We start from the raw sequence: 285,513 nt of genomic DNA, 5'->3' as shown, positions 1-285,513 counted from the left end.
ATCAGCAAAAGGGCCAAAAGTATGACGATATGCAAGCAGATTAGTTGGTTGTTGAAGGTTTATCCATGACGCAAAAAAGCATTACTGCAAGCGAAAGAGCAGAGGAAGTTTTGTTGTCATCTGCAATACTATTGGAACAATAAAAAAATAATCAATAATACTTGTTTTTCTCAGGTGCGGCAGTAACAGGAAAGAATTAAGTATTACCACAAATTAAAACTGGCGGAACAAATAACATATGCAGAATAAGTCTATCACAGTTAATGCGTTCTAAGATCAACACTCATCTAACTGTCATTGTGTGCACGTGTGCTGCCAAGTCAAGTTACTCATGAGACAGTTAATGTTTACAAGGGATGTTGCCACTGACTTCCCTTTCAGAAGCGGCGCTAGAATCTGTAGACTTTCTCTGACTAGCAGTAAATACCTGGCATGCTGACTGCCCATAATATGACTCCATTCCCACTAAAACATGGCCAAACGGCAGCAGCTAGCAACAAGCAAGAGAATGCTGATACACCAGCAAAAGCATTACTTGTTTATGTTAGCATCATGAGAGACCATATCAAATGACTGACCACTTCTTATCATTAGCTTCATCAAAACATCTCAAGAAAGTCTTGTAAATCAAACACAATGAACAGGAAGAAATTATCAGACACAAAAAAATCAAAACAAACCCAGCAATAAAGAACCTGGTAAAATGAAAAACAAATCATCTTTGGGCACTTATAAAAAGGAAAACATTCTGATATTTTGCTTAAACACAATTGCCATTCTGTTTGCTTCTATGGAAAGTCTGGACAGGTATTTCTCACCAATAAGATGGGGAAGAAAATTGAGCAGAGTGCTTTAAACACTGTTCTCTGGAGGATGATACATTAAAAAAAAAAAAATCAAAGTCATAAATCTAAAACGCCTGGCTTTCCCTACAATCAAAACCGAGATGTTGAACATGACAATATGATAAAGAATGTTATTTTTGCTCTGCTTTATGTTTTTTTTTTAAATCTACATAACATGAAATGAAAACAGGCTAGGAATGTTAGAAACATTAATGGTTCTGTGTGTGCACATGCATGCATGCACGTGTGAGCACAAGAGAGAGAGAGGTAATGATAACCCTTCTTATCTTTAAAACTGCTGTCATTTAACCATAGGCAATAAGTTAGTCAGAGCTTGACTGAAACAGTTGAAACACATTACACCAAAAATGGTAGGAGCAAACATATTTTGCAAACATGAAATGCAAAACCTGATGTGAATTTCCAGTGAAAAATATCCAGGCACCTTCCATCATATATGCTGGTAAAATGATCAACAGATAATTCATTATACTTAGAATCTTTAAAAAAAATTATTTGACCAGGCAATGACAGCATACATGTAAGGTGCAATAGTTGTACTAATGCACGCCAGACTTCACTTCACTCACACACGCACACTCTCTTTCTCTCTCTGTGCATGTTTGTTGTATCAAATATATTTCTCGCAACCAGTCATGCGAACTAGTCATGCTGACTCATATCACATATCAGCAGTTCAAAGTAATACAAGGTCCTACATTATAAGAACACACCTATTTTAAAAAAATGTAACAACTGCTTATTCACGAACTGTACTTACAGAATAGGTAACATTAGTTTTAATCAAAAGACTAGGCATTAAATATGTTAGGATGGCAGGCAAAAGGTTAAACTAGAATAATGTTCACAAATTTTTCTCTTTTCTCCCTCTTAGACACAGAGAGGAAGTTGGGTTGTGCATGGAGAATAATCAAAATTTTGGAAAATTTTGGCATATTGTTTAAATACTAGTCAAACATCACATTTGTCTCTTAAATACAATACACACACAACAAAAAAGATGGGTGATTGTGCTATTCTTCCTTAGGAACAACTGCAATTATTTTATGGAAGTCAAAGTAGATCTTGACAGAAGACGACCGTATGAACAACACATTTTGTAACTCACAGCAACATGAGGTTTTCTGTTCAGTTGCCAAATACAGCTGTCATGGTATGCATCAACAGCATACACATACATATCTATACATAAATCCATAGAGACACACCCATAAGCACATTGCATAAACACACACATACACACAAGAGCATATCATAGGGTTCATTGAACAGTGTACAGTGACATTTTCTATCTTTCTAAACCCCACAGATACACTGTAATAGTCTAACCATAATGCTACAGCCTTCTAACCAATAACAGAATCTAACAGCTTACAGGAACTTTTCCTTCATGCACTTTTGCCACTTTGTCTGTAAATGCCATTACATGAAAAAAATTTGGCAACTGTTAACTCCTAAACAAAGGGCTTTTCACTTTGTTCTAGTCAATTATTTGACCGCTCTCTAAGTCTGGATTTAAAACAAAAACCTAGCCTAGTACTTTTTGTGGCAACTGACTTTAAAATAACAAGAATCAATTTATCATGTTGCCTTCATTCTTGATGCTTTAATACCAGAGCTTCAAGAAGACGCAATCTGGCTTTGACTTGCTGAAACAATCAGAAAAAAATATCATCCTTTAAGAATCATCATGATGTCCCTTCATCTTCTTGCCCAAGAAGGCACCACAATAACCTTGTCTCCATTCATTTAAACACCAAAAACAAAATTTAAAAAAAAGGATTGGAGATATTTTCTTTAAATTTCCTTGTGTGACATGATGAATGCATGCAACTGTTTGTGTGCATATAAGTATGCATAACCATGAGCGTGAAGGGATGCACCTAATTCATCTTGCATCAGCAAGTGTAGGCAGCCATAAAATGTTTCATGTATAATCAAAAGTGATGTCATGCTAGAACACCTATAAAACGGGACATAAATTTTTTTTTTTAAAAAGGACAGAACAACAATTTGCTGCAAGAATTTTCTGATTTTAAAGGAATTACTTTTAGTCTTTAAGTGCACTTTAAGTGACATGATGCCTTTTTCTTTAAAAAAAAGCACAAGATACCTTGTATCTTGAGTAGCTCTCTTGCATGGGTGATCTGTCTTCCTTCTGAACTTTTCTAAAACAGCAAAAAAAAAAAAAGCCTTAACAGCTCCTAAGGAAATCAACTAATCACTCACACTCCTTCTTTCCCTCCCTCATTCAATTATTGTGTATTTCTCAACAAACCTCCAAAATAGTCATCAAATATATCAATTGTAGTTCACAGTGAAACCACCCTCATAGTCAAGACTCTAATGATTATGACCCAGCAAATTCTTCCAACAGCTGCTAAGATGTACTAATACCTCCTCCTGACACCCATGTTGAAAAAATAATGTAATGTCAAACTGACCTTCCATGCTGACTGACCCTCACCCTCACTTATCAGAGGCTGGAAGAGGATTAAGGTAGACCCATGTAATTTCACACTCACCGTCCATGCTTTTCTTGAAAACTCTTCTCAAACTCCCGCAGATGATGTCGTAGCTGTTTCTTTTCTGCCTTAGACTGCTCCAGTTCTTCATGAAGCTGGTAACTGCATAAAAAGCACTCTTCTAGGACTAAAATCATGCATCTGATCTTGTTATAACAATAACAATAAATGCAAAATTTGTAAATGCATACTCACACTCTTAGCACTCTTATATTGCCACTTAGCTCTCCAACTCATATTTTGCTGAATATTAACAAACTACATGAAATACATGAAATAAAAAATATCACCAGTGAAGTTACTCACATGTTCAGCTCATGGAGAAAAGACTCTGATGACTCCTGGCCAGTATCAACATCATTTTTCTTTCGCACCTTCGGAAACACACTGCCCACATGAGTGGGAACTTCATGGAAACCTGTGAATCTAAAGTCGGATAAATCTCTCGTGATTGCAAAGTCTACAGTTTCAAACCTCTCTTCTTCCAATTCCGCTGTTGGTATGAGAATGGTCTTTTTCTGTGGAAAATTAAAAAAAAAAATTCTTGACATTAATGAAACTAAATCAATCCAAGCAGTAAAGGCCTAATTAGTCAAAATCTCAAATTCTCTGGGGACCAGTATATCACTCTGTAGTATTGAAAATCCCCCCCTTTTTTTAAACAATGACACAAGAAAGAATCAAAAGGCCCTATCAGATATTAATAAGCACCAATCACTATCTCTAATTAATTGAGGCAGCATATGGAAAGGGAAGTAAGGTGACCTGACCACTTTCTTCACAACACAACGATAATAGACAACATGCAAATAGCCTCTTCAAAAATAGATTACAACACAAAAAAATTAAGCTGATGTAATGGGCATCATGGGGAAAAAACTCCAGAAACCCCAAGCCTGACCACATCTGCAGCCAAATCTTTCACTATTCCATGAATATCAAAACCCTTCAAAGCCACATTTCACAATATCCTTATATTTTCAATGTTCATAGGCTATCAGAAAATTGAACTGACAATTTTAGTTCACATAGACCACAAGACAATGGTCATTAACCATTACTTTAAGGACAGAATACTAAAATAACAGGAATCATTCTCAGTGGGGGTGGGATGATAGCTTATGGAGCAGTTTGATACTTAAATGTCGTTGGAGGGAGAGAGCTGTATATGAAAAGTCTTTAATGGTCTGACATTATCTCTTCTTTAAGTACTAAATTACCTTCCCCACATGTCTCAAAACACATATGTGCTTACTGAAAGCTGGGAAGGCACTTGTCAAAAATACATGTAAACCAGAAGCAGTCTCCAGTTTCCACAAGAACTACAAATTTTTTTCATATATAACAATATGTGGGCAGTCTCCAGTTCATGCACCTTATCGCTTCTCTCTGAACTTTTACAAGAAAATCATTCATCTTCACAAGAAATGCATCAAAAACTGAATATAAGGTTCTCCTGACCTAACCCATGGGACTTTCAAAGCCATAACCCTAACATGTAAAATAAAATAACTCTAACCCTAACCATCAACTTTGTCCTCTGGAAAGATGGGTCTTTCTTTCTCTCTCACACACGAAATACATAACACATACGCATACACTAAACTGCATGAACATATCCACTGTTGTAAAGACTACTACTGTGAAGACTTCCACATGAATCCACAGAACTCACAAAAGCAGTTCCAGCAATAGCAGCCATGGCTGAACCAGTCGGAATTTCTATCAACCCGTCTTCTGGCACAGTAGGCAGATCTAAAGAGTTCCGGGGCTGTCAAAAAAAAAAAAAAATTAAAAAAAAAAAAAAAAAAAAAAAAAAAGCCATGGATAAGTGTCCACAAAATATCAATGCACACACAATCACACACTCTCAAAATTGTAAATATGAGACAGAACATTAACATATACTCAAGCACATTTTTATAATACATTTACTTTCTGCACAAAGAAAAACGAGACATAAAAACAAGTCTAGTTTTTAAAGATCACTCACAGACATTGGCTTGGCAAGGAGTCTCTTGATTAGACGATATCTATCATAGAGAGGTCTCATCAAATCTTTATCTTCCTTTGATGTCTGTACAGATACCAAAACATACTGAAGCAGCAGGCTCATAAGTCTAATAGATCACTTTCTGACTAACAAAAAGGAGGTCGTACCAAAATCAATCAAGTGTGTATTTTGTGTAAAATCATTTGTGGCATATTTTCAAAAGGTAAAAGCAATCCCACAACGTTTTTATGAGTGGGGAGTGAGGTATTAGAGACTGAGACACCACACCTGTATCAGAACAGTTCATTTAAGCACCTTTATCTTCAGACGATGATGATCTGACACTCTGTTATCTGCTTTTCCATATTATCAAAAGAAAAAAGTAGAGATCATCCCTTGTCCACCATCACAAATTTACCGAATCACTCTGTAATGATTTTGATATACTTACTGGTCTCCCATGTAGTCCCTCAAAGTGAAGTAGGGCCTTCTGTATAGCTAATTTTTCCTCCTGCACCTGGTCCCGTGACATCAGCTGAAACCAACAAATGTGTCAATACTGAAGCACTGAAGGATAACTATTTTTTTTTAATGTCACCTTTAAACAATATCTAAAGTAAAAACAGAACAAAACTGTACTCACAGTAATGTCTTCTGGTCTGGAGGCATCCTGCCGCTTCTCTTTGAGAGCTACAAGAATAACTTTCAAAGTCTCTTCTACTTTAGGTGAATCTCCCGATGAAGAGGCCCCACTTCCATGCCGACTGCGGTTCCCTTGTTCACAGTCTTCACGCAGTCCTGAAAGTTGATGGTTTATATATAAACAGATGTTCAGTAGAAGGCTTAAGAATGTCCACAATGACAGAAAAGTAAGTGTACTTTAGCAGTATCAACTAAGAAATTGAGTAACTCAACTGTGACAATTAAAATACCAAAGTTTATGTGCACTTATATTCTCTCATCCATACAAACATGCCACTGTAATTCAAATGTAACATTTCTTGTGAAATGTATCATTAGTTATGGAATACATCTGGTTACATATCCAAGATTGTTAAACCTTGGCTAGCATAAGAGAGTGTTATATATAACAAAGGTAGAACTGATAATGCACATTTCTATTTCCTCAAGAGAACACAAAAAGTATGTAGCAGACACTTGAGAGAACGGCTACTGATGTGATATAGTTTGCTGGGTAAATGGTGCAAGATTTATTGCCTGGTTATTCTGAGGTTATAATATTAAAGCTGAATATACATTCAGTAAAGAGCCTGAGCACAAGGCAGTGTATGTTGTTCACAGATTATGATAGTGGGTGAGTGAAAATATGAACACAGGAGGATGAAGAGGGATAAATAAAACCTAGTAAGGGACACCAGTCAACCTTACTATACCACACATTTTGTTTCATGCAGCCCTGAATTCGAGAAGGTGAGGTGTGCATCTTCACAGAAAGACCTTTGAGAGAGCTGAAAGGAATTTGTGATATGCATCCAACTGTGAATGCCAACAAAACCATAGCAAATGTAAAGGGTAGTGACACCAGTATTCGATAAACACGGTAGAGATACTGTATGGACTTAGTGTCACTTCCTATTGACAAATTAGGGTGAAATTATTTACAAAGCTTTGAAAAAACTACAAACACACACATACAATCTCCCTCTTTCCAATTCATCAAAATTTAAGGGCTAATATTTATAATCAGTATAATTTGCTCAGAACAAAATACTACTTCCCCATACACCTAAGCATAGTTGTCATTTATTCTTAAATTTAAATGTAAATGCAGATGTTCAGTAAGCATCACACAGCTGTTGCTGCTGGGAAATTCATTTAGCCTGGGCCTAGAGTGATGCCACTTTTGATGTTGGACGATGTGGTCTTACATGGGCGAATATGGTCATGGCAAGGTCAATTCGACTCAGGCCGGAGGTGATATGGTTTTTGATCAAAATGACTAGGCCCAGTCACTGTTGTCTCTTTGTTTATCAGCGCACATCAGTCCACTGTGCTTCACTAATGACCTTTATCTGGAGAGTTAGTTCCCCTACAAATCTTCAATCAAGAATAGAAATGGCAACATATGTACGCATGATTGAGTGAGAGTTAAAACAACAAAGAAAAGCACTATATGATTTTAAGAGCTTTATTTTTAGCGTTGAGCTTGAATTTATAGGTGTCTGAGTTCATGGTTTGTGGAATGAAAGCAGACTGGTTGATTTCCCTAATTTTACCCCTTCTGTTACAACCTGATTTTGGTGGATTTAAGCAAGTCTTGATAGGGAGATTATGCTGTAGTAAAGGAAAGATAAACAATGTTCGAAAAGAAAACAATTAAGTTGGAGAACTTACTTTTAATGTCTTTTCTAGTCCGTGACAGCTCAGTCACATACTTTTTTATTTCAGGCCTTGCTGCTTTTTCTCCTTGAGATGGCTGCAGATAAAAAAAACTCACAATTTTATACTCTCTAGCCCAATGGAAAAATGTGACCTACACTTGGCAGACCAGACATAAAACTACATGTGTTGTAATACAGAAAGATTCAGCAAACAGCATTCACCTTTCTAGTAGTGAAACTTCTTTTCCAGATAAATATTCTCCCACATTACTGTAGCTTTGTCCATCGCCATGAACTGCGGACAGTCATGCCTGTTATGGACTATGGTTCTTGCTGACTGCTGCATGCCTATTTCACAGCAGGACTGCCAGAGCTAATGGTCACATATATATCTTGCGGAATGTACTGCATGCTCTACAATACTTTCATAGCACTGGGGCATGAAGGCTAGCTATGCTTTAATATCAGCTAGCGGACAGGTGTTTCTCACTGACCTCCACAACTCTCTCCACAATCATAGGAGGCCAGCGCCTGTGAACAGTCTATGACTATCCCCAACATGCTGTTGATTGCCTCCAGTGGTTCAGTCCAGACATTCTTGAACAAAAGAATCTGGCTGGATACAATACTAAACCTGACATTTACAGTGCGGGCATCTTGGCCTTCAAGCTGGCCAGTGAACAGGCACCCTTTATAGACATGCCTAATACTCAGATGCTGCTAGATATGAATAATGGAACAAAACCTATGTCAGCTTACTCCACCACTGTGAGTCAGTTCCTCGTACTTCCTCAATTCTAGAATTGACAACTGTATGGTGTTAGCATTTATCATGCATATGCAATTTTCTTTGTGTAAAGCAGTCTGAGTTCACCTTAATGGTGGAGAAAGGTGTTATAGAAGTCATTAGTATTAAACTGTATTAGGTCTGTTGTTGATCATGTTATTTGATTCAGGTGTGATTTGATGCAACTTATGTCTTTCCTAAATGAACTTACAAAGTTACTACCGTTTTCACTACTCACTTTGTAGCCATGAACTTCCTCGAACTCCTCTTCAAAGTTTTTGATTTTTTTCTTTAAAACTGTTAAGGTGAAAAAAAATCATGAGATTAAATTTATTAACCTGCCAAACAAATCCCTCATTGCCTTTTTTTCCCAGTCAAAATAAATTTTATTACTTTTTTGTCTTTTAACTGTACTAGCAGCAGTTCAAAACTTGTACACACTGACGTTCTTCCATTCCATCAAGTTTGCAAAACTTGAGGAAGAGCATCTTCAGCATTTTAAGAAACATTTTTATGATGCAATATATGTCCATGGTATACATGGCTGCATAACGTCCATATTTCCAAAAGCAGCATATGTAATGAATTTTAACAGGTACATGTAAATGATTCCCACTTATAAACCCCAATTTGTTTCAGATGAAACTGAAAAAAGTCTGATTCATAATTATTAACAAGTCTTTACCTTGTATTCGTTTTGTCATCTGTTTCAGTCGATGACTAAACTCATCATCCATGCTGCAATGCAAAAGATTAAAGAATTTATGCCTATATAGTCTAAATTTTTTTCTACAAATTTGTTGGTAGATCCAAGAACCTCCCTTTTACATGTTTAACCTGTATAAGATAATATACAACCATGGTGTTTTTTTTTTAAAAAAAACTCATTTACTTATGAACACATAAAATGCACTAAAACAGTACATTTCTGCAAGCAATCTATATTACTACTGTAACAAAATTTGAAACAAATAACAGTAATAATATTAGCAATGATAATAAAGATTCTTGTATAGCACAGAATTCCAGCATGTGGCCAGATTCTCCATGCCTCAGAATACCAGGCTAAGAAGCTAGGCATAATACAGACACAGAAATTGATAAGGAACTTTTTACTTTGACCTTTAATACTCTCTCTCACACACACACACTACATGATTACACTTTCTTGACTTGAGAGCAAGGCATGCTACAAAGTTCTGAACGCTCTGTACTTTGTCAATCATGTATTGAGGACAGCCATTGATGAGAGAGTTGGCATAATTAAGTCTGGAAAGAACTAGTAAATAAGAAACTACTTTTTTTCTCTCTGACCATGAAGGTATTCAATACGATGTAGTCAAAATTACAGGAAGATGTGAAGTGGATATTAGGAGTTCCCAAGTCAGATTGATGATGGCAAGGGAACTGACTTAATGGAATAACATGGTTGAAAAAGCAGAGCTTCCATCTTGCAGCCATTTAACATAAGTTTGCTACTAGTCATCAAAGACTTTCCAAGATACAGCATTCAGTCTCTCAGTTGTGTTGATGGAAAATGGCTAGTGGGAGAATAGTCCTTACTTTTTGCTATCATCTAATCAGTTATTAAAATTTCTGAGTTTTTTCAAATAAAATTATCCAAATTCACCCTACACAATACAAAAACATAAATCGGAAATATTCTGATTAGTATAAAAAGCTTACTATTTAGGATACTGGTCTTGGTGTTTAGGGGGTGATGGTGGAACATCTGTGTTGCTGGCCTCTCTGAAAGAATCACAATATCACAATACATGCCATCAGTCTGCCAGTAATCAAATAAAAACATCATGGTAATATATTACAAGAAGTAAGTTACAAGAAGAACCAAGATGATTATATTTATGATTATAAACAGCAGTAAAAAAAATATGATGAATAGTATTCACCCATTTCTTTTTTTAGCTTGCTGACTCTGGGTGAGGGCACTGCCTTGATCTCATCCAAAGGAGATTTCTGCAGTTTTTTGTCCCATGCACGTGCATTGCTGGCAAGAATGGGAGCTGCACGAATTGAGGACAAGTGAAAACCAAATGCACAGACTAATAATAGCTCTAATACAATGATAAATCAAATCCACATATCCATGTCTGGTTCTTGTTTTGAGTACTAAGAGCTCACTCCTTACAAGCATGAGTATGTGCTATACAAATCATGCATTTATTATTATAAAAATATCCAAATGACAAATCACAAAATGTATTGATGCATTAACTCTCTGGGTGTGTTACATAAATTCCCTTACATTAAACTGATTTGTTTTGTAACAATGTGTCAGACTGCTTTGCATGTTGCCTAAAATGCATGAATTTTATACAAAAATAATCAATGCATAAAGGGATGTTGCTCTACACATCTTAAGCTTTACAATTCTGAATCAGACTCCTTTAACCAGTAACAATGGGAGATGTATGCAAAGATGAAGACGCACAAGCTGATACTAAATCAAAGAATATCAAGATCACCAGGAAGCATCTTTACTAAATAACCCCCAAAATAAATGTTGCAGAAGATATTTCTGACTGCAGATGGCAACTTTCATACTGATTGGTTCAAAAATCTTCAGCATTTTCTACCTCTACTAAACTTTATCACAATGCTTGATCCTGATCTTTCTGCTTATGTAACACTGCACTGCGTTGAGAAATATTTTTGGAAAGTTTATTGGCCACATCTAATTTCTTTGGGATTTGCAAACATGTGGTGTATCAAGATGGATGCTCATAAAAAAATGATTTTAGCATATTTTGACCTTAAATTATAATTCAGGTTTGTTTAACCTTTATTGTCATTTATTGTGGGTTTTCAACATAAGCATCCAAGGTAACAATGTTAAAGTCAAGGTAACAAGGACAGTGTTATGACATTCATAAAAATGGGGCAGCAAGAATGAATTTCATTTTAAAATTTCAGATAAATTAATGCAAACAACATAAGAAAAACTTTAGAGAAGCAGAAATGAACCAAAAAGAACCACCAGTTCAATGAAGATACAAAAATTAAATGTGTGATATCCGTAAGAATGATATACACAAAAATGTTACCCAGAATATGTAAACTTTCTTAAAATTCAAAGAATTTTTACCTGAACCATCTACATGTTCATGCAAATAGACAGATCAAGAGGTGGGATGAATGGTTTGTGTTTGCTGAGTGGAGACGGCTGAGGTGATGATAGACCGTCTCTTTCATCTGCTTCCTGTATATTACTTTGGCCTCTTCCCAAGGAAGGTTCAAAGATGAGCAGCGATGTCTGGTTATGATTTATATCCTCTTTATTGTCTTTCTCACTGGACATTCGCCAGCTGTGTGTCGCGAAGCCTCCATGAGTCACAACAATCGCAGTCTCTTCCAGAAGTTCAGTCAGTTCACCATCCATGTTTTTGTTTTCCTGTGTGCTCCAGTGAAATTTTGCTGAATCACTGATATTTTTCACCTATGTGTTTAAAGAGCAGGGATTAGAACTGGAGATATTGCTATCATTCATAAGAATCTAAATGTGGAGAGGGGTGAGAAGCTTTTGGTACTTTTAGAGAAAAATAATTTATGGTAATGTACAGCCCATGCACTAATCATTGTAACCCAAGCCGCTAGTCAACCTCCTGCTAAATATATACAAACAAGATTCTGACCCAGCAGACAATGGCAAATAGTTCCTCTACATAGTTTAAACCACCAAAAATCAATCTAAATACTTCGGATTATAATTTCAAATATTCAGTTACCATACTTATTTCTGAGTTGTTTATAAGCAAGGTAACTTACAAGGACAATATGTGACTAGTCCCATAAAACATTGATGATTTTTGGTTCTAAGGCCATCAGTAATAAACACAAGTACTGTCTATAAGCAAATTTTACATCAGCATTAACTGCACACAAGCTGGCAAATGAACACTGATGTTGGCACCTTATAATGAGTAAAAACATCTTAACAATAAAAGGCTATAAACAGTCAATAACATCATACTCTTTTCAAAACTCACTACCAACATGTTTGCTTGACATCGATTTCTACTGCATAGCCAGTGAAGTGAAAATGCAGCATCACAACTAATTCACTTGCTTCAAAGAAAAATGTAACTATTTAACTCTCACTTTGCTGTGCATATCCATATCCCTATCAAGGTCATCAAATGCCATCTCTGAAGAATTTCTGAAAAAAAAAACACCCATACATATATCTTTGCATAAAATTAATTTAAGAACGACATAAAAGCAATTGCAATGATTAAGTTTACATTTTGTTCAGTTACAAATACAAGATTATTTTTCTTGAATTTCAGAAATGAAATGAAAGATGATAAAAAAATAAATAACTGATATTAATTTGTTTATAGTAAGGCCTTACAGTCGTATAACACTTAGATGAATTTCCCTGATGAGGCAACAGTGCACTACTAATACTAGAAATGTGCTACTAATAAGGAAAAAGCTGCACACAATAGATACTGAAGAACTATTGAAAGAAACAATTGTGAAAATTTTTTTTCATTTAGGAGTCTGGATACCAAGCCAATCATTATTATCTCTAGTCATATTGAACAAGAATTATCATACTCCTGATCAAAGTCTCCACCAGCCTTGACTTGTTCTTGGAAATCTGCCTTAGACTGCTGAAATGTAAACCACTCTCATTACATAGGTATAACTAAATCATTAAAATTTAACTGAGCATCATGACTGATTTTCTCCTACAATTGTTTACAACTGATACAAAATCATATCCAAATTCCAAGCAGCAGGCACAAGCAAGCAAGCAAATACCAGCATTTTCTTTTTTCTGAAGAAATTAATTCCAAGGATAACAATTTCTTCATTATGTTCTGTTATTTTCTTTTATCTTTAATCTTTTCTGTTCTGCCTAATCCTAATATCATAAACAAATACTTCGAAACTGCAGCCAAACTGCATAATGCAAATAAATATTTTCATATCAATCCAGACTAATATGACAAGAAGTATGATGTCCACACCACATCCTGATGTAAAATTAATAGCAAAAATATTCTCAGAAACAACACCAACTCAAAATGTAGTCATAGCAAATGCTTCATCAGGGATCTTTAGAAAAAGAGAAGTTGCCTTGAAAAATATTCCCTCCAATATTTAATACTAGTTCCTTTAAATATTTATACAAAGTCAGCAGTAAAAGAATAACATAATAAGTAGATTTTTAAAGTAAGCTCAGTGAAGGCAAGCATACCTTTGCATGACCATTTCCAACATGACCATTCTGAGGAAGATTAGAGGATGACTCTGATGTGCTGTAATCTGACAAGCTGTTTTTCCTCTCATACATTTCCACTTTGGCACGGACAGATGTCACTAGATCTTCCAGTCTGAAATGAAGGAATATTAGATGCTGATGAACTGTATAAGAAGGAGAAATATCCAACATCAAAAAACAAGCCTGTCAGTTTCATGAGAGTGAACCAGAACAAAAAAATGCTGTCATTTACAATGGACATGAAGGAACACTGATGATTGTAATAAATGCATGAGACATATGATCGAATCCTGACTGTCACTGACCACATTACCTCTATTGAAATGCAGTATTTGAAAGGTCAATCTTTCTTTTTACTACTAATTTTCTAAAACATAAGAGCAGAAAATTATTCTTACTTGCGTTCACTGGTTACAGTTTCTGGAGACCTTGCTGGAAGAAGGGAGGCTGAAAACAAGAATAAATATGTCATTTTCTGCTGCAGGATGTAATAAGAGCTTGTCATTAAGACCACCTGCTTTTAGTTGTTTTTAGGAAGAATTATATCCACCAGGTCTACACAAACACAATATGCCAATCCTATAAAATGGGAAATCTATTATATTTTGAGAACTATCAGTCAGTCGTCCCTTGACCGGCACCTGTCGTTGAAGGAAGCACTTGGATAGATGCATCAACTGACAGGGTCTGCCACTCTTGTCTATTCTGGGTGATAGTGAGCAGGTCCTGTAAAGGACGACCATTCCAGTCTTTGGCGTTTGTAAGCCAGTTCTTTCTCTGGCCACCACAACATTGGCTTCCCTCCAAGATGCCTTGAAGGATAGTCTTTGACAAGGTGTCATGCCGGGTCACATGAACAAAGAAAATCAGCTTACATTGCTTGACTGTTGAAAGTAGATGTTCCTGGTGTCCTATGAGTGCGGCAATCTTGTTTTGTACAAAATCATTGGTTCTATGTTCTTTGTATGAGATCCGGAGCAGCCTCCTCAAGCACTTGTTCTTGAATGTCAGAATTCTTCTTTCCGTTTCACTGAGCAGAGTCCATGTGTCGCATCCGTAAAGCTGGATCAGCACTACCAGAGATTTGTATAGCTTGTACTTATCTTATGACTATGCCAGATCCTATCTAGTCACTTGCTCAACCTCAGATGAATGTCAGTGGTGTGTGTGTGTCGCAGGTGTGCACATGAATATCCTTGATGTTAGTTTATTTGTTATATATATAATTGTCACTTGCCCATAACTATTTCTTTTCATTTGCTCATATTTTTCACTGTTGATATCTTTTTTAATGCTGCACCTTGCAACAAACTTTTATTTCTTATTTTTATTTGTAACTTTTACTTTTGTGACTAGAGCACCTTCCCATATTCAAATTACCCACTGGGATAAATAAAGTTGTTCATTGTCATTGTAGTCTAGCCATTGCCACTGTTGCTGTCATGATCCCGATGAGGGTGTCTGGTGTGGAGCTGCTGTCCTTGAAGAAGATGGATCCCAAGCATCTGAAGCTGCTTAATACCTCTTCAAGCTGTACCCAGTTCAAACAGATTTCTGCTTTGTTGCTGCCATTGACCACAACTTTGCTCTTTTCAGAGCAGGTCTCCATTCTATGTGCCTTTGAACTGTCTGTCAGTCTATTAGTGAGGTCTTGCAGTTCTCTGTTCATACCTGCTAACAGATCTATGTCGTAGTAAGTTGCAGATCGATCTTCAACCAATTGAGATGAAAGTATAATGGTCATGGAGAGCTTCAAGCATGATGTTCTCTAAGAAAATATTTAACAGCACCGGTGATGGGGGGCATTCTTGACTTCTCTTACTATGGTACAAAAGTAAGCTTCTATTTGGTTGTTCAGCATTGCTGTACTTGTTGATCTATTGTACAGTACTTCGATGACTTGAATGCAGCTTTCTTTGATGTTAAATTTTTGCATCACATGCCATAGCCCCTCATGTCAGACTCTGTCAAATGCCTTTTTAAGTCAATGAAGTTGTAGTAGAGGTTCTGATGAATCTGCTGAAAAGAATGCGACAGTTGAAGATCTGCTCGACTGTGCTTCTACGTGGTCTAAATCCAGCCTGTTCTTCTGATAGCAGCTTTTCTGCGGTGGTTCTGATGATATTCTTTATGACCTTCAGCATGAATTTGCTTGGGTGGTTGATAAGGTTTAAGTTTCTGTAGTTCTGGCATTGTTTGATGTTTCTTTTTTGGGAAGGGTATGATTGATGACTGCATCCATTCTTTTTGTTCCCAGACTCTTTGGCACAAGACAGTCAGGGCTTTTGCAGTTCCTCACCCTGCTGGAGCAGCTCAGCTAGCGCATTACTGACGCCTGGTGACTTTTTGCCCTTCAGACTATGTACAGCTCTTTCGGCTTCTTCCTGTAGGACTGGTAGGTCTGCAAGGTTCACTGTATCTGTTGACAGTATCTTTTAACAGTCACAAAAAAGTGGCATAGTAGCGAGAGCAGGAGGTGGCATAGTAAATTTATTTTGCATTGAATTTATAGTCGGGACCGAGCAAAAGTGGCATAATACCGAGAGTGGCATAGTAGCGGGGTGGAATAGTAGCGAGATTTGACTGTAGTTGATTTGATTATAGACCAATCCATCTGGTGAGTGCCACGTGGCCATCCTTGATTTCTTGTGGGGGTGTAAGGTGTTGGCTAAGGTGCATCTTTGGCACTGAGCAAATTCTAGGAGTCTGATAGCCCTGTCAGTTTTGCCAAGGCCAAATTTGCCCAACTTTCCTGCCCATTGCTGGCAAGCGTTTGGGTCGACCTTGGCATTCAAGTCAACAAGTACAACAAAACTGCTTTCACAACCTTATCTAGTTGTTGGTAAAACTCTTCCACTTCATGGTCTCCATGCGTGGAACTTGGAGTGTATACTTGGATGGACAATGGTGACGTTGTGGGGCTTAGCTGCATACGTATGGAGATCGGATGTACAGCTGATGACGACTCCATACTCATGTCTGGTATCCTCTCACAGCTTGTGGCTGTCATCCATTGTTGTTTCCCCAAATCCTTTCCATCTGACCTCTGCCAGTCCCATCTACAGAACTATAAGTAGCTTCTGAGGAGACTATTTCCTCTTAACTATGAAAATAAAATTTTAAAATAGCCTCTTTGAGCTAGGAGTGGCCTTTGAAGATACCATCAAGCTAACGTGTGAAGCTTCTTACCTTGTCCTATCCCTAATTCATCCCCAAACAGTCGGTCTGAGATGGCATCACAGATGGTTCTCTGAACAAGTCTGCAGAAAGATTTTTGTTTGGCTCAAAATCTGCATTTACCCTAAACCCAAGAAGTAATATATCTTTTTCGTAGACACATCTTAATGAGACTGGTTGTAAATGGGGTATTTTCATTAAATTTTGACCCAGCATTACTGTTACAAGACTGTTATTAGATATAGTGACTGGCCAAAACCATTAGCGTTTAGAGGGATAATGACAGAGAAAAGAAGCAAAGAACCAGTACCAAACCAAGGACAAAATATCAAAATAACTTACTCTGAAGTTCTTGCTGTAGCCATTGGTGACTCAATAATGCTGTGACTTTCACTGAAATAAGCAAATTATGATTAAAGTTTATATTACGTGGTCTACAAAAAAGACCATTCAGTCTTAAAAATGAATACAATGATGCAAATAATGAATAACAAACTTTTAAATGAACTATAAAACCTGCAAATTATTTTCTGACATAATTTTCTTCTCTTCAAAGCAGATGGTTAGGGTTAGGTATATATTTTTCAGATGCCAGCTGACCTTTCAAGGACGAAAGGTGATAACCTTCCATTCGTTTCATCATCACTGAAGTGAGGTGACTGTTGGGCATGGTCACTTTCATGACAATGTGGTGTATCAGCACCAGCATCACTCTCAGTCTCTTCCAAACCACTATCTTGATAAAGCTTGCTATCATACTGTGCAGACCCATGGACCTAGAATGTAAACATAGGCGATGGCTACATAAACTTTTATTCCATGTTTTTCACCATATTTTTTAAGCAACACGTGCCTTTCATGTCCATTTAATTTATTTAATAAATAAGAAAATGTCGTGTCATATGAGTTTCATAAGATCAGCGCCATCTGACACTTTCTCTCAACACTTGCCACCAACACTCTTGTCTCTCTGTTTGCTCTTTCTCGGCTTGATTACTGCAACTCCTTGCTCACAGGCTGTCTCTCATACTTCATTCAGAGACTTCAAAAGGTACAGAACTCCACTACATATCTGGTGCTTAGAACTAGAAAAAGGGACCACGCCACTCCTCTCCTTTGTTCTCTGCACTGGCTACACATCTGTTCTTGCATTCAGTACAAACTGTCTGTGCTGTGTTTTAATTTCTTTGCTGGCTTCTGCCCTGACTATTTCACTGAACTTCTCTTCTCCCATGTCCCAGTGAGACAGCTACGCTCTTCATCTGATGACCATATCCTAACTATTCCTGTCACCAGAACAACATCATATGGTCACAGGATGCATAGTTACTGTGCAACAAAACAATAGAACTCTCTCCCTTTCCATATCCACCACCTCCCTACAACTGAATCCTTCAAATCTGCACTGAAAACATACCTCTTCCTTCAGCATTACTCCTAATGTAGTCCACATGATACTAGTCCTTTTTACCCTCCCCTTTTCCCGCTTTTGATACTTTCTACTTGTCTTCCGCAAGAGAATCACAATTTTCTCAGCTCTTGTTACTCATTGCCACTGTGTTTTCCATACTTGTCATTGGCAAATCATTTTTGCACAATAAAACATAAATATAGATAAAAAAAACTGGTTGTGAACAATGACACTGGCATCCCTTTATTTCTGCTTTACCTTTCTGGGTGATGGAACAGGTCTCAACTCTGCAGTAGTTGAAGATGTAGTTGTTGTGACAATCGGTGGTGGAGATAATGTGACAATCTGTGGTGGTGGTGGACGAGGTGGTGGAGTCTTCTTGACTTTTGCAGTCTGAGGTCAAGATGGAAAACATTTTTCTCTAAAAAAGTTCACATAATTTTAGAACTCAATCATATGATGGATCTCTTTCTGGGATCTCACCATTGATCAGTTTGTAACAGAATGAACTTGTTATAATATATATAAAGACAACCTTAGAAATGTACAATACACTGAACATTCTTCCCAGTATCAAGAGGCATGCAACTTCAATAAGAAGAGCAACAACTTGAATTTTAGCTCAGTCAGGTTATAATTTTGTCTTAACTCAAATTTTTACCTCAATCTTTCTGGCAATACCCAAGGCTATCATTCAAAGAAATGATCAAATATTTTCATAGCTTTATGGCCTAGGTAAAGTTAACTGGCACTTATTTGTGTATATCTTGTAAACAATTTCTTTACTTTGTATACACACAAGATTTGTCCCCAAAATAGCCACTTCCAATGTACCCTAAGAGATGCAACACCACAGAAAAATAAATCAATTTTTGCAGCAGTTGCTTCTCATGTAGCACCCATTAAAACTTATTTTCCAAATTACCATAAGAAATGATATGCAATTTAGATGTATGACAATAAATTCAGTTCTACTACACTTCAAATAACTTAAAGACGGTAGCAATCTTAATATTTACGCTCTCTGGCTAATAATTGAGCTACTGGCTACTTTAACCTGAAGGCAGACAATCCACAAGTTGAAAAAAAACAAAAAACAAATTAACAAACAAAAGAACAATCATGTTTACATACCCATGTTTCTACAGGATCTCGCTCATCTTCTTCTCTGAAGAGCTCAGTGTAGTTAGAGATGAACTTAGCAACTATCAAATTAATGGTCCCCTGATCTTTCAAGCCTGAAATACCATCACCACATCTGCAACAGACCTGTTCTTATAAAAACCAACTGACAAAGTGATATGTAAACAAATAAACACATACATAAACATGCATAAGCATGCTCTCTCTTTTTCATTTACACATATTCACCCACAAAATGGTCATACCTGATAACTGTTTCTCTAAAACCAAAGTGCGCTAGCTTTTTAAGCAAGATTAATATGCCAAAATAAACGATATTTCTGATGTCTAAATCCAAAACGCAGTTGCATAAACAAGCTTACATCTCACCTGAAAATGTTTGGCCCAAACACAATTGCAAGTGCCATAGGGCTCATTTTGTTGGTTGCTTGGTGATGACAAACAGCCACTAGAAATGACACTATGTACTTCAACAGCAATCCATTCTCTTCAGGCAAGCTGTGCAGTCGTGATCTTAGTCTTAGTATGTAGTCTTGTTCACTGGATTTTCCTAATGAATGAGATGACAGGCTATAATTAATTCTGTGACATATGACAGCAGGAAAAAAAACCCCATGGAAGTAGAAAAAAAAAAATTCGGTCCACATAAAAGCATGGATGCCTCACTTGCATAAAAAAATGCATCTAACATAAGATACATAACAATGTAATTAAATTTGGGTAAATTGTTGACAAATCTTTTATATTTGTAAATGACTGGTCAACTTTACAAAGTGTCTATCTTGAAAATTTAAGTAAAAATGTTTCCGTTATACAAATATACTCCACATTATTCAAGTACGTAAAAAAAGATCCCTCCACTTGATATTTACAGTAATTTGATGATAAATTCTATTTATTGTAGAATTATTTAGAGTGTTCTATCTATAAATGAAAAAATAATGTTAAAAAAATTATTTTCAAATAAATGCTTTCAGTGTTCACCTGTTTCAATAGCAATAAATTCCTGTGTCAGATGTTCTGGTATAAGGGAATCTGGAAGCTCTCTAAGAAAAAGTTTCAGCAATCCTGCAACAGCCATAATATCTGGCTCTCCCTCAAGATCTGCATCGCCAGTTACATTGAATGATGTCTTAAGTTTATCCATAGCCCGGGCACTACCACTGACTCTGAAGATTCCTTCCTGGTCAACTCCTGGCAAAATTAAAAAAGACCATACCATTACTTTGCTTAGTTTGAACAAAACTGAGTTTTGGAAGACATGCATTTGAGAAAGACAACTGGTATCTGTCTAAATTTCTCTTTCAAAAAGATGCTTATCAGAAACGTTGCTAGGGTAGAAAACCTTATCAGAAACAATCAAAATATAAACTTCTTTTCCATTTCAGTATAGCTGGACTTTATTACTTAAATAAAAATGTGACAAATGTATTTGATCAAAATTGCAAATTTTTAGGGATCAGAAAACTTAACTTCCAAAAGGATTTGGTGATCAAAACTGTATTAAGCACGCCATTCAAGCTTACCATGTTTGTAAATGTGTTCACATATCCTCTTGACAGCTGCTGGTACAGTGCCAGATTCAGCTGGTGACTGACGTAAAAGTTCATCTAAAGGAACCCCAAAAGTTTTATTTGGTGACTCTATGACTTTGCGCCCTGTTCGAGGGCTGACAAACTTGCGCATTTTGCTCATCAGCTCATTGCTCAAATCTGGAACATCAATGCCGATGAGATGGAGAAAACCTTTGGCTCATAAAGACATATTTGTCAAAGAAATAGAAAATTACAAACTACAAGAAAAACCACAATGGAAACAAAACTTAACTCATTATAATATCATCAAGAATGCATTCTAAAGTTACTAGTTATTATCTTGAGCTATAGATCAGCAGGTGCCACAAAATAGCCAGTAACCATTCCTCATTCTAAATCATCACAGGGTATGCACAGATATCATTAGTGGTGGAAGCTAATGAAGGATGTTTGTGTTTCAAATGTCAGATAATTCTAATAATTCCCTTTTGCGTTTGCCTTATAACTTGGCTATAACACGATCTTCATGCTACATCTGACTGGTTTGCTAATGACCGTGTATGTGTATATTCTTGAAATACACTCTAAGCAATTGTACAGCTATACTGGTGGTCTCTGGGACTCATCTTTACTTCAGGAGTTATGGGCTTTCAAACTGTGCAAAACACTGTTTAATCCTGTCTGAGTTTTGGAGGGTTTTTTCTCACTTTCAGACAGCAATTACTGTGGGCCTTTATTCTAGCTGTCTGTTTGACTTGGATGAATTCACGTTATTTTTCTGGCTCAACCTAGTGGTGTTATTTTATCTCCCCCACCCCCTTTTTTAATTGGGCATTGCATTCTTCTAAATTGGTAATGGCTTAATCAGAGTGCTGTCTGTAAAACTTTAATAATAAAGTAGATCTAAATTACATTTCCGATTTATATATTTCTTTATAAATTATGTTATAATAATCTCGTGATGACACAAGTATTTGATATTCTAAAACGGACAAAAGCGGAGACTGAATGAATGGAATAACCAACACACAACACACTTAACATATACACAGAACTTGACACACCTCGCTCTGCACCACTTTTAACAGTTTTATACTCACCTGAACAGCAGCAATATCATCGCTTCAATAATTTCAACATTTAAAAATGCTTAAATTCATCGCTTAGCACGACCGGGATTTTATATACAGAGATCGGGTTGTTTGTTTCCAATATTTCTTGAAAGGTCGAGGTCTCGGAAACCATCCAGTAACAAAATCGAGCGATCAAATACCATGGCGAGCTCCTCTCAATTTTAGCAATTTTTTTAAATTCTGTTTTTCAGATGGCCATAAGAAAACAAACAGTTTAATAATTGAATCGACGATTTATTGATACTAATAATTTTGGAGCAGAAGATGATACTAAAAAAAAGATTTCGTAATATAAACAATATTATCAAGGAGTATCATACCGGAAATGTGTAAGTAAACGTCTGCAAACTTCCGTCAGCAGAAAGCAGACGACTTGCTGTTCGTATTGGAATTCCTTTTTGACTTGAAGTCAAATTTTCGTGTATGAAGTGGATATGAGCTAGATACACTAATTTATCAAATATTTGACAGTAATTAGTGCTTATTATCTTTTACATATTTTCAGCCAAAAAATTCATGAGCCGTTATCACATCTATCGCCAAAGACTGATCGTAGACTGAGTCACACAGGTAGTAGATCGAGTCACAGTCATATGAATTCGTGAATAATTCTGCTCTGTGCCTTTTGACTGAGTAAGTAGTTACTAGTTTGTGTCAGTTTGCAGAACAAGTAATAAGTATTAGTACTTTTTCAGCACGCATACTAACTTGTCCAAAGGGGAGGATAAGGCGCTATATATATACAATTATCAAACTGTTATTATTATTATTACGAAAGTTGATTTTGTTCTTTAAATGCTTATTTAAAATTATTTATTTAAAATGCTTTTAATGCTTATTTTGTTAGTTTGTTTAAACATTAGCATCTGCTTGCTTCTTGGCATAAGTTAAAGAAAGAGATAATTAAATTAATAGTCATGCAGTTTTCTTTTGCTTCATTTTTCCTTCCTTCTCACTATTCACATTATTCTGTTTGTAGAAATGGCAGTGAATAGGTTTGTTAGCATCCGAGATCCAGCAGGAAAAGTACGTGCATTGTGTGACTATGGATCACAAGTGGAGGTGGATAGAACGATTCCTCCAAAGTTGTACTTTCGTTCTGGCAGAGAGATGCTACGTATGGCTAATATGTACTGTGATGAAGGAAACTTGGAGAGTGCTTTTATTCTCTACTCCAAATTTATCACGTATGTATCATTTAGTTAAGGTGACTGTACATCGTATTTTCCTCATTTTTTACTTCCATCATCTTTTACCACCATTAACTTGCACCTATTAACTTTATATTCTTGACTCCATATCTTATATTTTTGTTACTATGTCTGTTTATCAGAATGTCTTATTCATACACAAGCATCGAAAACATATTGAGAGCCTGTCAATCACCCAATCTGTAGTTTCCTTAAAATCCCAAAACTTAAGAGACAAATATCAGCACTTTTATAAAGCTTAAGGAAATCTTAACACAGGTGTCAAATCCACTGATAAAGTGTCTAGATCTCTATAAAAATTTGCAGTTTACACACTTTCATACAGGACAGTGGCATTATATTTATTCACTCATATCTTAACACAGTGAGGATCTGTTCTTCTGTTCTTCTCTACATGTGGCAGCATTTTATAGAGAATGTTGTTTTGCATTGATATAGCATTAGTTGCTGGCTTGACATAAAAGTTAAAACACTAGGTGGCTCCCTCTCCTCCAACACATGCACATTTTCACAAACAAAATTTCAACAGGCAAATTTACTAAAGGTGGTGTTTCATCATGTCATTATTTGCATGCAGTCATAAATAGGCTTGTTATGAAATAATTATAGTAACTTGATTTACAGATTTTAAAGTTTGAGACAAAGATGAGTTTCGTTGTTAGGCTAAAATTTTAAAAATTATACTGATTATTGTAACTGGCATAAATTCATCCTGCATACCCTTATTCTCAACTACTGATAAGTTGACTGTGTTTTGTTTCGTTGTTTTTCTAGTCTGTTTGTGGAAAAACTCCCAATGCATCCAGACTACAAAATTTCTTCACCACCAGGAGATGTGCAAGAATTTAAAAAGGTACAACAACATAATTTATGAGTGTGTCATTAAACTTGCCAGTTATTTAATTTGGTTGTTGGTTGGTTGGTTGGTTTATTTAGTAGGAAAGTGCTTCCATCTTCCAGCAATTAATTTCCACTATAGTGGGAGGAAATTGGAGTACTTGGAGAAAACCCCCAACACCCAGCCCTGTGGACAGATTGTCACATACAGAGAGTGTCCTGAGATGAGACCTAATCCTAAGACGCTCACTGCAGTAATGCACATAAGCAGATCATGCTTTTAAATATTTTGGGTTTTTTTCTGGGTTGGTGTTTTTCTTCTGGCTTCAAGAATCTGGATTTTGTTCTTTTGTATTGATGATAGTTGACTGTGATACATGCTATAAGCTTTTATTTTTAACAAAGTGAATATCATTATTTTTTATTAATAATAACAAACATACAGATGCCTTTCAACTCTGTAGAGTAAAGGTTTGTTTCTATCAGCCATCTTTCATGTCTCATTCTTTGAGCTACAACTCCGAAGCAGGACTAAATTAACATTTTTTTCCAGAAAGTAAAAAAGGTGTTTCCTTTAGCTGAAGAAATAAAATCAAAGCTGAAAAAGAGATATGCAGAAGAAGAGGCCAGGAGACAAGAAGAAGAGGTGAGAAATAAGACATAAATTTGTAAAGTTTGTTTTCCTGACATGCATTTTTGTAACAAACAGCCTCAGTCCATAATATATATTAACAAACTTACAGTTTTTCTATTGTATGTTGGTCACTTAGAGCGGGTCCCAGGGGAGAGTGAGCTCACATTATTTGACATTTCGATGTTTACCCTGCACCTTCGTTGAATATCAGGTGGACCACTCCTCCACTCGAACTCTTTCTGCACAGAGCAATCTTCATGTAAAGAAAACCACTTTTCCCTTTCACACTTTCATGTATGATTCCAAGCAGGCTCCCAGGTTTTGGCCGGGTAGTTGCCAAGCATGTAGATTATTCGAAGTGGGCTCCTAGGTGGGGAAACACGCTCCCCACTCTTTCCACACTGATGTCGTGGTGTCAGTGCCCCTTGCTATCCTTTCATAACTTGGCACAAGGATACTACTCCCAAAACAATTCCTGAAAACTCTTTTTACATTTAGTCTTTTTTACAAAATTTACTTTTTTCATTCATGCATCTTCCATACCAATTTATTTTAAAGTTAATTACTGAACATTCATTTTTCTGCTTTAGATAAATCGTGAAAACTATTCAGTTATTAAATTTACAAAATCTTACTAGTTACAAGACCTGTAAAAAGGGATATCTTGTCTGGGCAAGGAATTGCTGATTCCTGAACACACACTTAATCTACATGTCCATCTCAGCAGTTATGGCAGGAATGCCAACTATCACTCATTCATTAGTAAACTCAACTGCAGGGGAAGCTCCCTTGAATAATACTCATACGTGTTAACATGCTTTCTCTCACTTGCACACACTAATACATGCGCTCTGACAAACTAAACCGCATTCCTAGCAATGTGATAGATTTCATGTGCAGATATGGAGTTGTGCTTTCCTGTCAAGAATTGTAAATCTTCAGCCTTGAAATATATTATCATAAAAAGCAAAATAAGAGAGAAATTGCTTATTTTTGTTATGGATTTTCTTTGATTACAGAAAAAGAAGCGTGAGAAACTTGCTAAGGAAGAAGAGAAGCGGAGATTGGCTGAAGAAGAGCGGATGCGTGAAGATGAAGCACTGGCCCGGCAATTGCAAGCAGAGGCTGAGGAGCAGTGGATGCAAGAGCAGGAAGAGAAGTACCGGCGCCTGCAGTTGCGAGAAGAAGAACGACTTGCTGAGCAGCAGCGCAAGAAAGATCAAGCAGATGGCTATGGGGGCCCTCTTGTACCTGTGCCTTTGCCTGTCTCTGTGCAGGATGACAGTAGCAGCACGGCAAAAGGTTATAGTTCAGGGTCTCATTCTTTGTTACAGCCTGCATCAACACCTACTCTTCCTGACAGAGAGCTGAAAAAGAATCTTGTCAGCAATAACAGGTAATAAAGAGATCCTAGTAAAACTCTTTTATGTTTATTCCCTATTGGGTTTCTTTGGCAGCTGCTTTTAGTTTTATTTCAATGTAATAGACTGTTACTGCTGATCTTAATGACTGCCATTCACTTTTCTTTCATCCTACTGTCATTCATGGTCAAAAGTACTGTTGACATTTGAGTCCATGATAAGTTCTTGATTAGAACTATGTTCATGTTAAAATTGCTAGTCCTCCAAGTTATAACGTTCTTTGTTTTGATGGCTTAAATCATGGTCCCTGACAATAACTTGCCCCCTCTTCATCATATATTGAATTCTGATTATAGAACAGCTTGTTTAAGCATGATGGCTTCACACGTTTTGCTATGGTATTATGTAGATATGAAAAATATATTATGACTGATTACCTGTTTCATACCTGTGAACAGATCTTGGTATGGCGCTTGCGCAAAAACTGGTAATCTACCCCAAGGCTTCAGGAAATGTTCTAATTAAGAACAGAGTTCAGCTGACTATTTACTATTCCTCTTTACGGTTTTCTGAACTGAGCAAAAATAGATTGCATATGCATATGGCTTTCAGGGACATAGTTTCTTGTTCTCTGGTGTTTTATCATGGCATTTTCATGTGCATACTTCACACTGCTGCATTATTTGCATTTTTTTTGTGTGCCTTTATTTCTTTCCGATAGGGAATTTTTTATCACTGTGTCACTTGTTTGTGATGTGATGCATTTCTTTCTTGTGATCCAAGCATTCCCTTAGGACCTCCACCACCGTACACACCTCCAACACCCAGTGTGGACCGAAGCACTAAGCCCATGGACCACTTCATGAGCACAGGAATGTTTGGGGGAGGCACTGGGCTTCTTCGGGAAGTTGTGGTGCCTTCAGACCTTATGAAAAAGTTTTTGACTGCTGCAGCAAATAACACCTCACGAGGTGCGGAGACTATGGGCATCTTGTGTGGAAAAGTGGTGGGTTGTCCTTTGTTACATGCTGGGTTCCAGATTTTACTTTAGTGCATGTACATAATTTTATATTCAATAAGGTTGTGTGGACAAGCAATCTTCTTCCATGCCAAATCTTCAGATATATATTTCTAAAAGAGATCTGTAGCAATTTCTACCAACTTGTAGAATTTTGATTTTGTCATGCTTTTGCTACTTGTTTAAAACCCTGACATTTAAATGTTTGTTATTGTTGCCTTTTTGTTTAAGTCCTGTGGTGCCTTCAAGATCACTCACCTGTTCATCCCTCAGCAACATGGGACACCTGACAGCTGTGACATGGAAGGTGAAGAAGATCTCATTTTCTACCAGGACAAGTTTGACCTTGTGACTCTAGGATGGATTCATGTAAGTTTTCCCTTTATGTTAAAAGGATTGTGCGTCGGGGGGTTTGAATTTTTTTCTCCATGCAGTCAGCAAGTGTCATTAAAATTAAAATTACAGCTTCAAAAACTGACCACATCTTGGAGTAGACTTGCAAATCTTCACACCTGCTCATACTTTTTCTGCAATGTGCATGATATGCATGGAAACATAAGAGAGGCTCTGTAGCCTGTAGGTTAGTGCATTTGACTGGAACAGATGGTTACTGTTTTGAGGTCTGATTGGGCCAAGGCTGGAATCAACTGCCTACCCACCACTACCCACCAACAGCTGTGCAGTAAAGTGAATAGGTACTCAATGCAGGTAAGGTAAAGGCAGTAGAAAGAGATGGTGAGGCTCCACCTTACACATTCTATGCCCTAGACATTGTGAAGCACTTACATTTGCTGCCTCTACAACCACTAGTGCCAAGTTATGGAACTCTTTATCCCTTGATAGAGAGTGATGCCCTTTTGTTTTACTGGCTTAAGGGGCTAGCCTTTTGCATTTTTCTCTGTGTTGATCTGTTTGACCTGGACTTCCTCAACCTTGCATTGTTTCCTTGCCTGTGACTTTTTATTTTTCATCTATCTATAACTTTCAACTCTTTCATCGACTGCTAGTCTTCTGTAACTCATTCTTATGCTGTAGTGGTCAAGTTTTTTTGTGCAAGTGATGGAGTTTAAATCTGCACCAAACAGGTATATGTTTTAACATTTTAATCCAAAGTGGTCTCTTCTCTCTACTTAGCAATTATATATGTAGATACCAGGAATCTACTAATGATTTGTGAACAAGACTATCCTAAGTATTCATGGTTGTTTTCTGCTTTCATCCAAGATTGAATGATTGTAAGAGCCATAAATTTAAACCATAACTCATAAATATCTTGGACTGTTAAGAAGGGCAGCAGACAGTGCTGCAGCCCTATATTTAAACACGTTTACCTACTTATATGTGAGAGAAATCTATGTTAGTTTGTATCCAAATTTCTTCACAGGTTTTTTAATTCTTTCTTAATGTAAAAGTGTCACTTGCTATAACTGAAGGGCAGTGAGCATGGTTTTGACTAGAGTGTAGCACTTATGAGCTTGATGATTATTACCTTTAAGTGTATGATCTACTGTCCATTATGTGCTTACTAATCAAGTCATGAATTCACTGCTTCCTAGCCTACAACTTCTGAGATCACTGCTATGTTTATTTACTCTGTTTCTACTTCTAGCTCTGGTATCATTGAATGAGTAAATATTTCTCAAATTTAAAAGTTGCAAAGTTTGATTAATTTTCTGAACTTTCAGACGCACCCAACACAAACAGCATTCTTATCCAGTGTTGACCTTCACTCACACTATGCGTACCAGAGAATGCTTCCAGAGGCCATTGCTATTGTTTGTTCCCCAAAATTTGAAGAGTGAGCCAATTTTTAGTTTCGCATTATCTATAATAAAATAATTAGTTTGAGCTGTCTTGCTTATTACACATGAATTACCCAGCTTTTAATTGATAGTCATCAAAGAATCATAAGAAAATTAGAAAGGTGCTAATTAACAAATTTCATGCACTTAATAGTTGTTTAAATATATAACTGCTTTCACAGGACTGGCGTGTTCAGTTTGACAGACACAGGGATGGATATCATTGGGAGCTGCAGAGAAAAGGGATTTCATTATCATTCTAAAGAACCACCATTATTTGAGGTGTGTGTGAAACTGGATGTCTTCTCCAGTATTGTATATAGCATATCAAAGACTTAAACTATTCTTGGTGCATGTTAATTAAAAAATTTGACAACACTTTTCAGAAGGCATTGCTGGCTTGGTACGGATCGAGTTTTATGAATTGCTGTCCAAGTAAAAGGCCTTGACAGTGTGGTAACAGTAGTATTTGATGAAAGAAATTTTTCATTAATTTTATACTTGTGTGACAAATAGGACCACAGTCTTAAGGCTGAGCCCCTGAAGATAATAGAATGTATGAAAAATGTAAGTTACACATACAGACAATGATTTTGAGAGAAATTTTAATATATCTAAAGAAAACAAACTTAGAGGTAAGAAATCAAAGGCAGAAATAATTATAATGTTTTTCAGGTTTTGATTGGATATTATCTATTCCACAGAAAAATACTGTTATCCATCAAGCAGTGAGAGGAGTTAGATCACTTAAATACAAAGTGTTGCTTAATTTGGTTCCATGTGTTTACCCTTGTTTTTATTGAAAATAGTGTCAAGCTTTTGTAGAGGAAATGACAAGTAGTTGGGCTTAAATACTAGATGCCTTTTTCTGAATTGTTTCCACTCCAAATTTTGGGTTGCAAAACAATCGTTCACTCACAATCATATTTAGAGCACTGCACTGTGTTGGGTTATTGCATGATTTCATCGGAACCATCTGGAACAAGAGAATTTTTAGTCTTCTAACTGGGGTTATCAAAATGCTGGCATCATGTATTTGGAGATCTTGCTATAAAATTTTTATCACAGTGCAATGATGAAAACTTAACGACTTCAAGAATACTGACATCATAGAGGATAATGTTACAAACAGTATAATATTGTGTTTGAATATTGTAACTGCATGCTTCTATTTGGCAATCGTTGTCGAGGAGGTTGTTGGGTCAATGAAAAATAGAAAAATGCCATTACAAAAAAGAATTAACCTCCTTCTCCATCCCTTGTCCTGAGATTAGTTGGACTGGAAGTAGACTTTTACAGATCTTTGCACACAGATGAGGCCAATGCCCCACATGCACCCTGCTTTTTCAAAGATGGGACCAAGACAAATCTTTTTACATCATTGCTATAAGTTTCTGTAGTTTTAAAACTATAAATCAAGGTCATGCAGTCCAATACACAAACTCTTAATAGTACCCTGGCATTGATCCACAATTTTCTTGTCTAATGGAATATCCTTCTTCATGCATCAGATTCAATCTGTTTTCTTTCATGCAAGATTATGCAAACATAACAACTTCCATTAATTGACACAATTGTAAGCAATTTTTTTTGTTTGTGGGGGGTAACCTGAAATTTTGATTGGATGTGGTTAAAAAATGAGTATCATTTAAGCCCAATTTGATAGCTCACTTGCCTGTTCCTTTAAATTGATGCTGTAACACAATGTCTTATTGTGGTTCATTTAAAATTCTGGATATATTAGAATATTTATTTATTGCATTTATTGATATTACTAATAAGAAAGGAGTTTGCTGGTGTGCACTGTCTGATACAAATCAAATTCTTTTTCAGAATTCGGGCCATGCAAGAATTGTGAACCAGGAAACCATTACGTTAGCAGATATGAGGAAGTGAAACTGCTGATAGGACAAATGATGAAATGTGTTTAATCAGAACTGTCTTTTTGAAGGGGTCATTGAACTGTGATAAATGCTTGATGGCAATGCTAATGAATATATTTATATAAAATCTGTTTTAATGGGTTTATGGAGTTTTAAAAGTTTGTATAAAATAAACTGATAATCAAATATGATTCGCGACTGGTGCTTTTAATCCCAACAGTGGATTATTTGTTTCTTTGACATATTGTTGACTCATCACGTTATTGTAATTCAGCACTAATCTGAATGTGACATTAAAGAATAGATAACATTATTTTGCTCGTATAAATATGCTTGGCCTTTCCTTGAAAGGCAACCTTTTTGGTTTTTAGAAATAGGACACAAGAATACTACAGTGCTGTAGGTCTCCAAGGCTGTCAGATCTTATGAGACATCTTTTCCTCTAATGCAGTGATGCCCATCCTTTTTCGGCCTGTGGGCCATACACATTTCCGACATGCGCGTCACGGGCCGCTTCACCGCAAAAATACAAAAAAAGAAAAAAAGTAGAGCAGATACCATTTTTATTAGAAACAAGTTGTACTTACCATTAATTATATAGTAATTAGTGGGATATTTGAAGTTGTTTACCCGAAACCAACTTCTGAATGTCCGGCTGCATCATATATAGAGATACCAAGTCGGAGCACTGAATCGAAATGTTCGCCTATATACTTCTTCCTTTTTTTCGTTTTTTTAGGTCTTTTTTTATTACTAACATGCCGATTTCTTGCACTGTGGGCAGAAGTTTCGCGGGCCGGATATGGCCCGCGGGCCGTAGGTTGGGCATCCCTGCTCTAATGTAAAAAAAAAAAAAGGTTGTGTGGCTGGAAGATGAAATGTATTTGGACATTGAAAACTAGAAAGAAGGTATTAATAAATCATCAGAGACCAGCACTGAACTAGAGTTAACAGGCTTAAGTTGCAGAGGGTTATTAAATTTGGAAAATTATGCAAGATGTACCATCCATACCAACTGGGAGAATACGAAATGATAGGTCTTTTTGTGTACCTACCAAAAAGACCAGTTGTAAGCATGCAACGTTCTTTCAACTAGCTAAAGTTTTTTGTTTAATTTTACAACAAACCTTCCAACTGCTCTTTTAATGCATTCTTCTTTATTTGGTTTGAACAGCATTATATTTAGCAACTAATTATCAAACAGAATTTATTAAACGTTACACTTTAAGGTGTGCTTGATTTAACTTGTAAATATTTCATAAATTCTATTTTTCTTTTCCTTTTTTAATATAAGCTAGTGTTTTAAAGAATGTTATTCCTATTTGAATTTGTTTAAAAGAAAAATCATTTTATTTTCATCTCATAATGGTAATCATTTTTGAGCCAGCAACTGTAACAAATGATCATTGAATGGGTGGATGCTTGTTATGCTTCGAAAGTATCCCTAACGTGCATGAAATTAGTACGAATTTCTCTTTTTCTATTCATATAACACATTTCATAAATACCGAAGGCTTCATCTGTACAGATTAATATGTGTCTATTGAATTAAAATCATCTTCAGATGTCTGAACAAAGTATACACTCTCGATTATTGTACAAACCTAGCTGAGGCTGTTTGCAGAACTGTGTCCTAAACAAACTGTTTGCGTGTCTTTGTGAGAAAGCGAGAGGTAAAGGTCACTCCTTAACCTTTTCGGGTCGTTGGGAGAGGGTGGGGTGAGGTGTTAGAGACCTCACTTTTTTTCAGGGCCAGCGAGAAAGGCGTGCGTGTTGGGGAGGGATATAATTATAAAATTTAGCATTTTTTTGCTTAGAGGTTAAAGGAGGATAAACGACATCACCACAGCCTTAGAAAAAAGAGTGTTGGGTTGCAGCTTGGCTTTATCAGCAAATTTTAAAGGAGACGTTCGCAGCAATGACAACGATTTGAGCGAACTGCCGTTATAAATCCTGTAGCAGCAGACAGACGAAATTCTCACTTAGTTCTTATCCTTAATTTATTACAGTCCTGGCAGACTTTTATAAGCACTCTATGGATATTCACTAGCTGACATTATTCTATAAAAATAAAGGCTTAAAAAGTGTGAGAGAAACTAGTCATACGATTGTGACAGCATTCATGCATTGATCGTGACTGCATTTTGTTTTCAAGCCCACGGTTTTCTCCTTGTAGCAAAGGGCCCAATCGCTCCCGTCTCGGCTAGCCTCTATTTGCGCTCAGTGCTCTATGGCTATAGCTTCTGAATTGTTGGCGTTATTACAACATGACCTGAAGACGAAGCAAAATGTGACAAAGATGCGGCCATAAAACATATATTTCTAGAAGCGTATATCACGTTCTGACATTTGTCTTTGAAATGTCTCCTACGAGGCTGAAGATTGTGTGTAAATAAAATGGTGAGAATTAGTGACTGGTTTGTTACGAGACACTGGCATTAACCAAGTCATCGATTTATGTTTACTTTTCAGTTCTGACAATTAGACCGCAAATAGGTAATAAACCACAGACACTGTAGTTGAATAAGTCCTTTGCTCCCGGGTGCTATTATAAAGAGTAAAATATATTCATACTTAAAATCATAATTATTCACCCCACCACAAGGCAATCCACAAAATGAGGGGGTGAGGGGTGAGGAAAGGTTCTTTAGTTCATCTTTTCATCTTTGATGATAGTTAAATTTTCTTAGTGCCTTAGTATGTGGTATAGATGCTTGTGGAATGTAACCATTCTCTTTCTCTTCCTTATTACCGTTTAACATCTACATTTTTTCACACATTTATGATGTCAATAACGTTGCTGTATGATCTTAGGACCATAATAATCATTCACTGTTGCTGACACAGATATTAGACTGTCTTCCCACTCTCAGATTTCTCAGCACTTAGAACTACATGAAGCTATTTTTTCCTGTGGATCACAAATTCTTGCACACCTTTTAACTAAGAGTGACTGAAAAAGGAAATAACAAGCAGCTATTATAATAAAGAATCTAATTATTCAGGCAGCCACAACAATTAAAGAGCGCCATAATGGATATACAACTTCAGAGGCATTGTTGGAACTGCACAAAGAGCTCACTAAACTGGTGGCTGAATTTGAAAAGATGGGACAGGGATGGAAACACCATGTGGAAGCACTGGAATTCTGTGTTGGCAATCTTTATCCATGGCCAGCTGCCATCACAGTCCTTGCTGGTAGCTGCATGCTCTTGGTAGCAGTATTCTTATTTGAGACTGAAGGGTAAGTGCATGATTTACTTGAAATATAAGAAAAATCATTGTTGTCAGTTTTGTAACATTGGTATTTGTTCTGGTACCACAGAAGATTTAATGATGGTTTTTTTCTTGGCTCTCTGTTATTCTTAAAGCACAACCGAAGAGGTATGGACTTGCATACATGTATGTGTGTACATGTATTCATGCAGCTCATTTATATTCAAACTGTGGAGACCTGGAACTATCTAAAAACATTTTTTAATTAATGTTTTAATGATTATATTCAAAAGAAATCTACCATACCTTTGTGACTGCATAAAATGTTTATATTCAAGTATAGAACAGCAGTATTGTTAGCAATTACAGGAAAAAACCAAATTGCATAACTGAACAGCTTTTTAATAAAGCTGAAAGTCGTATTATGGAAATCAGTGTTTATATTTTTGCATTATGCAGAAGTGGCTCTGGTAATCGCACTTGGATAGTGATTGAAGCATTCATTCTTCTTCTGACTGTGTTTGGCAATGTGACCCTGTGTTGCTGGAATACTGCAAAGTGGAAAAGAGAGGCCCTCCAACTCACCAAAAATCTTATCCATGCTATCTCAGGTTCTAACTTTTCTTTGCTTTTTTATCAACCAATGCATGTTTTTCATGTCTTCCTTTGTTTATGCTTTGGCAAACATTTAACTCATTCAGAATATGACCTTGACATTCAGAAATCCCCTAGGTACCCATGAAATTCACGTGTTTCAGAAAAAGGGAAGATAAAACTTTAACTAAAATTACAATTAAAAGTTCATAATTTTAAAAAATCATTTTAATGCCATAGATCGTAGAATGACACCAGCTTAATAATAGTGTCATAAAAGGCATCGGGAATCACTTTTTTTACGATTCAAGAGGGTAAAAAACGACTGCAAAAAGATCAAAATTTTTGTAATCCTACATGCATTTAGCATTATTACTTATGTCATATCATAGTAATTAGCATGACATATGCCAAAAGCTAGGGGAAAAAAAGATTAGAATCAATCTGTTTATGTCAGCAGACTTTTCTAGTTGTTCATGTTAAAATTTAACTGCAAAAATTGTACACAAGCAAACTCATACAATCACATAAGCATGCCTGGATGCACCCTTTCTTTCAGGAAATGGAAAACTTGTGTTTGAATATGGGCCACCCCCCACCCCCATCAAGCACCATTTCATTTCAGTAGTTATGTTATCAGTCATTACTTCATTACACCAAGCTGCTGCGAGTCCCAGTAAGACAAAGGTCTTTCTCATACCAAACCCATCAACCTGGAACGGATTATCCATCAGCCTTTGTCATTCTGATTCTTTTATCACTTTTAAGTCTAAACTTACAATGTATCTTTTCAGAACAGCAACTTCACTGCAGCCCTGTCCTGACAATCAGTGTGCATAATGTGTCTTTAACTTACTTTGTGTATGAGCGGTGTCTGTTGTAGAAGTGAGTGTTTCTGTTATATGCGAGTATGGGTGCATGGTTGTTGGTAATTCAGTCTGTATATTATTTATGTAAAGCACTCTGAGAAAATCATTGGAAAAGCGCTATATAAATCCTCATTATTATTTCTTTTCTTTTGGTAATTTAGACTAAATTTTTTCATGATATTTTTATCATTTATGCCCTAGAGTGCCAGAAAAATCACAACTGGAGTGCAGTAAGTTACAATGATAACAACACTTCCATATCACCGTGTATTTCTCTTCAATGGACTAAGCGGGATGCTCAACTTGTCAACCTTCCAGAACCACTGCTTGTGCGTGGGGATCTCATAAAAGTACGACCAGGTTATAAGGTTCCAGGCAGGTGTGAGAAGATAGAGGTATTCTTTACTTTTTTTTAGGGTAAGATGATTGGGATTGGGAATAAAAAAGACCATGGAAATATATGCATCATAGGGCATTTATTTTGTGTGGAGATTTTCTTGTTCATTGTCGTGAGTCAAATGGATAAGTGATGCAGGATTTTTTAATGTACTCTATATAAAATTCACAACTCATACAATGATTACAAATTTACTTCTTATGGTTGATGTGATTATAACTTCCCTCACCCTTTCAACCAATTAACCAAGCCTTGTGTAGAATATTTTTCTTTAGAGTATCACGTAATTTATCATGAAAGGTAAAAGGCACCAGAAGGGGATGGTTGAACTCTTGTTTTTCACACTTCGTGCCTTAGACATGGTGAGCCCCTTACAGCTCACCACTTATGTGGCCAGTAATCCTTTTTAGTTTTTTATTGTTGTTGTTGTTGTTGTTAACTGCAGACAGAAGGCCTGTCCTGCACACTTGAAGGAGGTGAAACCTACACACCAGAAATGGAGACAATTAGTCCTGATACCACACCTGGTCCACGAGGCAGAATGCCACTCACCCCTAGTGACTTTTGCCTTTTGGAGACACCCATCATCCACAACTTAAGGTAGTAATAAATGTTTCTTGTACATTTTGTTGTTGTTGTTGTTGTTGTTGTTGTTGTTGTTGGATTTGTTTCACTGATTGGAAGAGTTTCCCGAGTGTTTTAAATTATGCACCTTTTTACTCTCCCTCACTTGATCCAAACATAATCTGCTTTCACATTGTTTGTTTGTTGCATATTTGCAGAAATTTCTTTGAGATTTGATAAGTAGTGGTGTTGAAATGTGTATTTACTTATTATTAATGAATGCATAGCATACAAGGGTAGGATGCAGAGTATTTATTATTTCATCAAATATTTATAATAAAAATATTCTTGTATCAATTTTAGTTTCTCCATGCTGATGATGTGCTATGATTTGGGGAATGCATTCAGTGGTAATATACAAAATGTACTAAGCTCACAGCCTTTTTTCCTGTGATGGCAGGATGATTTTGGACAAAAAGATCAAACCACCTCATACTGTGCTAACAAATGAGTGCCATAAAGTAGTGTTTGTCTGGATCATGCAGAGAGTGCTACCTATATGTCTGGTAAGAATAATCTGCATCCCCTTAGCTGAGCATGAGTGAGAAAGATCAGTGGATAGTTAATGTTTGCTAAAACATCATTTTTTCCTTTAGTGTCTATACTTCTATCAATCATATTCATTGCACTGTGGTTATTTTTCATATTCACCTTCTATGGAGACTTGTACTGGTATTTATTTCTTCATTGTTATCATGTGAAATATATGTATGTAAGCCAAATTTCATATAATAGTATAACAGAGATAACGGTATTATTAAAATAGTTAATGTAGAATTCACCAATAAGATTGCCATGTTCTGTTTTGTCTTAAAACTAAGAATACACTAGTTTCAGTGCCACAGAGCTGTGAAATAAAGATGTTAAAGATTTGTTTTCACTAAAATAACCAAACTTTCTACAGTGGGGAAGAATATGTGTGAATTTATTTTTTGGCTTTAAACTGTTTCAAGATGTTGATATACAACAGGTACTGATGCTTCTTACTGGAGGTCTGCGCTACTTGTATCTTCCGCTGTCGTCTGGACACTGGACAGAAATGATGCTGATCCTACCAGTGAGTGGTATATCAAAACATGTCAATTTTGTACTTTTAAAAAATTGCTGACAGCTACCCTTTCTAGATACGTAATTATTATGTAACTTGTTACTTCTGTGTGACAACTTTTTTTGGCTTTGAATAATATACAAACAAAAGCCAAAATCTTCCATTGCATTGTCAAGCTTCATCTAAAAATAAAATGCTATACTTTTTGTCTTTTTTTACCCACTTGTGCACAGGTGCAAGCAGTTCTACCTCTTCTTCCTTTGACCTTTCCCCTTTTATGGGTGGGGGTCAACTCTTTTGGACAAGCTCGAATATTGGCTGCTTTTCAAGTGGCAAGAACGTTAAAGGTGAACAGTCTTAAGTCAGATCATGTTTTATATTTAACTGTGTAATGTTGTAATAATGATCTTAATAATAGTGTTTGTGTGTGTGAGAGAGAGTGAGAATGTGCATGCATATGCACATCACATGTATGGGTGCATACATGTTTGTTTTCTAAATTATCCATCCTCTTGGTAGAATTCTGGAATCTGGAATGAACTCCGTTTTGGCCAATTCTTTGTTTCTAATGGAACTTTTAAAATTTGCCAACTGTTGAATAGGCTTTCATCTGAAAGATCTGGAGTGTAAGAACAGTGTCAACATTTTTGTTCATTTCTAGGTGCATCCTTTAAGTAGTGTAAGCAGCTTAGGTAGTTTCAGCACCATTTCTGTGGAGGAGGCACGGGTGGACATTGCCTGGCACACTGTTTTGTCTTGGTTCTGGGCCGTTTTTAAAGGTCATTCAAGCTCACCTTGTCAGGACTTCAGGCTTCTGCATGTATTAGGAAGCATCACAGTAAGTGTATTAGCATCACCCTATTTTTATCTCTAAAATATCCTGCGATGAGAGGAAAGTAAAGGTGATTAGAAGACTGACATTATGGTATAAAAGCAACATGCTTTGCATCATCATCGTTGTCATCATCATCATTGTCATCCTTTATTCTTACAAAGGCTGCTTAGTGCATGACTGTGTAAGAATAAAAGTGAAATGGGTAAAAAAATTATAGAATGGGGCTAAAATAGGAATAAAACATGCGAAAAGCCAATCTTCAATCTAGAAAACTAGAGGTTAGGTTATCAAAGTGCAAATCCTAGTCATGAGCCTTTCATAGAGTAAATTTGTTTTTGTCTCTTAGCATAGTAGTATATTAGAATACTAATTCATAGTCCTCTGACATAAATGAGGCTGCATTCAAAAGTTTTGTTCTGTTCAAATCATTTTCTTCTCACATGTTTTTTGATACCACCAGATCCTTGTGTTCTTTTTTCAGTCTGTTTGCTGCATTGATAAAAAAGGTCTTCTGTCATGGTCCAACCCCTCAGCAGAAAAAATCTTTGTGCACGTCTCATCACCTAAAGAAAGCCACAAACTAGATCATGAGGAAAACAAGTTTCTGATGGCTAGTGGTGATACTCCAGAACTGAATGTGTTAGAAACAAATATTAAACACCATGAAGGCAAAAGGAAAAAGCCCAGAAAATTTCCTAGTAAGTTTCTTTTTTTCATCTTCCTCAGTTTGATTAATTTTATGTTTGATGCTCCTTGCCATGTTGTGATCAGTGCACATATATCTAATCCTATTTTAAATATACTTTGTGAATAATGGTTTGTATATTTATTGTGTTTATTATATATATTTTGTATATGAGAGCATGTTCCTTCATGAATATGTTTATGCACTATATAAATCACATGTTTATTATTATAATTATTTATCTCAAAGTGTATTGTACTAGTTCTTATCAATAAACCTATGTTTGCTTCTCTGATATTAGTGTTCAATATCCATTAGACATAAGCAACATTTTAATTTTGTTCTAGTCCCCCTTCCAACCCATCCCTAATGTCCCTCGTACAAAAAGGTAAACATCTGTGTGTGCTTGGATAGGTTGCTGGGTAGGTGTGAGGGTACATGTGCAGGTGTTTAATCACTTTGAGCTGTAGTTTGTTTCTACCACAAAATGTGCATGCTGAAGTTTCATTTTCAGAGAGTGAATATGTAAGCCGTGCGGAGGTTCTTGATCTAACACATGATGCTAAGGTAAAAAAAATGAAATCTGATCCATATTTTTAACAGGTTTGACTTTGATGTCAAGTGTTCAGTTTCTTATTTGGCTATACCAGATATGGATACCAGATATAGGAGATAAAGAGTTACGCTAGCTCTTTAGCAATCGAAAATTGCCTCCCTGACAGCTAACCTGTGCCTGGTGTGCTGAACATACTAATCAGGTGACCAAAGGCTCTTTAACAGTTATAAAGGCAAATACAAGGCTAATACTGAATTGTGACAGGATGTTGGCATGCACCTTCCCTCCAGTGGACATAATTGCTACTTATCGCTAGCTCTCCACTCTAGGTGTAACTGAGGGCAAGGGGCAAGTTTTCTCCAGCTGGCAATATTCCTGGCATCTGACCCTGGAAAATATCACACTTCTGTTCTGGCAGTTTCTGTGGCTGTTCTATGAAAGAAAACTCCCTTCACCATTAAAGGCTATGTGGTGGTGTTGTTGTCTACTTTCCGGTAGCTGGACCTGTGGGGTGTTGGTTGGCACTGTGATTTTTGGGACTTGCTCGCTAATCTATCTCTAAATGGCCTGCCACGCATTCTTATTTTCCCCACATGGAACCTGGCTCGGGTCTTGATCTATGAGTGCTGTTTCATAGGGTCATTGAAAAGACAGTTTTCCTGTTGGCCCTAACCACTGCAACAGGGGTCTCTGAGATTCATGCTGATCCAGTTTTTCTGCAGTTTCAAGAGGATTCTGTGTGGTTGATGATGCATCCGGCATTCTTGGCTAAGAATCGATTGTGTTTCGTGCCTCAACAACCTCATGTGATTTTGTCCTTGCTAGTCTCAGGAAAACATAATCCAGCTTGCCTGCACGACCCAATCTGAGCTCTCCGCATATATCTGAGTCATTTGTGGTTAATTCTGGGCAACAGAGCTCTACTTCCTCTGTCTCTGAGAGAAGACGAGGAAAGATGTCACCTCAAGCAAGACAACTTTTGATTGTTAAAGAGCTAGTGCAACTCTTTATCACCATATCATCTGGTAAATCACAAAGAAAGAGAAATTGCAAAATTACGTTTTTAGACTATTTAGAATTTTCTAAGAATTTTAATAACATTTAGTTTTTAATTATCATAACATTTTAGAAAAATAATGCAAAAGGTTTGCAAAGACTTTATCAATTTTAAATTTGTTTCAGATACAAAACTTTCTTTTATCATCAGTTTCTCTTTGTGTGTAGGTGGGGGAAGGAAAGAGGTGAAGGATTTTAGAGTTACCTTTGGTTTTATTTTAAGACTGTTTTCACTACTAATGGTAGCAAAATTTGTTTGCAGTCTATGCTTAGAAAAGTAATTTTTTGCCATTTTTTTAAACAGGATGCTTTTCGGGTTTTCTTTGATGATCCTGGATGGAGAAAATATATAGATTCTTTGAAGCCATTGGTGAGTTCTCAAGAAATGATTTAGTTGAGTAATTAATAACTAAATACCTTTACTGTCCAAAAGTTAGAAATATTGACTGCATGTAAAAAAGAGAAATATCATAAAAAGAAACTTTGTTTTAATTTATTTCTGTTAAAAAAAATAAACTGAAAAGCAATAGTGATAGAAATTATGATCTTCAAAATAATGAACACTTATTTTTGGTCAGCCATCTAACAGGAATTTCTTTATTGCTTGGAAGTCTTTGACAAACATTCTGTGGCTTAAAAAAATTAGCACATTTGAGTCTCACAGTTTCCTGCATTATTTTAAAATTCATATTTACTATGTTGGAAAACATGGGACTGTTTTCCTGTGAAGAATCGAATATATTCAGAACACTGAACTTGTCCTTGACTGGGCTTGCACAATTGTTTATTCATAACAGGGCCTGTGTATTCTTCTCAATACTTGCAATGAAGCTACAGCAGAATGGTATACGCGGTTCAGCGATCATGTTGGATGTGTTGCACAGCAGAAGGAGGAGACCGTGGCTGTAGTAAACAGAAGGTTAAAAGTCATGCTGCAGTTTTTTCCTTCCCCTGCCCTATTCTAGTTAGCGTGTGTTAAAGCTCTAAGCAGAACCTAAACAGCATTTTTTAGACCAGTCAGCAAATGTGAACATCAGAAGACCGGCTGTAGTCAACAGAGGGTTTAAAGACATGCTACAGTTTTTTTTTCTTTTTTTCTTTGGGGTCACTACATATTAAAGCGCTAAGAATGATTTGACAAGTATATTAGAAACCAAATACAAATTTTTAGAACTATGCAGCATCTTCACTAGTCAGCAGATATTAGCATCAACATATGAAATTAAGATGGACTACTTGTTACAATATTCTCTGATAAAACTTTTTTCAAAAGTGACGATGTGTGCATATGACATTTCTCTACGTGACATGATTTTATGAAACATGGAGTGTTTGTAAAAGCACCATGTTTAAGAAACTAATACTGATGAATGCAGTTTTCAATATTTCAGATGTCTGTGTGAGGTAGCTCGTCAGATTGGTTTTACTGACCAGGCCTTGGAAGTTTTCAGCCATGAAAAAACATTTGGAATCTACAAACAAGTGGTTAGTATTAGTTGCCATATTAGCAACATCATTTATGGATTGTTTGAGAAGTAATGATAAACATTCTGATGGAGTTTGTCCACTGTACTTAGTGCTAGTGCATTTCTTGAAAGCATTATCAACATAATTTGTTGTGAACATTGTTATTAGTATAGATCAGTGGTTCTTAACCTTGTTTGAGGTACCGAACCCACAAGTTTCATATTCACATCCACCGAACCCCTCTTTAGTGTCATCACGAATTGCGGGTGTGTCTTGACCTCCGTGGCGGAGGCTCCGCCAAACCCCTGAGACTGACTCACTGAACCCCTAGGGTTCGATTGAACCCCGGTTAAGAACCACTGGTATGGATGGTTACCTTATGATTTTGGAGTATTTTAGATACTATCATTTTGAAATAATGCTTCTTGTATTTTACTAAGAAAATATTTAGTGTAATTTGGAATACAATGCTGGAGACATTAAATGAATACTTACTCATGCTTGGGTCCAAAAGGGTGGGCCTTGGCATCTGAGAAACTGAATAGTTGTTCCGTGTCATTTTTATTATTTTGTCTAGCAGAGAAACTGTTTTATCTCTATTTGTAGTCATATGCAATTGAGGAGACAGTATGGTGTCAAGCTATCTTCATACACAACTGTATGGGTTCATTATATTCTCACTTGAGGGAACTGGGGGAAAGGTTTTTTTGTATTTTGATATCTTTTTGTGGCTCAGCCTGCACAAGAGATGGAGAAAGAAAAGGCCCAGCGAGCTAAATCCTTCCTCTACCACAAGATTCCCATGCCAAATTTTTCATCTGTAATAGTCCGTGATAAAGCCTCAGGTAAGTTTCTTGAGTGCTCCAGACAGGCTCTTAGTTTGTTGATCTCAGTCTGTAATGGAACCTCATGGTTGCTTCTGATTATTTTCTGTCTTCTGTATAAGCAAGCAAGGCTGACTTTTATGCTTTCATCAAAACCTAAATAGTTGTATGGTATTCTAGGAATGTACCAGCTGCTTACACAAGGCACAGCAGACATTGTTCTGGACAACTGCACTGATTATTGGAATGGCTCTACCCTCTGCCCATTAACTGAACTGGACAGGTGGGCAACAAATTGTATTCTGTATCTTGTCAGGAGCAGAAGAGCCATCAGTCATATTCAAGAGCCTACTACTAAAGCATATTTAGCCAATAATGAGCTTAAACATTGACAGTTAATAATCAGTAAAACACTGAAAGAAAAGGAAGGAGAACAAAGAAGTGCGTTAGAAAAAAAGGCAGATTTCTCTTGCAGCTTTTGTTTTTGAGAATTTTACTGTAGATTTTTATTTTGCAGGAAGCGTATTATGGATTTCTATCATCGAAATAGCATGGCAGCCTACTGCACAGCATTCTCCTACAAACCAATATCACACAACATTGCAAATCATCTTGAAGCAGAATACATAGAACTTGTGGGCATGCCCAATCGTCTGTTGGAAAGGTAAAAGATAGCATGAAATAAACACAGGCTAAATGTAATTTGTTTGTTAATTTAAAAAATGAGAACTTGTTTCATTCGTTATGAGTATCAGCTGGAGTTATCTGCAAATGCAGCATGGTAATAAGTAGCACCACTAGCAATAGATGAATACTTAAGTAAGTGCAATCTGATGAAAACTTTGTTATGCCAGGTGCATGGAGCTTGACACACTAAGTGGGGATGTTCCCACTGTGCTGGCCAAGTCTTTCTCCATGGATTCCTTGATTGATGATGTTAGTTTGAGCTCGGTGGATGATGTTTCTGGTTACTATGATTGTCAGCGTAATCAGATCTTTATTGGAATGGCATCTCTGCAATACCAAGCCCGACAGGTCTGATTATTTTCAAAATGTTTTGTTCTACTAATGGTATTAGTGTGAGTGGGTTGGAAGCATTATTATTAATAAAATAAATTAATAATTAATAATTTGGATAAAGTAGTTTGAATCAGACTAATTTGAATCTATTTTTTGCTATTTTGCTAGGAAACTTATTGCTTAAGAATCCTTGTACATTACGAGATTGGAATAATCCGGTGTAAAAAGAAATATTTTGATAAACTCAGGGCATGTTTTAGAATTATTATAAAGTTCGATGTTTACTTTCAAAAATGTTTTCACAGGACTTTGTGCAGTTAATTGAAAAACTGGAGTCTGCGTGTATCAGATTTGTACATTTTTCTAAGGAAAATGAACTTCGAAGTCGGGTTTGTATATTTTATTGTGTTTTCTGCTGGCTAATAGATCTCAGCATTTACTCTTTGTCTTCTATTAGTAACAAACATATAAAGACACTTGTTCATATCAGTGGTCTTAATGACAGGATCTTGTGTACGGATACTCCAGTCTCCTGCTTTCTATTACACATACCTGCATGCTTTATATAACACATACATGCACACACGCTCTCTCACACACACTTGCATGCTTGCATGCAAGCACACACCTACTCAGTCTCTCTCACTCTCTTTATTTTCAGCTCTTTCTCACAACTCCCCATCTCTGTATTAGATATTGTCTGTTTTCATCATCAGGTATTCTCAGAAAAAATGGGCCTTGAGGCTGGGTGGAACTGTCACATCTCTCTTCTTATAATGATGATCATCATTTCAAATGAGGGGCTGTGAGTTAGGGCCAGCTCTTCATTCATGAGTCTGTAGAGTATACCAACGGTCTTGATATCCAAGTCGATCAGCTAGAGTGTATTGAGAGCTTCAGCAGAACAGTGGCGGATGTCAGAAGAGACATGCTGGGCCGCATTGTGGAAGTCAGAAGCGCACGCAGGTCCAATATCGCCTGTGGATGGATGAGGGTGCAAGTAAGTTTTTTAGTGTCAAGGGCAGCATCTGATAGGACGAAGTAATTGATATGCGGTTTGTTGCATTAACAGATGATGGCGTAGATTATAGAGTGCGCCATGCCAGTGACAAGTCTGAGGGATTGTCGAGAGCTGAAGAGGAAGTCTGCTGCCGCTTGGCCCTGGAAGAAGGAGAAGGGTTCAAAAGATAATGGGAAGGAAGACGAGAGAATTGGAGAAAAGGAAAGCTGATTGGTTCGGATTCATGGTAGAGACTCTCTTTATGTCATTATCCTGCTGAGGAGATCTTTGTTCATCAAGTGTGGAACACAGACGTCAGATCAGGCTCGGATGTCTCGATACAGCTTTGCAGTTTATGTAACATGAAGGCACTGGATGGTGATACCTCTGTGGTGCCTTTGGAAATGGGTGCAGTGAGAGTTAAAAGATGTTGATGTGTATAATCAATATGATAGTTTTCTCTCAGTTTGCTTTCTCCTAATTGGATCTCATTTTTTCGACAGGTAGTACGCCTCGTGTGGTTCAGTAGCAGTTGGATGATTTAGAGAGATAGTGTGTGCGATGCATGGTTGAGTGGTGTAGTGCACCGTGTGTCCTTTTATATTTTTCCTCCACCTTTTATTTAGGTTTTATTTGCTTTTATACAAAATTGTGAAGGTAAACTCTTCTATAATGCGGCTATAAAGCCGTCTCAGGATATGTCTCCCATTATTTATGTCTAATACCCTCACAACAATGCATTAACAAAGCTTTGATTTTTTCTATGTAATACAGGCTATTCTACCAGAGGTATAGATCAAATCCGTCCACATCTCAAGGAAGTGGATAATGTTCCACTTCTGGTAAATCTCTTCACAGACTGCACCACACCAGGTTAGGAAGTAGTGTCCTGTATGTGTATGTCCTTATCGTGTAATTTTGGATTACAGGTTGGTCATCCTCAGGGTAAGCAGGTCCAGTTTATGTCAGTTGCAAGAAACTTTGGCAGATTGATAGCATAAGTGATTTTCCTTAATCTTTTTTTCAGACTATTTCATTATCACAACATCATCATTAAGGCAACAATCGCCCTTATTTGTCCTGCTATTTTATTGTTTTGACAGCTACACAGGAGATGGTGAAGATTATGCAGGAGAATGGGGAAGTTGTATTGTGCATCGGGAGCTCTTTGAATATAGCCAACACACCAGTCTTCCTACAAGCAGATTGCAGGTATTATGGGATTGAAGGCAGAGACTAGGTATAATAGTGTCTATGATGTTGGAAAAAAAAGGGCTTGTGTGTGTGTGCTTGATGCAACAGCAGAAGTGTGAATAAATTTGTTGCCGTGTCGGTACCCTTTTCAGTCTTGAACTATTCTATTTCAGTCTAGCTATAGAGCCACTGTATCCCCAGCTGTGTGCACGAAAGGCAGCAGTAACAGAAGCCTGGAATGACTGCCAACCTTCACCCACAGAGCTTGCATCCCGTCTGATAAGCCTGCCATGTTCTCTGTCTTATCAGAGGGAAGACAACGTATCTCTGTTGCAGCTCATTGCAGAGGTAGTATAAGTTAATTTATTTGAATAAGTTAAATTTATTTGACTTTACATTTTTGGAGTAGTGGCAAACTTCATTGTTGAATATTACTATAAATGCACACGCCTACCTTTAAAATATTGGGCAGTTCACTTTGATGTTTGCGAAAGAAATTTTCAGCTGAGAAACAGTCAAGACTAATTTAGCACACTGTGCTTGATTCTTCTCAGTTTGACAACAGCAAGTTTTTCAGCAAAGTCCTGTCCTTGTGTGAAGAAACAGAACACTGAGAATATCGTACACTTCTACAGAATATGCATATGTACCTGCTTACATGTGTTTGTGGTGGGGAGTGTTGGGGATTTTGTGTATGTAGAAGTACATGCATGTTGGGGTGATTTGTGTAAGAGACATGATGTGCATATGTAGAGGGTGTGTACAAATGCATATCAGATTTGCATGCAAAAATTAAGGAGCTTTTACATGCTCATTACCGACCTTTCTTGCTTCTCTCCATTTGTATCTGGTTTTTCTGCAGGCACGGCACATACACATTGTCGCTACAGAACTGTTTTTACCTTTTGCTGTGCTGCCACTTGTGCGTGGCTTTGTCCTTCATGATGGCTCAGGCCCTTTTGCTCCCCCCACCCCTCAGACCTCCTCACCTGCTCTGGTTGCTGCTGCTTGCATTGCCTTTGCTAGCCATAGGGCTGATGGGCAGTCCAGTGGACCCACGTATCATAGGAATGATCACAAACAAGAACAAGCAGCATGTCAACAAACAGGTTTCTTCTCTTCTTCACACTTTAATTTTTTTTCAAAGGGTTTTGTTTGTTTTATTTATTTATTTTATACACTGCTTTAAAAATGCTGGTCCCTGATGAAGGCACTATTGCTGGTATTCTGCTTAAATGGATAGTTATTTTGTGGCCTACTGTAACAAACCAAACTCTTAATGATATCACAGAATATGAAAAATACGATCAGATTTTCCGTCTTTAAGCTTTATAGCATGATGTTGTCCACACAAACTTAGAGTTTGGCAGTAGCACTTGAGTGATGAATATATATTAATGTTTGATGATATTCTATGATTGTGGTGCTGTCATAAAGTTTTTCTCCCAGGCAGGAAAAGACAAATTGTACTGTATGTTTGGAAACTGCTTAAAATCAACATAAGTTGGAAGAGAGCATGTTCAGACATTGATTCGTTGCTACTATGTGTGCTTTACTCAGGTGGTGATTCAGTTCCTCCTGCAGCTTTTGCTTCGTTTCATTCCATCGGTGGCCGTTGCTCTTACCTCCTTTGGTGTCGTCCTATATTCATACTGCCAGAATACTGCCAAAACCACATGTTTTTTATATCAACAGGTAAGTTAAAAGCATATTTTTCTATCGAGGCACGGTATTCATCAGATTTTGTCCATAGTGTTTTCTGGATATCCATACCTGAAAAAAACCTTGATTATACTTAAATCATTAAGGTAATCAAATTCTTTGTTTATATCAGGATTCCTTCGTGACTGAAATTTTGGCCTTTTAAGTGTTTTGTATTTTCTGTTTGGACTGCCAGTAGTGATGGTCAGAATCAGACTTACAGTGGGTGGGAAGATAAATTCTCTGGAGGTCTCATCATGGCCCAGAACATTTTTCACCTGTACATCCTTATATTTTTTGGTGAGTCATTGCATGTGCTATCATGTGGTTCTGTTCAAAAGAATATTTTCAGATGTGTGCAGTATTCCTGCATTAAATTATTTTGACATTGCTGTAGAAGCAGTAGTAGTGATCTTGTGAAATCTTGGACAATCAGTACTTTAAACAAGTAGATTTCAAGGTCTATAATTTAGTTCCTTCCTTAGAACAATAAATAATTCTTGAGTAAAAAAAATGTTCAAAATGACTGTAAGCCCAGCCGTTTAGTCATCTACAAACTGTTGCATCTTTTAAATTGGCATTTCAATACATCAGGATTGAGCTAATGGTGAAAGTATGTAAGATCACATTTAAGCAAGTTTTATAAGCCTTCAAAGTTGCTTCAGTTAATTTCTGTATACTTCAGTTTAAAGATCATGTTTATAGTTTTTTTTTTTTAATAATATTCTTTTGGAGGGATGTTTGTCTCATGGTCTTGTGAATATCTTACAGTGGCAATCTCCATGAGTCTTGTTCACTGGTTGGACCACATCTGGCACCGTGCTGCCTTCAGTAACAAACTCTGGTCTATCACTGCAGGCATTCTGTATGTACCAGCAAACATTTCTTATTTAAAATGTGACTTTGAGAATCCTAGTTACCAATCTAGTTACATATTTAAAAAAAAAAAATGAACACTGACATCCTCATGCACACGATTAGTGGAATAATTTTTCAGATTTCATGCATCATATGTTAAAAAATACAAATATTTGTATGATGTTTACGTGTTTGCATTCACATGGTGATTATGTGCATGCATGAGCCTGTGTGCCTGCATGTGAACTTTGCAGTCATGCACTCCTGGTTTGACAACTGAAATAGCGCCACATGCTGACTCAAGTTATCTCTCTTTTGTTAGGATTGTGATTCAGTTTATATTCTGTGTGGCTGACATCACCATTCGAAATCACTATACCTCACAACCTATGCCACTATCCGACATCCATCCAGCTGTATGGGTACTTGGTGTTGTTTGGCCTCTTTTATTATTGGACTCAACGAACTGGTCAAATTACTGGAGATCAAGTAAGTTAACAATATGCTTGACATGCCGATTCTAGCACTGCCAATTAAAGTGATTATGTGGACACACCCGAGAGCACACACTGTTGACAGTGTAGGCACCTCAAGAATTATAAGTTAAAGGCTGTGCAGAAAACAGCTGGCACAAACACCTAATTGATTTTTTCCCTATTTCAGACTTTTCCTACAACGCCAGCGGCGAGCAAGGCTGGACTTTGGCACTAAACTAGGCATGAACTCTCCATTTTGAGCTCTTTGTGTAATAAAGCTATGTACAGCTGTAGAAATCTAATAGTTACCTTTGAAAACATTGATAACAGAGCAGCATGCTCTGCTTTCTGTGTTGCAAGTGGCATTCGTATGGTTCTTATATTTTCAGTGAGACATTAGTGTACTAAACCAGTTTCATGAAGAAAAATGCAGTTTATTGTATGTCTGTCTGGTTCACATGGGATTTAATCAATCAGTAATTCAACATAACCATCAAGAGATATGTATGTGGGAAAGGTGCTACCGTTATGGCCAAAATGATAAATGACAGACATGGTAAACAAACCTGGGGCTTCTAAAGCTGCTTACCTACAAGCTTGTAATTTTACTCAGTGAGTGGCTTAATTATGAAGTTTATCAAAAATTAACTCTTTAAACTATGATACTTTCGGGCATGAGTATTTTTGTGCAAAGATGAAAAAAAACCATTATGATCATGAAAGAAGTTTATAAAAAAATACACGATAAAAGTGAATTTGGTGTTACTTTCTTGTGGACATAACATTCTGAATTATATAAACTCATAAAATATTTTAAATTTTTGTTTACATTAAGAATAAATATGCTTTATGTTGAAACTTATAATTTAACTTGGTAGAAACTCATGAATATCTTTTTATCTGGAACATTCTCTTCCTTGTAAACAGGACACTTTCGGGGCCAGTTAAACATTTGACTGACTAGGTTTTTAAAAAAAATAATGAAGAAGTCTATTGTAAATGTGAATGAACAGAATAGGCACGTATCGATACCAGATAATTTGGCACATTTAGAAAATTATGTCAAGCACAGATATCAAAATTTATTTTAGTTTGCATTGTCAAGCTTCTTTCCAATCTTTCTTCAAAATCATAACACAGAATACTAGCATACAATTTTATCATATTTTCTTTCTCAATTTTAAAGATGAATCACATCAGCACAGCAACCAAGGTAGCAATGCATTTTTGTTACCCTATCAATAATACAGGTCAAATTTCTTACATCACAATACAGAACCTCAGCTAGTCTCTATTTACACTATTTTTTCTATTAACGCAGCAATACACTTTTGTACATGTTCAATACTGTCACATTACAGTTCATGCTTGTGCTCCCACAAGATTGATATAACACAATTTGAGCAGGTAATTATGAATTTTTGGTTGTTGTCTTACATGCTTTTAGACACAGCAGCCTTGAAATACAAAAGCTTTGCTTATTTTCTGCCTACTTTTTCAATGATTAAGGAATTGCTTTCTTTAGCTTTCCATGAATATACTAGCAGCAATCTTCTGCTTTTAATTTAAAAGTAAGCAAACGAAAAAAAAAAACGTGATTATTTAAACTCTCCATCCCAATATCTAAACTTTTTCAATGCAGTAAGTAGCCGTTTCAAAGCAAAAAATGAACAGAACTAGTCTGTGTGTATTCATAAAATACAGCATGCATATTATCTTCTGGTTATGCTTGCACAAAATATTGGTCAGGAACTGTGATCAGTTATGGCTACATCCTGCCAAAGTCGGTCATTTTTTATATCATTAAATGAGGAAGTCTTGCTGAAAGTAAACACATATTATCATTTGTCCTGATGTCTCTATTTTACCCCCACCTTTACAACCAGTGTGGATGGTCTTCTCACCAGTTTAGAAACTGCATGATTTTTATGCAGATTTATGTGATTTAGAGGTAGACATCGTGCTTAAGTGGGTCATCTTTAATGCTTGATCTTTTAGCCTCAGGATAGCCCTTTAGTTTAAAAAAAAAATGACAGATGGTAAAGTTTTTGAACATAACGCTCCAAGCTAATTTTTCTGTCTTTGTGGTCTGTAAGTCCTCATTCTCTTAATACACACCATCTCCCACTATCTGTTTGCTTAAATAACTGACTACAGCATGACCTTATAACACCAACAGTTTGAATAGTAGCTCTGACATTTTCCCATGTAGCTACAGCTTGAAGTGATCTATAAATCCACTGGCAAGACAATATCACATAAACTTTACTGCTACAATTTTAAATAATTTGTAACTGCACTGGCAACAGCTTCAGCAGAGTCTAAGCAACCATCAAATGAAGACAGAGAGAAGGCATCACCACCCAGCACTATCAAAGGCTCTCGCTGCAATGTCACACAACCTGGCCTGCCAGGATAACCACGATACACCTGGACAGAATGAAACGCAAGTTCGGGAAACAAATTAGAGACTAATTTGTCTTTATTTTCTGATGTAAGGAACAATTTCTTCACTCCAAGGATTCAGCCAGTAATAAAAATCTTGTCCATTCTATTTGATGCTATATCTTAAGGTGACAGCATTGAGATAAATAATTTCAATACAATGGCAGTGATGCCTGACATATAAATTATGTTTTGAGAAAAGATAGCTGACATCTAAGAATACTTTAGATTGCTCAACAGAACACACACCTGTGAATATCTCCACTTCTGACTTTTAACTTCTGTAGGCTCTGGCAGCTCTGGCAAACGTGCACGTAAGTGTTGAAGTATAAGTTTCTTCACTTGCTCCTTGTCCTGTTCTATGTGCTGAAGGCCAAACTGGACATGAGTGTGAACACATACCGAGGGACCGACAGTTTTGTCCTCTGTATTAAAAAAAAGAGAGAGATATAACATCTCAAAGAACATCAGGTTATAACATTTTAACTTCTGAGTTTTAACAAGATGAATGACTATTAGCCTAATCTTGCCATCACTGAATATTTTTAGAAATTCAAATCACTAATTTCCTGTAGTTATTATGACACCCATAAAAACCATATGTTAAATGAATAAACCTTTGTTTTGAATGCTGAGATATATAACTGTACCTAAATTGCGCTTTTTGTTATCCACTGCAACATATCGGATGCAAGGATCATCAGATATATACTTGGAGCACCACTGATAAGGTAGTTCGGTACCAGCTGGATAAAACAGGCCAAGGGCGTAACGTGATGAGTATGTCACACCTAACAGCCGATCCCAGACTGGCCTGTCTGCATCTAAAGAAAAAAAAAAGAATAAAGTAAAAGGGACACTACAGAAATTCTAAGCGTTACTGGTTGAATGCCTGTATCATGGATATGCATGATGCCTACACACACAGACATTCACAATGCTTATACAATATGCATAAATATTGAGATCAATTTCAGTAGAACAATTTTAACTAAAAGAAATAGCATTCTGTCAACCTCTACACATGCATTAGAACTAAAATGCCAAAGATGGGAGTGGGGAGATCCTGAGTATATGAAGCTGCCCAGATGTCAAGTACCTAAGGCTTTCTGAATGGATCCTCTCAACTGCAGTATCTGAGGAACTGGCATAGTCAGCACCACAGCCTGGAAACTCTCAGCATTCCCACTGATGTCAGCCACTCTCACTGTGTCTTTGCCATCCACATCAACACTCACCACCTGACGGTTGTATTCCACCTTAGCCTCTGGGAACACACATCTTTAAGCATTGTGGTCAAAGTCTTTGAAGCATGTCTACTTCCACACCTTTACTCTGGTTGTCAAGCTTTTAAATGATTATACACTCTTTGGTCTCTGGCAAAATAGGGTCACCAACATGCCATAAATTTGTCCTACAGAACTGTCACAAACAACACAAAATCTGAGAGTGATATATGAGAGTGATTATGCTAAACACTAAATCCAAGTCACTAAAAAGGGATTTGACAAAACTTTGTGGAATACTGCAAATTACCCAGCTTAGCAAAGTGCACAATATCTCCAAATAATAATAGCTTCGTGTTTCCTGACTGTTAAACAATGCCATTAAATTCCAGTGCATCTCTCAATCTTGATATCTGTCCATGCTTATTGGGTAGGGAAGAGGGCAGACTGAAATGTAGAACCTATTATAATAATTCCAATGGCTGGACAGTGAAACTGAGGAAACTTCACAAAGAATTGAGAGGTGGCATTTTAACTGTTAAACTGATAAGACATTAATAAGTTTTAAAAGTGAAGTAAATTTCAATTTTCTAATTGGGATATTGTTTTTTTGTGTCGGTTTTTGAACCTGCCTAATACAGGGTGGTACACCCTAGTTAAAGGGAAAGAACCCACTAAAAAAATTACCTGATTATCTGCTATGACTTTCTTTACTTTATTCCTTGATCAGTGTCGTTCAAGTTTGTTTCATAGCTAGACAGTAAAGAAATATTTACTTACCTGCTTGGTTTAAAAAATGCTTAACTAGGGAACCTATTCCTTGTGGTGTGACGTAGTGCTTTGCCCCTTTCTCATCAAAACGATTTGGCCCTTCAACATTGCCAGTCATCGGTGCTAGAATGCCTTTTTGTACAAGATTTAAATACAATCTGAAAAGTGACCATAAAGTAATTATAAATATACCAAACTGACCAGTTACTATCATTAATAATGGTACAATAAAGCTTGTCATAAGGACTGAAGAAATTACCTTTTCACTTTTTTTTTTAAAATGCTACAGTAAAATACCAGAAAATTATTACAATAAGTTTTCATTTATCATCAAAAGGTTCTTGGAAACTGATTTTAAGAAAAGTCTATAATAAGATCAATTATACAACAGGGTAATCGATATACATGTAAACAGAGTACCCATAGAAAACCCATGCAGACTATGCAATGTCCACATGGAGAGTGAGTGACCTGGCCAGGAATCAACTTTATTTTCCTCATCAATGTTATAATGAAATGATGTTACGTGAGGACTTACCATAGTCCTTATCAGATAACCTATGACTCCACCTGCTCCAATGTGGAAAGGAAACTTACTCTTGTCTTCTAGCCTGATACTGTTCAATCAGCGTTATGTATTGTGCTCCAAGATCAACCGTACACTTGTCATCTGATGAGCTACGACTGGTTGACATCCGCCCACCTTGAAAATTAAATATACTTGAAAATAATTGCCTGGCATGAAGGAAAACCACACACATGAAAGATGCAAGAATACTCTTCAGATCAACACTTATTAACATGTGAAGATGAAGTAAGGTATTAAAGCAATTAGTATACTGACTAGGATGGACAGACTGATGGATGTGTTTGCCAACAATGGGCATGTGAGCACCTCAAAGGTCCACATCCAAGATCAATAAAAAAACATATCAGTTTATGACAGCTTTTGGTCTTTGCGTATGATACTGCCATCATACAAGAGAAGGAGAAGAAGAAAATGTTATCATTACCTAATGTGGGTAACAAGTTGCTCAACTATTTTTAAACATTTTTGATATTAATATATTTTTCAAGAAATTTAATGAGCTATGTGGCAGAACATTTTGAGCGATAATTTATAAAATGAAGTTGCAGGATTGCTGAACAGTCAAGCTACTGCTGCTGCATGAAATAGGTGTTGGGATATCTTTACCCAGTCTGAGAAAACTATGTGAAAAGTTGTATGTCCAATGAGAAGTAAGTACAATTACAGGACATAGTCTTTAGTATTCAATTAGATTAATTATAGATATTAAAAAGAAATTGAAAAAAGACTTTGTTGTTTAGAGTCTTGGGCGTATTGAATTAATAAGATTAATGTCTGAAATAAACACTTGCCAAAGCTGCATTACAAAAGTGACCTATGTTAATTCCTACAATGTTAACGGTGCATGTGTGTATGTTTGTCTGATTGTGATGCTCAGTCTTACAGCATCATTACCTACTGCCCTTTGTCTCTAGTAAAGAACACTAAAGTGCCTACCTGTGGATAAATGTACAGTATAAATCTTTTATTATTATCATCATTAGTGAGGGTTTATAAAGGAGATTAGTAATAATGTTGAAATGTTTGAAATGGTGTTGAAGACAATAAAAAAAAAAATTCCAAGGGTTGTTTTCCAATTTGTAAATAAAGCTGAGAGGAAACGTGTAAAGAGTGAGTTTAAGATAACAATTCAAGGCAGGATGCAGACAGATATTTCTAGTGGAGTTAAGGATGGCAAGGTACAGAAAGCACAAGGCAGTATACAGTAAAGCATTACAGTAGGTACCGTCCAAAGTTGTAAACATGATTGTCTAGTTCACTTCTGACAACCTGTGGATGCTTAATGTCTTAAAGATTTATAAAGGTTTGAGATATTTGGAAAGAAAAAGATGATTTCAAGAAATATGACTTTCTTTGAAACTTGGACTGAAATCAAGAAGGAAATATTCTGGATCAAGAAATGTGCCTCGCTTTTTTGGAAATGAATATATTGTTTTCATAGAGTATGAAACCATTATTGAATGCCATATCCTGGCATATCTGCATTCATCATCAATAAGGGCGATTTAAAGTCAGCGGGGAGTGGTAATGGGAAAACTTCATGAATACTGTCAGATGCACATTTTAGCTGACAGAGCAGTCGACGTGTGTAGAGTTAATCACGACCCCTTTCCGCGTCCAAGCAAAAGAACCGTGAAGTACTACTTCAAACCAGACTTTCCTGTCTGCATGCTAATTTCTAAGCCCTACCGTGTTTTTGTGTACGCAGTTGACAGCGAAGGTGAAAAGTTGGAAGTATAAATTAACACAAAAATACTACCTGCCCCTCTAGCTTTGTCCCAGACCGTTATACTGGAGTCCGTAGGTAGTCGTTGTCGTAGAAGAGCTGCAGCTGAGGCACCAGTCATTCCTGCACCTACCACCAATACTTTCACCATATTGCAAAGCGACATCGGTATCACTACCTTTTACAAAGTATAAATACTACAAACACTTCTAGGTCGCCGTTCTCTCCAGGGTACTTAATTCCCGAAGACTATACTTATTTGTTTTTAGTTGCCTCCCTTTTTGCCTCGCTAACTCGAGTCCGCGGGGTGGTAGAGTAGGTGGGGTACAGGCAATATCTGGTCGCTGTGTTTAGCATCATGGAATCCTTTGATATCGAAGAAATCCTCTTAGTAAGTAAAGTCTCTGATCAATATATATATATAGTATCTGAATCATAATGTAAAATATCTACACTTAAACAGAGCGTTGTATTTGTATTTATTTTAGAGTCAAGAAGTTGTCAGCAAGTTCTCGTTGTTTTTCTGAGTGGTTACAGAGGGTGGTTTGTGGTGAATTTATCTTTTTTTTAAATGAAGTTAATTCAAAATTAATTCAGACTAAGAGTCTAAGGAAAGTGCCTTAAACTCCATTTATTCTATTATTGATTGTTTTTTTTAAGAGTTTTTTGAACACTTTCTTATAGTGCATTGTGTTATCAGGACGATGATGTACTTGAAATGGCTGGCGAAGAAAAATTCGACGTTCCCTCATCTACCGCTGATAGTTTCAGTGGGGTGATGAAATTTATGTGCTTTTTAATTGTTATCTGTCACTGCATTTATTTAAATAATTAACTAAATATTCACACAAGTTGGTAAATCGTTTTGACACCTTTCAGCACTGGATAAAAACAGAGCTTAGAGTTAGAAAAGTGGCTATTGTCTTCCATTATCTATTAGTCGATGCTTTTTTTTTTTTTTACTTACACTTAGAGATAAATTTTGAGTAATTATAATTTGTTTCTTAAGGTCTGTTTGGAGATCTTGCAAGAGTCCTGCAATGCTTTAATTGCTGTCAGATGACTGCATATCCGACAGCGTAAAGGAGATAATCCGTAATATAGATGGTAAGTACAGGCTGTAAAGTTTTACACTCCTTTGAGTACAGTATTAACATATACAGTGGAACCTCAGTTAACGAACAATCCGTTCTGGAATGTTCGTTATCCGAAACAATTTTTTCCATAAGAAATAGAGGAAATAGATTTAATTGGATCCCAGCCCCTGTTGACTTGCTAATATTTGAAAGTTACTGGCTATGTAGGTATTTTTAATGAGAACAGTTATAATGCAATATAAATGGAGTTAAATAAGCATAAAAACATTAACGAAAGCATTTAAACATCAGAAAACTTGCCGTTTTGACGGCATGGTTGGAAGCAGGTGTGGGGAGGAAGGGTGGAATTACTGCTTTGATTCCCCCTCCATGAGCAGGTGACATTGTAAAATCGGGGGTGACTTCCCTTTTCTGTAGCTTTGAGGTTAAAGGAAAAAACTTGTCCAGTGTCTGTTCCTTCTGCCTTTTGTCTTCGGTAATACGACATCACATCCGACAGACGCATGCTACCTTCATACTTTGAAATCATTTCCTTTTTCAATTCATTTGTTGGCCGCTTCCTTGTCATTACCTCACTACTATTAATTGCTCTTAATCTTCTTTGGCGCTATTATTGAGGATTATCTTATTAAAAGCACAAAAATCACTTAATAAGGATGCGCATAGATAAGGAATGACTGTCTCGAGCGCGAATGATTACATGCTGGTCAGTCACGTGTGGTTCACATGGCTGTTCGTTATCCAAAATTTTGTTCGCTATCCGAGACAAACTTTTAACGAAATTTTTGTTCGTTATCCGAAATATTCGCTATCTGAGGCGTTCGCTAACCAAGGTTCCATTGTATATATATTTAGAAAATATCAGCAGTTTGAAGCAAATACTGAATGTATGCAGGAGCAATATTTTTCTTGTGTATATAGTCATAGTGCATTATTATATAGAAAATGATATATGATGTGAATGGTATCGATCCTACATTCAGTTATGCTTAGTTCAACTTTATTTTTTGTCTTTTAAATGCACTCTTCTTATATTACTAATGCGGTTGCAATAAACTGTTCTGAATTTATTTCAAATGAGATCACATTGTATATTTCTACTTTTTCAGGACCTGCACTTCTTCAGGATTTACAATTCCTGAATCAGTGTTTAGTGAAGAAGGGCAGGTTCAAAACTGCGGCCAAAGAAAAGGCTTACTCCAATTTCAACAGGGAATTTGTCAGTCATTGTAAGGATGTAGAAAGGCACATCCCATCACCTGCATCTACATGGGTCTGCCTAAAGGTGTTTGAATTTATGGTAAACAAGAAATACAACTTCCCATTAAGCAATCAGGCAACCAGTGTAAGTGAGGTCACTGACGAAGAAATAGACATTGTTGAGTATATTGCAGGCTATGTGCTGTGTAGTGTTAAGAGACGAGCACTAAAATTATCTCATACTGAGAAAGAAGACATTTTATTATGTATAAAAGAACTAATACCTGAACATGACACAGCTTCTGAACCTTCTGATAGATCATTGACTCAAATTCTGGACAGAGGGGGTCTTACAAAATTAAAACCTGTGCTTGAGATTTTTCTAAAGCTAGAGTCTATTTTTAGACAATGTTTTGAATGAACATGTGTACCGTTTGAACCGGCATTCTCTCCCCTAGGTCATTATGCAAGTCTAAGGCCTATGCTATCAATAGTTTTCGAGCTATTTTTAACTAAACCAGGTCACCCTTTTTCGTATTGTTGACTGCCATTGGCTTATATTGTGGTTTCCAGTACAAAAGTTAAAACGACGTGATCTGATTGGTTCGTACCCAAACAATGATCACTTCTGTCGTCTCCAAAATGGCTGACATTTGTTGATTCATTCCAGCTTGGTTTGCTCTTGACGCATAGTTTGCTGAATATCGTCTAATTTACGAGTGAAAAGAACAAATCTTGGTTCATGATGAGACCAATGAATCTGTATCCCCTACCTTATACACATCCGTGATGAGATCGAAAATATGTTTAGTTGTAAATGATTCATATAAATTTATGATCTGGTTACAAAAGACAAGAAGGTAAATTGACCGAGGAAGATGTTAAAGAAGTTTTGTGACCTTTCCGTCCATAGTTACATAGCCATCTCTTGCCCCACTCCACCTTTCTTTCTCGATGCCTTTCCTCTTCCAGCCATCAAAAAGGACCTTCCATTCAACTGATAGAGGAAGAATGCTGTGACACGCGAGCACTGAACCTGGTAGGCTCCACGCCTCTCACCTGGGACGCAGGTGTTATAACAAAGCTATTCACTTGCGGCCTAATAACGTAGTGGTAAAACATTTGCTATCGGCACATCGAGGTCTTCTGCTCTCACACTTATATGTAGTCAATAAAGATTTATAAATCCCTCATGCAATTATTTAGCCAACTACTTTGAAACATCAGAAATTTGTATTTGAATAAATCAAGCCATTGCATAAGATTTGTATTACACAAAGGAGTAAACTGTTAAAATTATTTTAATATATTGGTATTATACAAACGTGGTGCACTGTGGTTGGTGAAAAACACAACTTTGGAAAAAGCAATATGTGCATGTGTGTCCCATTGATCATATTTTCTAAAAGTTGACCATTCTCACCCTAATGCAAAATTCTTTCTCTAGATTTTGCCACACTTGAAAATCTCACAAAAAAGCATGCACAAAGAGAAGATTGTAAGCATGATAATAGATCATTGAAAGAGGTGGTGGGGAAGGGGGACAACAAGAGTATGTTGAACAGCTACAGACTAAGCTAACAAACTTTCCTGGAGAAATTCATCTTCAGCAGCACCAGCACTGGTGGAATGTGGGGCCTTACCAACATACGGTAATAAATGACATAGCATTGTAATACTGTAAATGGTGGCTTCTGAATAATAATATAAAAAAATCAGACCACAAATTTTGAAAGAAATCCTTTCGGGAAGAAGCATTCTTTCCAGTCTTGATGAGGTGGCAACCTCGCCCTTGTAAGTCAAGTCATATCTTCAAACATTTTTTATCCTCTCAGATTTGACAGCTTTCTGACATGAGGGAAGCCTAATGGGGGAAAGAACCAGCATTAAAAGTAATGCATAATCAGAATTTACTTTTACTCCACAGAAAGGGGATATGATTTGAGATCTTGGAATTTTGAAGATTGTGAAAACTACTGATTATCTCATCTCTTGAGGCACCATCCCACCAGGTGCTATGCACAGGGCCTTCTTTGGGTGTGGGGGCCTTGTGGGTTCCCCTACTTGCCACCCCCTAGTGCCAGCATTGGCTTATGGCATAAAGTATTCTCAATAATAATCTGATCTTGGCAGTTTTAATAGGAGCAACCAAATGTGAAATCAGACAAACTATGTATATTACTTTTGATGAGGGAATGTTCGCCTAATCTTAAGTTGTGAACTAATTAATAACTGTGCATAATAATAAATGATGTGAATTACATGCCTTTCTGAAAATATACAATGTCAAGTTCTCTGAAAATGCCAGAGATAAACAATTTTCCTGAGATGACAGATTTTATGACTTCATTTACTTGAGTGGTATCTTGTTTCAAACAAAGTATGCCATTTTTCAGGTAGAAAATGTTCACATGCAGTATACACTATATATTCAAATAATCTAATTAATCGTTGCTAAAATAAAACTGCTGATGGCTGTTAAGCAAGTCCATAGCTTGTATTTCTATAAAGCGATGCAACAAACATTTAAATCCATAGTTGTTTTTTTTTTTGCACATCCCTTTCAACAAAAAGGTACTTTTCTGTCACACAAAGTATTCAAAATTTTCTTCAGACAGGAAATAACAATTGCCTCATACATATTCAAAAACTTGCATGCAAAATGAGGGTGATGTGATGCTATGAAAGACGAGGCTAAATAATACTGTCATTCTCATTTTAAAAAAAGCAGTCATGAAAATTGTTGTGCACAAAGAAATTGCAGGTCTGAAAAAAATATTGTTTCAAAAGAGTAGCTGCAAAAGTGATAAAATTTTGGCATACAATATATCAGCTGCATATGAAGAATCAAATTTCAAGTATGCCCTCCATAGCAATACACAAAATATTTTTAAAATGCTCCAAAAGGAAAACTTTAAATACATAATATGTACATATATTATCTGTATACAAATGAGTCTGCTTAATGCCTGTATTTACAAAAGTAAGAGTATTTCAGAAAGAACACCTTTTGGTTTTCCACTACTATAGCATATTTTCTCAGCTTTCAAACTGCTTCAATATCCACCTTGTTCATGCTGCATGCACTAATGATCAAGGAGACTTAAGAAAGCAGAGCCCTGTACATAAGCTTACACAATAAGAGGCTATCTTTTAGCCTTAATATAAAAAAAAAAAATAATGTTATTCTTGGTGAGAACAGGTATTCTCTATAGTTCACAGTAATCTTTGTTTTGCATTTGTGAAATCTTTCTTTAAAAAATTTACACATTATTGTTATAAAAGACTTACTAAAAGTTACCAAAAAATACAAATTAAAAAACACATACCTCCATGATAAAAAGATCCACAACAATCAAATACTGTTTCATTCAGAAACAAAGGTGCATTCAGTAATTTAATCCCTAAATGTCCATTAAGAGATCAGCATATACTGTACCATGTCAGCTAAAATGAATGGCCATAAGAGCATCTCTTCCCATAGTTTTTGCTTGCTTGACAGCAATTAAAATTATATAAAAAAAAATATGCTCATCCTACTTTTAGCATGACTAGGAATGGCAGCAAGAAAAATATGTGACAGATTTTCTTTTAAAAAAAACAAAATTATAACATTGTAAATGAAATCTGTAGTTGTAAGAAATGAAAAAAAGCATTTTACATGATTGTGCTAGCAACAAAGGTGCAAAATCACCTGCAGATTACAATTTGTAAAAGCTGACCAGAAGATTTTTCTAAAATTTTAATGTGCATGCATACACATATATGCACATCCCACATCATTTAACTGTCTGTTGACCTGTCACTTGCATAACTTAAGCAGGGGGAAAACATGAATGGTCAAGGTGGTTAGATAAACTTTACCCATATATACTGGGAACATGTCAACTACAACCAAATGGTAAACTTATAATACTTCAACACTTAACAGGAAAGATAAACTGTCAAAATGTGGAAATCAAAGTTGCATAAATAAATTGGACTCAACAAGGATTAAAACCAGTTATACTAGAATACTTTGCATCAATGCTGAAATGAGTATCTCAAGGATCAAGGCTGAAGAATGTTAACAAAAATAAGTCTATAAAATTAAGCAGTATTCAATCAGCTTAATATACCATACTCTTCAGATAAAATCTTAATTCACATACAATTTGACATTTTTTCCAAACTCAGCAATATCATGCAGAAATGAGTATCTTAACATTTCAGAATATGAACTGGACTGCATTTGGACAATAATAACTCCATAAACTTAAGCCATCATAGAATCTGCTTAAAATATTACACTCTTCCTGTAAAATGTAAACTCACATACCATCTGGTACTCTCTGGCCTACACATGCTACTAATGATTGGCATCATAAGCATGACACTAGGGTTTCATTCTGTCAAAACTCAGCAATACTAAACAGCACTACATGAGCAGCAGGTCATCTAGAAAAGTTTAACCTAGACTGAAAAAGCGCACTACTAATGAACCAATATATTCTATTTAACAAGGTCAAAACATCATCAGACAAACACATTTCTTCTTTTATCTCAATCCCTTCAGCCCTAGATATATGACCAATAAATAAAATCAATAAAGGCCAGGAACTGCCAGTGGGAATAACCTATGCCAAAACTGTTTGGGATTATACTTGCAAGCTTGTCACAAACACCTGTCTAGAGCAGCATATAAGCCATATATCCTAGAAAAATGATTCATTGTTAAATTGTCTGCTTAGAGTGGTTAACAGCTAACAGAAAAAAGCAAATCATTCATGATAAAAAAAAAAAAAACATGAAAGTTAACATGCTAAATTGATTTCGACTTGATCAACAAAGAAACAATCAAATTTACAAATACATACATTATGGCATGCAATACATAATAAAAAAGTTAGACTCACATCACCAAAATGGGTTAAAATTTATATAAAATTAGCCCTATATACATGCATTTACAGAATAAATTGTACTAGCAAATGTCTAGACAAGGTTCCTCTGAATGTCCCTTTGGCACAATACAGTTAATGCAAGCTTATTTTGAAAGCCACAAAAATAATGTTAAATGTATTTCTGATTTCTATAACTGATTTGGTCGATCACTCACTGCAAAATCTAGTCACTGATTACTGTTTTTTTGATAGGAGAATAATAGTAAATGTAAACAAAAAAGGTTTAAATCAAAGTGCAAAATAGTTATGCATCAAACATCCACAAAAATCAAAATACTTTCATTTAGCATTAAGTAATAGATGTCTATTCTGAATCATGTTTTTCTTACCAGATTAAGCTGCAACATGTTTTACATTACACTGGTGACAACATTAAGCAAGACAGACATCCATAAGGTTATTAAATATTTTATTTCATCATTTCACCATATTTCTTCCCTCTACCATAGATGACTTAGCCTCAGCATGTTGAATTTGCCTCTTTTTGAAAATTTCCCATAGAGCTTGCACAAGATCTAAGAGAACAATGTCACTCGAGTTGTTTCCAATGGAGCGAAGAACAAAAACACCATCATCTCGCAGATACATAGCTACAAATTTCTTAAAAAGCTTGCTGTCCTTTGACTGGTCAACCAGGCCTAGCATGAGAAGGTATTTCTGGATAAACCGCTCTCTTCTGTGGTTCAAAAAAATATCAGTAAACCATTGGCCTACATTTATGACTGAAGCAACAGTTAGCAGAAAAAACCAAAACCAGATAATGGAAAAGATCTTCTCCACAAACAAATTAACAGAAAGCACACACTGGGTAGAAAAGGTCTGGATATTCTGCATTTGCCGTATCTCGATGTCACACATGACAACCCTTGGAAAGTGATCATAATCCATGAAATCACCATGGTCATTTAGGTGGGCCAGAATTTCAAAGCCATATGTGTAGTAACTGAAGTTTAAGAAGACAGTCAGTAAAACAAATTGGCAAATAACATTGACCAGGTATAAAATTTTAATAAAAAAGTACAATCCAGTCAGGTATGTGCCATGTCGCTTCCCAAACACAAAGCAAATGACTCCTGAAACTTTCTCTTGCACACGGATAAAAATATTATACTTATACACTCGGTATGTGTCCAACCATCGATTGACAAAATGTGCAATTTCCTGAATTTTCCTGTCTCGTTTATTTGGTGGCATCATTGTAGCATCATCTGCCATGTTTACAATTTTCTGAACATTGATGCCTGAGTACCCTCTGAGCTCCTTCCAGAGCATGTTGGGAAATCGGAATAACAAGCACTGCAACAAGAGAACAACCACTACCCAGCGGTAAAAGCTAATGTCTCGCTCCATACGCTCCTTTTTACTGAAGGGAATGGTTTCATCCATAGGTACATAGTACATATGAGATATCCAGCATAAGTTCTCAGTATATGCTTTGTGAGAATCTGTAAACTGGGCTGGCACCCAGCAATGAATGGGATCACCAACATACTGCTTCATGCCGACAAGAGCTGCAAAGGCACCTAAAAGAGCGACGGTCACAAAATGATGCAGTTGGTCCACAACATCATCATCACGTGCTCCCCTTGACAGGGTCACTTGAGACAGTGCTTCAAGGATGCTCTGCCACCTATAGGTAAAAGATACATTGTCCAAAATCGTATACCCAGCAATATGATTTCTCTAAGTTTAATTACTTCATTGTTAATATTAAAAACAATACTGACCTGATATTCTCAAATATGACACTCAGTATTTAATGTTAAATGTGAATATTTTATTCCTCTGCATTAATATTAAGTATTTAAAAAATGTTTCACTGTTTGCATCGGCAGTTTAACAAGTGCTACCTTATTACATATACAAATTTTGAGAAGGGAAAATATTCAAGGCTCTACTAACAAACTCAATCATCTATCTTAACCTTAATCTAGTGGTATGCAAGCAAGGGTAAACAAAATAAAACTGGTTTTAATTTGTTTTAGAAAATACTAGTATTAATCCTTACAGATTATTTTTAACACAATAAAGTGGTATACAGATTTGTATTAAAGTCAATAAATGATTGTAAAAGTTGTTCAAATGACCATAAAGAAGATACTGACCAACAGTCTAGTTTCATGAGCAGGAAAAAAGCACTTACATGGTGGCCAATCAGTCACAGTTTAAATGCAAACTCCTTAAGTTCTTTCCTGTCCTTTAAATCCACCTGCAAAGACATGCATTTATAAATATATATACACAAAACAATCTGGCATAAAAGTTTTTCTTGTTTACATATGACATGCTGGACAGTGAATATGAAAGGATCAGGCCACTTAAAGTAAAGTGATAAGATATAAATCTACCAGCATGGTACTAGTAACTGTAAAACTGTTGTAAAGTCAAAAGTAACCCTAAATTTAACGAAATTGGCAAAACCATTTTCACTCTATGTAATGACCATTTTAACTTATTTTAAACAGATCTCTTTCACAACTGGCATTGACTCTAGTCCTAACAAAAATAGTGTAAATAGTTTTAAAACAATGGTAACTGTGATTGTATCTTTTCATTCTTTACATAGTATCTGCATGTTTTGATATTTTTATATTGATGAAATGAACCATTTACAACACTAGACACTAGAATGTAATATGCCCTGTTAATTGAGAACATTTATGTTCACAGTGTTCAAGGAATGCAACAATAATCTTCAGCAGATGCACTGTTCAACTTCCAAAATGTTAATTTGACATTGCTTGTTTATTTTTTTGACCATGTATTTGTAGGTTCTCTTTCAAGATATTTTACAATGAGTATGCAGTAATGTCCATTAAAAATACCAAATGAAGTGTAGGTGACTTTTTTATTTGTAAAACAGTAATAACAGAAAATGCAAGAAAATTAATCAGGGAACTTCAAGGAGTTGTTATTAAGCAAAGCCATGTAACATTTCACTTAAACTTTTATTATCATGCAATTAAGGAAACTAAGATTGGTAAAAAGAAATTTGAGAGATAAGATGGCACTGCAGTAAACTGAAAATGAAGTCCTTGTTGAATTGCTAAATTCTTAAACAGATATTAAGTACTGTGGGGAGGATGCCAGACATGAGAAATATAAAAATTAAGATGTCAAAGTTTTCAAATGCCATAAAAAAATGTGTTTAACTTGTGCATTGTAGTATGACTCAAACTCTGCCAGGACTGATTAGCATTTGTAATTATTACTAGGTCAGTAACAACAGACATTTGTAGTGAGCTACACTGACACTAGTATAGCAGGTACCAGATGCTGTTTGGGAAGAAACCTCCTAAGCTGAAGTTCAAAAAATAAAAACTTGATGCACATGCTGTACTTTATTCGTGAACAATTTGTTAATGGATGTGTGGTTGTATGGGTAACTGACACCAGAACACAATCTTCTGTTCTTAATATAAAATTGTGTTTCATTTAATTACCCTTTCTGGTTAGATTTATTTATGATCTTTTACAGAATAGTTCAGTACGTTGTCGAATGTCCATCTAAAATATGACTTATCGTCCTGGTACTGTTTCATACACAAAAAAAACTTTATAGTGTGCCAGTAATTTCTGTAAGCTGAATGAGTAAGCAAAGCAAAATGCCAGCAAAAACACCTCCCCTGAACAAAGTTAAATGCCATTAGTATTCCAGCAGTCAGTAAAAACTTTCTCCATTAAACATCAATTTAATTAAATGGGTAATGATTTCGAGCGTCAAACGGGCAACTGCTGATCGAGTGTTCACTCGATCAGTCCTCTGGTACGGTCGAATCAAATGTGCGTTTGTTTCTGTGTACAAATTAAAGGCAGAGGGTGTCATGTAAACGCACAATTCTCCGTTGCTCTAAGTATCCAAGGATTCCCATCCCCCCAAAAAAGTAATCATTATGATAGCAGTGGTATAGTATCCAAGTGTCCTTTCATACTGTGTTTTGATGACGTCACATGAAAACAGCTTAACGCGTGCAGATTAGGTTTCTGCAAAGTGTATTTCCTACTGTAAGGTGTGGAAATGTCCTATATACGGGTGCTTTATTATTATCATCCGACAACCCACTAAAAGTCGCATCTTGTGTAGTGTAGTGGGTCATATGTCAACAACATCACTCATGCCTCCTGTTGATAAAATACTTCTGTCGTAAATAATGCCGATTTACTTTCTCTAAAAATTCAACAGTTCCTCTTTTGCTGAAACCTACCTGTAACGTTGGTCAGCTTATCACACAGATCTGTATAGTTCTCCTAAATTGAAAGTGAACCTTATGACACTTTCCTAATGGCGAAACAAAAAGTCCCCGAGTGCGAAATACAGACGGCAGCGATTGGCCAAAGACACAATGTATTAATTGACCTCATTGGTGGAAATTTTTTCAGGCTGTTTTCCACAAAACCGAATTTTATCGTTCATGTAATTTCTCACATCGATATAGTTGAATTTGCCATTGTAAATGAAATGCAGAGCAAATATGATGCCGGTGAGCATTCAAAGAAAGGAAAAACTATTGTACTTTATGCATTAGCAGCATTACAGCGTGCAGAGTACTTAGTTCTTCACAACGGTTTATCAGATCGAGCTTGCATGCTGTTTACGAGAAAAACAGTTATCACTAGGATTTACATATATATATATAGTTCATCGTGGTGATTAGATACATTTAAAAAAAGTGAACTAGCTGAAAACGGGGACATGTTTCTGAGTGGGGACAGTTGTGTGAAAAAGGGGCTGTCCCCGGAAAACGGGGACGGATGAATGGTCACCTTATAAATTATAATTAATTTAACCTTAATTTTTTTTTCCTTTACGGGGGGATCGATCGAAGAAATATATATATAGCTATACATGTATAAGTACTAAAAGAATAGGTACTAATAAACATAACATGATATCAAAAAAGAGTGAAATGTGAATATGCGCAGTGGTTAAAAGCAGATATTTAGAAGAGCCCTGGAGTTTGGAAGTATATATGTTTTATGGTTTAGGAATCTTTTAGGAGGCCTAATCAAATTTTCCCACATTCCAGTGCATGTATATATATGTATTAAGTAATTGAAGTCGAAAGTAGTTCGATCAGGAAGTTCAATTGGATGGAGAGGGAGGCTAATCCACATCACGCTCGTCCCCGAGTATTTCAAACGATTTGAAAAGGCCTATTCTAGAAATGGGTATATTAATATTACGTTTTAAAGAAAGAGATTATATAAGCGGTGTCCGAACCTTTCCAGTATGAATAAGTGGAACAGTGAGAAAACCGGCGTGGGCAGAGCGAAATGATCCGCGAGGCTAGTTATAGGGCGAAACAAATAATTAAAGCTGTCACACTCGATTCGGTAGAGACTGTGAAGGATGACTTTCATCGGAATACGTGTGGTACTTCAAGCCAGAATGGTGAATCACAATTAAGATTATAAGTGGCTGGACACAGGCAGTAAACAGGAAAGGCTCAAGGACAATCCTGATGCACTCTGTATTGCACAGCAGCAGGCGAAACTAAACAGTAACAGACTTAATTGGTGCGAGCAGACAGGAGGGAAACCAACCAAGGACGTTCTGTGTCGGAGAGGCCAAAGTAAGTATGAAACTGCTGGAAGAGAATGTGATGGTCCAAAGTGCCAAAAGCAGCCGATAAATTGAGCATAGGACCCCGATTTGTAGTCATGATCGCAAACAGATAGCAGGTCGTTCGCCACCCGTACCAAAGCAGTCTATAGGTCGAGTACGTGGTACAGACCCTGGTAACATCTCAAATACACATAAAAAAATTCGATCTTGTGTTTTGATTAAACAAAAATTTCGGAGCAGTTTAGTTTCCTCAGGCCAGACGTCTCGAATGTCTAGCTGGATCCTTTTTTTTTTTTTTCTGTGTCACTATCACGTCTCTCGATCTCTCATAAACAGAATGGAAGCTACACTGAACTCTTGGAAACAAAACTGACTGTGCTCGTGTGCCAGACCTAGTTCAGCTGATATAAAATCTTGATACAGATATCTCTGGCGTGTGGCTGTCATATCTTTGGACTTGAAGTGTTATCACTTATCACTTCATGTAGTGTTCACTCTGACTTTGCCAGTGTTGGTCTCTATCGCATATGCTCTATCTGTGAGTGAGGTCCTGAAGTGCATACATCATTTACTTCTCGCCATGAGGTCAAAGTCGTCTAGGAAGTGCAAAGGGTCACCATCGATATTTCTATCAGTGGGGTGAATGGTTTTCTAGAACTGCATTGTATATATGCTTTTTAAGTTTATTCGTAGCAGCAGCAGTAACAGTACACGACAGGGGGTGGGGTGGACTCAAGTTCAAGGTGTATGACAGAAGTCTACAATTCTTTTACAGGCTTGATGGTTTCCGATCAGGTATATATACTCTTCTATGGTGTTATAAATCTTGTCAAATCAAACCACATCCCTTTTTGTGTCAAATGTTGTAATGAAGTCAATGAAGTGGAAGAAATCCTGCTGGTGTATATAAATATACTGTAGCGGGAGAGCTTGCTTTGGGGTCGCGTGTACTGCTGACAGTGCTTTAATTGTTCCCTGCAACCCATTCTCTTTCCTTGACCAGTCATCTGCGCGTGAGTGAGACGACTTACCTCACAGACTTACTGAGAATCTGAGATTGAGAGACCCTGCGACAGGTGACCCAAGTTTTTTGTATATAAGTAGTGGAAAATTGCACTCGATCCTTCGATCCCTTGTCCTTATTTCGAGTGCGGGAGAAGTACCTTTGCGCCGTGGACGTGTTCTGGTCCGTTGTCAAATGGCTCGATCACGTATATATGTACCTCGAAATTCCTTTTCTCCCCTTTGGTTATCCGTAGGCATTAAAAGAGGAAGAAAGTATGTATTAGCGGTGTAGGAGTTAGGAGAATTGGGTACATAAATACATTTTTAAAATTTACATATACTTCTTTGTATGTGACTCGACAGCACGTATCGTACGGTTGTCATCATATATGAATGTAGAGGTAAGCGTATATTCCTTGGTACCAATCGAGAGAACACCCCTTTGGGTAAGGCAGGATTTTTGTGGATTCCATCGTCAGATAAATGTGGGTGTGTCAGTATAAAGTAGACAGGATGGACATAAGGCGATCGGGTTCTGGCTAGACTAGATGCACGTACACCAGGCGCAGACCGGAAGAGACGGGGAGTTGGGGAGATGATGTACGTGCTGCTCAGTCTCGCGGCTGTGAAGGGGGCCCGGCCTTGGTCGGGATTTTTTCCCTTTTTTAAAAAAGAGAGATGTTGACGTAATATATAACATTCCACACTCTGATGCTTTTCTTTTTCTATGGAGCGGGTATACATATGTTTGATTAAGGTGACCAGACGTTTCGGGGGCGAAAGCGGGACAAGTGCCGATGATGGTGTCGTCACCGTCAAAGAACGCCGAAAAAAGTGATTTTTAAAACTCACTCACTCACTCACTCACTCACTCACTCATTCACTCACTCACTCACTCACTCACTCACTCACTCACTCACTCACTCATTCACTCACTCATTCACTCACTCACTCACTCATTCACTCACTCATTCATTCACTCATTCACTCACTCACTCACTCATTCACTCACTCACTCACTCACTCACTCACTCACTCACTCATTTGATTTGTCACTGTCGGATTTGAACACACCACTTTTCAGTCTTCAGACCTCGTCTCTAGCCACCAGGCTATTCAGCCGTTACCACACAACGTGTCTAAAGTTCGTGAAAAAGTCAAGTTCGCCGTTTACAACAATTAACATATCCGCTGAACCGAGACGCACACGTCCCAGAACCGGTGACGTCATCGACAACGAGGCTGCTGTTAACGAAGATGACTAGTGCACGACGGACCACAAACACCCTGCTACTGTCCCCCTAGGTACCTCCAACTGCCAGGAACACACACGTCATACTCAATGGAGTGAACAAGATCGGAGTGACAGACGGCAACAACCTACCCGATCCTCTCCCCTCCAGACATCATTGTACGCGTGGTCAGAGTTGCCTGCCCAGTCAATGGAGGACATCGAAAACGGACAACAGTACCCTACAAAGAACACCAACAAGAAATAAGTGACAAGATGGCCCGGCCCTCCACAGTTCATGACAATTGCTATCCCATAATGTCGAGGACTTTGTGTGGACGGCAAGACAAGGGAGAGAATAAGTTTCACTGACCCAGTGACTACGCGACACTAGGCCGCGACACGAGGTGTCCGTGCTAACGGTCACCAGGACACAGCACGGGACTCACCCGTGAAAATATTTCAACTGCGACATCGAAGGTTTGCTCGTGAAAACACGATCCTGGCTTTGTACAAAGCATTAACGTGTTTGTTATTGTGTCTTACAGACATTGCTTGACGTCAGCAGTACACTGCAATGTTTCTCTGACTTCCAACGATACTTCAGTCCTGCTTCTACACTTACATCGCAAGGAAGAGCTGCCGGCCGATATCCTTGTTTTTAGTAAAACATGTATTTAATAAGTTTTTGCATAGACTGCATTGTACGGTTGACAATTTGATTTTATTGCAATTTGACACCGAGTTTAACGAGACAAGTTCTGGACTTAAACCCACAGATGAAACGCAGGGTTCGGAGACAGACCAGGAGGAGATCGATCCTCGGCCCAGAACCTGATCCGCTGGTATGGTTGCGGCACTAGGAGGACAAAGAAGACTAAAAAGATAAGTGGGTTTGTGTGTGTGTGTGCTGCTTCCACCATTGTGTAAGTCTATGATCATGTTGAAAGCACAGTTACATCTGGACTTACAGGCCTACCACAGAGACGTTAATATTCCAATACCACTTCTACCTACCGCAGCGTTCTCATGGCAACCTACTATTTCTACCTACGCATCTGGTTTTGTAACATCATTTCTCATCTCCATCTCTTCCCCAGAAGCACATTTTCCCGAGTTCCTCGACCATCTCACCGGAACATGGAGATGAAGCTGAGTTTCTAAGGTGGCCAGTGACAAATCACTGTCATGTGACCCCAGCTTTCATGCTCGTTGACCAACGGTGACCTCGCCACCAGCTCTGTCCATTTTTCACGGTTCCTCAAAGCCCCATGGGGAGTTAATCACACCAGCGCTGTCCACACTTTCCATGTATCCTCCTCCCTGTATCTTTCCTCTTCTTCGGTATTCTCTTCTCCACTTTCCTTATTGTTTGGGCATCGTGGTGTTGATTCCCTCTCCGATTTAAAACAAATGATATCACAGATGGTTGGCCTCTTCGAAAGTGAGACGTTTGCGATTTGTTTGTGGCTGTCGAACCTTTGCAGTCAGATGTTCCGAAATGTTTGTAAAGGAGACATGCAGGACATATAAGTCACAGGGCAGAGACATTCATTTCGTCCTTTTCAGTTCGGAAAAGAATTAACTGCAGCTGATATAAATTGCATCAAGCCTTATGAAACTGATATAAAGCCTTGTGGTTACTACTTCATAGCAGCTCTCACTTCCACGTTCGCTTGGCCCAGTGACAAGAAAAGCTCTTCTAGGAGGCCTAGAGCCAGTAAACCACTCACAGTTAGCCCACTCAATGTATCATCATCGTTATTTCCTAAGCTAGCACTGTCATAATCCACTTACCGGAAATTGGTCATGAAGCCTTTGTTGAAGCGAGACATTCGATGAGATAAAATCTGAGAGGAAGGGGAACTGCCAGGGTCGAGACTGGAACTGTTTTCCCGTCAGACAATGTTTCAAAGTACAGCACCCTTTCCTTTCTTTAGCAACCAGTAGGCGAGAGAAACAACAAATGTTTAGCTTAGTCTCGGATTTTTTCTAAACCAAGTACTCTTTGACAGCGCCATCGTTAGGACAACAAGGAAACGACTTTCTTTGAAGTTATAAGTTGTCGGTAGCCGTGAGATCAGATCCGTCCCCAACACACCTTTTTTTTTTCTTTTTTTTTTTTATTACCTTCTTTTCCGTACTCCACCCGGCTAGCCTCTTGGTGAAAAATTATGGGTAATGATCAGTAATGGCTATTCGATGGCCCTGCCACCCGCTCAACAAAGCTGGGTGAGGTCGGGCATGCGCACAAGGGTTGTTAACGCAACGGTGCGAGGCGGAGCGTAGCGGGTGGGTCACGTGATCGGAGTGACAAATGAGCAGCGAGGGCCCCGTGGGTCCCTGTGGGATCACCAGCAACCGCAGTTTTTAATTTAAAGGTATAAACACTTGAACTTTTCACCTTTTGTTTTACATGAGTATAGAGAAAGCAAATTAAATAAGGAAGAGTTTATTTTAAAGAAAACAATTTGATCCAAATCTGATGTTTTGTCCATGTCAGAAGGCTTCAGAAATTTCTGTTTGTGTCGTTGTCGCGTCGAGAAAGTCAATTAAAATAGAAAGATTCGTTTGTCAAGGTAGCACAGTTGGTAGACATCTTGCCTTCTGGTTACAATGGTGCCACAGCTTCAAGCATTCGTCTTCACTAGTTTTGAAACTTTATCCTCGGGCTTTTCGGCAGTCGGCTTAATTTGTTGTCAGCGACTGTTAGTACAGTATATACATTCTGGGGCCGCCTCATTTCATTTCTTAAACAACATTCCGTGAAACACGTCTCCAACATAATTTCTTGCAGAAGTGAGCTGTATGCTTGCCAGCCCATGCTTTTGGCCAGATACCTGCGAAAAAAACAGTGCTAGCTGCCTGGCAAATGTCTTAGTGGAAAAAGTTTTCGTGAAAATGATGATTTTTCTTTAAAAAAAAGTTTCCTGTAGAAGCTTCTACAACAGATTTTTCAGGGCTGTTCAAATGGTTTTTAAACTTGGGAATCCTCCAACCGTAGACAGGACCATCAAGTGTGTCTTTCGGAAGCTGGTGAGATCCCCTCAAGCTGTGTCTATCAACATGGGAATAGTTTGTGTGAGCTGCACACCTTGTCCGGTTCCGGCATCATATCAATATATAGATACACGTACTCCATTACCCCGGCCCCGCGCGGATGGTCTGCCCCAGGCCCCGCGTAGTCCTAACGCCGCTTGATGAGGCCTAAAGCGGGACGTCTGGACGAAGAACGAAGGACGCCTAAAGCGGGACGTCTGGTCACCTTAGTTTGATCCTTTAAAGCAGGGGTGTCAAACACCCGGCCCGCGGGCCACATCCACATCCGGCCCGCCAGGAAATTTTACCTGGCCCGCGAATTAATTTTAGTAAATCATTGTTAATGGCCTGGCGACAAGTAGAAGGCAAACAACAGAAAAGTTCCCGTCGAGGACAGCCAGAGATGAGATGAGTTTAGTGAAGTTTGTACAGACCACCAACAGTGCACTGGTCAAGTTACCACCGCTCCTGTTGATGACCAGAAGGGATGGTGAAGGCGGGGCCCACAAATCTGACCTTTGACACGGGACACGATGGCCTGAACACGGGCCGCGGGTCGAAGATTTTTAGTACCTGTTAACTTCCCTGAATCGGTCCGAGATCAAAGGGTGACTAGGGGAAACCCACGTGTATGATGAGGCAGCTCATCCTCAGACTAGTAGAAACTCATCACTGTCTGACTCTGCGGGCTGGCGAGCGGAAGTCGTCTCGATGAGACGTTAAGTTGTGAGAAGCAAACTTGTGGAGATCAAGTTGGTGGGAGTATAGCTTCTCCAAGGACTTATATATATACCATCTGGAATTATATGTGCGAACTGTGCATGATAACTGTGAACTGTGAATTATACACGTGGACTGTGGATGATAAGTGCCAACTGTGGAATACTGACTGTCAAGAGTTAATGACTGCCGCCAAAGAGATAAGTACAGTGGAACCTCGGTTAGCGAACGCCTCGGATAGCGAATATTTCGGTTAACGAACAAAAATTTCGTTAAAAGTTTGTCTCGGATAGCGAACAAAATTTCGGATAACGAACAGCCACCTGAACCCCACGTGACCGACCAGCATGCAATCATTAGCGCCCGAGACACAGTTACGATCAGTCGTTCCTTATCTATGCGCATCCTTCTTATTTAGTGATTTTTGTGCTTTATTTTAGTAAGATAATCCTCAATCATGGCTCCAAAAAAGATTAAGAGCAATAGTAGTGAGGTAATGACAAGGAAGCGGCCAACAAATGAATTGAAAAAGGAAACGATTTCAAAGTACGAAGGTGGCATGCGTCTGTCGGATATGTGATGTCGTATTACCGAAGAGTTTTACAAAAAAGACAGAAGGAACAGACACTGGACAAGTTTTTTCCTTTAACCTCAAAGCTACAGAAAAGGGAAGTCACCCCGATTTTACAATGTCACGTGTGCTCATGGAGGGGGAATCAAAGCAGTAATTCCACCCCTTCCTCCCCACACCTGCTTCCAACCACGCCGTCAAAACGGCAAGTTTTCTGATGTTTAAATGCTTTCGTTAATGTTTTTATGTTTATTTAACTCCATTTATATCGCATTATAACTGTTCTCATTACAACAAATACCTATATATATATAGCCTGTAACTTTCAAATTTTATCCAGTCAACAGGGGCTGGGAACCAATTAAATCGATCTATTTCCTTTATTTCTTATGGAAAAAATTGTTTCGGATAACAAACATTTCAGATAACGAACAGCTTTCCAGAACGGATTAAGTTCGTTAACCGAGGTTCCACTGTATCCGAGTATAAATAGCAAGCCACGGTGTTGAAATAATTGCTGCTTGCCCTATGCGCATCGTACTGTCAACGTTATCTAGGTCCTATATAGGTTACCTATATTGACGGGGGAGAGTACTCTTACCAACCAAGGGCCATAACCCCTAATAATGGCACGTGACTTTTAGCCAATTGTGTACTACGTGATCGGAACTGCGCGCCATTTGCAAAGCTGTTTCTACACTTTTCGCAAAAGGAATTATAATTAAGCTTCTTCAGCCGTCAATTCCAATACTGATACATGTGTTGGACTCTTCAATAACAGTATGTATAATTTATATACTCTAAATTAGCATAGTTATTGAGATTTTACTTCCAAGTTCAGTGCAGAATATTACGCTAAGAGACGAAAGATTAGAGTACAACATTAACGCAATAAATGCACAAGTTTTTCCAGAGAGAAGTAGAAATCAGGCCCAGCAGTTCTGAAAGCTTGCAATTTGATAAATCTTTAGCCGTTAGCGATGCAGAGAATTCGGAGCTGTCAGAATTTCCTCAAATAAATTGCGATTACGAAAGTGTAGGTCACGAACTTTACGATTCGAAAGCAAACAGAATTTCGACAGTTCCTTCTGTTTACTGGTATAGTAGCGTTAAAAGTATCGATTCAGACAAATTAACTTTAATGGCATTTTCTCTACAACAAATGGTAATGACTGTATGATGGTCAATAATTTTATTTTACTGTTATTCTAATAGCTGGCTGCTGGCATTTAAAGATGAAAGTGGTCACAGGATGTGCAACTGGCCATCACAATCTGTTGAACCAGATGCAAGCTTCATTAATTAGAGCTATAAAGCCAGATTCGTCATGTTCTATGCTTCCAGTTCTCCTGCACAAGTCATTAGTAAGTGCAATTTATTTTTGATTCCTAATATTCATAATTAATTCTTGTGCAGAAGAAAATTTATGAACTGTTGAACTCTATAACATGTCATTACGGCACAAACAGTGTAACTTTGGTTGTGATTTTGCCCTATAAGAGTGAAAGGGACTAAAGTACTTGATTATATTAAAGTGAAATTTATGCTGTGCTTTTGGTCTTGATTTGTGACATCTAATTAGCACCTTTGCCTTCACGCCTCCAGCGCCCCTTGTCTGGTGTTCATCCTGCCAGCACAGGGACCCCCAACCCCTTGGAAGGTAATTTGAAGTCATTTTGTTCATAATCATTTTAACATTTTGTTTGTTCTTACCTCGGCCAAGACTTTTGAACAGCGTTTTTGTGAAATATAACTAGAAGTGCAAAATCCCAGGCTTCTTTTGCCATAGTGAAAAAATTGAAATAAATAAGGATCACTATTTTACATGTTTTCTGCTATTGCATTTTGTTGGTTCCAGGTAAACAAGATAAACTACAGAAAGCTGTACAGCATATACTGTCTCTTCTGGAAGAGATGAAAACTGACGTGAAAGACGTGAAAAATAGGCTTGCGCAGATGGAGTGCCAAACCCAAGAAAAGGAGCTGACATCTGACACAAGGGTTACAGTTTCCCTTAAAATCTTCAGAGGATGTAGAATATCTCAAGTTGGATTTAAAGACAGATCCAGGAAAACGTGCACGCTTGGTATGTACTCTATTCTGATTTGTTAGGAGTCAAGTGTCTGTGTGCTATTCCCTTTAAAGGTTTTCATAGCATTATGTTGTATAATGTCTGCAGTACTAAAAAGTAACAAAAGCATTGTTATGGTGGCATGATTACAGCTGATAATAAATTTTCTGTAACCACTTTAGCTTGGTTACGAAGAAAAATATGAAACTTCCTTAATGTTTTCATCCATATTTTGCTCTTATAATACTAGTTCTCATAACATGTATCATGATACTGACCACAGCAAGTTTTATTATAAAAAGGATGTTTGTTTATTTTTGTCTGTTTCCAGGAATGCTATTTGGCGATGAAGGGAGGCTTAAACTTAAAGCTCGTGGTCAAGAGTATACTGTCTGTGCTATTTTCAACACAATTAGCCCGGTGTTACAACTATAATGGCCTGAAGGGAAAGAAGGGTCTGAAAAACCACCCCTTTATTTTAAGAACAGTTCAGGGTAAGGATTTAAATATTTGACTTTGTGTTTTCATGAGTCATTGAGAAAAAATATTTCAGTGTGGTCGAATTACATTGCAAATTTTAAAATATGTACACATGTTTATGCAATGTCTGGTCCTTTTAATCAGCTGGTTATACTGTGTAGAAAGGGATTAAAGATGACAGTTTATGGATAGAGTTCTCCTGCCTATAGAATTCTAACTGAAATTCAAAAATGCAGCTCCACTTGTTTCTGTTTATAACGCTTTAAAAATTTTTATGCCACTTTACATATCTTTATAATTTGCTTGTACCTTTTTTATTTCACCGTATATTCTGGATTTTTAATTTCAGCGACATACAATTAAATGCTTATTTTTATGCAGACTTCATATTCTTATATTTGTTCTATTTTTAGATGCTGCAAGAAAAAGTTATCCTGATGCTACGGAAGTGGAACTGCAAGTTCAGATTTCGAAATGGCTGACTGGGGCGAGAGATCGCTAAAATGGGAGGAAAGAAAGACTTTTAAAGCCTATAAATAATTCTGGGGTTGAGGGTGAATTACAGGAGAATTAAAGCTGTAAAAATTTCAACCAATATTTGTCTGGAAAACTCTGACATAAACCTGTACAGGTCAATGCTTTAAGAATTTGTGTAAATAATCATTTTTTTTAATTAACAGTTAAATAAACATCAGTAAACAAAAAGTTATGTTTGTTTTTTGTAACATTATGGATTTTTTATGAACGTTTTTGCTGTTTCTTATGCAATCATTGCAAGACAGTCATTATTAATCCATTTATTTTGCATTTGTAGGGTTATGTTGATGTAGTTGATATTTTTTGCAAATCAGAATACACCAAAATACCTAAAATTACCAAAAGCAGCTGAAAAAGTGATCTGGGATTTATCTGGGATTTGCCCATATTGCCTATATGGAAAATCCCATATAGGACCCATTGTTAACCCGTTTGCGCTTTCTACGTTGGGACCTATATAGGTTTACCATATGCCCCCTAGATTCTGCTATATAGGGTCAACGTGGGTCCATGTGGGTCCTGTTTTCTAATGCTGATTGGGTGTGTATTGATGATTTGTGTCTTGTTTGCCTAATTATATCTTCTTTTACGTACATATACTGATGCAATAACATCACATGTCATAGCAAATAGTACTGAACAGAGCAGAGCACGCGATTGTTTATTTGAATTAATTGAAAGCTGTGTGTAGTGTGTGAACTTAACGCTAGTCGTAAGTACTGGTGCGCCATCTGTCGGGAAACAAAGGCAGATGATCAGAGCTAAGCACGTGTTGTGACTTTTCTAAAGACTTTTACTTACTGTTAATTTACTTAATAAAGATCGAGAACATTACACTGTGTAGTGAAGGGACTTTTGTAATTTTGTAATTTCAATACCAATCAAATTTCAAATTAAAGTTAGCCGTTAAAATGGCCAAGAGAAAAGTTGATTTTGAAAACAGTCTTTCAAAGCCATGCAATGGGAGGCTGACTACATGTTTACTGATATCAGCGTTAAACCAGTGTCTACTTTGTGGAGATACAATAGCTGTGACCAAAGTATATAATCTTAGACAGCATTACGAGACTAAACATCAGAAGCTGAAAAGCCTGAATGCAAAACAGAAGCTAAAGAAAGTGTAATGAGAGACTGAAGGCAAAGTGCGACTGTGTGGGGCCTGCACAGTTCACTCATTCCCTCCCACAAACGATGCCCCACCTTCGTCTACATGCGGCTCGAATCTTGAGCATGTTTGGCAGCACATATTTGTGTGAGCAACTTTTGTCTGTGATGAAGATCAACAATTAAAACATCACACAGGAGTCGTCTTAGTGATGTACACTTGCAGTCCATCCTGAGAATCGCCACAACACAGAAACTTACTTCAAACATAAACAAACTTGTTGTCAAGAAAAGATGTGAAACGTCCACTTCTGACAAAATAAATGAAAAAGGAAAACTGCTAAGCCTTGGTTTGTATGATTTTGTTTACACAAAATTAATAACATTCATTTTTTGTGTTCAATAAAAAGTTATCGGACTTAAATAATAACCTTCGGCCCGCCACCTTGTGTGTGATGTGAGATTTGGCCCGCTGGGTAATTGAGTTTGACACCCCTGCTTTAAAGTCATTTTTCGTCATTTAATTTACTATACGGTCTATACCCATCGAGTTCATATTTTTTTTTAAAAAAGAGGCGGAGAAGAGGGGAGAAGAGCAGGGCATACATGCGATCTCCTTATAAACAAACTATTGTCACCGCCAGCCTTCATTTAAACGGATATACAACTGACAATTAGGGATTGGCAGTGACACATCGCCGTCCATTGTGCAAGTACAGTACATATAATTACATGTAGGTCTACAAGCTACAATTAATTAAACGACGCGGATTTATGAAATTTTATAGTGATTTTGTGCAAATTGTCAATCGCAGGAATCAAAGAGTGGTGATCGAGCTACTGAAAGGACTTATGTCATTAGTAAATGTACAACAATCATAGAGATAGTTTTACCACCCACGTGCAGCCATAGAGTAACAATCACAACTTGTGCAGTAGGTGCAGGGAGTGTATGTATATCTGTAGGTTGCTCAAGTGCGCATGCTCGAGTGATTGGCGCAGTCTTCCTGTGGAAACAAAATGTGGTATGTGTGGCACTTTCACAGAGAAAGTTATGATTCTACGTTTTCCATGTGAAAAAAAAACCAACAGTGAAATCAAAGGCCAGTAAACAGAGTAAGTGAATATCAATGACCTAGTTTCGCATAATTGTGATCTTTGTTTGTTGACCTGTATTTTTATATGCGTCGTGGCCGCATTTTTTTCAGGAACGACACCCAGTGTACAAGTGACTATTTTAAACGGCATAAAAATCATGAACTTGTATGACGCCCGTGATAAAAACAGAATGGAAATTGCTACCATTGGCTTTGTCTTGTTTTTCGATGAAAAAAATGCGAACCACGTATGAGTCAAAGCGGGAACGTCAGAAAGCATTTTTATATACCCACTGATTACGTTTAAATGGCATGAAATAATTGACATAATCGACTTGAACTTATAGTGTAACCAGAGAACAGTGGTCACAAATGCATTTTGTCAATATTACCGGTAGCATTGGTCATGTGTTAAAATCGAAGCAAATGTCTGACACGGTTTAAACGAACCAGGTCTTGACATCGCCTTATTATTGATAATTTCTAAATTTCTGTATATATTTTTATGTGTAATAAGCAGGTTTTTATGTCAGCTATTAATGCTAAGTTTAAAAATTAATTTTCAGGTCGGAAGTAATCCTGCTTGAGAATAATGGCAAAACTGTAAGTATAAAGGGTTTGAAAATGCACACACACACACAGAGGTAAATTATATTAAAGCTCAATGGCTAAGTCCAGTGTGACAAACACTTCATATTGACAATAGATATATGCAGATAATAAAAATCAGTTTCATTTATTATTGGATAATTTTAAAAAATTTACTTTCCATAGACAAAGCTGTAGAAATGGATAAGAAAACAGCAGATGGTATTCAAGTAAACTATTTAGAACAAACAGAAATTGGTTTTACTGTTTCTTGAATATTGTAACATATTGGTTGTACATTAAAGTTTACACAAACTAGACTTATCTATTTTTTTTTTCTCTCGACTTCATCTGTGATTTACTACACTTTCCTAGATACGCTATCACTGTCATTTTATCATGCTTAATGTCAGAATGCAGATTGTAGAATATGTAGGTAGTGAAGACTGCCTTAATTAGTAAACTTTTTATGTCCTTATCTGGAGTCCCTTACATGGTGTACTTTGTCTCATGCAATCTCATGTTTTTCACATGTGCTGATAACTTTCCCTGATAAAAGTGATCTCACTGGGTCAAATGCATTCATTTTATCTTAAGGTCTTGCAGTAGAATAAAAATGCACTGTATTATCTTCTGTAATATATTGAACTATAAAACTTTTATAAAAAGAAACATTCAACACATTTCCTATAACTTAGGGAGGCTCACTATGCATTGACATAGGATTTTATAGAGATAATGATATACGCCCTGAAAGCAGAAAAAAATTCCTGACTAGAAACCTAACCTAAATCCAATCCAGTCCCTGACTATAACCCAAGTTCCTTTTTTTTCTGGTTTGTAAAAAATGTCATGATATCCTAAACCTTCCCGAAGTAAAGCTGTACTGTAGGTAATATATCTTTACTTTGACTCCAGGGTGTTATATAAGGGAGTGAAATACAATCTTAAAACCAGACGTCATTTGATCTATTTAACAAATACTGCTCAAGAAGTAAGCACACGGTGTAAACATGAAAGTGATTGCTGAGTGGTAGACTGTAGAGGGTTGGGGGAGGTAAGGCAGTGATGGAGAGTTGTTGGCACTACTCTCACAAAAATCTGGCCTGGAGAAAGTCACTAACACTTCATTCCCCAGTGACCGGAAGGTCTCAGGCCTACCTTTACTTTAAACACATATTGGATATTTATATGTCTGTTAGTGTGTACAAGTTTAATTTCAACTGACAAACTCAGATGTGGACATGACACATCTTATCAACAGTGCAACTTTTAATGCATGCAAGTAAAGAACCTTGTCTCTTTTGACTAACTGTGACAAAATAACATCAATTTTATTTGATGGCCAGTGACCAGTAACTTATTATTACAAGTATTAGTATTTTCTATTATATAAAGATGCATGTAAATCACGTAAGAGAGATCCAGATTATATAAAAAAAGAAGATTCAACATTATCATTGAGGGTCAAATAATGTAAGAATTTTGGTTGGAGGTCTCATCTCAAATAGACATTTTCTTATAAAGCAGTTATTAAATGTTAGTGACACATATTTACATACATAAAACATGATACTAGTTTCTCATATCACCATTCAGGATAATATTACCTCAAGTACACAAGTGTGTTTCTTTTTCTGCAGCTGGTCAGTATAGTATGATTTAAGGGTCTGAAACTCTCCAATAATTTATCTGAAAACTCCTAACATTTTATGCATGGTAAATAATGAGTATCATTTTGAAGCTATGTACATCTTTATTTATTCATGTTATTATTCAATTCACTGTTTGACCATAGATTTGTTTATTATACAAAGGCATGATTCCATGCAATATAAGTCTTTATATCATGATGATGATCATCATCATCATCATTATTATCCCATTGAATATTTATTCCTGTTTTGACATACTTATATTTGTTTAAAACCAAAGAAGGGTCAGGAGGGGATATATGCCAGACCTGACTTACTGGTTAGAAATTATACTCATTTGATAGTTTGACCTTGCTAAATATTTCTAGTATTTGGGGCAATATTTATAACAGTCCATGACATCTTTTTGTGTTAGTAATATAAGTATGTTTTTTGCAGTGATCATTTGTGATGACATGTGTCAAAGTTTGATTGATTGATTATATCAGTGTACTTTTTGATTTCTTCCCATCATAGTTGTAAATAGCTTTTAAATAGATTTTGTGACATTATATTGAAAACTGTCAACATACATAACCACCTGTATAAATGCGTATTATTATAAAATGTTTCACACCAGTTATTTTCTTTTTAATTCCTGGATTTGATGTTTATATGTGCCAGGTTCAGTTCAGTCTGTTTTAAGTGGAGTGATATGTAATTTCAGATTGGGCAGTTTGCTCCTTCAGTTCTCTGACATTGGAGGGCAAAGAATCCATGATGATGATGCTGTGGATCAGCTGAACCACTGGGCCACTGTAGGCCTGCTTATGGCACTAGCATTGGGAACTGGGGCCAAACAGTTTGTTGGCACACCTATCCACTGCTGGTTACCAGCTGAGTACAAACACAAAATGTACCAAGGGTATGCTGACAGCTACTGCTGGATAAATAGTATGTACTATATTCCTTTCAATGAGGCTATTCCATTTAGCGAAGAGGATCGATGGGAGTTTGACTTCAACTTTTACAGGTTTGTCCAAAAATTTGTGCTGAAAAGAACTTACACTTTAGAATCAAAGGATCAGTGCTGTCTTGATACAGCCAGTAGAAGGGGTGAGGAGGGAGCAGATGCATGACTTAAAGTTGTGCGGGCATTTTGGTCCATTTCCAATTTGATAAATATGTTGAGTGGTGGCCTCAAACATGCATAAACAGACTCAGAGAAAGAAAGTCATTTTTAGTTAGAAGCCAAATTTTGTTGATGACCTTAATGCCTGTGATGGCTGAGCCTTAACTTAGAGTATGCAAGTGTTAAGACTTTGTTAATTTTTATTTTGCCTTCCTGTTGTAGGTGGGTGACAGTGATGTTTCTGATACAAGCCCTCTTGTTCAAGCTTCCCAATTTGATCTGGAGTGAGCTGAAGGGCTATTCTGGCCTTAATGTCGAAAAGATTGTTGCCATGGTACAAGAAACATCAGTGATGCCTGAAGAAGAGCGTGAAAAGAAACTTAGCCATGTTGCAGTGTTTATGCATCACTGGTTACAAACTTACCAGCAGTACCGATTCAGTGTTATTACTTATTTTCGTGAGAAATTTTCACGCCTATTTTTCTGCTTTGGAAAGCGTACTGGCACATATCTCACCGGCCTGTACATGTTTGTGAAGATTCTATATGTTGGTAATATCATTGGCCAGTTTTTCTTCTTGTCAGCATTTTTGGACTGCAACTACTGGAGCTTTGGTGTCAATGCAACACAAGAGTTTTTCAACAAAGGAAAATGGCAGGATCATGTCACATTCCCAAGAATAGGCTTGTGTGATTACAAAATTCGACAGATGGCCAATGTCCAGACATTTTCTGTCCAGTGTGTGCTGTCAGTGAATCTTTTTCTGGAGAAGATATACCTGCTTTTGTGGTTTTGGATGATTGGTCTGCTTGCAGCCAATGTGATAAACCTTGGAATGTGGTTCACTGATAATGTGCTACCAGGGCGTACAGAACGTTTCATGGGTCAGTATGCAAAGCTACTGGACATTACTAATTCCAGTGACAAGACACGTTTCAAGATATTTGTTTTCAACTATCTCCGTAATGATGGTGTGTTTATCATTCGCATGTTAGCTAAAAATTGTGGTCACATACCCTCTTTGGATCTTGTGAAACAACTCTGGATCACATTCAGCAAGGATCTTGAAAGACGAGATCGCAGACATGCTCAAAATGGTACTCCCAGGATGTTGCCAAGTGCTCCAGGAGAACTTGAAATGTAGAATTGTCAGCATCAGTGAGCAGACAGTTTGTCTTTGGCTTAAAACCAACCTAAAAATTTGAAGTCTGCAAAAGGAAATCAAAAGGAACAGGAATCAGAAAAACCATGAAGTCTTGATTTTTGTGGATGAGAGAGAGGACCCACAAGTCCTGGTGTTCAGTTGTATAGAAAACATTTGTCCACAAAAAAATGTTCAATTTAATAGAAATCACTACAAAACATTACAATTTATAATACTTCTAAGTATTAAATGAGTTTACTTTTAGTTTTCTTTTTAAACAAGCCTTATTCCAAGCTTTAATAAGTGCTAATCAAGTGAAAGAAGAAGCAGAAAAGCTTGTAAGCTTTTCACTGTGCAGCCAGCTAGCATTTTGGCGGCTGGGTTTTAAACTATATTATTGATAAAGTAATAATAAAAAATCTGTTGTGTTAGAGCATTTCTGATGTTGGAAATGCATTTTAGTTGCAAGCAGCTGATAACAGTTATTTTTCTGTAATTAAGTTTTTCACAATCTTAAGTGTTCACGTCATATGCAGAAATTGGATGTGCAATATGTTGTAAGGTTTTGTGCATCAGATATGCATGAACAATGTAAAGAACAAAAGGGCATTATAAGGTTGAAGTAGGAGAAGACAGAAGAGCCAAAAGTTCAAATTATATACACAACTGCAGCAATGTAAAACTTTAACTTGCTGAAGGGTGTAAGTTAACTGTAGTATGTTTTATTTATTTTTTTTAACTTAAAATGCTAAATTTTTTTTCTATCTGTAACTTTTTTGAAAATAATTATTTTGAAATTTATTTTGGTAGCTATGAAATTGCTCTCCATATAAATGTATGTGTGAGGGGAAGTAACTATTTTGTGTGCCTTTTATAAAGGCAGTTATGAGCAGAGCCAATTGAACTTGCAAACTTTTATCCATTTCCATTAGTTTTCGCAAGTAGCTCATTAGCATATTATGTCTTTAATATGTAGCTCCATGCATATCATGTCTAATCATTTTAGTTAGCCAATGATGCATTTGTTAAATATTTTGTTTGTACCTGCTTCTTGATCAAAAGTACTTTATACAAAAGAGAGGCTTTAATAAATTTTGTTTAGAATGGATTACAACAGCAATAGTTGTTCCATTTTAATCCTGTTGTCAAGAAAACTGGTGCTTTTTAATGTCTTTGTTATTATTATTATTAGATGTACCATGGAAAAAGTTAATGCATTGTTTTTATTCTGAACGTCTCTACATAGCTAGTTAGCAGCAAACATGATTTTACCAACTGGTAGATTATGTACAATAGGGGCAAGCAATTTTTAAATGTGCATTTGCATTCTGCTTTAACTTTCTTGATGAATATCCACTATTACTTAGCTTCCACAAACACTGATCTATAATAGAAAGCTTATTAAACTGGTCTGTTTAAGAAAAGGAAATAGTTGTGTGTACTGTTTACTTGCAGTTCATCATCTTTTCATTCACTACTAGCTTTTATCTTTTGATGAACGAGCTTTGCCCTCTCTAACTCTAGCATTTGATAAAGGGGAGATGGGTTGGGTTATCTCTCACAGTCTCAGGTAATTAGTACCTTCTGTTGAAAAACTGTTTCACCTTACACTTTTAAAAAAGTTAATGTGCTTAGAAGTCTCACACTAGTTGTAGTAGTAATCTGTGATGTCTGAAATTAGTGATGAGGTAAATCTGTTCTTCCACTGACCACTCTTTTTTTTTTTTAAATCAGAACACTTTTTGTGACAACAAATTAACGGCACTATTAACAACCCAACCAATGTGAGTTTAATTTTTAGTTTTGGGTTAGCTTCTGACTCAAACTCTGAAAGTTTGCTGCTGACCTACAGTTGGATTTACAATTGTTTTGAAAATTTTGTTTTTAAGAACTGTGTATTCAAAAGCAGAATTGGTGGATAAGCATCTTGACATTTTTCATATGTCATCAGGAACAAATTATTCCTGCAATGGGAACCAAATGAATCACCCCTTAAAATGCACAATGCTCATTGATATTTTAGTAATTGTAATATTTTGCATTCATTAAAAATGCTATAGATTTACAATCTTGTATTTACAGATTAACGTAACTGTAAAAAAATTGCTTCTATGGAAAATTTTTTTAATTTCATATTTTGTCAACATTCATATTCAAAAGTTTGTATGTGATCTGTTATTCATAATACGCTTTTTAAAATGGGGTAAAAGGCATTTTTTACCCATTTGTTTTTTTCTTGGTATGCTCCTCCACATTCATGGTAGTAAATATTTGTCTTTCTTTGCGAGTAGAACATGCATGCATTGACAGTTACATCAGTTGTTACTTTTATATGCTTAAGTGCATAAAATCTGCTCCATGATGTGCCAAAATATAAACTTGTACTAAATGTTATTTGTCAATAAATTGCACACTTATGAATTGGTGGGGTTTTCCTAGACTTGTTGAAATTTTATATCAAGGTGAAAATTTAAAACAAATCCATAAAACATACAATAAACCATCTTGGGATGGGTCTATTTAAATGTATGTAGAGGAATGTAAATGCAAGTTCATTTTGAAGAATGCCAGACAGCTACTCAAGGCCTGTTTTCATGATGCAGTTTAAATGCCTCTGACCTGAAAGGCAACACCTTACCCAGAAGGCACACCCTTGCATTCTTTCTTTGCAATATGTGAACTTGCATTCTTTGTAACATACACATATTTTGTATGTACAGCAAGACCTGGCAGCATTCAAATAACTAGCGTGCCCCTGTTATGAATGTAAAACAATTGGTGAAAATCATCAAATGAGGCGTTTTGTCTAAACAATTCTGGAGAGGTGTGTTGGGGGTGGGGGGAGAATTGTTTTTTTTTACACTGAGCCAGCAAATAAGGCTTTATCACAAGGCAGTAAAATATCTAAGCACTCAAGAAGAAGGCTTGTGGGTATTGAGTCTAACTGGCAATTGGCTCAGCTTTCAGAATAATTGCTTTATATCATCAGAGACTAGTCGAAATTTGGTCAGAGAGCATCCCAGAAGAGTATCAAAGGAGATACTGTAGGGCACCTTTACTGAGTCCAAGGATGATTGAATGTCCAAAATCTTGTTAGCAAAATAGTCACAAAACACTGGCGGCAATTGCATGTCAAAAAGTGTTCTGGAGGAGGTGCAATTATTTATTTGGGCCTGAAGATATGAAGTCTTGCCTTTGTTGACACATTTTGCTTCACTTCGCGGCATTTAAAGTCTCTTTGTGGATGGCAAGTCCAGTCTTCTGCCAAACACGCTCAGCTCACCGGCAAATTCACTTCAGGTCATGGAGCTCAACATGGATCTGTGAATACCAAGGTGCCTGTTTGGACTGGCGCATCAGACATCGAGACATTGGGGCATGGTCATCAACAACTCTACACAAAACACAGTCAAGTTGCTCAGCAGAGAGTGGCTGAAGCAGGGCCATTTGCAGTTGTGCTTTGAATGCCACTATATCAACACCGCGTAACGGACGAGCGAGTTTAAAAACTGACGCCTATGATGGGCATCTGCGATCAAGTTCAATCTATTCAGAGTAATGATCAGATGTACTGCCTGTACTAATTGGTCATCAGGTCTATGCATGTCTCAGTCCAAGATGTGATCTCTTTTATGAGTGGGCTGCACAACAGATTGGATGAGACAAAAAGTGTGCAATAATTCTGACATTTTTACTGTGTCAGGATGAGACCTGTTGTCAAAATGGACATTAACATCTCCAAGAAGCACTGCAGGTCCATTGAGTGCATTACTATAGTCCAGCATCTCATGAAATTCCACGAAAAATGCAGAGGCTGTGAGTTTGTTCTTGGCACTCGGAGGGGGTCTATAGATGTATCGAGCAATAGGGCGCCGAAAAAGATACTTGAACACATTCAAAAGATATATGTGGGAACTATAAAGCAGTAGTAAAAGACAAGTACTTGGCAAGTGATGATTTGTAGATAATAGCAATACCGCCTCCAGGTGTAGGACGGAATAATGATTTCAAACAGAATCCCACTGGAATGAGATCGACACGCGCTGTCATCGCCTTGATGATGAAAATATCGAGGCGGTGATCTGTTAAAAACTCTGTCAACTCGCTTCAATGACTGTCGTGCTGACGATACAGACTGGGTGTTGAAAAGCCCAACATGGAGACAAGTGTAGAGTTGTTGTGTGGGGGAAACATGGCAGTCTCCTGTTCTCATACGACCATGTTTTGGTCGGTCGTGTTTCCAGCAGGTGTAACGGGTGATGAGATTAACTGGTTCACTTTGATCAAGGATGTGTATTTGGATATTAGTTCGTGCTTTGATCGCACCGATGCTGATGACGATTCAGAGAATGTTTACAATGGCTGTGAATGTTCAAAGTACTACACACGTTACAGAAGGGAGTGTCCACATGGCGTGTGGAGGAAACATGATCCAGTAGACAGCTGACAGCACACAGCCAAGCTTTGGCAGAAGAAGAATCTGTCAGAACTTGGTGACAAGGGACAGTCACCTGAATAACAACGAGCGGCAGAGCTGGTGGTGGGTGTTTTCAAAGGGTGCTGTTTACTGCACGGTAACGACGGATTCGAATCTGTTGTCTCGAGGGGTGTCAGCATTCACCAAATCATAGCAAAGAGAAAGTTTTCTCAAAATGTCAGTTAAACAGGCTGGAAGTTTAAGGCTAGCAAGGGAATTTAACAATGCTGAGAAGTCGTGTAGACAAACTGTACTGTCATGTAGCAAAAGTGGTGGTGAAGTGAGATTCGGAAAAATTAAGAACAATTATAAAATTCAGAGAGATTTCGAGAATATAAGCAATAATAGATAATAGACACTAGAAAAGAATCTAAAGTGAGACTCAGTTTTAGAAAATAGAACAGTACGAGCAGTAAGAAATAGACCTAAAGTAATGGCGGAGAGTTTTATATCACCTGTATCTACTGATATCTTGGAAAAAAAAAAAAAAATATGAAAACCGTTCAGGTTGGTCTTTAACCTTGAACTTAGAGAAATATTCCCTAGTTCACTGAAGTGACTTGTCTCCAAAGGCCTCAATCTTCCTGCTGAGGTCAGCTCAGAGTTAAACCATCGGTCCCACTGAGTGAAGGTAGCCCGACTTACAGTCTTAGGAGCTGACATGACTATTTTGTTGAGTTTGGTCTATTGTTCTGTTGTTAAGTGCATAACTACACTTACAATTTACTGTCAATATTTTTTTTATATCGTGCAACTGCATATATGTGTGCGAGAGAGACACTAAAAAAGTGAAACAAGCTGGCTGCCTCAGCTCTGATGCATCTAACACAATAAAACTTCACATGTACGCAATGAGTAAAACATTTCAATGTCTTTGTATTGTTATTAATATTATTACATTTGCCATGCCCAAAGGCACAAATAAACAAAGAAAAATGATCACTGTAGCATTACTAGTGAAAACTCAAAGAATTTTTGAGCAGACAACTGTTTACACAAACAAATATGAACAGGTGTTTAATAATGAAAGAGCATACTCAGCAGGGGCACGTGAAATCAAAGACAAAAACCATTTATCTTACCCTTTAAGAATAATCTCCTTTTAAACACTCATGTACCCGAAAATTAAGTTTTAAACTATATGTAAACTGACACTGATAACCTGTTAGTATTGGCAATTCTCAGCCTCTGTGTTTCTCTTTGCATTTTCAACAGGGAACAAATAGTGTTTCAAGACCTTTGAGGCTTTGTTTCTTCATAGGGGCAAATGTATTTTCAAGGCTGAAAGCCTGTGGGAACCAAAATGAATACTGTTCAAATTTTGGACAGAACAATCAGTGAATTATCCTTCTCTTTTAAGTCAGAAAAATACAGCAGCAGAAGCAGTGCCAGATATATAAACTAATAAACTAATTTTTCATTTATTAAAATTTAACTTTATCAAAGAATTTTTGTTGAATGTGCTTTGACATTAGTCAATAAAAATGCATACACCAAATCCTAGATAGATCTACCCTACAAATTTCTGTGAGAGCTTTTTATTTGCTCCTGCTACCAAGGTATCCATGCATAAATATTTCTGACTGAACCTTATCATGACCATGATGCCAGTGCCATAGTTTCTGGATTACAGAAAACTTAGCAGTAATGGGCTATTGCACAGAAAAATATAAAGAATCAAAATTGAAAACGATTACATCAATCGGCACAATGACCAGCTTCCCTACTTCCTTTATCTTGTTTCAGACTTAGAAGAAATGACAAGTCAAGGTAGATGACGATTATTTCTCAACTGAAGATAAAATATAAAATACAAAAATCCTTTGTAAACATCCTTTCCCCACCCCACCTTTATTGAAAAGCAAAATGAAATATTCATTTATTTGTTTTGGTCCAAGGTTCTTGAAATAGTTAAACTCTGGTTGGTTTCTACAAGCATGGCTGGAAGCGGAAAATGTGTGCACACATTCCTTGTCAAGCACAGTCTCAAGTGGCCAGCAGGTTATTCTAGCAACTCAACAAATGTCACACAAAACCCACTTCAAGCAACACAGTTGCACGCTCCACTGTTCATAATGGGGCTACATCTGTGAAAACACCATCTGCCCTCCCCATTCAAGCAAACAGATCAGCAGGTGAAGCTGCTGTTGGCTTCTCTTTCTGCTAGCACACTTCAGGAATACAGTAAATGAAGTCTGATCTGACCTGATTTTGACCAAATAAGAATATGAACAGCAGATATTGGTCACATACATGATTTAAACATTGTCAACATTGGGTTTAAACCCTAAAAATTAACCTGAATGTAGACAGGAAAATTTTTCTACTTTTGTTTTAGTAACAAGTTCTTACCTAATTTTTGCACACCCTTTTTCAAAGTGTCTTTTTACCATTCAGTGCCATTTTAATCAATGAAGGACATTTGTATTTAAAACTCACCTCAACATATAAAACATTCAACCTGTAACAACATTCATAAACTGAGCACAGAATTCTTACAACCTTGGTTTCACTCTTTGAAATTGTACAAGCATAAATGGAAAAGAGGAAAATAAATGTGAATTTTTACAGTAATTTACAAACAAAATATTTATTATGTCCCTTTCAATAAATTTCTCCTTCACACACACATTCAGACATGCATACAACAACCCCGCCCCACAACTTGAGGTTGAGATGTACAATATAAAAAGCTACTAACAACAAAGATTACAGGTGACTTGTGTCACAAAAATACCAGGTAAAGTGGAAGAAAACATAATAAGTGCTTTTGATTAAGATGACTGTAAAGAGAATAACAGCTGTTACGAACATCATAACAATACAAACTGCAGCATTGCCTTACCCAAGAGAAGGGTGTTTCTATTTACATTTCTGGTTACACAGAACTATATACTTGTTCATGCATAACTACAGTATGAGCATCGCATCAACAAATCATTTCAAGTCTTTGAGAAATCAAGCATTTCTTTAAGTGAAAATGAAATGAAAAATTCCAGCTTTTTTAAAAAGCCATATGCTTAATCAAATTCTTGATCTTCTAAATAAAATTGACAAGTATGATACAAATAAGTTTAATGGAGGTGGAAGAGCCATAAAATAAATACAGAATTTTATATAGAGTTCATGATCCATGTCTTCAAAAGTCATATTTTGAGTTTAGTAACTGTTCTGACATCATTATTCCAAAACAAATCAAAAACCTGTTAGGTGTGCTTTGAGCACAAGATTTGATCTGCCTCATATATTTGCAGAATCTCATACATCCCAACCAATCACAATGCATGTTTTCCTGTCTGCACAAAACCTTGTAGAATTCAGCAACAGAAAAGCTGCTACCTTTGATATACTATACCTTTATCAGATAATATTAAAAAAATAGCTTTATCTCTCCTGCACGTAATGAATGATCCCTGCTTCTGAAAGCACATATCTCTTATTAAGAAGACTGGTGATAGGAATGGGTACAATGTACAGGCATAGGTTTAAATCACATATCAACAGCCTTTTAAAGGGCATAAATGAATGCATTGTATAAAATTAACAAGGTGAACAAATTTTGTGCGCATCCTTTCAATGCTTTCCTCATTTTGCATAGAAGCAGAAGTTATTCCATTTTTGTGAGACTGAAATTCAACATCTGTTCTTAATGACAGCAGCAGCAGCCACTTCTAACAGCGACAGCAGCAGTAGATAGAAAAAAAAACAACAAACTACATCAGCAGAAGTGAAGGCCTTTTCAGTATACCTGTAAAGTCTCATGTTGACACAAAATAGGATTTTAAAAAATACATACCACAACCTCCCCTGCCCACTCAAGTAGTCCACCACACAGAAAAGGCATGGGTGTACAGAAGACTGCATCTTATATAACAGTATGCAAAACATTAGCATTACATATCACTGGACTGAAAAAAAGATGCAGTTATAGTTTTTGTTATATCAGATATGCACACACACAAACACACACTCTTTGCTGGTCTCAATTTTTGTAGCAGACTTTTTTCTTTCCCAATCCTGGACCAAAATGCATGAAATAACAGCTGCACAGGAAAATATATGCTGTGCTAAGTTTTGACACTTAACTTAAAACATTTGAAAGAATGTTAGGAAACTTGTTTTCCTGTACAAGATGACTATTGGTTTGTGGTCTATCAGGGAAGCCACAGAAAAATATCATCAACAACAACAAGCCAGTTACTGTGGTCATGAACACAGGAAGTTTAATACAATGTCAAGGATTATCCAAATCTGCAAACCTCTATACTGTTAAGTTGAAGCTGCATCTTCACACAGAGGCTAAAGGTTAAGTGAAGAAGTGGGTGGGTAGATAAAACAGCAATTCTTCAGATTAATGCATGGTAGGAAAATCTATGATGCTTATATGAGTGGGTGTGTGTGCACATGTGTGTGTGTATGTCACCAGAATCTATTCCCTTTAATCTCTCACATAATCTTCCCTCTAGTGAGCTGGCGTGTCGTCATACCTATAATTGCCCTTGTGGATGAATAAAGTTGTATTGAATTGAATTGAATAAAAACATGAGGCCAAATGATTTAAACAAAATATGCATTCCAGATTTTAATACAGAACTTTTAGAATAATGGGATGTATTTATCAGAGATGTATTTATCTCTAAATACATACAACAGGTTTGTGGCAGTTACCAGAAACAGCTGGATGCAACTGTAGCAACATCAGCAGTGGCTGCCAAAGTTAAGAGAACCCACCTCCCCCTCAATAAAGTCAAGTGCGTAACATCGATAGCACTTTTTGTGGAAAAGAGTTAAGCTCTTGATTTTGCAGCAATCTTTATTTTCCACACATCCTATGCAAAAACAAAAACAAAAAAAAAATCAGCTGCACACATTCCGTTTTCTGTCATAGTATCAGTCACACTAAAAAATTTGATCACTCTCTCTCTCTCTTTTACATAAAACTAGGATAATGAGGAAAAACATCCAATTCAACTTTATGCCAGTAATGGCTAAGTGTGAGATGTTAACCTTTGGAATCTTTCACTGATTGATCATTACATCCCCCGTACAAACAAATGTTCTCAGCGAAAAGACATCTTCCCTCATGTACCAAAGAAAAGCCATAATCCGTATGTAAAAGGTAAACACCACAACTTAAAACAATTCTTACAAAAGTATGAATAATCTACAAATCATCTTTGTCATTGCAATCAAAAGTTTTTATTATCTTTCTCTTCCATTGGTTTTTTGAGCATTTTCTTTTTGCATCTTTATACAAAGCAGTGTACTTTTTGATGGGCAAAAAGGAGTTGAGGGTCTTTCAATTTTGTATGTAGACTACAGTTAGAACAAATACACAGTCTTTCTCTCACACAGTGTCTCCTTCTAACAATCCCAAATTCTTCCACAACAGCAATATAATATCAGATGCAAGCATGTGTCAATTCAAAAGAGCAATGTAATGGTACCGTACATTTTAGCAAGCAGTTGTCTAGCTTTATGCTTTAGTTTAGATTTAAAAAAAGAACTGCAAGAACAATAGAGCAAAGATCTGACTAGGTTCCAAGAATTTTTAATATATATATATATAAAAAAAAAGAGCATCTTCCTGACTAGACCTGTAGTTAGAAATACTTCCAAATGGAAAGATGCATACATTCTTAAAATAACCAACAGATGATTCTGTCCATCACCTGTAAAGATATTATGTTTCAATGATATCTCTTTTTCTTTAGCAAACATTGGCAGCTGGTTTTGATGCTGACAAAAGTTTAGGTCATAATAACATGTATTTTACCTTCCTAATTTTTTCCCCTCAAACTTGCCCTTAGTACTCCTTAAATGTGACACACCTGAAACATTGAGGCATAAAGAACCCACTTCCTTGTAAACACTAGTTTCTCAAATCCCCTACTTCACAACTCCTATGAACAAAACATCAGATGCACATAAACCACAACCACTGCGACCACAGTGAAACGTAAGAAGATTATGAAGCAGCAAATACTACTACCCATCACAGGGTATTTACAAGCATGGTCCAATTCACAGGCTATAGTATAAAACAACAACATGCTTTCAGTGAGAGCAGCTATGTCCTGAATAAAGAACAAGGAAACTAAACAAGCAATTTTAATGCTTCATAATGATGTGTTTTCATTAAAAGGAATAAGTATACCATACAAATGATCCTTTGACTAGGTTTATGTTCTGACAATTAAGTTACAATGCACCATTTTGTCTTGGCCTCCTATTAACTACACTTCCATCACAAATACTAGCTAGTCCAATTTTCACTGCAGTCAACTGACAGCCAAGACCAGCAGTCTAGCTAATAATTGCAGCCAAAGCATTACTACACTCAAATTTCTGCTTATGGTTTATTACAGCATCACCTTCTAGACCTACCAGCAGATAGGATAACTAACATGCCTAGTCTTGACCTTTCACAATACAATTTTATTGATCCCAAGGGGCAATTCAAAATAGTGCTGGTACTAGCAATAAAAGTAAGCAGCTTGACTCGCATAACACCACTTTGCAACTAGCCTTGAAAACTGGCAAATCCATCAACAGAAAGTCAGACTTTAGCCCTTGTAAATGCTTCAAATTTAACCCTTTTTGAAACCTTAACAAAAGTATTGATTTAGTAGGTGTAGCAAAGAACCAAATAATGCTAATAACTCCTTAAAAGGCTGGTTAAAAAAAATGGAAAAAAAGTCCTAGCACCTTGAAATAGAAACCATTTTTATACTACATGGGTCAACCTCTATTCATAAACTCATACTATTTTGTGAAAAAATCTGAAAACAACATTTTTTTAAAACTATATTTAGCAATATAAGCTACTGGTTGCTTAGGCAATGCTGCTAGCTGACCATGCTCACATGCCACCTAACAAGCCAGCAAAAAGAACTGAAGTACCAGCAATGAGAATTCCACTGAAACAAGATATTTTAACATAGGCAATAGGCTCCTTTCCTCCAGCTAGCAAGATCAGCAATAGAGTCAGAAAGGAAAATATAGGTGGTGGTGAGGGAGGAGAGTAAGGGATGGATGGATGGAAAAATGATAAAACCTTTCGTAGTAAATTTTTGATGGATGAAAAAATGATAAAACCTTTCCTGGTAAATTTTTGACATCCTTTAAACTTTCCAGTGAGAGATAAGAGAAGGATAGAGATATGGGTTAACAAGAAATGTTTTCCTTCGCTATCAAGGAAAGGGTAAGATAAATATGACACAAGCAGGGGCATCAGGGGTGAGGAAACAAAAACTGGACACACAAAAGGTTTATGCCAAGAAAAATATGGAGGCACTGAACATGGGATTAAAAGAAAATGACTTGAAGATGGTTAAAGAACAGGCAAAAGTGTTTACAATTAAAAATGTATTGTAAATATGTATGTAAAAACACTCATCCCACTTCACCTGGTTCAGCATAAAATTAGGTTCAATGTCAGTTAAGATGATTGTGTTTAGGATTTGTAATATTTATGTTCTGGTCCAAGCAAGATAATACCAAGAGTACTAAGAAAAAATAAAAAACAGATACAAGATCCCTTGACTGAATGATATGCTGCAATGCCATGGTAAACTTAACCATAAAAACTGTTGGATGAGCCATCAGATTATACTTGTAAATAAAGCAACAAATCAAATAAATTGCCAAGTACCTGAAAGTAAAACAAGACTCTCCAACAGCTAGAGGTCTGTATTACCTGGGCAGAGACAACCCTTGCAACTCTTGAGAACAGATGATAGTCTGATGAAGTATAGGAAAAACAATAGCCCTCACCCAGCCCAAAAGAGACTGAAAAATAAAAAGTTTAAACAGCACCATCTGAATTGTAAGTTTGTTTTTATGTTCAATATGAACCACACTTTTTGGGAATTTATTTTTTTAATAGGGAGAAAGATTTTGTTAACTATCAACTCTGTGGATATTATTCTTTCATTTTTCTTAGTTGTTGGAGACTACTAATTTATTGTGTAGTTCTAAAGGTTTACAGCATTAACCTGAACCTCCAAAGGTCACATAATAACAAACATGCAGAGCTCAGAGAATTACACGTTTTTTCTTCCATAACAGCAAACCCTGTTTTCTCTTGACCCTTGATTTTCAACTGAATGCAAAATGGAAGGGGCATTTTGTTGCACTTATGCCCATTACCTAAATAACTACAAAAAAGATTTTCCTCAGACCTTCTTCAAAACTGCTAACAATTCTTTAGGCAGGGTTAAACAAAAAGCCAAAATGGTAAGCAAAGCAAACTAGTTAAGCTGCATTTGTTCTAGAATTTTTTTTTTATCCCCGTGATGCTTAATTTCACATTTCTTGTCACAGATTTTTTTTTTAATCAAATGGAGGCATAGTAGCAAAAGAAATCAATTTTTATCAATTTATGGCACCAAAACTATATCATGAAAAACACCAGTAAAATAAGTGTAGAACATGCATTTATGCTTTTCAAGTTTACAGCAGAAATTTCAATCAACAATGTCCTGTAGTTAATGCATGATCATCAGATAACATTACCTTAAAAACAAGCAGAAAATAAGTCTGTTTAACATCATTCATTGGAAATAAATTTAATTAAAATAATCAAAATAATCTAACCATCTAATTTAATAACCTCGTCAAAGACCTATCTGAAAAACCCTTTTTTTAAAGTCAAAAGTCAGTTAAAGACAAGCACCACCCCATATTTTTTTACTTTTCATTCTTCCCTCTCCCTCAGCCCTACCGTAGACAAGTCTGTGACACCTTATAATTTCTTTATACAAAAGCTTACAACCATTTGTCACTAAGATGTACCTTGTTCCAAAGTTGAGTGAAACAGTTTCATTGGAGCATAAGAGAGCGGAGATTATCATGCAGAATTGTATCCTTCACATCCTGGAAGACATGTTTAATGTTCTCTGTGTCAATGGCTGTAGTAAAGTGGTGAAAGAGAGGCTTGTTGCGCTCCCGACGACGACTGTCAAACAAGCTAAGCTCAAAGGCCTTTACAGTGTCTAGATCCTGTGGGTCTCCCTCAAACTGACAGAAGTAGTCTGCAATGCTGACATGCTTAATTTTCTCTCGCAGCAGGTCCATTTTGTTGAGAAAAAGGATGATGGACACATTGCTAAAAGACTTGTTGTTGATGATTGTTTCAAAAATATCACATGATTCCTGAAGTCGATTAGTCTTGCGGTCTTCCATTAGGACCTGATCAAACTCGGAAGATGAGGCCAGGAAGAGAATGGATGTAATCCCAACAAAACATTGATACCACTTTTGTCGCTGTGAACGCTGTCCACCAACATCCACAAACATGAAAGGGACACCCTTGATGAGAATGTGGTGCTCACTGATGCCTTTAGTGGCTTTGCGTGCATGTAGAATGTCCAGTTTGCTGGGTATGTACATCTGGAAATCATTTGTAGAGGCACGGCATTATCTTCAGGCAACTTTTTCATACTGACATTTAGAATTATTTAACTTAATGTAAGCATTTTCATAAAAAGCTGGAAATCTTTTCCAAATTATAAACTTCATCTCCCTTCCATTATATTTCAAATACTATTTTCCATGGTTGGCTAACACCAAGGTATCTACCAATCTAACGAGTACTGTTCCTACACAGCTGTTATAGATCTTCTTTACTGACCAATTTATTTAGAGATCTAGGGTGATAAATTTGCAAAAAACCTTACTGAGAGATCTATATATTTTAACCAGAAAAAATTCAGATATTTCCACAAAAATATAAAAGATATATAAAGTTCTCCAAGATCAGAGCACCTTTTTTCAAATTTCCCATTCTACTGTAGTCATAAATAATGAAACTAAGCAAGCAGTCCCAGTTGTGTTGGCAGTGAAAGGAAAATGTCAATAGCATGGAAGTGAAAAATCAGTGAAGGAGAGGAGGGAGAAAATATAGCAACAGAAAGTATGGTTATGGACTGAAAGCAAAACAGATTCTTGTACATGCATTTTAAATGCAAACTGGTGCAAACCCTGAAGTCAACAAATGACTTGGTGTTCATAGTTTTGGATTCAGCTACGTCCACAGCTACTTCAGCTATTTTGTTTACCACATCCTACTAAAAGACTTTTTAGCCTTGCTTTAGACTGTTGCGCATCACAGCAGATTTACAATTTTTCATGATCATTCACAACAAATAAAACTAAAGTGACCTATTTAAAACAGCTAAATGCTATGAATTCTCTGGTATAATATGACAGGGTGGGTTAAAAAAAAATTACCAAACGAAAATATGGCATGGAAAAGTGATTACAAATTCGAGACAATTACTAGTTAAAAATAATATACAATAAATATCAATGAATTAGTCATATTGTATATTTAATATGTATACTGACCGGATTCCCAACTCTATCCAGAGTCTCCAGAAAGTAACGTAATGAATCTCCCTGAAAAAATATCAAACACCAGTTATTGGATAAAGTATGTGCATACTCTGGAACCAACATATTTCTGTCTCGGCTGCAGACTGATTTGGTGTTAATTTTTACTCTGCGATTCTGTATACTATATACAGTATACCTCATCTTTAGCCAAAAATTAAGCGTCAGTGTGATAAAAAGTACACAAGAAAGTAAGGAGAGAAGATGGTGGGTATAAAAAGATGTAAAGAAAGAGATGGTTCACACTTTAACACATACCAACTGGAATTCTCTCCGTCTGTCAAATGCTGTTCTAATCCCAGAGTCAGTCCACAACTTTTTCATTGGTTCAATATACTTCGAGAACTCGCGCTCGTCAAGTCTCGTGTTGCTGTCGTATGCAAAAACGAAGTCTGCGTCTTTAGCACAAGCGTCATTGCCCCACGGAATACCGAGTTTGTGTCTTGCATCGATGAGAACTCGCATACCTTTGACTACGTTGTTGTAAATTACACCTTTAAAAGTCTCGCGAACTACTTCATTTTCGAAGTCCTGTCCGTAGATGATCTGCATTTGTTTAAGGAAAGTACTTTTTCCACTTTCACCAGCACCAAGAAGAAGAATTCGAACTGTCCTTCTAAAATTGATCCTTTCTTTCAATAGATTTTTGTCAATTTCTCGACTTCTGCTGCGTTGCGACTTTTCGTGTTCGCTGATACAACACGACATTATTAGGTCCGCCATTTTCGGTGGTCAAACCCTTGGTTATGACGTCAAGGGTAACCACTTCCGGCAAGTGACCTCGTACAGAGAAAAAGGGGCGTGGCCGAAGCATGATCAGAACACACAATTCTGACCACACTTTTATGTTTCACTGATATTAAAACACGCTATCATATATTACCAGTGCTTATAACTTCCATTTCACGAGATTATTTTCAGCAGTCAAACAGCCGACTTATTTCTCGGGAATCACGGTATTTCACATAGCTACAGGTTATCTTAGTCGGTCGAGGGCGGCTGTATATATGGCTTAATTATATCATTTCAACATGAAAATGTACAGTTGGTTATCTTAAACAGTTGAATTAAGGACTTATTTCTCGATAATCATAGTTTTTTCATTGTAATTGTGAAAGTATTAACGAAGTCGGTCAAAGGTATTTGGTGGTATATATGAGAGATCTAACCGTTTTGCATGTCTAAATACAGATGATGCATATGAAAAAGCTGTACGAAGCATTCACTCGACTTAAATTTAAATATGGAAACCTAAATAATTATCCATAAGGCTAACATTTTTTCCATTACAGAGTTTATGTAACCTGCATCTTAATTTAAATGTGCATCCAAGATGAGCAGTTTTAAGAAACTGCTGTAGCAGGTCGATCATAGTATATAAACCTTTATATGCACTTATTAAAAGTGATCTATTATTAAAAGGCAGGCAACCTGTTTTGGAAAAACGAGTTAGGTGTATTTCAAAGAGTCTGCGTGGTCTAAGCTACAATCAGCACCAACACTAATCATTACTACGTACTTCTTCAGATAGAGTGTAAGGTGCAGACTATTGTTTAGGGTTAAAGGTCAGTAGTGAAGTAGCTAATGTAATCAACTTGAGTACAGAAGATCTGAGATTATCCTAAACATTAGTACAGATGTTAGCATGGAAATATCATTAGTAAAAGGCGGTAAGAGATAATTTAAGCTCTTCCTTTTCCATGCCATGCTCCCGACATAGTGAAGCACTTACTATCTATGGCACCTACAGTCACTATGGGCTTTAAGATCTTTTATCCATTATAAAGATTGTTTTAATATCATTAGCTACAATATTATGATTGTGATTATCTTGTCTTGATAAACTGAACTTGGTAGTGGCAAAAGAGATTTAGGTGTAAATCATTTTACATGTTTGAAATTGAAAAAATAACATGAACAGAGAACACAAAGAGAATAGAATTTTTTCAGTACAAGTTTCTTTTTCTTCTCAAAATTTGACCAACAAAGAACATATGATTTGTGATATGTACAGATTCTAAATATATATTACTTAAACTTTAATATTCCTACCTGAACAATTCACATTAGATGAAATAGTTTTCATTAATAAGCTATCGTTGATCATTTATGATGCTTTATAAGTGCAAAATATGTGTACTGGCTTTTTTCTATTGGCATAACATCAAGACATGTTTGAAAGCAGATTGAATAAGGTTTTAAATCTTACAGCAGTGGTCTTGTTTTGATATAAACATGGTTACTAGAATGACATTAAAGCACAAAAAAGTTAGCAAGTAAATAATACACAACTGGAAACAAAAATGAATGAAAATAATTTGACACAATTGTGTTCAGTAACAGTGATGTGATAAGGACTTTAACATTTTTTTTCCAACTGGCAATAACTTCCTACCAAGAGTTGCATTCTACTCAAACATAGTATTTTGATTGAACAACAGCACACACTGGTTTGTGTTAGACAAAGCCTTAAAAAAGACATAAGGTTCAGGAAGATTTCCACATTCTCCAATAGATATTTCTTTCACTAGTGAAAAAATTGTAAGGAATATGATTGTACCATATAATTATCTATTATTGCTATCTTTAAATTGTATACAATTACTTAAGGAATTTTACATAAATATAAGAGATATACATGAAGCATTCTAAAAACATGCTGGAATGTGTGTGTGACTGGCTTAATTATTTCCCTCTGAAAGGAAAGACATAGTAAACTTTGTACAGTATAGTTACCAATTCATCTAAAAACTGTGTAATACTTAATCTTATGAGCATTTGTCTAATTTTCATTTATTTAAAAAAAATTAATTCACAATGAAAGTAAACATGCAATGGAAAAAGGAAAGAGCAAATTTAAATAAAACCCATCACCAGAACGTTATTTTCTGTTTATTTATTTTTCACTGCATATCAGTTTGCAGTCACTTTAGAGAATTGCTTAGCCCTAATAGAATATGTTTTTAGATCTTAAGCAATAGCATGGGTTTAAGGAGTCAATCATTATCCATATATCGTTAAAATATTTCTTTTCCCCTTGGTCTGTTGTGTCTGCCTGCATTTTATATTTATGCCACCTACTTCTCATGTCAACTACCCAAGGACTTCCATAAGAGTGTCTCCTGTGACAGAGTTCAAGCTAAGCAGTCATGTATCTCTTTACACTAGCCAACAGTTCTTGAAGGTTCAAAAGGCTGGTATTATTCCAAACTTTTTTTTAAAGATTTTTTTAAAGACAAAAGTAGCCTTCTGCAAAACATTAAAGAAATCTGGCTCTTCATGTCATTAACTGTGCTGACCATCAAGGAATGTTGAGTTTATAAATATTTTCTGACCAATGGGGTGTTACTTTTTTTATTGTTACTAATGTTCTGAGTGATGACATGTATGAGCAAGAAATGTTTTCTGCAAACATTCCTTCAAAATTTGTGAAATACTTTGAAAGAAAGTGGTCCACTTTGAGCTCAAGGGCATATGTTTTGCAGGGTTTTTTTGTGGTTAATGGGATGATATGCCAAAATTAACATTATTCTATATGATATCTTAAAGTGTCTTTTTTAATTATACATGAGGCATAAAATCTATTATGTTTTGCAAAAGAGTGCATGATGGACAGAATATAAATTATTTATTATAGGGTCCTTGATGCATTTTAAAGAAATGTATGCATAATTAATCTGTACAAAACAACAAACAGTGAAGTTAACAACTTGTCACTTAGCAGTAATACTTTTAAATCAGCAGCGCAGCAGAGATAACATTGATAAAGGTGATATGTCTGGTACATTACCTAACAGCAAATGTAAATAGTTACAACTAAAATCTTTTGAAAAGAAATAATAATACAAGAAGCAAACTGATTGACATAAAGAACAAACAGTAATTACTTATCATGCAATCAGTTTTGCCCGAAGGTATGAATCATTACCAAATTAAAAAAAAAAATACAATAATGCAGCAAATTGAAATTCTCTAACATACTCTGTTTTGATTTGGACCATTTGATAAAATGCTGTTTTTAAGCATTCCAACACTGAAGTTATTTTCTGAAAATTAATTTTTAATTTCAGTTCAGGACACGCTGTGATACAATATATTTGCATGTTTTCCCTAAAACTTAGAAAACAATACAAAAATAGGGCATTCTGCATGTACAGTCACCATGAATCAACATTTAATTAATAGAAGCAGTTTGATTTGTCAACAAACAATTATTATTTGGTGTTTGGAGCAAGGGCTTTAAGTAGTGCATTGATTGTGCACGCATTTTAATGAGAAACGTATTTGCAGATGCATGCACCCACTTTCATCTACAACCTTTATTTTTGGCATTTTACAACATTGCCAGTTTTTCTTCCTTTACAAGTATGAATGATAAAATAATTTTACAATCTTAACAAGATATATAACAAAAGGACAAAAAAACTATTCAAGCGATTGGGTTCTATCTTATGGAATGAAACCTTCAGGATCTGTGATGTCCTTATATGTGTATTGGACACCTCTTTTGTATTTGCTAATTTGTATTTGCTATTTTATATTTGTAATGTGCCCTGATACAAGAAAAACTGAAGAAAATGCATAAAAAATGGGATAAATGCATACCAAATTTTTCTCCTGTCGTTTCCACTAAACTTTTTTCCCCCTAAGACCTTTTCTGTAAGGTACATAGCTAGTCCCCCTATTACAATTACAGGTGAAAGAGAATTTTTTCTTTAGCATAAATCAATATTAAAAAAATATCCTGGTTATTCTTTATGTAGTACTAGAAAAGCTAGCTCCTGTGTTGGGAAGAACGATGTAAAGGTGGGAGTGGGGTTAGGAAAATATTGATAGTGGTATTGAAATTGAAGAGTGGGAATTTTTTTCAGCTTTTCAAGGGAAGGCTTTGCTTTTGTCTGATTATACCTTATCTTGTACAATAAATTCCCTTTTGGAAATGTTAAGTTAGAATAAGCTACAATAACTAGTTAAAGTCATGAAGTTATTTTAGGTTTTAGTACAAATTAAAGTAAGCAAATTGCGCTATCCCTTATTAACACAAAATTTCATTACCAGTTCTGTTTTAGAAAGTGTATAGCAACTTTATTTTCTTGAAGTACTAGATGTCCTTGTAGATTTCAAATTGAGTTTACATGCCACACAGAAACTGTAACATATCCATCCAAGATAAGGTATAAAAAAGTAAAATCAATAAAAACAAGTAACTAAATTTGCACATTGGTATTATTTCAGAAAGAACACCTAATTTTACAGGCATCCCCTGCCTTACAAAAGTTTTTTTTTTTTTCAAAATTTGCTTGTAAAGCAAAGATGCATATACCAGCTTTCAATGGGAAAACTATTTAAGTATATCTCAGTCCACAGACCAACATCTTTTCCAATAATAAAAAATCAGTAAAAAAAAGTAAATATTTTAGAAAGATTATTTATAATTAACAGTCTCCAACAGCCTTTATTGCCTTTCCCCTTTCTTAAACTGGGGACCATGATCAAAGCAAATAACACACGATCATGAGATCAGCCACTGGTTATTAACCAATCAAAAGCTGTCAAGAGGTAAGAGCAGAAATGGCTAATACTAAATGCAACGTTTGGCTTGTAACCATATACCATTTGCATTGCTCATTTTCGCTTTAAAATTTATTTTGGACGGATGGAGGCATCATAGTGAGGTAAAACTGTAGGTGTGTCTGCCAGTGAAGCATCAGAAAGTTGCTTCATATTCAGCTGGGTATTTTGAATCCTTAAACTCACCCTTATAAATTGAAGACTTTGCTGTATCTGTAAAGAAGAAAACCTTGTAACCAGGGGATACCTGTGCTTTGAACTTTTATTTCCAAACCTCACTATGTTTTCGAAAGAGCAACTTCAGCTGGTGTTTTCAGCTTGTGTGCAACAGTTAGAGAAAAACTAACATGTACTGGCTGCTTTAAAAAGGTTCCTAACTATTAAAGAAATGTTCACTTGAAACAAAGCACTTATAAGGCACTGTCAGCAAGACAACAAAATGTTATCAACTTTTTCAGCTTCATATAAAGCATTTTTCTGAGGTTCATGAACTATATACAGCCATCAGTTTCATAAAATGCTGAGTATAAATAATTGTAAAGGCACACACGCAAACACATACGCAAACCTGTTACATTATTACTTAGTTTTTGGTAATAACTTTGTGCAGGCTTGACTATATATTCTTCAAGCTGACAAGTCTGTTTTGCAGCATTTAAAACATCTCAGAGGAAAAACAAATTTTCCTTTGTAGCAAAAACAATAAATACTATGAACAGATGTCCCTATATAAAGTTTTCTGTGAAATTAGAAACATCGAATCAGAGTCCAGTGACTGGTTCAAGAAACTCCAATCTGACTTATCAACACACTTGACTAGAATAACTCAAACTGATTCAAAGCCAGGTATGGGGAAAAGGGATTACCTGAATTTTGTGTGCTCTGCTTTTAACTTCAAATTTTTATAAAAGTGGTTTAACAAAAAATGCATCAATGAAGAAACTGAAAATTGTAAAAAATTTAAAACAGACAGCCAAAAAAAAGAATAACAAGAGGGAAACTGGAAACTCTTTGCTAAGACTAACTTTATCTGTTAAGCTGATACTTTTACTCATTGCTGGAACTAAATTAGAAACTCATGCTTCTACCCAAGTACAATGTGGAATCAACTTCAGTCTAAAAAAGTCATCTTACATCACTATACCTTGCCTATATCGTACCCTGTGATTTAAATGGAGCTTTGCCGATTCCTGTAAGTGAAACAAAATTGGATTATAAACTTTTCACAACCAGTTCCTAGACATTTCCTTGTCCTGTTAACTTCAAGCTATGCTTGATATGGTAATTATTGACTGTTATAATTAAGCGATGCAAAGCTTGTGGTGTTCCTCTGATGTGCTGGAGCAAATGCGAATAAAGGAATAAATTGAGATGTGATATGAAACATTGTGAAGAAAGACCCCCTTTACCCAATAATAAACAGTGAAATTATTGCCATTTCTTAGCCAAAAAATGGAACTGTAAGCTAATACCATGTAAATGATGTAGAGGTGTGCTTAAATGCAAAGTATATATACTTTACAATCAAAAGAGACAACAATTTACAAAAAGCCAGCACCCAATGGAAAACAACACAATCCTAGCTATCTGTAAATACATATTTAAATGTCTTCATTTTGTACAAGTATTTTCAGTTTGCATATTAGGAGTCATTTGTTAAAAGAATGCACTGAAATAATTCTGAGTTTGATTACTTATTGCAGAAATAATCTTTGAAAAAAGGGGTAAATGGACTGGGTTGGTGGTCTTATTTTATTAGTAATATGCTAAAGATTTCAGAAACTTTTGGATGACTTATAAACAAATACTCTGGTGACTACAAGATCTAATACTGCTCTTTATAGAATATACTTTATTTAAAATTGTTTAGCCATTTAGCCTGGTTGGTGTTTAATCACAGATGAGTTTATTTTTAGAAAGGAAATAGTTTCTCTCAAACACATATGTTCAGGTTCGCTCATTCAAGATGGTATGTGTGTGCAATGCACATGAATACACATGCACACACATGCACAAAACAGGGAATACACTCTCTTGATCCTAAAATCAGCAGTTTCACAAGTCTGGCTCTCAGGGTTTAGTTCACAGCATCCACAGCATGAAAAAAAAAATCCCAAATGTTCAATGAGGTAATTCTCCACACACCAGAACATATGTCCTTTTTCCTGATCCCGCATCATAAATCCAATCAAAGTCTGGCTTTAAGCTCAAAGAAAGCCATTAAACATGCATAAATCGATAATTTCCAATCACCAAAAATGGATACCATTCATCATTTTTATAAAAATGATGGCACCATTATTAGCATAACCGTTCTGCTTGGAGGTTTTGATTGGAGATTGCATCACTGTCAAAGAATTGGATGTAAAAGATGCAGCACTTTATGCACGAGTAAATCAGCTGATTTTGATATAAAATATTTGTCTCATTTTTTTTCACGTACTGAAGCCCATGTAATTGTCGTTTGTTGGGGATCCAACAGGGGATGTACGTGTAGGTGATGGTGGACCATCCTGAATGGTAAGGCTATCTACAATTGGTTTTAAAAAGCTCCACGTCTTTGCCAGCTGAAACACATCATCAGTTTCATTTATTAAAGTACTGATGAAAGTGAACTATCTTCTTCACCTCATAACTAATATTAAAAATTAACACATTTTATTACAAGAGGTTTAGAAATAGCTTTTGAACTGCTCACATTATGGAGCGCAAATAAATCACTATCTGGTTTGGGGGTTAGCAATTATTCTCTAACCAGTTCTCTCTGACATCCAGTCCCAGCAGACCTCTATAGCTGGTTGTCATCTGGTGCTAGCTATGGGATAACTGAACAATTCTCATGTGCACCGAATCAATCTAAGTTTGCATGTCCACTAAAATTGGTTGCATTTGGCCTGTGCACTTAAATTTTTTTAACATCCTGGAAAATTCCTGTGAAATGGCAGACAATAGTACTATATCTCATTAAAAAAAAGTGCTTCGAAAGTAAAGATAATGGGTAAGAGATAGCTGGGAAAAAAAATTACTTCAAATTATACAAGAATGCCATAGAAATGTATAGTGATCAAATTGAAAGGCAAACATTTACTTACTTTTACATCTAGAAAAAAATAGATAAGGAAAAAAGCCAACAGAATATACTTGTTATCCAGGCTGTTATTATGTAAATGAAAAGTGGTTATAAAATATTTTGCAAGTAACAGCCAGCCAAAGTGTTTAAAATATGCACAAAAAGTTCATATCCTTTCAAAGACATTACAAAGAAAATTTTCACTCTGACCTGTGCATTTGCCTGGGCTTCAACCTCCATCATACAGCTGAGAATGCTGTAAAAGATGTCCAGATGTGCATAAACCAGCTGAGTCTCCATCTGAAGGCAGTGCAGGGAGTAGTAGTTGCGGTTCTCCATGTTGGCAATTTGACCTTCTTGCTGCAATTGTTGTAAATGAACTAGATGAGAAAGCTTAAATTTACAGATGTTGAATGATAATTTTTCTGAAAATGTAAGCACTGAGACAAAAGATGCCAACTTGAAAAAACTGAAGTCCTTACAAGCAAAACATTTTACAATTAAACATTTTGCATAAAATTATTATAAATTTTAAACTACATTTATTCACAACAAAGCAAAGTCACTGGATCAGTTAACTGAAAAGAGACTGTTTATTCTGGTAAGGATTAAACAAAGTGAGAGAAATATTACAAGAGTTACCTCCAAGATTCTCTGTTCCAGTTGTTCCACAGCACTCTAGAATGATGAATAACAAACACAGTTTCAAACTTTATGAATGTAAGCTATATAATGTAATTATATTTTGATGAGATCTTTCCCTTTAATTAGAAATACAGCTATCTTAATGATATATTAACTCCGCCTGGAAAATCCTTGGGTAACCTGCTGGTCCCAAGCCCGGAAGAAGGAATAGGGCTGGGCGTGGGGCTAGCAACCACACCCTGTAAAAAGACTTCTGCTACAGAAACCACACACACAACACGAGCATAACGAGAGTCTGGATGGGAAGATCCCTCTTGGGAAAGGCCTATGACATGTGTTGGCGAAAGCCCTTGAAAAGTCAGCTCACTGACCCATCTTCTCACGGCCAATGCAAAAACCAGGATAGGGACCTGTAACATCAGAACCCTATATGAGAGACGAAAATCAGTTCAGGTAGCACAGGAAGTGAAGAACTATGACATCAAGCTCCTCGGCCTGTGCGAGACAAGGTGGAATGGCAGCTGCCAGACCAGACTTTCCTCAGGGGAGACTTATCTGCAGATACAGCCACAGACCACCACCTGCTTGTGGCAACTATAAAGACAAAGCTGAGGTCTTTCTGTGACTCATCAGACAGACAGCACCACAAATTCAATGTGCAGTTCCTTAGAGACCGCAGAAAGCAAGAAGAGTTCAACTGCGAAGTTAAAAACAAGTTTGTGGCACTGGAAGGACTCCTGAAAGAAACAGTGGCCAAGGACAGGATTGCAAGAGACATGGAAGAATGCCTGCACACGCGTTCTGGGAAAGAAAGAAAAACAGCACAAAGAATGGCTGACTTTAGAGACCTGGCAATAGATAGGAAAGGAAAGAGCTGAAGCAGATTAACCAATGTCAAGACCAGCAGGAAAAAGAAGAGCTCAGAGCAAAGTACTGGGAGATAAACCGAGAAGTGAAGAAGAGTGCAAGAGGCGACAAGAGACAGTTCGCACACAGAATGGTAGAAGAGGCAGAACAAGCAGCTAGGAAAAATAACACAAAGAGACTATACGAAATTACAAGCTGGCATGACATGGTCCCAAATGGAAAGGGACGCCCAGAATAAGGTCTGATGGCGTGGTGTAGTTGCTGCCCTATGCTCCACTGGGAGGGATTAGGAACAAGAAGAATGTTATATTAATAAGGAAGCCTTTATTCATTACTATGCAGCACATAAAATAGCCAAATATTTATTTTCTTAGTAAAGTAGAGGTAAGTCTGAATTAGTTTTCATCTGTTATTTGGAAAAAAATTTCAAACATCCTATTAAAAAAAAAATGATAATGATAACATGTTTCAAGAGTGTATAACATCAAACAAGAAATGTAGACACAATTCAGTAGAAAAACAAAAGAATTTTCAACAGCAACTTCCAAACTTTTGAAGATCTTTATATGGGGACAGAAAGTAGATTAGCATGTGCAGAGCAAACAGACCCACTTGGTTGCTAAGGTCATTTGGAAAGATAGTAGGGGCAAAACCATAAAACAAAAACAACAGAAACTTAAAGACCATGCTGGATGGTTTGCATTGGGAAAATATATATGCTCTATAAATTGTAGTGTCTTATACATAGTTGTTTATGAAATATCTGCTTGCATAGTATGCATGCATCCTTCTGGCAAAATATTATTTAAGTGTGGGGAAAGCAGTGCAGCATCACTTTATCAGACAATCTTTTGTCCTCCACTATATAGTAACAGTTTTAATGACAAAAATCAAAGCCCTTAAACAAGGTATTTTAAGGTACAGAATATTTCTGAAACACAGTTCGAGAAACCAAGGCTACCTTAATGAGCAAACAGACTGACTCACCAACTGCTGATTTTGCTTTAGTTGCTGTGCAAAAGGTGGCATATGATTAGATGCTGCCACAAAGTTCTTCTTTGGTAGTGAACATATATAAGGTCATGGAGTGACAGCTTCACATACCACATGACTTAAAACAGTATTGAGAATGACTTCAGATGTTTCCTCAGCCCCTGAATTAGTAACTCTTCTGTTATTTTATTCTCAATATTGGATATCCCACTTCACTGGATTCAAGCTCATTCAAATCAGTAACTGATATACTGCAAAATAGATTTGATGCACATGTAATAAGTGCACTGCTGTAGGTTCAGTATGTCTGCACTTTGGACATTCCTTTGTTCCCCCTACTGTCTTCATGACTTATAGGTATCAGTGATGTCAAAATCTGCTGTGCATTGACTTTGCAACCACCAGGAATGCATCTTGTAATGGATCAAATAGATCAAATAAAGATTACAATAAAGTTGCTGCTGAGCTAAAAATTCACAAACAAATATAACCTGACCATTGGGAGACGGTGAGGCCCTATGTTTCACTGGGGGCAATTAGGAACAAGAAGTGGGAGACAGGAAGAAGGGGATTAGAGTGCAAACAGATAACCTTCTCTGTCCAACACGTGGCAACCACTTGAATACAAACATCAGATTTTACTGAGAAACTTCACTATTCTTTTACAGCATCTTTTTTACTTCACATAACACTCTAATGTATTGTGCCAATTGTGCATGACTGATTGTGGGGTAGTTTAGGTACAATAGCAGATGTAAAGCACAAAATATAGGCTTTAGCTGGAGATAAAGATGAAGTCATCTGCATACAGCAACAGGACAATAATGTTCCCAACACTTGCACTTTTGACAGCTGACATTTTCTGAAACTCTTGCTATAACTGAAACTCATTTATAACACAAAATGACTAGCTTTCAGACCAAGCTGACGTCAGTCTCTGTACTTTGGTCACATTGGCTTCTGAACAGGTGAGCTGTTACATTTCTATTTCTTGAAAACCATTTCAGGTGTTATTTAGTGCTATGACAGGGTCTTTAGCGTGCAACGTGCTGTTACTTATGATTTGGTCTTTAACCATCAACACAAGTCACAGCCAGCCTGTCCATTTACCCATTAGTATCCACTGTTGCGAATTAAATGTGGTAGTGGTCTGTGCGAGGGGTTGCTTGGCATTGGCAGAGTTTTGATGCGGTATCTGACCCCAGCTGACCTGACGGTGACAGCCGCACAGCTTTGAGTACAGCCCCTACACCTTTCAAGTGCATGAGCGAGTGTGACTGATGCAAGCTTGGTACCTGGAATGTTCGGTGCGAGACAGCGCATGTGTAACTAGAAGAGGCTTGGTGTTTTTGTACAGTCTATGCCCTGAAAGAGAGTGAGTGTTAGGGGGAGTCGCAGTCACAAATTGTACTTGAAGTGAGACATCAGAGAGTTGCGGAAGCTATTTGTGGGCGCGTGTCACCAGTAACTTAATTGCTGTGTCAGGCGTGTGTCGCCATTAGTCAGTTAATGTGAACCACGTGTGCTGTTGAAGTAGCAGGAGTCACAGCTAAAGTAGCCTCAGTGTGTGTCGCTGATTTGCCTAAGTGAAATACAAGCGGACGCGCTTGTATAAACTATAAAGTTCTTCAACAGCAAAAACTCAGTTTCTTGGAGATGTTGGCACCACAGATTTAGGACCCGCAACGTGTCACTGACGACGACATAGGCGCATGGGACGTACGCTTCATCGCTCAATCTAAATACTGGACAAACCATTTCCACCCTACTTTTCCTGTAACACCCACTTGTATAGATAGTGCATATTTTATATGTGTCAGCTTGTAACACAATCCATCCTGACAAGGCCTAGCCTTGAAATAAGCATCACTTCTGAATTAGCAGAGTTTACCTCATTTGAACTCTGAACAGTGGCAGACATCTTTTTTTTCTTGTACTGTCCCATCTTCTGGATGGCTCGCTGATGTTCACTGAGAACGCCTTTTTCATGGCGTTCACAAAGATCCTGAGAAACATAAAACATAAAAAAATTGTTCAGATGAGTTTTTACACTGTCAGGAATACTAATATTTTGATATTTGAAGCAAGACTGACATGTTATCATAAACTAATTTTTATCCTGAAAAATTATTAAATAGGGCTTGTAATGGTCAAACCTAAAAAAAAAAGGAGAAAATCATGTTGGCAAGGATCAGGACACCACAAATGCACATCTCAAATATGACAGATTTACATAAAGCATTAAGACAACAAAAATCAATTGTAAAATAAGATTAATCAAAATCTCAAAAAAACTAAAATGACATCTTCCTTCTTTCATGCCAATCTCCTCCAGCAGTCTTAAATTGGTACAGTCGGACTTTCGATAAGTCGAACTCAAAGGGACCCGAAAAAAATTCGACTTACGGAGTTTTCGAGTTAGGGAAAATGGCGTAATAAGGTGCAGGTATTTGGCCGGGAACTAACAAATAATTCGATATAGGGAGGTTTTCAACTTAGGGAAGGTCGACTTATCGAGGTCTGACTGTATCTAAAAGTAAATTTGCCTGCATATAAATTTTTGGTCAGGTCTCATTCTATTCTTTTTTTTACAAAGCCATTTCTGAAACTCAGCATGAAATTTTTTCACTTTCATTGAGCTGTGGTGGGCAAATGATTTAGCACACATCTTAGCCTCTGTTGTATTTGTGGGTTGTTTTTTTAAAGTGTAGGATTATGGAAATTGTCTAGGTTTTTTTTTTACATATCAAAGAAGATGAAATTACTCTTACCATAATGTTATTCAACTTTCTTTACTTTAAACAACACGCATTGCTGCAAGACATGGTGGCTGTCTCAAATACCCTAATTTTTGTTTAACTAAAGGGAGAGGCTCCATCTCCTCCCCACCCTAACCCACCACCAGTAAACTCCTTTATGTCAACTCCTGAGTATTCTGTTCATTGATCTTGGTCTCGTGTGGGGTGAAGAGATGGTGAAAGAGTAAAACACCCTTGCTCAGTCAATGAAGCTTCAAACCTTGCTCATGAGATCCCACCTTTCATTGTTTTTTCGGGCAAAAAAAAAAAGTTGGGATGGAAATCCAAAAATGGTGGAATATGACAAGCCTTGAACTAATACTTAGAACTAGTATAGATCCTTAGAGAAATTTCTTTCATCATAAAAGACTAAACTCACCCTGTAGCCAGTCAATATATCCAAAAACAGAGAAAGCTTCTCAACCACACCATCTTCTAAGTCAATTGCCTGTGAACAAGAAAATGTTAACATAAAAGAAATAGTCATAATTGTAGTGACCAAATAATGCATCTTTTCATTATATTCTCTTTGCATTTAACTTTTAGCACTGTATAACAGTACTATCCCTTCCAGAATGTCAATCAGTCTTACGAGATTTTGATGAATGCAGTTTGTCTTTAAACTTTAAAGCCTAATATCTCCACACCCTTACTGCACAGAACACATCTGTTTGCTGTTATTTCTTAGTGCATATAATCCCTTTTTTTCTAATGATTCCATATACCAATTCTCCCATCATTTTTTTTCACAGAATGAAGTCTTGTTCACATAAAAAATCTAATTATTATGTTCACGTTTTAATTTTGGAGAAAAGTTTATGCACATCTGCACATTTTGCTGGCAGCTGGTAGCTTAAGTGCCTGTCACCATAACAGTGCGAACCAGGGATAATGGGTTATGATCTTGGCTCCAATATTCCTCTCTAGATGTTTCACAGGGCTCTCAATGGTTTTTGTGTATTCTGGTTTTTTCTACTCTGTGTGTGTGTTGCCCATTCATTTTTTTTTATTAATATATAGATATGAGTGTGTGCATGTGTGAATTTGAATGATCACAAGGTGCAGTTGAAGACTGCCAAAGGTGAGATAAATACCAAGCTGCAGCCCAGTATAAAAACAACCATGCACCCTTTCGTCTCCCTTCAAGGGGTTGAAAGAGATTGAGATAAGGGTGTTACTGGAGTCGATGATCCTGTCATAGATCTTCCCGACCTTGCAACAATACCTTTCATGAACCCTGCCACAACACTTGAGAACCAGCCCTCAGGCAGCAGTTCAACCCACATTATGGTATGTAAGGAGAAACCCACTGACAAGTGGAAAGTTTGTATGCTCCACCAGTGGCAAAATGCACAATCTCACCCATGAGCTCAAGAGCTTTAGATGGGATGTTGTGGAACTGGCAAAAGTGCAGTGGCCTTGGTAAGGAGAGGCAGTTACAAACTATGGTTCAGCGGAAAGGACTCCAAGAATGAAGATGGTGTGGGGTTTCTGGTCCACAAAGAGGTGGCTGGAGCTCCCATATCTCATGCATACTATCTCCATTTGTATCACTGCCAGACCCCATAATATGACTATCATTCAGGTGTTCATACACCTGCACACAGTGATGCAGATGTGGAAATGTGCTAAGAATAACTACATGTGGTCCAAAAAGTGCCTAAGATACCCTCTCTATGATCATGGATTACTATGTAAAGGTGGGTCTAGATACCTATGCGCAATTCACACAGGCGGCATCGGTGAGACCAATGACAGTGGTCTTCAGCTGCTTGAATTCACTCAAAGCAACAGGCTAACCCAAGCTGATACCTTGCATCCTCAAAAGTCAATGTCCAGGCTGGCAACCTAGCAAGTCCAGATAAGTTGACCCACAACCAGATCCATTTTATCCTACTGCCAAGATGCTTCAAACTGAGCATCAACAAGCCAAAGACAAGGGCATATCCAAGAGTAGATATCAACAGTGGCCACAGTCATTTTACCAGGCAAAAGGCATCTGTCATTGAAGACAGCACTGACAGAGGAGTCTGTACTAAATCAATGGACAAAGTATTACTCTGACCTATACAACATCCAGATGATGTCAGATCCAGACACCCTTAAAGATGATCTGGCCAAGGAAAAGAAACCTGAAGATCCTTCAGGTCTTATGGGAGGAGATTGAAGAGGCTATCCACAATACGATAGTTGGGAAGTCTCCAGGGGTCAATAACATACTAGCAGAGTTACTCTAATGTGGTGGTGAATCACAGCTGTTTACAAATTTATTTTACTAAAAGTCTAATCTTATTATAGAAAAATTTCATTTATTTGTTTACTACACCTCCTGCGTAGCTTTGTCTGAAATTGTTGCATACTCCACAGCAAGTCGCCGAAAGCCCTTCTGCAATGGATGCCATGTGTCATTGGTACCTGTTGCCCATGCTGTCAGAGGAGTGGCATCAACACTCATGTAGCTGAAAAACGGAACAATGATTTTTCACTATGCAGTTTCACATACCACTATTTTACTTTAATATAGGTAAGGTGACCAGACGTTTCGAGGGCAAAAGCGGGACACGTGCCGATGATGGTGTCGTCACCATCAAAGAACACCGAAAAAAAGTGGGGGGGGGGGGGGCGCTGTGGGACGCCTTTCCTCTGACTTTGCCGGATGCGAATCAGAGTACAGTATTCAGATTTTTAAAGACAACCGGGGCATTTGATGGACTTGCCAGAAGGCCAGAAAGCGGGACATTGGGTGTCCTGCCCGATGAGCAGGCGGGACATGAGGTCAAAAGCGGGACTGTCCCGCCTAATGCGGGATGTCTGGTCACCTTAATATAGGTGACTGCAACATACCTTCTTTAGAGGACAATATGGACAGATTTGCAAAAGACAGGAAAAGGAGAAAATTGGAATAGGGAGGGAGAGAAAATGTCTAAAAGCAAATGCAGAGATGACCCACACTAAGATGATGAAATAATAAACATGCATTTCATATCCTCATTTTAAAAAATTCTGACCATAATTATCAAGAACACACACACACATGCATAAATAAGAGTATAAATAAACACTAAATAATGCAACAGAAACTATACCCAAAGAGCCACGTACCTCAGCTGACGCCCAAAGGTAAGCATGTCAGTAGCAAAACCTGTGGACCGAACCACCATGTGTTCTGCTATTTCCTTCATTTTAGATACATTATCATACAACATGCGGACATGATCCTTGCTGTTTGAGAGCTGTGTCTGTGTGTCCATGGGCACAAGATCCTAAAGCAAAAAATACCATTTTTGAACAGAGCAAGGAAGGAGAATTTGGGTTGAAAATGGTAAAATTCGGAAATACAGCCAGAAGCATTCATGGCTTTCAATCTTCCAAGGTTTCTGTTTGAAAAAAGGCCCTTTGAACAAATATTTTATAATGCTGTCTGTTCTATGGTAGTGTAAATAAGCTCCAAAACCATAGAGTAGGTGGAGGAAAGCAGGAAGGCACCCTTCCCAGGGAGGGTGGGGAGCAAATTCATGGCTAGTGAAAGTTTATGCTTGTATATACAGCTTTCTTAAGATAAATTCTTACTATTTTAATATCAGACAAGTTTTATACAGTTGTAACTTGAAATGAAAATTATAAATACACCCAGATTACCAGTAATAAACAAAATGATTAGTAAACATGCAGAAGTAATTAAAATAAGAATGCATTAAGCTCGAGTATTGCAATTTAGTAAAAAAAAATGCTATATATAATCCAGTATGTAAAAAAATACCAAAGGCATGCTATTTAACGATCTCTAATAAAGAAGACACTGGTGTATATTTATTGTCGCTTTTGAGTTAAAGAGGTTTTTACAAAAAATCAAAGTAATAGGGGAAAAAACCAGCTAAGACAGAACTGTCACTCACTTTTGCTTTACTAGCCATATTACTGGTCATGAACTCATCTGGAATGCCACGAAATTGTTCCTTAATTTTGTGCTGCATGTCCTGTAATATTCACAAAAACAAACAAGAATATCTTGTGTAAAGTGTCTGGAGCAAGGCATTTCAAATGACGATTCTATAGTTCTGTTTATTCTATGGTGCTGTGAATAAGATACAAAACATTAGCAGAACTATAAGTACACATAAAAACATTACACTTCTGTAAAACATTAAGACTCTGTTAAAACCTAAAAATATTAATGTAAGGTGTGGATTTTATACAGAATATGTAGGATCTTTACTTGAAAATGATGTCTCACAAAATAAAGTGATGTTTGCTACTATTACTAGGAACACAAATATCTTGTCTATTAGATGCTGCTTGATGTTATTCATGCTACATTAACTAGAAACAAAATAAATAAAGCTTACATTTCCTGTAAAGGTCAGAAAATACTTTATCAGCTTGTCATCATGCATCTGTGGATGTCTAGCCAAAATGTTGATGTAGCGTTTTAGACACTTCTTCCTTTGCTCAATAAACTCTCTGTTAGCTGCATTTGACAGATTAACAGAAATTTCAAAGCTTTCTAAACTGCTGAAATTAATACCTTCAGAAATTATATTTCTTCTTCATGTCTGGTAAAATTATATTGTAACAATAAAAAAATGTACCCATCTGAACAAAAATGTTAAAGACAATAAAATGCAATGTTTCAAGAAGGATGACAGAGGAAGCAAGAGATCAAACCATAAAATTACCTCCCATCATTTTCTTTGGTGGCAATCGAGGCAGGATACGATATGGAAAGCGTGTCATTATCAACTCATGTAAGGCAAAAAAGTCACTGTAACGACGAAGAACTGTAGACTTGAACCTCTAGGTGAAAAAAAACAACTTTGTGTCTATTAACTACAACAACCAAAACAAATATCACTGATGCTAATAATAGTATCTACTGCTACTACTGTTATTACAGCATTGTTTTCCCTGTATTAATTCAACCTGATTGTTTTTAATCAGGAATATAAGCAGCACAGGCATTTTGTAAAAACTTAATAATTTTATTCTTAAAGAAAGTATTTTGACTGTATCAAAGTCTGAAATTCAAGCATAAATATTTAAGCTTTCAAACAATGTACAGCCTTTCTTGCAAAGATTTGTTGAATGTGTTCTTTCTCATAACAAGTTACAGATGCTGCACATTTTCACTCTGTGACTCAATGGCCTAGGACGACCAAGAAGCTTTACCCTATACATATATTTTAACTTACTAGGAATTGGTGATCTACCACATAATTCTAAGATAAACGGTAAAGGCCACTGGGGAGAGATATCAGAGACCATACTTTTCTTGATGCCAGATTTTTTTGTTAAAGCAGTGCCCATTTCCCCTCCCTCTCACTGCTTTACCTTTCCCCAACCCCCTACAGAGTCAGATCCTCATTTTTCACAGCTGGAGCGGCTGGGGGAAGTTTGCTGCACCAGATGGGTATTGAACCAGTGTAGCTCTGGGTTTGAACGCCAATATTCTATCCATTTGACTATCTGCTTCTGACTGCCATTGCATCAAAGTGCAGAGACCAAAAATTACATGACAACTTTAGTCACATGTAGGTACAGTTAATGGTGTGCTTCCCAATCTAATGATTTCACAAGTGCATATACTAGCCAATGAACACTGAACTATATTCCTCATTTGCAAATAATCACTGCTTACCATATCCTATAAACATGTAAAAGCCACATTTCTTGCAATTTTTCCGTTATTAATATTTATTTAGTTAGTTTAGTTTGTTCTTGATACTCCTCAAGGAGCACTGGGCTGCAATAACACGTCGCCAGTGGACCAATTTTGGGCAGCACCCCTCAGTTGGGCCCATGTGGTTCCAAAGTCCTTTGCCTCGCTCTCTACTATTCTTTTTTAAGTCTACTTTGGTCTCTCAACCCTCCTCTTCCACTGAGGGTTCCAGTCAAGAGCCTGCTTGGCAATGGTGTCAGCTGGTTTGCGCAGGGTGTGTCTTATCCAGCCCCATTTGCGCTTTTTGATGTCTTGGCTAGTGACATTCTGGTTGGTTCTTTTTCACAGGCTTCTGTTGGATATCTTTTTGGGCCATCTTATTCCCAGAATATGGCGGAGGCATTGGTTGGTAAAGGCCTGGAGCTTGCTGTTAATGGTGTTTGTCACACTCCAGGTTTCAGAACCATACAACAGACAGCTTTCACATCAGTGTTGAAGATGCAGGTCTTACCGTGGAGGGATAATGCTTGGGAGCTCCAGATGGGGCAAAGGCTGTTGAAAGCATGCCTAGCCTTGTTGATGTGGCTTTTGATGTAATTGTCCACTCCCCTGTCCTTGTTGACAATGTTCCCCCAAAGCACAAAGCAATCTGTTTCCAGGATGTTCTCCCCTTGAAGCTGGATTGGAAGTTCCTGCTTGTGGTTGATTCTCATCACTTCAGTCTACTTTCTGTTGACCTTTAACTCAGAATTCTCTGCTTCCTCTTCTAGCTTCCTCGGTTTGGTTTGTGCATGTTGTTGCCGATGAGATAGGAGACTAATGTCATCTGCAAAGCCCAGGTCCTCTAGCTGTTTGGTCAAGGTCCACTGAATACCGGTGTTGTTGTCTTGGGCCGTCTTGCGCATAATCCAGTCTATGACCATCAGGAAGATTGTTGGTGATAATATGCAACACTGTCTTATGCCGGACTTCATTACAAAAGGTTCAGTGAGTTTGCCATTGTAGATAACTTGGCAGGACAAGTCTTCGTACAACCTCTGGATAATGTTTATGATCTTAGGTGAACTGCCATAGTGGATCATCAGCCTCCAGATGATGTCCTTGTCTACATTGTTAAATGCCTTCTCAAAAAACACAAGTTATATAGAGGGAGGACTGCCACTCAATAAACTGCTCAATGATGATATGGAGGGTGGTAATGTGGTCAGCGCATGACATATCCTGGCGAAACTCTGCTTGTTCTGGTCTCAGTCTCTTGTTTAGTGCCTTCTTCAGTCTCTCTAGAATTACCCTTGTCAGGACTTTGCCAGTGATGGACAGCAACATGATCCCCCACCAGTTGTTGCACTGTTTGTGCCTTCTTTGGTAACTTGACCAGGTGGCCTAGTTTCCAGTCTGTTGGTCCTAGCTCTTGTTCCCAGATCTTGTGTAGGAGGGGCTGTAAAATTTTTGATGTTATTTCTGGGTCTGCCTTTAGTACTTCTGGGGGTATGCCATCAGGGCCTGCTGCTTTACCACTTTTTCATGCTTTTGATGATTTCTAAGTGGAGAGCTGGTGTTGATGTAAAGTTGTTCAGTTGCTGGTGGTAAAGATGGTGGTTAAGGTCGGTTTAGGATCTCTTCGAAGTATTCCACCCAACGATCTCTTTGTCTTGCATCGTTTGTTATGGTCTTTCCATCTTTTGTATTATTTTGTATAGTCGCTTCATGTTTCCTTGTATAGCTGCTGTCTCTGCTTCCTCTGACAGTTCATGGATGAAGCATCTCTTGTCCTCCCTGACAGACCTCTTCACTTGGCAGTTGGCTTCCCAATCTTCAGATCTAAGACTTTCCTTCTCTTGCTGGTCTTGACACTGGTTGAACTTCTGTTTCAGTCTCTTTCTTGATTCAGTCTTTGTCCAGTCTCTGGAGTCATCCCTTCCTTGTTTTCTTTCCCCTCCCTCGAGCATCTGTACAGGTTCTCTTCCAAATCCTCTTGAGTTTTCTTCCACAGATTATTCTGTCAGCCCTGAGAGGGCCTCATACTTATTCTTGACTTCACAGTTATAAATTTCCGTCATTTCCTTGTTCTTGAGGTATTGAGTATTGAATTTGTGGTGTGGTCTGCCTGCTGGATTAATGAAGGACTTCAGCTTAATCATGAAGACTGGCATCAGGAGCTGGTCGTGTGAACCAACATCTGCACCTCTTCCCACTGGGACATCTTGAAGACTCCTCCACTCTCGAGCAACTGTTATATGGTCAATCTGGTTTTCCATCCAGCCATCAGGGGAAGTCCAAGTTGTCTTGTGTATATTCTTGTGTGGGAACACAGTGCCACCTATGACGTGGTCATTGACAGCACAGAAGTTGGTTAAGAGCTCCCCCTTTTCATTGCAGGTGCCAACACCATGTTTTCCCATGATGAGTTCCCTACTGATGTTATCATCTCCCACTTTGGCATTTAGGTCTCCCATAAGAGTCTTCAGATCTCTTCTTGGTGTGCAGTCAAGCAGAGAAGCAGGGAACTGTAGAAGTCTTCCTTTTCCTTTTCATCTGCTGCATTAGTTAGTGCATAGAATTGGATGATGGTGATCTTCCTTCCTTTAGCATTGAATCTTGTTATGAGCCATGGTGAGACTGGTTCCCAGGCCATCAGTGCCTTTGTTGCCTCTGTTGATATCAGCAGTGCTACTCCCTGGGTAGGATCGCAGTCCAGGTCTTTGCGCAAATAGTGCATAACCCAAGAAACCTAATGCTGTAAATATTTATTTAGAGTACACTATTCTTCACAGCAGTATATTAAAATATTTAAAGGAAAATCCATATGGTAAATTATAAGCATGGTTAATTTTGGACAGTTTGGCTGAACAGTCTCCTTCTTCTCATTTCTTGCAAATCAGTATACTTCACAGAATGTCATGAAAATAAAACAGGAAAAGCTGTTGTCAGGATAATCAAAGAAGCTGGCAAAACACCCCAAGAAAAGAAATGTAAGGTTGACATAAAACTCAGTGCTCACCTGACTTGTGACCTCATACTCCACATGCTTCAGAATTAAGCCCTTCTTTTCTGGTACTAGTTCCACTTTGACAGTGTCAATACTGCACAAGTCTAAATAGCTGTAACCTAAAACATTTGGTGTCCGTTCTCGTCTCATCTTTACACTTTCTGATTTCATTTCAGTCAAATCTCCTAAGTTTGGCTTTGGCAATTCTGAAACACGAAAGCACAGGAAAAAATAATTATAAAGTCCAAATGCTACAAAAATGTAAATCCTCTATTAAGAAATTTCTCTTGAATAAAGTTATAACTGCTGTAAATATCCAAAGAATCATAATCTACAATAAAATAATGACAACAGATTATGTCTACTCAGACTATGTTAAATATTTATACTATTTTCTAAATGTAAAGAAGACATATATAAGATTTTTATATGGTGAGAGAATTTTAAAATCAAGACAATTTTTTTTACTGCAATAAACTACATTTGCACAGAGGCATCATAGCTTCACCACTACTGCAATCATGACAGATGTGAAGGGGGGGGATAGTTATGGAAATCATGTCATGACCTTAACCCCTAAAACCATGAACCTAAAGCTCGCTCTATGTAGGTAATCCCTCCAAATCTCAAATAACAGCTTTTGTGATGTCATCCAATTTTTGCCATGAGCACCAAACACAGGGAATTAGTGATCTATCTTTTATTAAAGGTGTGCAAACTCATGTAACTAAAATGATTTCTAGAATGTATCTCATTATTTATAGTCTTCATATACAGGAAATAAAAATGCAGCCCTATCAGGTAAACTACAAATAAAAACAGACCTTGCCCAGAAAAAGTCTCTAGCAGCTTCTCATTGACAGGTTTTCCTTGCTGGGCTAGGGCTGTAAGTGCTAGAGCTTTGTACAGGCCTGTTCTTGTCATCATGCCACCATTTGTATCCACAGCATCCCAGATCTGTGACCAGACAAAGGATAAGGTGCAGCTTTAAAATACCTGCCAGAGAAGGACAAGCAGTTTCCCAAATGAAAACATCAATCAACACATAGTAATACACTTGCACTAATAAAACCAAAGCTGTATATCTAACATATTCATAATAAAGATGATCCATTTGGTAATGTTTGCCTAGTTCTCTGAACCCTTCCCCTAGAGACTTCACTGTGACCCTGTTCTGATCATAAGCGTGCATAACGTGTGTCTGTATTTACCTTGTGTATGAGTAGGTATGTCTGTGTGAGCATGTTTATTACATGCAACTATGGGTGCATAATGTTAGTGATTCCATTTATGTGGATAGGTCTATCACTCCTTAAAGCGCTCTGAGCAAATAATTGGAAAAGCAAAATAAAAACCCTAGTCAGACAATTCCTTTTTTCATCTAACCATTCCTGACACCAGAACGATAATATATGGTCATAGGATTGTTAGTTGGTGTGCAAAAAAACAGCGGAACACTCTCCCCTTCTATATTAGCCACCTAACCACTGTTGGATCCTTTAAATGTGCACTAAAAACACATCTCTTCCATGAAGAGAATTATTCTTAACAACACTCCACTTAATGCTAGTCCATCTTCTAACCCTTCCTCTCACTTTTCTTGGTCTTTTGGCTAGTCCACCTGCTCATCTCCCTCTGCAGATTCAGGTAACTCACTCTCAATCTTTACTGCTTGTTACACAATTCCTCTCTGTGCCTTCTAATATGTATGTCTTTTATTACACATCAGTTTATTGTTTATCCTTCTATTCTTCATATGCTATCCATGTCTTGTTCTTGTCTTAAGTAGTGAGAGCATGCTCCTTCACAAATATCATCACACGCTATACAAATCACATGTTTATGATAATTATTATTTTCAGTTTATCTTTATTTCATAGCTATATTGTGAAATGTAGGTATTATAAATCTGCAGTTTGGTGAAACTCTAAACAAAAAACTAAAATATCAAAGCCATGCTTACTGGCCTACAAAAAAATCTAAGATTGTTTATGATACACGAAAGTAGAACACAGATAAGACACATTCAAGGGGAACTCTCCTCCCCTTCCCCTACCTATCAGCATCACATGTTAAAAATGAATTTAATGGCAGAAAAAAAAATATTTCTAGTGATAACTCTCAAAAATATACATCAGTCAAATTATTCTGATATGAAATTTATCGTTATTCCTACTCAACTACAAACTGTTATCGTGTTTTCTTGCTATCACAAGCAATACTGTATGCACAATATCAAGGGAAATAACTACATAAATAACGCCCACTTTCGGCGTCAAGTATATAACGGTCCCTGTAAGTTTCAGTTAAGCATAATGCAAACAAATACTAAATTCCTATTCAAACACTAACCACCGCAACGTATAGTTAAAATAACTGCCGACAACACACATACCAACCTGCATGATAACGGGCTTTGGTAAACTGGATCGCACAAGTAGTTGAAGGAAAAGATCTCTATCAACTTGTTCTTGGTTTGGACATACTATGTTATATACCTCCCTATAAAAAGGAGGAACCGAACCTGAAACCACACAAATATGTTAAATTTATTCACCATAAACAATGGAATGAATGAGTGTTGTTAAGAAACAACAAAACATATAGCCGCATGGGCACTTACCAAACGACAAGTCAGTCGACATGTTGAAAAAGTCATGTGACAAGCTGAGACCATTTTTTTTTATATTTTGGTCTCATTCCCCCTCCCACCTAAATATAGCTCTTGACTTTTTACATATCATTAAAATATACAACATTCAAAAATCATGAATAACTATATGTGAACGGATAAAATCAATTAGTATTTAGCTTTATTGTGAGAACAACTCGAGGAACAGTTGGGGAGGAGATTATGTGTTTATCATGGTTGCGAAGTGCGGACAGTCGAAGTACCTGTTCGTAAATCTAGTCGTTAATTTTTATTTTGTGTGTATCTGATGACCATCAACTTGGCCGTTGGGTATTTATGACAATACCATAATGTCCACAGAATTGCACTTGTCATTTCTTTTGTAACAGTAGTGGCTTTAGTCCCCTGACGACGAGGAGTTCTTTATTACTGTATGGTATTAGGTCAGAGTTGGAAACTAAAGAAAACTGTGGTAAGATTTGGCAATCATCTGCATCAAATTATGCCAGTCAATATGCCTTCGGTAAGTTTTGAGTAAACCTAATTGTTTTAGACATTCTATAAGACTAAACATGCAGCTCTTATTCTTTTCGCGCCGACGTATATACGTATGCGCGCGTGCTCTGATTCGATCGTGTTCTACGATTGTTGGTGTCAGGTGTCAGCGCGCGCTTCTCGGCATGTTTGTATATGCGTGCACGCGCGTTCATGCGTGTGTGAGAGAAAGAAAGAAGGAGGAAGGGAGACTGATTTGAGTGTTTGGTCGCTGAATGGATGGGGGATCAAAAGGAAACCGCATTTTACGAAGTCGATCCTCTTCAATAACTATATTTCGAAAGCGCATTACATGCTGCAGATATTGTTCTAAATATGATGCGACATTTGAAAGATTAGTTCAGTTGTTTCTTCTTTTCTACCAGCTCTGAGACAGTGTGTTCCTCCCCATATTTCCAAGTCCACCCAAACCTAAAAATGCATAATTTAGAAACTGATGGTGGATTTAGTTATTGTGCAGTGAAACAATGGAACTCTCACCCTTTCCATATCCACCACCTATACCCATTATTGAATCCTTTAAACGTGCACAGAAAATGCACCTCTTCCGTAAATGTTACTCCTAACACCCTTTCCCACTATGGTAGTCCTTTTTTGCACCCTTCCAATTGCTCGTCCTTTCCCACTATGGTCGTAGTCCTTTTTTGCACCCTTCCAATTGCTCGCCTTTATCATGATATTCTCAGTTCTTGTTATTTGGTTCCTCTTTGCGATTTTTGTACTTGTTTTTATTCATCATTAGTACTGTTATTTATTCTTTCTCAGTTTATGTGTTATTCATTTGTTTTCCTGTCCCACATATGCTGTCCATGTCTCGTTCTTGTTCTTATGCGATAAGAGCATGCTCCTTAGGAGTATGTACTTTACAAATTTTGCATTTATCATTATTATTATTAGTTAGGAATGAAATTTTCATTGACATCATGATGTGAGTTTTGCATCTAGTTTTATGTGGATAAACTAAAATGAAATGAAGCTGTGTTCTGAGAAATACTTCAGTCGTTCAGTCACTTTTCCATTGACTGGGACCTGTTGTTTGGGGGAGCATATGGATAGATGCGGCAGCTAACAAGGTCTGTGACTTATGCCTGTTCTGGGTAATAGTAAGCAGGTCCTGCACAGAACAACATCCAGTCTTTAATGTTAATGAGCCAGTTCTTCCTCTGACCACCATGATGTTGACCACCCTCCACTGAAGGACAGTCTTTGACAAGGTGTCATTCCGGGTCACATGGCCAAACCAGACCATCTTACTTTGCTTGACTGTTGCTCGCAGAGGTTCCTGGTGTCCTAGCTATGAGTGTGGCAACCATGCTTTGTACATAGTCATTGGTTTTATGTTCTCTGGATGAGATCTAGAGCAGCCTCATCAGGTACTTGCTCTGGATTCTTCTCTCCATATCGGCAAGCAGAGTCTATGTTTCACAACCCATAGAGCAGGATTGGTGCTAAAAGGGATTTGTACAAATTAAACTTTATAGTAAACGTTATATTAGGGCTGTGCCATATCCAGATACGGAAGGTGCTTCTCTGTGAGGATGTGACTGTTAAAAATCTACTCAACTTTGCTTCTACCTAGTCTAAAGCCAGCCCGTTCTTCTGCTAGCAATTCCTCCACTGTGATGCTGATGCTGTCCTGTATTACTTTCAGCATGACTTTGCTTGGTTGGCTGATAAGGCTCATGGTTCTGCAGTTCTGGTACTGTTTGCTGGGTTTTTGGGGGTGAGGGGTATGACTAGTGATTGTCCATTCTTTGGGCCATTCTCTGTAATCCCAGTTTTCTTCCCTACCCTGCTTATGCACCTTGGACCAGGTGACTTACCTCTCTTCCGACTTGTAAATACCTAGTTTTAAATGTGGAATTTATTTCACAGAAATAATCTTTTTACATGTGATGAGCAAACTGTTCGACAACAAAGTGTAATATCAACATATGCATTTGAATTGAAAATGCATTTTAAGATAAAGTTTGTGTGTGTCTTTTGCATGCAGAAAATGGAAGAAGGTGATGAATATGATGCTGATGACTTTGAAGAAACAGAAACTATGGTGAGATGATGTAATATATTAAGTTTATATTGTATATACACAGGCAAGTTTTTTTTTATGGTGTCCAGTGATGATAAAGGCTGAACTTCTACCTTACAACTGTAAAGAATGGTTCACGTAAGGGGAGGGAGGTGAGAAGCAAATGCAGTGCAATCTAACCTAGTGGTTATGCCTCCATATATCCTAGTGTTCATGCTTCTCTGGCCCGACAAGTACCATCACCTCCCGCTGCTTGGTCAAACCATTTCTTTCTGCCACCAGGTAGAGGTTTGGCTCTTTAGTTAGTTTCAAATTATTTTCAGTAAAAAAAATTGAGAATGGCACTTGGTATAAGAAGTTTATTATGGACTGGAGATTTTTTTGGCTGTGTGATGGGTACACTTTGTCTTCATATAGTATTTTTTCTATATGATTTTTATGATGTAGGTGATTCTGTAGTAGTTTTTTTAATATAGGTGATGTTTTAAATTTTGGCATTTGCTTTCAAACATTGCTAGCTCATTATAAGCAATAGTATCACACCCACTTTTCTTTCAGATTTCTAAAGATAGGTCTAATAGACCAAAGTCTGCTATGGGTGAGTACACTAATTTCTTTCAGAGTTACAAATGAGTGTACCAGTTTTAACGAAACAATGGCCATAAAACACTTTCGGAAGAGGACACAAATCACACAAAAAATTATATTTTTCATAATTCCACTTCACTTTTTTAAAAGACATAACTTTGTATATTTTATTACTACTTATAGTAGGCTGACTGACAATATGATATATTTCCCACTTTGATTTTGTTACAGGTTTTATGGCCAAAAAAAGTTCTAAAATGACAAAAAGAATGTCAGGTAATTGGCTGAATTTTTTTTTTTTTGTGAATGAGAATGTAATAGTATTCATAGCTCTCACTATTATGAAAGTAATGCAAATTTTACTAAACTTCAAAATGCCAATAAAAGCTATAAATAAGAGACGCATTGGAGGCTCATAAGTGTATTTTATTAATGCCAACAGAAGAATATGAACCATTGTTTCCTATCTATAAAATGCAAAGAGTTGCTAGACTCTCAGTTAAAATGGGTGAAGGGGAGCAGGATATCAGATTTTCAGTTAAAATTGTTGAAGGTTTTTAGATCCCCATATGAATATCCCAAGAGGTTTTTCAACCATCCACAAAATAAATGTACAGTACATGTTAATATTTTCTTATTGAACCCTAATATCAAACTGCTTTATTTTAAAGTTATTTTTGTATGCATGTGACACTGTTATCATTGGCATTTAATAACAACTAATGATGAAATATCAGCCTTCAAGTATCTGTTTTATAACAAAATATCTAATGTAATAAGACTTTTGGCCTAAACTCTTTTACATCTTCATTCCCCTACTAGCAGATTTTATTAACATCTGTCTTACATGATTTACATACAGTTCTAAATTATGGGAAACATTGACTAAGGGGTTCTTCAAGGAAAATGAAACATGAAAGTGTGAGGGCAAAGTGCAAAACAACTTGATTTCAGAAAAAAATATGCCAATCGCGAATTCTTTAATAAGCAGAAAAATCTTTAAGCTATTAGCCTGATGTTTTCCCATAACCTAATATTTAATATTAATATTTAAAATTGTAAAAGCATCATGATTTTTCATTTTGTTTAGGCACATCACACAAAAGACGAGCACAGAGTGCTGGACTGACACGCACAAGCAGAGAAAAATGGATAAGCGCTGTTAAAAAAGGCCAGACAAGTAAGTCTCAATGTACTTGCAAACAAGATTTGAAGTTGTGTGTGTGAGTGTGCATTTCAAGAGGAACACAGGTTTTTACAGTGCTTTCAAAAGTTGAGTAACTGTGCTGAAAAATGATCTTTGCTATGATTACAAACTTTATTTTTCTTACAGCTATGCTTGCAAATGGAAGACAGAGTCCCAGACACAAGACACCAGTTGAGTACTGGGTAGAGACACTTCGCAAAACAGGATCAGGTGAAAAATCATTCCTTCATTTGTATGTAGCAGTGCATGCCTGAATCTGCATGTTGTGTGTATGTATATATCAAAGCACAACATTCTCTCTTTCTCTTTCATGCTTTCTTTTCAGGCTCTTGCACACTAAATGTCCTTATGTACTGTCACTAAATTCTGTGATGTTAGGACTGGATGCATACCAACTTTTATAAATATGCACCAATATTATTATTACTATCTTGTGCATTTTCATTTCTTTGGTGTGGCATGCATGTTGTTACAGTATTACTTTCTTGTTTACCCTATGTCCCTCTTTGGAGCAAGGGTTAGACGTACGAAAAACACATGGTTTGCTTGTGCTTTTTTCCCATGTTAATAAAAGTTTTCATTACCATTGTGCATGCATGCATGAATGTGCACACACACTCCTACACACACAGATTAAAAGAAGAAAGAGAAAACAGAGGCATAGCCTGGTGTATTTATTTTCTTCTTCAAGGCGAAAATCCCCGATTTTAGATTTTCTGTGACTGCAGTAACAGGGACTGTGTGATAACGCCCTTTTCCAGGCATCAGCACAGAAAGCACTGGAATGAATACCTTCACAGGATTAAAAAAGGCCAATGAAAAATATTATCCTTACATGAGCACTTCACACTTTATGCGCCAGGTTATGGGCACTGAGAAGGCAAACAGATACGATGACCCAACAGGTATGATTCATCCGACTTTGATAAACGTAATAATCAAAACAAATCTGGGTAGCTTTGTTAGTTTATGCAAATGCAACTGGTTTTCTTATGCAATTTTGAGATTGTGTGTGTGTGCATGGATATGAAAGAATGGTACACGGACTTTTCGCCGACGGACGTTTCGCCGCCGGACGTTTCGGAGCCGGACGTTTTGCCGATCGGACGTTTCGCCACCGGACGTTTCGGAGTCGGACGTTTTGCCGACCGGCGTTTCAACCGCGGACATTTCGGCGCGGGACACTTCATTTCGGCATTTCACGCTGGACCTTTAGCCGAAGTCAAGTGTGTGACGCCCCTTAGCTCACACAGTTCTCTCGCCATTGTATCATGTATCAGTGTACTCTCTCTCACTATCCTCCTCATGAACCGTTAGCTCACACATTTCTCTCGCCATGTATCAATGTTTTTTCTCAAAGCTGTTGCGCATAATCTGTGACAATCAAAAGTGAACTGTCTGTGAAGTCTGTGTGTAAAATTTGTTTGAAATAAAGAATTATTGTGTAATCTAGTAGTTACTTTCATTCTTGAGAAGTAAGTAGTCTCTCTCTCTCTGACATAACGCGGCGAAACGTCCGGCGGCGAAACGCCGGTCGGCAAAACGTCCGACTCCGAAACGTCCAGCGGCGAAACGTCCAGTCGACAAAACGTCCGGCTCCGAAACGTCCGGCGGTGAAACGTCCGTCGGCAAAACGTCCGCACACGGAAAGAATGATATTTGTTCGTTGCTGTTGATATGCATGCTCAGATTGTAATAGTAATAAATATATGTTTAAATGATTTGTCTCTCAAGTCTTTTTTTTTTTAAATTTTCCAACTAAACAGTCAAGCCTTCACCAGGTCGACCAAACTATAAAACACCTGAAGAGTATTATGATGAAGTGCTGGAACTAAGGAAAGTATGTATGATGGTGGTTAAAGAATTTAATTTCTTTCATCATGTTGTCTTAATAACATCAATGAAAATGCTGGATATATAATCCTGTAGAAGAGTTTGGTGGGGTTTTTACCCATTTTGTTCAGATTCAACATACACTAGTAGTATGTACAAACTAAGCTTGATATGTTAGATTGTCTGTAAATACAATAATGTATTATTTATAGCATACATACCTATTAGTAACAAATATGTTTATTTACAACAGCAAATAGCAGCACTTAACCTTGAGTCTGGTACAATGAAAACAAAAATACGGAGACTCGAAGAGGACAATGTAAAGAAGGTGAGTTACCGTTACCAGGATGCTTGATCTATTACCAATTACCAGGTACTTTGGTGGAATGACCATTATCAGTTACCAGGATGTTTAATCTGAGTTAACATCACCAGTTACCAGGTAGGTTGATGTGAGTTACTACTACCAGTTACCAGGATGTTTGATGAAGAGAAGTTTCTCTTTTGTGATCATTATGATATGGTTTTATTTCCTACTGCTTTTTCGTATTAAGTACTCTTTATTTTGAAACTACATAAGCTAGAGCTCATTGAATTCAACAGCCTTCTTAACAGAACAGGTTGTATGGGTTGACTGATCCCTGGTCCACTATACCTCCCAGCCAAATTATCACCTGACCATCACACCACAAAAAGCAAGAATCAAGATCAATTTATTAGAATTTAATGTCATTAAAACCAAAGACATTGTCTTTAATTTCCATTTGAACTCTCTACCAAGTGTCGGAATTATCATCCATCATGTTGATACCTTTTATTACCTGCTCACCATCTTTGAAGACAAGAACAGTTTGAATTGAGCAATTCACAGCTGCTGAAAGATTATTGGCATGGCCCAGAGCAACTATCAGACTCTCTGTAACTGGCAGAGATTTTCATAAGTATCCACAGTTCTATGGAGTGATAGGTATGGCCTATTAGGAAAGTTCTGTCAACTCCTGCTGGGCAGACACAGTTAGTACCTTGGTTCAGATCTCATCTCATAGTGAAAGGCACAGGATTGCAAAGGACTGTAAATAAACTGGACTACTGGTGATCTGCTGTCTGCTGAGACCAACACTTAGCCTTTCAAGGTTGTAGCTATAGGTCTTCAGGCCGTTCTTAGCCCCCGCGGGCCCGAGGCAAAGGCAGGCCTCACGCCACGATACGTTTTAGTTGGGATCTAAAGTCACTTTTTTCTCAGGGATATCTCGTCTTTATCATTGACAGCACGCTGCATACACATTACAACATAGCCTACGATTAATTATTTGTAACGTCGTCATAGGTTACAACGAAGGAACCCTAAAGTCTGAGTCGTAGTTGAGGTTGAGTTGAATGGTTGCATCCGCCATAAGTAAACACAACACACACCGACACACGTACATGCGAAAGACATTCAGATTTGTAACCAAATAACATAGCAACACGTAAATACGGCATAATATACATGTAAGTTTTCAACACTAATGTGATACGGCTGACTTTTCCATATGCCTAGTTACCATATCAATCAAAAGCGCGGGGCCCCTTGAAGCGCGGGGCCCTAGGCAGATGCCTCGTCCGCCTGCCCCTAAGCACGGCCCTGGTCTTGGCAAACCTCTTCAAAACCAGCATCTGGAACCACAAGTCAAGGATGGACCACACTGAAATTCTTAATGTCAATGGTATCATAGCTTAGTTGCTCTGTACTTTTTCATACCTTTATAATAAACTCTTGAAGCAGTTAATTTTTGTGAAGAAAAAAGTATCAATTACAAATCAATCTAGGGCTTCTCAGAAACATTTTGGTTATTTACAACTTTTATTTTCAGGAGAAAGAAATTGAAAGCTTGCTAAATCCTGGAATGGTAAGTTCATCTCTAATTTTCCTTTTTTATGCATGAGTATGCAAGTGAATGCATGCACACACACATACAGAAGTGAGTCTCCTCAAATTATTTATGTTTGCAAGTTTCAAAGATTATTTTATTTTTAGAGTTGTTCCATCAAAAAACATTTATTTGATAATATTGGTCAGGGTGTTTAACCATAGCACTTGTAGCTGATAGTTGACACTTCATTTCTGTACTGTTGGTAAATAAGTAATTTTCCTTCACATCACATGAGTATATTCTTGTCATAATTGTCATATACAGTGGAACCTCGGTTAGCGAACGCCTCGGATAGCGAATTTTTCGGTTAACGAACAAAAATTTCGCTAAAAATTTGTCTCGGATAGCGAACAAAATTTCGGATAACGAACAAAATTTCGTTAAAAATTTGTCTCGATAGCGAACAAAATTTCGGATAACGAACAGCCACGTGAACCACACGTGACCGACCAGCATGTCATCATTCGCGCTCGAGACAGTTACGATCAGTCGTTCCTTACTGTGCGCATCCTTCTTATTTAGTGATTGTTGTGCTTTATTTTAATAAGATAATCCTCAATCATGGCTCCAAGAAGATTAAGAGCAATAGTAGTGAGGTAATGACAAGGAAGCGGCCAACAAATGAATTGAAACAGGAAATGATTTCAAAGTATGAAGGTGGCATGCGTCTGTCGGATATGTGATGTCGTATTTACGAAGAGTTTACAAAAAAAGGCAGAAGAAGCAGACACTGGACAAGTTTTTTTCTTCAACCTCAAAGCTACAGAAAGGGAAGTCTCCCCGATTTTATAATGTCACGTGTGCTCATGGAGAGGGGATTCAAAGCAGTAATTCCACTCCTCCTCCCCCACCTGTTCCAACCACGCCGTCAAAACGGCAAGTTTTCTGTTTAAATGCTTTCGTTAATGTTTTTATGTTTATTTAAACTCCGTTTATATTGCATTATACTGTTTCATTAAAAAAATACCTATATATATATACGCCTGTAACTTTCAAATAGCGAGTCAACAGGGGCTGGGAACCAATTAAATCTATTTCCTTTATTTCTTATGGAAAAAATTGTTTCGGATAACGAACATTTCGGTTAACGAACAGCTTTCCAGAACGGATTAAGTTCGTTAACCGAGGTTCCACTGTATTTATATGTTTATGTTTTATGGTCAAACGGGGTGAGGAATAGGTCTGACTGGCATGCCTTCACTAGCACTCATCATGCATCTATCCCCCAACCACCAGTGACTGGTCACAGCTAGGGGACAGAGAGAGTTGTGTGGTTAACTGTTGGTTTATTTACAGATTTACAGTCTTTCATGGGTGGGGCATTGAGCTAAACATGGAGAAGTGTGCTCTACATATTTTATTATTCTTATTAATGTGCTGTGAGAGAGAAAGAGAGTGTGTGTGCACATGTATGAATGCAAGTAAGGTATATTTGATGTCTGCTTAAAGTGTGTGCTTGTGCATGTGTGGATGTTAATGTAAAGCGCTTTGACAAGTCAAGTCAGCCTTCAGTGGTGGGAAAAGGTGCATGATAAATAATTGGGTTTATTTTTACTTGCAACTCTTTTTCAGAGCGAGGAGATCAGAAGAACTTTAGGGGACAGAAAACCAGAGTCAGGGGCTGTGATACACAGTTTGAAACAGAAGATTCTGAAGCTTGAGGTGCAGCTTAGAGACCGAGAATCAGCATACAAGTGAGGGAATAATTAAGATTTAGATGCTTGTAGTATAGGATGCAATCATGTAGTTTTGAATTGTGCTAGAGATAAAGTCATAAGTAAGTGTGCAGTTACAGAGTTGAGTCATGAGTTGTTTGTTTAGCATTAGATGCACTTGTTTTTATATTTGGATGCACATGTGTGCATAATTATCAGTATGCATGCACATACACATATGTGTATCATTTTATAGCAAGCTTCAGGCAGACCTCAAGGTTACAAAGGTCGAGGAACTCAGAGGTCAAATGGAAGTTATGTACCAAGAGATTGTTAGACTGCAGCACTGTAAGGATTCAAGTCCCTCCACTAAGTGAGCTTTATGTTTGTTTCAAAACAGTAACAGTACTGGTAATCATACTATTGCTCACTTGATAAGAAGAACCATATCATTACTCATTTTTGTTGTTACATTAAAACTCTTAAATTCTTTCCTTTTTTTGCCTTGTAACACCAGAAAACCTTTAACTAGATTTATCTATAACTAGAGTTATTTAATGAACTTGGTTGCTTTTGCCTTTTTTAATATTGATCAATCATTTCTTTATATATATTTCCTTTATCATTTCTCTGCTGCCTTTTATCCGTAGAACACTCCCACTATTGAATATTTTGTATAAAACGTGTGCAATGATATTTAATTATTAAGAATCATATTTTCTTCAGAGGTAGCCATGAAAACACAGTAAAAGTAAAGGCTCTAAATGAAACCATTTTGCGACTGAGTAAAAACAATGAACAACTGCTGCAAGAGAACAGAGCATTGAAGGAGGACCTTAGCAAAGCTTTTGAGGAAGCTGACACTAAGCCTAATGAAAATAGTAAGTTACATGTACTTCTTTCACCATGGACCTTCATTTATGTCCGTGGTTCACACACACACACATATATATATACCTTCACATTAAAGTTGGAACATACTTTCTAATGGCATTTTCTTTTTCTTGTCATAAAGAGGTTTGGGCGGAAATGTCATTCACAGGAAATATTTGTTTAAAATAAGTGGAAAATAACAATTTATTCAATAAGGGTTTATGCTGTTTGTAAATAAGTTTTGTAAATTACTTCGGCTTGTTTTTTGGAATTAAACATTTATTTGAACAGGAGAATGTGAAGATATGGACAGGAAGCAGCTTCTCTTGATGATTAAAAAACTTGAGAGAGTAAGTTACATTTCAGAGATTAGAATAGAAAAACACAATTTTCCGAGATTAGAATAGAGAAAACAAAATTTTCAGAGTTATTCATTTTCCTCTTCACATCACATTTTTCTATTTTATTTCTATTTCTTTTCTTTTTTTGTACTTTAGATGGGCTGTAGCTTATAGAAGTGTATTCTACCAAGTGTGCTTAACTGGATATAGCTGTGGTGGCTAGAGATATCTCATCAGAAATCTGATAAACAAAAATAAAGTGTACTTGAATGGACATGTGTGTGATTATATTTAAAAAAAATACTTTTAAAAATCACGAGTACAAATATTTCATGTCTAGATCATGCAATCATCTTTACCTTGTACAGAATAGTTCTAACCAATGATTCTTTCAATCATGGCAGCGTACAGAATTGGCAGAGAGGCAGGTGGACTCTGACACTTTGTCTGTTGTTTCTGGAGTAAGTGGAAGAGAAGGAAGAGCTGGGAGTTTGGCTGCTACAAAACTTGTCCTGCAAGGAAGTCTTCAGGAAAGGCTGACTCAGCTAGATCAACGAGAGACAGAGCTCCTTGAGGAGATCCAGCGGCTTAAACTCATTATAAAACGACTGCGTGATGAAAAACGCAAACATGCTGATGAGGGGTAGGTTATGGTCTGCCTTTCCTCTTTTGTAATTGGTTTCTTCATTTTGGTTATATCAGTGTTAGTAAAGTGTAAAAACAAGGGGCTCTTGAATTTATTTTTTATCTGACTTTTGGGATAAGAATAATCAGCATGCATGTTATAAATTTTCTGGTTTCAGCAAACCAGAAACAGGCTCTTTACCACCTACACCGAGGCATCGTTCAAGGTTAGTAAGACATTAGGCTTTAAATAGGATGTTTACAGGGATGTTTTCCTGTTGTTGTTCCAATAACATTTTAAAACTAAGACTTTTTACTTTGTGAATTTAGAGTACACTAAATACACGATTGTGAAACATCTCTATTACAATGTTATTTCTTATGTTTGTTAAAGTATTTTTTTGTTTCTTTTGGTGTTTAATCTCAAAGCTTGATTAATTATTTTAATTTGGTGGGGTGTGGGGCTAAGCTGTAATTTTGCATCTTATTCACTGAGACATGTTAAAGATCAGAGGCAGTCTAGGGTCTCTATTTTCATTGCCTTTTCCAGCCGATCAGAGTCAGGAAGTCTGATGGGTAGTCGTCGCCCATCACGCCAGGAATCAGTGATATCTGAATCCAGCTCTACTCAGAGGAAGGTCAATGACTTCAAACAGAAACATGCAGCATTGAACATTCAACGACAATGGCGGCAGCACAAACAGCAGCAGGAAGTATGGTCATAATTTTTTAGCCTTTTCTTTTTATTGTTGGCAAATAATCAATAATGGCTGATGTATTTGAGACAAGTGTTGAAGATGTACCCTTTATAAGATTTATTTTTAACCTATGACATTTGCTGGTGCCTTAAAGGACTAGTGGAGTGCAAATTATTTTCTAATACTTGGGTAAAACTTAATGCGAGATATCTTGGTGAATACCCCTCTTCTCAGGGTGAATATCTTATGAAAAATATGCCTCCAAATGCCTACAAACATAACTATGCACAGAAAGAATTTTCTAAATTGTGAGGGGACAACATAACATATTTTCCCAACCTTCCCATTGATCTAAATGTGTTGAACCACTATTTTGACATCTGTTGACTTTTTTCCATGCATAGTGATGTTTATAGGTATGCATCTTGAGAAAAGAAGAGAGGTAGCCACCCAGACTGAGAAAAATAGTAACTTGCACTAAACTTTACCCAGTCATTAGAAGATAAAAGAAGCATAACCTTGAAGTGTGATGGAGGTGGTGGTGTAAAGGGAGAGCATTTCTGATAAAACCATTTTCAGATTCTGAATAGGAACACTATGAGGAGTACTATTTTAGATAAGAATTATTCTGTGTCCATTCACACTTGAATTGTTTGGTCATTAGGGGTTCTGAAAGGGAAACTTTGAGGTACATACATCTAAGTAATCACTTTTAAGCTGAGAGGCTAGTCCTCATTACAGTAGTAGCTTCAGTTTTTGATGACCTTCAAAGATCATTCAAATGTCTGAAATGTAACAGGAAAAGAAGAAAACCCATGAAAATATGGCAACCAGAATAAAGGTAGGATAGTATAGTATAGGATAGTATATTTGCTGGTAAACTAGAGTTGATTGTAGCACTAACTTAGATCATTTATTTGCTTTCATTTTGTCGTAGCTCATGCTTAAAATAGTTTGACTAATTCAACTGCTTTAACAGTGTTTTCATCTTCACAATGGTAATCATCGAAACACCCTGCTTATTTGTTTTTGCTTGGAAGTTCTAAACTTTTTCTAAATGTTTGGTACTAAGCAGCTGTCTATAAACTGTGTAAATGTATGCTATTTTTTGTAGGTAAGTGAAACAGGTGGATAGTATAGATAAAATTTGGTACATCAAATTGAGCTGAAATGTAATAGGATGTATAACATTTTAATAAGTGGATTATACCTGTAGTGCTTGAAGATTCACATACCAGCATTGTGTATACCAAACATGCTTTATGATACTGAAGGAAATGATGGCTAGAATTAATATATTACAAGTCATACTAAGCGTGAATTTTTGTCTTAATTAAATATTTAATTTCCCCTTGCTCTGACTTGCTGACAGTAAGTGGGACTTGGATAAGTAAGAGTATTTTCAGATACATTTGAAATATATTTATATGGATAGTCAACATCCCTGAAAAGCCTTGTAAAGATTATGAAGTCTATGAAGATACAGTCCTGTTTTTGCCGTTTCTGTTTTTTAATTGAAAGTGTACCTATATAACCAATAGACAGTCATTTTTAATCATTTAAAGGTAACACTATTATATGAAATAAATAATAATTTATTACATTTACGTTTTTGTTCTTTTGGAATTTGCTCAACAAACTATGCTAGAGTGTATAGGCACCAAAAGCTTAACTCATTGGTCAAATCTGTTGATTTCAGATGGAGGAAAAAGTGAAGAAATTTCAAGAAAACCATGCTGCCAAGACGATTCAGAATAAATGGCTGAAATACAAGCATGACCAGTATGAGGCCGATGATGTAAGGAGGGAATTTAGCTTCCCCCAATCCCCCATTAATTGTATTCTTGTGCTTTTTCCTCTTGTATTATTTCACAGTCTTCAATCACACATATTATCATTTTCAGTTCTTTGATTAGTCTGGTCATCATGCAAAAAAACTATTAAAATTAGTTTATTCCATCTGCCTCTGGTCGAGATGATACATGTTGATGTCTTTAATAAGCAAGTTGAGGAGGGAGTTGACTGCAGTGACACAAGTTAACCTACTCAGTCTAAAGATGGAAGTTTTCTTACTCCTTGATAGTTCTTCTTTGGCATTACCAGATGACAGGAGAAAAAAGGGATACTATTGCTCTTTAACCATCGAAAGTTGTCTTCCTGATTGTGAGTTAGTTCGTGCCTTGCATGCAAAGCACTCCAATGGTCAAATGAGCAACAATCCTCAGATAGCTATAAAGGTAAAAGTAAAGTGTTCAACCACATGCTTTGCTACTCTGCTTTTGAGCAACAAGCTACACAAGTCATCTGTGGATGTCCTGTGTTCAGTTCAATTGTTATCTATTTTACCTTTTCATTCTGGTTTCTTTAGTTGTATCAAGACTTGCTTCCGGGGTTTAAGGCTAATGAGTGGGCCTTTTTTTTATACTTTAAATGAGCTGCATGGCAGGGAAGACTTTGATTTAGCTGTCCATCACTCCATGGGCTTTCACTCGAGTGATGAACTCCATGAAGTGAGTTTATTCCTTGTTGCTCCTTTGAGGAGCATAGGACAGCCCAACAACACCTTACCAGTGAACCCAGTTTTGGGCAGCCCCCTCCATGAAGTGAGAGGTTCAGCTAATCAGGGAGACAGTTTATAAAAAGAAATTGTTTCAGCCCACTGAGATGACCTCTTCATGTATGCATGGTTCCAGAACAACAGCGATCTTGTCTCTGCACACTGACAGATTTGGGCTGGTTGATAAATGCTACAGTTCAGTTCTCCAGCCCATCCCAGAGGTTTTTATCTGGAGTTGCTCTTCATTACTCAGAGCAAGTTGGTCTGTCTGCTCCTGTCCCAGGCATTGATGATTTGGATGGAAGCCAAACGCCACCTTCAGTGCTGGATAGACTTCACCTGGTTACAGCTTGGGCATGCCAACAAAAGACGGGTTGGGGAGTTCAACTATCATCTCCCTTTCTTCAGTGGCTGGGAGTTTGCTTCTATCAGACAAATGCATGCTTGTGTCTTTCCTGTGCAGAGATGGGGGCAGTTAGTCCCCTTACCCTGTGGTTGTTAATGCATGGATCCTTGGAGACAACTCACAGTCCATCATATTCCCAAATGCTTGAATGTCCTCACTAATTCCATCAGTCAAAGAAGAATTTTTATTGTACACTCTCATTCTTTGAGACTTACCAGGTGACATGAAATTGACACTCTCCTGCTGTTTTTTTGGAGTGGTTTCAACAAAAAATAAACTGCTCTACTGGCTTTGCTTTGCCTTTATAGCTGTCTGAGGACTGCTGCTCACCTGAACATGCTAGCTGTCAGGAAGACAGATTTCTATGGTTAAGGAGCAGTCTCCTATGGTCTTGTGATAAATCTCAAAGAAAGAGAATTTACAATAAAAACATCATCTTTATGTTGATTGCCATCAAGTTATTAAAATATTGATTAATACTGTTGTGCACAATCTTGCATTCTTGTAATTTGCAAAAGATGTTCCGAAGGTGAATTCAAGGTTTTGTGTTTGTTTTGCTGTAAAAATTTGGGATTTGAAGTTTGAATGAGCATAGAACAAAACAATAGATCAGTATATCATGTTATGCAGAAATAAGTCTTCAGCTGTGTATACTTTTGGTATTAGGAAAGAATGTATGCTTATGCATGCAAAACGTTTCTAGTCCTAGGAACTTAAAGGTTGTCAAATTATATGCATCACTATAGAGGTTAAGCAGATTTGCCTTGTAAAATATTGGATTCTTACCATGGCCATGCAGGCAGCATACATGATCCAGTCAGCACTAAAGGCACATAAATCAAGACAAGCTCAGATGAAGAGATATAGGGATGATGAAGACTCCATACAAGGGGATGACGATGATGATGATGATGATATTTACCTCATCCAGTCAAGCATTAAAGGTCAACACTCCCGTCGGGACCAGATGAGGCAAATGAGACAACAGGGGTTAGTGATTCAGCATTTAATTTTTAACCAGACGTAAAATTTCAAGTGAATTGTCAGGATTTTATAAAACGCCAAGCCCCAAGAATTTTGGATTCTTAGTTACTTGAGATGTGCCTGGAAAGATTTGCCAACCCTTATTCATAAGTCAGACAAACCAATCTCAAGGTGATAATGTTTCACAAGTGTGTGTGCTTTGATAGCATTTAACATAAGGATAATGTTATTCATGTGTGACCTCCATTTATATCCATCCATTGTTCTTTGTCTTCTTTAATACTTCAAGGGTATAAAATTACTCATGCTGGCAAGTGAATTCTCTTATGGCAACAAAGCATGTATTTGTCACAGTATCAATCTCAAGCTTCTAGCCCTTCAACCTACAGTAGAAATGTAAATGGTTCATGCTCGTTTTTAAAGAGCATTTTGTAACTTATAGAATATTTCATAGAGCATGTAGATTTTTCTCTTTTTTTAAATTTGTTTTCATGTAGTCATTCTAAGTGAAAGAGGGTAAGTAAATAGACTGGAGATAAGCAAACAAGAAGTTTGTGAAAAAAGATGACTCAAATAAAAAAGTTTCCTGTGTTAATGTTTATTTTTTTAAAGATATGATTCCTATGAAGATGAGGATGAATATTATGATACAAGATCTGGAGGACAGCCCAGGAAGCCCTCAATACAACAACTTTCAGGTAGGCATCACAATTTCAATGTTCAAATACTAGATTCAGATTATGGTGATTATTTTTGTATTTTTATTTTGGAGGGTATTTTAGAAACTAGTTTCATTTACAGCCTAACTGGATCTTGACAGCCCATATGTCATACAAATATTTTCTCTGAATGTTTATGAACATTTTGACAGAATATTTTCTTTTGATTGAAAATAATTATGCTTCTAGTGTTCGTGGTTTGGACTGTGCCTTTTGTTGTGATCTCCATCATTGTCTGTAATGTTTTTGTTTTCTGTCAAGTTTCTTTGTTTTGTGCACACTGATCACAAGATAGCCTGTACTGTAATGTGACATTTTTCTGCTTCTTTAATGTGGCAGCTGTGATCTACCATTAGTCTGATCTATGGCAAGAATCAAGGTCTCTGCAGACAGTGATAATGGATCTACCTTATATATACTAATAAGGCTTCTTGAGAGTGGTCGCCTTGAGAATATGCCACAATATGACAGTGGCTACCAATAGTGAAGAGCAGACATTATCTACTTCCTCACTGAAGTCTCTCATGTCAAATCGTGTGTAGATAGTGTTGAGCTCATTTACAAATGTGAATGGGTTAGCACACTTTACTCTTTGTTTCTTTTGTTATTTACCCATCATGGTGTTCAAGCTCCTCTGTGTTTCCCTTGCTTTGCCCTCGCCAAGTCGCTTTTCTACCTTCTTTCTGTATTCAACCTTAGATGTTTTTGCCTTTGCTCTGAACCCCATTATCTTTTTCTTTCACCTTCTGTTTGTCTCCCTGCATAAAAGCTATCTTTTTTCATAGAGACATGGTTTGCTATTTGGATAGCTGCAGATCTGCTTGGTAGGGATGACAGACTTTTCACAGAAGTTGATATAAGATGTGATCGTGTCTGCCAGACTGTCCAGGTTGGCACCACAGCTAGTGAAGAATAAATCCCACTCGGTGGCCTCGAGGCAGCCTCGAAGGATCTCAGTTGCTTCAAATGTCCAAGTCCTAATACAGTGTGTCTTCTGCTGCAACAATAGTAGAAAATCTCGAGTGTAAATCAGAAGGCTACGTCGCCATTTAGACCAGTCGCTCTTTGAAAAGAGAAAAAGTCTCACGTACAGGGGCACTCACACACAGAAATATGATACTTCACACAGTCAGATGCATTGCAGTAACACTTATATCCATCTGTGCATGCGTTGGGCCCAGTGTTATACTACTATAATGACATGTTCAGATGGCACCAACTCCTTGAGTCCAACTACTGTCTGGCTAGCTGTTTGCCATTGTTTCTGTGAGCGAGATCGCTGGAAGGGTTACAAATGAAGATATGTTCCTGGGTGTGTTTTCTCATTTTATATGGAATTTTCCCTTTGTTCCTATTTCTTCAACATATATATATATTTTTAAATGCTGGATGATTTCCATTTGGGTCTTCAGATTGTGACTTGTTTTTGATCTGTGATGACAGCTTGCTATGAAATCAAACAGTATTGTCTTCGTTGCACAAGTTTGCCACTTCTGCTGATGACCTCAAATGTTCTGGATTCTGTGGGTGTTGCATCTTGTGACAGTTTCTATTTACAAATTTCTCCATTATTTGACAGTTTTGATCTTGAATGACAGTGGTTGCTATGATGATTATTGTGCATTTGTCCATTTTTTTCAAAGTGAATACTACGCGTGTTTGTAACTTCTTACATATATTCATCATGCACACATATTTTGTGTGTGTGTGCCTGCGCATACATGCATACTTGCAAAGATCAGTCATGCTCACATGCCTTTGTGTGAGATTCCTCTGTGTTTCTATTTCTGTTTTGTCTTTGAACCATGCTGGTGCTAGAAAATGATGCTTGATAAATATGCTTCATTATCATTATTATTGTTTATTAAAGTGAATATAGATTTTTCTCAAATATAGACCTCTGAAAAAAGAAATCAATTTTGTTTCAGCAAAAGAAAAACCAAAGGCAAGTATGCATGATTTAAAACTAGAACATAAAGATATAAAGAGGGAAAAAATATATATCTGCTTTTAAAAAATCTATAATGAGAAAACACTATTTGAAAATATGTGTGAGGTGTAGATTTTGTTTATGCATGGATGTATATTTTCCCTTACTCAGTATGAATAAATAAGCTAATTATTCCAAGTTTCTATTTTAATGTATATTTTAAATGTACTTGTGAAAATCTGTGTTATTTATGGATCACTGACTTAAAATAAAACGTCTCAGTTGTGGGAAATCTAAACTTTGAGGCAGTTTGCACCTTATAAGCTTGTTATTGATTAACGGCCATGACTAAATAAGGTAGTATTTCATCTCTTTTCTTTGATATTCTTTTAGCATTAAAAAATTCATTTATATATATATACTTATATTTCTTGTGGTATGCATTTTATTTCAGCGCCAGTTGTTAACTTACACGCCCGTGGCCAGTTCTAGCAATGCACCAACAGACGATGATGATGACATAATGTTTTGATCTGTGTTTTTATGGTCTTGGTCTTTTGGCCCACAGAACTTCCTTGTGCTGAGAGGTCTTGGTCTTTCTCTATTTCTGTCTGTTGATTAGAATGACAGCTTAGGAGAAGCTGCTTCAGCTATAGTGCCTCAGTAATATTTTATCTATCACAGCTGGCCTGTGAAAATTATCACCTTTTTGGTCTAAAAATTGTTTGAGGGGTATCATATTTTGGTCAGAATGAATGAATAAATTTTACTCTTCTCATGTTCGTTCTTGTGCTGTTGAGTTTTTTTATATTTATTTCTCATTTTAGTTATAGGTTTCTTTCACCCTTTGACCAAATAATGCATGTGCAGTGCCACCCTTTTTTTCAGGAATTACTGCTATACCAGTCAGGTAACTTTACCTACTTAGGTGCTCATGAATCAGGAGTTTGCCTTTCAGATTAATGAGCTAGTTCCCTACTCATCTTAGGCAGATTTACCCATGAGTAAATTGCTGTTGTTTTTGGTCTTTCTTGTTCCCAAATTATCAACAGCAACTATTGGCAGTTCATTTATAGCTCATTTTCTTTCTTCCTCCAAAGATTTAGAGATCAGTAAATGCATATGGGTGTATGTTCAGATCCTTTCATGTATAGCCTATAGGTTTTTAGGCAGCATCTATAATTAAATCACTTTGCCTTGACATATTTTACAATTGAAGATATTTACAGCATGGATTAGCATACAGTTGTATGCATTTGTGTGTTTGTGTGCATGGGCAGATGTGCAGTGATCTCTGTCTGTAGTGGATGTACATATGAAAGATATAGGAGAGTATGCACACACATGATAGACATGGTATTTTGAATAAGCCTACACATATACACACACAAACATACACACATGTGTACACATAGACTTGTTCAAAATACCATGTCTTATAGTAATAATTTATGAAAGGATTCTTTGCAGATATATATGAATGCACAGAAGTATTTCATTTTTGTACATCAAATTTACATTTTACATATCACTTTTTGTTCATGCGCATGTGCATGCATTTTAAGATTTAAAATTTTTTAATGTTTTATATTTCATTATTGACCACTATTGATTCCTAAATGTCAGGAAAGAAACTGTCTTTAATTTCATCAACATTATAATTTTATTGCTGAAGAATAGATTAGAAAAGAGGTAGTTGGTAGTCATGCAAAAAAAGTCATGCAATATCTCTTCATTGTCTAAGTGTTTGTTGTCAACAGTTACTGGAAGCAGTTTTTTGCAAATAAGAAAAAAATTATATTCAGTAACATAAAAACAACTTTAATTTTTCTTTAACTTATGTATGAACAGTTATAAAATAAAGGCAGTTTATAAATGACCTTACACTTTCTGAATTTATACTTATTCCTTTTATCATTAATTTATTCAGTAATGTCGAATGTAAGATTTTATGTCCCAGATAAATATTATTTATCAAAATTAACTATTGTGTAAGCCTTGTGCACAAAATGATCTCCGCACAATTTCTGTGATAACTTTGTCTACAGATAGTTACTGTTATATAAAATTTTAATTATATTCTACTGACTTTGGTCTTCTGATGTGTGTGTGATATAAAATTCATTTAAAACACTTTTACCTTGCAACCGGTGATCTCAGTGCAATTGCAACTACAATTACAAAGAAGCACAAAGCAAAAAATTCAAACTCTTTTACTGTTATCAGTTCAGTCCTTTGACCTGGCTGGTCAGTGGGAAAACGGAAAATGGTTGCCCATCATAACCTTTAAGAAGTGAGAACAAGGTCAACCATCTGAAAATCCTCAATGTTTACCTGAGAGTGTATCCCATTGATCTTGGCATTGGTATTTACTTTAAGTATTTGGCTCAAAAATTGTTTTAATGTGCCATGGCAGTACATAGAGTCGATGAAGGTAAGCTTGCACTGGATTACAGGGACAAGGAAGGCTTATGGGGGCCCCAGCAGAGAGAACACACAAATGTTGATCTTATGTTCATGGCAGGAAATCTGAAGCAATTGCCTATCAAATGCCTGCATCTTCCCTGTCAGTCTGTCTTATCTATACATTAAGCTGGACAATGCAAGTGATTTCTGCCTTTATGCATGTATATGTTTGGATGGGTATTGTGCAAGTGTTTGTGTGTGCCAATGTTTCCACGCATGCACAAAGTATGTAAGAGCAAACAAAACCACTTGCCTTTTATTGTCAGGAAATTGAAGTACAAAATTAAGAGGACTATATTCAAGCTAATGAATCATGATCAAGTCTATGCACAGACTGCATAATGTTAACTGAGCAGAGCTAATGATGAAAGTTTATTAATAATCATTATATGTCCTAACAGACTCCTTTGAAGCCTATACATTATAACTCAGAAAGAAGAAAGATAAACCAGTGATGAGATCCTTGCACTATGGATGTAGCTCTTGCCTTCAAATAGTTCCAAATTTTGCTTAGTTCCTGAGAGATGACTTGCTTGAGTTTGTTTCTGATGAAGCAGAAACTTTGTGACTTTTAAAGTTTTCCTTTAAAGGAGTTAATATAAAGGCATATGCATACAACAAGAATGTGGATGGTGAATTGTATCAGGATTAATGTTTGCATGCAGCTGACATATCAATGCGAAGTCGACAAAAAAGAAAAAAGGCAAATGTTCATGCATAAAAGAATGCATAAGATATGAATATACAAAGGTGTGTGAATGCACTTATATATATATATACACTTCCACAAACAAGTGCACATGCATGCAGTCACAGCCTATCTCACTGTCTTATTTGCAAGAGCCTTTGAACATATTAATAATCTATAACAAAGCAAGAATTTTCTGCAGTTTCCACATTTCAGAGTATGAAAAACACTGACGAATGAATCAATAAAGCTTGTATGCAAAGCTTTAAGTAGTAGAAGCATGTCACAATCATGAATAAATGTTGCTGATAATAGAAAATAACCGTGTATGTATAACCTTTGTTGGGTGTGTACGAGTCCATACTTCTGGGGAGTTTGTGCAGAGTGTATGTGTGACAGATGACATCACGAATATCCTGAAATCGTTATGCTGCATAACTGTATGCTTAAAATTCATAGATTACTCCAAATCTTCTTGATGATCTTCAAGAATTTCAACTTGTTTGTATGACTTCTGTTGCCGCTTTTCACGCAGCTTTCTAAGATCATTAGCATAGGTTTGCTCATGTTGCAATTTTCTTCTCTGGTCTTCCAGTTTTTTTTGATGCTGAGTGAGGGATCTTGTGGTCTGAATCAGCATAAGTAGTTCCTGCCTCAAAGCCCTGTTTTCCAGCTTAATGCGGTTGGTGTGATCTGTCAGGCACTGAAATGCTTCCTAGTAGCAGAAAACAAAACCCTATTTTAAGGTGGAAAAAATGAACAGAATCTAGGGACATGCTACATTAAATGAAAAAAGTGATAACAATGGGGTGAATTTTGAAGATCAAAATAGCCAAGGCACTATTGGCATCTTATACGTATTTTTTTGGCAAATATTTGTGGAAGGCTTCTCCACACATGAAATATATGTACTTGATTGATTGATTGATTGATTGATTGATTGATTGATTGATTGATTCTTTGTTTTCTTTTTGTTCACGTCATGGGGGGAAAAAACCCATATGGTGAGTCTACTTCAGGTGAGAGATGTGGTTATTTTCTCGAGTTCCTCCTTGGTGTGATATGGCTTGGATGTCAGAGTGGTGATAGTTGGAAAATTGCATATAAATTTCATAAACCTCTCAGACCTCTATTGCCATTATAAAAGCAATCCATTTTTTTGTTGGTAATGGGTGAGGGTGGACATGTGAGACAAATCTGATGAGTTTATGACAAAATGTAGTAATCATATAACATGTCAAAATAATCAAAACAGCCAGACCTTATTAGCCTTTTTCTCCAAAGTCTGGATGCGAAAATCTGAATCTTCTAGAAACTCTCGCTTCTGCTGAAGAAAGTCTGACTTCATGTTCCGTATGGCATTAGTGTGATGTGCTCGCATCTCTTTCACCTGCTTCTCCAGGTCTCGAATCTTTGTCTGCAGCTCAGTTTGAAGGTTCTGTTTGGAAAGAACTAATAATAAAGGCATGATTCGTGTAGCACATACTCATGCCCGTAAGGAGCATGCTCTTAGTACTTGTGAACAGAATGTGACATGGACAACATATAAAGGAATGGAAGGATAAACAACAGTACTGAGGACTAATATAAGACAAATACAGAAAACGCAAAAAGGAATCGGGTAACAAGAACTAAGAGTGTTATGAGTCAATAGAGGAAGATGAGTTGAGAAGTAGCAATAAATGGAAAAAAGGGAGGGGTGGAAAAAGGAATAGCATTCTGTGGACTGTTGTTAGGAGTAGTGCTCAAGGAAGAGATGTCTTTTCAGTGCACATTTAAACGATTTAATGGCAGATAGGTGGCAGATATGAAAGGGGAGAGAGTTCCATTGTTTTACTGCACGGTAACTAAAAATTCTGTGACCTTATGTTGTTCTGGTGACAGGAATGAAATGATTTATATGAAACATTCCTCATAGATATCCTCATACAAATAAACATGAGACAAAAACTACATCATAATTGTATCTTTTCTTCAGAATAAGCTAAATGCTGCATATATGTTCAATTCAATTCAATTCAATTCAATACAACTTTATTCATCCACAAGGGCAATTATATATATATATGTGCTGACGTTACAAGTATAAAATCAATAGACAAATGAACTTGAATGATTTTAGCATGGCTTCAAAATTCTATTGGCCTTTTACTGAGGAAAATATGCAGAAGATAAAAAAAAATATAGCACCATGATTTTTCCTACCTGGTATTCTTGTAGGTCATTTAACTCTTGTATGGTTTTCTCTAGCATATGTTGCTTTTCCAGCAGCACAGTCTCCAGTGCTGCAAGAAAGATCTCATTTCTTTTTACGAATATCCGAATAAAGATGTAGCTTTATTGAAGAGTCTATTACAGAGCAATACAAACTGAAAACTGCTCGTGAATAAAATCTGAAAACTGCTTCAGACTAAAACTGTCTATGAAATAAAAAAATGTCTATATTATTTGCAAGTTTGTAGTACTTTTGTGATCATATTTATTGTGGATTTCAATATGCTGGGCTGGAATTATTTCATGAAAACCTTTTTAAAAATCAATTTTGCATCTTTTGCAAGCAGGATATGCTCCACCATTTACCATATATGGTGTTTTAGTTAGTCATGTACTTTCAGAGCTTTTCCCTTTAAAAATCTGTGTGACTCTTTAAACAGAAAACCTCGCAAATCAGCAAGTGGCACATTTGAATTACCTCTTTTTTTATCATCAAATTCTTCTTCCATGATTTGGCGCTCAAGTGATATGTTTTCAATCTCTTGCTTGTTATGGTCACTGAGAGTGATTATAGTTGTCTGGCGCTTATTGGTCTTCTTTTCAATGTAGGTCATATATTCATGCTAGAAATAAGGACACAGAAAGAGACATATATATAAAACCATTATATTTTGCTTTGAGCATGCATATTAAATTATTTCCCATATAAAAAGATAATCTTATATCACTAGTACAATACTTATCCTGATTTTTGTTTTTTTGGGGGGGGGGATTGAGCAGGGGGCACAGGTGAGGCCACATGCTGTTAATAAGGGTACTTCCTGAGAAAGCACAGATGAGCAGTCTTATTCCATTACTGTTTTCAAAATGTCTTTCTGTGTTGTTAATAAAATCATTTCAAAATTAGACAATTCTGTACCAAAAAATAAATAAAACCCAGATCATCATTAACCCTCCTAACTTCATTTCAATGTCTTGTAACCCCCTTACATATGGATATGTGATACTCAGTACAACAAAGAGAATACATGTTAAACATGAGATGGAAATAATAATGGCACATACACTTTCGATGCGTATTTTTTGTGCTTCTTGCTGCAACCATTCATTTTCCTTTCGTCTAAGTCTGATAAGGGTGACAATGTTTCATTGTGGGTTTTTTTAACCTTTAAAGAACCTTTCATAAAGCTCTAAGGTCTCCTTTGATATGCACTAGAATCTGCTGATAATATCACATAAGACCTAGCACTGTCATTATATTTTGATCATGAATGTTTTTATTACAATAAGTTTGATAGCTAAGGACTTTATGAGATTGAACCTATAACTCATTCATTCCACAAGCTGTTCACTTGATAAACTCTACTGGCTGTGATCTTGTACTAGCCTGAGGTGGCTTGCGTTATATCTTTTCTCTCTTTCTCAGTGCTCAACTCAGAATGAACATGTATACATATATTTATTTACACACACATATCAGTCTTCTGGTGTGCTTTATGGTTCAAGGTCTTTACTCCATACAGTCTCGTCTCTGATTCCTCTACTGGCTTCCGCCTACTGTATCTTTCTCCCCAGACAGGGTCAAGGTCCTCCATCTAGACTTTCTATTAATAGCCATTTTTCTAGGATCTGGGGTCACCAACTGTATCTGCTGTTGTTGGGAATATGTGTGTGTGTGGGAATGAAACACTGTTTCAACATGTACATTTATATTATCTCTTTTATATCATGCATATGTATATTTTATTGTTAGTATGAGCACTATCTTGAATTGCCTCTGGGGATTAATAAAGTATTATATTTTTGAACTGACAGTAAAGCATACAAGAAATTTAAGTGTCAGCAAACAGATGACCCTATGATGCACGAAGTGCATGGATGAAGAAATGAGGAATGAATAGGTATATGCATGTTTTGCCATCAATCCCTACTTTCCCAAACCAGCCAAACTTCCAACCCTGTTCTAAAAGCAGTCATGTGCATCATCTTAATTACGATTAAATCTATTTCAAAATATTTGAGTGTTCAAAAGGTACCTTTAGGCTCCTAAGACATCATTTAGACATTTTTCATCCTTTTCTACAACTCATTTTGAAAGAGATCTGTTTGATCCAAACAAAACTATCACCACCAGCTTTTCTAACATAGGATATAAATTGCACGTGATTTTCCATAAAGAAAAATATTTTGCTCTGTAAAGGATACAATTCCTCCACCCTGTTTTTGGAATCCTCAAGCTCTTTTGTTACTTTTGCAAGCCTGAAGAAACGAAAATTATATATAATCATATGTCAACAAAGGACAGCACAGTCATCATATAAGGAAAATTAAAGATATGTTTGGATATTATCTGAATAGCTAGCTGATACTTAGGAATTTTTTGGGGGAGAATTTTCAAACTTCAGCTGGCTTTATAAGTTGTTAATACATGAGGCATATTTAATCACTCCAGCTTAAGCTTAAATAAATAATTTTATAATTTATTCCCATAAATTATAATTAATAAATTATGAAAAGTGTGCCATATGTAAAAAATAATAAAAATGTTTTAACTACCTCGATCTGCAGTCCTCCCCTACCCCATATGTTATAATTTGATCATGTACCTGTCATATTTTGAAAAAATGGCTTGTTATTTCAGAAATAAAACCAGTAATATAATAATTTTACAGCTATTACTATCTCTTCTAAACATGTTTAATAGGTATATAAATGTGAAGTGTTAACGTCACAGATTAGAATGAAACATCATAGCTACTCATTCTGTAGCATTTTTTCCTTTTCCGTTGGTTCTGATGGTTTCTGTTCCTGAGGTGCTTTTTCTTTACCCTTTCCCTTTTTCCCTTTCTTTCCTTTCTTTCCTTTTGGTGGCATTCTGAAAGATGATGTTTCTGAGACAACGCCAGATGTCTCATCAATGGGAGGTAACTTCGGCGTCTTTGTTACCATATCAACCATATATCATAATTTAGTTTCACGATTAAGAATGATATTTTTAGCCTGTAAGAGATCTGTACTCTTAAATAAGCAGTGCACGTATTGAAAGCAAGTAATATATACGATGATAATAATAATGATGATGAGAAATATACGAAAATAGTAGACAGCTTTGTATATCTTGCCAAAATGGACGATGACAGCAACGAAGCGGGTGCTTTTAAAACGGAAAATTCAGAAGCATTGAGTTGCTTCAAAAACATCGATTTTTCTTCAGAAACCTTCAATCCTGTGGCAGCTATATATTCTAATGACGAATTTCCCGACGAAGATGTCGACATTTATGAAAATGTGGATGAGTTTCTTAGTGTTCACATACCATCTCGGAAGAAGTCATCTGCTCCTTCCTACACGATACCGTCATGTAACACGCAAATTTTAGTAGACAGCGAAACAGAAAATGCTAAAGAAAAGGAAATGGTCACAGTACATGAGGTAACGAAAAAGATAAAGCCTGTCTCCTTTCAAAGTGGTGTTGAAAAATCAGGTTCTATAAAAGTAAATAAAGGCGCGGAAAATTCACAAGAGAAAAAGAAAACTACAATTGATGATGCATCACAGACATCAATCCCAGAGACCATTATAAAACAGAGTGGCAGTCAGCAAGAAACAGTGCAGATCCAGGATTTTAAAGAAGACAAAGGACCTGTTGGTCATATTCATCGCTCTAGAAAGCAGAGAATCAATGTCATTACGCAAATGGAGAATGGTACTAAAAGAAAAAAAGCTTTGTTTTATTTTTTAATTCAGCAGCACCCATGTTCTTATTTACGTGTTTTCACAGCTAGATACGTGCAAGCAGATGTTGCACACACATTATGTACACATTAAAGGAGTTAATCAAACCTTTTCCAAAAAAATAAATTTCAGATAAGTGCTAACATGTTTCACTTAATCATTAGTCACTTGAATTCAGAAATGTAATTTTGCAGAATAACTAATAAATATTGGTAGTTTCCTTTTAATGAGGAAACTTTCATGACTGCATAAATGTATAGATGAGATTTGCTTCAGGTTTAAGGCAACTAGTCAAACATTATGTCTCTGAAAATGTTAAAGTGTTCTACTTTGGCTTATTGAGGCCAACAAACTGTAAGCTATAAGGCATGTGCACAGCAGGAAACTTTTTTTTTGTGTGAGAAATGTAAATATGTGTGATAAACATACATGGTGGAGGGAGGGGAACTGGAGACTTCTGATTAGGACCCCTTTTTATTTTCAGGTTTTCAACAAGGGCCTCTGAGTGTTCTGCGTCGCAGTGTTATGGAAAAATTAAAAGTGCATGTCTGGACACGCAGTGTTCGCAATATTCGTGGAATCTGTACTGGATTTGTTGTTGCCTTTGATAAACACATGAATATGGTAAAAGTTTAATTTTACATCTTACTTGTGTAACTAGTATGTATTTTTCCCCTTATGTGGTTGAGTGGTCCGGTGGCGCAACGGTTAGCGCCTGTCACCAATACAGTGAAGGTTGGCTGCCCAGAGTTCATTTCTCGTCTCGGGCACGCTGTTCTTTCTCTGCACCTGGCATCTGTTTACAGGGCTGGTTGCTTGCCGTAATATAGCCTTAGTTGCTGACACGGCGTAAAACACCAACCCCCCCCCCCCCCTTATGTGGTTAATTCAGAGATAAGCTAGTCATGCAAGAATAACATTCCAGTGTTTGTAAGAGACAAAGCTGACTTTATTACCTCCTCAATGTAAATGGTAATGAAAGTAGTACACTTTCTTGTTAAAGCTAGTGTTGTTACTATTCTTCCTACACTGATAAAATACACCCACTACTCCACTAGGCATGGATGGAAAGGTAATGGGGAATTTTATGGTTTAGTCTACCAACCAGGGTGCTTATACCTCTAATGATAGAATTCTCCTGAAACTTCCAGCCCTCTTTCCCTGTTGCTGTGCAGTCCTAACCAGCCCCTGTATGTGTTCTCTGTGACTGGAGAAATCCAGCCCCCTGTCAGCACAAGACCTCCCTTTAGCCTTGAGCGGTGTGAAATAGGATATTTTCTAGTGTCATCGCAATCTAGTCTTGCATTTGTAACACAACCAATCTATGGAAGTTAATGTTTTAAAGATGAATAACTCGTACATGCAGTAACGCAGTACACTTCTTGCTCTGTTATTATTGTGCACCCATTAACATCCCAGCTCTCTATCTTAGCAAGGCACTGTTCCAGAAATCGCCACTGAATGAACTCAAGAATTCTGTCCCGCAAGACACCTCTCCCTTAAAATACAAAAGTAAAAAATATCACTGTACGATAGTTGACAAAATCATACACTGGTAACATTACACATCTCAGTGGGATTCAGAATTCTCTTGGTCACTTATTGTCGCTATTTTTGCTATCATTATTGCAGCCGTCATTGTCATTGTCAGATGAAGCAAGTTTTCATGAGTAAATTTGAACATAAACTGTTGCAGGCATTAATGGACGTGGATGAGATTTATCGAAAGCCTGTTGGAAAGCACAAGAAGGTAGACACATGATTATTGTCAAGTAATAGTAAAATTAAGACCAGAAGCCAAGATGATAAAAGTAAAACATAATAATCACTAAATTAAATAAGAAAGCAAAATGTCCTGGGCAAAAAGCTGTAGGCAGGAACTGTAAGTTCTGCTTATTTCAAGAGAGTTATTATGGACTTGTGTTTTATTTATATTGGTGATTTTGTTTGACGTTTCTAGTTCTATTTTGTTACCATGTTATTTCAGGCCAACAAAAAGAAGTGCAAAGACAGTAACTCAGATTCTGGATCTGAGGAAAAGGAGGACAGATGTAAAACAGAGACAAATAGTAAAGACCCATTCTATCCAGCCACACCTTGGAAATTAGTTCAGGAAGGGCCAGCAGCAAATGACCACTCTTCGTCTTCATCTGATCTTTCACAAAACCTGCAGGGTTCCTTGCCATGTTCAGCTTTCACAAACCAATCTATGCACCACCACTTCAGGGATACTAGTAGGCTGCAGGAATCTTACAGACCATTTACTCATGGCCAAGATGTGATGGAAAATGTGTCTTCAGCATTTAGTGGAATGCATTTATTTCAGGAGAGCAAGGTGTCTAAGCTACTTGGGGTGAAGACACGAAAGCTGCTGTGCAGACATTTGAATCAAGTACTGTTGCGAGGTGATCATGTGGTAGCTGTTGCTCTGGCTGAGTTTTAAGTGAACTCCCTGGTTGGCTGTTAAACATTTATTTATGGTATTAAGTAGAGGTAAGGACAGTTTTGTAACTTCTGTATCTACTTCCTGTTTTTTCAACTATTTAAAATCACTGATTGTGAAATGCGTGAGTTTCTTTTGGCTTAGATAACATCTACTGTCATGTGACAAGACTTTCACATTTATGCTTTTAACATGTTAGATCTACATTTAACTGCTTGTTTATCCTTCTTAGGATAGTCCAGACAGTTGTTACCTCTGAAAGGTTCCATTTTTCAGAACAAGGATGAACTTAGTGTTATTTACATCATCAGTGCTAGGGTGCCAAAGCATTTCAAAATGCAGCTCCTATGCCAAGGAAAAGCCCAGTTACTGAAGGTGAAAGATTGAAGACTCAGGGAAACTTTCATATTTCAAGACTACATCATCTTCATAGGATTTGTCCTCTCAGAAGTAATTTATGAATTGAGTCAATAATATTGACAGTAATTATGTTCTTGTTTCTAGCATGCTATGCTTCTGTTTCACTGGATCCAGTTCTGGTCATGTTTTAAAATTATACATGGTATCGCCTCCATCAACACATTTAGGCATGCAAATTACCAATAATTTAAACATGAGCAGGTGAACTGCCTTTGTTCAAGGTTTTATTTTAAAGTTATGCTCATTTAAATGCATTCTTCTCTGTGTGATGTTCTCATGTTTCTTGATCTTATCCTTCTCATGGTGAGGATGCATTAAATGTTTCATTTATTTGACAAGTTTGAAGTAATAGGAGAAGAATAAATGTTGGAGTGATTGTGTTTGTTGAATACAAGATGAATTTGAAATAAAGCCACACTATAAAACATTGTGATTGACATATTGTTGTTCTCATTATGACTATCATTGTTATCATAATCTCTAACAGTCATAGGAGGGAATTTATTTTCAGACCTGCTGGACATATACAGTGCATGTGTCAGCACTATAGTGGCGTGCATTTCACAGGTAATTCCTGGCTGTAGCTTGGGAATATTGAGGATGATAAGTCTGCATGTATGAACCTGTGTGGCAGATTTCTTCTGCAAGGATAGAAAATGAAAGTGCTTCAGCATTAATGATGTGGAGACTAGTGGTAAGAGAAATTCGAAATGAGCAGTAAAAGTTTGTATTATGGAAGTGGCACCAGCAGCTAAAATTTCTTTCAACAGAGTGTGATAAGAGTGAAGAACTATTTTACAAATTAAATTTGAAATAAAATAAGCCGCAAAATAAATTTAAATGAAGGCCTAGTGAGTAAGAAAAGATCGCCAAAACAAAAGTTAGGTTTGGGAGATATAGCAATAAAGAACTAAACACGAGAATTCTTCGTCCTTCTGAGCTCCTGTCTTTCAGGCGAAATGTTAATGATCGTCAACGTTTGCACCACGGTGCGAGAACAGTGGCTTTTGCGGGAAGGATTGCATGACTCGAGTCACAAACCGCCTTTCAGAAGTCCTGAAGGGGGCCAGACCTCGTGAAAATGATTTTCCTCGGCTGTAGAGGTGGTGTTGGAAACGTCCACTGGCGTTACTGACGTGTCTAAGCCATTAATCTTCAGCCACCTTGCAGTGTGCTGCAAGCATGCAGGGTCGAGCTGCAGTTACAAGCAATCTCAAGGCTCTCTTCCCCGCCACCTTCAATCATTCCGTTCTCTCTCTCTCACACACACACATATCTTCTGTACGTTGATAACCGAAGGGTTAAACGAGGTGACGTGAATAAATGTTAGAAAGGAGGAGGAAGTGGATGTATCAAATTTTTTTCGTTTCTCTCGTGATATATACACTGTAGTCGATCTCAGATTTGTGTACAAAGTTTATAAAACTAAGATTTTCTGTTTACGTAAGAAGGGAGGGGGATAGTGATGTTAAATAATAGCGTGCAAATGCTATTCTGAGGAAAACAATGCCGAGAACACGACGAGGTGGACGAGCGGAAGGAAAAAAGAAAGAAAGAGAATATTGATGGCATTATTGAACTTGAACTGACCCCCGTGTTCGCCAGCAGTTTATTCTCTCAGGACAGGTGGTTGGCAGCGGGCGATTCATCATTTTCCAATCTACGTCACGTTGGGTCATTTATCTATGCGGGAATTAACGGCCGGCAACATTGGCGTTCCTGAATTGACCAGGTCACAATAGCGCCTCCTCTTGCCTGGAAATCGATGGAATCAAAGAAAAAACCAGCTTTCTGACTTTCACATCAAATAGAATCTCATGACACGAGTCCGCAGCATGAAAATTCCTTAGAGGTTGTTTTTCTTGTATTTAATTCATACCCTCCCTGTGAGATTACCTGGCACGGAGGAAAAGCCGCGCACGCAAGGCGTGTCAGTACCACCGCTCCTCCCATGTCGGCCACCCTCGTAAATTATCAACGAACCTGATGAATGGCGCAAAGGGGAATCAAATTGCTATATCCTGACCAAGTGAACGTTAGGAGCGATCGAGGGAGAGTAATCGTTAGTTATGTTGTTGGGATGAGGGAAAGGGAAGGAGTCGTGTTCCTTTTCTTGACCGACCACAAGCGACGTCCTCGGAGAACTCTAGAAACTCCAGTCGTTTGGAAACTGGAGGAGGTTCACCTTTGCTGCGGCTAGGAGGAGCGCCTGCAAGTTAGAGTGTCCGAGTGTGCCCAGCCAAGATGAAAACTTTGGTGCCTGGCATCCACGTCTTGCTCGTTCTCCCACTGGCGGCCGCCACGCTGAACGTCAGAATCTTCCAGAAGGCCACCCAGTGCCCGGGGATGGTCCTGAAGACGCAGCTGCGCGTCAACGCCACGTATGAGTTCAGCGGCAAGCTGCAGTGCGCGGCTAACTGCCCGCCGGACGCTGGATGTCGGTCCTTCATTTACGACCCCACCACCAAGCGATGCACCATGGGAACGCAGGCCTCCTCCGCTAACTGTTCCAACATGGAATCGGCAGCAGGATACGAGCATTACGATTTGGTAAGGTGGCTGGCGCTTGTTGCTGAGAGATTCGTTTGTAACATTTCTCCCCACACACACTCCCCTCACTTGAACATTTTTTTTAATTACATATGTTAAGTGCAGGTAGAATATTGAACACAACGCATTTTTCATATACCGTGTATAATCTTAATTAGATTGAAGAGAAGGAAAGAGGAGAAATAGAACGAGAAACAGTGAATGATGCGCAGCAGACAGGTTTTGTTTAATAATTACTAGTGTCAGATGCGTGCCAAAAATGGGTTATCGGATACATAAAATAAGACGATTATGAATAATCATACACATACGCAGTCCGGGAGGGAAAATGCTGAAATGCCAAGAGTGCCCCCTCCCCCTTCAAACACCCACACACACCCAAAACAAACAAACAAAAGCAATGGATGAACTTAGACACAACATAACCCACCCTGTCAGGAAACACAACAATACGAGAGAAAAAAGTCGCCACCAGAATTAAACATCACACAAGAAAATCGAACGAATGTAAGGTTGTGCGGGTTCCAATAACACTGATTTAACTGATATACCACTTGAAAGCAACTCTCCTGATCTTAGATTCGTTAGTTTGTGTGTTTGTTGTTGTGAACTGTTACACCAAAAGTATGCATTAAATTACATGTACACCAAATTAAATGTCTTGTTAACTACGGAGTGATTCAGCTCATTTATTTTTTATTTCTTTCAGATGAATGTGTTCACTTTATTTTCAACCTAAACTATTTTGATACGGGATCTTTAATTAGAATCTTAGCCAGAAGGCTAATTGAATATATCAGACACTGATTTATTGCTAAAACTTGCTAACACCACATGCAGTAAACGGGGAGGGCGAGACTTTCAACAGCAAGCCATATCCAGAAAAAGGAAAGCAGATACCCGAGTGATTAAAGTACTGGCACCCAAACCGAGGAGCATGCTGGTTCGATCACGATGCCCTGTAGGGAATCGGGTACCTGAGTCTATAAGGGGTTGGGAAAGGTAAGGCAGCGATGGAGGGAGAGATGTGTACAACCCTGACATAAAGTTGGCCCCGAGGAAAGTGAAGTCTTTAATATCTCACTCTTCAAACGACCTTTAAAAAAAATGTTAGGGTGACCTTTACCTTTTAACCTTTATCCAGAAAGGTCTTTATTCCATGCTTTCAGACGTCTTCCTGTCAAAATGGCGGCACCATTCGAGTGGACGGATCTTGTTCCTGTCCAGCGGGCTATCTGGGGAGAAACTGCTCCACAATCATGAGAGGTGAGGGGTTAATACTTAGTTAACATTGTACTGACCTTAAGCAGTACAGTTACAAAGATCGTAAGTGTTCAACGATATGAAGATTTTTTTTAACCGAACAAACGCCGCCTTACACCTGATCAAGGTTGGCAAAGTTGTGTGTGAGTCACATCAAACTATTGGTTTTGGGTCGAAAGTTTGGGACATTAGAACTTCGGTCAGCATGCGGAGCTAAAACCAAATTTTATATTTGCCAAAACGATGGAGGTGGACAGAATATGGCACAGCAACTGCAGACTCATCAAGACCCTTGTAGTTCCAGACAGGCTGTGAGTCTGCTTGCTGAAAATGTAAATTGCGTGCCTCTTTAGATGTGCGTGATGTGTCTTTTTTCTTTTTCTTCCTTCCTTTCTTTCTATCGTTTTGTCTGATGATTTTTTTTTTTGGTCTTGTGGAGCATTATATTTCCCAAGTCTGTTGTCGTGTACAATGATTGCGATACATGCTAAAGAATGGCTTTGGTGTGTGTGCGTGTGATCGGCGTGGTTCTCGTTATAACATATTTCTTGCAGGGGCGGCCCTAGGCTCGTGGCGGCCCTGGGCAGAGAAAGAATCGGTGGCCCCTTCGCCCGCCAATGTCAATAAAACCAAGTGGCGGCCCCTGATATTCTCATTACGGCAGAACATTATAATACTACATATAGCTTACTGCTCCGACTCGAGCAACATTAGTAATCACACCGGATTAATTAACAAGAAAACAATGTTTTTCGGCCACATTGCCGTCAGCAATGTCGTTATTTTCTCTTTTCTATTTTCTCTTCAATGTATGCGTTGACATGGCGGCCCCTGGGATTTGGCGGCCACAGTTTGTACCTACCTCAGGCCACCCATGTCCCTTGTGCAGTCATTTGACTGCATAACTAGTTTGTATCTTACCTTTCGAAACTCCGATGTACTTATCGGCTGCGATTTTGCTTTCCTTTCATTTCTAATGCAATTTGCAGACTGTAACCATGGCTACTTCCTTGCCAACTACCGCAAGGACGGCATCTACACCATCATGCCTGAAATGGCCAGCAAGCCTTTCGACGTCTACTGTCGCATGATCGTCAACCCTCGCACCTACATCCTCAACCGCCAGGATAACACGCTCAGCTTTGCTCGCAGCTGGAACGACTACAAAAACGGCTTTGGCGACGTGAGCACGCCCGAGTACTGGCTGGGCCTGAACAACATCCACGCCATCACGGCCAGCAACGACTACGAAATGAGGTAAGTGTCAGTAAAATCTCTCGTCTTCCCTTTTTGTCTTAAGTATCCTCGCATTACTTTGTAATTGCTCAGGAGGACCAAGAGTTTCCGGCATGACTCATGTACCTTACAAATAAGGGAAGATGATACATTTACATTATTAATGATCTGTGTGCCTCTATCTGTTTCCCCTTTCCTCTCCCCCACCTCATTCCTTTTTTTCTTTCTATTTTTACAGAATACGCATAAGAACTCTTCAAGACGACCTCAAGGAGCAAGTGTATAGTCATTTTGCGGTGGCTGATGAGGCTAATTTCTACCGCTTAACCTTTGACCCCGCAGTCATCGCAGGCCCACTTGGGGACAGCCTTTCGCCCTCGAATGGCGCCCATTTCAGTACACCCGACAAAGACAACGATGACAACTCCGACCTTCATTGCGCGAGTCGCCACCAAGCTGGTTGGTGGTTCAAAGGCGACAACTGTACGCTGGGCAACCCAACGGGTCCCTTTCTACTTCCGGCCAAGGATCTTCGCGCTGGCATTCCGAACGAGGCGTTCTGGACCGTCTCCATGGGCAACACGGCACCTTACAAACTGTACATGTACCTGGTCAACCACCAGGACTACACCAGTTAGAATTCAGATCATCCCTTCGAAAGCTGCTCGCTTTCTTTTTTTTTTTCTCGATTTGACCGTTATAGACTTTGACAATCCAGGATGTATGCATGTTCAGTGCTAATTAGAAGTTTTGGTGTTTGGTGACAGTTGAACTGCGTCTTTTATTTGTTCTGTTCAGAACGCTTGGCAGTGATTGTGAGCACGAGGACGTTCGTGCGGGTTGAGGCTTCCGGTGACGCTGGCGGCGTTCATGTGTTCTGTTCAGCACGCTCAACGGTAATTACAAGAACACGTTACCGCCCTCGTTGTTCAGTGATAAGGACACGGTAGATGTTTTCGGTGTTCAAGTACTCTCGCTCGGCGATGACTGCAAGAACACATTGGCGTTTCGGCCGTCGAGTGATCTGAACACCGGGGTTTTCGGTGGTGAATGCAACACGTAGGAGCTCGTGCCCTGTAGTTTGTAGAACACGGCACGCACTTGTTGACCTGGTAGGGATGAAGAAGACCTACCCCCGCCCCCCACCGTGATTAAACATTTAACGTTCTAATTGTATTTGGGAAATTTGAGTTTCCTCTATCTAATCATGCAGAGTGTGATCTTGGTCGTGATGCTGCGCGTTATAAGTTCATATTATTATAATAATAATTATAACAACCATTAGCTGTTTTCTTCCCATCGTGTCAGAGCGATCCGAGGTTCAACTCGCGGACGTTCACGAGGTCTGTAGCTAAATTTAGCGCTCGTCACCAATACAGCTTCGTTCTGTGTAGTTTGTATTCAAATCTCGTCCGGGAAATGTTTTTTTTTCCCTTCTGCATGTTTTCACAGTCGGCTGCCCTGCCGTGTTACATAGCCTTAGTTTGTGGTTCGGCGTTAAACACGAATTTATAAAATCCTGTCGTGTCTGCACTAGCCACAACTCAGCGAAATGGCGTAGCTGTTACCATGCAAAACTATTTCTAAAATAAATTATATTTAGTCGAGAGGTCGTTGCTCAAGCCATGTAGTCACAATTCTGCACTATCTGTAAAAGTATAAACTGATAGTCTTGAAATGTCGCATTTTTTTTGGTTACAAAATGTTTAAAATAATGTTTCTGAAAAGATACAAGTAGCATAAAACATGGAAAACTTCCTCATCCTGTTTTGTTTTTTCTGCGTCTTAATGTTCACGTGTGTTTTAGATCTTCCCCCCAAAAAAGCCACAAAGAAAACATTTTTTTAATTATTTATAGTTTATTTTCTTTGTCTTTCATCCGTTGGCATAATTTTAAAGTAGTCTATAATATGGCTGCATTATGTCTTTCATTGTACAAAATCCAGACACAAATTTTGTATATTACATAGTCTTCACGCTTGTAAACGTTTTCTAAGTAAATCAATTTTTAAAAGCGCTAAGCTTACATGATACATATACAAGAAACGCCATCTTAACACAAGATAATAACATAGGGTTCAAATTTTACCTGATTGAAGAATACGATGGTGTAGAACAGCAAAGAGCACAACCACTTCAACAAACACGTACAAAGTGATGACTCCATACAGATTATTGCTTTGTACAGGTAGGAGTGTTCCCACAACAAAACATACCTGGTAATACTTGAAATTAATCCTTTCATTCCTGCACACATCATTACAACCGCGTCTGTTCTCTCTCTCTTGATCAAGCTTTCACACAAACTTTGATCGAGACGTGTGGCAGCGAATACTACTGTTTCTAGGAAAATTATTGTATACATTTATATCAAACTGGAGAAATAATGGCTTTGCTTAGCTCATGTGCACACTCGTGCATATGCATCGTGTGGTTACCCCAACCACAGGAAGTTACGACACATACACAGGCAACTGCAACCAAAAATGCTAAAAGATATTAAGGAAAAAAGTAAACACACTACGAGGTGAAAGCCCAGGTACGTACACCTACGCTATCCTCTCCTCCCCTTAGTAGCTCCTGGTCCAGTTTTCTATTTGCCTCGGCCTGGAGAGAAGCGGCTAAGTACGTCCGCCGTCACATTGTCTCCAAGCTAAAGGCAAAATTGCGTCTCCCTCTCTCATTCACACAATAAGCCGATGCAAGTAGATGAAGCATGAGGTTATCAATCCACAGGGTAACTGTAAACGATGGCTGTTGGCTAGAGAGAATGACCTCAAAAACGCCCCTTGGCATGGTCAACTCCAAGGCAGAACATTCTTGTTTAAACCCCTAGAATTTTTCCCACTCCATTCCCCCCTCCCCCCAGAAAAAAGTAATCTAAAAGCTGTAACCAAGATAGGAAACTGATAACTTTCCATCACACATAACACTTCAAAAAGACAAAATAATGACTTCCTACAGCAGCACCTAACCCCAGTAATCTGTGACATTTCTAAAATGCCCTCCTAGCAACAGAAAAACTTCAATAAGGAACATTTTCAAAGTAAACAAATGGTTATTCGGAGAAACCTACAGTGACATCTCTAATCACATTCAAACCAAGTTGAAGGCAAAAAACAAAACAAAAAATATTGCTCAAATCCAGACAAGCCCCAAAGGAAAAATAAACCCTATAGGTTACCACAAACTACTTAGAAATTAATATAGTTTACTATTTCACTATTCTCTGAACAATATTTTTTGTATAACAAAAATGGATCAACATAAATGTATGAAGGGTACAAGCAAAAAATGTGATTATCGGGTACCAGAAACATGATATTAAGATCAGGCTATTTAGGCTGATCAATTTTTTCATCCTATAAGCAGGAAATATTTTATAGCTGATTTCTTTGGATAACTTTGCATCAATGTCAAAGTCTTCTACTTAAAACTGTTTTACAACAAAAAATTCCAAAGAACAGTAGCAAGCAATACAATATCAAAGTGTTATACAAGAAAGACGCCAACAGGTACAAGTGTTCAAATCAGCAAAGCAAATGTTATAGGTCAGAATATTAATTTTTAAAATGATGCATTTAAAACAAAATCAAGTACATAAAGCAAGTCTGCAACAGATGGAAAATGGCTGGTGGTAGTTGGGAGAACAAACATTTTTAGTGTTGAAAATTACTTAGCTGGATATAACACAGAAACAGTACAATCAAGCAAGTTTCAATCAACATCAAAAGGAGTCCACAAACTATAGCAGCTAACATATTAAAAAATCTGATTTACAAGTGTTCTTATATTTATGTGCATGCATAAAAGCAGACCAAGGCATGATGTATCATTCATGCATACATGTGCAAAGGGTATCCAAAAGCTCAGTGTATGAAGTAACAAATCAGTATTGGTGTATTTTCCTTCCAAAAGGCACTTAGTGTCATGAAGTCTGCTAAGTCCAGCAGTCAGTCAATACAAGCAAAACTGATGACATGAATGCTGCAAACACTGGCATCAGAAACAAAAGAGTGTGGCAATCGAACAGGCACAAAACCTCCTGCTTTCTGACACACAAGGTCACACAATCCCATCTGTGGCTGTTGACACACAACTAGCAACTATTTCAAGCCTCTTGACAGACTTCTAACAAGTTTCTTCCTCGTTTGCAGTACATGGAATAGGAAATCTGTAAAATGAATCAGCGTTTGTAAGAGGAAGAGTAGCTCACTCTATAAAATCTACTTGTGTACGACACATTGGTGTATCTGACACAATTAGTTCAATATCAGTAAACACTCATGCAATAGTGTGTGTTTTCTGTTAAAACATGATAAAAGATATTACTAAAATACTAAATAAAAGAATAAATATTTTTTTTCAAATCCTAGAAAAATAACTATAAAGTTGACTAGAAGTCTGAAAACAGGATTGTTAACACAAAACGAAATTAACTTGCAGCTTCCCAAAGTGCTTTTGTGTGCTATAAGCGCACATCTGGTTTTACTTTGCTCACAGGGGTAACTACCAACAGTGAAACATCTAGTCATTGGCAGACCCTCACGAAATAGCCAGTGGTCCATTTCACGAAGAAAAAAGGCCTCAACACACTGTGCAGACAGTTCTCAGTACACAGGCATTCAAACGGTAAGGTGATTTTTGATTAGGATGAACACCACAGGTCTCTGTGATCCCCAGATCGAGACCTCATTTATTTCACTGCACATTGTTTCGTTCAATGTCAGCACAGGCGGTGATTGGCAGTCTGTTTGAAGAATGTGTGGGAAAGTTGGTTTTATAAACACAACCTCTTCAGCTGACCACAAGGGCAAACCACATATCTTGAGACAGCGTATTGTCTAGGAGGTGATTAGTTCAATATAAACCCCAAGTAGTGTAAACAGTTTAACATCTAGGTTGCTGTGGTGAGGTTAATGTTTTACATTACTAAGATTACACTGAACTAGACAAACTCTAAAATACACAGAAAGAAAACCAATTTTTCAACTGCAGCATGTTTCAGAAAACACTGAATAGAAGGTATTTTCAAATGGTTTCAATGAAAAAAAATTCAAACTGTAGAATTTGAAAGTTATATCAAAAAAAAAAAAAAAAAATAAAAATTCTTCCAGAAATTAGTACAAAACAAAAGACTTAATACTTGTTTGTTGCATGACGTTTCCAATAGTTTTCTACAAAACCACAAACTTAAAAATTGATGTTAGATTAGATCAAACACCACCTGCAAAGAAATGCAACACAAAAATAATAAAGCAAATGTTAAACTTTATCACAGACAAATGAGAGGTAATACATACTGTTTTTAATACGAACATTTCAAAATATTTTGCCTAATCGTCACACCATTTGCATGAGCACTAAGTAAATGCAAGCATCATGCTAACAATGGAGCACAGAAATGAAGAAATAGTAACTCATGGCTGTCCAGCATTTGTGACATCAGTGCCAGTCAAGGACCCCCACTCCGCAAAAAAAGATGAATAATTCTCTCATAACTTTATCTTTACCATGGATAAACAGCAACAGTTTAAAGCCTATTATCTACCAAGAACTTAAATATCATAACTGATAAAACAACCCATATATTTTATGACTAAAGCATACATGCAAGTCATTTCAAGAAGCAAAGACTATATAAAAATGCAATCAAAATTGGTATCTTAGAATGACTGCATTTTTTAATGTCTCCTCAACATTTTAGCTTTTTTAGTAGTTTATAACAGAAAATAAATACCAAATATGAAAAAGAGACAATTATAGAATCTCAAAGAACCACTTCCATACCTTAAATGTGTATTTTACAGCAGTGATTTACAAGATGTATGAATACTACCACTATTAGTGTCAAAAACAATACCCAATACTCAAACAGCATTAACATCCAACTGCCAAGAAAACTTATCAAGATAACCTATAATATACTCTTATGAGGAAATGCGATTAATTCCCATAGCTTTTGCATGCATATGAAGAATGGTACTACATATTTGTGCAATTCACTTCTAATTAAAAACCTATAATGGATCTGCTACACTTGTATCTTAATGGAATACACAAAGTGTTGTTTTCATCACTTTTAGAAGCTGCATCAGTCACAACTTTTTTAACAATCACCTTGATAAGATCTGACTCAATGGTAAACACTGTTTAACACGATTTCCATCCATGTCATGTGTCATCCATAAGTCTCAAGTAATTTTCCACATAAGTATCCACATTTATGTTCAACTTAGCAGTAATCACACTTGTATTCTTAAAAGAACTATCCCAATTTGTTAGAATATAGGCCATTACCATGAAAGTTTCAGCTGAAAATTACCTTTCACTTGCTCTTGCAGATAACAGAATTATTCGTCCTGAATACCCAGAAATCACTGCATGGAGTTTACATGGGGGCAAGAGGTTAAATTAGAAAACTGAAGGCACACGAACAGCAGCATGTTCCTTCTGACTTACACGTTTTAAAAAAAGAAATAAGGGGAAAGATGTCAATTTTGTCTTTGAAAAGCACTGTAAATGCTCAAAATCCTTCTGAATTAAAATGCTCAAAGGTATGGTATGGTTTTGACATCAGTGCACATTCCACTAAATATGGTCCCAGCAAACATTCTCAGCAAAATGCACAACACTACAAAATCCACAGCAGCTGCAGAAGATGGAGAGGTCTGCCATTAATAATGCAAACATGACTGCAATCAAGTCAAGGATTAGAAAAACTGATATATGCAAGGGTGATGCTTATTTTGAATTAGTCAATGAATTCTTACAAGTGGAACCTCTCTTTTCCTCAGAATACTAGATTCAGACAACACTACTCACTAAAGACTGCAATACCACCTGCCACAGACATTTTAAGTCCATCTTCCTTTAAAGAAACTTCCTATGTAGCCCCTTTTGCTGAACCTCGTCCTCTTTTTGTGATGATTTTAAGTTAACAATGTAAGGATAGCAGGAAAAAAAAAAAAGCAGTAACTCATATACATTTTCTATTTATTCCTTGCATCAAATTTAGCAAAAAGAGACTGGAGAAGTTGGGGGGTGGTGGGGGCACAAACTCAAGCTAAATGATCTCAGACTTTCTCCTACCACCTGGCAGTTTCTAATGAACGTCTCCAGTATTTCAGAATATGCAAAGCTCTACAATATGTGTACAACCAGACCAGTTCTTTCGCCATTATCTGGAAATTCTAGCAACTGCAGAACATTAAGAGTCACTTTAACTTTTTGCCTTTTGTATCCTCTTCTTTGTTACAGGAGCATTTGATTCTTATTTATGAAAAAAAAGTGTAAGAAGCAAAGTGCAAATAAACAGAACTTAACTCATGCCAAGAAACATTACAGTTATTGAAAGTGTTGTTTGTTGGCTAGTGTATATCAATAAATTTCACATTTAATAGAGATTAGCATATGTTCTACCAAATATTAAAAACATTAACACAGGGATATAAGTCCACTTTCTAGCTTTCACATCGCAATTTATCCTGTTTCTGCAATTATGCTATGAATGAGATGCAAGCCATGTTTATTACTGCGACCATCTTCGCACAACCTAGCATCTCCTGCATTGTTCAAATCTATAGTTATACCATCGCTGATGACTTGCACCCCATTCGTGTCGAGGGCAACAGCTCCACATCATCATCAAAAGCTAACCACATCCATAGTTTCACAATTATCTTCCCCTACCCTATGGTTACAACCTGTTCATGATGCTATTTAATGTGTCTGGGTCATGATAGCCTTTCAATATCTATCCCCAGGCTCCACAAAATTCTTGTTTATCTAAACATATATTTGTAATAACAGCCCCTCAAATCCAGATCTCTTAGTCTGCATTCAATATGCAATGCACATATAGTAGCTGATAAATACTTTTATAAAAACAAGCTAGTAAACCATTTCTTCCTCCCAAACTTCACTCTTGAAATGTTCCACCATAGAGGTGCAAGATTTGCTTTTTTTTGCTGATGTCAGTTTTCTTTTTTCAGCCTTACAAATTCTATTTTTCCCTGTGTGCACACAACAAAGCAGTTCATGTAGCTTCCAGTCCAAATTCAAGCCAATCCTGCTGAACCACAGCTTGCATTTTGCAGTCATGTGATATGTTTTGCACACACACACATAGATGAAGAGAATCAGCACAATATGACCCCAAATCACCTCACAGCCCAAACACATCCTGATGCACAAAAACTGCAGCATTCAAAAACCACTGACACAGTGTTACACCAGTTTTTTGTGTTGTATGTAACAGATGTAACCTAGGAACTGCTTACAGGTACACTGCTTCCACGCTGAAGTTTCCGGACCATTAACTGCAATTAGGCAGAATTACTAGAATGAGAGCATGGTACACAGCAGTAAATACATCCATAGAAGCTATATTTAAACAAAAACCATGAAAAAGCATGAAACAGAAGTTAAACAAAGTGAAACACTTTTTTTGTGAAGGGCTTAGGTTAAAAATAATGCAAAAAGCTATTGTCTGTCTCTCACCAAATTTAGCAGGAATATCAATGGAAGGTTAAGGGCTATGTTTTAGTCATGGTTACTCTGGAGAATATTTACATCTTTAATGTTTATTTTCTCTGTTTTTCACAGTATTTCTGCGCCTTCAAATGGAAAACAAAATACTGTATAGAAACGATTTCTACGTCTCAACATAGAGCAAATGTTAATGCTGTAATTTGAAAGAGTACCTTCAAGAGTATACCACAGAGATTGGGGGGCGCGATGAGGGTACAGGCAGTAGGAAGATAGGAGAGGTAGGAGTCACAGAGAGAAAGAGATGAATGAAGGAGTTGCTGATACCACTGTAATCCCTCTTCACTAAAAACCTCATGTACCCCTTGCCAAATATGACTTGCAAGTTGGGGGACATCATGAGTGTAAGTAGTGTAAGTGTTTTATCATTTTACTACACTGATGCAGCACACTGATCAGCTTGAATCAAACGAAGCAATAGACTGATAGTCGACAACAAAATTACAGAAGTTAGTGGCAGAAACCCACCCAAAGCAGAGTTCTCTGGCTCATTCTCAGAATATAAAGAACAGATATGATGCTACGTGTTAAGGCTATGGCAGTCTGGTAAGCAAACAATTACTTCTGTAGAACAGAAAACTAAATCACATTTCCTTTACCTGATCTAATGCATTAAGATCTAGCTGTAGTTGTAGTTTCAGCTTTTGCAGCTGTTCTACTGATAAAGCCTCCAGTTCTTGTTTTCCTTGTAGACCATGCAAAAATATGGGACCTTTTTCTTGTCGTATTCTTTGTAACTGGGACAAGGCCTAAAACAGATGTGCAAAATAATAAAATTCAGCAGACGTATTAAATGAGCCATGCAGATTTCAATCATATCTTTACATGATGCCATGTCTCCAAAAACACACACACAGAGGCCTTTACATTAAAAATTGTACATGAGCATATATGCATGTATGGATAATATTTTGTATTAAAAAATATGTGTATTAGTGATTTATATGTGTAAAAGAAAAAGTATGAGGGAGAAAATAAATAAGAAGAGAATGCAAGACAATGAGTGAGCAAAACAGTAAATATAGGCACTTTCTACAAGCCTTTATTTAGAGCAGCTGTTCTCAACCTTTTACCTGTGACGCCCCTCTTGACGAACAAAGGTATGTCCCCACTCCCCCCTTAGCCAGCAATGTATGCTAATTTCACTAATGCCGGTATAAGAAACATTAAAAAAATTACCACCTTCCCGCCCCCTTTGTAAGCACATTGCGATTCCCCAGGGGGGCGAACCCCACCGTTTGAGAACCGCGGATTTAGAGTGAGCTCTTTCCAGTTCAGAATTTCTAATTCATCTGCTAAAGAAGGCTTTTTGTCTTGACTATGCACATCTGAATGAACTGTAAAGAGTTATTAGATTAGCATTTTTCTCATCTTTACCTCATCTCGCTGTTTGACTGCCTGCAGTCTTTCCTCTTCAGCATGTTTAGCACGCTTTAAGCTCTCCTCTGCTTCCTTTCTCCAAGCTTCACATGCCTGGTTAATAAAACATACAGATAAAGACAAAGCACACATCATTTACATAGAAAGGCATGCTTAGTCACAGATTAAAAAAGATGTAAGAATTTACAACACTTCCAAAGAAAAATAAAATATTTGGGGGAAAAAATTGATGGATTTAGCACCTTGGTGTTTTCCCACTACACTGCTAAATCATAGAAAAGGAAAATTATGGGTGGGTCGTTTAACACTTGTTTTACAGATATGGCAAGAGGCTATCATTTTACAGACCAAAAAACCCATATAGGCACAATGACAAAACAGCAACATGCCATGTTGATACTCACACACTTGGCTTGTGTGTAAACACCCTCCCACTCAGACAGTTTATTGCGTGTTGCTATTAAATCATCCCGCAATCGCTGGATCTCACTGGATGAACCATTGTTAGTGCTGGAGTTGACTCCTTGCTGGCTCAAATGAGGATACAGTGGGGACTGCTGACCCCCACTGCGTGGTGACATGGTGCTGCCATCATTAAAGCTATGCCCCCCATGGTACTTGCTGAGAACGGAATGACCCAGCAATGGAGATGAAGACTGGAGGCAAAACAGTTAAATATTATCAATATGCATCTCTTTCCTGACAATAATTCCCATTAATAATCCTCAGACAGAAAGCTTTGCTTAGAGCCAGAAAGGTTGCTCTATAAATACATATAAACTATTATTAATGGCATTTCTACAGCATTATTTGTATTGTTATAGCATACACATGACACAAATTTGTATAAACAAACTCAAGGTTTAAAACAATTTTGAATTAGAATTTAGGTGGAACAAATACTGAGAGACCTAATAAAGGTAGCCTTTTACCCTACAGATTTGCAATTGGCATACTCTGCATGCCAATTTAATTCCTCACCTGGTCATGTAATGAGTCTCTTTGTAGCTGAAAAGCAAGAGTGGAGTGAGGCAGACTTCCAAAAGGTGAAGGAGGGGATTGGGACAGACTGCTAATGCTCCCCCTTTGCTGAAGTGTACTGGGTGGAATGCCAATGGGTCCAGATGACGAAAAAACTCCAGATGCAGAGAAGCTGGTTGACAGGGTGCTGCTGACAGAGTTGCTGTCATTGTCACGCTCACGATCTAGCTCCCGGTCAATGCTGGTAATGTCAAAGTCATCCATGTTCAAATCACCCAAAGCATTGCCTGAGAATAAGTAAAAAGACCATCAGCATGAAGAACAAGTGATGCATTTTTTTAACGACAAGTTGTTCAGAAAACCTACTTGTTATATGTCTCTAAATTTTCATCATCAAACTAAGGTTCTGACAAGTAATTTTATAGACAGCAAGCTAAATCTTGCCTTCATTACAAATGAGCTGAAAGGTTTAAAATCATCGAAATTATTTAAGAAAGCACAATATTTTTGGTACTATGTTGGGGAAATGTTAAGCTATCTAAATTTTCAGCAGTTGATACCTCACCTACTACTGACTCTACAGTATTGGCCGGGGGATAGAAGGCAGGTGCCAGAGGAGACATGGTGCTAAGGCTGGGGGCCAAACACCCCGAAGGTGCTTGGCTAACAGGAGAGTACAATGTGCAAGGTCCTACACCAAGTCCAGTGGTGCCACGGGTGTGCTGAAGAATGAGAGCTTCTTTTCGTCTTGCTTTCTCTGTATTGTCCAACAGAGGGTCATTTTCAATGGCTTGAAGCTGTTGTTTTAATTTTACCTGTTTTAAAAAAATGAGATTTGCAATAATAAGACTTATTTTCACACTTTTCTTGGAGGTGCACAAATAAATTCAAAATGAATCAATAACAATTACTAGCACACTACCTAGTGTATCCATTTCAACAGCACAGGACTTCTTGAGCTAGACCAACTGCAGAACTAAGCTGGAATCTGCTTTGTACAATGACAGTCAACCTTTTCAATGGCTAAGTTCTCTTTTCACAAAGCCAGGAAATATTCCGTCTACCTCTGACTGATACTACCTTTTGAGTTAAACATAAGCAAATGTAAAAACACACTGATAATGTAAAATGGAAAGCTGTTACCTAAACTTATTTTATCGATTACATCAGGTGTGAGAAATGGCCATGACAAAAACTGAATTATCTAAATGTCAGCTGAAATACAAGATTCCCAATCTATCGTGGCATTATTAAACTAATGAATGTACCACTTTCATAATCAGTTCATAAAATAGTGCTAAAATGCTTATTTTTGTTTAACTGCATGTTTTATTAAAAGTTTTGAAACAGAAGATGCATGCATACACTCAAAAATATAATATTAAAACTTCTGCAGCCATGATGTACAGCATTGCATAGTATTAACAAAACATCTGCACATCCCTACAAAAAAAGTGTAACACATTAAAAAGCTATTGTTTCAATGATTATTTTTGGTGGGTTGAATTTTAAAAAAAAAATTTTTTTTTGCTTGGATAAAAGTCTTTGTATTTATAAATGCTGACAGAAATTGCAGACATCATGTGTCCTATACCTGGCAAGTTCACTGATGCTGAGCAGAATTCAAGTTAATAATAATAGGATTTATATAGCACATTTCCCCACATGGAAGCAAGCACAGTAAGCTTCGCAAGATGTTAAGGACGAGAGATAGCGATGCCATAAGACAGAGAAGAAGATCACTATCAGCAATCATACAAACACATACACAGTGAACATTTTACACCGACACAAAGAAATTTTGGAAACTTAAAGTAACCCCCCCATCTCCCTGCATTTCAATCATGTTGCAGTGACTTCTAGTTTTCAACCCTTATCATGGGAAGGTTTTTGCTTTAATGCAGAACATCTTTACAGCCACAATGTGTAGCTAAATCATGACTTCTTCATCAATGGAACTATTAATATTTTTAAATGACAGGCATAGAGCAAAATTCAGATCAACACACGTCCAAAATAAAAATGGCCTCTCGTGACTGGCTGTTAAGGAGTCTAAGTCTGGTATTATTTTGGTCTGCAAATAAAAGTGCTGTTTTATTGGGACTTTTTGGTGGACAAAGCTCTGACTTTTGGTGGAGGTTTTAATTTTGGCGGATGCTGGTTTTACTTTTTCTTGTTTTGGCTGAAAATTTCAGTTCTGGCAGAAAAAAAACAAATGAAAAAAGTCAAAGTCATGCCTGTTAAATAAAAGAAAGCCAAGAACAGAGATGCCAATCAGATACTGAATGCTTACATTTGCATCTTCTCGCTCAGAACCTGGTGCTTTGTGATAGGAGTGACCTGAGCCAAAATCTGAACTAATGCTGCTGGAAACACTACTGGATCTTCCTTTATTATACACATCTAACGGACCTAGACTTAATGAAAGCTGAAATAGACAAATGTCAGAAATTCATCACAGTTTCATCTTAATGGAATGCTCTTAATTGTAAATGGATGATATCTCTATAACAACACATGCAAAAGCCATTTAAATGCTGTCCACAGAAAATTGAAGCATGCAAATACAGAAAAACATACGCAAGCATGCAAACCTAGAGAGCCTTTATAACAAAAAACAGTCCTTTACTCTCAAACACATTTACCACAGTTTTTATGTGTCTATAATGATATGAAGGATATTTCTCCCTTGTAATTGTCTGATGATAATGATCTCTGATAATAATGACTAGAGAAGAACTGCTAACATTCATCAATATTTAACCATATGATTATTTCATGATTTGTTGATGATGACTGGAAGCAAAACTGTTCTTGCTTCCTTCAACTCACTTAACTTTACGATGCTCACAGATGTGTCTAATCTTTAACTCACATAGTTACTACTGTTGCTATTAGCCCGTTCTTTGCCAATAGGATCTGGCAATTTGATGCCATGAGACTTGCCATTCTGTTCTTGACTAACCTAAACAGACATAAAACAGAAGAAATTCTGAAGCTAAGGCTACATTCTTCATGTCTAGTTCTTACAGATTACAATGACATTGCATCCAGAAAATTTCCAAAAACATTATAGTAGTCTTGGTTATGGAATTTCATGTATCTGTTAATAATGCTACAACCAGCAAGATCACACTAACCTTCTCAGAGTAAGAATTAGAATGAGGTTGTAGATCAGTGTTTATTGAGTCTGGTAAGGCATTGGTAACAAATGCTGCTAAAGAGTTTTCTGTTGTAGATATTACTTCACGTTGAGATGTCATCTCATCTGTCAAAGAACAATCATTTAAGAAACGATGGCTTAAACAAATAAAAGCACAGTAAACTATAACTGATTTTTATTCATGTAAGCCTTTGCATCTGAAGGTTTATTTTATAACAGTGAGTCCTTATCTTTTGATAGCCTCATGAACTGAAACGAGGAGCCGAAACAGCAATAGGCACATAATTTTGTTATAGCGATGCAAACATAACTTCTTGCTCCCCTGCGAGCGTAAAGGAATAATAATAAAAAAAAACATAACTTCTTAAGTACAGAGTCAGTTGTTATGAATATACACTATGTTTTGCATTCTTTGCAGAAAGTAACTATTTTCTTATACAACTCACGTTCCACATGCGCAAAGGCACAAAATGCCCCTCTGGGACAGGAGCCTGTCTGTACCATGTCATTGCATTTTGTTGATTTATAAATCTGCCCAAAGAATATATTCATGAATGCAAATTTGAACATTTGGTTTATCAAATGGAAGATAACTACTCTACTGTTAGAATTTCAAAACATACCTTTTTAAAGTGCTATTTCCCACTTTAACCTACCTGTATTCTCTACCTAGCAATCACAAATAACAAATTTTTACTTTGCATATGTAATTGGTTGTCAAACATAAATAAAGAAGTGAAAAACAAAAGAAAAACAATGGAAAAAAATAATAAATTATATACAAAAGTGTATCATTTGCACATGACAAAAAATATTATACAGCAGTAAAGACAGGATAAACTCTCTCTACCTCAGGGTGAAACTGTTGTTCAGTACGTGTGTGACAGTAGACACAGCTATCACCATTTTCACACTGCGTTGGATCTCCCCACTCATCTCCATGCTTTACATTTGGACATGGGGTGGACCTAAAACAAAACATTACTTATTTGAAACACTGCACTCAAGGTAATGGCTACTGAATTCTGACTGCTACTGAGGCAATGAGCCAAAACTACGGTATTCATGAAGACTAAAAGAATGAAGAGTACTAGGAAACGACTAGTGCAACCACAGTGGTATGCACGTCAAAATGTATGCTTGCCATACTTTGCAAACCAAAAATTAAATAAAAATACTTTCATGAAATTAAAAGTAAATTATTATTAAATAAGCCATTATTTCTTATTTGGGTGAGGAAGAAACAAATAAGGAATAAAAATGCAGATGAGCATATAAATACCAACATAAGATGATGAAACCCAATGCCAAAGATATCCAATGGGAAATCATTTTTACACTTTACAAATGATTAAAACTTGCTCCTCAGTTCAAATGAATGAAGACAAATTGAAGGAACAATTTTTAAAAAATGTTTTACCTACATATACCTATCAAAGTATCATGACAAAATTGTAACAATTTCAAATAATTTGTGAAGTATAACTGGTATACAACTCCCAAAAAGAAATATTGGGATTTCTCCCAACAGGACAACTGCTCATGACATCCTGTCAACATAATACCTATATGGAGTATGGCTGAAAGAGGTAAACAGCTTTCAGTACTTGAGAGCCACCCTCTCCAAAGACTACAGCTCCACAACAGATATCTGCATTAGGATTGCAACAGCACCAGTGGCTAGGCTGGACGGGGGTCTGGGGCAGCCATAACAACAGGTTTACTATGAATTACAATTTATAAAAGCCCCATGTAGTACCAATCCTGCTTTATAGATGTGAAACGTGGACTCTGTACTCTGCAGATACAGAAAGGAGAATCAAGGAATTTGAGAACAAGTGCCTGAGGAGACTGGTTTGGATCTCACAGAAGGAACAGAAAACCAATGACTTTGTATGAAGAATGTCGCAACACTCATAGCACATCAGGAACCCTTACTTGCAATAGTCAAGCAATGTAATTTGGTATGGGTTGGTCATGCTACCCAGCATGATTGCCAAAAAAAGGTATCTTTAGAGAAAGGTCAAAGCTATGATTACCAGAGGAAGAACTGGCTTATAAACATGAAGGAGTGAGTTAACTGTCCCACACAGGACCTGACCACCATTGCCCAAGACAGGCCTGAGTGGTGGGCATTGTCAGCTGCTGTGTCTATCCACATGCTCCCCCACCAACAACTGGTACCAGTCAACGAACAAACGAATTAATGAATCATGGAGTATCCTCATTTCTGGCTCTGTAAATAATCCTATTTATGACAAAAATAGAAGTATCCCTGCATATGATGCTGGCTATGCCTGAAAAGCACCTCTACAGCCATCATGAAGCCCATAAAACAGGCAAAAAAAACATACCTACTGATATAACTTATAAACTCTGAAACACTTTAAACACTTTCCTAAACATTCTCATGATTTTTCTCTTTCAATCAGCCAGAGCTGATCTCAACCAACCTGTATTTCATAAGCTTCGGGCTTCTTCTACGGTCTCGCACGTTGTGGTACTGAGGGCAAGCATAGCCTTGTCGACATAATCTTGGTGGGCGTTTGCATTGCTCAGTTTTATAGTTAGCTAGTACATAGTTTGTATCTGTGCAGACAAATTTAAAATTGCATAAGAAAGATGGCCACAGATTATAGAAACAAGGGTATTATGAGGTAAGCAAACAGAACAAAATTAACATAGAAGAAACCTAAACATACTATGCTAAAAATGTAAGAGATAAAAAAAAAAAGAAAAGAGAATTTCCATCAGAAAGTCCCTATTTATAAGCTATGCAGAATTATGTACATGTATCACATATTTCAAGGAGCTTTGAAGTCCAAGAAAACTTCTAAATCAAATAAACAGACAAAAGCTATGAAAATTGGTGATCTAGAAGAAAGCTACCTACCACATTATTAATAGAATTAAGTCATCACAATCACTATTTTTTGCTTAAGTGTCAGAACAGTAATTTGGTTAAAGAAAACACATGAAGTGCCTAAAAGGACAGAAAAACTAATCCTTCACTCATCAACACAACAGCGTGCGCACACACATCCCCCCCCCACCTCCCAAAATATGTTTTACTCATTGTCACAAGCATATCGGGTATTAAAAGTCTTGCAGTTTTAACATGGACTCTAATTATATCTAGGACACTTAGCTGATACCTAATTCACTCCTTTCTGACAAAATAGGTATCCATTCAGTAGATGGAGGTGAGGGGGATAAAGGACAATTTCCAGCCACCAGCCGAGGTGAATCTTAGACCTACTAATTGGTCCAAATGTGAATGCAGTAACAAAGGCAGACTGAGCCTCATCAATTTTGTTTGAGTAAGGAAGAGTTTATAGATACATGTCTATTTCATGCACACATCTACAATACAGAATATCAAAAAAGTATACCCTCATTCAAGCTCAAGACGTCATATAAAATGTTCACTGACCGTTCCACCTTGGATCTTCAGCTGGCATTTTGTCTTTTTCTATGCTACTTGATGTGGTTGTCAAAAGTGATGGGTCACTGGCTTTCTCCAAGAGTTCTATGCCTTGTCCTTCATTTTTATCATAAACTGGAGGTCTAAGATCAGAAGCACCATGTGCAAAGGCACAGTGAGGTCCATTTTTCACACAGTTTCCTCGAGAGTCTGTTTCATATACACAAGTGCCTGTTTTGTAATATCTCAAATGATAGCGGCGTTCTGTGTCACCAGCAGTCCGGTGCAAGAAGGGACAACTGCAAAAGAACAACAAATGTCTGTTAAATTATTTTCCTTTACAGCATCAGAATCTTTTTGTCAACAGAAAAATTTATCTCTTTCTTTCTCTCTCTTGCACACATTTTGTATCTACACAAAGTATTAAAAAGAACATTGAAGAGAATAGCTTCTTGTCTGTTTCACTAATTGAATGCATCTTCTTAAGCTGCAGCTTTCTTAGGCATGCATACACCCTGTGTTCTCAGCTTAAAAATATTTGACTACAATACCCAAAAGCAGGAGTAATGAAGACAGGGTTGCATATTATCACCAACAATCTTCTGGATGGTCAAAGACTGATTTATGTGCAAGACAACCCAAGATAACCAGTGGTATCCAGTGGACCTTCACCAAACAGCTAGAGGACCTGGACTTTGGAGATGACATTAGTCTCCTATCTCATTGGCAGAGGCACAAACCCAACTGAGTAAGCTAGCAGAGGAAGCAGAGAAGACTGGCTTAAAGGTCAACAGAAAAAAACCCCAAAAAAACTGAAGTGATGAGAATTAACAACAAGCAGGAACTCCCAATCCAACTTCAAGGAAAGAACATCCTGGAAACAGACTGCTTTGTGTATCTGAGGAGCATTGTCAACAAGGATGGTGGAGTGGACAATGACATCAAAAGCCACATCAACAAGGCTAGGCATGTGTTCAACAACCTACGCCCCATCTGGAACTCCTGAGCATTATCCTTCTGCAGTAAGATCCGCATCTTCAATACCAATATGAAAACTATCCTACTGTATGGTTCTGAAACCTGGAGAGTGACAAGAAGCATCAAGCTCCAGACTACTACTGACTGATGCCTATGCCATATTCTGGGAATAAGATGGCCCCAAAAGATCTCCAACAGCAGCCTGTGGAAAAGAACCAACCAGAATGCCACTAGCCAAGACATCAAAAGGGCAAATGGGGCTGGATAAGACACACCCTGCGCAAACCAGCTTAAACCAAGCAGGCACTTGACTGGAACCCTCAGGGGAAGAGGAGAGTTGGGAGGCTAAAGCAGACTTGGAAAAGAACAGTAGAAAGCAAGGCAAAAGAAGGAACCACATGGGCCCAACTGAGTGGGGCTGCCCAAAACTGGGTCTGCTGGTGAGGTGTTGTTGCGGCCCTATGCTCCTTGAGGAGTAACAATCAATAAACTAAACTACTTAACTACCCAACAGCAGCATCAACAATGACAATACAAAGCATGGGTCATCTTAAGGATACCCCGAGAAGGGAAAAAATTGAAATGGATGAATTCTGATGGTGGGATGGAAAAGCTAAAAATAGTGGTGTCAGTCAGTAAGCTATAAACACAGTGTTTGTAAGACAGGATTAGCACAGTCAGCTCAAACAGCAGTGTTAGCAGAGTGATTATGCTGTGACAACAGTCTGTTGTAGTGTAATGTTAGGTGGGGATGGTGATGAAGTCTGGACCAGCCAGCATGTTTTCAACTGACACAAGCCTTCCGTACCAGGAAGAATCACTTTCTATAGATTTAAATATTTATCATCAATCTAGTTTCCTCATGTCCTTTGACGCAAAATATAATTAGATCTGTCTAAATCAGTCAATTAAATCATTCAACTTTATATTGTATCATATGGCTTAAAGTCTGATCACAACAAAGACCACATCTCATTACTGACCAACATTTTCATGATTCATTCAGACCAAATTAAATAACATTATGAATCATTCTGTATAATACAAATTATCATGATCATGTAGTTTGAGTTTCTCTAAGGTTTAACGCTAACTCTTGCTGAATATTAGGTACCACGTTTTTAGCAGCTAAGAATACTTACAACAATTCTACAGTCATGACATTGTTTTTTTTTAATCTCAGAATACAGTCATAGATTTTATGCAGGACAGAGTCACTGATGTCTGACAACAAATGTCACAGAGAGTAACTTAAAGCGGTTTATACATCCATGAACTAATTACACATGTGGTAATCACCATCAGTTAGACCACTGCATATTCATGGCAATCATACAGATTGACACCACGCATGCACACACAAAGAGTCTATCACAAGTCCTTTCAGAAAAATATTTAGAAGCTTCTGACTATAAAAACAATGAAGAAATACTGCACATTTTCTTAACAGAAAGCTCAATGAGCCTTACAAAAAAAGGCTAATCCACAAAGAAAGACACAAAATTCAATACAAGACACAGACCAAAACACAAGAAAACAAATGGATAGAGACATGTTCAAACAGCATAAACACATACACGCACAAATTTACACGAGACATGCTGGAGTAGTCCAGATTTGCAGAAAATAAGATGTCTGCTTTTAAAAGTGTGGTTTACAACAAATGTCTTGCATGAAGAGATTTCCAACATGAAATCGTTTGAAGTTTTCAGCCAGCCTTGGGAAAATGTTTATTTGATTTGTTCTTCTGTATAATTTGCATTCTCTATACTGCTTGACAGATATCTTTAACTGTTAGCCATATTTGAACTTTAAATTAAAGTGATTTTGATTAGATTACAGCACGAATACTGATTTGTGTATTATGACAATTCATGATTCATCAACCAAAATTTTGAAAAAGGATAAAATTACTCAACAACTACCACAATAACAGCGAAAAGATTTTTTTTCGATGAGCATAGTTCAAATACTCACATATGAAGCTTTATGCCATTAATTTTAAGCAGTCAATACTCTAAAGAATAAGTGAACTGGGCCTTTCATAAAAGCTATCAGGAAATGTGACCTGGTTTCTTCTTCCCTAATAAACAACTCTCTGATTATTGAAGAGGCATAGCTAGTGAATCAGACAGGCAGTACAGTAATATTTTACAATGCACAAATTCTCTCAGCAACAGTTATTTTTGTACTTTGTAATAAGAGTGGTGTTACTTGCCATAGTCACAACTGGAATAACTGCTACAATACATTTATACCACATACCTCATACAAAGTTTGAGCATGACTGGCTAACAGTTAGCTGAAGTGTGCTATGTTACAGGCACTGAGCTCTCTTGTGGGGCAAAATGTGCTATACAAGTTATCTCTATGAAACTTTTAAAATGCAGATATACCTTATACTTTTATATGGAAGATGCCGAACTACTAGATAAACTAACCTATTTATTATTATAAACTATATATAGATACAAGTTGCAACTGCAGCCAATATATGCTGTTTATTTCAAGGTTAAAAAAACCCTAATTTTATGACAGCAAAATTAATGCAATCATTTATTTCAAAATTCCACAGGATATTATACAAAATAGTCAGTATGGAGACATTATGTGCATGTATGCATATTTGGAAGGGTTAACCTTTACACATTTATCACTGTCTTGAGGGTGGGGGGGAGAGACTAGTGTTTTACGCAGAGCCAGCAACTAAGGCTATATCATGGCAAGGCAGCCAGCCATGCAAACAGACGACATATGCAGAGAAAGGAATAGCATGCCTAAGACGAGAGCTGAACCCAGGACAGCCTACCTTCACTGTATTGGTGACATATGCTAACCATTGCACCACCAGACTGCCTGTGTCTTTAGGGATTAATCTATGTACTTCGATGTTTTACTCAGAATTGATCCACATATATATATATATGTGCATAGTGTAGATTTCTTGTTCCTTTTGTCTAGTTTTCAAACTGTCTTCTTTAACTGTCTTTCAAACTTTAGTTTGGTGTGGGTATGAAGTTCAACAAGTCTCCTGATTATCATCATGATGATATGTACACACTTTTCACAGTAGCCATGCAAAGCTTTAACCTGGTGAACAAAGATCCAAGCACTGCTAAAGAATATTCAATTTAAACCCCCCAAATGATATAGTGCCAGTGTTTTCTCGTCAATAATTGTTTAGCCACAATTTTTTGTAAACAAGGAAAATTAAACTTTCGACCTTTGATTAACTCTGGCTCCTATCATTCAGCTTTTCAAACTGAAACAGATTTATTTTGAAAGTGGTAAGGTCCTTCAAAAAATAGTACAAATGTATTACTCAAGTGGAACACACATTATGACACCATGTTAATGTGCTTGAACAGATGCATCAGGGGCAATCCCACTGAACAGAGGGGAGTGGGGTTTTGTGCTGTTCATGAACTGCCTTTAATGAACCAGGTAACAGAATTTTATTGTTGTTGCATCAGAATCAGGCAAAACTCCTGGCACTGTGTTCTGCCCAAACAATGAATTTCCCAAAAAACCACATTTTAAACAATCACAAAAATATATATATAAAAAAAAAAAAACCTGGCTGACATCACTTTATATTAAGAATTTTACCAGAAAATCATGACAGTTTCCTGCATTTAAATATCATTAAAACTGGAGCTAGTCAGGTAACTGAGGTGCTGAGAACCACTAAACCGCGCAGCCAGACGCCACATATAACAATAAATACATCAATGATAAACATAAAAGTAGATCACGGCATATGGTGCGACATTTTTTTTTTTAATGACCAAGGCCATCGCTTGTCTTCTGTTTGTGTTTTGTGCTAACAGTCAACAACACACGCGGCGAAAATACTATCCAGTAGCGAGAGAGCTACAGTGACCTCATCGGGTCAAGGCCAGGCTACACTTGAAACGTTTCAGCTGATACAGATAGCCGCGGAACTATCCCAGTCTACCTCTGATCGTAATTCGATATGCGACAATTGCAAACCATGAGATAAACAAATAAATCCAAAATTAAAAGAGCTTACCAAACAGCTATGTTATAGAAAACAGTAATCTAATACTTCCATATCGTTCGTCAACCATGACAGGCGCCAGCGAGCTACCAAAACCAAAACAAACCTGCTGAAACTGCATTATCCCTGCATCCATCTAACAGGAAAATATGTATGTTTTTAACATTTCTAGACTACTATCACAAACACCAAAAATAATCTGAATGTAAGCTTAATCTATAACAATGATGACCACACTGCAAACGTTAAGCTTTGAGAACTACGTGTAGTTGAAAACAGATCAATATGGCGGCCATATTTGTTTACATCCAGTTCCACTCGGCGCGCTTCGCCATATTTCTAGCTGCAACAGCATGCGGCATCACGATATTCACTTTAAAATCTCACAGAAATGTTTAATCTTTCATTACTTGCAATGTTTTGCAATTGATATCCTAATATCTCCTATGTCTATAGGTCTTTTTGCGGCGAATGAAGTTCAGTATTTCCCACCAAAATTTAAACCTAACCAAAGAAAACTTGTACTTACTCATCACCATCTGGGCAAACACCAGTGGATTCATCATACTTGGCACAATAAATATCTGGACTGTAATTGAAACTACCGTCACGTTTTTTTACTGGTCGACGTCTGCGCTGGTTGAGAAAATGCCAATGGAAGCAAGTGAACGGGCGGTGCTGTGTGCACTTGTGTTGCACAAAAAGGGGACACTGCTGAGTACGAAACTCTTTCAAATACCTGTCAAAAATAAATAAAAATAGTTCGATATATGGATGAATATTCTGAATTCTTAAGTTTACGACGAACAAGGATCCGCAAAGCAAGCTTTTCCTTACGCACATGTAATGCTGAGGTTTTTCTGTTTGTGTTCCATGTAGAGGAGCCTCTGACGGCATTTTGTTGTCAATCTCTTAAAATCTGCGCAGCTTCTTCGCGCATGGAAAAAATACGAAATTGTGATTGGCTCAATGTTGTCACATGGCAGGGGCTTCCCCAAAGCCCTTACGTCATTCCCCAATGTGTAGTCGTGTTCCAAAGCTTAAAAAAAAAGTCCACAGCAGGAATCCTGCCATAACTTACGCTAAAACCTGCCTTGCCTTTGAATTGTCAGAATAGGATATAGTCTTACATACCGTAGCAAGTCAACGTAACCAAAATTTTGTACGGTTTACGTGACTGTTGTCACACGTACATCGTTCCCAACCCGCGAAATATGTTCGTAGCGGCCTCGATGGTGTATACATCCAATGAATTAATGTTGTCAGAAAATGCAAACTTACCCTCGACAGAATGAGACTGCGGAGAAGTGGGGACACTGGGGTCTAGCAAGGCCTTTTACACAACTTTCCTAACGTACGCGAGCCATATGCAAGATAGACGTAGGCGCAATGATGATACTACGCCCGACGTAAATATCAGCGGCCGGGGTAATTGCGCATCAAGGGCTCATCCTGGTTTGCGAGCTATTGTAGCTTCACAGTGAAAACATGACCTGTGGACGTACATACTTGTTGACTAAGACACTGAAGTTAGTGTAAGCGATGCTGTGTGTTTCCAACTTCCAGCAATCGATTCTCCCTCATGAAGACGCGTGCACACACGCATAGATACTATAAGCTCTCTAATCTATCTAATATATCTGATCACGGATAGAAGTCAGGTAATTATTTTATTTTGGGTACAGATCTCACGAGTGGAGTCAGGGAGACAGTAAGCTCTTTATAGACCTGTACACTTAATTTCCCTCGGTGAAATGAAACCTGAAAGCGTACGTGATGTGACACCATCAGTTCGTCGGTGGATGGATGGGGGATTTCGAATGTCTTTAAAGGAAACGCCCAAATAAGGAAAACAGACACCCAACTTAAAAGTTTGTCACATTACACACAAAATTAAGATACCTGTATAAAGGGCTTCGAGTCACAACAGTGCTGACGATCGTGACATACACGTACGGTAAAAATTGTCTATCAGCTTTTGAGATCGTGAATCGTGTGTATGATCAGCATGGTCACCATTTATTGAGATATATACGACACATTAGATTCTCATGCATAAAATTGCACAAATATTATTAAGTATCATTTGTTTTTATTAATCACATAATTTCTGGGACTTCGTGTTATATAATAAAACGACGATATTGAGCTTGTGAGAGGGAGAGTTTGTCTTTCTCTAGAAATCCGTGACCGTTTCAGCACTTCACGCATATACTGTGTACAGCACGCACGTGCTCATTCGGATGACAAGAGACTATATATATCGCCTCTGCTTTGACCACTGTGAAAATTTTGAAAATATTTGTACGTTATTTTGATGTACAGCATCACGTCCGGCGAAGCGTCTACGACAGCTATAGATGTCTGATAAGGCACCAGATGGCCATGATTCCACTCTCAGAATTTTTGATATCTGCGGTTCCTTTCATCGACTGAAAGTGTTCAAGGGTGATCGGGCAAATTATGTAAAATGAACTATCCTCCAGTCCCATGAGGCATGCTCAATCTAGATTTAGATCAGTCCCGCAACTTCAACAAAATAAACGAGGACTGATCGAGCTGCCTGGGCGTGCGGTGTATGGTGTGCACATGTACACCCTATAATTGTTTTCTCAAGATATATATAAATAAGTCTGTAAAAGAAGATAGAATAAATCAGTGTTAACTCCCTTACTGAAATTGTTTATTTTAATCAGTCTGTTTTTGTTTCCTTTAGCAAGATAACCACTACGCTACGGAGACGGTGGTCGCAATCTTACTAATGTAACCTACTTGTAGTTTGACATTGTCTCGGTTGTTCTGGGCTCTCGTTTATTTTACCTTTACCTGCCATCAGTTTTAGGCCTTGAGTTATTTTGCATGTCGCAATAAACTTTTATGCAGCCCTTCATAGTGTTTAAAAGTTTAATGGCTGGCAAAGTGTGAAGCGGAGGTTCCTCTGAACGCCGACTGTCAAGGTCGCTGACGTCACGCTCCCAAATTTTTTTCCCTTCACTGAGACGTTTACAAAAAAAAATTATATGAATAAAATAAAAAAAATCAGCGACCCGGCACCTTCACCCCCATTTGGTAAAAGCTTAATTATAACATTGATATTCTCTCTTTTTTTGTTATTACTTATATGACATATGAGAATCAATTGACAGTAGACAATTATTGTGTATTTCTATGTTCAGAATGCCACCCGTTTGAACACGAACTAATATATACGTCCGTGGTTTGATGAAAGTTTCTAGTTCATTGATGTTCTGTTGTATTCCTTGTATTGTATACCCCCAGACATCCCGATTTATAGGTGGGACAGTCCCGCCTACTCATAAAATGTCCCGGGACGCCCAATGTCCCACTTGTATTTAAAAATCTGATTACCGTATATTGATTTTCATCCGTGGTTTTGGTTTTGCCTATAGCCATTTGATTAATAATTTCAAATTTGTCTTCTAGTTTACCGCCTTTCAGAGGAAATTCCCTCCGCTTTTCGCTTTTTTCGGCGCTCTTTGTCAGTAACGACACCATGATCGGCACTCCCACGATGAAACGTCTGCATGGCAATAACAATTCTTTATTAACGAGAGGTAAAATAAGCAGGAAAATGATTTTTTCCAGTTAGCCCTCACCCTTTACGGGGAAAAATTAACTAAGGAAATGAAGTAATTATAAGTATTAGGAGAATAATTTGTAGTAAACATAAAAGAAGGTGGATATATGTACAAAGTGGTGGTATAGTAATATATATTTACATACAAGGTTTCCTGGAGTTGGGAGGTATCTCTAGAGGCCTCATCTAATTGTCTTGAAAAGTATTTAGGTCGTTAGCGTCGAAAGCAGTTCAGGGAGCTCAATTGCAATCATGTTACCACTGGTGGTTTATTTCGGATTTGAGAAAGAGAGAGAGAGAAACCAAGAAGAGAATTACAATTTCAGTTTTGCCCCAGATTCTTGGGGAAATAAATTTGAGATCAGCGGGCCATCAGTGGAGGGCCCATGCGGCTGATCGAATGATCCCATTAAACAGGGGAGTGGATCTGAGCAGATTGAACAGAGGACAATTAGGGATGGAGATGTATGCTGTTTATGAATTATTTTCAATTAACTAGGCGATAAGGATTTGTTTTGCTGAGCATTAAATAAAAATGGTTAAGTCATTCAAAAATAACAATCCTGCAATATGTTATAAATCCATGTGGTAAAGGTAAGATTATGCAAAGAGAAATATTTCAAATGTACATACGTTATCTTGTTATGATGAAAATATCTTCAAACTAGAATACTGGAAAATTTGGAATGTCTCTCTGATTATAAGTAATACTGTATAAACTGTGTAACTCATTCTATTTATCACGTGAGAGGGAAAAATGATGTCCCCTGTTTTGGTGTACTTGTGACTAGAGACACTGAAGAACACTAGGGCTAAGGGTACAAGAGGCGGTGGCCTGTGAAGAAGCCAGATGGGTCTCTGAACGGTGGCTATCAAGGAAGCACGTCCAAGATTTGCTACTCTGGATATTAATGGAATTAGTAAAGTCCTTTTCATGATATAGCAAGTGAAAAGTCTCGATCTCGTTTTGCTCTGTGTTTCACTGGTTTGAATTGACTGCTATGGCGTTTTCTGTTTTTTCCACTCAGCCTCACGTAGCTCAATGCGACGAATTTTACCACTGATGGTCTTTGGCAAGAGAATCCACAAACTCAATCTGGTGGGAAAAAAATGGAATACAAAAAATAATTTTGCTTTAGAATTTGAAAAACAGGCTCAGTCTCCCCATAATATGCCTACCAGAGTCTTAAATTTTGTTAATTTGATTTTATAATAATAATTGTAGTGAAAGACCATAAAAGACTTATTACCTTGCGTGGATATTTGTATGGAGCTGTTACATTTTTCACATGTGTCTGGAGTTCAGAGATCAGGGCCTTGAGGTCAGCATTGCGGTACTGGGGTGATAGGATCACAAATGCCTTCACAATCTGTTAAATATAAAATAGGTGAAGCATGTAACCAAAGATGGTGCAAACTTCATGTCCTAGAAATGTAAGCATAATCTGGAAATGTGTAAAAATGAAATAGGAAACAGGGGCAATACTAATAATTAATAACTTTGCTTCCCAAATGGTTAAATTTTGATTAATGGCTAGAATTAATACAAATCATCATAAACACATGAAAATGTTTACAAATGAAATGGAATAAGTCTCTTTCTGAACTTATTAAAAAAAAAAACAGAATTCTTACATTTGAAAACTCATCTAGGAGGCATAAAATTCACACACTAAAAAAAAAAAAAATAAATAAAAAAAAAAAATTGAAATTGAAAAGAGGACAAACCAAAATTGTAATTAATGTTTATACTATGAAGAAATCGACTTTTCCTACCTGAATTGATCCTAGCATTTTCTTAGCAAATCCAAAAGAAATAAGGTGTATGCAAAAGACTTTTCCAACAGCATTTATGCACACTTACATATAGGTTGGTCAAGTCTTGTTTATAGACGTGTAAAATAATGTCTTATTCATGCTACAATATAAATTGCACTAAGGAAGGATGAAGATGGCTGTAGTGGCTACTGTGGCACTTTTATGGACATTTAATTTGAGCTTAAACTATAAATATATATTAAGAATTACAATGAAAGAGGAAAAAAACCCAGCTTGAAACCAATTAAGTATCCATAAGGTAGAAAAACCAACAAAGTGAATGAGAAGTTCCAGTCATATTCAAGTATCTACACTTTAAACAATTACAGTGATATGAAAAGTTACTTAAGTTTCTCTTATCAGTGGTGTAATAATGATTCTGTGAGGGCAATGCTTAAGATGATTCTTTTCAAAGTACAAAAAAGGTACAGGAACCAAGAGAGAGAGAAATATGACAAACACCAATTCCCCACCGCACCCCATGACAAAAAAGGCTTTAATGTAAAAAAATACTTTTTTTGGCACACTGACTTGCAAACCTTCAACGTGATTAATATGATTATAAAGCTTATCTTTCGTTGACTGTCAGCATAGAGTTTGCCTCCCCCTCAAAACTAAGCATCTTTCTATGCCACTGCTTACCTCACCACGAGCCCCATCAGGACTGCTGACAACAGCTGATTCCAGAACAGCAGGGTGCTCTATCAAAGCACTTTCTACTTCAAATGGCCCAATTCTGTAGCTGTCATTGAAAGTACCGAAGTACCAGTGTGAGGTTGGGACAACCAAATCAAATATTAAGAGCTTGATAGTCAAGTATAGTGAAATAATGCTCTTTATAAAGAACACACATAAAATACATTAGCAGACAATCCAAATATTGTACACCAATAACAGTAACATCTGGAACTCAACAAATATAGCAATTCCAACTAGTACAATACTGAGTACAAAATGTCGCCCATAATTTTCCTTTGATAATTATCATACTTTATGTCAGAAATTCTAAAGACCACTCACCCAGATGAATTGATCACATCATCACTACGTCCAACAAACCAGAAATAGCCTTCATCATCTCTGTACGCTCTGTCACCTGTCAGGTAGAAGTCACCTCGGAACACTGATTGAGTTCGCTCTGGTTCATCCTTAGTAAAGAATTGATTATGAGTATATAAAGACTGGGATTGATCTTTGTGTGTACTAATATAGCAATACTGCAGGAAACAGAACAGTAATTTTTCACACAAGACCAGGAACTCTTTTTGGTTAAGTATTAAATATTGCCTGGTCATAGCCATGACAGTGAGCAATCCTAAGAAAAGACAAGAATTAAATAGCACCAATAATAAGAATATCTGTGTATGGTTTATATCTGAAATGAGATAGCTACCCTACATTGGACAGTGGGAGTCATCAAAATAATTCCACTGAAACAGACACCAACATGGAAATAATAATCCACAAAATTTTTTCAAAGAAACTGATAATAAGAATAGGAAAGTTGCTACTTAAAAAAAGTTGTACCACATAGCAGGAGAACAGTCCAACAGGGCGATGAGGGTTGCATCGCACTCCAATGTTGCCTTCTTTCTCGGTAGGCACTGGAACACCATCGTCATCTACAATCTGCATCAATATTCATCGTTCAGTTAGTAGGATTTTAGTCGGATGACGGCAGCAGTGTCAATGTTAAAAGCATAAAAAAGTAGTGTCAGGGTGCCTGGCCAAGTATGAAAGATGAATTATTGAAGGAGAACTTACAATGCCAGCACATGATGAGAAACAGTGAGGATATGTACATGAAATAACCCAGGAAAATTATTTTCAATATCAGCTGGCATTACCAAGTTTCCAATAGGGTAAAAGATATTGAACTCCCCGAAAGCTGGGTTTTCAGTTTACACATAAGCCCTTGCACGTTCTGTGACAGGGTCCAAAGCAGGTAGAAAGGGGAGTGGGTCTAGGAGACAAGTTTCTTTTACTCTCAAGGTTGGTTTCATTATCTCTTAGCAGTGTTCTGTTCCTGTCAGCCTAACCCTTAGTTACCCAACCACAACCATGGCCTTTGTAGTGGATGCTTAACTTTTAGCCTATATTCACACTTGGAAGAAGAAATTTTCTAGTTTGAAATTCTTGAAGCTATATTTGTTGCCTGTAAAAAGCAAAAGCTCCCCTCATGGTTTGCCATTTTTTTACGATGGCAGATAAGATTACTCAGTATTTTTACCTACTTGCAAGTCTACACCAGGTGCCGCCTTTCCCATAGATCCTGGTCGATAGGGGATGCATGAGTAACGACCACATAGCAATGTCTGTAGAGAAAATGATGTTTTATAGCATGACATCTTGGCTTTGCTTCAGAGTAAAATTTTATGGCTGTTGAATTTTGGGTGAACATGTGTTTGTCAAGTTACAGTTGTATATAACTGCATTTGATACAGAGACTTGCAGAATGAATTAAACAAGAGAGAAGAATCAAAATCATTATATATATCACAACCATTGGTTGTCTCACAGAAACAAATTAATAACTATTTCTGCTACTCACTGTCTCAGTCTGGCCATAACCCTCATAAATTTCAAGTCCTGTTCCTTCTTTCCATTCATCCATTAATTCTGGATTCTGCAAAGTAATGCTGTCAGGTTACAGGGGATTTTGGATTGTTGTTTTGCTTCATGTAAAGTTTCTTGTGTTAGCAAAGACAAACCACTCTTTTCATTGTACATGTCAACAAAGAAAAACATCCTTTCTAAATATTACTCACAAATATTACATAAATATTACTCACCACTGGTTCACCTGCACATATTGTGTGACGCAGGAATGGCATTTTTACATGTGACAGCTTTTCCTTTACAAGAAGTCGTTTGGCTGTTGGAGGTGTGCAAAGGTGTGAGATTGGGTACCTATTTAAAACCTGCATACATTTACACACAAATAAGTCAATATAGAGGTGCATGTAAATAAATTTATATGTAAACATGTTCATATTGAATTGCTTTCTCTCTCTGCATATATTTTGAAAGACTCAAGCAGAGTGCATAAAATAAACACTTCTCTTGTTAGGATAATTCAATTTACATATGGGGCAATCATACATCTTGTATGTATCATTTAGCTTGGATGCAAAATTAAGGCTTGCATGATGCTACTCTTTGCAATCTTACAATCAATCAAATAATAATGAGGATTTATATAGTGCTTTTCCAAGGATTTACTCAGAGTGCTTTACATAAATAACGTACAGACTAAATCATAAACAACCATGCACCCATATAACAAACATTCTCACTTCTACAATAACACACCTCCGTTCATACACAAAGTAAATTACAGCCACATTCTTCACTCTATTTGTCAGGACAGGGTCACCATTAATTAATGAAGTTGCTGTTCTAAAAAAAAAATGCTTTATCTTTTTTTCCCTAATGTTAATAAAGCCTATACATAACAACTGCAAGACAGCCACACATTAGGATTTGGGTTAGTCTTTGAAAAAATATTGTCTCAAAACTTGACCTTTAAAGTATCCTGGGGGTCAAACTTGGCAGCATTGAAGATGAAGACACAGGCTCCATGCAGCCATGGAGCAAAAAAAGAGCTCCAGGCACACTTAGCCCACCCAGGGTCAGACAAATTCCAGACTACGTCTCTTGGGCCCGCCTGAAGCATATACCTGCACCAAACAGGTGCTGTTGAAATAATGAAAAGAGTAAATCGATAAACTGGTCTTCTGCTGTCTACCCGAAAGACCATTTAAAAAGTTAATTGCATCTTCAAGATTTACATTCAGAAAATGATCAAAACTTGTAAAACAGACTACATGGCAATCAGCAGTAACAAATTACAAAAGAAAGTCAACATTAACGTTACATATCATCAAAGATGTTTCCACAAAGATTTAAGTATACCTAGCAGTTATCAAGTGACCAAGTCCATAGCTGGCTTGTGTGTGTTGTGTCATCTTTGGAAAGCCTGTTGTTCCACTTGTAAAGTACAACAGCATGGGATCTGAAGCTGCTGTGTCTGCTGCCTGCAGAAAGAATCATTGTTTCTATTATTTTTTATCATTATTGTTCTTCTCATCCTTTTTCTAAAATCCCCTGCTGTTACCATGACAGCCAGCATCATCACCACTATAATTATTACTCTGCACAGTGGCACTCTGGTTCTCTCTGTACCTTTCTAAAGACAGTACAGTAGAACTAATTTCTACATCATTACAGTAGAACCAATTTCTACACCACTACCACAGATGCATGTGCAGCACAGTGTATCTGAACACTAACATTAACCCGTCATATATTTAGCAGTCGTATCAGACAGCAGACTGGGTGTGTACGAACTATAGCATTAGACAGTTCTTGTTGCAATGATTGTAAAGGTAGCAAAGAACAAGTGATTATTTAATAGTTTATTTTACCTGAAAAGTATTTGTAGACCTCTCGAGCAATTTCTGAAAATTTAACCATCCTGGTCTGAAAAACAAGATGAAAATAACAAAACAGAATTTTTCTCATTGTGTAAATACTATTTTGTAGGCAGCCTCCAACTGCGACAGAAACTGCTACATTTTCATCTCATATGACAAGTATCTTCATGTCTTTCTCTTTCTCTTTCTCACACACATACACACAAACTTTTCCACTCTCATTTATTTGCTTGCATACTACTGACTCTTCTAATATGACATGTAGCTGGATGTATGGAGATGCATGTGTGTACAGGGTTTCTAAAACATGTACACACTTTAATACATTTCTGTTTCTGTAGAAAGTAATGGTAAAAGATACTCCCAGTGTCTGGAATGTACACATTTTTGTTAATGGATTATGTAGCTGCTGAGCAATAGAGTAATTTGAAAATGATACCTTGTGTCAGCTGAGGCTCCAACAAAAATTTTTTTTACTGGAAGGGGAAGGTCAGCACATGCCTAAAAATAAATTAGAAGTTCGTTCTTAGACAGCTGCCAAAAATATTGTCAGATTATTGTAACAAGATCTGAACATAAATAATAAATAATCTATGCTTGCCGTGTGACAAAGATGCATGCATAGATAAATATATATGCTGTAATGAAGAATAAAAGACAAGCACATATACCTGTTCAACGTTATCCACTGAGCTAGCATCAGCTATAATGCATTTGGCACCTGAAGACTGGAGGCGCATTTGAATGTCTTTGGTTCTCAGCAATGTGGTACCTGGGCTCAGGACAATTCCTGCAAAATTTTAACTAGCAATAAAGATTTGTAACAACAATGAACACAAAGTCCAAAAGAGAACTGGAAAAAATGAAAAATATGAAACTTTTGTGTCCTATATAATCACCACTACACGCTGACAGCCTGTATAACAAAATGTTCATAAATTATTTCAGATGCAGAATCTGCTTAGATTCCTTCCTCAGTTAGTCAGTATTAAATTTAAGACATAGCTGGAACCAAGCTTGGTCTGCTGAAAGTAATGGCAAGAGGAAAATGTTTTTGTATAAAAATGTTGCATATTCTGTTGTATAGATAAATAGAGAATAGACATTTCCAAGCCATTTAATCAGTCTTTAAATTGATGGCTCCTTAGAACACATGACAGGATTAAAAGTACATGTTTCCACTTTAATGAGACCTGTACAAATATTTACCTGATCTAATGCAGGCCAGGTTGATCAACCACCATTCTGGAATGCGTGGCAATATTATAATGACACGGTCTTTAGGCATCAGTCCGCAGGGGCCTGTGAGCACGTTGGCTATCCTAAGTTTTAAAGAAAGATGCCATAAAAAAAATATTACATGAACAATCATTTTCTAAATAACAATCAGGTGATAAAAAGAAGGGCCCATTTTACCAAACTGATGACCAGACATTTTGAAACATTTTGAAAATTTTCATTGTCACAGAGGCAGGATTTTTATCAAAATATGTTACATACCAGGAGTTGACCATGAACATGTTTCAAGATCAATAAAAATGTTTGGACATTTAAACTAGACTGTACTTCAAGACATTTCTCATTAGAATACAAATACTTTCTCATTCCTCCATCTGAAATACACACCCACACATAGATCACACAATAGCACTGACTTGTTTGTATAAAGTCGAAGTCACCTTTAGGTTTACTCACCTTTGTGAGAGCTGAGAGAGATGCTGAAATGTGTAGGTGAGTTGTTTACCGGTGTCATCTATCCACCACAATGCAGGAAGTTTGATGTCTCTCTTGCCTGTCTAGACATGAAAACATCCAGCAACCTAGACTGTTTCTCAGACAAGGAGGACAATTTAGTGACAGAAAAATCTTTGACAGTGCTGTTGTATTTTGCGCTGTTTAAGTTCTGACTGCCTGTTCAATAAGAGTTAATTTTTATTTATTTACCCAGACCATCTCCCCCTTTTCTGACAGATGAAAGAATTCTAGCTGGCTTTAATGATTCTGCCTTTCTTGGCTTCAAGTGCATTAATACAGCTGTGCAACACAAAACAATTTTAGCTGATGACACATTCTAATGTTAGTAAATGCATTATTCTACCTAAGTAGTACTGGGTGTGCAGTATTCAACTAGTCAGTAGCAGAATGGCTAGTACCTAGCACTCAGCTAGGTATCACAGCATTTCATCTGTTATGTGTTAACCTAATGGCATTACATAAGCACCCTGCTTTTTCTCACTGATCTAATATTTTGACTAATTATGATCAATTATTTTCAATTTGCAGGAGCAAAATAAAAAACATGTAACCTAGTGAAAATATTATATCTGAAAATTTGTGTTATAGGGAAGATGGACACTGGAGATTGTGCTCACTTTTTCTGCAGATGCCCAAACATCAACAACATCACGTGCAAAATTAAATTTCTGTGGAACAACCAGGCGAAATGTGCGGCGCTCAGCTTCATAGTCTCTGAATGATGTCTGAACATCTAGCAGATGCAGACGTCTGACTGTCCTCAACAGAATCACTGGAAAACTTTGCAGAATTGGTGTCTTTGACTGTAGATGACTTCTGAGCATTTGCAGTGAATGACCACATAGGACAGTGGCTGAATGGCTAAGATCATTTCCAAAGTGGTGAAAAATTTGCTGCAATTGCATCCTGCAAAATTTACAACAGTTTCTGTTGAAAACCTTTGTAGCTACCTTTATCTTTCCTTGAACGAACCAGAACAAAAACCTAAAACAAAAATAAAATCAGCAACAACAAAAACATTTTGGGCATCAATGGACCAGATCCATAACTATATACCTGCCACATCTGTGGCTAAAGTAAATATATATATCTTTATAAGATACAAGTAACTATAAAAATTAATATGCCAAAAAAATTTGAACAGGTCATCTCTAAATTAAATCAATTACAAAGGTGTCTAGAACTAATTAGTTCTAATTAGTTTTCCTATTATCAACTCTTATTTCCATTTTTAAATTGTTTATGCAACAAAACTGTTTCCTCCAATACTGGTATACCTATGACCAATATTGTGTGACTTGCACTAAATGTGAATTAAAATTCTTTTATTTCGTTTTACTCTCATTTGAAAAGATATATTGTAATATATTGCTGTTTTTGGTTATTGCTATTATCTGTTTACAATTAGTTGTTGTAGGCTTTGGCTGTATAGATGTCCCTGCTGATGATATTGACCTGATCCACAAAGATTGCTGGCTACATTGATCCCTAACTTGCTGGCACTATATTAAACTTTTTAGACACACTGAATGAGGGCTCCATATAACACTTTTATAGTTCTCTCTGTCTGTACTAGCTTGATCTAGCACTGAGTTCAACATCAGTAAGGGTGGTATTGGTGTTAAAGGACCTCTGTGTCAGCTGTGTCAAAGCTTGATATCATGATGCTGCTGCAGCTGTGATACAGTTCATACATCGTGTATTCTATGCAGCCCTTGTCCGCCTGAGGGGCTCCAATTTCAACGACAAACGATATTCATTACATTTATGGTGTGTCAGCGTATAAGCGACTTCATTATCAACAGGATAAAGCGAGGAATCGAAAAGTATGGACGTATATATGTTTACTTACTTGTTGGCGGGAGAGACTAAGCAGAGCCTTTACAACCTTGTCGACACAGACAGCTTACAGAAAATGGACAACACAACCTGCGACGCTCCAGTGAAGTAGTTGGTATGTAGTCTGCCCTCCTCGGGTGGTACCAGTGACTTGGAGTCCTTATTGTTTAGTACATTTTATACCTGCTTCCGACTTGTGATATCGCACTACGGAGGAAAGGGATGATGAAAGTGGTGCACCAGAAGAAAGACCTGCGTGGAACACCACAATAAGAACTGCAACAAGGAACAGGCTCACCACGAACTTGTATACACATCCGTAGGCTCACCAAGCGTTTTTATTACCCTAGCTGGCCTACTTTCGTGTGGAGATAAACATGTCTTGGGTACACCCCACACCAGCACCACCACCCCTCTACTCATTACCTACACATACAGTTACTGCACTTCCCATGAACACAATAAAGGTCCGTGCTTATCCACTCGAAGACGCGATACCATGGAAGTATCACCGACAGCTATTTCCACTGTCGATCTGTTTGCTGTTGGTTGAGGAATTATATATTTTAGAAGTGAACTTGGAGAGCCTGGAAAAGCCTCCATATCATGAGCTAGAGTTGCTGCGCGCACGACTGAAGATGTGAATGTGCAACAACGACAATCACATCACATCGGACGATGATTGATGTGTGATGGCTGATGGAGTGACTCTATGTACATATGATGGCGAATATGTTGTTTGATGACATGATATATATATATCACCGCGTGGTGACGTTGTGCAAAGCATGTTGACATACAGTATAGTATATGTCTGTCGGCCAGTGTAACAAGACAATAACACCACTCTATAGGAATTGTCGCATTTTCATTTGTGTATCTACATCATACGTATCTGGGTTTGCACTACTGGTAATTAATTACATTTCATCAAGGTGAAACTGTCACGAATGACCCGTAGTTGACTCGTCATGCAATAAAATGGCTTGAACGTTTTATTATTGTTCATTATATATATTGGAACGCTGAGTGTCAGCAAGCATTGATTGCCAAAAATGCTCCTAATTCCGTGTAAAGTTGCTATTTTAGGTGTTCGAATGGGGTCAGGGTTACAATGGACGTGACCTTCTTGGGTCAGACTGCCCTGGCGCCTGTTGGCGATGGCTGCTCTGTGCACCAGATGTTACTCTTGTTGTTGTATTAATGACACTTTGTCAGCCCTGGTGCATGGTGTGCGAGTCTTGTGTCGTGTTCACTGTTACTGTAATGTGACCTGTTGGAGGTGTTGTGACCTGCTGCTGTGAGGGTCCGTCCTTGTGGTAGTAAACAGCATGCATGAAGCCTATAGGGGGTTGCCACCCTGAGATGTATACAGAGGTACATACAGCAGGCCTAACGACAGGAGAGAGGGGCAGGGGAGGGATGCTGTACCCGGATCCGCGGATATGAAGGGGGTACGGTCTTGGTTAATCGAATTGTAAACATACTATTATTTACTGGGCAAAAATAATTTACGATTACAGTTACAAGGGGTTCGGTGAGATCGTCTCTGCCAGGGGCTTGTGGTGGATCTCGGCGGCCCTACATAAGGGCAGTGTCCTTTCAGTGATGTAAGAAGGAAACAGCGAGGTCATCCTGTAGTTTTGAGAAGCGGTTAACAGAAGCATTCAAAGCTGACAAGTCTCTGGTTTAACAAGTGCAGTTCTCCGCACTCTTATAACACATCCTCTCTCAAATAATCCCACAACTATCGTCAACAACAGCAGTGGTATCAACACCACCACGACAACAAAGAAGAGGTCTGTTAGTGCCAGTTCAACGATTACTGTTTCTGTGTTGGATGTCTGTGCAGAAGCCAGTTGGATCCCCTTGCAGATCCTCCTGTTGCAAAGCTTGGAGTGAGGCAAAAGTCCTTTTCCAATGTAGCTCCCCTCCCTTTCGCCCACAAGCTCTAGGGGCCGTTGTTATGAAGCGAAAGTCGCTTCCCATGACAAAAAGGGAAACTCTACAGTAGGGAGAAATACTTAACCCACAACTGTCTTTATAAGTAGGTTAGTCTTGGATAGACTTCCATTGTTGATGGTCGGGTGTGCAGTACATAGGAAGCTGCTTCACGGCGAGCACAAAGAAGATTGAGATAAGCCAAGGTGTTTTGAAAAAGCTTCTTTTCTCCTCAAATTATTATGGTGAATCCAGGTAGGAAAAGCCTGGAGGTAATTCTTCACAACCACTCGATTTACTGGGGTCTAAAGCTGTTGGCTATTAAAACATAATTGGGTTTTGAGAGGCTTAGGCATAAGTGTGTAGGCTTGAAAGCAATTATTAACAGGCCAATAATTCTTCATATTTCATCATGCTTTATCCTTTTGTCTGAGAATCCACACAAAATTAGTGTGCAACATAAAGACAAATCTTCTGTAATTGTATTGTTTAAAGAACTGTTGCAAAGGATAAAGGTCTTTCAGAAACTAATGTGAAATACTAATTAGTTCTACTGAACCATTTCTATATTTTTTTTAGCATGTTGTCACTTTTATTTTGCCATTGATTTAATTAAATACTTGCATGAACTAGTTTTACATTATGTAGTTACATTGTAGTCACTGAGATGCACAAATTTCTGCCTCCGAAATACCCTGTTATCATCATAAACTATTTATAACGAGTACAGAGGTTGCTGTTTACATTAGAAAAGAACGGGACTGCAATCAACCTGGTAAAACATCGGCTGCCAATAAAATGACAGAAGCAATGAAAAATGGAGACAGTTCAATTAATGCTGTGAAACATGGAGATAGTTCAGTTAATGCTGTATCAATTTCTTGAAAGTACCACAGTATTAAAAATCTGACTGGAAAAATAAAATAATAAAAATCTGCTGCTTGAAAGGAAAGACGGGCAAAGGCTATGGACGTGATTAAAGTTCAGAGAAAATTACGGGTATCTCGTGCACGCGCCATTCGAACCGAGGTGGCCTGTCTCTGTCTGATTGCTATGATTAAAACTGCCAGCTCTTCCATTTTCACTACTTACCGAAGAAGATGGACAATTCACCATTCAGGCATAATGAAAGTTTAAGTCGGCGTGACTGGTCGATCCTCAGTGGAGACTAGTAACTGTACCTGGTACCTGTGCGGTTCAAAGGGATGTGCAACGGTCAGGCACATTGGGGTACATTGTACTACAAGTCTCCAACGACGTGGAAGTACCAGAGTCTTAAACAAACAAGAGCCAAGGTAAATAAAGATGTTGATGAAAAACAGCTGAATTGAAAAGTTTTATAAATAATCCTTCGTTGTTCATCAACGGATGAAACCTTATGCACTGTTCTGATGATTCCTCCCAAACCTTGTTGTCATACATATGGTTGATGAAGGAATATCGCCAATAACTATAACAAAGGCAAAGATCTTAGAGAAAAATAAATAGGAAAAAAGCAGCTACATAAGAAGAAATGGAAAACGTCAGTAGCATCAAACATTTCTGAAGCAGATGAAAACAGCAAGACAACAAGATAAAGACTTGCACAAGAACTAAAACACATAATAATCACAAGGATCAATATTATTATTATTATTATTATTATTAGTGGTGGTAGTAGTAGTAATAGCAGTTTATTTGACTGTTGTTAAGTAGGAATGTGCTACCTGTCTGCAGGTCAGTGAAGTTGATGGAAACTGGGGCTAAGCCTGCAAGATGTGGCACCTATCATCCATTTCAGGACGTGCTAAGGTACTTTTTAAAATATTAATTTTATGTCATGATGTAGTTGTCTAAAAACAATGAGAAAAAAGAGGAAAAACAACTGATATACATGTCTTTTATGTGTTTGTAAGTTTTTGTTCCGAGCAAATAAAGATTGTACTGACATTAACACAGTGACAAGACTTTTTGGAGTTATTTCGTTTACTTTACCAGTTAAGTCTGAAAAATGAACAGATGAAAAAAATAAACTAACAATAAAATCTGGTTATATCTTATTAAGAATAGGACAGCGAACGCATAACAAATCAAATACAAACTTTGAAGATTTCACTTTTGCAGACATCAGAACAACAAATAAACTTACACAAAACTTCATCATTCGAAATCGTAGTAGCTATCAAATTAAAATGCCTCAAACAATAGTTTTAAAAATACTATAGCAACAAATATTCCTTTAATTTGGCCTCTTTCTTCTAATATTTTTTGTTTGCTACAACACATCTTCTCGATCATACAAACGTTCCGTAGGTCTGGAAGTTGCAGACTCAAGAACATAAACCCGTCTTCGTTGCAAGGGTGATAATATCCTCATCCTCACACCCTCACACCACTATAAAAAGATGTGAAAACAATGCAGTCCTATGCTGACATTCAGTCTAATGTAAATTAATTTATAACTCAGAAATAAGGTTATAAAGTAGTATACCAACAAATCCTCATAAAAGTGTGTAATGTCAGAGTCAATCCTCTGGTAACCAAATAAATAAATAAATAAATAAATAAATAAATAAATAAATAAATAAAAAAAGTATTCCTGTTTCCACACTATCTTGCCGCCATCTTCATAGTCTGTTTTATTCACAAGATGTAGTTTGTTTTCTGCACTTTCTTAATGCTTAACTTTAAAATATACAACTGTATTACATGCAAAACATGAATGGAATGTTGTGTTCTCAAGGATGTGTAGAAATTATTTTAAATTTAAAAGCGAAAGGACAGTTCCACGAAAATGAACTAAAGCCTTCAATGAAAGGTTAAATATAAGTCTTCGACAGTTGTGTTTTCGTTCACATAAATGTACACATGTATGTGGAACAGCCGAATAATGATGTACTTCACAGTAAAAGTTTAGGAAACTACGGAAAGATGGACTACGAAGGGAAACGTTTGAAGAGTTTTACTCATAGTCCTGCAGTTGTTTCTGTTGTTGACATCCTTGGGAACTGGCAGCTGATGTTGCTTGCGTCTCTGTCTACTGACTACTACTGCTACTGCTGGCGCTGACTGTAGTACGGAGGACACTCTTGGAATCAGAGATCTTTGTAATGTCGCCTCCACGGGACTCGGTGTAGGTGGTGCTCGAGATGTCGCCGGAAGTGACGCATTTGGACAAGCCCAGGATGCGGAAGACGCCTTTGCGGAAGGACGGGTTGATGATGAAGTAGACGAGGCAGTTGCTGGAGCTGTGCATGTGGGCCAGCATTGTGACGAACAGGTGAGCCTCCACCGACAACCGTTGGGAGAAGTCCAGCACGATGACCACGGAGTAGGGCGTCCAGCAGACGACGAAGACGCAGAAGATGCCGAGGAGCATGCGTGAGGTGCGGAGGATCTCTTGCCACAACTTCCGCTTGTTGGTCGGATCCTTTTCCTCAAACACGTACAGGCTCATCTTGGTTCTGTAACGACGTTTCAACGACATTTTAAAGGTAAAGTTTATACAAGAGAGTAAAGTGTTCAATACCAGAAAGGCAGTGAACGTGGTCCACCGTCTAATGGGACAGAATGTCGAAGACAGAGGGCAGTATTTTTAGGACAATAGTTTTATAATCACAGGTTCGACCGGTTCTCGAACCAGTGAATATCTGTTCTGCATATAGGTAAAAAGTAAAGGTCGTCCTCTAACCATTTTTTTTAAAGATTAATGGCCACACTCACTCTTCTTGGGACTAACTTTCTTTTTTCGATGGAAGTGTTTATCCTCTCCCTTCTTTATCTTCTTCTGCCGTCTATAGAGTCAGGTACACATTGCTGAAAGCTCGACTGGGCATATTACACATCCCCCTCGCTACCTCCCTACATTATCTGTAATAAATACGATATATCACCTGTAAATGCGTCGAAAGATGAGGATGTGAGAGAGCAGCATGAAGGTCAGCGGGCCGCCAATCAGACCTGCGGACACGAGCAGCGTGTAGGAGAAAGAATTGGTGCGGTTCCAGATGCACTGATGGTTTTTCTTGTCAAAGTAGTGGCCACCCCATCCCAGGAAGTTGGGGAACTCGAAGAAGAATGCAACGACCCAACTGCCGACGCAGGCCGCCACGCAGGTGAATTTCGTGAAGAGGCGTTCGTACCAGTTGTTGTGGCAGATGAAGACGAAGCGGTTGAGGGTGGCCAGGGTCAGGGACAAGAAGGCGCAGAAGCAGGCGGTGAGACACATGGAGGCCACGGCCTCACACAGCCACACCTTGTCGTTGAACCAGGCCTCGCCTTTGATCACAGCTGGTCGTCGAGCGTGCAATGGATACGTAATGGAATCAACTAGTGCTAGCCAACCAATCAAGCAAACGACCGACCGACCGACCGACCGACCGACCAGCCAGCCAGCCAGCCGGTATTTCGAACGAGGAAATTCTCAAGACAAAACTTTCTGTATCCAAACCAAGCGAGCAGATTAAAAGAACACGAAGATGATAACAACGAAGACTGCAACGAAAAAATGATGATGGTGATGACGACGATCATTGTGATGACGACGATGATGACAGCGACCCGACTATGATGACAATAATGATGACGACTTTACTGCTGCTGCTGATGATGATGATGATCATGATGTTTAGAAAACAGGAACATCCACACCGGAAACTGCGCGCGCACCCTTACCTGTTACGCACATGGGGTCAGCTATGGCGGCCACACAAAGGTCAGCGAGGGCAAGGTTGATGACAAAGGCCTTTCCTGTGCGCTGGGTGCCTCGGACCAACGTCATCACCAGGAGGATCAGCACGTTGCCAAAGGAACCGATCTGTGGCGCCATCAAGTAAAGACTTTTTAAATAAACACGTTCTTCAATCGGAAACGTTTAGCCGACACCTACGCAGATGACAAATGACATTTGCTGGATACATGTCAACCAAACGAAGTTTATTCATGTCAGTTCGGTTTCTTGGCTTACACGGGGTGCGCTGGGGGTGGGGGTGAAGTGGTGGGGGAAGAGAAACTGGTGTTTTACCTTAGACAGCAACTAATTACGGTTGTAAATATAAAATTTGACGAGGGTGGGTGGGACTGGAAGGGGGTACATATCTCAGACGAAAATTATTTTTTAATTTAAAGGTTAATTAATTTGCTTTTTCAGGTATCCCGTGGCAAGGTTGGTTTTCTCGTGTCTGTTATTATTTACATTCGGTGTTCTATTCTTACATTTTCTTTGCAAAACATGTTAATGGTGAGTCAGTTTTTTGTTTCTCGTTTTACGTGTTAGTGTTTTATGGCCAGCTAACAACTCAAGAGGATCTGCCAGCGCTGTGAATAGGTTTTACAGCCAGAAAAATAAAACAGTCAAAACTTTATACCCACATTCCACATGCGTGATTGTCTTGGTAACAAGTCTTTACTAATGCATCCTCCGGTTTCTGGTGCCATGTTTATCAAGGATGTGCTAATGATGGATTTATACTTGTGAAAGTCTTAAAACTGGTTAATTAACTCAGAGCCAGATAGACATATTGATTAGGTATTAGCTTTAGTATGATTTATCCTTGTGGGGGGGGGGAGTGTGATGAAGAGAGAGAGAGATGGAGAGGACTAAATAAAAAGAAACTGACAGACAAAGAGCAAGAGCAAAAGAGATTGAAAAAAAATATGAGAAAAAAAATAGAGAAAGACTAAAGACGTTTCGTCTTGCCAAAAACATTGACAGTTCTTTGTTTAAGAGTGTCAGAGAATGTTTAAATTATTTGCTTTTTATATCTAGCACCTGCCCTACAGAGAAAGAGAAATAGAAGATTACTGTAAAAATAATACATATACTCAAAGTACAACAGAGAAACGATGAGAAATAGTCCAAAAGTGGTATTAATAACACTCCAGTCTATTTACAGTAAATACTCGTAAAATTGTAGTAAGTGGTATAGCCTTTATGCAAATTAGATGTGGCTCTCTCTCACACACACACAAATCTCACTATGCTATATGTTTTAATTATGAAATTGTAATAGGCCATCATCAAGAGGGGAGGATAGAAGTAACAAAAGGAAGCCACTTGTAAGCATGAGTTATGATAATAAAATCTTTAATAACTATGTTTCTATTGACTTTTCAAAAATTGACATTTTGTTTTTATATAAGCTACTGTGTGTGTATGTGTATGTGTGTGTGTGTGTGAGAGAGAGACAGAGAGAGAGAGAGCTAGAGACAGAGAACAGGTGTTTTCACCATGAGAGCTGTACACATGATGGCGATGTACAGGTAGGCCACTAGCGGGTCTGTCTCAATCAGCGGAGGCAGGTTGGACGGCAGATGTGTCTCGGTGATGGGAACAGAAACCGTGGAGACACATAGTTCCGGGGACAGAGATGACTGGTTGTCTGTACCAGTCTGCACAGACAGTTAATAACAGTGGATGAGAATTACAATAACAACGATAGTTATTTGCTAACAACTAAACCGATAATAGGCGACACGTTTCAAAAGAGATAGCAGTGGGGTAGGGTGAGGTAGGGTGGGGTGGGAGAGGTGCAGAGTAAAGTTTCAGTTGACTGTTGTACAATTTCCAATGAATATCATTGTAACCACGGGTCACAAAATAGCTACAGGACTAAGAGACGTTTAACTTACTTTCATGTGAACCTCGGGAAAGCCTCTAGCTATACTCTTTCCCCTTTCAAGGATTTTTCGGAAACTTGATTGGCTCCGCAAGCCATCATGTTCTGCCTCTACAGGTACTGATGTACTAAAGCAAGAAACAAAAATAGTTTGAGCAGAGACCTCAGGTGTATAACATATTACTTTTCCAACTCCGCAGTATCATGGCCTTTTTCTAGGACCACATTCCCAAGCCAAGTCCAGAGAAAAAGGAAGGCCGAGTGCCGGACGAATGGGACTTCAGTCAGTATAAGCGCGCACACGTGTGCGTGCGTGTTTGTGCGCGTGCACGTCCATCAGTCACCAGTCTGTTTGCTGGCTGGTGAAGACAGTTCATCCATCATCACGAAGTTTAGTGAGCTGTTAGATGTTGGCCTATGCTGCTGTCGCTCGCAATGGATTCTACGATAACGAGACACAAAAGACTGAAGTCACTATTCGGACTCACAGTTTTTCTCTTGTTTCACTTGTCGCGACATCGGAACTATTTTTGAATCCAATCAGCAAGCCATTAACTGAAGAATACTGATAAATCAACCCCCACCTGGTATAAATAAGTCTGAGTGAAACAGGTATTACGATGTCTACCGTGTGAGCTCGGCTTCATGAAGGAAACAATACAAACAACATCACCACCTGCATCACGATGCTGGAGCTGACTAAAAGCAAAGGTTAAGGTTCAGATAACATGCTTTGAATCAGCTGATAGAAGTTTACCACGTACTAAGAATTTTGGACACAAAGGGTGATAAAGTTGATGAAGAAGCCGTGAATGGACCTGACAAATACCTTCACAAAGCTGATGTTGGTCTGCAAGTGCGCTGACACGAGAGGAAGGAGTTAAGAAGGTGGTCGAAGGATACAGAACTTGGACAAGTATCTGCTGTGTAACCACATGAACAGGGTTCAAACTTGGATCACTCTCTTCCACATTTGCCGGTCTTGTGGGACTTCACAATAAGAGAGCCGAGGGCAGATAAAGGAAGGAACAAATCCTTTCCATAAAATTAACTATTTTTTTCTTTTAGTGGTTCAACACGTGCAGTGCTAACAACGCAGTTTTATTTTCACAGCAACATTTTCAAAGGAAATCTCTGAAGCTTGTTTTTTGAACAACACTTAACTGGCTTTTCAGAAGAAGGTATTGCTCTTGAGGGGCTTGATGTTTGAGTTACATTGTATATCTATTTTAAAAACTGTGATTTATGGTTTATATCTTTTTTGTAACATCATTGGGATTTTCTCCTCGAATGAATGTAATCTTCTTTGCTTCATGAGCTGTTCTCAAAGCATCTTTTGCATAATAACATTGTATAATGAAGACACAGGCATCTATGTGCAGGAATAGATTGTCACAGAAATTAGCCTTCACTGATTTGGTAGCTTGTGGTGAAAACCTTAGCTCACATTTTATGGAGTAACATATGAAACCCGTAATTATCAGTCCACGACTTTGACGGCAGGTAATCAGTCACGTGACATCTTTCATAGAGGCTGCCGCCATTGAAAGAAATAACGGTAACAAGTGTAAAGCCCGGAGCAGCCTTTGAAAGGTGCAGTTATGAGGCTTTGTGAAGAGCAGACTTTGAACCAAGAGCTGGCCAACTCATTAGGAGATATCAAGTATATTTGTCTGCTAATTCCCTGAAATGATATATTGCCCCACGAGGGTTTCGCCTTCAATGCCAAGGAAGTATTCTTTCCTGACGATCGAAACCCTGGTGGGGTTGCATAGTCTTGTATGGAGGGAGTGATGGTGGAAGAAAGAAATTGAAATCAAAATCGTTAATATCCACTAATAGGCCATCTGTTATAAGTCTTTTTTTCCCCTATTTTCTTGGTTGGCTATAAACCCAAGAGATTGGGAGGTTAAGCCAAAACAGGAAAAAAATCCCATAAAAAATATTGTATGCACAACAGATCATTATTATCAAACATAAATAAATAAAAAATACTTGGTGAAAATATTTTCAGAGATACAGTTTGTATACTTTCTTGAAAATGGACTACTTAAACATCTAAAATTGACAGACTTATGAGGTGTCTTTTGTATTTGCGTTTGGCTACTGTACATTATGGAAGATAAGGTTTTTAGCTGTAAGCTCGAGTAAAATATATAAACAAGCAATTAATTTTATTCAGTAACTGTTTTGATTAACACAAGAGATTTTTTTGGTAAATATGTCAAAGTATTGTAATAGCTACACAGGTAATTTTTGAGATTTTAAAGAATTAAAAGCTAGTAATGGGGACGAAAAGTTTTGTATTTTTTCTTTTATTATTGTTGCTGTGAAGTTCCAAATAATTTGCAACTGTTTTCTTAAATACGTGCATTAAGGTTTTATATCATTTTCCCTTCCTGTTTGAAGACTTTAAATCCTCAACTGACAGAAAGGCGTGACAGTACAGAACAATGGGGTGGATGGTAAATAGCTTTTTACTCCGAGCCAGCAACTAAGACTATTTCACGGCAAGAGCCTGTAAACACATACTACATGCAGAGAAAGAACAGTGTGCCCGAGATGAGATCTGAACCCGGGGCAACCAAACCTCACTGTATTGTTGACAGGCAGTAACCGTTGCCACCGGACCGCCTAAAGAGGAGAGAGAGAGAAAGAGAGAAAGGGGGGGGGGAATGGGTGACAACTACACATATAGATGATGCTCACTTTCTACATCATTGTTGATACTGGCCCTAGCTAACTAAGCAGCCTCACAGACATCAACATTCAGTGATTATTGTTGGATTTCAGGGCCTCTAAATAATGCCTCAGGAAAGTAAGCTCGTGAACAGGAAAGGTATTACGAAGGAAAAAAGAAAAACAAGATAAAACAAAAAAAGGAAAGAAAGAAAGGAAAAAAAATGAATGAAAGAAAAAAGTAAGAATAAAACTAGATCGATATATTGATCGACATAAAGCTAGCTAGATAGATGAAAGAACAAAGACATAACCATGTCAGGCACAGAAGAATCACAAAGAACCGGAAGTTTTCAATCAGCGTGACCTTCTTGAAGAAGCCGTTGTGTCGCCAGCCAGGACTTCCAGAGGCAAATCAGTCAGTCGGGCAAAAAACTCAGGTTTGGTGCAGAGTGAAGTTAGAAATCTGCTGCCCAAGCTTTTCTCTCTGTGGTGTTCGTTCTAGATCTTTACTTCAAAAGACAACAATGGTCTCTTTCTTTGAACAGTAGTTATATTTCAGTCTTCTTCATTCTTCCTGTCTGTGCTTGGCCCAAGAGGATTACAATGTAATCACTTCTCTCCAGCCTTTTTTTTTTTGAGGGGTTGGGTACGGACGGGGGGAATTAATGACAACAGACACAGGTTTTATAGCTTAGGTATGCTGAAAATGTTTATTTAGTTGTTACATTCCATTGTTAGAATTATGCACGCTTTATATATATCACACACACGCGCGCGCGCACGCACACACACACACAGAGTAATAGCACATGAAAATGAATACGATATACTCTTTTTCCGTAGTTTTCTCATTTCTCGATCTTCTTTTTCCAGTAGTCATTAGCCACAACTTCTTCAGATCACTTGCTGATCGTTAATCAGCTGTCTTCACACCTTTTGATTCTCACAATCTCCATTTCTTTGAAGGGGTCCAATGACATTCTATGCAGCAAATTAGTTCCCACCCTTTCAAATAAACAAGAACTCCAATTGCAAACCTGTATTTTCTGCAGTCACAAACCAATACCACAGCCCTTTACTCGGTCATGCCATAATCTGAGTCAACAAACAGAAATTTAATAACATACGCACAGGTACGTCAGAAGATATTTACACCAACTCTTCCAAACTGTTACGAATCAAGCTTGCAGAAAACAGATGAGGAACCTTTGTCCTCTCAGACAATATCCTTCTTTTATTCTCCTCGCATTCCCTTTACTCATTTGAAATGTCAAAGGGTTTTGAATGTGTAATGTGTTTAACAGCTTCCGGTCTGACTGACAGAGGCTGGCAACATTTTTTGTGAATCTTTAAAAATGTGGCTTCGAATTTTTGTAGTTAGGTTCCCATTTCTTTGCTGGTTCTATTGGGGAAAAACTTCCTGCACCATAAGGGTATAGGTAATTTACCCATGGGTAAAATTACTCCATCTTGAGCAGGGAACCATGCGCAATGAGAACCTCTATCGAAATTCCCACTATGCCGGTCGGTTTCTCAGTGGCTCATGAATCGGGAAGTAGGTTGCTTGTCATGGTAACTTAACAAGCTGGTTCCCTGCCCAAGATAAAGTAATTTTATCCAAGGGAAATTACCGATGTTCATGTGTCCCAGTTCTGTAGACTTGGCTGACCCGAAGATCCTGTTTCCAAGCCGCCATGACTGTTTAAGAAAGCTTATATCTTTTAATGTCCACCCTGAACTCTGGAAACTATTCTACACTTCAGTAATACGCACCACCGAGACTTTTGGCCTAGTGGTCATTCCAGCGGCAAATCCGAGTATACAACCAAATCATGGCTAGGAACAGTTTTGTGAGAGAAGATTTTCACACTGCTGGCTGCCATAGGGCTCTTTTTTGTTTTTGTTTATGCTTATATTCAATGTCTTGAGGTATCATGTAATGTCTAATGTATTATGAAACAGTAACAATGGCAGACAATTTCCTGAAATGGATTAATAAAGATGTTTTGTATTTGTATTGTATTTCCTGGCCTTGTTTCCGAACGACAGAGATATTTTGAAAACATCCAAACCCTGTATTTCAAGGTTTTGAGCTTTGATAAAAGGATAAGTTAAAACTTACTCTTGGTTAATTATTTCTAGCAGTGTAGACACTTGTTCCGAAGTAAAAGCTTGGCAGAAGGCTCTCCTGGTCAATATGCGATACTAACGACGCCTTTATTTTGAGACTTCAAGCGAGAAACTCATTTTTCCAGTTAACCAAAACACTCGGGGCTTCAGAGAAGAACGACGGTTGAAAAACAAGACAACTCAGATATCTTGTTTTCTGGTTCGGTTAATTTTGTTCGCCCATTGTTTCAGTTTCATTCACAACCTGTATCTTCTGTTCAGTTCACGATATAAAATAATAACCATATGCACTTCAATTTTTATGATTTAAAAGAACTTCACAAGCATTTTTGTAACACTGGTCGTTTTTCGATCGGATATAAATTTATCTTTACAGCTGATGACCATTCATCTTACTCGCAAAACAGTCTGAACCTCGGCTTAACAAGCACCCAGAAGGTCGCTCACTCCATCCCCAGAGTTTGATTAATCATGGCTGTGCGTAGAAAGAGGTGTTCGTTAACTTCCTCCTAGTCTTTATATATTTCTCACATTTCTGACGAATAATAAGTGATATTTCTCTGTACAACAGTTCTTGTTGTCGCCGCATCAACTATAAGCATATCCTGTTTCGCTCCTGGTTGAAACTCAGCATTTGTCTTGATTTGTTATGTTTTCTTGCACCGCCATTCTATCAATTTATAATGTATCGAGGTTTCCGTGTGGAAACTCTAATAGATCAAGCTGTAACGTACCCACGATATTAAAAAGTCCCTGTTATTATATGTGACAATTAAGAAGCTTATTCATAGCCCGCTAGAGGCATTTAAAACAAATAGGACAATAAGCAATAAAAAATAATAAAGAACTACAAAATGCATGACATAGGAACTATATATTAAGACTACATTAAGATTAAATATTAAGATAGTGAAGTAAGTAATCGAAGATGGGAAACAGATATCGCAAACGGAATTGATTGAAACCTCGGAGCTATACCAGGAAGTTATAAAACTCGGCGATCAAACTGTGATCTTAGTCCTAAACACACGTACCTATACTTACTACTGCAGTTTGTACAAAGCATGTCTAGTATTTGCATTAATGGCCGCTCAAAAATGTCTGCGAGTGCCGAGAAAAAACTCCTTTCATTCGTCAGTTTTTTTAAGGTCTTAATTAAAGGGTAAAAGTAAGTAAACTAAGTGTTTGAAGTACCAAGTACTACCCTTATGATTCTTTATTCGCTCGAGCAGCACGTAACTGAATGTTCAAAGTGAATATTCACCCTGGTCTTGCCCTTTTGCGACCCTTGTATTGCGCATGCGCTGATCGTTTGTTTTTAATTTCCGGTGACTGTATAAGATTTTCTACAGAAATGCAGGATGGATTAATAAAATACACAATGCTCTAACATAAACGTTTTTGTGCGCCGTTAGTTTGTTCTTTCGTTCTTTCATATTTTTATTGACACTTCCGCTGCCGAACGAGTAAGATAAATCTTTCAGTTGTCCTGAGGTGCGGAGGGAAAGCTTCCACAAACACTGCCAATCAATCAATTCGTAAAAACCAAGACAAGTGTTTGTAATCATCTAATTATAATCAGTGCTAAAATGCGTCACTGCATCTCTGATGAAAAGAGAGAAGAGTAAGGTGACAATTCTGTAAGAATCCAGTTTAATTGGCTGCAGCCTTGTCAGAGCTTTTTGTTACTGCTACAATACGTTGGTCTAAGGTGCTTTAAGACCTAAACCATACGTAATGATGTGAGTTGCTTGAATCTTTATAATTCAACTGAAGACACGATTTTACATTTTATACAGTCGATTAGTTCCAGAAATCGACAAATGGCTCAGCTTGCAAATGGAAGCTAACAGTTCTTAAAGAAAACAGAAAGAAAAGAAAGCCAACCAACCAACCAAAAAAAAACAAAAAACAAACAAAAAAAAAACAAAAAACAAACAAACAAAAAAAAACAACAACAACAAAACAAAACAAACAAACAAACAAACGAAGGTAATAAATGGACCTGAAAGGTGGAAGTTTAATTCAGCACAGGCCCTTGACTTTAACTGGCTTACGCATTGATTATGTTATACTTTCTTTTCTAGTTCTTTGTTGGTTATCCCGTCGGAGGGAAAAGAGAAGGGACTGGATGGCCATGGCAGGTGCCAAAGCTCTCCACAAAGACCTTTTTGCTGAGTCGAGGTCTAGCAAAGCAAAGTCAGTGAAAGGTGAAAATCAAGTAGTTAGCCATGTTGCAAATCTCAAGAACAATCGAATGTCTGGAAATAAAAGCCATTTCCATTTTTTTTTTTTTTTTTTTGGTTGGGGGGAGAGTATGGGTTAGGGTTGATGGGTAGAGTTAAACATGTTTTACGCCAAGCCAGTCAAATGGATAGACATAATAAAAGTATTTAGACAGAATACAGATATTCATAGCAAAACTCCAATCTCTTAGGTATTCAGTACCAAACGATTTCCACGGATCACTATCACATTCCATCCAAATCGTGCACAACCTCCCCCTATACACGCCAGCACCACAAAGAAGGTACAGAATTTGAGAGAAAGTGACAAACGAGTTACGTATATCTTACCTCTGTCATGCAAGATGCCATCTAGTTTTTGTTTTTTTTTTCTCTCCGGAACTTTGTGGACACTGAAAGTAGAAGAAGGTTGAGTGAGCGCGCGCCGGCCTGTAGCGGGTCCCCGTTCTTATACCCGGAGCCGCAGGCGGTGCACCGGAAATGTGGCCAGAACCACCTTTCGCCAGTCCGGGGCTGGGTGGTGGACGGGTGGAGTTGGGAGGGGGAAATCGGTGTCAGCAACTAAAGTTATATCACGGCAAGTCTTGTAGACAGATGCCGCATGCAGAGAAAGAACAGCGTTCCCGAGACGAGAGCTGAACCCAGGACAGTCAGTCTTCATTGTATTATTGGTGACAGGCACTAACAGTTGCGCGCCACCAGGGCCACCCTGGATGTGGAGGAAGGGCTGACAGATTTAGAGCATGCGTTTCAATATCTCTTCATTTAGGAATTTTTATTCTTTGCGCGCCGTAGATGGCTCTTTCATTCCTTAAAGCCCAGTATACGAAATGAATTAAATCCACCAGTTTGTTCCGAAAAGATAATTAACACTTAAATCTGTTTTAGACTAAAAAGCAGTAAAACAAATAACTAAATGAACAAACAGTTGAGCACAAACAAAAATCGGAAGAAACTTTATTTAAAAAACGTTTATAGGAAACCATGAAAATAACACCAGGAAAACAAAAAAAGTGGGCGCGGGGGTGGATGTGTGGGTGTGAAAAAGAGAAACAATGCATTTATAAACGTAATAATCTTGAGGAAGAAACAAAACAATAGAGTCAACACTTTCCAACGAAGGCAGTTGGTGAACTATATGCAGATGCCGCAGCGACCAATAGGACTGGTGACTGTCGCAGCCAAGCAGCACTGGAGACTGTTCCAGAATCCAGTGAGTGTCGTCCGAGTTGTTGCGCCAAAGGTCTGCTGCCAGCCCACACACAACTGGGTGGTGAGGAGGGTCCTTGTCGGCAGTCCTTGTCGGTTGCATTTGCGGTTTTGCGACAATGCACACGATGCTGGAGACAAGGGCCTGTAGGTAAAGATTGGTGATGATTATAGAGCATCGACATAATCGGATCTGTCTGATCACCCCCTCTCCCCTTTACAAAACACATTATAAAACGAGTTTCTACACTCAAATCCACCAGAAACGCTATAATCTATTGCGGAAAAATCACTCTTAAAGATTAATGATAATTCAATGAACACATGAACACTGAAAAAAAACCCAAACTTTTCAAACTAAGTATATATATATATGCTAGCTATATATATGTTGCACCCCAACTTCTTAAATCCTTTCTCTTTACTAGAATACAATAAACAGTAAACTTCGTGACTTCACATATCTTTAAATATGAGTAAATAATTATTTCCTTTGGACATTTATTTCGTCTTCTTGTTTTTTTAAAAAAAATTATTTATTTGTTAATTTAGATGTAGTCTACACGCAGCTATGATAAGCATGCTTTCCTCACTTTTTTTTATCTCTTCTAAATAAAGAATTCTCTCTTTCACACCTACACACACCCACAAAGTAGTGGCATAATTGCCCTGCAACTGCCCTTGCGGATTAATAATGTTGTTTTGTACATCGCCACTGACCTGTATAGTGGATATAAATGTATTGTATACAGATTCACGGCATCAGCTTGTGGTGATGATGCTAAGTACAGTGTAAACAAAACTAGTTTACTGCGTGGCCAGCTACACACGAACATTTTTCAGACCCTGTATCACATGACTGTATAATACAAAAGTAAACAGGAGCATTTTCCCCCTGTTCCTGACAGTCCGTGGTGAGAAGCAAATTATGATCACCACATCCACTAGATACGGGGTCATGGTCATGGAACCGTAGTCTAACCCTGACCTTTCTTTTTCCGGAAATGACGTTCATAGCAGCAGTCAAAGCTTCAAAATGGCGGCTCCTAGGAGCTCGGTTGCGCAGGGTGGATTTTGGAGTACCCCTCAAGTTAAATACAGTAAAGAGACACACGATTTACTTAAAGGTCAGAGACTGTGTATTAAATACTATTTTTATTGTCATAGGTAACAAAAATATCTAAAGATTGAGTTATAATACTGGATCCTTTATAATAACGACTAAAATTAAAAAACTTCTAATAGTACCAATGTTGCATATTACGAAATGTAAACAAGTGTGTGTGTGTGTGTGAAATACATATGTCTTAGGAAATTTTCGAATTGGTTAGTTCCTTTATCATAAAAAGCAATTGCTCGGGCCTTATTTTTTATGTGTATGAGTATTTTTTGAATACATTCATGTTAATTAAATTAAATAACTCTTTCTCCATTTTTCTTAATGAACAAAACAAGGAGACGGATATATGTTCATTAATTAGTGTAATTTTTTAAGTGAACGAAGTTATCTAAAATGGACATATTTAAAAGAAATGAACAGCAAGGGTCCATTCGATCATTGTTGATTATTAGGTAAGATACAATATAACACATTATTTATCCCAGAGGGCAATTTGGGACAGCTCGATATAAAAGCACAAAAAAATACCATAACTTAACCATATCTGCCAAACAGACTCATGCATTCATGTTTCAGACAGCTGCATTCATCTGCACACAGTCACATTCAGAAGTCGCATGGCTGAAACAAGGACAGCCTCAGTCTGTTTGTCCTGCATGCAGGTGCACAGAAGCAACAACCCTATGGGAGTTGAAAAAATTCTCTTGACAGACATGCCTATCATCACAAAGGATTTCAGACATTTTCAGAAGTAAGCAGAGTCTGAAGAACACTCTGGGCTGTCCCGATGATTTTGGAGCAGGTGGATACAACATGATGTAACATGTAAGCTGCTCTTGTCCTTCACCAATAAACTGCTGTAGAAACAGTTACATGAGAAGGACAGCACGCTCTCTGTGTGCAATCTATAAAAAAGCTCATGAAATTGCTGGGAGACAGAGAAAGACTACAGCTTCTGGAGAAAGAAGAGGCACTGCTGAGCCTTTTTCATGACAGCTTGAATGTTTGAATCCCAGAAAAGTCTCCTATTGAAGATGGTGCCCATGTATTTAAAAGCAGGGACAATTTCCACCTCCATGTCCTGGATGATACTAACAGGAGTTGATAGAGAATTTCAACGGAAATCAAGGACAATCTCTTTGGTCTTACATTGAGTTTTAAGAAATTGTTATCGCACTAGGCAATAAATTCATCCACAGCTACGCCATGGGTATCTACTAGCTTGCTAAGAGGAGAGAACAGTGCAGTGTCATCAGAGAATTTGACGAGATATTGACCCTCATGATTACTGTGACAACTGCTGGTATACAGAATAAACTGAAGGTGTTTGTAGTTACATTTAGATTTCAAATTCAATTATACAATTATTAATTTTATTGCAGAAATGATGCGCGAGTCCAAATTGACAAACTTTCAGCAACGACAGGTGGATAGGACTTTAAAAGGTAAGTTTAATGAGAAATTTTGGCGAGATAGGTGTATCTGTCTTCCTGAAAGCTGCATTTTAAATATAAATTGCTTTGCCTAAATATGCATCTAAAACCATTAAAATATATGCTTAGAAACCTTTTTATGTATTGTAAATAGTATTCACGGCTGAAGCATTTTGCAATGGAAGATAGCCAATTATAAGGTATTATACTTTGTACTAGCCTTTTCTGTTTGTAACTGTTCAATTCTTTAAGTCTGTGGTGTATCAATATACTTTGTTATCTTAGTTTACTCCGTTCAACAGCATTGTAATATTCTTTCTCAATAGACTCATTTTATTATCTTATAATATTATTGTACTTTTGGGCTTACTGTTCTTTTTTTCTGATGTAAGTTGTCTGGATATTTTGTGTTAATGGGATCTTCTTTGTCTTCAAATACTCAGACAATAACTCCAGAGGCCCTGATAAAGTCTGCTGTACACTGCAGGGTTCTGAAAATCTTTTCCTTTTATCGGTGTACTGGCCGACCATGCCTCTACTCTTACTTTCTGGTCAGTTGGATAGTCTTGCAGGAAGTTGGCCACTGTTACTGGGGTACTCTTGGGACTACAAAATGTGAAAATTGCCGAACATGTGAATCTGTCATGACCCATTCTCAATCTTCTGTCACAGGACTTCAAAGACAGAATATAAGATGATGTCTTTGTTGTGAATCTTTTCTCAGACCATTTGAGCTGCAGTCATAGATTTTTGGCTTCGGCCTTATAGTATGTGCAGCACTTACTTGTTGGAAATACTCTTTGGAGTGTTTTTCCATCCCTGAGCTGGACTCCACCTCTTCTGTATCTGGTGGCCTCTTCTATTGATTCATCTGTGCATATATATCCTTAAAGGATCTAAAGACAATTTTGAGATATTTTTAATCTCCGTCTCTAAAAGATCTGCAGTGAGAAACACATCCAGCATTTTTTAAATGTTTCATTTATGACGGAATCTAACAGCCAAATTAACTCAGTTTTTTAAATTTTTATAGAGTTATCTACATTTTGTACATTGTGTGTGGAGGTATCCCCTCATATTTGCATAGTAAAATTACATTTTATGTTTATGAACATTGTATGTGCATGTGTATGTGGATGTATTAGTACATGAATATTTATTTGTGCCTATGTGCTTGCATGTTAATACAATTGATAGACTTGATTTGTGCTATTTCCATTTAAGATGGGGGTCAGCTGCCACTGCAATTACCTCCAACCTCAAGCATCCGACGAGCAAAGCCTCCAAAACTGGTGACTTCTAGTACTATCTTAAACCCAAGGTAATGTCTTCTGACCATGACTAAATATGACTAGGGACCAAGTTTTTTTAATAGAAACTGAAAAATATCTATAATGAATTTATATAAGTGTAACCAGGATACAACAATATGACACTAACTTTATCATCTCTTTAGAGAAAGGCTTTGATGAGGCGCTCACTATAACTCAAATCAGTATAAGTTAAAGGACAAACACAATATATAAACTATATTCAGGCACAAAAGATTGCATGTAGCATTCACATTTTGCTTTCACATACTTCCTGGATGTTCTTATTGAAGCTGCTGTAGCCATTTCAACACCTGTTAAAAAGTGTAATAGGCAATAAAATATTTTGTGATCGGTATTTTGTAAGAGCATAGAAATACAGTCAAAATTGCCAGAGCCATTATTAGTTTTTATCTAATGCACGGTTCATTATCCATAATCATCTTTCTTGTACACAAGACTCAGTTGCTACAGCTTCATTCCTACTACTTGACCACATACATTGTCTACACACTCCAGGACACTATATATTACTCTTGACACTCAGTTTTTCAAACCTCCAGACCATGGAATATGTGAAAACAGCTTTTACTGAAACAATAAAAACCCTGCAAAATAACTTCCAGTTCCTTTAAAGTCTGCAACCATTTTATATCTTGGCCTTCAATAAATATTGCCTGTTTGGAGGTCCTTGTTGGTGATCTATCTTGGCACAGTAGGGAGTATCCAAACATCTACACAATCAGGACCATTCAGTTTCATTAAGGGGTTTAAAGAATGTTCAAGTTGCCATTTAGGAAGTTAGCCTGTATGCTAAACCACAATCAGTGATTATTAACTGTAATATTATTTAACATGCATTGTTCAGCAAAATATTAGTTCCACTCTTATGATGCCATTTTCTTAGCAATGTACATAAGAGATTACTGTGGTGAAGGGGCTGAAGACGGCACGATTGAGTATTAATTAAGTTTATGGCAGTATTCTTGGAGGGTTGGAAGATCATTGTTGCAAATTATTTATCAGAAGTAAATGCTTTTTTTGAAGAACGAAACAAAACTGGAGTTTGTCTTTAGTCATGACTAATGTAGCGTATAGCAACTTGGCTTTGTGGTCAGGAACTATTCAGGAGGCATCAGAAGCCGTGAAACCATGGAGGCACAAGGAGCATTCAAAAAGTCAGATTATGTGCCGCCACGTTACAGTAAGGAATGTTTTCGTGTGTTTGAAAATAAATCATTTTCCTCAAGTCCTTATGGAGAAGATTGTAACAATTTATCACTTTTTGAAAGGCTTCAGTTAATAATATTACAGATGAATAACTGGTATGTTCTGTAGGTTACATTTGAAAAGTTTCCCCTTGCTCTAAATATCTTGCCATGTATGCTGTTTCAGACACACGGTCTGCACGAGAAAAGGAAAAGCTTGCAAACATTATGGCTTATGGGGAAGACGTACCAAACATACCAATGGAGCGTGTTCGCAAACGTTTGGAATCTCCTCCCCCTGAGCCTGATCGTTTTGACGAGCGTAAGTGCCTATTGCCAGAAAGGTTTGGGTGTCTCTTGCATTTTATACATTTCTAAATGTCTTACATTGGGGAGAATTAGAAATGAATGTAGAGATATTTAAGGCATTTTATCTTTGGCATACAGGAAAAGCAGTTATGCTTAAGGTTTATATGTGATGGTGGACCAGTGGGTAAGAATAAGAGACAATTTTAGTTAGAACTCAAAGCTAAATCATGCTGGAAATGTTTTCCTCCTGCATATTCTTGTGACGTTCAAAAAAATGTTTACAGTACAACAAGAAATTGAGGAAAGACAAAAGTTTCTATCTGAGATGGAAAGTCTTGGTCGGGGGGAAAAGTATCGCAACATTATTGCAACAGAAATCTCACAGGTATGGCTGATTTTGAAACTTGCGTCTGTAAAAGTGCTCATCTTGGTTATTTTTAAGAATGTCATGACAATTGTTTAAAAAAAAAAAAAAAGAATGTTGAGGTTAATAAATACTGATGGGAAGCAAAATTGAGAATAAATAAAATAGTTTTAATATCCTACTACTCTAAGCCACTATTATTTTTGTAACTTAGAGAAGAGAAAGTATATAAATATCACAGCGTTATCAATCAGTAAATTTCTACTTTCAGAAAATTCGTGAAATGGAAATAATTGACAAGAAGCGGTCAAAAGAGTTGGAGGATATTCTAAAAATGCAGAATAAAGAATCTCAAAGCAGCGGCATTCCACATGCAACTGTCATGATACAATGAATTTTTTTTGTTCTCTAAACACACAAGACGTTTTGTCTAAGCCTAATAGTTTTATTTCCACTCATCGTGTTTTTGACCATTTGATGCAAAAAATAATATATTCCCATGTCTGGACCAAGTACATCTAGTGCATTTTGGGGGCTTTAGTGAACGAAACTGACAATACTGCAGTTACCTGTCGTGACATTATTCACCTTTAGAGAACAATAGCTTTTAATTTCAGTTATCAAATGTGAGTACAGTCACCTATTATGGAGTAGGGACTAGATTTTTTTGTGGTTATCTGTTCTTACTCAGAATCTTACATGTAATTTGTTTTGTGGATATATATGTAAATGATTTTTTTAATTTTTGGCTAGTCAAAGGAAATCCATTTATGTAGACTTTGATCATTACAAAATAAATCCAGTCACCATTGAGTGGTTTAGTGATCTTCAGTTTAGATGCTGCTGCTATTTGACTTTTGCATGCTGTTTTCACTTCTTAAAGGATGGAAGTTGATGATTTAAAGATTACTAGAAATGCACAGGGTAAATCTGTTTCTTCAGTATAGGATATCAGCTAGCTGAGGGGTTAGAACACTCAACTATGAACCCAAATACCAGTTTAACGAGTGCATATACATTTTGCTTACTTTGTTTAACAAGGTTCAAGCCTAACACTAAACTATGCTTGAAACTTCAGGCATTGTGGATTTTAGGACACTGGATTTGTTACAAGCAGACATACCTCTTTTTCATTCTCAAATTTTTTACAAATCAGTTCAATGATCCTACCATTGTATTTCCTGTTTCCAACAAATTCTGAGACTTAGGTAACTGTATTTTTGGGAGACTGATCAGTCTTTTCTATGCACATGCATGTACAAGTGTATACAAAAGCAATCTGCTTTGTGAACCCTCTTTGAGAGTGCTGTAGACTACACATACTCACTTTCTCAAACATTTGACACACAAAAGCACGTTCCAAGAGATTTCAAATTCACAGATTTTCAGTATCATTTTTAAGATGCTCACAATTCGAAAATCAGGTAGATCAAATTAAAATGATCACTTTTTGATTTGCAACAAAATGTTTTAGCACAAAAGTTTTAACACAGCAAAGTGACTCCAAAATACAAAATAGTAAATAACACAGCAACATTAAAATTCATAAGCAGAGATGGAGAAAGCACACTTAATAAGAATGTTATTATGTTAAGCAATGCTGGATTGCCGAATGCTGCACAGACTTTGTCACTAGAAATAGTAAATGCAATCAGTGGTTGTACCTAAGCAAACAACTTATTAAAATCAGCCACATGCACATAGCTGCAGAAGTGCAAGTACACACCTGTATCCATAAGTCCTTTGTGTTACTCAGGAAAATCCCTTGCACATGAAAAACATCATTTGTGGTCTTGAACTGTTATTAAACAACTTACAAAGTTTTTGTTTTACATCTACAATTCAAGAAAGCAGAAATCTGAGGACTCCATTGTGTAAATCTCATGTGCTTTAAAGAAATATCCCACAAAAACATTCTTGTTTAAGCACATCTACCAAGGATAATGTATCATTTTTGTGCAATGTATAATTAAAAATTTTAAACCCTGTCACACACACTGCTGATAAGATCTCAACCATGTCACCAGAAAAGAGTAAACATGTTTCTTGCACATACAAATGCATTTTAATGCGTATATGTACATAAACATACCAATACTACCATTTGCTCATATGTGCACACACACATATGCATATTGGGATTTCAACACAATTTTACTTGGAAATTCTCAGTTTACATGAAACTGAAAGTAGGCACAAAAGTGAATTTGATACTATATGGGACAGAAAGGACGGAAAGAAATGCATGTAAGCAAATGTGAGCTAGAAAGAAAGATGTCTTTGGTAGCAACAAAATAAACCCACAAGCCATATGCTAAGCCAAATACAAGTTCCTGCCAAAAAAAAAAAAAGAAAAAACCAGAAGTGTACCATTCTTTATACAGCAGAAGTATCTAGGCTTTCCGAGATACCTGCTCGCCATTTCTATTTTATGCATACACTTGTATGCTTATACATGCACAAAAATACTCAAAAGACTGCAGACCATCATGTTCTTATTATAAAATGACATTTAAATAGAAACATTTAAAAATCCTCTCCCTCTACGCTCGTATGCTTCTATCAAATATTCAATGAAACCTTTTCAAGTAGTAAGTAGGCTATCCTGATGATGAATGATTTTTCACGCGTCTGATTTTTAGAAGTAAACAGGCATCAGTGTCATTTTCTAAACGTTCCGTTACAATAATGAAGCCTGTTATTTACAAACTTCTTTAAAAATAACCTGACTTCCTTCAAAGAGGCAATCATATTTTCACAGCCTTATGTCTTCATGCCAGTCTGTTCTTTTGATGGCATGCTAGCACCTGTACTGACTGAAATCTGTACTGTACCTATACTGACTGGGTTACAAAGCCATAAGGGATGCAAACTACTTTAAAGTTTTATGCAATGTATGGCGTCTTGCACAGAATGTCTCTTTAAAAGTATGGGGTATGCATGAAGATATCCTGTAGGGGTATGCAGAAACATAAATAAGCACATGCAATTATGAAAATAAGCACTTTTATGGGTGTACTTATGCATACGGGGTACCCGGCAACATATTTTCATCCTTAGGGGGTACAGTCATGAAAAAGGTTGAGAATCTCTGCTGCACAGTGCTATCATTTACTATCTACCTTACCAACTTACTGATTACAGAGAAGCAACTACATCACCTTGCATACCAGAAAGTGAAGGTCTGTTGATAAAATTCTAAATCAACACAGAACTGGATCATGATAATGATTAAGCAATCTAAAGAGTGGTAAAAGATATTGTGATTTATATTCTGTTGTCCAATGTCTCTGAGATGGGTGGTTACAATAATGAAATCCACGAAACCCAAATTTTAAAGGGTCAGCATTAAACATTTATCCCCTTTAGATAGCGTAGCATTTTTTTTGCAAACATGTTTCTAAATTTATCACCGCAGAATGCTTTCTCATGGAGTTAGCTGGATGGATAACTGCTTCCTCAATAAAGACACAACAAATGGGACACTGACAAATCAGCTCCTGTGTACAAGCTTACAGCAATTGACTGAGCATAAAAATGGACATGTTTTTTTTGCAAATCTGTAATGTTTGGTCTGAAATAAACAATTTTCAAATTCTAACAAATAAAATATGGCTATTGGTAATTTTTCTTCATATGGACAAAATGGCAGAAAAACTAGGTCAACAACAAAACACAAACTGAACAAAGCACAGAAGGTGATTAACAACTATAAAAGAAAACTAAATCTTATAAACTAGTATTGGCAAGAACATTAATGAGATAGGGAAATATAACTGTATAAATCTTTTTTATGAAAAAGCTTTAAATCACGAAAGGTAGCGTCAGCTCTTGCAGACAGCTTCACAAATAATGTCTGCGATATGTATTTAACTGTGGAAGACATTAGATTGAAAGTTTTAAGAAATGCTATGTTCTATTAAACACAATGAAGAACCCCTTGATCATGACATCCACCTCTAAGAAAATTTGATACGAGCATAAAATGATACAACTGCCCAATTCTCAACTTTCAGGGTAAATAAAATAGGTGGTTTTTTTTATAGTGCAATTATTGTTAAATAAATGAATACATGTTCAGGAAAAAGTTGAAAAAGTAACAACACGGAAACGCTTAGCTGAAGAAGAATGCATATGGTTAAGCAACTTCTGAAAGACATGTTTGTGGACCAGAATTTCATCTCTATGTATATACATATGCACATAAAAAAAATATTTTGAATATGTGAGGCTTTGAGAAAGGCACCTTCATACTTGCACATGAGGTATTCGATGCCGAGATCAAACAAGAGTTTAATGTTTTGCATTCCATCTGTCCTAGTGGGCTAAAACAACAATAGTGAACAAACCTGTATGCAAACAGGTGTATTCATTTTGAAAACCATTAGCCTCAATTCTGCTCTCTATAAATAAGCCTGAAATTGTATGCAACAAATGTGTCAGAGAATACAATCTGTGGAATGACCTCTGGACAAAATCTACAGAAATGAAATCTTTACCATATTATTGCAGAAAATATAACCACTACAACTTTAGAACAACTCTTGGTACCAACTTCTGAAATTAGCAGTGTGTGAGCATGGGTGAGTGAGTGAGAGAGAGAAATACATAGTTTTCATTTTTTTCATTACAATTTTTTATTCAGAACTCCATTTCTTGTAATGTGTACAAAGCTTTTTAAAATATACAATTACAGTATGAATAGGAACTGAAAACGAGCAGACCCAAAAGGTAAAATGTTTATATCCAAAGTTCTGAAAGGCACAAAAAGAGATTCTTTGGGTGTGATATTATTTTTCAATATCATTTTTAAAGTAATTGCCCACGGGACTGGTGAGACCATCTAAAGGAGCAGCCAAAAAGAGGCGGAATATGTGGCACACATTAGATAACTTTCTGGAATGTGGACAGGAAATGTCCATCAATCAACATGCTTGTTCAGGTGTAGAAGGTTGAAGTAAAAACCTTCTTTCCCTTGTCATTCGTAACAGTTCCTGCTGTCGTCTTAGAAAACCCTGCAGCATAAGATGCAAACAGAAGCGTTGTAGTGTTAAAAGCATGTAGTATCTGATGACATTGTTTTAAGATTTATATCTAAGAAATTAAATGCATGTACATGTCAATATAAATTACAAAATCTAATAAACTGCACAATGCTTATACAATCAAATATATATAAATAAAAATATATACTTCTACAACTTAGACTGCCCATCTCCTACAGCCTACTCAAACTTTCAAAAGAATAAAATCATTCAAACATTTAATAATACTTGTGAGAAATGCAAAAGTTGCTGAAAGTGCTATAAAATTTCATTTTGGAATGAATCAAAAATCAGCTGCACAAGAGCTTTTATTTATTTCAAGTCAGAAGCATTTTTCCATGATTCATATACATGCATATAATACACTGTTTAAAGAAAATCATGCGTAGGTAACGTCACTTTAGTGGCTTTAAAACAGCACATACTGCTTTTATTAGTGCAACCACACAAACATGCAAAATGCTGCATCATCTAAAATATTTAATCAAGCACTTAATGGAACATAAATGCAAAACAATGCTTCAAAAATATGGGCCACATATTTAGAACAAGTAACCTGTAAAACTGATATAACCAGCATTAGGACGGTAAACCAGAGATATGGTACAGATTTTAACACACACATAACAAAGAGGTATGAAGAAAAACAGTGTGACAGCAAAAGGGATTGGCTGTTCATGCTGCAAGAACAGGTAAATCTCAATTAGCCAATCACCAGCTGTCTGAATAGATCACAACATACCTTGTGACAATTAAAAGACATTACACAACAAGCCTGGACACAACATGGAGTTAGTCGCCATTCTTATTGTTTGCTTTGCATTCTTGGCTGTACAAAGCATGCAATACATGATAATGCACATCTCTGTTGCACAATGGTCATTACTATAGGTCTGAGGAGACAACAAATGCTTAAAGCAGTAATTTAATCTCACCAAGTCCAGTCCAAGCTATTTTAAAATAAATAATAATAAAAGAACTTAGTAAATGTGTGCATCTAGTTTTTTTTTCTCTATATTTTATAACATTATGACAACTGCCATAAACATTTATAAATTATCATGCTTGTGAAGCAAAATCTATTCCTGTTTTTTTCTCTAGTTGTGCATTAAAAAGAATGTCACTTGGATCTATCGTTCTGCTGTCTTCGGATTGTCTTTCTTTAACAGCCTATCTGTTCAAACTGTTCTCAATGATTAATAAACTTCAAGGTATATCTAAACAAGAATTATTTGCTAAAGTGGTGAAATAGTAGGTTTGCTTTCACATAAACTGTCTTTTTACAGAAAATGCTGAAAGCACTAACAGTGAATCAAACGCTAATGATTTGGGTGAAATTTAAAAAAAAAAGGAATCACATATACTGCAGTCTTCGGTCAGCTTGTCACATATGATGAGAAGGCTGACTTAATGAGTCAAAATTTTAATGTGAATGGGGTTATAAAGGCATTTCTTCAGTTTTTCAATGGTGTAAAATACCATACACAAAACCTTTGCCAGCAATACTGGAAATTGTTTTTTTAAGTTGCCGGAATTAATGTGCAAAACACCAACCCAAATGAGGCTACCAAAATATAATAGATTAAATAAAGCACACTGTTAACTGTTTTCCCACTTACTTCAGAAACTACAAGGGACTGAAAATGAATCATGGTTCTCTAGTATGGTTTGCTGTTAATGTTTGCTTTTGGGTAAATCTCTTGTCAACATTTTAAAAGCTTAAAAATTAGAAGCATTGAAATAAAATTCTGTGAAAATAGCTTATCAAGATCCTGTACAAGGTATTGACAGCAACAGTCTCAGACTCATCACATGCTTATTTACATCATTGTCTGGAATGTTTGGATGATATACAACATGGCCCACTCAAGCTTGTAACAAATCTCACCTTTTGATTCCATCAGCTGTGCCACATTGCGGTCCTCTTCTTCATATCTGCAGGTGAAAGAGAAACCATCAAATGACTGCAGCTAAAATTCTCTTTTCCTTTGTCAGAGGTTACAAATGTGAACATTTTCACAAATGTGAACGAAGAAAGAGATTACACGAAGAACAAAATCAACCCTGAACAGCAAAGTAACATACAGCAGAAATGAGAAGGTAGCAGAAAGGGATGATGCATAAGAGTAAAATGCTGACCTAAGCCTGTCCTCATCTATGCTGTCAACAATACAGTTGCGCTGGTTGACGATTTCTAGCTTGCGTTGAATCAAGTACTCTTCCTCCTCTTTTTCCTCAAAGGATTTTTCAGCATCTACAGAAGAATTAAAAAAAATTCCATCACCTGAGAGGAACACCCCCCCCCCTTTAAATTCCATACTGTTGCAAACACAGTATCTGCTTAAACAAGATTGTTCTATCACATTAATCATACTCTCCACATAAGTCACACCTGCTCAAAAATGTTGTGTCAAGCAAAAGCAGGTTAACAAATTCTCTGGTAAAAACTGTTGACTTCACAGAGGGTCTGCTAATCAGTTCAAACAGAACACGAAATAAATGATGGATTGGTTTGTGAAATTCTTTATCTAAAAACTAAAACTGTGAAAAAGAACTCTATTATAGACATTTGCATAAATTTTTACCTTCTTTGCCAAGAAGGTAATGCAACTGAGAATCAATCTGAACTTGCTCATCTTCGAGTGTCTGCTCTCTTGACCTATGATATACATAAATAAAATATATAAACATTAAGCACAAAGTAGGAAAGTGTTGATACCTTTTTTTCCTATACAGTTATCTTAACTCTACCTGCCTAAAAAAAAAAAAAAAGCAACAGATATACAAGCAAGACAAACATATCCCATTTATTTCTTGTAAATGATTGCCAATCCCAACCCCCTCTCTTAGATGTCTGTCAGCTATCACTAGGCTTGTAATCATCTAGTCTAAAAAGGAGGAAATCCAATAAGCAAGAACTGGGCATTTGTACATTCAAATCACTTAGAACTACAGGATCCCATAAAACATACAGAAAAAAATGTAAAATGCATATAACTAAAATGATGTTGGATAAGAGAATATCCTCATTCAAAATACTTTGAAAATCTCAAGGAAACTTAAAAAATGTAGATTAAATTAATCAGATCTACAGTTTTTTCTTCTATTTACTGAAATGACATGCTCCACTAATCTCCACCAGCAGTCTTAGCTTTGCAATTTGCCAGACTACTGATTTTTAGTTTTCTTTCATTCCTCTTATCCTTGTCTAACCTAAATATTTTCTCTTTTATTGAGCTCTAATGGGCAGATAATTTAAGGCATGTCTCAGCCTTTGTTGTTTATAGTACATTTTTTTAACATTGTATTTTAGAGACTGTGTGCAACTTTTTCACATATCAAAATAATTGTGATCACTCTTATCAAAACATTAATCTTCATTGATTTAACTTTGATTAACTCAAATGCTTTCTCAGTTCATCATATTCTGTCCTTTAACTGTATTGCTCGACTTGAGCAACATGGTGGGTTTCTCAAATGACATGACTTTTCTTTGTTCTGAAGGGGAAAATTCCATCTGCTACCCCTCCCTAACCCCCACCAAACTACATTCTGTCAACTCCCTTCCACCTGCAAACTCTTTGTGCCTTCTGTTCACTGGCCTTTGCCTGAATGAAGAATGGGATTGTGGGCACCAGAGCACCCTTGGTTGGTCTCTAGAACTTAGTTAACCTTTAGCAACCTTTCTCATGATATCGCCCTTCACTTTTTTCCCTCAAGTATTATATATATAATTTGGGCGGTTTTTCCAAAGGTGGTGAATTACAAGTCCCAAAAAATACAATTATCATCATAGCCCAGTGTGCATTCTCATATTAAAAGTTAGTAACATATACAGATTTATCCTACAAAACTGCAGAGTACTATGCATCAGAATTCCCTAAGAAGCACCTTTCAGTTTACGAACAAGTGAAATGTTACAAGAAGGAAACTGGAAAAACTGGAAGCTTTATCAGTAGATTTAAACAAAGAGGAAATAATCATACAAACTGAAAGCATGATGGCTAAATTCTCTGTAGAGTTTGTTATAAAGAAAGCTAAACAAGAAAACTTCAACTCACTGATAGACTAAGTCTGCTTCTTTCCGCACAAGTTCATTCTTCTTTGTTACAAGCTTGAACCACTCCATCAACATCTCATCTTCGTCCTCCGCAGTGGTTACTGCAATTTTATACCTCAAATTACCCATACTAAATGCCACATTCTTCATTTTAAATGACATAACATATACACCTGCAGTAACACATTAATAGCAAAAGCATTTAAAATACAAATCTTTCAAATCTTAACAGCAATAGGATAAAATTTAAAACATGCATCACTGTAATGCACAAATATGTTGAAATAATGACAACAAAATAATACCCGATAGTTTGTTATTAACATTACAAGAATGCTAAAGCAATGAGTATCTACAGCACAGTATATATGCCTTTGTTCAAGAAAGTTCGAAAGCAATGTGATGGGATCACTAAAACAATTTAAGATGTGCATCATAAACACAATTCTTAAAAACATATTACACAGCTTAATCATAATTTCAATGGCTTCTTCTCTTTTTATGTGAAAGAACTAAACTAGTATACTAAGGCAGGTGGGTGGGTCGGTGCAATTTTGTTTTGTCAAACCAGCAACCGACTTACCCAGGGGTGGTGTGTACATGTGTGCATATGCATCATGTGCATACATGTTAAACTGTAGGATGGAACAAAACTTGCATAAGAGAAATCAAACAGAATTACTTTTATGATTCCCTCAGTTGTGGCAATAACTAGAAATATTCTAAGGCATCGCTCCATAGTCCATCAATAAACTAAAACATCAGTGCCATAAGCATGCTATATCGCTGTTAAGGCTCCCTGATGCCAGTTATTGCAAGTTTTACCTTAAGAGTGAAAATGCATGTTGAAAACTAATTTTTAAAATAGGAAACTTTTACTTTTACTTATGGTGATAACCTTATTTTGTGAGGCACTACAAAGTTTTGTTTATTGCTCGTAATCTCTCAGCATGAAAAAAAATTCAGCTAAGTTTAAAGTGGAAGTGTACATTTCACGATTAGGATAATTTGGTGCATGACTTCATAGCCTTTTGCATTAGTACATACTTAATACATACTTGTACAAGTAAAGTGAACCTAAAGCGGCGGGCACACGAGAAGCCAAAAGCACGAAACTTTTCCGAAGCAACCCTGCTTTTCTTACTTGCCGTGTGACCAACACTGCAAGCTATCCCCAAAGCGGCTTCGTAAGCCTGCTTGGTTTTAGCTTGCGGCCTGCTTCGCGCTTTAGAACCTGTTCTACTTTTCCACGCGTTTCCACATGGCTGTGAAAGCAACAGGGCCTCTGGCGAACCTCAGCGAGGACCAGACGTTCATTTGATCGAATTAATTAACTCCCATAGTGAGCTATGCGACTCGAGACGGCCTAAATATACGCACAAACAATTTAAGACCGAAACGGCGTTCGTGTGTGTGACCAGCGGCCCACCCCAAGCCGGCTTATCAAGCAGCCCGCTAGCAGGCTCGGAAAAGCGCTGCTTCGAAAGCCAAGCTTGCGAAGCCGCTTTTGGCTTCTCGTGTGTCCGCACCTTAACAGTAATATCTTTTAAAAATAAATGACAGCAGGAATTTCAAAATGGGATGTTTAGTATTAATAATACTACAAATGAGCGTTTAACCTCACAACTTAAACTTATCTGGTATTTTATATTCCAAACAGTCACTATGTCCTCTAGCACCACAAACTGTCAATGGATTTATTAAAAAAATTCAAAACCCATAATGCAAAATCAAAGACTACCAAGATTTCATAAAGACTTCTCATCCTGGTAAAGAAATGTCGCAGAAGAAAACAAAATTCACAAAGGCACCAACAACAAAGGGTGAGTGACGGCCATTAAAATAATTTTTACAAAGCATCAGATCTGGTAAAAATAGCATCCATCAAACATGGCCATCTTTTTCCTCTCAGCAGTATCAAATGGCAGTGAGTTGATTTAAACTATTTCCACAGCATGAAAAGATCAATGAAACAGCATCTAAGAGCCAAATCATGGGAGAGAAAACTGGCCATAGGTGGATTCTGAAGTACAGCACAATAATATGGCTGTTCAAAAATGTGAAGTTTACATGGCCTAAAACTGTATTTTTTTTTTTTGATGACTTACACAGCAAGCCAGCCTAACTGAATGTGAGCTTGACACAGACGAGTAGACAGGAAAAAGCGCAGAAGAGGCAAAGCACACTGAAGCAAGTTACTGCTCTGGATGGACTTTTAAAAACTCATTCTAACATTATAACACACAATAGTGAACATCCTATGGAATTTGCTATAAGGCTTGTGGATAACTAAACTAATGGGGGAAAGTTGACCAGCACATGGAAGGCATGCATAGGGAGGGACCTCAAATAGGCAACACACAGGAGGCTGATGATGAAAACTAGATGAAATGTTACCCAAGTGAAATGAATGCACTGGACTTGTATGTTGGACGGCTATCTGCAAGGTTAGAAGAGATCAGAGCACATGTTATCAATAATCAGGGTCGGGGGTCAGCAAGTTCACTAGTCAGTACAGATAAGCTGCACATTTCAAAATGTTGGCAATAATGAGGCAGTTGGTAATGTTAGTGCATTTATCTATGCTAATTCACGTGTGATATATAACACACCCTAATACACACATGAAAAAAAGGCTGAACACACTGGCAGGAATGCATGTATACAACTCTAAAACATAATGTAAATGAAAATGCTTATTTAAAACAAGAAACCCTAATTTTGGTTCCAATATGGATTTGCTTTTCACTATTCTCACAACACTTAAACCCATTACTTTGTTTGCTTTCTATCCTTCAATATAAACACACACAAGTACACATTCTGCACAGTCATATACATACACACCCTCATCTATCCAGGTGGAGTAAAGAGAATCATAAAAATCCCAGCCTTCCTACAAACCTGTAGGACAATTCAGTTACCCATACGACATCCAATTTTAATTGATATTTGTTAAATTTTTAAAACCTGACACATGTAATGCTTGTTAAGTCACATCCTTTCATAAGCAACCTGTAAGGTGAAATCTGACAAGCAGCCTTCACACCAAATGAACAAAGACCATTCAAAAAAGCCCATGCAGCTATCAGTATTGACACAACAGAAAGTAGCGCATTTCTCTGCAGGGATGACATTTTCCAGCAAACATGAAACTAATTAGGTAGGGAGCGGGATATGTGTATACAAAATTAATCAGGTCTAGTGTGTTCCTAAATGGCTTAATTTCCTGAATTTGAAAAATTCCACTTTAACACTTTTGGAAAGGTTGATTCCCTTTAAAGGCCACAAGAAATCAGTTTTCTGACTGGACTGGTCCCCACAGTACCCAGGACCATAGCAACAACAGGCAATGTTAGCTTCATAAAAAACGATAATCCCCCAAACATGAAGTCACTGATGACTATAAAGAATCACAACAAAGCCAAACAACCACAGAAGTGCAATCAGTGGAAGACTGTGCACATAAGCTAAAATGTTAAAATAAAATTGAAGATTAGTAAAAAAAATCCAGTATGCCACTTTTATGTTCTGTGATGATCAATAACAGAATATCATTTAACTTTTAAACTGCAGATCTTAATTTGTTCCACACAGCAGATATAGTGATAGCCACAGTATGACATAAACTGAAATCACGTCCATTTATGGGGTTAAAAAATCTTCTTATCAAAATATCTTTAGATTAAATAGTCCAGGCAATATGCCATGCTTTGTTTAGCTTTGACTGTTAATTTCATCAAGCAATAATAAAATGGTGAATAATAAATATTCCTTTTGCCTTAATTTTTTTTTACAAACTACCAAGATAAAGTATTTTTTATTGTTACATGGCCATGATAAGAATGAAGGTTCTTTGTTACAGGTTGTTTAATTTTTTTTTTAGTTTTACTTCTTTCTAGCAATTTAAATTTTGTCAGCTGAAAACAAAGTTTTTCCAGTCATCATTTGGGTAAATCTCTCAGATTAGCAGTTAAGAACTGATTATAACCTGTACAATATAATTTACAAGCAATGAAAGGTCTGGCATTCTCAATTAAAGCTTGAATTCCCAAAAGTGTGTAACTTCTCTCTTGACTCAGTTTCATTAAAAAATGTGATGTAGTGAAGCAATCAAATGGAAAAAAACAAAATGAAAAGTGAAAAAAGATTTAAGCAAAACTGTTAAAAAACTGTGCAAAATTTATCCAAATTAGGACTTTCAGTTGCTTAAAAAAAAAAAATATTATAATGGGGAAAAATGTATACTGAAGGTGAGGTCTAGTTATTCATGCAACATATAAAATGAGATATACTTCAAGACATTTCAGCAAGAAATGAAATCTAAATCAAACCACTCCTTGACTCTGAGCAACTATGAAGAAGAAAAACAAGATGCCCACACGATTCTATGCAAGAAAACTTTATAAAAGAAAACTTAAAAAAGTTTCCCCAGAACAAAAACCAACAATACCGCTTAACAAAATTATTTCACTAATCATCACCTTCCTATTTTAGTCTGTAGATTCTGGAAACAGAGCATACAGTGCCTGTTGAAAAGTAGAACATTTCCTGCTTCGTAAGCTTAGTTTGCTGGCAAATGTTTAGCCTTTACTATCAAAGCAAAGGTCTGATAAATAAGAACAATTCAAAATAAATCCTTTTAAAAATTAAACAAACATATAATTTTGTAAAACAAATGATAAAACTTAAAATGCAGCTGTCACAATATTGAAACACAGATGTTGCATAATGTGGGAAAAAGTTCATACCACTGCGGATTGAGTCCTCAAGGTCACGTCCTTTCAGCTCCAACTCGCTGAGTTTGCCATCAATCTCCAACAGCTGTTGGTGCAGTTCAATGGCCGACAGGTGGGTTGGTGTTATCTGCAGACAGTCCAATAACTACATTTATTTATTTGTGAAGTCATCATGTTCTTCACAAAGCATTCCCAAGAATCAGAGTCATTAGGAAGTAGGGATATAACATTCAACTAAGAAATTTCTACAAATTTTGAGATAAATATCAGCAATATCATTCAGGCAACTTGAAACCATAAAATATGCACAAAGTTCAAAATAAATCTGATTATTTATGTAGTGCCATTTCCCAAGCTAAAATTCATTTGCAAAACATCCCCACACACATGCAAAGGCTATGAATACACATTAACAGGCATCAAATGCATCTTACAATCATTCCACTAAGACAAACGCAGTCTCTCACAACACACACACAAATACATACTTGAATATACCCACACACTTTACCTTTTGCAAAATTTGAAACAAATGATATACACACAAAGACAAGAAAAGTTTAACACAGGTAAAAGGATGCTAATTTCAGTTCATCACATCACATCTCTCCTTCCAACATTCCCATTCTTTCTCAAACAAAACTTGAGAAAATGCTACCTTGGGTGGTGGAGGCCTTTGTGGAGGTGTATGTTGTTCCTTTGTAGGTGATTTAAGTGAAACACCAAAGTCAAACTTTACGTCAACTGAAACCTTTTTTCGAGGACCATATGCTGCAGCCTGCAGATGACCTGGGCCATCTGCTGTCTTAACATCACTAACAGGAATCTTTTTTCGAAGAAAGACAACTTCAGTATCTGGCTCTTGGCCCAGAAGCTGCCTCATGGGATCCAAAGAATTCATATCAGATTTCTTTTCTTCCTTTTCTTTGGCATCAAGCATAGCCCAAGTCCTTTCAGGTTTGGGTGGCGGCAACCTGTTTTTATCTGGGATAGCTTTGATTATCGTTATGTTGGTTTCTTGTTTCTTTTTCTCATTTTTACTTTGTTTTTCCTCTGAACCTGGCTTGCTTGAATCTGGGACAGTTTTTATTACATCTTTAGTCTTCTCTTCTCTTTTTGAACCCTGCCACCGGCACACTCATTTCGGTTTGTTGGGTGCTGCCTCTCTGGTCAGAGAGTGTCTGTTTCTGGGTAGACACCACCACAGATGAATCCTTTTTAGCCCCATGGCTGTTCTCATGACCAGTCTCTGTGTCATCACCAACACCAGCTGATTTCTTAGTCTCTGGGTCAACAAAGCCACCATCACGCACAGCTGCCATTCTGCGTTCTGCCTCCAGCTGCCATGACGGCTTGCTGGAGCTGCTGCCTGCCTCCACAGCCAGATTACTAGCAGATTTGGATAGTTCCTTGCTATTTAGCATGTTTGTGCCACGCAATTTGACTTTCATGAAAGGTGGGGGTTTTGCAGACTCTGTTTTGATGGCAAGCATCTTGGATGAACCATGTACATCAAGAACATCTGCAGCTGACTTTGGTCTGTCTTTTCTTCCCACAGTGTCTTTCATTTTCTGTGTACTAATACTTTCAGCTTCAGCAAATTTTTGCTTGGTTGCTAGTAGATGATACTAAAGACTCTAGTGACTTTTCCCTTGATTGGGGAGTTCCTTTATCTAAAAGAGGTTTCGATTCACTGTTGATTACAATCTTTGGCATTTTTGATTTCTCTGTGGCAGTGTGTTTTTTATCACTAGCGTCTGCATCTTCAATAGCAATGGATTTTTTGTCCATTTTCTTGTCATGTGGCTTATTGAAAATTGTCTTTGGATCAGAAGCTTCAGTTTTGTTTGTCACAGTCTTAGATCCTACAAAAGTCTTAGAATTTTTCTCTGTGAGCAAGGAATTGCTTGGTTTATATTCAAAAAGTGACTGAGTGTTAGACACTGAAGTAGACTTTGACTGGTCTGGGCTTTTATTCGCACCACTTGTTGAAGTTGAGGTAGTGGTGTTGAATGTGTTGCGGACATTAGCTAGTGATTTTTTTAGGTCAAAAAGAACATTTTGATTTTTTTTATCTGTGTCAGCAGTCACTGTAATGGGACCCACTGACTTCTCTGAGGAGACTTTAGCAGTAGTGTTGGTTATCGTTTCTATTTCCATGGGTTTTTCTCTGCTAATGTTAGATTTTGAGGAAGAGGACGATGTGGTTATTGTTATGCTTGAAACTGAGGAATGCGAAGATGTTGTGGCAGTATGTGGTTGTGAAGATGACACAGTTTGAGGTGTAGTTGGTGTGGCAGCAGTAGATGCTCTTGATAAGAAAACATCTCCAGGTGTTTGCTTTTCACTCTGTGCATTTGATTTTACTGGTGTGTGCACATGATTTGGCCTCTGCTGAGATATGGCCTCTTGCCTTGAAGATGCAATCTGGTTAGACAAGTGGGAAGATGGGACAGATGGGGGAGCCGAGGCAGGCAAAGGGGGAGGGACTGAAGAGTCTGATGAAAAGGGTTTTGCAGGGGAAAGGACTTTTCAGAGAAAGTAGTTTTTCCAGCATTGGAACTTAATCTTGGGGAAGGCTTTGGGGTGGAGGATGAAGGGAGGTTTTGCTTGACTGGTTCATCAAAGTCCATTTTCTCCTCTTTCCTGGAGTCTAATCTTTTCTTATACCGAGGCCTAGCAACAGGGTTAGCTTTACCAATAGCTTTTGTAGCTGTGGGTGCTAGAGTGGGCTTAGTGTCACTCTTGAGGTCACTACTTTTGGTTTCAGAAATGTTTCTGCTTCCCTCCATGGTGGTTGTGGGCCTAGAGTGAGCAGTCTCACTGCTAGCATCAACAGGAGTCTGAAGAATCAAAGGAAGCTGTCTTTTTGATGGCTTTATTTCGTTGACTTCTTCCTTAGACTTCATGTTATTGATATACTTTTCAATAGTCCTTGCCTCATTGGGTTGGCTCACTGTGAGTGTTGTATCTCCATGCAAAGCATCATTCACATGTGAGTCTTTACTTGATATACCATGAAGTTCATCTTTTTTTGGTGTGCTCCTGGCATGGATACCATGAAGAGCACCTTTCAAATCTACACTGTTAGCACTCTTGGTCTTTTCTGTTTCTTGGTTTCCACCCTGATGCCCATCAGAAAACAAATGTTTCTGCACCTGAGATTTCTTTGACTCAGTCTTGTTCGCAGCATTCTGATTTTGTGAAAGAGAGGTGTCCTGGACTGTGAAAGTTCTTGACAACTCATTGGACTTTGGTGGTACCTCCTTGTTGGCAGCACGCACTGATGGGGTTTTGACTTCATGAAGTGAAGGTGAAAGGAAAGGTGAACGTGAAAACACCTTGCCAGTGGGCGACAGGTCGCTGTGCCTGTAGCACGAGCGGTGGTACAGTTGGCCTCCCTCAACATGCCGCTCAAGTAGATAGACTTTATTACCACAGATGCTGCACTTGTCTCCCACACTTGATGATTTAGCTTTTGTAACTTCTCCAGTTGTAGTCTGTCAATGGATGAAAATAGAAATCCAGCTTGTGTAAGTCCAGGCATTATAAAAGTAAATATACTGAGAAATAGTGTTATTATGGTAAATTATTGAAAGTTGTCTTAAGAAAATGTAAGTAGAGAACACAAACATGAGAGGCTATTACTACATATTTTTCAATGCATGAGAGGGGTCTAGGACATGTCTGTGCAGCTTCAATTATATGAAATGGGATTTGGAAAAAAGGTACTTAAACAAGATTGACTATGATACTTTTCATGAGACTGGTAGGCTGTGATGTTTTAAATCCCAAAGACAAGGTAATTATGCCAACCAAACCAATAACAATGAAACATTCTCTGGACAGTATAAATAAACAGGAACATTTTTAGATGTAAGGTGCTCCATATGCTGAAGGCATACATAAACAGGAATAATGAGAGGAATAATACCCAAAAATTCCTGCCTCCTTTAGAGCCATATAAAATGTAATAAAGTTGTTAATGATTAGTATATAAAAGACATACTAATTACAGGCATCGCTGTTTTGTTTTGGGGCAACAGCTCCAATATACATTTAAGGTCATTTATATCATTAAAGTGCACCATGTAGTTGGGTTAATTATGAATTATTCTAAAAACAGATAGCTAGAGAGCAATTTAACATTTCTGTGAGATTTCTTAAAAACCTTCCAAGAGATATACACCCATAAGCTCAAAATAATTATGACATATTAATTAATGATCTTAACTATGGGATGAATTAGCAATAAATACAATTTTATTGCATTCTTCACCTTCACCTTGGATAATAAAAAGATGTGGAAATTAATGTCTGGTACTTACTACATCTTTTAATAAAAACTATTGCATTATACTTACATCTCTGTTATGTGTGATTTTCTTAGTCTCTGGCTCTGTTAGAGGTTCTGCTTTCTGATGTCTCTTGATGCCAGCTGAAGCTGCAGCATTTACTTTTCCTTTTACGCCTGGACCACCCACTTTTCACAAACAAGAATTCATCAGAAAATAAGCAACATAAGAATAAATAACACTTACATCTGATAGAAAAACACCATCATAGCAGAGCAGCTGGTATGCTCTCTTTATGTGTATACACATGTAAGAAAGACAAGTAGCAGACTGCGCGAGTCGAAAATATGTATAGCTCTAGAGTGCTATGCAATAACTTGTTTCTGTAGACAAATTTAACATAAAAAAGAGACAAAAAAAAATAAATACATACACTGAGGTAATGCATGCAGGTAGTTGTAATACTGAGAAACATAGGTGATAATGCTCAGTTTGTCAGGAGTTTTTAGAGCCACCATATCTGCTGCCTCCAGAAATGCTGGGATATTCAACTCCTTCTCAGCCATGGTGAATGCCTGCAGAAGATATTCAGCCTGAAATCTTGTAATTATGTCATTTTTCTTGAAAAAATTCTGAAATATACAGTTCAACATGCACAAAAATTAAACTGAAATATAAAAAATTTAGCTTCTTCAAAGAAAAACTTCACAAAATACTGATATGGACATGGTGCAATTCATATTCCATTATACTAGACATTCCTTTCTACAAATGTTATGTACATACTGAGTGGTTAGTTCCAATCTTGCTGCTTGCTGTTCCAATCCTTATAACTACATTATGCACCTTTTGGTTATAAAGGTTTATTTTTTAAATTCTATGGACACTGTATACATGAGCATAGTTTTGCTTAGCAAATTTCAGCTATATATATATATGTTAAATTTTTGACTACATAAATTATGAAAACAAAGAAACCATCATTAAATGAGTAACATACCAAATTGTTGTTCTCAAACACATTTTCTTTGGACAGTGAGTCAAAGTCTCTGAAAAAAATGAAAAAAACTTTTGCATTAAAAATCACTTTGTGAAAAAAAATGCTAAAAATTTTTTTTCTGGTTTTCAAACCCACTGTAAAATAACCTCTAAGGAAAATATTTAGAAAAAACATGACTTATGCAAATAAGAAGTACTTAACAAACACAACCCCTTTTTCCCTTTTAAATAGATCTGTCCTTTAGAACATGTCAGGCACTCAAGTCATGTTTAAAAGAAGATGGAAATATAGCTATAAGTATAAATGATGTGAAATCACTTGTGCAGAGGGATGTGCTAGATCCATTGTTGAAGTGTGCTACAAGCCATTTGAAATGAATGGTTCAGCAGAAACAATGTTGTGGTGGCTGAGAATTTTGGTGGTTGAGATGGACAGAGAAGAATGCAGCTGATCTTCTGAAGCTCATAGTATGCAGAACAACAGATGTGCAAAACATACTTATCAAGAAACATGTCAACAGACATTATGTAACCCAAATTACATGTTGAAGTAACAAAAGGAACACCAGTATCGCCTACCCGAACAGAGACGGGCAGTGAAGGGTTTACTCTGGTTCTCCTCTTTGAAAAAATAAAAGCTTCTGATTTTTCATCGTTTAGTTTTAACTTGTAGAACATCCATAGTCTAATATCAGATATACTATCTTGGATGCTCTGGATAGCAGTGTGTGCCTGAGTAAGAGAACAGCTGGTATACAGCTGAGTGTCGTCAGCATTATCCCTGATCAGATATAGAGTGAGATTGAATTAGAGTTGTAACTGGCTTTGTGTACATGATAAAGAGGATGAGACCACGTACACAACCTTGGGGGACTCCTGAGCGTATAGAGACTGGTGGAGACATGCAGCATCCACTGTAATTGATTGAGCCCTATCTGAGAGATTTGACTAAAAAGCCAGTTGGGAGCCTGAGATGCCATACAGCCTACTGAGTCTTTACAAGCCTTATTGCTACTGAGGAGTGTTTAACACTTCCAGCATATCTGATATCTGAACAACACCCCACTATGCCATATAAACAACTATAAAAATAAGACAGTTTTCCTTTGTTAAGCCTACATATCCCATTCACTGAAATAAATCCTTTGCCTTTTCCTTTAAACTTTATCCTGTTTCTTCACTGATAGCTGCCCACTATATTTTCAGCTACCTTCCTTAAGTATAGAAGATACAATGGCATTAATGAGATTTTCTTCAGGATGTGTGTGTGTGGCACTGCATTTCTGTCTACCTGGAACACTTTCTCACACTGGTGGGGTCAATAAAAGACCCCCATGAAATGCTAATTTTTGTGTAGGCACTTGCCCACATCTGGGGCACACTTGTTGTGAAGCGTGAGAACCCAACGTCTGCAATCATGGGAGGGTGGTGCAGGTGCAGCCCCACCAGCTCCATTTCCGTATCCCCCTTTCTCGCAACGCCCTCCCTTTGTACCACCCTGCTATTTCCGCTCCCACTGAAACACCAGGACTGAAAAACTTTTTCAACACCTTTGTACGCTGGACTTTAACAGTTCCGGCGTAGGGGGAGTGGGTAATGATAACATAGATAAGACCTGAACAATGGTTCGACACAACGGATGTTATTAAGACACAATCTGCTGCCTCGACTTGGGTAGTACGCATTGTGAGCGGATAAATCGTGTATAATAACTTGAATATACATTGATGCATTTTTCCGAAAAACCAAAAGAAATCAAGGCAACCCCTAAATTGGTGTCCGCGTCATGGACATCCTCGATGACGAGCACTTCACACTGGGAATTTTTGTTAAGCAGGGGTAAGAAGGCGCCAGTGTTGCTAGGTTTGCAGTAACCCGCTTTACGTGATAAAGTTCGGGGTAGGGGTGTAGGCTTTGAAAAGGAGTGAAGAGTCCCCTTTCATGAAGCAACGAACGTTCGTTGGGTCTACTGACGACAAAATTCCGCGAAGAGCAAAGGCAGTGGCCGAAGAGAAAAAGGCAGTGACGTAGAAACCAGAGGGCAAGGAAGGCAGCCGCCCCCTCAAAAAAAGATACTGAGGGGGCAAGAATATTTCTTAACTTCACCCCACCCACCTCCTTTGGCCAAATGCTTGAGATGTGATTTTTACAAAGTACAATAAAAGCAGAGGAGCCGTGAGAGCGAGAGGCTAAAAACAAATCTTTATTTACGAGGGTAACAGAATAAGTAATACTTTTCTGGAGCGTATGGCTGTTTTGTAAACTTTAATGAGATCAAGCTTCCTCTTATTCTTCTGTGTTTGTTGTGTGCAAGGTCAGTCGATGTGTGTGTCGGGCAGTAAACTGTTAAGCCAGCTTGTGGCGCTCTGCCAACTGCCTCACCATCCTGCACGTGCGGCGGTAAGCAGCCACGCGCCGCCACAGGCAGAAATCGAACGAAAAATGCACAATGTGCATAAACATTTCGCGAACGTTTCAATGTTTTTCTGCTAATTGCCAGCGACCATACATCCCATGCTAAATAACTACAGCTTCCCCCACCACCACCATGCAAGTCCTCTGTAGCCGTAGCTGTGGACTACGCAAGATGAGGAAAGAGGCGGCCGGTAGTGTAGCGGTTAAAACACTCCCTTGTCACCACTGAATGTGAGCGGCTTAGGGTTCATATCTCGTCTCCGGACACTCTGTGACACCTGTCCACTTGGATGGACATCGGGGATTTTCTCCGGGTACTCCGGTTCCCCCTCCCTCTCCCCCCATAGAGCGAAATCGCCGCAAGGTTGAACCACTTTCCGATTAAATAAATCAACCAAACCAAGGTGCGCAAACTTCAGTCTGCGCCTGTTTGCAATTACAGTTTTTAGTCGTTGCTGACCTATAAGGTATGTCCCCTCTTCTTAATAAGGACCTGACCCCACCTGACAAAGGAAAACCCACACTCCGTACACTGATCTCCACATGTTGCACACAGTCATAATAGATATTCCTGAGCGAGCACTTAAAATTCGGTACATACTACAAGCATGTACAGCGTTAAACTCCATAATCCGGTAACGACAACAGATATACTTGTAGGTACAAAAGTGTTGCAGCTGTCAAAGAAAGCAAAGAGGGAAAGAAAACAAAACAAGGAAACCAGTTGAGGAGAGTGAGAGGGGGGTATAGTACTCACATGAGATCCGGGCGAAAGCGATGGATCATGGCGCAGAAGGCTAACCCGTCCCGCCACGATACGGTGAAGTCCTTGACGTCCACGTCACGGTACCCCTCCGTCATCTTACGGCACCAGGCCTGCAGCGCTTTGATTTTGGTCGCCATGCCGTGCGACAGGGAGGGTCGGCGATGCCTCGCCTTGCCTGCTGCTTCGGACGCTGGGAGATCGATGCGACAGCCTGCAGCACCAGCCTAACGCAGCAGCTGTCGCCGCGTCGCCAGCGTGCGTAGTCGGTCCACGGCAAGAGAAAGACGCAAAGCTGGGGCCTACACGGACGCACTGGACCCACAGAGTTGCGCTGCACGTTTCCGTTCCAAAGCAAGGAAAAGGAAATCAGAACAATAGTCACAACGTGTGATTCGGTTTGCCGCTGCGGATATATCAATGCACGAGGCAGCGGAGGGGAAGGTAGGGGAGTTGGGGGGGGCGAGAAGAGAGAATCAACGGGGGTCGTGATCTTCCGACCTCACGTTTCCGATGGTTTTGCTGATGATGATACGCCCGTGTCACATCTTACGCGGTTCGAGGCAGGGCGTCGACGCCTCGAGATAACGCTTTCGCCTGACCACCACCCATCGCCGTCGTCGATAATCCAATCACATAGTCGGTGCTATGAATCTTGTGCCGCATGTTTGCCGGCCGCTGCACCTGAATTCCACATCGTCATCTTAACACCTCGTTTGAAGGTAATCGTCGTTGACGGACCCCTTCTTGAGCAGACGTGTGGAGATTTTGCCCGGTGTCCAACAGAAGTGGTGAGATTTTGTACTTGTTTTTTTTTCCTTTCTCGAGAACGGAGGTATTTTTTGCTGGATTTACTTCAGACGTCACATCTGTGGCCCATGTGCAGGGAGCGCCCTATGCCTGAGAATGAACTGGGAGAATGGTGACATATTTTTTGCAATATTCTTTTGTACACCTGAAAAAGAAAGCCACAATAAAATTCTATAGCAAGTAAAAAGTTCAAAAGAATCTACAGTCACGAAACGAGCAATTATTAATAGCTATCGCTCCTTTTTGCTAACTTCAGAAATTGGACATGAAATGCGTTTCTCATCCCCCGCCCGCCCTTTGCACTTCGTGCTACTGGGCGGGCCCGTGACTGATTGACCGACTGAGGGATGGGTGTGTGTGGAGTTCTGAGGTAAGACGTGACAAATTAACAGACACAAGGAGGAGTGTGGGTGGGGCGAGAGCTCATTCCATTAGATTACGCCGAAGATGGGTGGGCGGACACACTCGCTACCATAGCATGACACTAAGAGGCAAACATCGGGCGAACACACAACCACAACATGCATAAATAAACAAATACATCCCTAGCCCATCTCTCAATCCGACAGGCAGGCGACTATTAACACGACTCAGGTCGCGACTCGTATACCATCTTAATAAACGAAGTTTCACGCGAAACTAACATAACCATTTATTTACCTAGGTTTCTTGGAGACAGCTTCGAATACTACTACTAATAAAGCGCTTTACTAATGGACAACAAATGACCATGTATGTTTCGTAATCTCACATTTAAATGATTGAACATTGTCCAAAAAGGAACATTCCCGTTTCGTCGAAGAGAAAGTTCAAGCCGGTATGCTCGGCACGCGGAGTATGCAAATCAAGGTGACAGAGATCAAACAGCTTTCTCGAAACACTTGAGATGTTGATAAGCCACAGTTGTTATGTTTCCATTTACCCCATTACCGCCGGCGCACGGGGAAAGGAACTGATGGAGGAGAAGAGAGGAAGGGACGGTCGATTAACTGGGTAATCTACACCTGGCTGCCAGCGCTACTTGTCCAGGACATGATTATCATACTGATGCTACTTAACTATTCTCAAGTGATTCAGCTGGTATGCTTTGAACGACAGTCTTGTAGAAAAACACACACAGATAAAAATAAAGTCACAAAGATGTGTGCCCAGCTCACAAGGACCTTTATCTTTGCAAAAAAACATGCAAACACACAATCTGAAATGTAAACAACCTACACGACTGATTTAAAACAAAATGCTGAAAGTTTCATTGAAATAAGTTGCATTAAATATCCTTTGGTGTCAAACAATGCCACTATAGGGTTGCAAATATAGCAGCAACAAAATCAAAGTACAGGAAGTAGCAATATTCCCACGTAGTTTTTGACCAACCTTTGATTACCAGTAGGCCTTTTCAGTTTACCTTACTGTACTAATGTGCGTATCTGCCAGAGCATACGCATAAGTAAATAAAAAATACTTCACACCTGCCAAATAAACAGGTGCACAGCCTAGGTCATTTACCTTCCTGTTTTTGCTGAAGGTATGACGTCTACAAACTATATGTAGGGGGTGGGGGGCGCGGGGGAGACACGCGTGTGAGGAACGTTGAGTTTAAACACTAGCCTTGTCCTGACAGGGCTTGTAATGTGTCCGAACTCGCTGCAAACACACGCTCTATCTTATACTTCTCACGCTTTAATTGTTCTAATTGAACTAATGAAGCGACAATAGAAGCATGTCGACCAGCCAGAATGTCGTACACCTCGACAGTATTGACATGACATTAGGGGCCATTATCTCATACAATGTGCTATCGTTGACTCTCCACACTCATCTTTCTCATTCCCCGCTTATTTTGATGAGTCGACAAGTGTTCCTGTGTTTTCTTGAATACGCGAAATAAAGGCGTTGCCATTATCTTTCTCTCTTCTTTCGTCTTTGTCGGTCTCCCAGTTGTGGAAGAAGACAGAAGAGATAATGATAATGCAAAGCCCTTATTCCGCATACTCACGAAAAGCAGGCAGACTAAAAAATAATAACCAGCTAGGTACAAATCTGAGCAAAACTCAGACGCAGATATATCTACGCAAACATGGAAAGGTCAAATAAACAGCTCTTACAAGGTTTGGCTCACTCCACACCAATGGTTAGCAGCCAAGGCTTCCGGTAAGTGAATACGTGGGATAACTAACAACTCGGGCAGCAAGGTTTGCCCATCGATCACCTCAGTCCCAGCACAGGTAACGACATACCACTGTCATGCTGCGTCAGTCCCAGCACAGGTAACGACCCACTGTCATCTGCTGCGTCAGTCCCAGCACAGGTAACACGCCACTGTCATCTGCTGCACCTCTCGGCTAGGCCACAACGCGGGGTACACATCCAGTTGTACGTAGTCCATGCGAGCTTACCTACCACAACAACTCACCACAGCGGTCGCCATTCAGTTAGCCCAAACGGACTTCCTCCCTGTTTCCGAGGGAAGAATGACTGCAACGTCCGCACTTGCGTCGCCGCGAGTTGTCCGAGTGTCGTAAACAGCCGCCGCGCCTGACGTGTCGCGCTGCATGTCGCACGCGCTATCGCGTATCGTCTTGCCTATCTTGCGCGTGACCGTCACTCTACAACGGAAGTTATTTCAGGGGAGTCCGTGAATCAGTCGAGATAGCCTGGCCAGCTCAGAGAAGAAAACACCCAGCAGACCTAGATTAGAGACCTACGTAAGGGTGAGAGTGGGTATTGGTGTTTTCCCCCGAGCCAGCCACTAATTTAACAGATGCTACATGCAGAGAAAGAACAGCGCGGCCGAGACGAGAGCCGAACCCAGGACATTCAACCTTCACTCTATTGGTGACAGGCACTAACCGCTGTGCCACTGGACCTCCCACGTAAGATTGGGAAAGGGGATACTTGGCCGACCCACTATGTATAACATTGTCGCCGCCTTTGCGTGCACCCTTCGGTGAGTCAGTGTCGTGTCGGGTACCCAGCCCCTTACCGGTGGCGAGCGAGCGCGCGCTAGAATATGCGTGCGTGCGTGTCATGTCGGGGAAATATGAGATGCGCATACAAATGCAGGAACTCGCGAACACATGCAACTGTTTTGTCACTGGCTTTACAAAGATACACAAGCGAAGGAAGAGGAGAAACATGCGCAGTGTGCACAATGTCACCACACCGACCTGGAATGTGAGAGGCGCGCGGGCAATGCACAGCCGTCTGAACGGATATCGTCATCGTCACATGGCAGATTGAACAGATTCCTGAACTAGATTTCACACTGAATGGGGTTTAAGTAAAATTGTTCACGGGTATGAAGTGTATCGCCATTGGTTAAGGTGTGCATTGCCAGAAACTAATAAGATAGCTGGCTCTTGGAAATATTTTATCATTTGCTTGTGGAAAGGAGGAATGGGAGAGTGTGAGAAACTGGTGGACTGGATTCTTTCTGACAGAGCTAATGCTACTTTACATGTTCTTATATATATATAAAGCCTGACTATGAGGCAAAGACACTCATGGAAATTCTGCATCAAACAAGCGGCAAATGTTTTATAGTTCGAAATGTATCCTTTAAATCAGTGCTACAGTACCTTCTCAACTTCCCTGCAACAGCTGGTCAATGTAAATTCTGACATTCTGATTAATGACACAAAAGGTATTAACAAACAGCTCTTGCAAAACAGCTCTGTGCAGTACAATTTTGCAGAAAACAGCAAAGCCTGTCGCTAGATCACTTCCCTGTGAAGAGGAAAGGAAGATTAGAAGCCACTAAGATAAATGAACTGACAGGATAACCTAGACTTGGCTAAAGTTTTTACATTAGCTTTCTGACAGTAGGATTCCTGGTCTCCCAGCGATCAGATTTCAATGCTTTTTCACATGACCTACACATCATTTTATTTCTCTTAAAAAAGAAGCTGTATTGAACACAAAACCATTGCTTGCTTGCATCCAATTCCTCCACCCATTCCCCCTTATTAAAAACCCCTGCCTTCAACTTCTTATTTAATCTCACTGTATGCAGTTCATACAATAACCATGAGCCATGCTGAGGTACACATAGTGAGCCAAAGCTAGTCCTATATACTGATTTGATGTACCTCGTTGTAAGAAAGGTGTAAGGGCAGTGGACTACACACTTAAAAGGGGATTACATATAGCATGTTGCTCAGAGGTAAAAACCCTTATCATGAAATTGTTCGTATTCACAGTGGTAATAAAAGTGAGCATAGAAAATAAGACAGGCTGTAAAAGTGGGGTAACAACGAGCTCAGCTGCTAACAGGCTCATCTGTAAAGCAAATGAAACTAGATCTACATGGCTTTTTATACTGCTGTTAAAAACAAGCAATATAAGTGTAGAAAGAGACTGGTTGATGGCTGGAGTTTTACACTGTCAGTAAATGTCATCTGGGACATTCCGCATATTTTGGACAGTTTCTGCAAAATAAACACCAAAAACCTAGAAAAATGACTTCTTGTGCTAATTTAGCAGTTTATCAGAAGATATCCCCAATGACACCTACCAACTTCTTAAGGGCAAAGTTGGTTAAAATATTTATTTCGAATGAAAATATTTTACTTTTTTGCAAGAAACACCATCAGAGTGCAGGGACTTTTAAGCAGAGATTCCTACTACACCCGATTCTCAATGTTGTGGTGATAGGTGCTTTAGCAACTGTCACAAACTGCATCTTTACATCATTTGGAACTTTCTTAAAAGATTTATGCTTGTTTCTACCTGATGTAAAACCCTGCACATTTACAAATGTCAACAGGTACCTCTTCTCGTAATGAATACTCTGTTTATTTTTTTTAAACATCCCACCTGTTGCTCAGCCTCTTCACAGAAGCCACCCAGATTGCCTTGACATAGTATTTATACTGCATGATTTTCATCTAAATTCCTCAGGTTCGTACTTCTGAGTGACATTCTCGACAAATCAATAATACTGACCACACTTAACATGTCACCATCAGCTTTTCCCAATAACAGAACTTCAGTATAAAAGCACGCTTGCATGCTGTATTTTAAACTTCCTAGCGCTTGCTGCAGCTGGAAACATTGTTATGAAAAATAATGGTAATCCATATAGTTCTCTCGGCGCAAACCAGCTGACACCATTGCCAAGCAGGCACGACTGGAATCCTCAGGTGAAGAGGAGAGTTGGGAGACCAAAGCAGACTTGGAAAAGAACAGCAGAAAGCGAGGCAAAGGACGTCGGAACTACAATGGGACCGAACTGAAGGGGGTCTGCCCCAAACTGGGTCCGCTGGCGAGATGTTGCGCCCTATGCTCCTTGAGGAGAAACAAGGACTAAACTAAACTAACTATAGTTCTCTCGATGTAGCTGTCTATGTGATGATCGCGATGTCTGATATGACTAACTCTAACAGAGTTATCTCACATCTGTGACAGATCCAGACGACATAAATGTGTATGTAATTTCAGAAATATGTTAAAAAATACATTTTGGCGTCATAAACGGGTATTTTATAACAGACATCCCGATAGGCCCACATCAGAAAATATCCAGAAGAGATATTTTAAGGAAATTCTCACCTTAAGAGGTAAGGATCTTAATAATGACGACCACCACAACAAACACACTGAAACTTGATTTTGATTTTCTCCCTCGCTACCTCGGGAGGATGTGACGTAAGAGCTTCCGTCAACATGGCGGCAAAACCAAACGCTGCTAGACAAGTCTGAACGCATATGCCCCTGTTGACATCGGTGCTTGTGCATCGTATTCTTTGAATTTAAAATGGCTCACCGTAAGTTGCCCTTGCTCTTTCTTGATATCGTTTGACGACAATAGGGTCAAGCAGAAGTTCTGATTTTCAAAAATGTTACAAGTGGGAGATAAAACAATAATTTCCTGCTGATAGCGTCCTTGCCACCGACTTATGTTCCTGTCATGTAGAGTAGTTCTAGTAATACAGATGTCAAACCCCACTTCCCCGTAAAGCATACAGTCATTGGGTGAACAGTTCTTTAACACATTCTTGTCTGTATGTTTGAAGTTGTATTATTTTGTATAATATATAGCCATTATGAGTTGTTATTTTTTTGGTTAAGATCAACGTTTTCAGTGTTGTTAAAAAAACATCATCGTCAGTTACGAGTTCACTATAACGAAAATGTTGAAGTAGTTGCTTGAAATCTGGTGTCCATTCCGAAAAAAAGCAATCATTAGTGGAAAGCATAGAACGATGTGCTAGTAAAAGGGTTTTATTATTAATAATAATGTGAATTTATAATTCGAAGCATCACGACCAAGATAGATCGCACTCTCAGTACAGACCAATAATGATAAATAAAAGATAACAGCCAGTGTACAGTAAGGTACTTATAGGAACACTGAACATCATAAAGATGAGGTAAAAGAGTAGAACATACGTAAAATAATGGATAAAGGTATGAAGGGATATAAACAGTGTAAGATTTACTCAACTCAAATCAGACTATATTAGTGTTTGAGAAATTTCATACAAGTGCCAGATTTCTCCAAACTATATTCTCAAAACACAGATAATTGAGGTGATCTACATCAGCGGAATCACTGCAAACTCCACATTCTAGCTTCATATTAAAGAAAGTACTAGAAATTTTGTCATTTGCTTTTAGGGCTTAAAAGGAATGATACAGAGTACGAAAATATAGATACATTTAGGAGATACTTATATTTCATGAAAGAAACCTGAAAGGATTTTAATTATGTGCAAACATTTTGAAGAAATTTATTCATATGTGTGTACACATGTTCATGCATGCTTTTACGTTTGGGTGCATGCATCCATTTGCGCTCATGTGTGTGCTAGACAGTTTTTAAAAATCTACACCACTATTGAGCAAGATTTTTTTTCTATTTTCAAAGTGTGGCAGCAACCTTATGTGAACGTTTTTAAGCATTTCAATGTATCATCATGGAAGAAAGCATTGAAAGAAGGGGATGTGAGCACCTTGATGGACAAAACAGTGAAGGCAACGGTGTACAAGATTAGTGGACACATACCAGCTGGTAACTATATTCAGCTGCCACGCATGAGTTCACAGTCCCTGGGATTGACAGGTCGTTATTTTTACCTGCTGTTTCGTCCAGTGCCAACAAAATACTTTGTAGTCCACGTTGATGTTGCAACTCAGGATGGCCTTGTTGTGCGTCTCTCATTTTCTAACCTCTTCAAGGAGTTCAAATCCACAGCTACGTGGCTTCAGTTTCCATTTTTGTGCAATCCAGCGAAGGATTCTGTAGCTTTCTTTGCTGCTGTTGGTGCACGAGGTATGCATTTTCAAAGTACAATAACATTTTTATAGAATAATAAATTCTTCACAAAATAATGAAAATCTTAATTGTTGAAAGTATTAGGATAAGTTTTTTGTTTTGTTAGGAATAAGCATTGCAAGCAGTTGTGATGTTTCTTTAGCATTTTAAAAACTTTTAAACTACAGCATATGTTAAGAAAAATAATGTGCATAGAAAGTGAATAAATATTTTAATTTTTGTTTAATCATTAATAGTGTGCATGCCTACATCATCAATGAAGCTTCTTAAAATGAAACGATGCAGGTAGATATTGCCTTTGAGCTTTCTTTTATGTTTAAAATACTTTTCACTCTGATCGCTCCAAATATTTGTGGCTCAGAACATATTGGACCAGCCCCATCTTCAACAAGGTGGACAGTCTTGTGCTTGGATTTACAGTACATCCTTTCCACATACCTGAGTCGGAGGTACTCCTACGTCAGAAGTATCCGACTGTGTGCCAACATGCTAGTTAAAAATGTTTTCACCAGTGATATTGTTTATGATCCAGGTTTGTACAGAATCGCTGCTTCTATTTTTTCTGTGCGTAATGTATCTTCATCTGTTTAATGTGTTTATGTTAATCTCCAATCAGGTTAACCCAAGCATAACTCGATCAGGATTAACTATTTGCATATAAAATTCCTGGCCTGAGTGACATTTTATATTTACAATTCCTGGCTTGAAAGTTGCTTAAGGTTAACCATTTTTATGTAAAATTCCCAGTTTGAATAATGCTAGAGGTTAGCCACTTTTATGTACCTTTCCTGCTGTGAGTAATATTTTAATGATATTGATGATGCTAGGTGTTTGTGTGTTAGAGAGAGAGAGAAAGAAAAAATGAGTGAATAAATGAGAAAGAAAGAGTACTGTCCTATTTGTAAACTATAATATATCTACTTTCAGATATCTCTATGGCTGATGCCAAGAAGAGAGGTGGTAATGTCTCACCACTGCCAAGAGATTTTGGCTTTCCTGTTCAGAAGGGAGAGACTTGGCATGATATATATGACCTGATTAGGTTAGTTCATTGTATAATGTATTTAATAATAGGATATATTAGCTTCTTCTTTCGGTGAAGTTCCTTAAAGAATTTTGTTTCTGTCTCCAGAACCCCTTAAAAAAATGAAGAATTAAATATATGTTGACAATGCAATAGGAATCCAAAATTGTTTAGATCATACCTACATTTGTATTTGTTTCATTTTAGATTATTTTCATTGTAAAAGATGTTTATAGTTTACATTGAGTCCAAAGGAACTGTTTTAGAGTAGCACTGATCTTAACAGTATATTCAGCACTCTAGACCAAACTTATTCATTGACCAAGATGAACAGCCAGTGTAGAAAGAATGATGTCACTTAAAGATAAACATTTTCACAGCCAGTGGCCATAGGAGCAGCAACCATAAGTACTTTTCTTTGTTTGGGGCACAGCATGTTGAAAGTAGAGACTAACCCTTCTCTTCTGCTGTTTTTACCTGCCTTGGAATATTAGGTATTCATTTCTGCTGAGTGGGTATGGGGGAATTTTTCAGCCCTTGACCTGAGCGTGACCCATTGACTTTCTGCTCACATTACTCACTACTATTTTCTACAGTGCATTGACCAACCACCAGATTGCAAAAGCCTCACCAACAATATTGTATTGATAAACATATCAGCATTAGCTTGTGTCAAGCACAGATAATTTTAATTTTTAAATGATGTGGTCATATGGTGAGGATGTGCTTAAGACTGAGTGGATACTTTATAATCATACACAAAGAAAGGATGAGGTTTTTGCTGTCTTAGTTGGCTGGTTGTGTGGATTTTTGAAGTTCTGCAAAGAGCTGAACACAAGTCACAATGATTTTCTAAAGATTCTTGATTAAGCCAAGTAACTTCTGGAATATGATGAGAGAGCATGCGAAATAATTGGTGCTTTTTTTGGTGGCAGGTTTCCACCTGAAGGTGACAGAAAACCTTTTGATTCTGTACAGTATACTGTCGGTGGCATCGATGACAACGTAGATGGTTTGTCTTTTTGAAAGTTCAGATGTTGTATTAAGCAATACATTATATAATGATAAAGTTTAAATGTGTATTGATACTGTAGTGCATAAGCCATCAAAACATTAAAATCTTGTAGCTGTTTTCGAATTCATCTGACATTTAACAAAAATGGAAAATGATAACCACTGCAACATTTTTATGAAAAGACTATATGTGACATTAAGTGTTCACTTTTAATCACAATTTCCTTTTATAAAGACTGAAAATTATTTAGTAAAATGCTTCATTAATATTTTTTGATTAATTTTTTTAATGCAGAGAACATTGAAAACCACCCACAAAGAATCAGACCACACCCACAGAATGTTAGTAAATGTGTATCAGAACGAGTTTCAATGATACACAAGTTAACTGAACCAAAACAGGTGAGGATTGAAGCATGTTTATTTATACTGTATTTTGGGGAATTTCGCATTTCATTGTTTATACACAGAAATACAAGCATTTTATGGAGACAGACCATTTAAAAGCTATGTGCGACAACATTGTGGTAACTTAACCCCTGTTTGATGTGCAGGCTTTAAAATATTGAAATATTTTATATCTTTCCACTTAAATAATAATTTGTCATGCTTAAAAGTAAAATTATATGTATTTGTTTTAAAGTATCACAGGAAGCAGCTTGTTACAAAAGAATTGCCAGAGATTGAGGCTGATGCCTTGACAGTGCCAGACCCGTCAAATGTGCACATATTTGCACATCCCATTGACTTAGAGGATGAGGCACTGGCAAGTTCAAAAGGGCCAAAGGTAGAGTTTTTATGTCACGTATGCATGCATGCGCACACACACACACAGAGAAATAGAGAGAGAGAGAGAGAGAGCTTAATTTTTTTTATTTTTCATTGTTTATTGTAAATAATCTACACTTCAGTCATTTTATATGTAAGGTACCTAATGAGCAACCAAATTTTTCTGCCATCTTTCTGTTGCATTTGCAGAAAAGTACACATAAGGTTTCAGCTCATTTGCATCTGACTATGGGAAAAACAAAGTGCAAGGTAATGGCAGCTTTTCAGTTTTGTAGTTTTTAGTTTTAGAGTGGGCTAATAGTATGAATAGACCGAGGTCTCCAGTCCCATGTATGCTGCACTCACAGTGATTTACTGGTTTGTGAATTCAGTTCTTGATGCTCATAATGCTTTTGTTTATGTTGACCTGCAGTGTTTTCTGTCTCATAAATACACTAATACAGTCTTGAATGCAAAAAATAAAAAGTACATCTCCTTTATTAACTAGCAGGAATCCACAAACTTTACCCTTTATGCAGATCCCTCAATAAATACACATTTGTACTTTTATGAATTTGAATGATTTGTAAGCCTTCCTTCCTTTCCTGCTGACATTATTTCAATTAAGATAAAAGTTCTAAATTTGTATATGGCTTTTCCACAGGTTTTGGAGCCAGACCCAATTATAACATTGAAGCATATTATTGGATTTGGCGGCGGCACATTCCGAGATGTGAGCAGGTTTTCCTCTAACTTGCCTCCCTCCATTTCACAAATATTCTTATTTGAATCTCAACCATAGTGCAATTATTGTCCTGACAGAATTCTTGTTTTCAGTGTCTTTCAGAGCATACGTGCATGCTCTTTCTCTATTTCTCTTATACACAAGTGTGCATTCCTAAATGCATGAGTAGACTCATACATACATGCACTTATGTCGACTATACAGTATACAGGCATAATGTATTATACAATACCTATCAACCTTTTCCCTCTACACACATTTGCATGCATGCACATGCACACAAGCACATAGCCATATAAGATTAAACCATGAATTTGGCATAATATGCAGACTTGGTAAATGACAGATTTGACAATAAATGTTTCTGAAGGCTCTGTGGAGTAGTGACCGATCGACTGTCATCTATCCATGCCATGCAGTAATAGTGGCCATGCGCATAAGCAATGGCCATCAACGCTTCTTCATTGGACACACTGGCAAGGTCAGTCCTGATTACACACAAACAGCCGTGTAAAATATCTTTAAATTTATTCATTAGTAGTTTTTCTTTTACTTAGCAAACAAAATGATGCATATTTTTTCATGCTAAAACCTTTAAATGATACACATTTTATAATCTTTAAGTACATCCGAAAGTGTGTATGTGGAGAGATAGGGGTATGTGGGCAGGTGGGTAGATAGATGAATGACTGATAAGAGAGTTAGACAGGATAGACATTCAGTCTTAAAAAGTGGTAAGGTATGAAAGACAGTAAAGTAGGAAATTAATTCATAAAAGGGAATGGGAGACCAATCATTTCTGACATCTTCTTACAGGTATCTTGCCTGTCGATGAATAGCAGTGGCACACTATTGGCCTCAGGACAAACAGGACAGATGGGTGTTGTTCGGGTGTGGAAGTATCAAGGCTGTGAATGCCTGGCCATCTGCAGAACACATGCTAATTCTCTCTACTGCCTCAGGTAGCTAGATCTTCAGAACACATGCTAATTCTCTCTGCTGCATCAGGTAGCTTGACCTTCAGCAATGGTTTATGAGAGTTTCATGGTTTTTACATAAATAGTATTTATAAAAGTGATCGCTGTAATCTTGTTTACAAAGGAAAATTAAGAGCGTTTAACTTGCTCTCCTTCTGAGGGGCAGAGGTGTTGCTTTTCATTTAGAAAGGAAGGTAGAGATAAGTATCTAATCTAAAACTGTATCGTGAGGTAGAAGGAAGACTTAATCTTTACACTCAAGAAAACTAGGTAGCACTCACTTGAGCATTCAGTATATATCCACACACCTTCAGCAGCTAAAATCTAATTGACTGGTGTGTTCAGTGCATATGACCCTGAGATGATCTGAGGGCATGTGACTGAATAAGACTATTGTTGACTTTCAGCAGATGATGTCGCCTCTCAGTATCTGCTGAGGGAAGGTTTTACATCCATAATGTAAATGTCCTCCTTCACCCCTCTCTGGAACCACTGAGCCTCATGGTCTAAGATGGTGATATCATCTGGGGGAGAAGACATGAGATACCTTTTTTTTTACCTTGAGTGTAAAGGTTTTCTTTTCCTTCCATCATGTCATCACGTCAAATGTTACAGCTATCTTTCTGTCTTGTATTGTCTGAAAATGTCAAAACTAATTTTTTATCTGTTTTGCAGTTTTTCATGTAGTGGAAATGTTTTGTGTGGAGTGGGAAAAGACAGTCATGGAAAAAATGTAAGTGGATATTTTGCTAATATCTGTACCCTTTGTTTTTTGCAAATAACAGCAAATAAAAGTTACTTAGTTGTGATAATGATGGTTTTAAAGGCCTATTTCAATCTTGACTAGGAAATATTTTCTGCCATATTTATGAAGAACATAAGGGCCTTTCAAGCTTGCTTCCTGTTTGATAGCCATTTGGACTGTTTGTTGGACAGTTAGTGGTGATTTGGAACACGAGCTCTGTGTTGAAGAAGCGGGAGATCAGCATTGTAGCCAAGGCTCATACAGATGTTGATGTTTCAAAAATCACCATCTCACCATTCGATGAGACCAGGTAAGATTGAATATAAATACAATTAGACATACATTAGTTTTTTTCCACAGGTTGACAGTGTGCAGCAGACTTGTGAAAAGTGTTCTTGAACTTTATGAAAAGGAAAAGACTTCTGTAATTGTGGGAGCCTGTAAACAGGCATGAGAGGCAGGCCTTGTCAGTTGCTACATGTGCTGCCTCCTAATGAAAGGATGAATGACTGACAATTTCTAGACTAAGCTTCAAGGACTTTTGAAAATATTTAGTTCACTCAAGAACATGTCATATGTTGCTGTTTATTTTGTAATTACTTTTCTTTTTGGCTTCCAAAATAATTGCAGTTCCTTTGTGAAATTAGAATAATTGCAGACTCAGTTTAGCATTTATTTACAACAATTGTAACAGCAAAGCTTTCAAGGTAAAAAGGTCTCGTTAAGTTTGCAGTCATGTTAATGAAAATGCATGCTAAAACTTTTGGAAAAAACCATGGCAGTATGGAAGCATGAGGTCTTAAATCTGTTGTCTGTTTATTTAGCAAGTTAAGAATTTTTCTTGATTGATTCTCTCCTTTCTCTCTTATTTCATTCCTTGTTCTTTATAATCACAATACCACTTTTGGCTTAAGATAAAGAAACCAATCACAGCCAAATAAAACTTTAGACTGATGTCTAGATTATTCTTTTGTCATGCTTCTGCCAGTTTCTTCTCACTTTAGTCTTAATTAATTACATCAATATGGTTGACCTCCCTTTGACATTATATAAAGCCATTGAAAAATTATTTAGTAGCTTTCATGAGTCATTGCAACAGCATTTATGTACAATAGCTTGATGTGTATATTGTTAATGAACATTGATATATGATAGACATAAACCTTCATATATTACTAATATTTTTCTTTTTCTTTTAAAGATATACATACGCGAAGGCATAGCTGTGCCATATTGTGCAGGGAGTGCAATTAGAGATCATTTGCTCCCAATGACCTCATCCTTGCTTTAACAGCTTTTTGTTCAGGAGTTTCACACATAGTAATGCATTGGAAGGTGGTTTATCACTAAATAATGAGGAAGAAATCTTTTTTCTCCTTTTTTCATCCAAAGAAAAAAATTAGTAAAAATTGCCAATTTGGGATCTATAAAATACTTTGCACTAGATATTTCTTCTATATCAGGTATACAGAAGAAAAGAATGGTGAAATTGATAAAAATGAATTAGTTTTGATGGACCCCTATTTTTCTTTCTGAAGAGGGCAACCAAGGCCGTATTTTTGAAATCCTAGAATAATGTCTGCAGTTTGCAGTGGTAACTTGACATATGCATGATAACACCATGAAGGAGAAAAAATTATCACTATTAAAAAAATTATATTGAAAAACAGTGAGCCTGAAAGAGTGTTATTAATCCTGATGTCTGTGGCAGGATGGTATCGTGTGGACGAGATAACATAAGACTTTGGCGGGTCAAGGATGGTACATTGCGTTCAGCACCCATTAGTCTGGGAGACCACCACTCCATGGATTTCACAGATGTTTGTTTTGACACAGGGGTCCAAGCTAACCAAAACCCTGAAAGGAGACTTATGTAAATATCATTGCATAATTGTGGGAGAGGATTGCAGTAATCAGTGATTGTAATAGTCAAGTTCTTGGAAGATGTTTGTTTTTTTCCTTTCTGAAGTGATAAAAGTTTTGACCAGATTAAAGGTCATCAGAAGATTGTAGTTTTCAAGGTTCAACCACACTTTGTGAAGGATCTTTAAATTTTATAAACAAACTGTCTCTAAACCTTCCTAACTGTTGCTTTTGATTGATCTGCCATGTTTTAAACCGGCAGTTATGCCTGCTGTCGGTCAGGCCATGTGTTTGAAATTGACTACCAAAAAATGGCTGTGCTACATGTTCGACGATTGCTACCCACAGCTACTAAGAAGAAAGATCAAGCAAGCAACAAAGCAGATTCTTTGCAGAGAGGTTAGAATGGGTGATACCTTGCAATCAGTTACGTTTGTGGACAAGTTTTTTAAGCAGAAAAGAGAGAGCAGCTGTGTAATCTGTGTGTGTGTGTGTGTGAGAGAGAGAGAGAGAAAAAGAGAGAGAAATTGTCCTTGTCAAAATCTTAGTGAAATGATGTAAGTGATATATTGAAGCCATTTCATCAGAAACATGAATATTTGATCAAATGTTGAAATCACAGGCCATGTAGTTTGGCTTTGGAAATTTCGTCATTCAGATACAGAATTCCAAATAAAGCAGTTTGTTTCCTCTTTTTTTCTCATGCTTATTGTTACTTTCTTCCTTTGAGTCATTGAACCCTAATTTATACAGTATAGGACTACTAGTAGCAGTCAGTGAGCAGTCAGCTTATATGATTTCAACTTAAGTAATATTTAGCTAGTGCTATGGAGTTAAGGAAAATGTAACGCATTTTTTTCCTTGTATGTTTTGCCTAAATTAATTATATACAAGAATGAAGCATCAATGCATTTATGGATTTTATGATGCTCTTCAATGTCAAAAGTTGTGAAGTGGTATTGTGCCTTTGTTTTTGTCTGTCCTATCTTAGGATTGGTTATTAACAGCATTAGCATCAGTGAGACATTCTGTGTCACTGGCTCAGATGATGGATTTCTGCGGTTATGGCCACTGGATTTTGCACATGTTTACCTCGAAGCTGGTGAGAAACAAAAAAATAAAATAAAATAAATAAGGTAGAGCAAGGTGCGCTCAGAGAAACAGGGGTGGGGGGGGGGGCAGACTGAGAAAAAGTGTGTTTTTGGGCAAGAATCAGAAAGAATGAGAAAGTGAACAAGGTTTCATAGAGGTTATAAAATCCATTTTTAAATATATGTTGGCAATTTCTGTATAATTTGGTCAACAAATGTACTCATTATTATTGTAAATGTTACTAATATGGGATGCTTTATATCTTTGTGACTGGAGAGCTTGATTTTGAAAGAAACCATTTTTTTTTTCTCCTTGAAGTCATGTATATAGATAAATGATTTGTTAATGAGGGCAATTCTAAAATGTTTCATAGAGCATGATGGAGCAGTGACATCAGTTAACTTGTCTGCTGATGGCCTAAAAATATTAGCTGGCACTTCTACAGTAAGTTGTAGCTCTTTTTTTTATCACAATACTTTTCACTGAAAGCATTATTAAACCAGACCTAAAGAGGAACATTTATTTTCATGTCCAACATTTTCCTTGAATACCATAAACATTGTTATATAGTTATCTCTTTGAATTATGTCCTTATTACAAGCCTGAAGAGGAAAAAACCCCATTTCATTTGTTTTCTGAGGAGAACAACATATTCATGGGCTCATCTGCATATTGACAGGCTAATTTGTATGTCAACAGGGTAATCTGGGCATACTAGATGTTGCGACACGAGACTACACGACCATCATGCGTTCACACACATCCCGCATCATGAGTGCTGCGATGGATCCATTTAGCAAGCATTTAGCCACAGTGTCAAAAGATCATAGCATTCGAGTCTGGGATGCTGAAACTTTTCAGCAGGTGTATTGATGAAGATGACACATCTATCACTGTTTATAAATATGTGTGTGTGTGTTCATGCATTATGCATGTCTACAAGCAGAGATGTGTGAACTTAACTCTCAGTGGCCAAATTCAAAATGCATGAAAAGAGCAAAGAATGAGATAAAAAAAACTGTATCATGCATTGATCAGGACTATCCTGATTTTTAAATGTAGATTTTAAAGAAATTTTTTATCTTCCAGTATATTTTTCAGGTTTTTTTTTCACTGCCATTTATTTCAACAATAAGGTAAATGGGTAAGAGAGAAATTTCAGAAGTTTAACAAATGGCGTTATTAATACCAAAGACTTTTTTCTTTTCTGTTTAAGCTGTATGACTTTAGTGCTCCAAATGAGTCACCAAGCACCATAAGTTATCACCCCATCAACCAGATATTTGCCTGTGGCTTTGAAAGTGGGGCAGTACGTGTCTTTGATGTGGAGTCTACCTGCCTCATAGCAGAACACAAGTATGTTTTCCTCTGTAACTTTGGTTTTTTGTCTACTTGTCAGTCCATTTTAGAATTTTTTTTAACTAAAAAGGAGAAAAATAGAAAAATTTCAATCATTGGCATTAAAGCTACTTACACATTGGTCCTTTCTAGCATTTCTTTTTTTCTCCCACCACCCATTGTCATTTGCCAAGTCAAGTGCGAACTTAAGCTGTTCTTACTGTCACCATTATTTAAAAGCTGTGAACTGATTGTGCCCTCCTTATTTTGATAAACAGACCACACCGAGGGGCATTGACAGGTGTTGTCTTCTCTCCTAATGGGGAATATCTGTACAGTGCATGCTCTCAGGGCATGCTGGCGGCATATTGTGCTGCTGATTCCAAGTTCTCCATCATCAGAGTGCTGGCCAATACAGTAGCCAGGGGAATGCACTTTGCCCCTGATGCCTTAGCAGTCAGCAGCTGTGGGAGAAAACTGGCCTTTGTGGGTCCTTCTGATTTCATTGTGACAGTCATGGATGCTAAATATCTCAGTGAGGTACAGTAGTTATTTGTGATATTAAGATATTTGTATTCTTAAATAATATAATAAAATCCTACAATAGAACTAAATGCTGTCTAATTTTGTAGTTTAGGGTTGAAAATTCAATTAACATGTATTGTAGTCATGAATAGAATATGCAGTAATCAACATGTATTGAATGATCTGGACAACTCTAGATAAGAGGTGAACAATTTAGTGTGTCTCTCATTGAATAATTTATCTTCTGTTGTATTCTGAACATCTTTATTCAATTTTTATTTTTAATAATTTAAATATTTTTGATATTGAAAAGAATAGTTACATTTGTGTCCCCATCACAGCTGCTGCGAGTGGACATTACTAGCATGGCATCAGGTGATGTGGGACAAGGGGGTCTTGACACTGCTGTACGAGTAATGTTCACTCCAGCCAGCGTTGGTCATCTGCTGGTGGCAACCTCTTCAAACCGACTTGTCAAACTTGATGCAGCCAGCGGTAAACTTTTTGCTGAGGTATTTGAAGATCCATGAAACATTATGTTTTATAATTTGGCAACATAAAATAAGATACTGCAGTAGCTCGATAACTTTTAACAGCCCCAATAATCTTAACATTTAAGCCCATTGGTCATGCCTAAGATGATTAGGTTTTCTTATACAAGTGGAGGAATCAACACATCATTAATAATTTTAAAAATAAAATAAAAGGTGATATAAAGGGAAGTAGCAGCAGTAGGAAAATGCATAATAGAATTTTTTTCCTTAGATCACAGAATAGCCATTTATAAATGTGCATTTTTCCTTGCTCACTGAAGACACTGACTGATCAGGACATTATACAAAGTGTGCCATTCTGATTTTTTTTTAAAAGTGTTGCTGATTTTTTTCTTGGTCATTGATAAAAAAACACTGATATATATATTGTGATTTGTGCCACTTGTAGTGCAGTTTCTTTTGGAATTGATGATCCAAATATCAAATATTGATAGTCATACTGTGCTATAAAAGAATTTTGAAAAAAATCTGACTTCAAGTACTTTTTTCCAGATTAAATAGAGACTATTCAGGCTATAATTAGGTCAGAAAATTCAAATTCCATTTTTTTTTTTTACTATTGTGTCAAGTAAACAGTATATTTTTTAATTTCTATAGCTTTTTTTTCAAGTGTGGAAATTGATTTGTTTTTGTATGCAGACATGAATTCTAGGTTTCTGCTTAAAAGAGTTAAGAATCTACAGTAGATAAATATGTTTATGCCTTCTTGACATGTCCTAGTAAATTTATTTCATGTGTGATAAAAGCAACCATAGAAAATATTTAACCATTTCAGTAGATTCAAACACTTGGTCACTCAGTGATGGGTATGTTCATTCACAGGTGAACAATATTCACAGATCTGGCTGCAGTTCATTAGCAATATCATGCAATGGAAATTATCTGGTTACTTCTGGAGATAAAGTGCTCAAAGTCTGGGATTACCACATGCACCTGGACATTAATTTTCAGGTGTGATTTTTTTGGTTTTTTTGTTTTTTGTTTTTTTGAGAATGTCTTAGTTTAACGTTTTCTAGTTTGGAGTTTCTGACTCATCCATGAAGTAAACATTTTTGTTTGAGTTAAGAATTCATCCCATTACATTTAGCAGTGTTACAACAGATTTTTTTTGTCATTTGTATGTCATATGTACAGTACCAGCTCATTATCTCACCCCCACCCAACCAACATAAATGCTGAGTAAGAGGCATGGGTGGGAACGTAGCAAGGATAATTGATCCACAATTACAGGTACTTTGGGGTAAATCTATTTTTCCACAAACTGCAGGGAAAGGCAGGTTTGACAAGATAGTGTATGTGTGTATATATGTATACGCACATACATGTGCATGTTTATAGACATATATTATATGTAAACGCAAACTGTTTGAGTAACATATGTAAATCAGCAAAACATATGTTTCTGTAATAGGTTTTCATTGGCCATTCAGAGACTGCATCCAAAGTGTTTTTCACACCAGATGAACGCTCCATCATAAGCGCAGGGGAAGCTGTATACATTTGGAATAACCTGGCTGTCCGACCAGTGACATCACATGAGTGAGATATCATTTCTAACATAAAAGCTTTGAAGAAACAGTGGCAGAGAATTTAGTATGTACATATCAAAACAGATTATAAAAATACATTGTTGCCTGTACAAGCTTTTGAATGTTTTGTTTTTTTCTTTTTCAGAGACTGGAAGATTGATGCTGGTGAGTATAATGTTAAAGATTGTTTGCCTGCATATTTTTTTTCCATTTGTATATTTTTATGAATGGTGTTTTCTTCATTGCCTTGGAGTTTTTGAGAAGGGCAATCTAGCAGGTCAGCTGCTATTAGACCTTCAACTACTGCAAAGGCCAATACTAATGCGTGTGATGCAGACAAATGCATCAACACCAAGTCTACTTTGAAACCTATAGAATTGATTTTTAAATGAGGCAAAGGTGGGGTTAATCACTCTTGTTCATTTACATTCTTATGGAAAGGAATTAGCATGTTGTGGAGGCTCTGACTCGCAGATCTAACTGCATTCATGTAGTTCCTACTCTTCATGGCTAGTCCTGAAAATCCAGAAGGTGAAAGTCCATAATATATATAAATATAATATATAATTATGACAGACATTACTGACAGCTTTCAGAGAACATTTTTTGCCCATTAAGCCATAATAAATGACAGAGTTTCTGTTGTACTCCTACTCATTTCTACCAAACTGCCAAAATACAACACTTTTTGAATAATTCATGCTATAACTGTGGTTAGTCTGAATCAGGCAGCATGTTATTAGATCTGTGATATGGAGCACAGAAAACATTAAGGTAGTCTGTCAGCAGCTCAGATATCAAGCACGCGTGTTGCTTGTTGTGAACTAGTTTGAGACTATTTGGAACAGCAGTAGAGCATTGTGCACTATTTGGAATTATCATCTTTTGATCGTTTAGGACACATGACTTCTTTTGTCAGATAAAATGTCTGCCTTAGATGCCATGTTTGTGGACAACACATCAACTGACATGCCAAGGCATACTCCACCACGTCCCATGCTAGCTCCCAGCCTGTCTACTCGCATTGAGGATCTCAGCTCCATACATGGTGGTGGTGAGGGCTATGCTTCTCAGAAATAGGTGTAGAATTGAAAAACTCAGTATGCTTTACCAGAGTGAAATCACAGAAAGATATAGCAAAAATAAAAGAAGTGTGCATCAAGCAATCAATACTTTAATGAAAGATTGATAGATTGTTATCTTCTAGTGGACAGTGTGTTTGCTGAGTGTTATCTACTCTAAAGTCTGAAGACATAGTGAAAGCCTGTCAGTGCATCTAGATAAAAGTAGTTGCTACTGGCTTGGAAAATGTTATAAACAAATTTCTGCACTTGGTGAGCTCAGCAGGAAATGTTCATGTCTGGGTCGTGGCTAAACATTTGAATGGCACAGCATTGATAATACCTCCTGTTGCGCAAATAAAATTATTTCACACTTTTGTTTCTGTATCAAGGCTGATAATGTTGCTAAGCAGAATTATTTTGACTGATGGTGTTTGGAGTTTTCAACATTTAAAACCATTTATATTATTTATCTCATCATTTATGTCACCTTTCATTTTTATCAGTGCCATTCTTCTGTGTTTGTTGAGAGTGATCTTTTTCTTAGGTGTGTGTCACATTAACCTGCCATCTGTATTATCATTAACTATCTTATTTATCGAGCTTTGAATACTTCACAAATGCCTTATATGTTTTTTGAATACCTTGCTTATGTGTTGAATGTCTTGTGTGTGTTTTGAATACCTGGCATACATGGCTTTGAATGACGAGTAGATGCTTTAAGTACCCTTACAGTGCTTACAGTGCCTTACTGTATGCATGCTGCGAAGACCTTAAACTTTAAATGCATAGACTGTCATTGCTTTGTGTATGCTCTGAACACTTTGCACGTAATGTCTTACATATTCTGCAAGTGCTATATTTGCTTTGTGAGTATGTGCCTTGCCTGTCAATGCTTTATATTCCCTGGGAATACATATGAATGCTCTGTGTCCTGTGAGTACTTCATGTAAATGCTTTACAAGTTTTCGTATTCACGAAGAGAATTCCAAATCATATAAAAAACATTTGCCAAAGGGGTCTGAAAACATGAAATGTTTTACTTTGAGAAGGCAAAGGAGTTAAGATCTAAGGTGTCATTGCATACTGTAATGTGCAATGAACAATATGTGTGAAAGCTGATATTTTGTCATAACTGGTTATTGAGCATCAGCAACATATCTTATACGTATACAAACAACTCATTTGCAGTTTTCTGACATTTGGAGTCAAGGTCATAATACTATTATAGGTGTATATTGGTGTATACTTTTTTCCTGTGACTAGTCAACAAAATCTTCAAAATGTTTATATGGGGTTCATAAAAACACAATAATTTTAGCTGAAAATCCCTTCAGTTTATGGATGTCAAATGCCCAGTGGGTACCTCATATAAATGCTATATATGCTTTGTGAGTGTATTACATAGTTTGGAGGCTTTATGTGTGCTGTGAATTATCTATATCTGCTGTGAATACCTTGCATATTAATGCTTATATTAGTGCTATGAATAGTTTTCACATATTAAATGATGCTGGTGACCACTTGTTAAAAATCATTTCTTCTCTTCGCTTCTGATCTAGACATTTGAGACATGATGTGTTCAAAATGTTTCTTTTCCTTTCATTAGACCTAGATCTTAAGTCCTTGCTGTCAGAAGAAGACATGCCAATGGGGTCACCTGATGCTGGCAAAGTTGGATGGGAAGGCAGTTCACAAAATGTTCCACTTAGTCATGAGAAGAATTATGTTTTTGAATCCCCTGTGAAGGATACATTGAATGAATGTGTAAGTAAGAATAATGATGATGATGATGATTAAAAAACCCTCAGTGTTCTGATTTAATGCAGGTCATTTCGATGTTTATTATTTCTGGAAGACATCTTTATGAAGGAACCTGTAAAGAGTTTTAATGAAATTAGAGTGCTAGTGATAGTGCAGTGAGAGGAAAAGCACAAGTGCAAGTGATAGATGAGATAACATTGAGGATGACAATAGTGACAATACTGCTTTGTTAGTCATTTTAAATTTAGTGATGAGCTAAAGTCAGAGAAAATTTGTTAAAAAATTGTATAAACTTTATGCATTTCTTTTTAATCGATCTTACGTTGAGTAAACCATGAACACATTATGTTTAACTGATTCCTAGTGAGATACAATGAATATGAATTACACTGTTCTATTGTCCCATTGGCAAGAACAACAGGCCAGTTGCTTTCAGTGATGGCTGTCACTTCATGTTTAAACATTGATCAGGATGAGATCTTCCCCAGGCACAGAAGTTTGGAGAAGTGTCGCTGAACAGAGTCAAAAGCACTAAGTTTGAGAAACACTCACCACATAAGCCAAAGACACAAACCAGTCATGTACGAACTTTGGAAGAGAAGCCACAGAAGGTCACTACCATGGAAAAAACCCCAGAAGCCATAGCTCCATCATGCAGCAGGCATTTCAAGGCCACAATTAAGAGTCATGCCATGGCCCGGGTTTGGATGCTTTATATCTTAGACCCTTTTCTGATCTATATTATTATATAGAAAAATATGTTTGCTATCCTATTAAATTGATTAAACTTTTTATGATTATTTTCTTTTTTGAAAATAAATGTGATAATATTTTTATACATTGATCGCAATTTTTATAAAAAACTTATAGATAGATATATAGTATCTTATAACTTATGCTTGGTGGAATTAAAACATTCACACTTATAAAGTGTTTATTATTCTATTGATTAGAACATTTGCCTGGTCATTTTAAATAAGATTCATGGGTAGCATTTACTCCTTTTAACTAGAGAAAATTTCTGTGGATGTTTCTTATTGCAGTCCTGTCACCAGGACTGGATAAACTATTTGTAGGATTGTTTTGTTGGGCAGCATAATTTATAAATTTTTTTCATAGCTCTGTTCCTTGAGGAGTATATAACAGGATGTTAATGGTTTATGGTTGGATTAAGTAATCAATGGCTAAAGCTTTTTTTACACTGTTGCAGCGTCGGTACACAGCTCCCCCTCATCAAGCTGGTCTACGACTTAGCTTTGTCATTGGCTACAATGGAAATGGGCGTGACAACATGATTTGGTGTCCAGACACAGGTCAGTACAGTCAGCCTGCCTTCTTCAAAAACTGCAAGGTTATGTGGCCTTGAATTCAGTCAGTCTGTGAAAATTTATCTCTGTGATTACTACTCTCCTACTACATAATGTCCTCCTCCCATATCTGTGTGTGGTAGATATTATGACTAGTTTTGTTTTCCTAAGGTCTCTGTGTTCACTAATTTTTGTCTCAAGCACAGAGAGCATTAAGCAAGTGAATGCACTGGCTGTATTTTAACACTTGATTACAGGTCTCTTTGCCTACACCAGTGGCAGTATTGTTGTGGTTGAAGATTTGAACACAGGCCAGCAGACACACCTCCAAGGTGGGTGAGATGGGAAGCTGGTTTCAGTTTGCAGGATTTGTGCGACATGGATCGTTACTGAAGGCCTCAAGGGGCTAATGTAGGAGTCTGGGACAGATGCTTGTTTATAACCAGTGTTTGGTTTTTGTAAATGTAGACATTAAAGAATGGACGAGAGACGCGCCAGACTGCAGACCTGCTCTGAAATTGCTGCTGCCGGACGGTCCCCCTTGACCTGACCTGACCTGAGACATTTTAATCTCTGTTTCCATAATTGTGAACATCTGCACAGAATGAAAGCTTAAAGCAAATCATCTAGTTAAAGATTATCAAGAATATCAAAGTGATGAAAGAGAAATCCTTTTCTGATCCGAGCCTTGATGTTCCTTACATGCAGAAGAAGTATTTTAATAAGATTCTTGCAAAAAATATTAGTGCCCGGTAATATAGATAGGTGTCTGTTGTTTATGATGTGTACTGCAAAAGATCTGCCTGTTTTTGTTTTGTGGCAGGTCACCAAGAGGAAGTGTCCACACTGGCTGTACAAAATGATTGTCGGGTTAGTGCCTGAACATTGTCTTTATAATCTTATTATTTGAATCATAATTTTATCAGGGTTAAAAACTCACAAATGAATCTATATGTGAAGGTGAATAGTTTTTTTATGAGTATTTAAGAACAAAAGTTGTATTAAACTACAACAACCTGTAAGTGACTAAATATCTTGTATCCATTATTTGTCCCCCAAAATTGAGAAAACTTCTCATTATGAATTTTTGAAGGCTGTTGATAGAAGATTCATTGATATGTTCTGAATTTACAAATAAAGATTCATTTACACATTCTTTACAAATGAAGATATATGGATATACTCCATGTTTACAAATAAATATTATATTATTTTTCTCTGTGTTTACTAATGAAGATTCTTTGATATACTTTTGACTAATGAAGTTCTTAACTGCTTCTGTAAGCTGGTTGTCAGTGCTCACAAAGTGTTGTTGTTTATGTAAACAGGTAATAGCATCCGCTAGTGGATCCTTTGGTCAGTTTAGCAGCTGTCAGGTGTGTGTGTGGGATGTAGCAGATGCTGTCTGCAAAAAGGTCCTTAATCCCCACCATCATCAGGTTGTCTGCATGGCATACTCTCGAGATGACCGATTTCTACTGACTGTTGGTGTGTAGAGTGAAAATGTTACTGTGAGAAGTTTGAATTTGAATAATTTGTTTTTCTGTTGGTTTTTTTTTTTTTTTAACTTTAAAAAACTTTTTTGTACTTTTTCCTGCTTATTGGAAAAAATTGTACTTACTCCAGTGTTCAGGTCTTTGAGATTGCAACTGCATTTTTTACTTTTCTATTCTTGTGACTAATTTGGAAACTCATGGTACAGAGTTGTTTTACTGGAGATGTAAAATCATCGACAGCAAATCCTGACAACTGTAATGATGCAGTATGGGCCAAAACTGGCCTCTCAGTTGCTGCAAAGGAAAGCCTTTTACAGGTTTTAGTTTTGACTTCCATCATCTTTTATATTGATAACAGAAAAGTAGAGGACAGTATAGTTTGAAATAATGATCTTTTTCCAGGCGACTATCATGAAAGCAAGGTGATAGTTTGGTCCACACATACATACACCATGCTTACCAGCTCAAAGACAGCTGCACCTATCCACTGCATCAAATGGGATCCGACTGCAGTGAACGAATTTGCCACTGTGGGAGAAGATGGCAGCCTCTGCTTTTGGTTGTTGGATGAAACGGACAGTGAGGCAGGGCTGTCTGTCCATGAGGCTGAGGTTCCAGATGAGTTGCTGAATCAGGAGATGGATGGAGTGAGTGATACTATGGAGCGTGTTATGAGATTGAAAAAGGACAAATGAGGTTGTATATAGAGGGAGTGTTCATTGTATTGGGGGTACTTAAGGAATGACGGTTTGAATATTAGATTCATATATGCAGTCAGGGCTATAATTCAAGTGCATTGAAATTTTGAATAATTGGGTAGTACAATGTAAAAGGTTGCATGAAAATTAATTTTTCAATTGCAATTAAACTGGAATTCATTAATGTAGCTTATCTGTGTAAAATGTGGATATGTTGAATTTTTACTTGAAACACACTGGTATCCAGTGGTGTGGCTCAAAAAAAAATTTAGGTTATTCTAAAGATAAAGATTACAGTAAAATATTAATAAGTGATACTTTTAAGTGAAAACTAGATAAATAATGTCTTCATCAATGACAGGAAGTGGCTTTTACAAACTTGGAGTATACATGTGACAGTACTTTGTTTGTGTCTGCAACGAATGGCAAAGTGTCAGCCTGGGACACCCGACACAATTCCTGCTATATGCACTGGGATGCGGATACAGCTGAAATAGGTGAATCACATTTATATTGAACTTGATTAGGTCCTTTTCATTGTTTGCATGAAAACTGTTAATGCAACTATGATTTTAAAGATGAAAGAAGTAAACACCCAGTTTTCTTTTCTTTCATTATTTTGTTTTCATCATACTATGACTTTTTATTTCCAGTATACGTATACGACAGAATTTGATTGGTTATGACCAGTGACCAGCCTTTATTTTCTAGTACTTAGTGTTTGTGCAGATCTGGGTTTTTTTAAATTTTTGCTCTAATGTATCTTGGAAGTTAAACATTTTGAGATCTGAGAAGTGGGGAAAATAAGAAAAACAAACCTGCAAATTTTAAAGGAGATAATTTTTTGTTTAAACTGTTTTGTTACTTGTGGTAAAATCAGTTGTAATAATAATAAGTGAGAATTTATAAAGTGCAATATCTCAGCCAAAGGTGGACTCGTTGCGCTGAACAAGATCACAAAATAGTAACAAAGATGTAGAACAAGTTAACAAAAAAGTAACAAAATGTAAAACAAGATCACAAAATATTAACAAAGATGTAGAATGAAGAACAATGTCGGGACTCGCTGCGTTCCAGCAGTAAAGGTTGATCACTGTAGATTTAACGGTTATGACTCCAGAGAATAAGATTAGTGACATCAGGAGAATACTGGGAAGATATTGAGAATATGAAGAAATGTTATTATATGAAACTGCAAAAGGGGTGATTGTCACTTCAGTTTATTAAATGCAGCTAAAGGTCGCTGTCGGTGGAATAGATCTAAACAGTTTGCACTTCAAATAACATTATATAAAGTCCTGTTCGAACCAGAAGAGGAAGAAAACACAGCAGAAGAACATGTAAACATAAACATAAACATAAACACTTTTATCCAAATCGAAGCACGACCACAAGACAAATAAAATCAAGGAGAGCTTATCTCCTCAGCCGGTTAGGTGAAGGGACGGAACTGTCAGTTGTACATCTATGCATTTTTACAGCTTTAAAACCTTGATGAACCATGTTGGCATACTATCATAATTCATATCTCAATAAAAGCACAATTTTTGTCTTTATGTTCCCTGTATTTCCAGGCATTCTGTTAGTTGGGACAGGGGGTCTAATAACAGCCAGCAGTTCGGGGAATGTTCGGTTATGGTCAGTGAAGGGAGTAGAGCAGATGAGAGAGCCTGGACATGCTGGACGGGCACCTGCGGGCAGAGGGCTAGTAATGGAGGATGAAATGACGCTGGATGGGGTGGTGACAGCTGCTCGCTTTGATGAGAATCTGGAAATGGTGGGTGTCTTATTCGTTTGTAAGTGTGCTGATAGTTGTTTTGGCAAGCACTATGAACATGACTATGCATGCGTTCACACACCTGTGTCTACATGCATTTCTGTTTCTTGAGATTTCTATGTACATGACTAATATGGTAGAAACAACACTGGCAGCTGAGAGCACTTTTGATGTTATGACATGACAGGGCATTGTTGGCACCAGTGCTGGGACACTGTGGTACATCAACTGGACGGAGCGCACAAGCATAAGGCTCATCTCAGGACATGGAAAGAAGGTACTTAAAGACATTTTATGTTGAATTTTCTGGTAAAATTTTTGAAATTATGCATTAATATATATGTGTGTGTGTATGAAAACACTTAGTAACCTTAAGTGACAGAGGTCAGCGTCTATATCAGTGGTTCTTAACCGGGGTTTGATCGCACCCTAGGGGTTCGGTGAGTCGGTCTCAGGGGTTCGGCGGAGGTCAAGACACCCGCAATTCGTGATGACACTAAAGAAGGGTTCGGTGAATGTGCATATGAAACTAGTGGGTTCGGTACCTCAAACAAGGTTAAGAACCACTGGTCTATATCAATCCACATTTCTGATCTGCTTCTGACAAACTATTAATAAACTGAAATAATTAAAACATCTGCTCAGTTCTTGTTTTAACAGGTAACAGCAATTGCCATGACAACAGGTGGACTGATGGCTACTGGCTCTGAAGATGGCAGCTTGCGAGTGTGGGTTTTACAAAATAAAGAGCAGGCCTTGCAGTTCCAGGTGAAAGACCAGGTGAGAAAGGAATAAATCTGCCTTGCTATTTGGATCTTTATGTCAACATTGTCAAGAGTTAAAAATCAGTAAAGAATGTTCACCCATCAGAATATTTCACTAGATCTTTACTAAATCTGTAACTGCAAGTACTTGAGGAATTTAATCAGACAAACCATTTTCACTCAACAACATCTAATTTAGTTCTGGTTGGAGTGAAATGTTTTGTACTATGATGCAAGAAGGCCATTGTGCTGAACATTAAATATAGAATGACAAGAAACTAGGTCTTGTGTTTTCGCGTTTGAGAGAGAGACTTGTACATGAAATTCTTAACCCCCTTTGAAGATTTGAACACATTTATGTTGGTATTAAGAGTGCATATATTAAGGTATGAACTTCTTGTGTGTGATTGGTGTTTTCAGAAATGCAGCAGTGTTGCCTTTGCTCCTGCCATTCAGCAGCACGCAAAATTCCAAAACAGTGCTGATGCTACAGCTCAGGGTCAAGTGGTTCCACCCTTGGCAGCTGGGTACTCGGATGGTACTGTGCGGGTGTTTGATGTCAACTCTGTTCAGATGCAGCTGAAATTAAGACCTCATTCTGCAGCTGTTACTGTCATCAGGTTTTCCTCAGATGGTATCTTTTGTTGATCATCTAATTTTTGTTGTCAGGTCTTCACTGCAATTATAAATTCTGTAGGATACTGTATATCTGGTTTAAATTTTGAAAACTGTTCTGATTTAATGATCAGTCTATTTTTTTTTTATTATATTTAATTTTTATCTCCCTACCCCTTGAGGCACTTGCAATCTTTGGCAAAGTTGTGTGTAGTTTTGTGGTTGTTCACAACTTTGGCCTGTGCTGTATTCCTATTTTACATTTCCTTTCTGAATGTTGTCACTAGTAGATCGTCTAGCTTATTATGGAAACTCTGCCTACTTGCCTTATATCATAAGGGTTATCCTAAGCAGTCTGATGGTATCTAGTTAAGAGCTTGTCAAGAGCAAAAAGAGATCTGTTTTTCTTTTGAGCTACTAAGCAAGCCTATTACTAAAGCAGCAGAGAATTTACTGCCTTCTGTATAATTAAGGTGAAAAATATGGTCTTATAATGTGTAGGCATGAGTTACATCTCTCAGTGAAAGAGTAATTGTGTCACTCTTGATTCAGGAAGCTTGATCCTGTCAGGAGCTAGTGATGGGTTAATTGCCATCAGCAGCCCCACAAGCGGGATGACTGTGCGGGTCATTAGTGATCACCAAGGAGCTCCTATCACCGACATTGATGTTGCTCCCTTGCAGGCAAGGCAGTCTCTGAGTTTGAGTGCATGTGTACTTGCTAGTTGAGTGCATTAAAGGGTTGCTGCTAATGAAAGTGTGCATGGTGTGATGCACATGCTTGTGTGTGTGAGGTAACAGTGTGCATGTCTGTGTGCATATAAGCTAAAAGGCAAAGCTTCTGGGGCCTATTGGCTTCAGAGGTGGTGAACATATGTAGTTAACTTTGTCTAGGGCTTCAGATTTAGAATATGGAGCCCATCCCTCTACTGCCTTTACATTCCCTGAAAAAAACTGGTAGCCAGTTGTGTTGGGAGGCAGGGAGAGCTTTTTAACCGTAGGCAAACTGACCAACTCCTAAGTCAAGAATGCAGTCTTCTTGTATGCATATGCATATTTGTATTTGAACACCAGTGCTTGAGCTTTGTAACAATGAATTTATACATAGCAGATAATTATCTAGGTAGATCACTTGTAATTTGTTTTAACTCATACCCTAATAGTTTATATTTGACACTTGGCAGATCGATGATGGAGATCACAAGTTTCAATCAGCTCAGCTGTGGCTGGCTTGCAGTGGGGACCGAAGGGTCAGCATCTGGTCATCTGATTGGGGTCGTGATGTGTGTGACCCCATAGACTGGTTGACTTTTCCTGCACCTGCCTGCACGCCAGAGGGAGAGCCAATCAAAGGCAAAACTCCGGTAGATGAGTGTAACATCTTGTATGAATGTAGCATCAGACATGTAACATCCTGTATGAGTGTAATATCAGATATATACATCCCATACTGAGTGTAACACGCATGCTTTCCTATATCTTTGTTAATATTTATGTGTTTGTATGTTGTTGGTTTCTCTTTAGCTCACATTTTGTCTGTTCTTTCCATGTTTGTTTATGTAGTACTCAGTTTTGCCATTGTCCCTGGCAAGGTTCTCACCTGAGGAACCAGACATCATAGTATACACTGGCTATGGCATGAACAAAGGCATACAGTTCTACAGTCTTTCTCATCGCAGGGTATGTTTGTAGACTGTTTCTCTGCAACAAATGGAATTGGTTATCACATTTCTTATTCAGTTTCTTTAAGTCTGGTTGTGAGACTATAAAAATATATAGAACTATATCTAGAGCAGTCTCTTTAAAAGTGTCCACATTTTGAAGTCCACTGTAAAACATCCTTATGTACAGAGCTGCAGTGAACTCATCATGCATGCATTAACATCTGTTGTTCTAGGTAATGAGAACAATGTCACTGACTCACTGGGCTTGTTGCTTCGATCTGTCTCCTGTTAGCCCTCTCATCGCTGTTGGTGTTCGTGGTGAGTAATGTTCTGCTCTTGAGATTTGTGATTTAGAAAGCTGCTGGATCACGTACAGTCCAGTGTGTCAATTATTCTTTGGCACATCAGCATCGGAATGTGATTTTCTTGCAGGATGGGACATCTTTAGCACTATATATTTCAGTTTGCTCTCAATTTGACAAGCCATGCAGAAATTGGTTATCCAGTCTCTGATTTACCTGCAAATTTTGAAGCCTCCAGTTTGTATTGTCAAAAACTGAACAGATCAACATCTATGAGATGGTACAAACTTTAAGTTTGCTTCATGCAGATTTTTTTGGCTGTGTGTTCAAAATTACACTTTAAGAAGCAAGATACACTCAGGAATACTGCTGTTTAAATTTGGCCAGTTCAAAAACTGACAATGATGTGTGAAGTCATGTGATATGTGAATCATTACCTCAAGCAGTGGTCAGGAAGTTAAATCCAGACCAGCTGCCCAGCTGAAAAATTCAAGATATGCCAGCAAATAAAGGCTAACAGTTCAAATGCAACTGTCATATAAAAGTCTCTTTGAATCTGTAGGCTGATTAAGAGAGGAGTAACTAGTCAAAATGATTGAAGTCATTTGCATGCAGATTGTCTGCTGACTGTAAATTTGTTCAATATCATGGTCCACTTATTGTACTGGATATGTAGAGTTATTTACTACGTTTATCTCTTCTTTTTAGAGCGAGTATTGAAGCTTATGGATTACTATGAAGGCAGCTTCCAGGACTTTGCATCTCATGACAACGCTGTCTCTTTGGCACGCTACACTCTTGATGGTACTCGACTTGTGACAGCAGCACATGGACAGATACTTGTTTGGGATGTCTTGATATGATATGTGCATATTTCAGTTTACACTGCCTCCATTGGGATGAAGTTCACACCACAGGTTCAGTCTTCCGCATCTTCTTGAATCAGCTTGCTTTGCTGTCTACAGGGTGATGTCGATAAACATAAATTAATCAGTAACACATGTGCTGACAAGGTTCCCCCTTGTGGGCAGTTCTTATTGTGAACAAGAAAATGCTCTTGACACCAAGGATCTCCCATATTTCAGTATTAATATAAAAAGCTACATTTTATTATTAAGCACAAAAGAATCTTGTGTCTTGAATTTTTCAAACACTTTTCTTAGTGACAGTCTCAAGCATTCAATGGTAAAGTTTAATTAGGTGTTATACAATGGATAACATATGCATTGGTAACTGCATGCACAGTTTTATCTATATTTATGAAAGCACTATGTATGGGTGAGTGAAGGAGTGTGTAAAAGTGATAAATTCTGGTTCTTGATGTCTGAAAAAGTTTATGTGACTCAGCAAGTAATCAACGCATTTCATAAATTTGGCATTAAGTTTTATTTATCTTAGTAAAATTAAGTCATAACAATAGTGTTATAGTTGTATGTTGTTACCTAGCCTATTCTCTAAACCTTATGCCTGTGGTCATTGGACATATCAATTATCAAAACATGCTGTGATAAGATTGCTGTCAATTTCAAGTATGAGATTCTTCTCAATGTTTTGATGAGAAACAATTACATATTTCTTAACTATATGCTTGATGTTATTTAAACACTTTTTTATGTGTTTGCCCTTTGAAAAATATCTTTCATTCATTTATTAGAAGTTAACTATTTGGTTACATTAACCGTATGCAGAATCTCCATTAATGTTCATCTCATAATTATTGGCCTATAAAACATTCATTCTCGCATTCACCAAGAGACTTAGAATATCTCTCAATCACTAGTAACAGTCTACGAAAATGTCTTCTCCATTGTCAAATTCATCTTCAGAAGAAGCAGCAGCATCTGCAGCTAACTGTGCCATTTTGATGGCAGCCATGATGTCCTCCAATAAGGAAGAGGGGCGTTGTTCATACTCGTCTGCACTAGTTTCAAACATGCTGGAAGTTTTAGTGGCAATAACGCTTTGTGTCTTGTTCAAGAAAGCTTCCACATGATCCCAATCTTTATATTCTTTATGAGTAAAACTCCTGTTGGTACTTTGTGCCAAATCAGCAAAGCTTGCACACTGATCTGCACAACCAACATCCATTCTGGCTGCCTTTGGAGGTGAGTAATCCTCCAGTGTTTGCAAATGATCCCTGAATCGCAGAAGAATGCTAAATGCAAGCTCCTTGACCGAACTGTCATAATCTTCCAGTCCAGCACAAAGAGCTTCTCCAAAGCCAGCCCTTAACAAAACATGTAGTCCTCGATGAATGGGGATGTTGCTGTCAATCTTCTTGCGTTTGTGTGGGTGCACCTCATGCAATGGTGTGCTCTCCACAGCTCCGTCACATTCCCTTGAAGAATCTGCATCACAATTACCTGACTTCCTCCCAAGCACTGGCATTGCTGCTCTCTCCCAGAACCTCAATGCCTTGACCTTCACTTCCCAGTCAAAATCCTCCAGCACCCTTCCAAGAGCTGAACAGATAAGAAGGCCCAGGTCTGAGAGAGCTCCAGTGTGCACAAAGTGAAGAGGCACACAATCGCTGGAAGATGCAAAGACTGTTGACAGAAACTCCACTGCTGATCGTCTTGCAAAAGCTTCTGTGTCTTCCTCCAGCACCTCAATGACTTTCTTCACAATCATAGTCTGTTAGACAGAAGTCAAATATAAATAAAGATCTACTGCAAACTTAAACGAGGCGCAATAATAAAGTGTGTGACAAAAAAAGCGAAGACTGCAAGTTGTAGTTGCAGATCACATCTCACCTCCCACCTGCACTCAGAATTTCACCTGGGATGTGCCACCTATCAACATGTCTGTGTTGGCTTTCCATTGCTGCACACTCAGGGTTAAAACACTATCCTGACTCCATGAAATAAATTTACTTATGCTAAGGGTTATATTCTAATTACATGGGAATTTAGACAATTTTACCTCTGTCATCTTGCAGCCCTCCAGAAAGCACTGCCACCATCCTTGTGCAGATCTTAAAGCAGAGGCAAGGTTGATGGCACTTGCTCTTGTATAGCTCTCTCCATCCTGGATGCATGCCCATGCCTGAGGCAGCAAGTTTTTCGCTTGCATAACTTTCTGAAGCCATGGCTCTGCAAATAAAAAAGCTGGATCAAATAATGGAGACTTTGAGGACATATTAATGTTTTTGGCAGCATGTCAGTATTCAACAAGTGACTTTGCATATTAGAATCCATTTTGAAAACTGGTTTAAAGTATTGTTGAAAATAACTTTTATCATCTCAACTACAGCTGAAGCTAATTTATTTCATTTTGAAACTAGCTGTTTGGTCTTTTGGACTTATTTTGTTATTAGGCCCATAAATCTTTCAGCTTTTTTTCAGTTTTGACCACCAAAAGCATTGCCCTGTAAAACAGCCAGTGACTTGGTATGACCATGAAACTGATATTTTGAAACAAATGAGCAGATACTGGTTAATTATTTAGCTTTCTGCTTATCTCTAAATACTCACCAGGATGAGACTGTATTAAGCTTCGAATAATCTCTAAGGCCGTGTCGCGAACTTCCCACTGAATGGCTACAAGATGCCGCTCCAGCTGCACCATCAGGCCCTCTAAGATGTGCTCTACCCGTGAATCCAGGATGCTCTGCATCTTCTTCACCTGGTTTAAGGTTGCCAAAAAGGCTGCACCAGTCTGGCTGTAAAGCTGAGAAAAAAGCAGCAAATTAAAAAAAAATACATAAAATCCCTAGTCAGTACTCTGATGTTAAATTCTACAACAAGCAATTCACTTTGAAGTCACCTATGTAAGATAACAAAGACAAGAATAAAATGCTCTCTCACCTTGCTGTCCAGCTGAGAACGTCCCATAATCAGTAACAAGCTTTCCATCACAGAGATGTTGTCAGCTAGGCTGAGGGCTGAAAGGCAGCATGATAATTATCAGTGTGTGTATAAGTGAGAGAGAGAAAGACTGTGTTTTGTGAAGGGTTATGCAGGTGATTATGTGCATGACCAAATAGAATCAACAATTTCTGAATGCCACTGAATGCTAATTACCTGGACAGTCACTGTCTTGAAGTAGCTGCAGCAGTGAAGTGACCAGGTGAGCATTATTCACCACAACTGGTCCAATACCCTGTGGCCATCTTGACACCAGTACTGGCCATTCTGCATCATTCATGCTGACACAACCACTCCCAAGAAGTTGTGTAATCCCCAGTGAATTACTTTTCTTCACAAATACAGCAACAGAATATCCAGAGTTTCAATTTAAATGAACTGCTGGTCAATACAAATAAAAAATATTTGTAAATCAAAAGCAAAGAATGAGTATACAGAATTTAAAACTATTGGATTCTAAATAATGTGTTAAGTATATTTATTTTATCAATAAATGTTCCCATAATTTTGGATAAAATACTATGGAGTAACTGAGTCGTTGTTATACTCGTATATCATTATCAGGTAGCATTCAAACACTGTAGCAACTGCAACCCACACTAAGAACATCAGTTACCTCCCATCAACAGATCCATTCCTGCAAATTTACTGATGACCAAAAGTTGCAGTAAGCTCGTCCAAACTTGTGGCTTAATACTGATACCCTATGAAGTACTAGCACATCACAGCTAAACTTTTGTATTGCTGTCTCAACACTATGCACCTACTGATTTATCCACCAATTGGTGTCATAAGAACAAAACATTTTCTTTGATGTCTTAAATCAACGTCTTCATGGGGAGCAAAAAACCAACCTGCTTTAGAGAACGGAGGATGCATGGTGTCAGCTTGATGAGTCTCCTACGCTCACTCAGAGCAGCTGTTACTGAGTCAGAAAGTGCAGCTGTTGACACATCCTGAGAATCAGTTGTTGAGTCTGTACCTGAAGCTGTTGTTGCATCAATCAGTGTGGCTGGTATCAATATGTTTGATGGAGATATTGCTGAGTTACTTGGTATTGCAGTTGTTGTTGGAGTAGTTGCTTCAACATTACAAAGTGCAGCTGTAGCTGAAGGAGTGCTTTCGTCTTCATGCAGCTGCCTTCCAAGCAGGACATCATGTGGCAGCTGCTGCAGATCTTGAAGAGTCATGATTGCTTTTAGAGGTAAGGAAACGCCACTGGAAAAAATGGAATGTCTTCTCAAATTCAAACAAAACACAATAATTTAATCACAATCCTTAACTTTTTCATCACCAAAAATAAACAGTAAGCATCCATTATCTGAAACTTCCTACCTGTCTAGAACTGCTGTGGCAATTTCAAGGCCTTTCTCCACATGACCCTCCTTGACAAGGCACAGCAGTGGGTGCAGGAAAGTTTTGTTCAGAAACTCTGTTTGGCATTCAGGTTGCCTGCAAAGAGAGAATGTGTTAGTGAGGGAAGGAGAATTAGATGTTTTACGCTGAGCCAACAAGTCTATATCATGCCAAAGTTGCCAGCCCTGTAATCAGATGCCACATGCACAGAAAGAACAGCATGCCCAAGACGAGATCTGGACTGCACATAACATGTGAAATGCAGTAGACAGAAGTTTATCAATAAGTGGAAGGCAATAAATTGCAGATGATATCAGTAAGAGGGAAAAAAACCCAGATGAAAGCCAACTGTGTGACTGCAACAGCAGTTGTTAGTTGCACCAGGGACAAACCAGCAACCCTGGTACTTCAGTTCAGAGCAGTCATTTGGTTGATTGTTAACTCTGCACCTGCTGAAAAGAATTATTCTGCTACCCATCAGAGATAGCCCAGTTTTTCTAGCACATCTTGGACCAGCGATCACATCCCATGCAGCTACTTCAAAGATCCTACAAGTGTGGATACGCATCAATGATTCAAATTAAGATTTATTTACAATAATCATAATCATGTTTCACTTAACTGAATAATATGAGATTAATCAAGAAAAACTTTATGCATTTATATGCAAGTATACACACAAACACACTTGTTTTTAAAGTTTGGAAAGTTTTCTTACATGTAGTTGTAAACATGAAGCAAAGTCTGCAGTAAGAGTTGTCTGATCTTTGCTGAAGAATGATGTAGGCTGAGAACTGCTATAGTTTTCATAAAATCCACATCCTGCACTTTCCATTGGCAGAATTCTTGCACACTGCTGAGCCGTTGAAAGATCTGACTAACAGTCACATGACTGCTACTGACACTTGGAACAGTGACTGAATGACCAGCTAAGCCAGGACAACTAAGTTTCATTTCTTTTAAACTTCTTGTTAAACATTCCAGAACCTTATGCACCACGCCTGTGACTTGTTGCTGGTGATCAACTATTAAATCTTGAATAACTGTTTCCATGGCTAATGTTGTCCAGGTAACCAAGAAATTTTCAGCAGCCATCTGAAGGAACACACTCTGGGCTGTCTCCAGTGTGGTCAAACCAGTAAAAATGTGTGCTGAAAAGAAACAAAAACTTTTGCAATACCTGCCAGTCTCAAGAAAGAAATGTTTTAAAATGCAAACTAAAGAGATAAGTGATATACTTTGATATACCTCTAAAGCATACAAATCTGTGTAAATCATGTAATGCATTCTTTTTTCCGACTGGATATGCTACTGAAAGTTGTGTTACCCTCATGCTCCTGGAGCCATTTATATCCCATTATGCTTCTGCTTAGGGCTGTCAGACTGTTGAAGTAAGCAGCTCCTACTGATGAATTACTAACAGCATTGCAAGTCAGAACTGCTTCATATAAAGCTGTCACCACCTGCCATAGACTGTCAGGAACTGGCGTTATTGTAACCAAATGTCCAGCCATCCCTAGAGCCAGGATGATCACTGATGCTGGAAGATAGCTCATCCTGGACTTCACTGTCTTGAGAAATGTGAGAAGACCACCACTGCTGATATCTTCTGGAGAACAAACTGTAAAATGGATTTTTTTTTTTTAAATCTGTGAAAGTCACCAAGTCTCCGGCAATGTTGAAGATTTTGTTATTCAGTCTGTTCTAAATACATGTGCAGTAACTTAAGCTGTTTCAATTCCGAGAGTTTACTTTCTTTCTAGCTTAACACATTCATAACAGTGCAAAACAAGAACCGAAAAATAGATTTTGAATAAAAAACCAGTCTTTCAAAATTTACTGAATTTAAAACTTAATTAATGCCCTATTTCATTTTGTAAACGTTAACGGAAAGCTTAAAATGTGTTTTGAATCAAAAGACATACTATATATAAATATCAACACACATAGACAACGATTCCGTAGACTGGACGGGATATTTATACATGAGAAGAAAACAGTACCAAACTCTTTGATTAGGTCAAGCAGCCGATGGAGAATGGTATCATCTTGTAGTGCAGACTGGGAATCACACAATGCCTCCAAGGTTTCTGGGAGATTTGAGAGGAAAAGCTCTTTTTGAATTCCCATAGTTGCAGTCATTTATTTCCAATTCATATGAATCCTGGCGAAATTGTGGTGGACGTTATCAGCAGAGTCACTGCGAATGTCGTTGCGCGTGTACTATTTATTCTCGCTGTAAGAAAATAGAATGCAATTGAATTTGACCAGAAAAGCTGGGGCACAAACTCAGAGGTTAAAAAGAAATTCTAGCTTAAGATAATTTTAAACTGATTCTATTTCTTCAAAACGTTTCGATTGGAAAAAAAGAGTTTATTATTAGCTTACTTCTTTAGTGTTGGAAACCACAGAAGAAAGCTTATGGGAACAAGAGTAGACTCCCTTCCACTGTCAACTTCAACCACGGCGATTTTGGGTTAGACACGTATATTTTTAATGGTTTTTGACCTACAAAATGGTTCGAATTTTGAGTAATGGCGACATTGTGCCAGATGATGATCCGAGAGCTCAAGCCGCTGGTTCACGAGGAAACAGTGCTGGTGATAACTCAAACAGACCTCGGCAGGTATGTTGCAAGTACATTACGATTCGTGGGTGTGATGTGACTGTTACGTTGTCACGATCATCAGCGCGAGACTGAACATTAGTAAACTATTTTAAGTTTGTATCAGTTGATTTCAAAGAGAAGTATAGAAAGTTAAGAATTTTAAAAAATTTAGAACCATTTTTATCGTTTAAATATAAAGTGTCAATGGCCTAGAGGCTGTATATAGGCAGTGAATGTAAGTGGTTAAACGTGTCAAAAACAGAGCCTTCAAAAGACGGAACCCAACCCTTTCCTTCTGCCTTCTTAACCTGCCCTGATAAAGCTGGTACCTATTCCTGCAAGCCAGCTGGAGTGGGCAAGGGTAGTTTTTCAGCTACAGGCCTTGAGACAGCAACCTGCACCAGTCAAGCACATGTGGCATTTTGCGTTTAACAGATGTAAAACATGATGTTTCAGATGTGTTTAATATTGATAGTTCATTAAGTATTTAGATGAAGTTTATATATTTTTTAATTCTCTACTAGTCTAGTTGATTTTAATAAAATAAGAAATAATATGGAGGGTCTCTGGGTTAAATTTTGAAGTCCTTTATTAAATCAGCTGGACCATTTATATACAGTTCACGAACATGTTATTGAGCATATTCTACTGCCCACACAAAGAGTTACTGTCTGTGCAGGTTAAACTATGTGATATTAATCAGTGAAATCTCCTTACGATGCATTGGTTTTTTATTGTCCTCAAACTATAGTTTATTACTCTATAAGGGTACAGAAAATGTGTAGGAGAAACCAAGTTCTGACCATTTCCCATCATGTGGCAATATAAATCACATAAGTGCTCTCAGTCATGTACAGAAATTTTGCTAAGAGGGTTTGAAAACGTGAAGATTTGGTCTGGTGATTTGAAAAAAAAAAGATTTTTTTGCATAAGGTATCATGTAATAAACCAAACATTGGAAAGCTAATATCACTTTTAGGAACACCTTACTTGCAACAGTCAAGCAGTCTCACCTGGTCTGGTTTGGCTATGTCATTTTGCCACTCTGTTGAATACTGTCCTCCAAGGCACCATGGAGGGAGGGTGATACCACGGTGCCCATAGGCTTACAAACATGAAGGAGTGGATGGTCGTCCTGTGCCAAATCTGCTTACCATCACCCAAGAAGGGCGTGAGTGGTGGGCCTTGTTAGTTGCTGCAACTATGTGCTTCTCCCTGGTACCAGTCAAGGAATGAATGACTGACTGAAGTGAATCCTTGCATTTTGTGGATAAGAAACACTATTATGGCAAGTGTGAGAGATTTACCTAGTCTTTTTCTCAGGTTAGGGGGGTTTGTCTACAGCACCATTATGAAACTAACTTGTCTTCTGTCTGTACACTACATAAATAACTTTCACTATTTTGCACAGGGCTATGTGCAGCATGATGGCAACGGACAGCAGGCTTTTGCAGAAGGCCGACAGATTTCAGTCTTCGAAGTACTGAACCAAAAACTCCTTGCTTTTGGCATTCCACGATTTACTTTTGGACAGTTCGTATTTGAGCCTATTGTATCTGTTGGATTTCTTTTAGCAGGACTACTTTTTGGTATTAGTGGACTCCTGTTTGCTGGGCTTCTGTACTTCGTAGTTAGGTGGAGCCAAACTGGGGGTGGATTTTCAGGACTAGGTGGACAGCAGCATGGTGCACCGCCAGGCAACGATGGAAATCCTCCTGGAGCAGGAAGAAGAGGAGGAGGGACTTTTGGAGGTGGCAGTGAGGGATACAGACTTGGGAGGTCCTAGAAATAAAATGTGCATAATGCTACTCAACAAGTATTTCACGATGCAGTTGTTTACTTTGAAAGAAACAAGTGCACAAATGTGAGGTTTTTTTTCCTTTGGTGAAGGTTGCATAGGTGACAGCAGAAGGGACTATAAAACTGTTTAACATATGGGAACCTATCTTGCCCTGCATTTTAAATGCATTTGGTAGTTTCATTATTTTACAATAGCATATTTTATGTATTTGTTACTCACGCTTTTAGTCTGTAATGAAGAGGAGCATTCAGGAGGGAGGGAGGTAGGGAGAAAGGAGACAGAAAAAGGGCAGAAGTAGCCAGATGACTAGGTATTGTCAAATTTATGATATACAAGTAATATATTAATATAACTTGCCTTTAGTATATATGATCAAATGTATATATTAATATATATATATATCAAATGATATATGAAAAACAGAAAACAGTTGTCCTATGGCCCATGCGAGTGTGCATTGTTTCATATATTATGCATTTTTTTTTAACGAATATATTCTTGTCATTTCCTTAAATAATTAATTCTTAAAATAATACCAGAATTATGAGAATAAGCATGCTTAAAAGCATTTTATGCTTGTTAAAATATTTTTTGACCAATTAAAAAAAACATTTGTTTTAATGGTTGTGGTGCTACAACGCGTTTGTGGTTTGTTGTACAATTCTTCTTTGGTTAAAGATTTACCTCTTGTAAGACAGCAAAAAATGTGAAATAATGCAAAAAAAATAAAAAAAATAAAAATTAATGAAACAAAATATTAGTGATGCTCATTTGAGCGGAAAATAAAAATTCACAAATATGTGATTAACTGACTTGTGATTTGTCTGTTTTTCTCTTTTTTTCCTCATGTTTTTGACTGTCAAATAGGGCGCTATGCGAATATGTAAGCGTATTATTTTTTTCCATTGCGCAATGGCTCCAGAGCTCAATATTCCACAACAGTTAGATGGGAGAGCTCTTCCCGATGACTGTTTGCCTTCGCTAGGGCTTTCCTTCGTCTCCGGTGCTGTTAAACATCTATCTGGAGAGGGTCGTGAGCGATACCATACACAACCAACACAATGTGAATATTGTAACGTTCCTCTGCAGGATAACGTTAACGTGGACAGTAAGAGTTACATCCTGACTCCCATGTGCCCAGTTCCTCGGGGGTTTGACCAGAAAACGCAGGAACATTGTAACAACGATGACGATAGATGGCTACGCGTAAATGCTGTCGGCACGACCTAAGCATTCTTTAAAACTGCACTCAGTTCATTGCAGTTCTTTTTTTTTTTCTGCTCATCATCGAGTCGTCCTCACAATAATCGTGTCCAGCATTTCACACGTTCGTTCGTCACGTTAGTGAGAACGAGGGCGGTGCGCCCGTGAATGTGTATGTGGGGTTGGATAGTGATGGTGTGGTGTTATCGAGAACATAATTATATGATCACCACCTTTTCGGTGTGGTCAGCGTTTTGAAATCCATGCAAAAAATTAGAAGAAAATTTAGACAACCCTTGTCTTTTTTTATCTTGTTCCGCATTTTGTCTGCAAAAGGCGATCTCTCGACTCGGTTTTATAAGCAAAAAAATTTTTGTGCGCCATTTTATCTTGTATAAAATAGCATGAATGCTTGCTGCATGTGGCAAAAAACTTTTCTCGGGAATAGAGCAAGCTCCCTCAATTTTTCTGCCCTGTCTCCTTTGCGAGAATCCACTTCAGACGCACTCATCTGTGAGTGGCACTGGCCTGAAAGACAGCCTAGCCGTTACAGCAACGGTTTGCAAACCTGCAGGCGCGCACACGAGCCAATTCCACACTCGTGTGATTCAGCGCAGTTACCCAACTGAAACGGATACTTTATTCCTTGGAGGGTTGGGGAAGGTAATGTAGCGAGAACAAGCCGACGAGCACCACCCTTACAAAAATGTGTCCAGTCCAACACCTAATTCCCAACGACCGTAAGGTCACGGAACTGCCTTTTTCTTGTTCTCATTTGTTCAAATCTTTGTTTCCAGAGCCCTAAAGTTCCATCCACACTAAGAAGGCACATGTGAAGACCACATCACGTGCCTTATCTTACTAAGCTTTCATACGAACCTTGGTGATGCGCAAATC

General features: G+C 37.5%; 21 protein-coding genes and 1 long non-coding RNA gene across 40 annotated transcripts; 10 read left to right on the top strand and 12 right to left on the bottom strand.

Moving 5' to 3' along the window:
* Positions 1-1,880: 1,880 nt before the first annotated feature.
* Positions 1,881-22,269, bottom strand: LOC112561364 (protein FAM13A-like). Its single transcript, XM_025233817.1, has 27 exons — positions 22,131-22,269; positions 21,022-21,207; positions 20,480-20,689; positions 19,865-20,045; positions 19,487-19,610; positions 18,611-18,745; positions 17,542-17,717; positions 17,284-17,334; positions 16,954-17,024; positions 14,163-14,211; positions 13,741-13,876; positions 13,095-13,150; positions 12,633-12,690; positions 11,633-11,970; positions 10,424-10,462; positions 10,200-10,262; positions 9,199-9,251; positions 8,752-8,810; positions 7,740-7,821; positions 6,028-6,182; positions 5,836-5,919; positions 5,385-5,468; positions 5,067-5,162; positions 3,698-3,909; positions 3,392-3,493; positions 2,980-3,034; positions 1,881-2,515 (listed from the first exon to the last, which is right to left on the bottom strand). The coding sequence occupies exons 2-27, from the start codon at positions 21,188-21,190 to the stop codon at positions 2,459-2,461; spliced, it is 2,895 nt and encodes a 964-aa protein (XP_025089602.1). The 5' UTR covers positions 21,191-21,207; positions 22,131-22,269; the 3' UTR covers positions 1,881-2,458.
* Positions 22,270-22,353: 84 nt separating this feature from the next.
* Positions 22,354-31,446, top strand: LOC112563230 (STAM-binding protein-like). Of its 2 annotated transcripts, none has more exons than XM_025237050.1 (11): positions 22,354-22,492; positions 22,669-22,796; positions 23,143-23,350; positions 24,149-24,227; positions 24,765-24,857; positions 25,865-26,241; positions 26,990-27,212; positions 27,456-27,593; positions 28,910-29,022; positions 29,209-29,308; positions 30,860-31,446. In XM_025237050.1, exons 3-11 carry the CDS (start codon positions 23,145-23,147, stop codon positions 30,920-30,922), a joined length of 1,392 nt encoding a protein of 463 aa, XP_025092835.1. In that variant the 5' UTR covers positions 22,354-22,492; positions 22,669-22,796; positions 23,143-23,144; the 3' UTR covers positions 30,923-31,446. The 2 variants fall into 2 exon arrangements, with proteins under 2 accessions (XP_025092835.1, XP_025092843.1); XM_025237058.1 differs by lacking the exon at positions 22,354-22,492 and adding an exon at positions 22,515-22,541.
* A 1,459-nt stretch (positions 31,447-32,905) lies between these two features.
* On the top strand, positions 32,906-50,084 carry LOC112561361 (transmembrane protein 94-like). Its single transcript, XM_025233802.1, is given in 30 exon segments — positions 32,906-33,309; positions 33,915-34,153; positions 34,585-34,736; positions 35,790-35,983; positions 36,431-36,585; positions 37,010-37,115; positions 37,580-37,666; positions 37,891-38,004; positions 38,319-38,495; positions 38,974-39,190; positions 39,692-39,744; positions 41,094-41,159; positions 41,587-41,708; positions 42,181-42,274; positions 42,993-43,101; positions 43,261-43,363; positions 43,598-43,744; positions 43,935-44,115; positions 44,406-44,489; positions 44,817-44,905; positions 45,870-45,973; positions 46,204-46,312; positions 46,468-46,644; positions 47,160-47,403; positions 47,855-47,988; positions 48,189-48,295; positions 48,767-48,860; positions 49,176-49,306; positions 49,309-49,342; positions 49,517-50,084. Coding segments are annotated over 30 exon segments (3,699 nt in total). The 5' UTR covers positions 32,906-33,306; the 3' UTR covers positions 49,590-50,084.
* Positions 50,085-50,396: 312 nt separating this feature from the next.
* Positions 50,397-56,341, bottom strand: LOC112558561 (renalase-like). Its single transcript, XM_025229085.1, has 7 exons — positions 56,120-56,341; positions 54,369-54,474; positions 53,781-53,929; positions 52,874-53,041; positions 52,425-52,598; positions 52,024-52,199; positions 50,397-51,759 (listed from the first exon to the last, which is right to left on the bottom strand). The coding sequence occupies exons 1-7, from the start codon at positions 56,250-56,252 to the stop codon at positions 51,601-51,603; spliced, it is 1,065 nt and encodes a 354-aa protein (XP_025084870.1). The 5' UTR covers positions 56,253-56,341; the 3' UTR covers positions 50,397-51,600.
* Positions 56,342-56,364: 23 nt separating this feature from the next.
* Positions 56,365-61,561, top strand: LOC112558565. 4 transcript variants are annotated; one of them, XR_003098193.1, is made up of 4 exons: positions 56,365-56,477; positions 56,787-56,861; positions 57,096-57,193; positions 58,293-61,561. It is a non-coding gene; the product is annotated as an uncharacterized LOC112558565 (long non-coding RNA). The 4 variants fall into 4 exon arrangements; XR_003098190.1 differs by having other exon boundaries at positions 56,373-56,477; positions 56,787-57,193; XR_003098191.1 differs by having other exon boundaries at positions 56,380-56,477; positions 56,771-57,193.
* On the bottom strand, positions 60,713-67,684 carry LOC112558555 (innexin unc-9-like). Its single transcript, XM_025229072.1, has 3 exons — positions 67,532-67,684; positions 65,470-65,535; positions 60,713-64,956 (listed from the first exon to the last, which is right to left on the bottom strand). Coding segments are annotated over exons 2-3 (1,215 nt in total). The 5' UTR covers positions 65,472-65,535; positions 67,532-67,684; the 3' UTR covers positions 60,713-63,743.
* A 913-nt stretch (positions 67,685-68,597) lies between these two features.
* Positions 68,598-87,670, top strand: LOC112567803 (innexin unc-9-like). Of its 3 annotated transcripts, XM_025244661.1 has the most exons (5): positions 68,605-68,899; positions 80,617-80,766; positions 81,314-81,350; positions 83,697-84,002; positions 84,324-87,670. In XM_025244661.1, the coding sequence occupies exons 3-5, from the start codon at positions 81,340-81,342 to the stop codon at positions 85,243-85,245; spliced, it is 1,239 nt and encodes a 412-aa protein (XP_025100446.1). In that variant the 5' UTR covers positions 68,605-68,899; positions 80,617-80,766; positions 81,314-81,339; the 3' UTR covers positions 85,246-87,670. The 3 variants fall into 3 exon arrangements, with proteins under 3 accessions (XP_025100453.1, XP_025100446.1, XP_025100438.1); XM_025244668.1 differs by lacking the exon at positions 80,617-80,766 and having other exon boundaries at positions 68,598-68,899; XM_025244653.1 differs by lacking the exon at positions 68,605-68,899 and having other exon boundaries at positions 80,053-80,766.
* Positions 87,671-90,578: 2,908 nt separating this feature from the next.
* On the bottom strand, positions 90,579-100,876 carry LOC112567820 (guanine nucleotide-binding protein subunit alpha-13-like). Its single transcript, XM_025244671.1, has 3 exons — positions 100,376-100,876; positions 100,073-100,123; positions 90,579-99,115 (listed from the first exon to the last, which is right to left on the bottom strand). Exons 1-3 carry the CDS (start codon positions 100,838-100,840, stop codon positions 98,546-98,548), a joined length of 1,086 nt encoding a protein of 361 aa, XP_025100456.1. The 5' UTR covers positions 100,841-100,876; the 3' UTR covers positions 90,579-98,545.
* Positions 100,877-102,055: 1,179 nt separating this feature from the next.
* Positions 102,056-125,418, bottom strand: LOC112567793 (sorting nexin-8-like). 2 transcript variants are annotated; one of them, XM_025244631.1, is made up of 15 exons: positions 125,330-125,418; positions 125,106-125,230; positions 123,531-123,663; positions 122,719-122,912; positions 118,738-118,855; positions 118,408-118,529; positions 117,958-118,038; positions 117,164-117,324; positions 116,388-116,520; positions 114,441-114,509; positions 113,155-113,268; positions 109,401-109,436; positions 108,969-109,118; positions 108,132-108,255; positions 102,056-106,878 (listed from the first exon to the last, which is right to left on the bottom strand). In XM_025244631.1, the coding sequence occupies exons 1-15, from the start codon at positions 125,349-125,351 to the stop codon at positions 106,838-106,840; spliced, it is 1,623 nt and encodes a 540-aa protein (XP_025100416.1). In that variant the 5' UTR covers positions 125,352-125,418; the 3' UTR covers positions 102,056-106,837. The 2 variants fall into 2 exon arrangements, with proteins under 2 accessions (XP_025100416.1, XP_025100425.1); XM_025244640.1 differs by lacking the exon at positions 125,330-125,418 and having other exon boundaries at positions 123,531-123,702.
* A 140-nt stretch (positions 125,419-125,558) lies between these two features.
* LOC112567782 (IQ domain-containing protein E-like) lies at positions 125,559-146,332 on the top strand. 2 transcript variants are annotated; one of them, XM_025244610.1, is made up of 23 exons: positions 125,559-125,861; positions 127,887-127,943; positions 128,481-128,520; positions 128,742-128,786; positions 129,601-129,690; positions 129,844-129,927; positions 130,479-130,622; positions 131,484-131,557; positions 131,804-131,881; positions 133,407-133,442; positions 135,039-135,160; positions 135,378-135,494; positions 135,848-136,002; positions 136,286-136,344; positions 136,740-136,978; positions 137,139-137,186; positions 137,510-137,672; positions 138,457-138,498; positions 139,357-139,455; positions 141,420-141,610; positions 142,217-142,302; positions 144,252-144,268; positions 144,708-146,332. In XM_025244610.1, the coding sequence occupies exons 1-23, from the start codon at positions 125,772-125,774 to the stop codon at positions 144,783-144,785; spliced, it is 2,154 nt and encodes a 717-aa protein (XP_025100395.1). In that variant the 5' UTR covers positions 125,559-125,771; the 3' UTR covers positions 144,786-146,332. The 2 variants fall into 2 exon arrangements, with proteins under 2 accessions (XP_025100395.1, XP_025100404.1); XM_025244619.1 differs by lacking the exon at positions 138,457-138,498.
* Positions 146,333-146,960: 628 nt separating this feature from the next.
* LOC112567833 (coiled-coil domain-containing protein 175-like) lies at positions 146,961-152,557 on the bottom strand. The gene is made up of 7 exons (XM_025244672.1): positions 152,380-152,557; positions 151,827-151,880; positions 150,687-150,741; positions 150,100-150,244; positions 149,613-149,692; positions 148,669-148,845; positions 146,961-148,122 (listed from the first exon to the last, which is right to left on the bottom strand). The coding sequence occupies exons 1-7, from the start codon at positions 152,493-152,495 to the stop codon at positions 147,868-147,870; spliced, it is 882 nt and encodes a 293-aa protein (XP_025100457.1). The 5' UTR covers positions 152,496-152,557; the 3' UTR covers positions 146,961-147,867.
* A 185-nt stretch (positions 152,558-152,742) lies between these two features.
* LOC112574431 (U7 snRNA-associated Sm-like protein LSm11) lies at positions 152,743-156,652 on the top strand. Its single transcript, XM_025255507.1, has 4 exons — positions 152,743-153,327; positions 153,841-153,980; positions 155,053-155,106; positions 155,344-156,652. The coding sequence occupies exons 1-4, from the start codon at positions 152,748-152,750 to the stop codon at positions 155,797-155,799; spliced, it is 1,230 nt and encodes a 409-aa protein (XP_025111292.1). The 5' UTR covers positions 152,743-152,747; the 3' UTR covers positions 155,800-156,652.
* Positions 156,653-158,213: 1,561 nt separating this feature from the next.
* Positions 158,214-164,135, top strand: LOC112561762 (ficolin-2-like). The gene is made up of 4 exons (XM_025234452.1): positions 158,214-158,769; positions 159,939-160,035; positions 161,022-161,289; positions 161,507-164,135. Exons 1-4 carry the CDS (start codon positions 158,464-158,466, stop codon positions 161,904-161,906), a joined length of 1,071 nt encoding a protein of 356 aa, XP_025090237.1. The 5' UTR covers positions 158,214-158,463; the 3' UTR covers positions 161,907-164,135.
* Positions 163,108-184,716, bottom strand: LOC112561756 (RING finger protein unkempt homolog). The gene is made up of 15 exons (XM_025234438.1): positions 184,607-184,716; positions 184,295-184,504; positions 178,776-179,065; positions 177,796-177,931; positions 176,193-176,310; positions 175,789-175,873; positions 175,320-175,447; positions 175,055-175,144; positions 174,473-174,607; positions 172,745-172,994; positions 172,180-172,466; positions 171,603-171,854; positions 171,196-171,291; positions 170,418-170,567; positions 163,108-169,589 (listed from the first exon to the last, which is right to left on the bottom strand). Exons 1-15 carry the CDS (start codon positions 184,660-184,662, stop codon positions 169,536-169,538), a joined length of 2,337 nt encoding a protein of 778 aa, XP_025090223.1. The 5' UTR covers positions 184,663-184,716; the 3' UTR covers positions 163,108-169,535.
* A 2,595-nt stretch (positions 184,717-187,311) lies between these two features.
* LOC112571982 (acyl-coenzyme A synthetase ACSM3, mitochondrial-like) lies at positions 187,312-197,818 on the bottom strand. Its single transcript, XM_025251438.1, is given in 18 exon segments — positions 187,312-188,440; positions 188,442-188,459; positions 188,614-188,733; positions 189,824-189,923; positions 190,202-190,329; positions 190,709-190,810; positions 191,416-191,496; positions 191,733-191,807; positions 191,974-192,102; positions 192,705-192,861; positions 193,097-193,218; positions 193,609-193,663; positions 194,057-194,118; positions 194,289-194,407; positions 194,827-194,939; positions 195,313-195,413; positions 195,990-196,278; positions 197,225-197,818. Coding segments are annotated over 17 exon segments (1,848 nt in total). The 5' UTR covers position 196,278; positions 197,225-197,818; the 3' UTR covers positions 187,312-188,362.
* A 3,298-nt stretch (positions 197,819-201,116) lies between these two features.
* On the bottom strand, positions 201,117-213,585 carry LOC112577242 (melatonin receptor type 1B-like). The gene is made up of 5 exons (XM_025260281.1): positions 213,137-213,585; positions 205,360-205,521; positions 203,806-203,947; positions 203,025-203,421; positions 201,117-202,595 (listed from the first exon to the last, which is right to left on the bottom strand). The coding sequence occupies exons 1-5, from the start codon at positions 213,155-213,157 to the stop codon at positions 202,169-202,171; spliced, it is 1,149 nt and encodes a 382-aa protein (XP_025116066.1). The 5' UTR covers positions 213,158-213,585; the 3' UTR covers positions 201,117-202,168.
* Positions 213,586-215,030: 1,445 nt separating this feature from the next.
* On the top strand, positions 215,031-222,117 carry LOC112574671 (UPF0193 protein EVG1 homolog). The gene is made up of 7 exons (XM_025255889.1): positions 215,031-215,142; positions 216,518-216,580; positions 217,793-217,889; positions 218,997-219,082; positions 219,274-219,408; positions 219,680-219,780; positions 220,031-222,117. Exons 1-7 carry the CDS (start codon positions 215,052-215,054, stop codon positions 220,151-220,153), a joined length of 696 nt encoding a protein of 231 aa, XP_025111674.1. The 5' UTR covers positions 215,031-215,051; the 3' UTR covers positions 220,154-222,117.
* LOC112574662 (MICAL-like protein 2) lies at positions 221,127-234,580 on the bottom strand. Of its 2 annotated transcripts, XM_025255867.1 has the most exons (8): positions 234,262-234,580; positions 233,616-233,730; positions 228,866-228,965; positions 227,390-227,463; positions 226,944-227,058; positions 226,693-226,739; positions 225,740-225,754; positions 221,127-224,774 (listed from the first exon to the last, which is right to left on the bottom strand). In XM_025255867.1, exons 1-8 carry the CDS (start codon positions 234,541-234,543, stop codon positions 224,698-224,700), a joined length of 825 nt encoding a protein of 274 aa, XP_025111652.1. In that variant the 5' UTR covers positions 234,544-234,580; the 3' UTR covers positions 221,127-224,697. The 2 variants fall into 2 exon arrangements, with proteins under 2 accessions (XP_025111652.1, XP_025111660.1); XM_025255875.1 differs by lacking the exon at positions 225,740-225,754.
* LOC112574650 lies at positions 234,560-248,532 on the bottom strand. 2 transcript variants are annotated; one of them, XM_025255856.1, is made up of 6 exons: positions 248,436-248,532; positions 242,070-243,030; positions 238,899-238,947; positions 238,332-238,473; positions 237,968-238,086; positions 234,560-237,103 (listed from the first exon to the last, which is right to left on the bottom strand). In XM_025255856.1, exons 2-6 carry the CDS (start codon positions 242,213-242,215, stop codon positions 235,967-235,969), a joined length of 1,593 nt encoding a protein of 530 aa, XP_025111641.1. In that variant the 5' UTR covers positions 242,216-243,030; positions 248,436-248,532; the 3' UTR covers positions 234,560-235,966. The 2 variants fall into 2 exon arrangements, with proteins under 2 accessions (XP_025111641.1, XP_025111632.1); XM_025255847.1 differs by lacking the exon at positions 248,436-248,532 and adding an exon at positions 244,991-246,211.
* LOC112574597 (WD repeat-containing protein 90-like) lies at positions 248,507-275,367 on the top strand. Of its 5 annotated transcripts, none has more exons than XM_025255798.1 (42): positions 248,507-248,650; positions 249,754-250,158; positions 250,523-250,693; positions 251,089-251,203; positions 252,121-252,197; positions 252,495-252,601; positions 252,843-252,986; positions 253,178-253,237; positions 253,632-253,700; positions 254,083-254,193; positions 254,529-254,674; positions 255,365-255,422; positions 255,626-255,744; positions 257,146-257,307; positions 257,560-257,696; positions 258,289-258,399; positions 258,763-258,833; positions 259,089-259,253; positions 259,606-259,745; positions 260,006-260,267; positions 260,594-260,764; positions 261,629-261,757; positions 262,218-262,345; positions 262,481-262,500; positions 263,273-263,389; positions 265,006-265,163; positions 265,649-265,861; positions 266,371-266,473; positions 266,725-266,799; positions 267,291-267,337; positions 267,796-267,955; positions 268,366-268,610; positions 269,023-269,158; positions 270,236-270,438; positions 270,626-270,715; positions 271,099-271,218; positions 271,623-271,836; positions 272,370-272,500; positions 273,001-273,180; positions 273,380-273,496; positions 273,714-273,798; positions 274,491-275,367. In XM_025255798.1, exons 1-42 carry the CDS (start codon positions 248,641-248,643, stop codon positions 274,643-274,645), a joined length of 5,637 nt encoding a protein of 1,878 aa, XP_025111583.1. In that variant the 5' UTR covers positions 248,507-248,640; the 3' UTR covers positions 274,646-275,367. The 5 variants fall into 5 exon arrangements, 4 of the variants coding, with proteins under 4 accessions (XP_025111583.1, XP_025111574.1, XP_025111600.1 ...); XM_025255789.1 differs by having other exon boundaries at positions 263,255-263,389; XM_025255806.1 differs by lacking the exon at positions 248,507-248,650 and adding an exon at positions 248,871-248,887 and having other exon boundaries at positions 263,255-263,389.
* LOC112574618 lies at positions 275,150-281,505 on the bottom strand. Of its 4 annotated transcripts, XM_025255829.1 has the most exons (11): positions 281,393-281,505; positions 281,008-281,240; positions 280,332-280,625; positions 279,723-280,155; positions 278,984-279,100; positions 278,503-278,866; positions 277,805-277,979; positions 277,589-277,665; positions 277,256-277,451; positions 276,705-276,874; positions 275,150-276,416 (listed from the first exon to the last, which is right to left on the bottom strand). In XM_025255829.1, exons 2-11 carry the CDS (start codon positions 281,144-281,146, stop codon positions 275,559-275,561), a joined length of 2,823 nt encoding a protein of 940 aa, XP_025111614.1. In that variant the 5' UTR covers positions 281,147-281,240; positions 281,393-281,505; the 3' UTR covers positions 275,150-275,558. The 4 variants fall into 4 exon arrangements, with proteins under 4 accessions (XP_025111614.1, XP_025111613.1, XP_025111615.1 ...); XM_025255828.1 differs by lacking the exon at positions 281,393-281,505 and having other exon boundaries at positions 281,008-281,379; XM_025255830.1 differs by lacking the exon at positions 281,393-281,505 and having other exon boundaries at positions 281,013-281,379.
* LOC112574677 (uncharacterized protein FAM241B-like) lies at positions 281,424-284,232 on the top strand. Of its 2 annotated transcripts, XM_025255910.1 has the most exons (3): positions 281,493-281,630; positions 282,680-282,783; positions 283,024-284,232. In XM_025255910.1, exons 2-3 carry the CDS (start codon positions 282,727-282,729, stop codon positions 283,396-283,398), a joined length of 432 nt encoding a protein of 143 aa, XP_025111695.1. In that variant the 5' UTR covers positions 281,493-281,630; positions 282,680-282,726; the 3' UTR covers positions 283,399-284,232. The 2 variants fall into 2 exon arrangements, with proteins under 2 accessions (XP_025111688.1, XP_025111695.1); XM_025255903.1 differs by lacking the exon at positions 282,680-282,783 and having other exon boundaries at positions 281,424-281,630.
* The last annotated feature ends 1,281 nt before the right edge of the window (positions 284,233-285,513 follow it).

This window comes from Pomacea canaliculata, linkage group LG1 (genome assembly GCF_003073045.1).
Source record: "Pomacea canaliculata isolate SZHN2017 linkage group LG1, ASM307304v1, whole genome shotgun sequence".
In the NCBI taxonomy this organism is placed as follows: domain Eukaryota; kingdom Metazoa; phylum Mollusca; class Gastropoda; order Architaenioglossa; family Ampullariidae; genus Pomacea; species Pomacea canaliculata.
This window is presented reverse-complemented; position numbering and strand designations above follow the sequence as displayed.

What these genes read in the sequence shown, in the direction of transcription:
- LOC112561364 (XM_025233817.1), bottom strand. Translation starts at nt 21,190, where the DNA reads ATGAGCAAAATGCGCAAGTTTGTCAGCCCTCGAACAGGGCGCAAAGTC. An exon ending in AGGGACTACATGGGAGACCA is followed by an intron (nt 5,469 to 5,835) that starts GTAAGTATATCA and finishes GTATCTGTACAG; the next exon opens with ACATCAAAGGAAGATAAAGA. An exon ending in TTTCTCCATGAGCTGAACAT is followed by an intron (nt 3,494 to 3,697) that starts GTGAGTAACTTC and finishes CTTTTTATGCAG; the next exon opens with TTACCAGCTTCATGAAGAAC.
- LOC112563230 (XM_025237050.1), top strand. Translation starts at nt 23,145, where the DNA reads ATGGCAGTGAATAGGTTTGTTAGCATCCGAGATCCAGCAGGAAAAGTA. An exon ending in AATCTTGTCAGCAATAACAG is followed by an intron (nt 26,242 to 26,989) that starts GTAATAAAGAGA and finishes TTGTGATCCAAG; the next exon opens with CATTCCCTTAGGACCTCCAC. An exon ending in TGTTCCCCAAAATTTGAAGA is followed by an intron (nt 29,023 to 29,208) that starts GTGAGCCAATTT and finishes CTGCTTTCACAG; the next exon opens with GACTGGCGTGTTCAGTTTGA.
- LOC112558561 (XM_025229085.1), bottom strand. Translation starts at nt 56,252, where the DNA reads ATGTCGCTTTGCAATATGGTGAAAGTATTGGTGGTAGGTGCAGGAATG. An exon ending in GGACAAAGCTAGAGGGGCAG is followed by an intron (nt 54,475 to 56,119) that starts GTAGTATTTTTG and finishes TTAATTTTCAAG; the next exon opens with GTGGGCGGATGTCAACCAGT. An exon ending in TAACAAAAAGCGCAATTTAG is followed by an intron (nt 52,200 to 52,424) that starts GTACAGTTATAT and finishes TTTTTAATACAG; the next exon opens with AGGACAAAACTGTCGGTCCC.
- LOC112567803 (XM_025244668.1), top strand. An exon ending in TTTGACTTCAACTTTTACAG is followed by an intron (nt 84,003 to 84,323) that starts GTTTGTCCAAAA and finishes TTCCTGTTGTAG; the next exon opens with GTGGGTGACAGTGATGTTTC.
- LOC112567820 (XM_025244671.1), bottom strand. Translation starts at nt 100,840, where the DNA reads ATGGCGGACCTAATAATGTCGTGTTGTATCAGCGAACACGAAAAGTCG. An exon ending in GACGGAGAGAATTCCAGTTG is followed by an intron (nt 100,124 to 100,375) that starts GTATGTGTTAAA and finishes ATATTTTTTCAG; the next exon opens with GGAGATTCATTACGTTACTT. An exon ending in TGGATAGAGTTGGGAATCCG is followed by an intron (nt 99,116 to 100,072) that starts GTCAGTATACAT and finishes AATGATTTCCAG; the next exon opens with ATGTACATACCCAGCAAACT.
- LOC112567793 (XM_025244631.1), bottom strand. Translation starts at nt 125,351, where the DNA reads ATGTCGACTGACTTGTCGTTTG. An exon ending in CAAAGCCCGTTATCATGCAG is followed by an intron (nt 123,664 to 125,105) that starts GTTGGTATGTGT and finishes GTCTGGTCACAG; the next exon opens with ATCTGGGATGCTGTGGATAC. An exon ending in AGTATGAGGTCACAAGTCAG is followed by an intron (nt 118,856 to 122,718) that starts GTGAGCACTGAG and finishes TTTTTCACCTAG; the next exon opens with AGGTTCAAGTCTACAGTTCT.
- LOC112567782 (XM_025244610.1), top strand. Translation starts at nt 125,772, where the DNA reads ATGGTATTAGGTCAGAGTTGGAAACTAAAGAAAACTGTGGTAAGATTT. An exon ending in TGCCAGTCAATATGCCTTCG is followed by an intron (nt 125,862 to 127,886) that starts GTAAGTTTTGAG and finishes TTTTGCATGCAG; the next exon opens with AAAATGGAAGAAGGTGATGA. An exon ending in AAGTGCTGGAACTAAGGAAA is followed by an intron (nt 131,558 to 131,803) that starts GTATGTATGATG and finishes TATTTACAACAG; the next exon opens with CAAATAGCAGCACTTAACCT.
- LOC112567833 (XM_025244672.1), bottom strand. Translation starts at nt 152,495, where the DNA reads ATGCCACCAAAAGGAAAGAAAGGAAAGAAAGGGAAAAAGGGAAAGGGT. An exon ending in GAAAAAATGCTACAGAATGA is followed by an intron (nt 151,881 to 152,379) that starts GTAGCTATGATG and finishes TCGTTTCTTCAG; the next exon opens with GCTTGCAAAAGTAACAAAAG. An exon ending in ATTTGATGATAAAAAAAGAG is followed by an intron (nt 149,693 to 150,099) that starts GTAATTCAAATG and finishes TCTTTCTTGCAG; the next exon opens with CACTGGAGACTGTGCTGCTG.
- LOC112574431 (XM_025255507.1), top strand. Translation starts at nt 152,748, where the DNA reads ATGGACGATGACAGCAACGAAGCGGGTGCTTTTAAAACGGAAAATTCA. An exon ending in CATTACGCAAATGGAGAATG is followed by an intron (nt 153,328 to 153,840) that starts GTACTAAAAGAA and finishes TTTTATTTTCAG; the next exon opens with GTTTTCAACAAGGGCCTCTG. An exon ending in CTGTTGGAAAGCACAAGAAG is followed by an intron (nt 155,107 to 155,343) that starts GTAGACACATGA and finishes ATGTTATTTCAG; the next exon opens with GCCAACAAAAAGAAGTGCAA.
- LOC112561762 (XM_025234452.1), top strand. Translation starts at nt 158,464, where the DNA reads ATGAAAACTTTGGTGCCTGGCATCCACGTCTTGCTCGTTCTCCCACTG. An exon ending in GATACGAGCATTACGATTTG is followed by an intron (nt 158,770 to 159,938) that starts GTAAGGTGGCTG and finishes CCATGCTTTCAG; the next exon opens with ACGTCTTCCTGTCAAAATGG. An exon ending in CTGCTCCACAATCATGAGAG is followed by an intron (nt 160,036 to 161,021) that starts GTGAGGGGTTAA and finishes TGCAATTTGCAG; the next exon opens with ACTGTAACCATGGCTACTTC.
- LOC112561756 (XM_025234438.1), bottom strand. Translation starts at nt 184,662, where the DNA reads ATGCCGTCAGAGGCTCCTCTACATGGAACACAAACAGAAAAACCTCAG. An exon ending in AACAACAGTTTCACCCTGAG is followed by an intron (nt 175,874 to 176,192) that starts GTAGAGAGAGTT and finishes TTCTTTGGGCAG; the next exon opens with ATTTATAAATCAACAAAATG. An exon ending in TTTACACACAAGCCAAGTGT is followed by an intron (nt 171,292 to 171,602) that starts GTGAGTATCAAC and finishes TTTATTAACCAG; the next exon opens with GCATGTGAAGCTTGGAGAAA.
- LOC112577242 (XM_025260281.1), bottom strand. Translation starts at nt 213,157, where the DNA reads ATGGCATCTTGCATGACAGAG. An exon ending in TGACCCCATGTGCGTAACAG is followed by an intron (nt 203,422 to 203,805) that starts GTAAGGGTGCGC and finishes CTCGACGACCAG; the next exon opens with CTGTGATCAAAGGCGAGGCC. An exon ending in ATCTTTCGACGCATTTACAG is followed by an intron (nt 202,596 to 203,024) that starts GTGATATATCGT and finishes ACGTCGTTACAG; the next exon opens with AACCAAGATGAGCCTGTACG.
- LOC112574671 (XM_025255889.1), top strand. Translation starts at nt 215,052, where the DNA reads ATGGCGGCTCCTAGGAGCTCGGTTGCGCAGGGTGGATTTTGGAGTACC. An exon ending in GGTGGATAGGACTTTAAAAG is followed by an intron (nt 216,581 to 217,792) that starts GTAAGTTTAATG and finishes TTTCCATTTAAG; the next exon opens with ATGGGGGTCAGCTGCCACTG. An exon ending in TTGCAACAGAAATCTCACAG is followed by an intron (nt 219,781 to 220,030) that starts GTATGGCTGATT and finishes TTCTACTTTCAG; the next exon opens with AAAATTCGTGAAATGGAAAT.
- LOC112574662 (XM_025255867.1), bottom strand. Translation starts at nt 234,543, where the DNA reads ATGCTTGATGCCAAAGAAAAGGAAGAAAAGAAATCTGATATGAATTCT. An exon ending in TGAGGACTCAATCCGCAGTG is followed by an intron (nt 228,966 to 233,615) that starts GTATGAACTTTT and finishes ATAAAATTGCAG; the next exon opens with TAACCACTGCGGAGGACGAA. An exon ending in GAAGCAGACTTAGTCTATCA is followed by an intron (nt 227,464 to 228,865) that starts GTGAGTTGAAGT and finishes TGTATATCATAG; the next exon opens with GTCAAGAGAGCAGACACTCG.
- LOC112574650 (XM_025255856.1), bottom strand. Translation starts at nt 242,215, where the DNA reads ATGGCGACCAAAATCAAAGCGCTGCAGGCCTGGTGCCGTAAGATGACG. An exon ending in CGCTTTCGCCCGGATCTCAT is followed by an intron (nt 238,948 to 242,069) that starts GTGAGTACTATA and finishes CATTTTTTTCAG; the next exon opens with AGACTTTGACTCACTGTCCA. An exon ending in TGTTTGAGAACAACAATTTG is followed by an intron (nt 238,474 to 238,898) that starts GTATGTTACTCA and finishes TATCTTCTGCAG; the next exon opens with GCATTCACCATGGCTGAGAA.
- LOC112574597 (XM_025255789.1), top strand. An exon ending in AACCCTGAAAGGAGACTTAT is followed by an intron (nt 257,308 to 257,559) that starts GTAAATATCATT and finishes TTAAACCGGCAG; the next exon opens with TTATGCCTGCTGTCGGTCAG. An exon ending in CAATCAAAGGCAAAACTCCG is followed by an intron (nt 273,181 to 273,379) that starts GTAGATGAGTGT and finishes TTGTTTATGTAG; the next exon opens with TACTCAGTTTTGCCATTGTC.
- LOC112574618 (XM_025255829.1), bottom strand. Translation starts at nt 281,146, where the DNA reads ATGACTGCAACTATGGGAATTCAAAAAGAGCTTTTCCTCTCAAATCTC. An exon ending in TGACCTAATCAAAGAGTTTG is followed by an intron (nt 280,626 to 281,007) that starts GTACTGTTTTCT and finishes TCCATTTTACAG; the next exon opens with TTTGTTCTCCAGAAGATATC. An exon ending in TCCTCCGTTCTCTAAAGCAG is followed by an intron (nt 277,980 to 278,502) that starts GTTGGTTTTTTG and finishes GTATTTGTGAAG; the next exon opens with AAAAGTAATTCACTGGGGAT.
- LOC112574677 (XM_025255903.1), top strand. Translation starts at nt 281,520, where the DNA reads ATGGTTCGAATTTTGAGTAATGGCGACATTGTGCCAGATGATGATCCG. An exon ending in ACTCAAACAGACCTCGGCAG is followed by an intron (nt 281,631 to 283,023) that starts GTATGTTGCAAG and finishes TATTTTGCACAG; the next exon opens with GGCTATGTGCAGCATGATGG.